The sequence below is a fragment of the Natator depressus genome, chromosome 10 (assembly GCF_965152275.1).
Source record: "Natator depressus isolate rNatDep1 chromosome 10, rNatDep2.hap1, whole genome shotgun sequence".
In the NCBI taxonomy this organism is placed as follows: domain Eukaryota; kingdom Metazoa; phylum Chordata; order Testudines; family Cheloniidae; genus Natator; species Natator depressus.
The window spans coordinates 33,073,579-33,331,724 of NC_134243.1; the positions used below are offsets into that span (position 1 = coordinate 33,073,579).

The 258,146-nt window shown below is 44.3% G+C and overlaps 1 protein-coding gene across 4 annotated transcripts; it reads right to left on the bottom strand.

The window, feature by feature from the left end:
- Positions 1 to 2,334: 2,334 nt before the first annotated feature.
- ADCY9 (adenylate cyclase 9) lies at positions 2,335 to 195,437 on the bottom strand. 4 transcript variants are annotated; one of them, XM_074965686.1, is made up of 11 exons: positions 193,104 to 195,437; positions 93,462 to 93,634; positions 75,907 to 76,011; positions 67,828 to 68,045; positions 59,054 to 59,156; positions 46,526 to 46,734; positions 36,811 to 37,149; positions 23,055 to 23,214; positions 19,492 to 19,640; positions 15,656 to 15,697; positions 2,335 to 9,569 (listed from the first exon to the last, which is right to left on the bottom strand). In XM_074965686.1, exons 1-11 carry the CDS (start codon positions 194,803 to 194,805, stop codon positions 8,381 to 8,383), a joined length of 4,389 nt encoding a protein of 1,462 aa, XP_074821787.1. In that variant the 5' UTR covers positions 194,806 to 195,437; the 3' UTR covers positions 2,335 to 8,380. The 4 variants fall into 4 exon arrangements, with proteins under 4 accessions (XP_074821787.1, XP_074821786.1, XP_074821789.1 ...); XM_074965685.1 differs by having other exon boundaries at positions 67,828 to 68,048; XM_074965688.1 differs by lacking the exon at positions 36,811 to 37,149.
- Between the last annotated feature and the right edge of the window lie 62,709 nt (positions 195,438 to 258,146).

Genomic DNA, 258,146 nt, shown 5'->3' on the forward strand with positions numbered 1-258,146 from the left:
GGTTTGTTGAATGCTACCATTTCTACAGGATTAGAATAAGTGTTATAGCAAAACAAAAAAACAAAGAAAGAACAAAATAAAACACACAGAAAGATGGCTGAAGGCTAAGTTGCAAAGAGAAAGCAGTCTTAAGGCATCTTTCAGTAATTGCAAAACTCAAATGACCAACTCTCCTTACATGGATGTGTAACTAGGAGCTCTATATGTAAAGCTGCCTGTTGTCAAAGGCAGTAAATGTGTTGCATATGGAATGGTTGGCTTTAAAATGCATTGCCTTTGTTTCTTTCCTTCCTCTAGGTCTAGAACCAAAGTCCACTGAAATCAACAGAAAAATTTCCTGTTGACTTCACTGGGTTTTGGACAATACCATTGTATTAGTCAAACATGAAATGTTTAACTGATGTAACTAAGACCCAGGGACAAAGCCTTAAATATCTTTTACAATCAATTTTTCAGAATACCTTTCTTTCTCAAAGCAGTGGCAGATTAGCCACTGGGCCAATGGGGCCCATGCCCAGGGCCCCGGCCAATTGGGGGGCCCCGGTGCCCCGACCCACTCCACCCAGCATTCCTGCTGGGGAGCAGGGGAAGCCCCCGCATCCCAACCCCCTTCCCCAGCAGAAGTGTGGGGGGAGGGGTACTGCGGGCGGAAGGGGTGGGGTGGGGCCCCCACTTGCTCTGGCCCAGGGCCCCACAAACCCCTAATCCGCTCTGCTCAAAGTGAGCAACTCAAACCAGCGATCTCTCTCCTCAGCAAATAATAAGTAGCTAGTATTTGTGTGCAAACCATCTAAGTAGTGAAGTACTTAGTAACCATCTGTGCAATAAGGAAATAATATATGAGAGATTTAATCCACTGGGTAAAGACTCTAAAAAAATTACCTAACACTTTCATTTCATGTTTTCTTCTTCCAGAGCTTAATCCTTTTTCCTCTGAAGATAGGAAAGTATTACCATCTTGAAACCCTTTCCCTCACCACCATTCTACATGGAACAGCTGTTAAAAAACCCATATATACACATTGCAGGTTTTGTTTGAGTCTCTTTAGAATTTCAGTAGCGTTCTCCTTTAAGCAACACTAGTAAAAACAAAGAAATCAAACTTCTGAGGCCTGATTCTCATTAAGACTGAAAGGGGGTTGTAAATATATTACATTTATACTCAGTTTAATGTCCCTTTACCCCTGTCAGAGTGGTGTGAAGCAGTAGTAAAGAATCAGGCCTCTGATTTTGTATCTGCCTTCAAGTTCCCTATTCCTTCACACAAGCAAAGACAAAAAACCTTGTGAACAAAGATCAGCCTTTTAAACAACCTGACATCCAATTTTATATTTCCCTTCTCTATTTCCCAGTAGTTTTGTTGAGCTTGGTGTCTGGTGTTGTAGTGTGTATTTATACTACGTTTCACCTCTAGACTGACAGGAATTCCATTTCTTTCAAGGGTGGCATAACATTTGAAAGAACTTTAGCATGATAGCTCTGAGTAGTTAGGTGGCTGATTTCTCAGGTATGGCAAATTTTCAGATCTGGTCAATCTGTTAATGTGGCACATCTACTAGTCCTTATTCCATACCTGTTGATTTAGATTATGTATTCTATTTGTATAGATCAGGGGTGGGCAAACTTTTTGGCCCGAGGGCCACATCGGCATTGTGAAACTGTATGGAGGGCCGGGTAGGGAAGCTGTGCCTCCCCAAACAGCCTGGCCCCTGCCCCCTATCTGCCCCCTCCCACTTCCTGCCCCCTTCAGAACCCCTGACCCATCCAACTCCCCCTGCTCCTTGTCCCCTGACTGCCCCCTCCCAGAACCCCTGCCCCCCGGGACCCCACCCCCTATCCAACTCCCCCTGCTCCCTGTCCCCTGACTGGCCCGACCCCTATCCACCCCCCCGTTCTCTTTACCCTGACACCCCACGCCAGAACCTCCGCCCCACCCAACCTCCCCCTGTCCCTGTCTGACTGAACCCCTATCCAACCCCCCCGCTCCCTGTCCCCTGACTGCCCCAACCCCTATTCATACCTCTGCCCCCGACAGTCCCCCTGGGACTCCCATGCCTATCCAGCTGCCCCCTGCTCCCTGACTGCCCCCAGGACCCCTGCCCCTTATCCAACCCCCTCGCTCCCTGCCCCCTTACCATGCTGCTCAGAGCAGCAGGAGCTCGCAGCCCTGCTGCCTGGCTGGAGCCAGCTATGCTGCCCGACAGGAGCGGAGAGCCAGAGAGCTGGCGGTGCGGCATGCTGAGGCTTCTGGGTAGGGGGGACAATAGGGGAGGGGTTGGGGGCTAGCCTCCCTCGCCAGGAGCTCAGGGGCCAGGCAGGACGGTCCCGCAGGCCATAGTTTACCCACCTCTGGTATAGATATTACACTGTGCTCTGTTTGCATACATGATGAGGGGAGTTTTTTAGCACATCCCCACTCTAGTTGTTCCATTTTGTGAATGCAGGGCTAGTTCTCCCCTCTCTCAAGTTTTCTTTACCTTACTACACATTAGTCTAATAACCTTAGGAACCTTCTCCATGATTGTACAGCTGAGACACTTTCCATAAATTGGCCACTAAATAAAATTAAAGGCATAAGCTAAAATATGTCGGTAGGGATTTGTTTTGGATGAATGATTATTGTTTTCCTAAAACAGTTTTTATAACTGATCATTTTTAATTTTAAAATTGATCAGAGCAGACAAAACTTTGGAGCCATTGGCCTATGTGTGTATTCATATTAATAGTGCATTACAATTCAGATTTATTGTAACAGAGTCATTGGGACACTGACCCTGGAAAAGCAAAAATGGTTCCACTACAACCTAGATAGAGAACTACAATGAAGGAAGTTGGAAAATTTTGTTTCTGGAGTAGAATGCACTGTTCCCTGCACAAATATTCTGCACATTTTGGCTGTCACAGCTATATTTAGCCCAGTTTCCAAAATGTTCGGAGGCCCAGTTTGTGTTTGTTTTCCTGGATGCATTTGTAACAGGACAGCAGTGCTATTTTACTCTATTGTTATGCTGTAGCACTGGGATTCTCACATCTTTCACCATGTGGGCCACTTACTTCCCCTCCTGTTCACAAATGTTCCACTTCCATTCACAATCTCACAACATCCCTGCAGCATCTACAGCAGTTGCTTATGTGGGAAGGTGAAATTAAGGAGTATTCAATGTATTTTTAGCGGTCTTTTAATGCAATTTAGTTGCTGGAAATAAGGAACCATCAACGTATTGCCAGCCAGCTCTCCAGAAGCAGCTGTTTAAGAACCTATAGAAAGTGGACATATGTTTCTGATGCTTTATTATATTTTCTACTACAGATGGTAAACTGAAGCAGCATTAGTCACTTTATTGTTTAGAAAGGAGGTTGGAAAACTATCCCCATAACATAATTTTAATCCATATGAATATATAAAGTATGCCTTTTCTGTGGATGTGCTTTGCTTTGTAGATCTGCCTACCCAGACTCCTTGAGAAAACTTTTGTTAATATGGGCCCATTTGAACTCTGCTTCAATGGATTTCAATGGTGCTAGCAGTTTCATTTGATTTTATGTTTCATTTCCTCCTATTATGTAAGCCTGCTATGACTTAATGGCATACTCTTGTGTTTTTCTGTTGTGATGGCAGATTTACTCTTCATAAATTGCTGTCAATTTAACTGTCCTGATGTGTTTCTCTTCTATAAACTTAAAATAAACCAGTTTACAATAAGAAAAGGAAGAGAAAGGACAGAAAACCAACAGTACACAGTAGTAAAGTTGTGAGTGAACAAATGGACCACTACGAAAGAACAAGGCAAATATCCAAACTCCATTAAATTGGAGAATACAGCCAGAGACAAACCGTAGTGAAGGAAGTCTTACAGCGTGGAGAAAGTTCTTTGACATGAAACCATGATTTGGCACCAAAGAAATTCAAATACTGCTGTTAAAACAGAAGATCTAATCCAATGATGGGGGAAAACCACCCCTCGACATATCTCATCATGCACAATACAGAAGAGTGCAACACAAAGGAGAGGGGAAACAATCTTGAAATCAGGCAAAAAAATCTAGACAGCGAGAAAGTTGATGAGATTACAATCAACTTCATACTAATAATTGTTCAATGCTGGTATTTGGACATGCTTTGCAAAATAAGGTATCAGCTGGTTAAGAACAATTATTCGCTTTCAATATTTTTACATATGAACATCATGTGACATTCACTAGAAACCCAACATTTTATAAATCATTCTAAATTTCAATATCAGAGAAAGTTACAGAAACAGGAGAATTAAGCAATTTTAAAATACTAGAGTTTACAGACAACCTCAAAGATAGTTTCTCTAATCAAGATACAGTACTTCCTCAGATAAAAGCTTGTGAGTCCTTTGTTTTTGTTAATTCTTTTTATCTTTACTCATTGAACCTCCATATCCTTTGAAAAACCATGTCCTTTGGCTCCATATTCAAACTGTCAATTGTTTCAATACCCAGATTCAGAAAAGAATTTTTCTGTTTATCTCTGCCAGTGTTCACAAATAACTAGTGCTAAGCAAAGTGGTAGTGAAAGGTTTGGCTACTTAGCCTTTTTTTGAGACTCCATCATCCTTCACCTCTTATGACATTTCATAGCCCTACTACAATGCCAAAGTGGTCTCTCCACTAACAATTTTAGTGAATAATAGTGAATTTTAGTGAATAATAGGAATTGCTGACTGGCAGTGGCATTCTTACCACTATCTACCCTGCTCAGAGCAAGTATTACATTCTGATTGTTAGATTAAACAAACAAACAAACCCCAACAGCCTTCCTCTAACCCCACTCTTAAAAAACCTTAAATCCTGGACAATAACAAATTTGTACTTATCTTAAAAATCTGCAGTAATTAAAACAAAGACACTGGAATGTTATTTACTTATTTATGAGAAGTCAATCTGTTCAATTTTAAAGGAGTAGTGGGGAAAAATAATCAATTGTGTGTCAGCAGCAGATTAAGGAAATGTTGCAGAAAATACTCAGTAACTTCCTCACCGTTCTAAACCCTAAAATCACTCACATGGGTGAGCAATAACAGGAGCAGAACTCCTGGGCTTGAAAAGCATTTAACAACTACATTTTTTTAAACTGTGGGTGATCTTGAAATGATCAGCATTAAGAAATTCTAAACATACAAGAAAAGAAAAGAGCAAGCAAACAAAGCATCAATTTTTGGTAGACTACTTTTCAGGGGATAGGGCTAATCATGCTACTTTTATAAAGTTTGCGTTTCTTTAAAATTATTATGCAGAAAGCAACAGAACAAGCACAAAAGGCATTTTATAAAATAAACTCTGATACTGGCATGCAAATGTATGACATGGCCTGTCTTTGGACTCTCTGATACACTAAGAGAGATGCAGTAGAGAGCATTATACCATTAAAAACCACCACAGACTCATTACTTTTTGCAAGTATTGGGACTGCGTTTCAAAGGCACAAAAGGGAGTTTGGGGTCCAACTCCCGTTGCCTTTCAGTGGGAGTTGGGTGTCTCATTGCCCCTTGCGCCTTTGAAAAGCTCCCCCATATGTTTTGTGGGGTGGGTATTCATAGCTTTGTTTCTGAACCCCTAAAGAAGAGATTCAAGACCTTTGTGGTAAGGACCATGACACCTGGTCAAAGTGAAGCTGTTAAATGTGGTTATTGTTCTGGTGGCAATAAGCAAACAGCGATACAATTCATGACTTAACTATTAGCTACTATTTACCCAGATTTAATTTGAATGCATGCAATGTTGGCTGCACTCAACTCACAAAAGTGTTAATACTATACAGAACAACTCCACTGCAAGAACAAATAGCAGCCCTTGAATTCAGAGCCCAGAAATGTTTCTGACCTCAGCCATTTTATTTGCTTAGTGAGATCAGAAAAGAGGCCATGATACTTCTAAATTTGGTACCCTTTTCAGTATTCTAATGAGATACTACTAAGAGACTAACAATACTCATGTAGTAACAGACCATGAACAGCCATGCTGGCTTTATTCATTTTGTAGGCTAAAGGACTGTCTTTGTACTGAATGGTGCATTATTGCAATAATTAGAGGTAAGGTTTTCTCAATCCTGGCTCCTGTTCAAAAGAAATTGGCTTGGAATCCCTAGATTATGCCTTTTTTTCACTTTTAGTTGCAATGTGCGAACCTCTTACAGGTGAAGGGTTATTGTGGTGAATATAACAATTGTACAGTATTAAAAGTCAGAGAAAAGATGTGGGCATATTTTGATGGATCACAGCTAACACTGAAAAAACTCAACTGCAGAGAAATGCCACTTTATCACTGGGCATTGTAAGGGGCCATCAAATCAGAGAGAGTAAGTGAGGGGAAAAAAGGGTTAACCACCTCCGGACACATATTTTAATGCTAGAAGGCATGTAAACACCACAGGACATATGAACATAAGAAGGGGGATGGATCACTTGATTGCCTGCTCTGTTCATTCCCTCTGGGGAACCTGGCATTGGCCACTGTCGGAAGACGGAATACTGGGCTAGATGGACCTTTGGTCTGACCCACTATGGCTGTTCTTAAAGCAGCAAGTGTGACTATATTCTGCTTTCACTTTTAAGTTATCTTTTTTGGACTGAAGATGGAAAGAAATAACTAAAAAAATATGACTGTGCAGACAAAACAGCATTACATTTCCCCACAATCACCCGATTTCCCTTGGCAGATGAATTTATTTTGGGTGGAAATATTATAGTCATTTTGTTGGTACAAGAAATATTTGTTTAAATTGGAACCTTGCAATATTTAATATTATCCAAAGTGGGTCATCCACTTGGTCAAAAACTGAGTGAAAAAGGGGTTAAAATTATGGAAGAATGCAAAGGGAAAACTAGTCAGAGTCTTCTCCAGGAATTGAAATTAGAGGAGGTGTTTGTTGTCTGAAGCCCTGATCCTGCAACTGCCTCTATGCAAACGGACCCCGGCACCTGTGCAGAGTCCCACTGACTTCAGTGAGCCTCTCTGCAGACACAGGGGTCTGCCCACACAGTCAATTGTAGGTTCAGGCCCGAAATGTTGTGCTTCTCAGCTCATGGCAAAGGACCTTCCTATTTCTGCTTTAAATGGCACACGGGAAGCATGTCATTCTAATCTGTGCTGCAAAAGCACAGCATAGGGGTAAAGCCTGAAGAACGTTGTTCAGCACCATTAATTCAGTATGGAAGTGAAGCTGGGATTTTCAGACTCAATCTGCATTTTGGTGGCTTTGGCGGTATCACCAACTTTGACACAAGTATTGCCTAGATAATGTCCTCACAGTGCTTGGCAGTTTGAAGAGGATGAAGCACTAATGGGCATCTTATTAATTTTAGTGACACCAATTACCACCACTATGAATCCTAATACCCTCCACAAACATGATATTTAAAATAATAATAAATAAATATAACCCCAAAACATTTATTTAACTGCTCCTCTCTTAAATCAGAGCAGTTTTAGGGGCATCAACTCCACTCAAAACTTCACAAATCCCTTGGGGTGGGGGTAAAAGGAACACTGCTTTTTAAACACCTGAGACCTGGATTGTAAAAACTTTAATGGTTACTGGTTTGTTTTTGGAACCCTATCCTGAGAGTTGGTGAAATCTATCCCCACATATCAATAACTCATTGGATGTAAGGAAAGCAGTGCATCCAAAGCATACAATGGCAAATGTCTGATCAAAACACTGTTAAAGGAGGATGAAACTACAACAGCTGTGCTGCCTGCTCCATCTAACTGCTGAGCCACTGTAGAACTCAGCTCCTCCTCCAGCCCAACACAAAAGCAAAATTGTGTTACGTCATCTCCACGACATTCCCTAGTGGTACATTACTGGCATTTTTTATATCAGTCTCATATGGTAGATACACGCACATCTGTCTGTGTGTTTACATACAGAAGGTCTGATAACAGTAATATATTATACACACACACGTATATATATATAAAACCCAAGGAGTTGCATTAGCCAAAAAAAAAAAAAAAAGTGTTTTGTGAGAAACAACAATAAAAATGATATCATGACCACAGCTTTTCTTTTAAAATTAATAGATACCCAAAGCTATGATTTTATTTGGGGCCTTTGTACCTAGACAGGGAGTCCAATGGAGTATATCTGAAGGCACTTAATATGCTCCACTCAGCTGAAAGAGGGTTACACAGGGAGCTGGGGAGTTTTGGAAGAGGGCTAAAGGGCATGGAGGAGAGAGACAGGTGAAAATGAGCCCTGAATTACTGTGATCCACACAGCATCAGGTGCTAACATGAAAACAAACAACCCAGGTGTTGAGGTGGTCTTTCTTCAAAAAGAAAGCAGACAATTGCAAATGTCTTTGTGTTTCTATGGACAGAGCACATCATGCAGCTCTCTGTCACTGCATCATACACTCTTAGAGATATTTAACTTTGTCAGTTCATTGACCTCCTCAGTTTCTGCTTCCTCACAATCATTCTTTACAGCTTTGCCAAACCTGCACCTGTCTTCTGCTTTCACTGACTCTTTTTGGAGCTTCTTGTAGTATGGAAGCATATCCTTGGGTTCTAAGTTGTTATCTGAGCCCTGGGATGTCTTGTCCGAATTCTGTACAGAAGGCACCAGATTGGCAATCTCATCGGTAGGAGACCGCCCAATGCTGCCATCCACTTGAACCCGGATGTCTGGAGATATAGATAACTGGTGATGCGGCACAACCCCATTGTCCATGCATTTTGGGTAAAGGTAGGTTTTCATCTGACCTTTCCCCTTCACGTTGACTGTCCCCCTATAATCAAAGTCATATCCCATCTTATTTAGGATACGGTAGCTCTCCTCACTCACCTGTATCCGGCACTCCACTCCAGTAGTGTCCATCCTGCTAGCAATGTTCACGGTATCACCCCAAATGTCATACAATAACTTGGTGGTGCCTATGACCCCAGCAGTGAGAGGGCCATGGTTAAACCCAACACGTAGTTTAAAATTAAACCACAGCATATTGTTGTTGAAGTCATCCACCACTCGCATCATTTCTTTGGCAAATTCAAAAAGGGTTTGCAAATGTCCATGTGGATGGTTGTTGTCCTGACATTGTGCGGTGTTCAGTCCAGAGGCAGCCATGTAGGTTGCCCCAATTGTTTTGATTTTCTCAATGCTGCTGTAATGTGGTTTGCTTAGCAACTCATCAAAGTCCCCAATCAATTCATTTAGGACTCGATAGCATTCCTTGCCCCCCTCATAATTCTCTTCATAGAACTCACTGAAGTTCACAATGCTAGCAAAGATCACTCCACCACTATCATGGTTTTTGGAGTAGCTCTGGGAAACCTTCAACTGCTCCGCCACATGATATGGAATAATATTCCTCAGCAACCAGTCAGCTTGATCCCTCATGCTCTGAATTTTGGTGCGGTGAAGATCAGCCTCTACATCTCCATTGTAGTGGAGGCGGTAACTGACTTCAAATTCCCGATTCAGAAACCAAACCAAAAGGAGTAGGAGAAAGAAAACGAGTATCACTTCTTGGCCAATCTGGTCTGCTGGTTTCTTTATATCATTTAGCACTGAACTGTTGCATGGATTCTTCCTAGAGCTGGGGCAGGGCAGGGGAAAAGAAAAATAAAGATGGGCATTTTAAAATACATATTCATTACTTCTTAATCTCTAAATCTGAATTGTTAAAAATGCCTCAATAAAATCAAACTGTAGTTATAAAATTCTAATTTTATTTGCTATTAAATATGCCCATGCTGTAGAACTCTCGCATGCTAAATTTAACTAGAACTAAATTAAATGGACCCCGTTGAGTTGCTGGCCTAAATACTGCCCACGTTTGACAATTTTAAAGTTCTTATTGAGGAGTATCTTGTCTTTCCATATATATTTATAACATTACTTATTAAAATTATAAATATATATTGTGACAGGGTTGGGCCAGATGGCTACAGGAGAGTGATAGAAGGCAGATACATTAGCCCCAGGTTAAGTAGGTCCCTTTTCCCTGGGTAAGGTAACAGGGAAGGTTCCAGAACAATCTGGAACCTTCTGGAAACAATTAAGACAGACAGGCTGATTAGAACACCTGCAGCCAATCAAGAAGCTGCTAGAATCAATTAAGGCAGGCTAATCAGGGCACCTGGGTTTAAAAAGGAGCTCACTTCAGTTTGTGGTGCACGTGTGAGGAGCTGGGAGCAAGAGGCGCTAGGAGCTGAGAGTGAGAACGTGTACTGTTGGAGGACTAAGGAGTACAAGCATTATCAGACACCATGCGGAAGGTCCTATGGTGAGAATAAAGAAGGTGTTGGGAGGAGGCCATGGGGAAGTAGCCCAGGGAGTTGTAGTTGTCATACAGCTGTTCCAGGAGGCACTCTAGACAGCTGCATTCCACAGGGCCCTGGGCTGGAACCCGGAGTAGAGAGCGGGCCTGGGTTCCCCCCAAACCTCCCAACTCCTGGTCAGACACAGGAGAAGTTGACCTGGACTGGGGGTTCATGAAAACAGCCCAACTGAGGGCTGCCGTGAATCTCCGAGGCGAGCAAATCCACCAATAAGTGCAAGACCCACCAAGGTAGAGGAGGAACTTTGTCACAACATCTTTGTATTTATAATGACTTCTTGCATCCCTGATTCAGAAATCAAGCCTGGAAAAAAAATTTAACTACCAATAACAGAACACAAACTGCTGCCTCAGCCCATCTATATCCCTCAACCTGCCCCTTCTCCAAAGACCTGAGAAAACAGATGAGCCTTGCGAGGTTTCTTGAAGATCAGTACATTTAGGCTCTGTAGGACACAGGGAGGAAGAGAACTCCAGAGCTGAGGAACTTTATGGAGAACAATCTGCCACTTTACTATGAAACTGGCGAGGATGGGGTCCTCGCTTGAGCATCTCTGCGGATTACGACCACTGAAGCTTATTATGGGGATACAGGCAATTTTCTCAACTAGCCACAATATCAACCTTTTAGGGTGTGTACAGATCAAGAGCAATATTCACAAATTCACTGGCAGCCTCTACAGATTATGGAGCACCGGTATAATATGCTTCCTCTATGAAACATTCCTGAACAAGCAAGTAGCTGCATTCTGTACAACTGTAATTTTCTGGGTGGTGTCAGGGTATAGCCCAAATCACTTTGAGAAGATGACTGATCCACATAATGCCAGTGCATTTTCTGAAACCAGGCCCGAACTCAGACTGACTGGGGATTACCAACAGAGTCACTTCATCACAAGTTTTTCAGTAAGTTTATTCAATGCCAGAGATTCAATACAAGTGGGTAGTTGGCAAGTTTATCCAAGTCCAGAGATGGTTTCTTGAGCAGAGGCATCAAACCGAGTGGCTCCCTGAAAACACTTACCCTCCTGAAAAGGAGTGATGGCAATCTCTACCAAGACTGACTTTTAAGAGAGAACTTTACTGCTCTCATTTCTACCTTGCTGACAAGTGGGCATCTGTTAGTCCCCAACCATTTTCTCAACTACTTGGTTGAGCTTGTTTCCAATATGGGTGTCCCTAAATACTCGCCTCGCTTTTGTAATGACAACAATTCACTCATGATCTGAAAAGAGAATTCCCTTAAGATGACTGAATTCATCCACAAGGCAGGGAGCTGCGTATCTCAAATGAGCGGATACAAGATCTTTCCCAGATCACAAATTTTTTGATCCCACTATGACTACAGTGAGAATCAGCTATGCAAAAAACCCACAGAACTAACCTGAAGGAGGAAATTACTGAAGTGATGCCCTCATCTTGAAAATTAAATCTCTGAAAATGTTGCACCTACTATGGTTACAACTAACACCTTTGATCTAGCATAACTATAGCGGCAAGAAGCTAATGGAACAATATTTCTTCTTTTTAGTTTGTTTAGTTTATGTATTTGACAATACAATATGATTGGGTAATTAGCAAGAGCAAAATTCATTAAATGAAATGACCTTTATAAACAACAACTGAGAAACAGAAAATCCCCACCAAAGCCTTACAAATTTTTTTAAAGGAGCTTATACAAAAAAATTCAGGGCTATTTAAGCTGTTTACTGTTTAAAGGGTGTAGTAATAGAAAATGGAATTTTAAAAATTGGTCAATTTAAAAAACTCAAGCTGACTCTGTTCTTTTAACCAAATAGTTTAAATACTTGCAGGCACAAAAGCCTGAGAAGTTAGTTGGAATTTTCATCCACTCTGGGTGCTGAATACAGCACTTGTGAAAATTCTTTAGATGGAGTCAGGAAGCTTTCCTTTGATTGATCACAAATCCTAAACTGTGTAACATAACGGCTTTCTCCTTATAGTAGAGGTTCTTGGAAAGACACTTGCCCTAGGAGCTAGTAATCTGGGTTTCAAATTGTATTGTTCGATATATAAAGCAGATGCGTAACAACTAGGTCTTTGGAGAGAATACAAGGGCTGAACAATGAGAAAAAGACACCAACAGAGCTGAGCATTGGAATTTTTGATGAATCATGTAGAATCGGAGATATTGTAAACGGGATGCTGCGACACATATGAGATGTTAAGCATCCTGGGGTGATGGACATAGATGGTGTGAACACTCTATTTTATACCCTGATGCAACTACAGAACATAGGAACTCCATTTAGAAAAAAATTTGGAGTGTAAAGGTGGGGGAAGAAAAGCAGGGGCATGAGTTTTTTCTAAACCACAAGGCAGATTTGAGTCTCTATCTCAAAAGGCCTATCCATCATTCCATTTGGGAACTATGAACAGTGAAGAAAAAAATACACTCTATCTGCTTTGAGGCAGGGAGAGTAATGAGTGCATTGACTCTTAGTGGGTGGACATTTGTTTAAGAGCATCTTGTTTTGATTGGATGGGGCATAAGAAGAAATGGTGTGCCTTCCACTGGAAAGCAATGAGACAAATCTGATGTACTGATTTAGCTACACGGGTGCAAAAAAGCTATGTGTTGACCAAATCTTAGAAGAGCTTATGCGCTGAGACTTCACAGATGGTAGCTGTTTTGATACCACTTTAATAAAGATCTTAATTCTTGGTCAAGCAAAGCAAAAGGGGAAAGGTCCCCCTCCAGGTACACTTGTTACAAATCCACCAGCAGAACACAGGAAAAGCCTGTGTGCTGACAGTCAAGTGAGAATGGAGACAATAATAACTTCTCCTAGGACAGGATCTCAGCTTCTTATTCATTCATCAGCCTCCAATCACCTGGAGTGAGGGGAAGCCCTAATTAATACAAAATGTTAGAACGAAAACAGAAAACAAAACAAAAAATAAATAAAAAAGCTGAAAATGTAAGTAAGATTGCACAGCAGATCTGGGACAGAGATGGTATAGAATTAATTCACAATTCTGTATTTTTACCACAGACCACACCTAAAAACTATCCTGATTTTCAGTGACACTATTCAGTTGTGTGTCCTCAGAGCAGCTGAATTTGCACTTTTGCAAACTTACTATTGCATTTATGTAGTTTTTCATATTTAAATTTAAGATGACAGCCAACCAAGCATCACCTGCTAAAAGTGTCACACACGTTATAGAGACAGCAAATATGTTCACAAGCATGCATAATGTGTCTAAGACAGACAGACACACACACATGCACGAGCGTGCACACACACTTATATTTTTCACTAAAGTAATGGTCATTTGAAAAAAAATTGAACTACAAGTTCCTCATGGTAAGAACTTTGATGAGATTGTATAGCATACAAGTATTAGATGTGACATGTATTTTGGTCACCGTGTCAGTCAATATTTACATCTTTAGGCTGGGACTTATCAAGGAACCCAAGTGAGTTCAGTGTCCATCTCCTGTGGAATTCCACTGGGGTTTGGGTGCCTAATTTCATTAGGCTCCTTTGAAAATCTCAGCATTATTATCTGTTCATATCTTTATCTATCAAGTAAAAGTGAAATGTTATAATTTCAAAAGTAAAATACTTTCATACTAGGATATTTTCTCTGGTTATTAGCTTTGTTATTTGTAGGGCCATTGCAAGTATAAGACCAATCACTAAAATGAAGTCATGCTTGCCCTTGATTACACAAATCAGAATTATTTTTTAATGATTAACAGCCAGCTAGGTCTTCTAGTGCTCATGAATAGTTACCTGGAAGCCACGGGCAGTTTTGAGCTACAGAAGTGCCTGGCTAATTCCATGAACTAATAAGGAAGACCCAAGCTGAGGAAAATATTATGACATTACTTTTCATTGGTCACAATGCCTTTATATTTTCTGTTTTAAAATTATGTATAGTCTGTTGTTATAGCTTGGCTTGTATCTTGTTCCAGTTACAATTCCAGTTTAAAAAGAAAGGTATATTTAATGACACTCTCTTTCTCTCTTACACACACAGACAAACAAATTCAGAATGCTCAAAAATCCCTGCAATATGAGACATAATAAATTAATCCTATTCTAGAATTGGAAAGCACAACTACCATCCTCAGACCTCAGAAAAATGCCTACATTCTTTGAAATTATGACTGCATTCAGGTAGAGAAGAAAGGGGGGGAGGGATAGCTCAGTGGTTTGAGCATTGGCCTGCTAAACTCAGGGTTGTGAGTTTAATCCTTGAGCGGGCCATTTAGGGATCTGGGGCAAAAATTGGGGATTGGTCCTGCTTTGAGCAGGGGGTTGGACTAGATGACATCCTGAGGTCCCTTCCAACCCTGATATTCTATGATTCTATGAAACTGAACAATGCAATTTTTCTATAATATATACTCCAAGGAAGAGCAGTGATCTTCAGAACACACTTCTGCCTGGAGCTATTTGATAATATGTTTACATAGTCACTAGTTAAATCAAAGAGAGTGTCAGACTTTTAGAAAACCCAACCCCAGAACAAATGTTTCCACAATTACTAACTTTAGTGAAAGCAGCTGTTTTATTCAGCAACTGGCGATAAAATCATGGTAGTTGACCACAATGAAATAGTGACAAGTCAACTGCATCTTTGAAATTTTCACTTTCTAAGGGGTCATTAATAACACAGGCTTTGTTTAAAAACATGGGCTATGCTGTCAACTGTGTTGAGTTTGGAGCTACTCTAAATTACAGCAGCTGGCTGTGGTGCCCATGGGGCACTTGCCAACTATGAATTGGCAGACCGCAGCTGTGCTCTACACTGCCTCCAACAAACCCTCTAAACTGGAGTTGGAGACAAGTTGGTGTAGGAGCTAGCTAAGGACCCCCCCCGTAGATTCCAGCCCCTATGCACTGCTGAGTGGCACAAAGCAGACAGGACAGAGGGAGAGAATCTGGCCCATAATCTGCGCACAGTACTTTAAAACAAAACAAAAAAGGTTACCACTAGAAAAACAAATTCTATAATTTATCTGCCACAATAACCCTCCATTTCCTAGAAAACCATATAAATAAGGGAGCATTTCACATTTCAGCATCAACTTTGTTGATTTCCTTCTATGGCATTTGTATAGTTAGTTTGCTTTCCTGGGTACTCACGTAGCACAGACACAAATTATTTAATCCCTGTATGCTACTGTGTGCCCAAAGTTTGGTTTTTTACATACATTTGACTGAAAACACATTTTGACACAAACATTTTAAAGCTATACTTTATCTAGTTTACGTAACTTTTTGTAAAAGATAATATTGAAAAAAGGAATGCAACAAGAGGTTTTCCATAAGATAGTAGAGATGGGCACTGTATTTAAGGCTTACCTAAAGTTCTGTACTGAATCTAGGAGGGAAGTTTCAATGGAGCTGAAAAATAAAGGTATTAAAACATTAGAAAGAAAACAAGACCATTACACAAAGCAACCTGAGAATACAAACAAAAAAGTTCAACTGAACTAATTTGAAGTAAGGGACTATGATCAATAATCTGTTTTGCACCTCAATTTCAGACAAACTTTTCTTGAATGTGACTTAGCAATACCTTTTGCTTTGGAGTGGCAGAAGCATAGAGATGATGATCCAAGTTTCTCCGGCTAAGAGTAACTGGAGGTAATGTAGTCAAGGCAATGGCTGGAAAAAACCATTTTCAGATCAGTTCCAACCCGAGATACATGGAGGAGTGTGTTAAGAACACTGAAAGGCAATTAGTTCCCAGGCTTATTGGATCAACTCCATAAAAAGTGACAAAAGAGGAGAAACAGCCTCTTTATGAATATGCCATTACCGAAGAACAACTCCTCAAAGAGGCTTTGAATTTACTTGCATTCCAGGCTCTTCTATCAGCAATTAATATAAAGAACAGCAAGGCACACAGTGCTCAGTTACATGTGCCAAGAACAATGACTACCAGCAAGTTACTGTTTAAAAAAAAATGTGCAAGAATGGATCCGTCTATAGCGTATGAAGAATTGTCAATACTGTGGTGACAAAGCATGATTAACACTGTAGATATTGCAAGAAAACTAGCTATTACTAAGGTTTTCAAATGAAAACTCTTGGCAGCTGTGATTTAGTCTTCATGTTGTTTTTCACTGTTGCTTCTACTCATTATTTTGCTAGATCTAGGATTGTATAGGGATGTGTATTATTTTGAATATGAATTTCTCTTTATAAAATAAAGTGACAAAATGTTCTGCAGTTACTGTACTTTGTTCATTAATGGTCACTGCTTTACAAAACACAGGACAAAATATACTATAATTGGGCTTGATTGTGCCTTGTAGGCATAGGCCTGTGCTGGAGGGAGCTTGGAGACAACCCATCCCAACAGAAACTCCCAGAGATATGGTGTTTCTTGGTCACACCTTAACACACCAGGGGAATCTGTCACGGACACCCTCCTCCTACCCCCTGAAGAGGATGTGTTGGCTGATATGTGGGTGGATGTCACCCAAGCCTTTTGGAATGGCTAGCAACATGAGCCTTGTGCAATCCACGTGCTCAGCTGAGATGAAGGGGGAGCAGGAGAAGGTTTCCTGTACCTTCCTTCCTCCCCACACCTGATATAACTCTGCAGTGGTTGGGTACAATCTGACCAGCTATCTGCACCTGGAATTTTCTCTAGAAGTCTACAGATAATGAATTAGACATAAAATCCAGTTTCTTACTTTTAATTTTTTTCCTGCGGCAAAATGTCACTGGTATAGACAAATGGGGTATGTCCTGACCCAGTCAATAACCCAGGAAATGCCAATAAGAATGAAACATTTTCCACCCCTGGCTAAGAAACTTCTTTTGCTTTTTCCAGGCACACTCTCCAGTGTGATGACATCTAGAGTTATGAGCAAATTAGATTATCCTATCCTGTGTCCCTAACATTAACCTCTCAGCCAAAGTCAAAGCCCAGGTGGGCCTTAAACTAAGGGGTCTGTAATAGTGCCACTGTACTACAGAAAAAAGTTAACAGGTAATAAACTTGATTTTCTCGTGGAGAGGGTGCCACTGGCAGAGACAGGTGGGTTGCAGCACCCCCAGCTGCTGGGAGGGAAGAAACCAATAGTTGGACGAAAGAAAGAACAAGAGTGAGATGAAGTCGAAGGTGAGACGAGAAGGAACCAGAAATTAGTAACTGGATTGTTTCCAGTAAGGCTGTCAAGAAACTAAATGCTTGGGTAATGAGGAGGGGCCAAAGGGACAGTGCTTGAGGAAAGTGTGTACCAAGCCCCAGGTAACACCACGGCACAGTTTATCCATGGATATATGCCCTGTTTCTGCCCTGGAATGGGAGACAATTGATCAATCTAATCTAAGGAAAGCACAAGAAGTCTGTCACTGAATAGGTGTACTGCAGAGCCAGATCCATCCAGAGACTGTAAAACTAGAGGCTTTTTGACCTTTATTGGGACCCTGGAACAGGATGACTAGGTAATGGAGTGACTTCTTTCTAGGCTGCACCAGAGTACAAGAAATTCATCTGCGCCTTGTGGTGAAGTCAGAAACTTGGACGAGAGATCTTGTTAATGAGAAAAGCTATAACTCAGCCAAGAAGCTGTGACAGAAGCAAAGAACTACTTTTCCCTCATAAAAAAACAGTTAGGGCAAACTACAGGAAAGGGACACTAACATCCCCACACAATGAACTGGGGTAATGGCTTCTTAAAAACCACTTTCCAGGAGAGGATGTGAAAGGAAATGGAATGAAGTTCAACCACCACATCTGGAGTGACAAAAAACGATAAATAAGCTGCTGAAATCCAAGAAAATGGCATCAGTTGTAATGATACCAAGGGCAGATCTTGAAGGAGTGTTTGATTGATCCATCCACAAGCTATTGGGACTTGAAGAAGTGTTTCCAGAGTCTCCCACGCTAGCTGGAGGGCTTTCGGTAGAAACTGTTGAAAAGTCCTATAATAAAACTATACCCAAGGAACCACATTTTAGCATATTATCCACATTCCAACCAGTGACTTGCAGAATGAGAGAAAGAGAAGATGACTGCTTAATGCTGTCTTGATGGTTGACTCCAGTTCTGAGTTCTTTCCAAAGGGGGCAGACTTTTCCTCCCATGGCACTGGTGTCCACTTCTGAGCAAAAGAGGGTCTGTTAAGGAGATTTTCTTTTGTTTACTAGACTCAGATTTGAGAACCTCAGCAGAGATGTGGAGAATGCCTTAGATGCTTCTTGAGGGGATTTGCTTTGATGAGCATGTTGCCTGCCATCTGCTTCCTGCACTGTGTGGTCCAGGAAGTCTCTGAAAAGGAGGTAAAATATTTGCCTCCAGTGGGAGGTAGAATGGTCTAGAGTGAGAGGCCATCCACCACTCCTCAAGGAAAAGCTGCAGAGTCAGATACAGGGATCTCTCATCACCCAAAGCCAAAAATAAATCCTTGGACAGAATTCAAGAGGGGATGAGTACAAAAGGAACCAGAGCATGTCTTGGAAGTTTCTTCAGAGATTAGAGAGTTCTAAACAGGAGGGAGAAGGGAAACTGAGAAGAGCTGGCTGATAATGGATCACTTGCAAACAGATTAAAGGAAAGGGATTCTAGTATTTGAGACTGATCTTCCTAGAAGTCATGCAGATCTCCTCCCAGATGGATCTGTAAGATGGCAATGATGGAGAAATCCATGGAGGCAGCCCAAAACATGGCAAAACTGTCTGGATTCAGACCGGCTCCCATCAGGAACTGATGGCGGTGAACACAAGCAAATCTTATATAAATGTGGTTGAGCACACATGCAACCTAGTCCCATGATGGAGGGCTCATGATTTCCAAAGTAGTTAGGACAGAGTCTGATTTTTTTGACTGTTTTCTTCCATTTCTCTTACTCTTTCTCCATTCTGAGTAATGGCTAGGGCAAGGAAAATATAAGCCAAGATGGCCCATCAGCCAGAGACACTAGGGGCTTCTTGAAGCAAGGCAGGAAACAAACTGCAAAACCCACTTACAGGGACCAGAGAAAGGGGCAGAACCATATGAAAATATGCTTCATTCAAACTGGCACCTCTCTCTCTGACCAACAGAGAACAAGACCCAACTCATCTGTCTGTACCACTCTCCACAGGAATGAACATTTCCTGTTTTGGGGCTGAACTAGTTAATCCTGGGGCAAAATGCAGCTCATGATACCTTGCCTACAGTGATAACATGCAATGCTCACCTGTCTGGACATAAAGAGATGTAGAGCAAGATGAGAAGCACTGCTCCTACAATAGTAGCCAATGATGATCTCATCCAGGAGCTCAGCTGGCAGAAGTTACAGTACTGGATAATGGTGATGAGAATCGCACAACACATAAACATGGTATACTGCAATGAACAGAAAGAATGACAAGTTAGCCTTTTCTTGCCCATTAGAGCCCTTCCACAAATAGATACCAATTTAAATAAAGGCATTCAATGATCTGAATGGTGAGAATACAATTTCTACTTACATAAAAATGAGCCATACATTAACTGTCTTTTCAATTAACTCTGATACCTTTGTATGAATTTCAGCAAACAGCACTACAAGTCTAGAAAAGTTCTTGCTTCCAATAAGCAAGAAAGCTTCTAACAGATAATGTGTCACAATTTTCATTAGCTGGAGTTCTGAGGTACAGCTTTAAACTTTTTCATAATTCCATCTTCAGCTCACCTTTGTAAAGGACTCAGTTCCTCCTATTCAAGCCATTGAGTTTGAGAATTTATAGATTACCATCATATACTCAATTATGCTCTGAAGGCTTCTCACTAAATCACATCTGTGTTTTAAATTGGATATCAAATTATACGTCTGGGTTGAAAACATGTGTTGAGTCCCAGAAACTCTGTCGCAGTGGCTGGCCCTAATAATATATTTTGCATGATAGTATTATTCCACTAAGTGCTGAACTCAACATGGATAATTATTCCTTTGAGGAACAAAAGTGAGCAGAAGTTTAACATAATGTTAATTGATGCTCTGTGGAACTGGTATTTGTGCCAAGCTGAAGGGGTAGTTCTCCATTTTTCCTTTCTGTTCCAAGTCTCAAATCCAAGAATCTCAGAAAACCTCCCTTTTCATGTCTTTAGTAGATAGGTAAATTGAAGTGCAAAGCAGATGCTTTCTGAGAAATATCTTAATTTCCCCAGAATGCAATACAGCAATAGTCAAATGCTAAAGTCCATCTTATGTAATGTACAAAGTAGGGCTGTGTTAAGAAAATCAATGAAGATCCAATGTTAAAATAGAGAACTCCACAAAATTGTACTGCAGGTCTTATTTTCCTTAGCATTAACTATGCTGCTCTTTATGATTTCTGGTGGCAATAATCTCTTTCATTGTGAGTGGAGTGGGACACCATTGCTTTGCTTTACAAGTTGAAAATTTGGAATGCTTTATTATGTTGTCTGGGGCACAACAACAGTTAAACAAAATAGCAAGGCCACATTCCAATTAGAAAAACAGTTTATCCACAACAGGCAAACTAGTAAAACTTACATAACTTACTTACATTTTTTAAACCATGACCACAGTTTTTCCAGGCTTTAATAACTAAGAAATAGCTATGCTGAATTTAAAAAAACCTCATTTCAGGTCTCGTAAAGTGCCAGGGCAATGGTTCTGACTTCAAGTGAAGCCCCAGCATGAAGCCAGCCTCTAGAGGGTCAGTAAGTGTCGTGTTTTACTATGTAAGCATGGCTTTGGAAAGTTTTTTTTTTTTTTTAATTATTATCATTATTTTACATCCGGGGAGGGTATATAATGCTATTAATAAAAAAAAACTTTGCAAAACCATGTCATAGTAAAATATGGCACTTACCTGACCCTCTACAGACTGGTCCCTTTCCCCAGAGCTCCATGATTGTTGCAACATCACCGAGCACAGGGCCAGCTGGAATATCTCTTGGTGAGTGAACCAACAACCCAATAAGTCTGGGGGATCTGAAACAGGAAAAAAAAGGGTAGTGCATGAACAGCTGCGTAATGAATACCATTCTTACTTGCTACTATGTGGGGCTTTCAGCACATACGACCTGAAACTGAGAGGGGCTGAGCACCCACAAATTCCATTGTTATTGTTAACTGTATTTTAAAAATATTTAGGAGGTGCTCAAGTACTACAGGGAACGGGCCTACATAAGACAAACAGAAGTCAAAAAGGGTTGAAGGTGTTCAGCACCTTTCAGGTTCAGGTCCAGTGTTGCTTGGGTTCTGTCACCTTATATATGACAGGCTGTTCTCCAGCAGTCAAAAGGGTAATCCCAGGTGTCTTCAGTTCCCCTGCCTGAATTGCAGACTTTGAGTTCCTGAAAAACTCTGTTCAGGGAATTAATTCTGCCAATTCCCCAGGACTATCCACACAAAGTTAGCCAAAGTTTCCTACAATTCTTGACAGGGCCTGCCTTCTTACAGCATCCTGAAACTCTGCAAGTAGAACCACCCTTTATTTCAGGGTTTCCTTGTCTCAACTTAACTTTAATCATCATCCCCCAGACTGTGTCCATTGCTGGACAGACCACTTCCACTGCCTGTCTCACCAATCTTCCTGTAGTCCCACAAAACTGACTGGGGGTGTGAATCAGTTTACCAGTCCCTGCCATTTCTTCTATACTCCTTTCCAGTCCCTCGAACTTGAGGACCGGTGCCGGCCTGTTGCTGCTCCTTGAACACAACCAGTCGCCTCTGCATAATTCAGAAACAATGGTTGGTACCATCTGATCCTCTATTCTCTGGAATACCAGTTCTATATTTCCACTCAGTTCCAGGGGTACTAGTCTGCTCTCATCAGACTCCTAACACCAGATATGTGATCTTCCAATCTATACACAGTCTGCTGTGCCCCACTCCCTACCACAGTCTAGAATTGGCACAGTTCTCCACCTTCCCAGGGTTTCAGGCAGGCCATTGTCCCTCAGTGTCTCCAGATTGTTCCTTAGGCTCATTTCCAGAGCAGACTGTCTGCTTCTCTTCCCTCCAGCCTTCTTAGCCTTCTAACAGGCCCCTTCCCAGAGAGAGGGAATTTATTATATTCTCTGTCCTACCTCTCCTCCTCTCCAACTAACCTTCTATCTCCTCTTTTAAATCCATCCCCTCCGCAGGTGCAAACAGTGAGACTACCAACCCTCTCAGACTCCTTTAACTTTTTTCGTGCTGGTGTGGGCTTCACACCCCGTTACAGGCCCACAGTTCTACAATCAGTCCAATAAGGAAAAAATTCACCTTTAAATTAAAGAAAATATAGCTTTAATATACTGGAAACATCACCAAATTACATAGAGAAAAAGAGCTACAGGGCCATTTAGAAGAGGACTAATAATTTTTGTGTTGCTGAAAATACTCCACCTATTTTGACAGTGTGCAAACACAGCACTGCTGTTGATATGACAGACAGACACAATCCACTGCTAATACCATTACTGCTGCTGAACTTCAGCAATGAGCCACGGAGGTCCTTAAGGATATTCCGCATCTCATTGGATAAGGAGTTCCCGCTCAGAAATTATGCTTTAATATATTGAAAAATTCCTAAGATGTGTTCAAATTTATTTACATTAAATTCTGCCTAAAGGTAATGTTTGTAAAAAAAAATAAGATTCATTCTACTAGCAATACCATCTTACAGAATCAGACCTATCCTCTTGAGAGATATAGATCACATGGATGAAGGGTATGGGGAAGGGGAGAAGACAAGGAGGGAGCCAATCTACTCCATTAAATCTAAAAGAAAGTTAGACAGGATACATTGTCCTAAAACTTACATGTATGTTGGTTTCAAAGTCAGAGGTGAAATGTGAAAAAACTGCAAGAGCCGGGAGGGAAACTAGGATTGCACCGATGAAATGTCGAGGCAGCCAGCCAGCAATCACCTCCAGCAGGCGCTTAGTACAAATCATCACCTCCTCCAGAAAGAATGCCATTCTGGAACAAATGAAAGCACAAACCAAATTTTTTTTTCCCCCAATGCATCACTTAACGTATCTGATTTACCTATAATAATATGGTCATTCTAGTTGCTATAGTTAATGTTGCATAACTAATCAGAGCGTAACTCCATGCTATCACTTGCTTATAACTTCCTGAAACAATCAGTGTTCGGTAAAAGATGAACCATTTTTTTTACAAAAGCTTGAAGATTTCTCTTCTATCACTTGGAAGATATGAGAGTGTGGGGGAAAAAAGCATGTTTTTCCCTGTTTACAAAAAAATTGGACTGTTTTTTGAAGTAAATGCTTTTGTACGTCAAAAAAGTTGTTTAAAATAACATTAAGAACATTGGAAAAGCGGGAGTGTGTATGGACAATTAACAACTTTGTTAATCAGTTAGCTTCAGACTTAAAGACTGTTTGGGTAGATGCTTTTCTAGCATTTTAAAGTCTTCTGAACTAGCTCTCCCAATGCCAGACAGCTTGAGAGAAAGAAGCTGCCCTCTGAAATCAACCCAAGTTCTTCTAAGGTATCAGACTCAGTACCTTCTTAACAACAAGGAATGGGAGGAGAGCGTGGGCTCATGACTGACTGGATCAGCAAGACCACAGTGCATAAAAAGAAGTCATGCTGAGCACTTTGGGAGGCCAGCTGGCATGTTCCTCCAGCAGCCCATTTGTATTTATTATGGCAAACACCAGTGTAGCTGGAACTGCACAAAGCACTCTTTGGGAAGAAACAGTCCTTGCCTCAACTGCTTACAAGCTAAAGGCCCAAGCCTCTCAAGTGCTGAGTGAACCATATGGGGAAGCGGAAAGCAGTCTAGGGCAGGGGTTCTCAACCTTTTTCTTTCTGACCCCCCCTGCGCAACATGCTATAAAAACTCCATGGCCCACCTGTGCCACAATAACTGGTTTTCTGCATATAAAAGCCAGTGCTGGTGTGAGGAAGTAGCAAGCAGGGCAGTTGCCTGGGGTCCCATGCCACAGGGGCCCCCACAAAGCTACTCAAGCTTTGCCTTCAGCCCCAGGTGGCGGGGCTCAGGGCCTTGGGCTTCAGCTTTCTGCCCTGGGCCCCAGCTAGTATAATGCTGGCCTTGCTTCACAGCCCCCCTGAATCCTGCTCGCAGCCCCCCCAGGGGGCCCTGGACCCCTGGTTGAGAACCACTGGTCTAGGGAAAAGTGAAGTTTATCCCCATGTAGCATGGGACTCCTATTACTGAAGAATTTAATTGAAAAAAAAATCCAAGATAGTTCTCAGGGGGGGAAAAAATGTAGTTAACACAGGAGCTAAAGTTGCACAAAACTATCCATTATTTAAAGAAACAAACCTAAAGAAACATAACTTTCAAAACCCACAAATATTAGCTAGTCTGGAAAATCACAGTTGATATTCAGTTTAAAATTAAAAAGAAAATTAGAAAGTAACATAATGAAGTTAAGGTCATCCAAACTACCTAACCTTTGGACCTGCATCAAGCTGCCCACAGAGCAAATGAAAATAAGGAAACAGTCCTTTCCACACAATACATAACTTCACAGGATCAGTGATTCTGAAAACTGAAGTGATCTAACTCGACTACCGCATTCTTGCTGATACACTAATTGTACATTACTAAAGGATTCAAACCAAAGTGTGTCTGTTTTTATATTGCTACATCAAACTACTCCTGCATTCTTTAAGACCATGCTCAGTTACAGGAGAGAGAGAAAGACTTTTACAGCTTATCACCAAGAGAGACCATATTTGGGACAATGGCTTGGGAAAATGTCTCAAAAGTATATTGGATTTTAACTGTTACAAAGTTTCATGCTGTGAGACTAAGCATAAACTCATAGTTACTGTACCTGGGACTAGTCACATTTTAGAGCCTGAACAAAAATTAGGTAACCAAATCACTGGGGCAGAGGTTCACATTTAAGTATCACAGAAGTATCATGCACATTGTAGGGGGAGTGGTCACTTCGGATGAGCTATTACCAGCAGGAGAGTGAGTTTGTGTGTGTATGGGGGTGGGGGAGTGAGAAAACCTGGATTTGTGCTGGAAATGGCCCACTTTGATTTTCATGCAGGTTGTAAGGAGAGTGGTCACTTTGGATAGGCTATTACCAGCAGGAGAGTGAGTTTGTGTGTGTGGTTTTTGGAGGGGGATGAGGGGGTGAGAGAACCTGGATTTCTGCAGGAAATGGCCCACCTTGATTATCATACACATTGTGAAGACAGTGATCACTTTTGATGGGCTATTACCAGCAAGAGAGTGAGTTTGTCTGTGGGGGGGGGGGGGGGGAGGGTGAGAAAACCTGGATTTGTGCTGGAAATGGCCCAACTTGATGATCACTTTAGATAAGCTATTACCAGCAGGAGAGTGGGGTGGGAGGAGGTATTGTTTCATGGTGTCTGTGTATATAATGTCTTCTGCAATTTCCACAGTATGCATCCGATGAAGTGAGCTGTAGCTCACGAAAGCTCATGCTCAAATAAATTGGTTAGTCTCTAAGGTGCCACAAGTCCTCCTTTTCTTTTTGCGAATACAGACTAACACGGCTGTTACTCTGAAACAGAAGTATATGTAGAGTATCAAAGCCACATACTCTTGATTTCCTTGACTCTACTGGCAAACAGTGCAAATAAAATAGATTTAGGATCCACTGAAACAGGATGAATAGCCCTTGTCAAAACTTCCTTTATAAATATGTTTTCAACCTAAATACCAGATGTGATGGACATGCGGGGGGTGGGGGGGCTGGCAGAGAACAAAGGCAGAACTTTTACTAAAGTTCTTTGGGGGACTCTAATACTTCGTTTTCATACTTTCTGAGGAGGTCTTGTTTGTTTGTCAGTGTAACTTTAATTTTGAATTTCTGGAGTAAACTTTTGTGGTTCTTGTGAGAAAACTACAATATCCTTTTAAGGGTCAAGGTTTTCTTTTTTTACTTCAGCTTAATAAAGCTTTTGTTCATCTGGGAATGCATTCAGAACTACAGAGAGAGAAAGAGAGAGTTATGGGTAGCAAAAGGATGAGGAGGGAGAAATTTGTAATATTTTTGTGCCTCACAGGAGGGAGCTAATAGACTTTTTAAACTCCAGTGGAAATTGGATTTTCCAGTTTAGATTAACAGGTTTTTATCGAAGAAAAAAAAATAACTACAAAACCTCACTTTATATAAAGAAAAATACTTACCAACAAAGAGTCTGACAATAGAAAAAATTTACAAGGCAAAATAAAACAAAATACTCAAATTATATACAGAATTAGCTCAGCTTTGCTCCGCTGGAGTTAATGGTAAACACCCAATGATTTCACTGGAGGCAGATTTAGGCTAATGATGAGTACCTTTGAAAATCCCACCCTAAATTTACCTCTCTGAAAGTGAAATTCACTTCCCTACATAAAGTATGAATATTAAATGTTTATGTGGGTGGAATATGGAGAGGTGGGAACAATGATATTCAGCCCCCAACATGGGTTCTCTAGACCCGTCCCCCCTTCCCAGCTGCTTCTCCAGCCAATGTGTTACAATACAACATAAGAACACAAGAACTGACACACTGGTTCAGGCCAATGGTCCATCCAGCCCTGTATCCTGTCTTCTGACACTGACCAATGCCAGATACTTCAGAGGGAATGAACAGACCAGGGCACTTATTGAGTGATCCATTCCCTTTCATCCACTCAGAGCTTCTGTCAGTTACAGCTTAGGACAACCAGAGCAAAGGGTTGTCTCCCCGATCCTCTTGGCTAATAGCCATTGATGAATCTCTCCTCCATGAACTTATTTAATTCTTTTTTGAACTGAGTTATATCTTTGGCCTTCACAACCACCCCTGGCAATGAGTTCCACAGGTTGACTGTGCATTGTGTGAAAAAGTACTTCCTTTGTTCGTTTTAAACCTGCTGCCTATTGATTTTATTAGGTGACTCCTGCTTATTATGTTATGTGAAGGGGTAAATAACACTTTCTTATGCACTTTCTCCACATCATTCATGATTTTACAGAGCTCTATTATTAGGGCCCTACGAAATTCACAGCCAAATGCATCATGGACTGTGAAATCTGGTCTTTTGTATGCTTTTACCCTATACTATACAGACTTCACAGGGGAGACCAATGTTTCTCAAATTGGGGGTCCTAACCCAAAAGGTAGTTGCAGCAGGGGTGGTCACAAGGTTATTTTAGGAGGTTGTGGTACTGTCACCCTTACTTCTGCGCTGCCTCCAGAACTGGGCGGCTGGAAAGTGGCAACTGTTGGCCAGGTGCCCAGCTCTGAAGGCAGCACCCTGCCAGCAGCAGCGCAGAAATAAAGGTGGCAATAATGTACCATGCCACTCTTATTTCTGCATTGCTGCCTTCAGAGTGGGGTGGCCAGAGTGGTGGCTGCTGACTGAGGGCCCAGCTCTGCAGGCAGCAGTACAGAAGTAAGGGTGGCAATACCATACCATGCCATCCTTACTTCTGCGCCGCTGCTGTCGGCAGCTCTGCCTTCAGAGCTGGGCTCCCGGCCAGCATCCGCTGTTCTCCAGCTGCCCAACTCTGAAGTCAGCGCCACCACCAGCAACAGCACAGAAGTAAGGGTAGCAGTATCGCAACCCCCCTTACAATAACCGTGGGACCCCCCACAGCTCCTTTTTGGGTCAGAACTCCTACAATTACAATATCATGAAATTTCAGATTTAAATAGCTGAAATGATGAAATTTATGATTTTTAAAATCCTATGACCATGAAATTGACCAGCATGAACCATGAATTTAGTCGGGCCCTATCTATCATATTCCCCTCCTCAGTCGTTTCTTTTAAAAATCTCTCCTCATGTGGAAGCTGTTCCATACCCTAATACTATTTGTTGCCCTTCTCTGATCTTTTCCCAATTCTGAAGTATCTTTTATGAGATGGGGTGACTGGAACTGTATGCAGTATTCAAAGTGTGAGCATACCACGGATTTATGTAGTGGAATTTTGATATGTTCTGTCTTATTATCTATCCCTTTCCTAATGGTTCCTAACAATTGGTCAGTGTTTTTACACTGTTCCTGCACATTGAGCAGATAATTTTCAGAGAACTATCCAGTGACTCCTAGATCTCTTTCTTGAGTGGTAACAGCTAATTTACATCCCATCATTTTACATATATAATTGGGAATATATTTTCCAATGTGCATTACTTTAAATTTATCAACATTGAATTTTGTAAGACATTTTGTTGCCCAGTCACCCAGTTTTGTGAGATCCCCTTATAATTCTCCAGAGTCTGCTTTGAACATAACTATCTTGAATAATTTTGTATCGCCTGCAAACCTTGCCATCTCACTGTTCACCCTTTTTCCAGATCATTTATGACTTGCTGAACAGCATTGGTGCCAATACAGATCCCTGGGGGACACAGCTATTTAACATTTTCCGTTTTAAAAAGACAGTTACCTTTTCCATAACTGGTGTTCTTCGAGAGGTGTTGCTCATGTCTATTCCACAATAGATGTGCGTGCTTGCCACGTGCACCGGTGTCGGAAGTTTTTCCCCTAGCAGTACCCGTAGGGGGGGAGTGCCCCCCGCAACCCCTGGAGTGGCGCCTGCCTGGCGCGGTATAAGGGGAGCTGTGCTCTCCCCCCACACTCAGTTCCTTCTTGCCAGACAACTCCGACAGAGGGGAAGGAGGGTGGGATGTGGAATAGACATGAGCAACACATCTCAAAGAACACCAGTTATGGAAAAGGTAACTGTCTTTTCGTCTTCGAGTGATTGCTCATGTGTATTCCACAATAGGTGATTCCAAGCTATATCTGTTGGAGGTGGGTAGGAGTTCACAAGTTCTCAGGACGGAGTACCACCCTGCCGAACCCAGTGTCATCCCTGGTTTGGGGGATGATCACATAGTGCGAGGTGAACGTGAGAACCGAAGACCACGTGGCGGCCCTACAAATATCTGGATGGGGATGTGGGCCACGAAGGCAGCCGACGAGGCCTGTGCTCGAATCGAGTGTGCCCTCACGATGGGTGGCGGGGGGGACACCCGCCAGCTCATAACAGGAATGGATGCACCAAGTGATCCAATTGGAAAGCAGCTGAGTGGAAATCGGCTGGCCCCTCGCACGCTTAGCCGAGGCGACGAACTGTTGCGAGGACTTTCTGAATGGCTTGGTCCGCTTGAGGTAAAAAACCAGAACTCGCCGCACATCGAACGTGTGGAGACGGCGCTCCTCACTGGATGCATGAGGCTTGGGGCAGAGGACCGGTAGAAAAATGTCCTGACCCATGTGGTAGGGGGAGACCACCTTCGGGAGAAACGCGGGGTGTGGGCGGAGGTGGACCTTGTCCTTATGAAAGACCGTGTATGGCGGCTCAGAGGTCAGGGCCCTGAGCTCCGAGACTTGCCTGGCCGACGTGATTGCAACCAGGAAGGCCACCTTCCATGAGAGGTGAGACCAGGAGCACATGGTCAGTGGTTCAAACAGGGGCCCCATGAGATAAGCCAACACCAGGTTTAGGTCTCACTGCGGGACCGGGGGGGTCTACAATATGGAAAAAGACGGTCCAAACCCTTAAGGAACCAGCCAGTCATAGCATGGGAAAATACCATGTGCCCTTGCACCGGCGGAAGGAAGGCCGATATGATGGCCAGGTGCACCTTGACTGACGAGGGCGCCAGGCCCTGGGCCATCAGGTGGAGGAGATAATCAAGGATAAGCTGGATCGGGGCGGCCACAGGGGGACACCCTGGTCCACTGCCCACCTAGAAAACCGAGACCACTTTGCCAAATAAGCGCGGCAAGTGGAGAGCCGTCTACTTTCGAGGAGGACGCGCTGAACCTGTTCTGAGCACGTTCTTTCCTCTCCACCTAACCACTGAGCAGCTACACCATGAGGTGAAGAGCTGCTAGGTTGGGATGAAGAAGGCGGCCCTGGTCCTGAGAGAGTAGGTCCGGGCAGAGTGGCAACGGCCACAGCGGAGCTACTGCCAGGCCCGTGAGGGTGCCGTACCAATGCTGCCTGGGCCACGCCGGGGCAATCAGGAGGATCCGGGCCTTGTCTGGCTTTATCTTCTCCAGGACCCTGCTGATTAGAGGGAATGGGGGAAAGGCGTACAGAAGCCGGCCTGACCAGGACAGGATAAAGGCATTGGAGATAGCGCCCCTCCCAGGCCCCTACTGGAGCAGAACCAGGGGCATCACCAGTCCTGCCAAGTCACGAATAGATCCACCTGGGGAGTTCCCCACCTTTCGAAGAGCTGGTGGGCCACTTCCGGGTGGAGGGACCACTCACGTTGTGAGGAAAAATCCCTGCTCAAGCAATCCGCCCTCTTGTTCCAGGTGCCTGGTAGGTGAAAGGCCTTCAGGTGGATGTCGTGGGCTATACAGAAGTCCCACAGCTTGAGGGCTTCGTGGCAGAGGATCGGGCCCCGCCTTGCCTGTTGATATAGAACATCGAGGCTGTGTTGTCCGTGAGGACCCTGACTACCTTGCCCTCCATGTGTAAATGGAAGGCCATACACACCAGTCGCACGGCCCTGAGCTCCTTGACAATTATATGTAGGGTCAGGTCTTGAGCCGACCACAGGCCTTGGGTCTGAAAGTTCCCCATATGGGCCTCCCAATCCAGGGCTGATGCATCGGACACCAGCTCCAACAACGGAGCCCTGTCCCTGAATGGGACCCCTTGGAGTATGTTGTTTCAAGTGGACCACCACCGTGGGGAGGTGATCACAGAGTCCAGCATGGTGAGGACCTTGTCCATCCTGTCCGTGGCCTGGGAGAACTTCGAGATCAAGAGCTGGAGGGGCCTCATCCTGAGTCTGGCGTGACGGTCCACGTACGTGCACGCTGACATGGGACCCAAAAGCTGCAGGCAAACCCTGGCTGTTGTCACCGGGAACCTTGTGACTGAGTTGATGAGACCTTTCAGGGTCTTGAATCTGTCTGGCGGGAGAGAGGCCCTGGCTGATGCTGCGTCCAGGAGCATGCCGATAAACTCTGCGTTGGACCGGGACTAACATGGACTTGGCGTTGTTTACCAACAGGCCCAAGGCAGTGCACGTGGACAGGAGGAGCGCCACGTGATCCCTCACCTGCGACCAGGAGGTGCCCTTGACAAGCCGATCATCCAGATAGGGAAATATCTGGACCCCTCGCCCTCTGAGGTAGGCCACTACCACCGACATGCATTTTGTAAACACCCTGGGGGCAGTGGACAGACCAAACGGGAGGACTGTGAATTGGCAGTGATTCTGTTCCATCACGAAACGGAGGAAGCGCCTGTGCCCCTCGAATATGTGGATGTGGAAATACGCGTCCTGTAGATGGAGGGCAGTGTACCAATCCCCGGGATCCAGGGAGGGGATGATGGAGGCCAGGGAAACCATGCAGAATGTAGTGGTTCACCATGTAGTGGTTCAGATCTCACAGGTCCAGGATGGGCCTGAGCCTCCCTTTGGCCTTCAGGATAAGGAAATAACGGGAGTAATACCCCTTGCCCATGAACTCCTCTGATACCGCCTCTATTGCTCCTAGTCCTAGGAGGCACCCCACCTCCTGCTCGAGCAGAGCTTTGTGCGAGGGGTCCCCCAAGAGGGATGGGGGGTGGTTGGGTGGGGAGGAATTAAACAGGAGGGTGTAACACCGGGAGATGGTGTTGAGGACCCATTGGTCTGAGGTTAGCCGCAACCATTCCGGGAAGAAAGCACACAACTCGTTGGAGAAGGGGAGATTTATTGGGGGTGGATCCCTGATGAGGACTGGTGGGGTGCCCCTAAGCGTCCCATCAAAAGCACCTTTTCCCTGCCTGCTTACCCTTGGAGGACCCAGGCTGGGGGGGCAGGCTGAGACTGCCTCTGAGGGCGTCTCTTATAGTCCTGCTGCTTCTTATGGACGGCCTCATACTTTGGGAGGGTGGCCTGGGCAGGAGTCTGCTGCGGCTTGAACTTAGGTTTTGCCAGAGCTGGGGCACAGAGGCCCAGAGTCTGGAGGGTCGTGCAGGAGTCCTTCATGCCATGCAGGCTTGTATCTGTTTCTGCCGCAAACAGAGCTTTCCTGTCAATCGGGAGATCCTGCATGGAAGACTGTGCCTCGCTGGACAGCCCAGAGAGCAGGAGCCATGACACCCATCTCATGGACACCGTGGAGGCCATGGATCGTGTGGCCGTGTCCGCAGCATCTGAGGCTGCCTGCAGGGATGCCCTAGCGGCCGCTGCCCCTTCCTCCACTAGCGCCTTGAACTCCTTCCTACCGCGCTCCTGGAGGGAGTCCTCAAACTTGAGCAGGGAGCCCCACAGATTGAATTCATACCGGCCCAGGAGAGCCTGATGGTTTGCCACTCGTAACTGGAAGCTCAAAGACAAATAAATTTTCCTTCCGAAAGAGTCCAGTCTCCGAGAGTCTTTGTTCTTTGGTGTCAGGGCTGGCTGACCTTCCATTCCCTGTGGTTGATCGACTCGACCACCAGGGAGTTGGGCGCTGGGTAGGTATACAATTACTCATGCCCCTTAATGGGTACAAAGTACTTGCATTCTGCCTTCTTAGAGATGGGGGCCAACGAGGCCAGTGTTTGCCACAGGGCATTTGAAATCTTAGCCACCCCTTCACGGAAAGGCAAGGCCACTCTACCCAGTGCCGACGGGGACAGCACGTTAAACAGGGATGCTGAGAGCCCCTCCATCTCCTCTGCCTGGAGGTGGAGGCTTACTGCCACCCTCTTTAAGAGTTCTTGATGGGCCCTGAAGTCCTCCTGTGGGGTGGAAGGGGCGGGGCAAGGAGGCTGGTGCGGTGCTCTCAGTATCGGCTGGCACTGGTGGGTCCACCACCTGATCGGACATTAGGCATGGTGCCGAGGATGTACGTCCCACCGACCCTTTTCTCGGGGGTCTGGAGAGGGAGGCCGACGGTGCTTCCGAAACTCCGGCCACCGAGTGAGCTCCCACCGGGGGCTGCGCCGGAGCCCACTGGTACCATTGGGCCAGCCACAACGCTTGGTGCCACTGCACCTGCCGTGGCACCGGTGGGGCTGGCTGTTTGGATTGGCTGGCCTGGGCCATTGAAGGATGGCTACGAATGGAGGCCGGGCTGGCGTAAGATCTGCTGCGGTTTCTGGACCAGGAGAAGCGGCGGTGCTGGGATCTACGTCGGCCATGGGACTGCAATCTCTACATGGAGGACCGGTACCCATGGTAACAGCTGCTCCGCAAACGGCCTCGACGGGTGGACCCGTGACAGCGAGACACTGGTGATCGACGCCTGGGGCTGCAATGTCTTGGTAGAGACTTGGAGCGGGAGTCTGAGCAGGGATGGCATCGATGACCGTGCTGTGACCGACTGCGGTACCCCCTCCGAGACGAGGACCATTGGCGATGCCTGCCACGGTCCTGTCGATATCTGCTCCTTGAGGACGAGCGGTACCTAGAGTCCCGGCCGGCCGGAACTCAGCCAGACAATCTGGTAGGCATCGAGGGCAATCCACATGGACTCTGCCCTGAATGGTCACTGGGTGGTGAACGGCATCAGGAACGTTCCCTTGACCGAGACCGGTACCGGGACGGAGGCGGCTGTGGAGATCCCAGCAGCGGCTTGCCTCTGGAGCGTGGGGCCAACATCGGTGGCGCTCCAGGCACCGGCATGGACATAACGTCCCGGGCCGCCTGGAGGGCTTCAGGCGTAGATGGTATCTGGACAACCAGAGAGGCCTGTTCCGAAGGGGCCGGGATACTCCGCTCAACGTGAGTCAGAGGCCTGGGGCCCAGTGGGGATTGAGGACTGCCCGATATGGGCCTAGCCTCTGTCCAAGACTTCCCTCGGTGCCGCTGTGAAGTGGGAGTCTTCCTGGCCCTCTTGGGGTGCCCTGTGGATGGGGAGCAGTGCGACTGGTTGATGGCACCGGAGGGTTGCCACATATCGACGCCGCCGTGCTGGGTACCGGTTCAGAGTGGCGTGCCGGAGTTGGGGTCAGCGCCGACTCCATCAGGATGGACAGGAGCCTAATGTCCCTTTCTCTTTTGGTCTGAGGCTTAGACTTGCAAATCTTGCACCTTTCACTGATACAGGTTTCTTCCAAACAGCGCAAACAGTCTGCGTGCTGGTCACTTCTTGACACAGAACGCCTACAAGAGCCGCATGACTTAAACCCCGGGGTGCAGGGCATGCCCTGGCCCGGGCTCACTGACTAACTAAACAGTTAACTACAGGTACTAACACTGAACGAACGAACGAACAGTTGTGGGGACGAGCTACAGCAAAGCTGGAACAGAGTAGTTCCGATGCACCTTCACTGGCGGCAAGAAGGAACTGAGGGTGGGGGGAGCACACACCTCCCCTTATACCGCGCCAGGCAGGCACCACTCCAGGGGTCGCGGGAGGTGCTCCCCCGCATAGGTACTGCTAGGGGAAAAACTTCCAGCACTGGTGCACATGGCGAGCACACACACCTATTGTGGAATACACATGAGCAATCACTCGAAGAAGAACTGACCATTTATTCCTACCCTCTGTCTCCTGTCCTTTAACTAGTTACTGATCCATGAGAGGATCAGTATCCCAAGACTGCTTACTTTGCTTAAGAGCCTTTGGTGAGGGACCTTGTCAGAGGCTTTCTGAAGTCCAAGTACACTAATATCCACTAGATCACCCTTGTCCATGTTTGTTGACCCCCTCAAAGAATTCTAATAGATTGGTGAGGCATGATTTCCCTTTATAAAAGCCATATTGACTCTTCCCAAATAAATAATGTGTTCATTTAGGTGTCTCATGATTCTGTTCTTTACTACAGTTTCATCCAATTTGTTTTGTACTTAAATTAGGCTTACTAATTGGTGTTAAATTAGCTATCCTCCTGTCACCTGGTACAGAAGCTAATTTAAGTGATAAATTACATATCAGTTAGTAGTTCTGCAATTTCCTATTTGAGTTCCTTCAGAACTCTTGGACAAATACCATCTGGTCCTGGTGATTTATTACTGTTTAATCTATCAATTTGTTCCAAAACCTCCTCTATTGACACCTCAATCTGGGACAGTTCCTCAGATCTGTCATAAAAAAAGAATAGTTCAGGTGTGGGAATCTCCCTAATATCCTTTGCAGTGAAGATTGATACAAAGAATTCATTTAGCTTCTCCGCCATGGACTTTTCTTCCTTGAGTGTTCCTGTAGCACCTCGATCATCTAGTGATCCCACTGATTGTTTGGCACATTTCCTGCTTCTGATATACTTAAAAAGTTTTTGATGTTAGTTTTTATGTCTTTTGCTAGTTGCTCTTAAAATTCTTTTTTGGCCTGCCTAATTATGCTTTTACATTTGACTTGTCAGAGTTTCTGCTCCTATTTTCCTCAGTAGGATTTGATTTCCAATTTTTAAAGGATGCCTTTTTGCCTTAATCACTTCTTTTACTCTGTTTACCCAAGGTGACTTTTTTTTTAAAATTTGGGGACTATTCAGTTTGAACTTCTATTATGGTGTTTTAAAATAATTTTAATGCAGCTTGCAGACATTTCACTCTTGTGACTGTACCTTTAAATTCTGTTTAACTAGCTTCCTCATTTTTGTGTAGTTTCTTTTTCTGAAGTTAAATGCTACTGTGCTGGGCTTCTTTGGTATTTTCCCTCCCACAAGGATGTTAAAATTAATTACATTATGGTCACTATTACTGAGTGGTTCAGCTATATTCACCTCTTAGATAAGACTCTATGCTCCATTTAGCACTAAATCAAGAATTGCCTCTCATCCCTTGTGGGTTCCAGGACTAGCTGTGCCAAGAAGCATTCATTAATGGTGTCTAGAAACTTTATTGCAGCATCCCGTCCTGAGGTGACATGTACCCAGTCAATATTGGGAGAGTTGAAATCCCCCGTTATTATTGAGTTTTCTATTCTCTAATCTCTCTCTCTCTCTCATCATTTTACAATCAACTTCCTGGTCAGGTAGTTGGTAGTATAGTCCTGTTATACACTTATTATTCAAGAATGGAATTTCTATCCATAGAGATTCTATGGTACATTTGGATTCATTTTAGATTTTAACTATATTTGACTCTATGCTTTCTTCCACATATAGTGCCACTCCCCCACCAGCATGACCTACTCTGTCATTCCTATATATTTTGTACCCTGGTATTACCATATCCCATTGATTATCATCGTTCCACCAAGTTATTGTGATGCCTATAATACCAGGCACTCAAGTCCTCCCATCTTAGTATTCAGACTTCTTCTAGCATTTGTATACACAAACTTATAACATTTGTCACTTTTTAGTTGTCTGCCAGTTGCATGGGACAGTAGGGCCACTGGATGTCTATAAATGCAGATCTGCAACTCCTCTCCAGCCTACCTCCAAAGTGACCTTCCATCCTATACTCACACAGGCTGGCACGGAGGCCAGTTCTGTGGCATGCAGTGTATGCAAAAACACCCCTGTTTAGCTGGTCAGCCAGTTGATCCGCCCCCACCAAAAAAACAAACAAAAAAAAGCAAACAAAAAACCCCATTCCCAACCTACATACACACCCCATGCAGAGATTAGGTGATGCAGAGGGCCTTGTGCTGGACATCCACACGACGGTCAAATTTTACCCCAGCTAGTCTTCTGGCAACCATTACGATAAATCTATCAGCAAACCTGATTAGCTGATCCCATGATGATCCTTTCTTGCAGTGGTCTCCAAAGTGGGGTGCGCGCACCCCAGGGGTTGCGCAAGACCATCCCTGGGGGTGCGCGGCAGAAGGAGCACTGCCGGCACGGCGGCAGCAGCGCTCCTGGACCTTTGATTCTTTGGCAGCACGCCGGCGGCAGCTCGGCTCTCCCCGCTCCGTCTTCAGCGGCACGCCGGCGGCAGCTCGGCTCTCCCAGCTCCGTCTTCGGCAGCACGCCAGCGGCAGCTCGGCTCTCCCAGCTCCGTCTTCGGCGGCACGCCGGCGGCAGTTTTTTTTTTTTTTTTTTGCTTCCTTAGAGCTGGCCCTGGGGGTGTGTGATCCAAAAAGTTTGAAGACCCCTGCTTTATTGAAGCAAAGTATTTGAAAAAGCCACCATGACTTCCAGAACAATGCAAAATTCTACATTCGATAATAATATTTACATCTTCACACTGATCCTTTGGCATAGGATTTATCGCAATTGTACTATTCCACATTTTGGTATCAAAGCTAATTTTATTTAACCCTATTTTTCAGTCCAGTAGCTGCCAAGAAGTTGTGCTGTGCTAGATGCAGCACCTCCCTTCAAGCAGTAAAAGGAAGCACTGCATTGAATCCAGACTTCAGTAGGAGATGCAGTAAATTAATGGCTGTGGGGGCAGTATCAGTAAATGATGCAGTATCAGTGTCTGGCACAGCAGCAGGACCAAAGTGTTAAACATTTAAGATGCTTCTACAGACTGTATTTCAAATGAGGGATTTCAACAAATAGTTGATGGAGGAAACAGAAGAGAAACAGGGGAATGTTACAATCATTTCTGTATTTGTCAGTAGTTAAAATCAGTTGTAGTCCCAATTCCTGGTCAACAACAAATTGTTACGCTTCAATCCAAAACCACTTGGCATAGCAGTAACTTGGTGGGATGGTGTGAGGATCTGTAGACCTGGAACCTCCATCTGCTGGCTCCTGGTTCTACATCACCAGCCAACAGCTCTGGTAAAGTGAGGAACAGCATCCTATGAGCCCCACAGGTTCAGGCACCACTGGATGTTCAGCCCACGGAGGTCCTGACTGCAGGAGCCTACCACCTTCTGTGACTGGCCCAGGCACAATATTTAAGACTCATGGGAAACATCTGGAGGCTGTCTCTGCAACTAGGCAGATTCCTGGCTTGTTGCTGCAAACAGTCCCTGCAGCACACTCCTGATACCCTGCCTTGCTCCTGTTTCCTGACCCCAGACCTGCTCTTGATACCTGGGCCTGGTTCCTGGTCCCTTGATTTGCTCCTAACTCCTCACCCCTGCCTTAGTTCCTGCTCCCCTTCACCACTCCTGACAACTCACATTGCCTCTGTTCCACTAACAACCCTGCTTCCGCTGACTCACTTGGCTCCAACCCACTGTGGCTCATCAACATCAACACTGACCTGATCCTATGGCACGGCACTGCTATGGACTGAGAGAGAGATCAAAAGACAGATTCATAACAACTCCATGAAGAGACAGATCTATGTGATCAGGGATTTCATATTAAAAGAACTGATGGCCTGTCAACAGACCAGATACAGGGAACAGAAGAGCGTGCTGTCTGTCAGGAGCAAGGATATGAGATGTGAATGTGAGGATGAAGAGGATCCTGATGGGAGAGTGAAAACATCCAGTGGTTGTGCTGCATGTCAGGATGAATGACACTGCTAGATTCCACCTGGAATGGACCAAAGATGACTACATTCTTCTGGGTAAGACATTTAAAAAAGTGGAAGTTCAGGTGATTTTCAGCTGAGTACTTCTGGTCCCTAGAGAAGGAGACTGAAGGCATGACAAAATAGTGAAGATCAACAGATGGCTCAAGGATTGGTGCTATGAGGAAGGTTTTGGGATGATCAATCATTGTGAGGCATTTACAGAAAGAAGACTTTCTGATGGTCTGAGATACTAATCTTATGGGATAAAGGCTGGCATGATTGATAAGAAGGGCTTTAAACTAGGAGATAAGGGGAGAAGATTGGGAGAGACTCATGCAATCGCCATGCTTGGTTCAGTACACAGGAGCAGGAAAATCAGCTAAAGGAAGATATATTAAGAGATAATAGAACACTAAAAGCTAGAAAATTGGGTAAGGGCTGAGGGAAACTGAAATGCTTGTACCCAAATACAAGGAGTCTGGGCGATGAAATGGAGGAACTGGAACTACTGGTGCAAGAGGTTAAACCAGATATGGGTATTAGAGAAGCATGGTGGAATAGCATTCATGATTGGAATACAGATATTAAAAGGCATGTGCTGGAGATTGGAATAAAGGTAAAGTTGATGGGGTAGCATACATCAACAAAGCAGTAACCTGTAAAGAAATACAAAGTGATAATAAGGACAAACATATTCTGCCTGGGTCAAAATCACTTCGGGGAAAGTTTGTAAAAAAACGGTTCTGTTGGGATGGTGTTACAGGTCTGTTATAGACTGTTATGGATAGTAATCTCTTGAATATTATTAGAGAGAAATACTTTTGGGAATTGTGTCATAATGGGAGACGAACTTCTCTGATATAGAATGGAGAATAAATGCTTGGATTGGTTTGAAGAATAAATGCTGTTAATACTGGTAGAGCCCAGTTATTTCTGCTGTGATAAACAACAGCTTTCTTAACCACATCATCACTGAATCAACAAAAAGTGATGCAATTTTAGACTTGGCTTTTATTAAGTAGTGAGGACATCACAGAAGAGTTGGTCGTAGGAAACAACTTTGGATCAAGTGATCATAAATTGATTCAGTTTAAATTAAATGGAAGGATAATCAAAACCAGCTCATCAACTATCATTTTTTTATTTCAAAAGGGCAGGTTTTTTTGGGAAATTAATTCAGTGATCTGAACTGAAAAGCTCAAGGACTTAAATACAGAGAAGGCTTGGAATTTCTTCAAATCAACTATATAAAAACTATCTGAAATTTGCACCCCAAGTAAGGGGAAGAAACCGGTAAGGAAAGGCTCCAGACCCAGCTGGATGAATAATCACCTGAAAAAGGTTATTAGGAATAAGCAGAGCTCCTGGGCAAGGGAAAAGGGGGTGATCAGCAAAGCAAGCTATATTGTGGAGGTTAGAAAATGTAGGAATAAAGTGAGAATTGTTAGAAGTCCAGCTGAATTCGTTCTTGACAAAGAAATTAAAATAAATAAGAAAGAGTATTTTAGGTATATAAATAAAAAGAGAATAAGGAATTATGAGGGTTGGGCCGCTATGCAGCATGGATGGGAAGGAGATAAAAGGTAATCTAGCTGTGGCCCAAAAACTAGATGAATAGTTTGCTCAGTTTTCAATCATGATGATAATAAAGAACACGTGCATGAAGGCAGTATGGCTGATGGAAATGAGTGTCTAGAAATGGAAAATACCACCTCTGAGGTGGAAGAAAAATTTAAGTCGTTAATGGGCTCAAATCAGGGGGACTGGGTAACTTCCACCCCAGAATATTGAAAGAACTGGCACATGAGATTACTAATCCAGTAGCAAGGATTTTTATCTATTCAGCAGTAGTACCATATGGCTGGACAATAGATAACGTCATACTTATATTTTTAAAAGGGGGAGAAAAGCGATCAGGGCAATTACAGACTTGTTAATTTGACCTCAGTAGTATGCAAGATTTTATAACAAATCGTGAAAGAAAGAATAATTAAATTAATAGAGAAGATTACCAAAGGTAGATCATGCCAGTCTAAGATGATCTCCTTCTTTGAGAAAATAACTGATTTTTTAGATATGGGAAATACAGCAGGACTTCACTAGAGTATTTGACACTGTGCCTAGAATGATGAATTTCAACTGGAACAGGTGCAGAGAAGAGCTACAAGCATGATCAGGGGAATGGAGGGGCCATCTTATGGGAGGGGACTAGAAGAGCTTGGCTTGTTTACCCTATTTAAAAAAAAAAAAGGCGCAGAGGGGATATGATTGCTCTCTGTAAATACATTAGAGGGATAAATACCAGAGAGGGTGAACAGCTATTTAAGCTTAAGGACACTTTACCACAAGAACAAATGGATATAAACTGGCCAGGAACAAATTCAGGCTGGAAACTAGAAGTTTTCCAACCACCAGAGGAGCCAGGTTCTGGAACAGCCTCCCAATAGGAGTTGTGATTGTATGGCAGGGTTGCTTGTGATGGTAGGGGCAGGGCTCAGCGGTCCTGGGGCTCACTTCTGGTGAATGTCCTGTATTCCTAAACTTCATAATTCAGGGTTTTCAACTTGCCACTGGTAGGGGTCAACAAGGGATTCCTGTCTACCCCATGTATTCTGGGAGGTTTTTTTTTTTTTTCTAAATCTCCTTCCTCTGAAGGATCAGGAGATGACCACAGGTAGAGATGGGACACTGGGAGGTGGGGTATGGGGAGTGGGCTAAGGATCTGAGATGGCACCAAGAATTCTCTCAGGTGCTTAGCTGGCTGGTTCTTGCACATATGCTCAGGGTCTAACTGATCACTACATGTGTGGCTGGGAAGGAATTTTCCCTTGGGTCAGACTAGCAGTAACCTTAGGTTTTTTTGTTTTTGTGCCTTCTTCTGTAATGTGTGGGTGTGGATAACTTGCCAGGATTATCTGGGTCTATCTCAATCATTTCCCTGCCATTGCAGGAACCTTGGGAACTGGTGCACCTCAGTCCCTCCTATTCTCAGCCAGTGGCACATAATATTCCAGTCTCCTGTGGGCTGTAATTATTTAGTCTCATTTCGGTTGTTGAGTACCTGTGTGGACTTAAATTCTATGACTCCTGCTTTTGGCCTTAACCCTCTAAATTGAACTTGGACCACATCCCCTGCAACCCAGGCCCTGGATTTGACCAACACCCCATAGCTGGGATCCTGACTAAAGTACCAAAATCAAGGAAGTATGTAAATAAGGCAGAGATAATGCACCTTTTGCATCGGTGTACTGCACAAGTCATAATGCAAATAGAGCTGGCTCACTCATCTCTAGCTCCAGAGAAAACATTTTGCATATAGTCAATTCAAATAAGTAGAATATTTTTTTTAAATCCACCTTATAAGCTATATTATCTTGACATAGTTAAGTGCATGATCAATACATCTTGCTTTATTACTGAGGTAAGATGAAGGAGGAGATTCTGGCAGCAGACAGACAAAACACAGCACTTTGTAGAGCCAACCAAAAGACAACTATTTTTCTGCTTCTTTCTGCTAAGGTTGCATGTGTTGTCACTTTTTAACACTAAAATATGTATATAGCTTAGAAGGGTACTGCACTCACCCCCACAAAAACCCAAACCGAAACAAACAGAAACTCTCCCTCCTCACAAGTCTGATTTTCATGCACCCCCAATTCACACTGACTTAAATGGGGGTTGAGGTGCTCCATAGCTCGTTGCCTCTGGAAACTCCAGTTAATAAGGATGTCACAGATATAGCATTCTCTCCAGCAATCTCATTCATACTGATCTTTAATTCAGAACAAGAATAGGTTGCCAAAAATACCTAGATAATGAAAGTTCCTAGGCATAATGGGCTGAATTCTACGAACAGTATTCTTGTGCAATAGTTCCACAACCCCTACGGAAAGTGACTACAATTTCACTTGTATGCAAGTGTTGTGTTGAAATGAAACTTCATGCTTACAAAGCTGTAGCTGCCCCATGCCCATTTTCTAAGACACATTACATTTTATAAAATAAAATATCAGACTCCAAGTTTCATTACACTGCACCGGGAGGCTAAAGCAGCCATATTTCAAAGAGAGGGGAGGACATTCTTTGCATTGCATTTATGCAGCTGAAGATGACACTTCCTGTCCACTTATACATAGAGGTTTCATACCAAGAAAAATCTATTTACTTATTTATTTAATTCTTATAGCACCAATTTCCATAGTAACTGCATGTTTCACTTACAGAGATTCAAACAAGTTATTATTGGACGGGACTAAAATAAATGCCGATGTTAAAAAAAGGTTACGTGTTTTAGGGATTTCCTTTCCCTTCCACATGATACTCCTTTAGCATGAACATTCCAGTAAGTCTTGAAAGTATTAATTTTTTTGTAGCTTAATAGGCACATATTGTTCAACACCCTTCAACCCCTCTTCATTCCAGCTAGACTAGGCCCTGGATCACAAAAGCTGCACTGAATACTCTTGATTACTGGACTTGATAAAAAATTAGAACTATATACTAAGATACTTTGCTGAAGATATCTGGAGAGAGAAACTAGAAGCATAACAATCTACTAATTATTTACAAAAGTGAGCTATCTGTTGTGGTTATTACTTTATATAAAGGAATAGCAGTTGTACAGAAATTACGTTTCTTGATACTTGATAAATATTCTGTGAATGGTTATTAGCATAAATGGGATAAATGGTAGCATTTTGTATTGCCAGTGCATTATTTATTGCAAATCTAAGACAGCAATGATTTCTAAAGATGGAACTGCATAAGATATGCATCTCAAGGTTGGATGCTTGCTTACTGGATACCTTTTCAAATGTAAGAGATTACCTAGACAAAAACACTTTTCCAAGCTAGAGTTAAGTTTGAGAGCTGGGGTAAATTTTTCAAAAGCGCCAAAGTGACTCAGGAGCCCAAGTCCTATTTTCAAAAAATATTTAGACACTTAGGAACCTAAGTACCATTGACTTTCAATTAACTGTAGGCTTGTAGGTGTCTAAATCACTTTTGAAAATGGGACATAGAATAAAATTTTCAAAAGCCCCTACATCATTTAACAGTCTATGTCAGTAACTTAGGGTAAACAAAAACAAAATAAAAAATTAAAGGTATGTTGTAGATGTAAAAAACAACAACCCCTTTTAGAAACCCAAGACATTCAGAGTTAAGGTTAAACTTAAAAGAAACCCAATAATTTAATAATATGGAAATGCACAATCAAGGCATCCAACATTTAATTTTGTCCCAATAGCAATTCTCAAAGAGAACACCACCATTATTTGTCCACATAAATTCACCTCATTAGTGACCACAAAAACTAGACTGCTTTTCTTTTAATAGCACAGCAGTTATGCTGTCTCCAGTCATTGTTGCAGTCGTGCACGATCCAATTGCGATTCCTGATTACACAAATAGCATACTAAATGCAATCATCCCCTCTCTCCTTAATATCTCATGTGTCACCAATTCCAGAATATCACTAAACTCAGAATGTGTGTGTCTACATATAAAGCATACATGATCAGATCATTAATTTATAGCACTTGCATGAAAATAGCATAGATTAGTGTGGTGACGAAGAATCACATTCAGTGTTGAAGAAATTAGAACAAAACAAATAATAAACAAAAGGTCATGTGATGAATATTTTTGACATTGTACCCACAAGCTGTATTAGCTTAATATTTTCTCCACATGTAACATGTCTGCAGCTTTAGATATCAGACTTCTTAAAACCTTAATGCAAAATTCACATATCTTACAAAACAGGCTTGGAAGGAAAAAAGAAAGTTTGGAAACTGGCCTCTCTACAGTGTGGAGTTAAGACTGTTTGGGTGCCTTAATTAACAAATCTTGCATTTGAGTTTCTTCCAAGTTAGATCTTAATGCTGAACTTCCTGAGTTTCAAATGATGTTTTCTTGCCAGATACAATATTTGTGTAGGGTTATTTAAAAACAATATTATTTATTTTGCAAAATTCCCCAGGTAAGGACCAGGGTTCTGCTGTGCTAGGCACTGTATTCTTAAAATGCATTTCTAACTCTGCAAAATGACTGTGTAAAAGCTTGCATCTTCTTCCTCAACAGATGTCTTTCTTGTAGGTATTCATAATTTGTATACATTTATTTTAGTGACAAATACATGTTTACTGATTTTTACTCTTGTAGGACCAGCAAAGCTAATATAACTAAGAATGTGGATTGTATTCTATTCTTCTGCATCATCAACAGAATTGTTTGCTGATTTACAATTACAAGCCAATGCTGTTACATCTATGCAAACCCAATGGGTTTTCACAGATGTAAATGAGGGCATAATTAGCCCCACGCTACCTTTTTTACATGCACAATCTTTCCACAAGATTAATGCCTTTTTTGGGTGAGAATTTCTTTAGGGTTTCTGGTTTGTTATGTTTTTTAAATGTCTGTGACATTCACAGAGGGGCAGGGAGCAGCATCCTTGGTGGAGTTCCTAAGGCAGGGAGCAGCATCCTTGGTGGAGTTCCTAAGTTTGACAGGGCACTGTGAATGTAAGAAATAGGAACTGGTTCCTGTCTCCCCAGCCAGTCTCTTGAAGTCACCACTCCTTTTTGCCCAGCTTTTCTGCTCCACCAGGTTCCATATTTTGATTCTTGATCCCCCTCTCATGTTTGCTTCCTGCACCTTCTGAAGTCCACAGGACTTTATACAAGCTGTGGCAGATTACCAGGTACTGCAGGATTGATGTTGGTCTTACAAAGGCTCAAAAGAGGCCTCTACCTACTCTAAGTTGCACCAAAGGACAATTTGGTTCTCAGTCAGCTGTAGGACTGAACGAAGGGGCTGGTCAAGGGAGGCAGATTCCATTTCCAAGCTGAAATCTTCTATTGTTTGTATTGTTTAATTAAACCAATAGCTAGATCTTTTTAAGAAACACATCAGAAGAATTTTAGCATAATGAATTTAGTATTTTCTTAACATGCAAAGTGCATATCAGGGCAGCATAACTGAGTACACAGCCATGGGGAATAGGAAGGAGCCTGGGGGCAGAAAAGTCCATGCTTTTAAAAAAAATTCACTTATTATCTTCAATGGTTGTTAGGGGACCAAGGCTGAAGCAAAAGGAGCAAGGATCAGGGCTCCCTTGTTCTCCTAAAGTACGCAAATTTTCTTTCAGAAAAATGCAGGAAGCAGGCCCTGGGAAGTCTGTCCCTAGTTCACAGTGAGACTCTGGGTGTGGTGCAGAGCAGGCTTTCCCACTGAAAGAGTAGGGAGGAGAGACCTAGCGACTAATTTGCGTTTAACATGGCATGCTCATAACAGGAGGGTCAGGAGCTTTATATAAAGAGGCTCTTCTAAGTCTTCACTGCATGCTGGAGAAAGTAGCACTATAGGGAAGATGCTGTCCTAAAGCCTCTGGATGCTATAACCTGTCAGATACATACAAGTAACTGAAAAAATCTATCGACTCTTAAGGAGAAGACCTTGAAAGACCAACAACACTTTGACCACTACACATCTTTAGGAGATTACATTCTATGTCGCTGTGTGTGTCAGTTTGGTGTAATAAGAGTCTCCATATTTAAATAATTGCTCCATCCCTGTCATATTCTATTCTTCACTTCCATGGTGCAGCATGACTTTTGGAGCGGGTATCAAGAAAGAGTTTAACTTCTCCCTCAAGCATCAAGTACAGACCACTGTTGGAGGCAGGATACCAGACTTGGCAGATCAATTATTTTATCCAATATGGTAAATCCTGGTAAATCATAATGCACTACAGCAGGCAGTGAAAGATTCAGTGTGTACAACATTCTATTTTTAATTAAAAAAACCCTCAAATTATTTTATTGCTGAGTTGTAGGCAAAACAGTATCTTTCTTCTCCGCACCCCTCCCCACCTTGTTCCCCAAACCCCACAGACTGGGAGAGCAAGTTCCTGAAGCTGTTTTAAAACTAACGTTTTCAAGCCAGCCACCATTTTAGTTCTTGGGGGTTGCGACCCCAGCCATTTCCCGTACTCTGATTCACTTTATTTACCTAATTGAGACGATAAGAGACAGCACCTCTAGCAGGATGGCAATGATGAACACCACAACTGCTGCAGGTGGGGGAGGGGACAGGGCCATCCCATGTTTCAGGAAACAGGTGATCGAGAGTATAAGGAAGACTGTTGTGGACAGGAACACATCCAGGAGTGAACTGAAGGTAGCACTGGCAAACGTCTTCACAGGAGCATTCTTTATTACCTGTTTGGAATATGGGGGGTGAGAGGAAGTGGAAGAAAACATGAATAAGGTTTTCTATTCTGATTACATTGTACTACACACCAGAAACATGTCTGAAAACAAAGGGAAAGAATACATAGCACTTTGCCAGCTCAGCACCTCAACATAAATACTGGATGACCACTGTGAAAGGAGTTGGTAATCTCAGTCCAGTTCCTGGTGGATGAGTTCAGATCACAAAAAAATCATCAACATTTCCACCCTTGTTCACAGACATATTTTTAATGGGCTCAAAGAATGTTTTCAGAATGCTAATAATATAGAAAGATTACTGTGACACTCTGTACCTCAGGGGAACAACCAGCACCCCCATGTTCATCCTTGTAAAATGACTGTGTGGTATCCAATGCAAAGTTTGTCATGTCGGGTATCTTTGGAAGGCTCATGATGCACGGAGCACTATTGTTATAGCAATGTTATAGGTTATAATTTCATGTATGTAGTTATGAGGCTGAAAATGTGTCCTCAGCTTAAAATAAGCCCAGGCAAAAACTCTCCAAGAGCAGAGAGGCAGTTCATACCTCATCAGGGCAGGTATGGGACAAACCCAGCCCAGCCTCACAGGAACAAAGGACGCTGGCCTAGGCAGCAACAAAAGAATCTGTTAGACTCTCAAGGGAGTCAGCACCCTTACTTTGGTCAGTTTGAAACTGTGATGAGGTAATGCTCACCTGAGTCTGAAGGGGGGGGGGGCAAAGCCAAGCCAAGAGGGAGGAAAGGACACGATAAAAGGGAATGACATTTGGCATGCTCTCTCTCTCTTCCACCTACATCTACAGACACCACACCAAGTGACTGAAGCGCTGATCAAAGGGGAGAGCCTGGCTGAAGGACAACTAGCCAGCCTGTGGTGAGAAGCATCTAAGTTTGTAAAGGCATTGAAAGTATTAAGATCAGCTTATAACGCATTTTGCTTTTATTTCATTTGACCAAATCCAGCTTGTTATGCTTTGACTTATAATCACCTAAAATCTATCTTTATAGTTAATAAACCTGTTTGTTTATTCTACCTGAAGCAGTGCATTTGGTTTGAAGTGTGTCAAAGGCTCCCCTTGGGATAACAAGCCTGGTACATATCAATTTCTTTGTTAAATTGACAAACTCATATAAGCGTGCAGCATCCAGTTGGCATAACTGGACACTGCAAGACAGAGGTTCCTACGGTTGTGTCTAGGACTGAAGATATTGGCTAGTGTCATTTGGTTGCACAATCCAAGCAGCAGCTTACATGCCAGAGGCTGTGCTTTAATAGCCCAGGAGTGGGGGTTCTCACAGCAGAGCAGGGTAAGGCTGGCTCCCAGAGTCAAGGACTGGAGTGACCTAGCAGATCACTGGTCCGGATAACACCAGAGGGGAACGTCACAATTTCACAAAAAGCATGTAAAGACTAGGTAAAAACGTTCTCAAGAACTCAAGAGGGGATAAAAAGATAGAAAATCACTTACTGCTATGCACAATCTAATTCTCAACACATATGCATAATGCACAATCTAATTCTCAAATCAATCACTTGGAGGGTGCAGTTGGAGCAAGAGTATCAATCCCAGGACCCAAGGGGCTCTATCCAGCCTTCTTGATGTATTTATTTGGCCTCCCTGGCCAAAAAAAACCCAACCCACTTCTGGCTATCATGATTACAGAGAAAACCTTTTCAATGAGAGTCTGCATGCAGTTTGAAATAATTACTCAGAGGTGTGAACTCCTTCATCTTTCCTTTTATCAGCCTTAAATCTAGAAACTAACGTTCAGGTGCGCTGTTGAGGTAAACAGCAAACTGAGTAGAGTTTATAGTTCTTGTCCCCATTAAAGTCAGTTTAGAATCTGGATCACAAGAAGCAGCTTCCATAGCAAATATCTTACTGCTGGAAACAGAAAAAGAAGGAACAAATTGTTGGCTGTATCCAGATGTGCACTGACTCACAAACATGCAAGGCTCATTCTTCTTCATCAGTGTACTAGTTCATAATGGTGTCAAATCCTCAAACACTTATTCAATCTGTACAGGACTAAGGTGCCACAAAGACAGAATGAAATGTTTGCCTGCCATATTTGGTAGTTTGTCATCCTTTACCGAATGCCTGTGTGTAAGAAAAGCCAGGATGAAAAATTATTTAAAATTAATGGCATAAAATCAAAGGTGGCTTCTTTTCTGTGTTCAAGGGAAGATTAAACAAAACAGTGGGTCAAACCTGAATAAATTTTTTTCAGGTTCATGCAGCATTTGAATAAAGCCTAATTTGCACTGCCAGAAACTCTAATGCTTACTAATTTATACACATATCATATAAATCAGAGTTCAAAATTAGCAATGATTCAAGGTCTTCACTAGTCCCATAGGGTCACCAAATCCAATTGTGCAGCCTAATGACTAACTATGTTTTGACAGCAGGTTTCAGGTATTTTTGCTAGTTTTAGATATTTCTTTTCACTGAGCAATGTGACCTGCTTTTTAATTAATGAAATTAGAACAGGGAGCATAGGCTTTCCACATCATTAGCAAACAACCAACATACATTTCTGAACCAGTTTCAAACAGAGTTGACTGCTAGCTCCTAGATAAATATCAATGAATGGTAGTATCTGATACGAGGGGAAGCTCACAAAGCAGATAAATTAACTTGACTCCTTTTGGAATTCTTTGAGACTTAGGAAGTGTCTCTGTAAGATCCACTGTATAGATCTTGGCAGTGGACTTGGATAATGCTGTACATGTCCTGTTGTGCTTCCCCCAAGGGTACATACTGCTCTCAAATTCTGTGAAGTGATGTATATGCCGGAACTCCCTAAGCAATACGTATAGCTTAATATTTTTAAACATATGGCGTAATGAATAAAACAGTTATAGAGGGAAATACACAAAGCTCCACAAAACCTTTGCAAATACTTGTTCATTCAACAAATTAGAGGAATATTGGCTAAATAGTAAGGTAGACGTTTACATAATTTATTAATATCTTCAAATTAAATTAAACATTCTAGAGGTGACTGAGTCTAGATTTGAGAAACTGGATTATTGATCATGGAGTCAGTGACAGGAAAAGGAGCATGAGCAGTGGATTATTAAACTCCATAATAGAACAGGTAAAAGTAAGCTTTCAGAGAGGGGAAGTCCTTTACGGAAAGTGATCAGCAATTTACATTCTAAAATAGATAACGATATTTCATTTCACACTATTCCAATATAGCAATAAGCTGCAAATTTCTACTTTAGTAGAATATTTGGTGCATGCTTTCAATATGCTATAATTTCAGAAAAAGACAGGTTGGGGAGGGAAATAATGTTTAGTTCAAAAGGAGCCCTAGTGATCCCAAAATAGAAAACTACTACTAATTTTAGAGGAGGGAGTCCTTTACTTTTCTCTCCATATTTATTTCTCCCTCCTTTTTCATTTTTCCTTACTGTTCACTACATGCCAAATGTCTCAGACTGGAGGAGAGATCAATAACAGAAAAATTACCACCTGATGATTTCCTTTCTGGGACAGACTTCTCCTCCAATCCACCCCAACACAGAGGGGTTTTTCAGGTATTTCTAGAATGGCCTCTTTATAGATTAGTGTAGTTATTGTGGAGGAAAAATCCAGTAGGCCTAAACTTCCCAAGTAGGCCTAAAAACCTTTGGTCAAGCTAACTGTGTGTTTAAAAGCATAAGGAGAGGCTGAGGAAAATTCCATTGTGGGGCAGTTACAACAGCACAGCTTAAGAAACGTAACCCCACAACTAGAAATTAGGAAAGACCTGTTAACTGCAAAGAACAACCTGTCAATAACAGGAAAAGCTTGTTTTGCTATATCCCAAATAAGGAAAGCTACTGTTAGAGCTTGCACTATATGTCTAATAAGGGAAAATGCCGTTAAAGGAAGTGTGCTTAACAAATTGTGGTTTTCAGCTATATAAACTCCTGTATTTTCTGCTGATGCAGAGCAGCTATGGCTGACTCTCCCTGTATACGTATACTTGAATAAAGGATCCTCAGGCGATTCTGATTTCAAGCACAACACGTAGTTAATTTTCCACCACATTATATAAGGCATCACTATTAAGAGTTTTCATGTATCTAATAAGACATAAGTGTTCCAATACAGCTCTGGAAGATTGTGTCCAAGCCCAGGAACCCAGTGGACAAGCATAAATTATTTCTGTTATTGCTGGAAGAGCAGTGCAGTAGAACTGGCAGAGGACAGCACCAGAAATGAAATAATCAAGATACAAAATTTTCCATTTTATTTTAGTCTTCCTCCTGTAAAACCAGGGGTCTTAGTTACTCTGAGCCCAAATGTACAAACCTCAGAGGCAAAAAAAAAGCTAAAACATTTTAAAATATGACCTAAAATAGTTATGAATCTTATAGTTTTGTATAGCACACATCACTGTAGTATCAAAGCACTTTTCTATATCTAAATCATAGAATATCAGGAAGGGACCTCAGGAGGTCATTAGTCCAACCCCCTGCTCAAAGCAGGACCAATCCTCAACTAAATCATCCCAGCCAGGGCTTTGTCAAGCCTGACCTTAAAAACTTCTAAGGAAGGAGATTCCACCACCTCCCTAGGTAACACATTCCAGTGTTTCACCACCCTCCTAGTGAAAAAGTTTTTCCTAATATCCAACCTAAACCTCCCCCACTGCAACTTGAGATCATTACTCCTTGTTCTGTCATCAATTACCACTGAGAACAGTCTAGATCCATCCTCTTTGGAACCCCCTTTCAGGTAGTTGAAAGCAGCTATCAAATCCCCCCTCATTCTTCTCTTCTGCAGACTAAAGAATCCCAGTTCCCTCAGCCTCTCCTCATAACTCATGTGTTGCAGTCCCCTAATCATTTTTGTTGCCCTCCGCTGGACACTTTCCAATTTTTCCACATCCTTCTTGTAGTGTGGGGCCCAAAACTGGACACAGCACTCCAGATGAGGCCTCACCAATGTCGAATAGAGGGGAACAATCACGTCCCTTGATCTGCTCGCTATGCCCCTACATATACATCCCAAAATGCCATTGGCCTTCTTGGCAACAAGGGCACACTGTCGACTCATATCCAGCTTCTCGTCCACTGTAACCCCTAGGTCCTTTTCTGCAGACTGCTGCCTAGCCATTTGGTCCCTAGTCTGTAGCGATGCATGGGATTCTTCTGTCCTAAGTGCAGGACTCTGTACTTGTCCTTGTTGAACCTCATCAGATTTCTTTTGGCTCAATCCTCTAATTTGTCTAGGGCCCTCTGTATCCTATCCCTACCCTCCAGCACATCTACCTCTCCTCCCAGTTTAGTGTCATCTGCAAACTTGCTGAGGGTGCAATCCACTCCATCCTCCAGATCATTAATAAAGATATTGAACAAAACCGGCCCGAGGACCGACCCTTGGGGCACTCCACTTGATACTGGTGGCCAACTAGACATCGAGCCATTGATCGCTACCCGTTGAGCACGACAATCTAGCCAGCTTTCTATCCACCTTATACTCCATTCATCCAGCCCATACTACTTTAACTTGCTGGCAAAAATACTGTGGGAGACTGTGTCAAAAGCTTCGCTAAAGTCAAGGAATAATACGTCCACTGCTTTCCCCTCATCCACAGAGCCAGTTATCTCATCATAGAAGGCAATTAGATTAGTCAGGCATGACTTGCCCTTGGTGAATCCATGCTGACTGTTCCTGATCACTTTCCTCTCCTCTAAGTGCTTCGGAATTGATTCCTTGAGGACCTGCTCCATGATTTTTCCAGGGACTGAGGTGAGGCTGACTGGCCTGTAGTTTCCAGGATTCTCCTTCTTCCCTTGTTTAAAGATGGGCACTACATTAGCCTTTTTTCCAGTCATCCAGGACCTCCCCTGATCGCCATGAGTTTTCAGAGATAATGGCCAATGGCTCTGCAATCACATCCGCCAACTCCTTTAGCACTCTTGGATGCAGCGCATCCGGCCCCATGGACTTGTGCTCGTCCAGCTTTTCTAAATAGTCCCGAATCACTTCTTTCTTCACAGAGGGCTGGTCAGCTCCTCCCCATGCTGTGCTGCCCAGTGCAGCAGTCTGGGAGCTGACCTTGTTCGTGAAGACAGAGGCAAAAAAAGCATTGAGTACATTAGCTTTTGCCACATCTTCTGTCACTAGGTTGCCTCCCTCATTCAGCAAGGGGCCCACTCTGTCCTTGACTTTCTTCTTGTTGCTAACATACCTGAAGAAACCCTTCTTGTTACTCTTAACATCTCTTGCTAGCTGCAACTCCAGGCGTGATTTGGCCTTCCTGATTTCATTCCTGCATGCCCAAGCAATATTTTTATACTCCTCCCTGGTGATTTGTCCAATCTTCCACTTCTTGTAAGCTTCTTTTTTGTGTTTAAGATCAGCAAGGATTTCACTGTTAAGCCAAGCTGGTCGCCTGCCATATTTAATATTCTTTCTACACATCGGGATGGTTTGTCCCTGTAACCTCAATAAGGATTCTTTAAAATACAGCCAGCTCTCCTGGACTACTTTCCCCCTCATGTTATTCTCCCAGGGGATCCTGCCCATCAGTTCCCTGAGGTTGTCAAAGTTTGCTTTTCTGAAGTCCAGAGTCCGTATTCTGCTGCTCTCCTTTCTTCCTTGTGTTAGGATCCTGAACTCGACCATTTCATGGTCACTGCCTCCCAGGTTCCCATCCACTTTTGCTTCCCCTACTAATTCTTCCTGGTTTATGAGCAGCAGGTCAAGAAGAGCTCTGGCCCCTAGTTGGTTCCTCCAGCACTTGCACCAGGAAATTGTCCCCTACACTTTCCAAAAACTTCCTGGATTGTCTGTGCACCGCTGTATTGCTCTCCCAGCAGATATCAGGGTGATTGAAGTCTCCCATAAGAACCAGGGCCTCCAATCTAGTAACTTCCGTTAGTTGCCGGAAGAAAGCCTCATCCACCTCATCCCCCTGGTCTGGTGGTCTATAGCAGACTCCCACCACGACATCACCCTTGTTGCTCACGCTTCTAAACTTAATCCAGACACTCAGGTTTTTCTGCAGTTTCATACCGGAGCTCTGAGCAGTCATACTGCTCTCTTACATACAATGCAACTCCCCCACCTTTTCTGCCCTGCCTGTCCTTCCTGAACAGTTTATATCCATCCATGACAGTACTCCAGTCATGTGAGTTATCCCACCAAGTCTCTGTTATTCCAGTCACATCATAATTCCTTGACTGTGCCAGGACTTCCAGTTCTCCCTGCTTGTTTCCCAGGCTTCTTGCATTTGTGTATAGGCACTTGAGATAACTTGCTGTTTGTCCTGCTTTCTTAGTATGAGGCAGGAGCCCTCTCCTTTCGCGCTCTCCTGCTTGTGCTTCCTCCTGGTATCCCACATCCCCACTTACCTCAGGGCTTTGGTCTCCTTCCCCTGGTGAACCTAGTTTAAAGCCCTCCTCACTAGGTTAGCCAGCCAGCTTGCGAAGATACTCTTCCCCCTCTTTGTTAGGTGGAGCCCATCTCTGCCTAGCACTCCTCCTTCTTGGAACACCGTCTCATGGTCAAAGAACCCAAAGCCTTCTCTCCGACACCACCTGCGTAGCCATTGGTTGATTTCCACGCTTTGATGGTCTCTACCCAGGCCTTTTCCTTCCACGGGGAGGATGGACGAGAGCACCGACTTGCGCCTCAGACTCCTTTATCCTTCTTCCCAGAGCCACGTAGTCCACAGTGATCCGCTCAAGGTCATTCTTGGCAGTATCATTGGTGCCCACGTAGAGAAGCAGGAAGGGGTAGCGATCCGAGGGCTTGATGAGTCTCGGCAGTCTCTCCATCACATCGCGAATCCTAGCTCCTGGCATGCAGCAGACTTCTCGGTTTTCCCGGTCGGGGCGGCAGATAGATGACTCAGTTTCCCTGAGGAAAGAGTCCCCGACCACCACCACCCGCCTCCCCCTCTTGGGAGCAGTGGTCGTGGAACCCCCATCCCTAGGACAGTGCATCTCATGCCTTCCGATCGGCGGAGTCTCCTTCTTTTCCCTTCCCTCAGATGTATCATCTAGTCCACTCTCCGCATTAGTACCTGTGGAGAGAACATGGAAACGGTTGCTTATCTGTATCTGCGCTGCTGGTACATGGACGCTCCCCTTTCTTCTTCTGGAGGTCACATGCTGCCAAATTTCTTCACCGCTCTCCTGTCCTCGCTGCGCAGCCTGCTCTGAATCTTCAGAACATTGTGCCCGAAGAAGCATATCCTGACATCATGACTTAAAAGTAATTGGGATCTTATTTGGCTGGATGGAAGAGCTACATGTCCCATTGGAAAACTGAGCTTCTTGCTTTGCCAGTAGTCTACAAACCTCATTATATCTATATAGGCATGGGATATCAGTCATTAAACCTTTTATTTACTAAAGATTCAGCACTGCCTATCCCAAGACTATTGTAATTTTGGGGGGAATGAAATATTTTGAAAATACTTTTTCTGCAACCTGTGAGGAATATAAAGAACATATGAAGCTGTGAAGTTGGTGACAGTATTATCCGCCCTCATTTGGAATATCTGCATAATCCACATGTTGTTTTGACATTTGAGTAATGCACCCATTTTACAAATCACACTGATAAAACCCTTAGCCCTGTAACACACTATTGCATGCTATTTATCTAGGGTTCTTATATGCCCACATCAGTTTAGCAATCTGAGGGTCTCACAAAATTATGATAAACACACGAAGATGTAGCTCAGGGGCGGGCAAACCTTTTGGCCTCAGGGCCACATCGGGTTTCTGAAATTGTATGGAGGGCCGGTTAGGGGAGGCTGTGCCTCCCCAAACAGCCAGGCGTGGCCTGGCCCCCATCCCCTATCCGAGCCCCCCTGTTTCTTGCCCCCGACGGCCTGCCCGGGACTCCTGCCCCATCCAAACCTCCCTGTTCCCTGTCGGCCCCCCTGGGGCCCCTGCCCCAACCACCCCCCCTGTCACCTGACCGCCCCCAGACCCCCTGCCCCTGACTGCCCCCCGCTGCCCCATCCAACCTCTCCTCTTATTTCTGACTGCCCCCCCAGGACCTCCGCCTCGTCCAACCACCCCTTCTCCCTGACTGCCACCGAGATTGCCCCCTGCTGCTCCATCTAACCTGCCCCCTTCCTGACTGCCCCCCGGGACCCTGCCCCATTCAACCCCCCTGTTCCCCACCCTCTGACTGCCCTGACCCCTATCCACACCCCTGCCCCCTGACCACCACCCCGAACTCCCCTGCCCTCTATCCAACCCCCCCCTGCTCCCTTACCGTGCTGCCTGGAGCACCGGTGGCTGGCGGCACTACAGCCGCGCTGCCCACAGCACCAGGACAGGCAGCCGTGCCACCTGGCTGGAGCCAGTCACACCACCGCGCCAACACAGAGCACCGGTTCAGGCCGCAGCTCTGCAGCTGCGCTGTCCAGCAGGAGCTCACTGCCCAGAGCATTGTGCCGGTGGCACAGTGAGCTGAGGCTGCAGGGGAGGGGGAACAGCAGGGGAGGGCCTGGGGCTAGCCTCCCGGGCCAGGAGCTCAGGGGCTGGGCAGGAGGGTCCCACGGGCCGGGTGTGGCCCACGGGTCATAGTTTGCCCACCTCTAACGTACCTACTGCTCTTTCCTCTTTTCCTTCCATTTGGAAAGTACTGAATGTAGTGTACTATATATGGCATGTGTAAATATTATTACATATGTACACACACATAAATACATTATGTTATTAACGTCCAGTGCTCTATCGTGGTTTATAAACAGCAGCAAATATTTACTACCAGTTAAATTTTGTAGGCTTGATTTTTTCCTTGTTTCACTCAATTTATTGACAAGAGCAGGTGCAATACTAGCATCTGAAAAATAACAGCTTACATCTATTATTTAAGCATCCACACTAGCAGAAATTAAATGTAAATTCTCTCCTTAGTATCATGACACAGCTTTTACTCAATGATAGAGTGAGAGTTTCAGAATGCACTAAAAACACATTTATGCTTAATTGTATTATAAGGTAAACTAGAGATGTCTGAGGGTTTGTTTTTACTACCACGCTAAATTGGCACTGCTGCATTGATGCAGCAGAGCCGATTTAGCGCGTTTGGTGAAGACATCTTACGTCAATGCGAGAGTGCTCTCTTGTTGATGTAATTACTCCACCTCAACAAGAGAAGGAAGCTATGTCGGTGGGAGAAAGTCTCCCATTGACATAGCATGGTGTAGATGGTGCTTAAAGTCAAAGTAAGTTACATTGCTCAGGGGGGTGGTTTTTTCACACCCCATGAGCGACATAACTTACATCGACTTAGGCAGTAGTGTAGACAAGCCCTTATTTATTAAGGCTAAAATTACAGGAAGATAGGGACTGTGGCCAAGGACAATGCAATCATATGGTACAAGAATTAAGGAAGAAATATCCCCATAGGATTTATTTCTTATCAGTGATAGAGGGAAGGCTGGGGGGACGGGATGGGGGACTTAACTCTGACATCTGAAGTTGATATTTACTAGTAAAGAATCCCTTGGTACCAGCTGATGTCAAGGACACAAAGATACCTGCCATGTCTGAAAGTGGGACACAATGTAATAAAAAGACAAAAAATTCAGGACACTAATATTTGGTAGTGCAGAATTCTTAAAATGATGTGGAGTTCTTTAACTAAAGTCTTCTGTACTTCCGATTTCATACTGCAGTAGTTTTATGTAATTTACAACGAGATGAAAGCACGTTTGCATGAGGATGGGATAAACTTGGGACTGCAATAAGTATTAGAGAGCCAAGATCCAATTTTGTGAGTTTTCTTTCTGTAAGTTAAGATATTTGAAAAGGCAGTAAAGAGCATTTGCCTTCCACTATTATCTGATTACAGAATTGTGGCCTGGTGAAAGCTAAATCTAAATATGAAAATGAAGGTACAGTAGAACCTCAGAATTACGAACACCTTGGGAATGGAAGTTGTTGGTAACTCTGAAATGTTCGTAACTCTTAACAAAATGTTATGGTTGTTCTTTCAAAAGTTCACAACCGAACACTGACTTAATACAGCTTTGAAACTTTACTATGCGGAAGAAAAATGCTGCTTTTTCTTCATTTTTTTAGTAATTTATGTTTAACATGGTACAGTACTGTATTTGCGTGCCTTTTTTTTTTTTTTTTTGGTGTCTCTCTGCTGCTGCCTGATTGCGTATTTCTGGTTCCAAATGAGGTGTGTGGTTGACTGGTCAGTTTGTAACTCTGGTGTTCATAACTCTGAGGTTCTACTGTATAGTATAGAGTCAACAGCTGAAATGTATTCTGGTCCATTTTTACTGGTGAATGAAAACAGAATACCAGAAAGAATCTAATGTTCAAATCCTGGAAACTGATCACGACAGGTGAACTAAACTAAGGATTTATGCTGGATTTATGCTGGAAGTGGCCCACCTTGATTGTCATGCACATTGTGGGGAGAGTGGTCAGTTTGGATGAGCTATTGCCAGCAGGAGAGTGAGTATGTGTGTGTGTGTGGGGGGGGGTGAGAAAACCTGGATTTGTGCTGGAAATGGCCCACCTTGATTATCATGCACATTGTAGGGAGAGTGGTCACTTTGGATGAGCTATTACCAGCAGGAGAGTGAGTTTGTGTGTGTATGGGGGTGGGGGAGTGAGAAAACCTGTATTTGTGCTGGAAATGGCCCACCTTGATTTTCATGCAGGTTGTAAGGAGAGTGGTCACTTTGGATAGGCTATTACCAGCAGGAGAGTGAGTTTGTGTGTGTGGTGTTTGGAGGGGGGTGAGAGAACCTGGATTTCTGCAGGAAATGGCCCACCTTGATTATCATACACATTGTGAAGAGAGTGGTCACTTTGGATGGGCTATTACCAGCAAGAGAGTGAGTTTGTCTGTGGCGGGGGGGAGGGTGAGAAAACCTGGATTTGTGCTGGAAATGGCCCAACTTGATGATCACTTTAGATAAGCTATTACCAGCAGGAGAGTGGGGTGGGAGGAGGTATTGTTTCATGGTGTCTGTGTATATAATGTCTTCTGCAATTTCCACAGTATGCATCCGATGAAGTGAGCTGTAGCTCACGAAAGCTCATGCTCAAATAAATTGGTTAGTCTCTAAGGTGCCACAAGTACTCCTTTTCTTTTTGCGAATACAGACTAACACGGCTGTTACTCTGAAACCTGTAAACTAAGGTGGTCATTTCTCAGTAGTTCTAAATATTAAGTCATATTTGACACTCCATGATCCCAGTCATCATTGCAATAAAATTTGCAAGAACAGTGAGATAATTATTTTGGCTCCTATAACCTGTACAGAAAGACTGCTGACACCCAACCCAATTCAGGGAAAAACGCACCTCTTCTTGATAGCTGGTCCTGTAAGCCATCTCCAAGTCCCCATCCAAGAAGTTCAGGCTCAGCTTGTTAATAGGTGGTTTAAAGAAATAGTCTTTCATCAGGCTAAAGAGAAAAGAGAGACAATGTGAACAGTTTTAAAAGGAGTTCACTTAGCTGTAATTCTTCTTCAAAGATACCATTCACAGGTTTCTCACTCCTGGGTCTCTGCTTCCTGTGTGAAACTGGTGGTCTTAACAATTTTGATCTTTTGAAGTACTGGTAGCTTCTCATTGTTCATCAGAAGCTGCAGTACCTACAGCGGGGTGGGCAAACTTTTTGGCCCTAGGGCCACATCTGGGAATAGAAATTGTATGGCGGGCCATGAAAGCTTACAAAATTGGGGCTGGGGTTCAGCAGGGGGTGAGGGCTCTGGCTGAGGGTGCGGGCTCCAGGGTGGGGCCAGAAATGAGGAGTTCAGAGTGTGGGAGGGGGCTCTGGGCTGGGGCAGGGGGTGGGGTGCGGGCTCCAGCTGGGGGTGCAGGCTCTGGGGTGGTGCTGGGGATGAGGGGTTTGGGGTGCAGGAGGGTGCTCTGGGCTGGGATTGAGGGATTTGGAGGGTGGGAGGGGGGATCAGGGCTGGGGAGGGGCACGGGGGGAGGCTCAGGGGTGCGGGTTCGAGGGCGGCACTTACCTCAAGCGGCTCCCAGAAGCAGCGGCATGTCCCTTTTCCGGCCCCTATGTAGAGGCGCAGCCAGGCAGCTCTGCACGCTACCCCGTCCACAGGCACTGCCCCTGAAGCTCCCATTGGCTGCGGTTCCCAGCCAATGGGAGCTGCGGGGGTGATACTTGGGGCGGTGGCAGCATGCAGAGAAGAGTGCCCTGGCTGCCCCTACGCATAGGAGCTGGAGAGGGCCATGCCACTGCTTCTGGGAGCCACGTGGAGTGGTCCCCAACCCTCCTTCCCGGTGGGAGCGCCAGACCGGGGCAAGCCCCAGACTCTGCTCCCTAGTGGGAGCTCGAGGGCTCGATTAAAATGGCTGGCAGGCTGGATCTGGCCCGTGGGCTGTAGTTTGTCCACCCCTGACCAACAGCATCACTCTGCATTCTTAAAGTAAAAGGTGAAAATTCCCCAAAAAACATTTATAAGAAAATGAAACACTTCACTACAGATAAACAAACAAACAAATACAAACAAACAAGAGAAACTCACACTCTCAGGAAGACATTAAAAGCCTTTCAAAAACTTTCGAACCATAGGAGAACTGAAGAAATAAATGTCCCCAGATCAGCAAACGGTATACATTAATAGCTGCCAGACATTGACAGATACAAGAGACACAGCCTTTTTTTAACTGAAGAATATCAAATATCAAAAATGGATAAAATGTTGAAAAAAGTTATTAATAAAGTATTTTTCATTTCAGGGAACAGTACTTGCTTGTCACTGCCTTCAGAGACTAATAATAACTCTGCACCTTCCCAGGATCACACAACAACAGCACTTGACAATCCAGGCAACCAGGTAAAGGAATCTGAGACAGAGCTGGAGAGCTCAGCCTTGTTTCTGAGACAGGAGATCCAAAAACCTTTGGTAGAAGAGCCAAAGGCACTGATGAACAAAAAGAATGACATACTAGAACTGATGAGCCTGGCAGCAGATACAAGGAATATTTGTGCACTCTCTCACCTTTTCCTCCCAGTGCCTGGTGGAGGAGAAGCATACAAGAAGCCTCAATTCTGATTCAGTAGAAGGGCTTTTCTGAGCCAGAGATGGAACATTTTGAGGTTACAATGGATGTAAACAGATTTATGGCAAAAAAAGAAAAGGAGTACTTGTGGCACCTTAGAGACTAACAAATTTATTTGGGCATAAGCTTTCGTGGGCTAAAACCCACTTCATCGGATGCATGCAGTGGGAAATATCGTAGGAAGATATATATACACAGAGAACATGAAAAAATGGGTGTTGCCATACCAACTGTAATGAGACCAATTAATTAAGGTGGGATATTATCAGCAGGAGAAAAAAAACCTTTTGTAGTGATAATCAGGATGGCCCATTTCAAACAGTTGACAAGAATGTGTGAGTAACAGTAGGGGGAAAAGAAAAGAAAAGAACTCTTGGGGTCATTTATCAAACCTGATGCCAACTAAATGAAGATGCTGAAGGATCCCATGGAGCTGATCTCCACTTCTATTGTTTTCTCGAGTTGCTTACTCCTCTGCTGCTGACAAGGAAGTGTTCTGGAAGCCCCAGAAGCACAAAGTCAATGGCATAAGATAATAGAAAGGAGATTTTTCTATTGAGATGGAGGACGAGTCAATACCAGATATCTGGCCAACAACTTGGTACCAAAGTGCTTTTAATGTGTCAAGTTTTTAAGGTCAGCTTTCGAATGTCAAACCACAATCCTTGACTGGATCTCCAGAGAAAGACCAGAAGACTTCAACCATGAATAATGGTGATGATTTTAGTTCATTATCTCAGCCCTTGCTATGTACTGAAAGCATTATAGGAGGCACCAAGAAAATGACAAGTTACACTCTGACTAGATCTCCTCCTCCTGGGTTGTTAGAGCTATTTTTATTGAGCTGTCCATGAAGACCCGGGCATCCTTGCAGAGGCTAGCAGGGATTTCAGACACTCATCTGGCATTCTGATATGTCAGGGTGACATCTTGGCAAAGCACACTAAGGCCAAATTGCCGATGTATGAATATTATGAGCTTTTTTGGGTGGTTGCACTTTCTTCCTCCATGAAATCTTAAAAACAAAAGAAGTCAGAGAACGTAATTTCACTTCAAGAAACAAAGTGTCAAAAAAGCCAGAATGGAAAATAGGCCTCAAAGCGCCAAAGACTAGGGTCTAGTGGAATGAAGCACCAAGTCCAGTTGACTCTAAACAAGGTCAGGAAACAGACTCAGATATCATAGAATCATAGAATAACAGAGTTGGAAGGGACCTCTGGAGGCCATCTAGTCCAACCCCCTGCCCAGAGCAGGACCAATCCCAACTAAATCATCCCAGCCAGGGCTTTGTCAAGCCTGACCTTAAAAACTTCTAAGGAAGGGGATTCCACCACCTCCCTAGGTAACGCAATCCAGTGTTTCACCACCCTCCTAGTGAAAAAAATTTTCCTAATAACCAACCTAAACCTCCCCCACTGCAACTTGAGACCATTACTCCTTGTCCTGTCATCTGCTATCACTGAGAACAGTCTAGATCCATCCTCTCTGGATCCACCTTTCAGGTAGTTAAAAGCAGCTATCAAATCCCCCCTCATTCTTCTCTTCCGTAGACTAAACAATCCCAGTTCCCTCAGCCTCTCCTCATAACTCATGTGTTCCAGTCCCCTAATCATTTTTGTTGCCCTTCGCTGGACTCTCTCCAATTTTTCCACATCCTTTTTGTAGTGTGGGGCCCAAAACTGGACACAGTACTCCAGATGAGGCCTCACCAATGTCGAATAGAGGGGAACGATCACATCCCTCGATCTGCTGGCAATGCCTCTACTTATACACCCCAAAATGCCATTGGCCTTCTTGGCAACAAGGGCACACTGTCGACTCATATCCAGCTTCTCGTCCATTGTCACCCCTAGGTCCTTCTCTGCAGAACTGCTGCCTAGCCATTCGGTCCCTAGTCTGTAGCGGTGCATGGGATTCTTCCGTCCTAAGTGCAGGACTCTGCACTTGTCCTTGCTGAACCTCATCAGATTTCTTTTGGCCCAATCCTCCAATTTGTCTAGGGCCCTCTGTATCCTATCCCTACCCTCCAGCGTATCTACCACTCCTCCCAGTTTAGTGTCATCTGCAAACTTGCTGAGAGTGCAATCCACACCACCCTCCAGATCATTTACGAAGATATTGAACAAAACCAGCCCCAGGACTGACCCTTGGGGCACTCCGCTTGATACTGGCTGCCAACTAGACATGGAGCCATTGATCACTACCCGTTGAGCCCGACAATCTAGCCAACTTTCTACCCACCTTGTAGTGCATTCATCCAGCCCATACTTCTTTAACTTGCTGACAAGAATACTGTGGGAGACCGTGTCAAAGGCTTTGCTAAAGTCGAGGAATAACACGTCCACTGCTTTCCCTTCATCCACAGAACCAGTTATCTCATCATAGAAGGCAATATGCCTGTTGTAATGCCCTAACTGCTGCCTGCATGCCTCTGGTTTCTATTAATCAAATAGTGTTAGGAAAATAGAGATCGAAGGAAATTACCTGTGTAGTTAAACAGGAATCTAGTCAATGAAACAACACTAAAAGGATGAAGTGGTATGAAGAAAGGAGCTTCAAGTGAGCTGAACTGCGAAGGGTGCATATTAGGGTGCTCCTCTGCAGGCCACAGCTAAAAGAGACCTTAGAATGCACTGAAGTGCACCATAGATACTGTCATAGCTGGGATATGAGGAACAGTTACCAGTACCTCAGACAGTTAACATTTTTAAGAGCTGTCAAGGCTGATTCCCCACTGTGGCACTTCAAACAGCTACTAACAGGGATTTTATAGCTAACTGGCTAGCTGGGTGTCCATAAAAGGGAGCCTCCGCCCCCATTAATTTATTACAAGAGCCGAGAGAGTTCTTGCTGACCTCACACTGGAAGTAGAAATCTCAAGAACGTGAGTCTTTAAAGAATTAAGCTTAAGCATTTCATACTCTACCGTCTTGTTTATTTAGTTTTACTTTCTTTTAACAACCACAGTATTGCACAGAGTACAAATAAACATGGAAGAGCCCCATTTCTGTAACTATTAGTAAAACTAGACCTAAAACTCAAAGTAATAGTACATTGTTCACCAAATATACAACACAGTTCTTGGTAAAGCTCAATATAAAACAATGCAACATTTACTGTAAAAATGCAGAACTGTCACTTGCTTCAATTGGAGCATAGTAATTGTGCTCTGGTAAAAATGCACAGGATACAGTAATCTGTGTCAAATGACACCATACAGCTCTTACATGAACAAAATATACTATCGTCTTGCTTACTGCACAGAAGATGGTACTACAACTGTCAACTTGAACATTGGAACTGTTCATAGCACAAAGGTCTCAAATGCATTAACAAGAGTTAGAACTGGCATTGTTGTGACAGAGTGAAGACCGCAATTATACCACAAGGACAGGGTTCTTATAACCCTATCCCAGATAAACCAACAATCTTTCAGCAGTTCATTACTGCTGAGTTCACATAAACATTTAATCAAAGCACAGTTCTGATGCCATTATTTCAAACGCCAGGTGTCTGCAAGCTGACAAACCAAAATACATCTTGATTCTTTTGTTATATGAGAACTCACATTCACAATTCCCTATTCAGACATAGAGGAGAATCCTGCTTATATAACAGTTTTATGGAGACTAACAATATCCCTTTCACATAGTGGGGGATCTGTGGTGGTTTCTCGATAAATTCTTATCAGTACATACAATTTTATATAAAGATATATTAAAATGGATGAACTTTTCAACTGGGTGAGCCAGTTTGTATAGGGCTATGTAATCAGCGAAATAATTTTTAGAAAGTTACCATTATGTATACTGAAAAGGGATGTTTCCTTTGTGATGGTTGTTAGGATATAGATATTCAGGCCTGTCTGCAAAGGCCTATACTTTAAGAATTTAGGTATATGTTTATCATTTAGCTAGTTATAGAGGTATAAAAGAAAGAATCAAAATCATTGTCTGATTGTATAAGGCCTTTTCTCACTGTGACAGTCTGAGGCCCTGTTCTTAGGCTAAGGCCTCTGGCTAAGCAGCAGAGGCAGCCATAAACTGGGAAAGCGTATGGTCACATCCTTATATTCCAAACTAGTCACATTGAAATAAGGTGCTATTGGGCTGTTAGGAATACAATCCTGTCCTGATAGTGCCTATCGCCTCCAGAGAAAGGGAAGTGCCTAGAAGATGTAAAAGGAAACTTAGTTTGATAGCATCCTGTCTGGCAAGAATTCACTTATCAATAGCTGGGATGTGAAATCCTCATTTCTTTGTTGTTCTATCACTGTAGTCTCCCCATTTCTCTATTGTTTGTCTGTATAATCTCTGTCTGGTTCTGTGATTGTTTCTGTCTGCTGTATAATTAATTTTGCTGTTTGTAAACTAATTAAGGTGGTGGGATATAATTGGTTAAATAATCATGTTACAATATGTTAGGATTGCTTAGTTAAATTTCAGTAAAATGATTGATTAAGGTATAGCTAAGCAGAACTCAAGTTTTACTATATAGTCTGCCGTCAATCAGGAAGAAAGGGGGGGAATGGGAATCATGTTTTGCTAAAGGGGGGAATGGGAACAGGGACACAGGCAAGGTTCAGTGGTGTCAGAGCTGGGAAGGGAGACACTAAGGAAGGAAACTGGAATCATTGCTTGCTGGAAGATCACCCCCAATAAACATCGAATTGTTTGCACCTTTGGACTTTGGGTATTGTTGCTGTCTCTGTTCATGCGAGAAGGACCAGGGAAGTGAGCGGGTGAAGGAATAAGCCCCTAACAATGGTGATATTTAATTAAGCAAAAAATCCTAATCTCTGAATGTGATGTCAAATCAGCCTTTGCCTCTTGCTCTGACTCAGAGAAAAAGAACTATCCATTTTGTAAAAGGAGGAAGAAAGCTCAAGGAATATCAGAGCCTGTGCTGAGTATCTTCAGCTACAGACAGAGAGTATAATTCTGCAATTTCAAGTTCTACTGTCGTGAGGTGTGTTTTTAACAAACAATGCAATACATCCTGCTAAACTGTCTTCTGTAAGCAATTGGTCTTCACACACTAATCCAGGGGTCAGCAACCTTTTAGAAGTGGTGTGCTGAGTCTTCATTTATTCACTTGAATTTAAGGTTTCGCATGCCAATAATAGATTTTAACGTTTTTTAGAAGGTTTCTCTCTATAAGTCTATATATTATATAACTAAACTATTGTCGTATGTAAACAAGGTTTTCAAAATGTTTAAGAAGCTTCATCTAAAATTAAATTAAAATGCTGATCTTACGCCGCCGGCCCGCTCAGCCTGCTGCCGGCCTGGGGTTCCGTTCACCTAGGCCGGCAGCGGGCTGAGCGGGGCCTGCGGCCGGGACCCCGGCTGGCAAGGGGCTGGCAGCCAGAACCCCAGACCAGCAATGGGCTGAGCAGGTCCGGAGGTAGGGACCCCAGACTGGCAGTGGGCTGAGCAGCTCAGCCCGCTGCTGCTCAGCCTGCTGTCAGTCTGGGGTTCCGTCCGCTGGCTCCTGCCAGCCACGGTCCCGGCTGCCGGCCCCGCTCAGCCCGCTGCCGGTCTGGAATCCCAGCCCTGTCCACATAGAATAGGTACCTAACTTCTCCCTGGTTCTAGCCATTCTCTTCCTCTCCTTGCATTGAGATGAGGGTGGGAGTGTGCTGAGAACAGGGCTGGGAGTGAAGGAGCAGGCTGGGGGTGCAGGGTCTGGCCAGGAACTAGAATAAGGGAGGGGGCTCAGGGTTGGGGCAGGAGGTTTGGGTGTGGAGCGCTTACCTGGGCAGGTCCCATTTCGTGTGAGGGGTGCAGGTGGGAATGGGGTGTGTGTGTGCAGGAGCTCCCATTTGGTGCTCAGGGTGGGAGTGGGGATGTGGGGGGTGTAAGAGTCAGGGCATGGGGTGTGGGGGGGCTGGGTATGTGTGGGGGGTGCAGGAGTCAGGGCAGGGGGCTGGGGGTGTGTGAGGATGGTGCAGGAGTCAGGGCAGGGGGCTGGGTATGTATGGGGGGTGCCAGAGTCAGGGCTGGGTGTGTGTGAGGAGGGTGCAGGGGTCAGGGCATGGGGCTGGGGTGTGTGGGGGGGTGCAGGGGTCAGGGCAGAGGGCTGGGGGTGTGGGCTGGGGTCGTGGGGGTGCTCCCAGCCCCCTGCCCTGAGCAGCTCACGGCAGGGGGCTGGAGGGGATATGTCCTGATTCCACCCCCTTCCCCAAAGCCCCCAGAGCAGAGAGCGCACTGCGACTCCACTTTTACCTCTCCCCCACCATAGCAAGGGCCGTCAGCTGATTGGTGGCAGGGAAGGAGAGAAGGAGGGGTAGGAACCCAGCACGCTGAGGGAAGAGGCGGGGGGAGGGGGAAGCTTGCCTGCCCTGCAAGGAGAGAGTGGTGGGCGTGGGGTGGAAAAGAGCGGGCTGGGCCGGGCAGGATTTTTAGTGGCACACTGCTGTCTGCCCGGGTCCGGCAGGCAGCAGCGTGCCATTAAAAATTGGCTTGCGTGCCGTGTTTGGCATGCGTGCCATAGGTTGCCGACCCCTGCACTAATCCCTCATCTGTGAATAGTTGAAAATAGCTAACTATTCATCACTCAACTAACTGCTTGAGAGAGAACCACAACAAAGTATATTTAGGACAATATCAGACCAATATTTTCATGACAGTCCCCTTCTATTTGTTCAGCTTCCAAGACACAAAGAGTATATATTTTCCTAAACACTTCAATGTCACCAGGTATAATTATAAGCAGATATAAAATTTTTGTAGCTCCATGTTCATAGTATAGATTTTGTCATTTTGGGGGGTATTTTTTAGTAGACTCAAAAGTAAAAATAACTGTTCAAAGAGAAAGATTAATAAAGTTAAGCAAAAATCTGCATTGGTAGTCCTCTTAGCAGAACTCTCAGAATGGTGAGTTCCTATTGTAGTTACAGAATAGCAAGCAGACTAAAATTAGAAAACTTACAGTATGATGACCAACATCACACAAGAGCAGGGGAATAAAGATTAAAGGCATGGGGCACGTTTGCTTTCTTTCTATCACACTATTTTAAAATTATGTAGCTAGTTCTTTCTTACCTGTCTTCTTTAATCACATCCACAAAATGAGCATCTGTCTTCTCTCTGATGTTTTTGAACCTCAGTGGAAGGAGTGCTGACTGGTCTAAACTCACTCCTACCCATCTTCCTTTCTCCTGCAACATCTCATAAAGTGATGTCTGGCTGTTGCTCAGTTTCTCATCCTGTGGCGGACTCAAAAGTCCATTCTGGGTCTTTGGACTGCGTCGTCCAGGAGTCTGCTTCATAGCAAGAAGAAACGTATGAGTGAAGGATTAAATATGTGAGAAAACAAACAAACAGCACAGAGGTTTGAACCTGATGATATGCTTAAAAAAATAAAAGAGCTCTCAACGATGCCTGTAGCTGTTTGCACCATTCCACACTGATGCAACAGACATTCTGTACTTCAGAATGGCTCACTGACAGAGTGACAATCCTGGAATTTTATTATATAGATAAGGCCAGAAGGGACCATTGTGATTTTCTAGTCTGACTTCCTGCGTAACACACTCCATAAGACTTCCCTGAATTAATTTCTGTTTAAACTAGAGAATATCTTTTAGAAAAACATCCAGTCTTGATTTAGAAGCTGTCAGTGATAGAGACTCCATCACAACCCTTTGTAAGTTGTTCCGATGGTTAATTTCTAGTCTGAATTTGCCTTGCTTCAACTTCCAGCCATTGGATATTGTTATACTTTTGTCTACTAGATTGAAGAGCCCTTTATTATCAAATGTATGCTACCCATGTAGGTATTTATAGACTGTGATCAAATCATTCCTTAACTTTCTTTTTGTTTAACTAGATTGAGCTCCTCTCACTATAAGGCATGTTTTCTAATCCTTTATTTATTCTTGTGCTGTTCCCAGAATCCTCTCAAATTTATCAATATCCTTCTTGAATTGTGGACACCAGAACTGGACACAGTATTCCAGCAGTGGTCGCACCAGTGCCAAATATAGACATAAAATAACCTCTCTACTCCAGCATGAGATTCCCATGTTCACGCATTCCAGGATTGCATTACCCTTTTGGCCATAGCAATGCACTGGGAGCTCATGTTCAGCTGATTATCTACCATGACTTCCAAATCTTTTTCAGTTACTGCTTCCCAGGACACGGTCCTCCATCCTGTATGTATGGCCCACAATCTTTTGTTCCTAAATATGACCTCATATTTGGTCACATTAAAATGCATATTGTTTGCTTGAGCCCAGGTTACCAAGTGATCCAGATTGCTTTGTATTAGTGAACTGTCCTCTTCATTGTTTATCACGCCCCCAACTTTGGGTCCCCTTCCAACTTTATCAGTGATGATTTTATGTTTTCTTTTAGGTAATTGATGTAAATTTTAAATAGCTGGGATGAAGAACCAATCTCTGTGGAACCCCACAAGAAACATATCTGCTTGATGATGATTTCTCCTTTACAATTACATTTTGAGACGTATCAGTTAGCCAGTTTTGAATCCATTTAATGTGTGCCATGCTAATTTTGTATTGTTCTAGTTTATTCATCAAAATATTGTGTGGTACCAAGTCAAATGCCTTACAGAGGTCTAAGTACATTACATCAAAGCTATTACTTTTATCAACCAAATTGTAATCTCCTTAAAAAAAGATATCAATAGTGGCACAAGATTAGCTTTCCTCCAATCCTCTGGAACTTCTCCAAGGTTCCAAGACTTATTGAAAATCACCATTAACAATACAGAGAGTTTTTCAGTCAGCTCTTTGAAAACTCTTGAATGCAAGGTATCCGAACCTGCTGATTTAAAAATGACTATCTTTAGTAGCTGCTGTTCCACACCTTCCATAATTACCAATGAATGGAAAGTGTTCTCATCATATGATACTAATATGCCATCTGTTTTTTTCACCAAATACAGAACAGAAATATTTATTGAACACTTCTGCATTATTGACAATTCCATGATTTTCATCTAGTAAGGAACCAATACCATTGTTAAGATACCCTTTGTTCCTAAATATATTTGAAAAACTCCTTATTGTCCTTAACTCTTCTGCTCATAGATTTCTCTTTGTGTTGTTTTGCTTCCCATAACAATTTTCTACAATTCCTACCTTCTGATTTATATTTATACTACCAACTTTCCCTTTCTTCCATTTGCTATACATTGTTTTGTTTTTACAGTTGCCTTCACTTCCCTCTAATCCTGGTTGGCTTTTTTAACCAGTGCAGCCTTCCTTCTTGATTGTGGGGTTTTTTTTGAGCTTGTTCTCAAATAAAATGCTTTTAAACAATTTCCAATAGAATTTAAACAGAAAAATATAAATGATTTTCTCCCAACTAATTTGGCTCATAAGTCATCCTCTGCAAAGACAGACCATAATCTCCAAAGAAAGACTACTATATCAGATATTTAAACTGACAGAATACATGATTCTTGCCAAAAGATCATATATAATATCTTCTGAATCTCATTAGGTTGTTTTTTTTTTAACTAATATAGCTTTAGAGACTATGTGCTATCTAGCCGAAGGAATGAGGATTACACATGCTAGTGAAGAGAGGAGGGTTCATGAGGAGTGATCCCTTTCCATCTGAAGCTTTCTTGTACCTAGGGTACTTATATTTAAACATTACTTGGTTAGGGGAATTTAAATCAGGACCATCTCCATAAGGAAGCCACTAAATCAAGAGCTGGTGAATAGGTAATTCCCACCCCACTTGAAGGTGTTCTTTTTTCTTTTAATTAACACTTTAGTAAGTTTCTTTGCCTGAAAATACATTAACTGTAGAAAATGTTTATATAGAAGCTAAAATATGACAGATATCTCTTTAGACTATTTTTTTTTAATTCTTTCTGCTCATCTAAGGAAACTGATGAAAATGTATGCTTCCTTGGAGTGATGTGGAAAAGCCGGATATGGAAGAACAATAGGGTATAAACGGGCCACGAAGAAATTCAGGCTGGAAATTAGAAGAGTAATTGTACCACAGGGCTGCTTGTGATGGTTGGGGGCACGGCTGGGAGTCCCTTCCAAAGTATGTGCTCTGTTCCTAAAGCTCATGGTTCAGGGCTACATATGGTCCTCTAGTCCAGGAAGGGGTGTGTTTTTATTTGTTTTTAGTCTCCTTTCTGTGAAGCATTGGAGATGGCCACGGCTGGAGTTGACACACTGGACGGGGAGGGCCAGTGTTGAGGTGGCACCAAGCATTTTCTCTCTCACATGCTTAGGTGGCTGGTTGTTACTCACTTGCTGAGGTCTAACTAATCACAATACGTGGGGTCAGGAAGGAATTTCCCCCCAGGTCAGATTGGCAGGGACCTTGGGGTTTTTTGCCCTCCTTGAAGTATGGAGGGATGCCAGGATTATCTGGGTATATTTCCCATACTTAATTCCGCACTGTCGCAGGCGCTTCAGGCATGAGTATACCTTGGTCCCTCCTATTCTCTGCCTGCTGCATACTGGTTTAGTCTTCTGGGGCTGTAATACTTTGGTCTAGTTTTCGTGTGCAGGTGCTGGATGGTGTTGATGGTCTGTGATATATAGGAGGTCAGACTAGATCAACATTTCTCAAATGTGTCCACCAGCAGATTTTTTTGCGACCGTGACAGCCTCCAAAACATGGATGGAGATTTTTTTTGGGGGGGGGGGGCGAGCACAGAGGGGGAACAGCAGCCCTCCGTGCAGTGCCCAGCTGTTGCTCCTGAATAGCTGTTACCAAAGGCAGCGAGATGTGCCACTTTGGTGTTTGTGCTGGCGCCACCAGCAGGAATCAGCACACAGTATCACGTAGCCTCCTTGGGGGCTCTGGGGAGAGCCTCTGGAGACACGTGGTGCAAGTGTGCATGGCGCCGGAGGTGGCTCTTGTCAGTGGAGGTGGCTGCTGTGTTCGGTCGCAGGGGCGCTCCCCTGGGCAGCTCCCCCTCTCCCACCCTGCTGGGGCATGGAGAGCCTCAGGCTCCACAGGTGGTACTGAGTTCCCGACCCACCTTCCCCAGGACGGGCTCTTGGTGAAGGACTGTGGGAGGCAGGGACAGAGAGATGGGTTGGTGCTTTCCCCATCTGGGGCCACATTTGCTGTTTACAGTTGCTGTAGTTACTGCAGCAGCTCAACTGCTCCAAGCTGCTACAGGACTTGGCAGCTTCCCAGCAGGGTGAGGGGCTCCCGGTCCATTACACACTCCAAGCACAAGAATAGGAACACTGAATGGGGAGCTCTACTTCCTACTAAATACATAAATTACAATGATTTGGACATGTACATGCGCATATTTGTTTGTTTTTCCTAAGGTTAAGTATTCTGGGAAAAATTTGTCAGAGCAGCCACCAGCAAGGGGGCTGCACTCTGAAGTCACCAAAAAATTAGTTGTGAGAACCACTGGACTAGATGATCTGATGGTCCTTCTGGCCTTAAACTCTGTGACTTCTCTTCTTTTTTTCTTTCAGCTCCCTGGCAGAGGCTCAAATCCCTAAGAAAAATCTTTCCTTCTGTCAGCTCAAGGTTTTTCTGGGCTATCTCCACTCTGTTAATCTTAACACGAGAAGATTAGATTTTAAAATTGCTTGTGTGGCAGCAGAAAGTCCCTATTTAATAAATGTTGCTAACTCTAGCTGTACAGTAGTTTCTGATGGTCACTGGCAGTCTGACTGATGCACCCTATCCCAATTTCCTCTAATAAAGAGAGATGCACACTGGGAAAGGAGGACTCCACAGTAAGTTAGGAGCCAGAAGAGTCAAGTGCCACTGCATGTTTTAGTTTTTTGTGTTCAATCTGCTTCTACTTAAAGTAGGCAACCCAGAGTCACTGGGCAGCACATATATATCAGTCTCGCTTTGTTTGGTAATATTGAACTGAATAAATGAGGCACATCTGACCTTGTGAACACTGAGAGTCAAGGAGGGTGAGGTAATATCTTCTACTGGATCAAATTCTGTTGGAAAGAGAGACAAGCTTTCGAGCCACACACAGCTCTTCTACAGGTCTCCGAACACTGTGTGGCTCAATCGCTTGGGTCTCTCACCAACAGAAGTTGGTCCAGTAAAAGATATTACCTCACCCACCTTGTCTCTTTAATATCCTGGAACCAACATGGCTACAACTACACTGCATATAACTTGTGTACTCTAGCATTTTTCTTCCAGTTCTCCACTGTTGCAGCACGAAGTGGCACGAGTGTAGAAAACACTACTGGCATTTTATCCAGTGTTCCACAGACCTCCTCTAAGCAGGGACAGATGAAACTGTGGTTAAAATGTCAACAACTAATACACACTAGTGATCATAACCATTGCTGCCACTGATGGAGCTGCAGTGGTGGAAATCTCAAAGAAAAATTCAGCCTGTGTGGAGGTACTTTGCTTTACAGAGTCTCTGGTGGTTTGTGGTTGGTGACACTTAAACAGAAGCAGAAGGGGTAAAAGTATCCTACGCATATCACCTCAGCATTTTGGGATGACTAGCAACATCTTTCTTTTTAAGTAACTGCCTCCTGATGTGCTGAGGCCTGCACTGGAAAAAACAGTTACTCACCTTCTCATAACTGTTGTTCTTCAAGATGTGTTGTTCATGTCCATTCCAATCAGGTGTGTGAATGCGCATGTGCATGGTAGCCGGAAGATTATTCCCTAGCAGCATTCGTCGGGTCAGCCTGGGCACCCCCTGGCGTCGTGCCTTCATGGTGCTCAGTATACAGCCCTGCCAACCCGCCACCCCTTCAGTTCCTTCTTGCTGGCAACTCCGACAGAGGGGTAGGAGGGTAGGTCTTGGAATGGACATGAACAATACATCTCGAAGAACAACAGTTACAAGAAGGTGAGTAATAATTTTTTCTTCGAGTGCTTGTTCATGTCAATTCCAGTCAGGTGACTCACAAGCCTAAGTTCAGGAGGTGAAGTCGGAGTCTTCCACTGATTGGAGCACTGCTGGTCCAAAGGCCACATCGTCTTTGGCCTGCTGGTTAATCGCGCAGTGCGTGGTGAAAGTGTGGATGGAGGACCACGTCGCTGCTCTGCAGATTTCCTGAGTGGGGACCTGCACCAGGAATACTGCTGATGAAGCCTGCACCCTGGTAGAGTGCACAGTGATTGGGGGTGCGGTAACCCCCATCAGGTTGTAGCACTCGTGAATGCAGGACATGATCCATGACAAAATGTGTTGTGATGACACAGGCAGACTTTTCATTCTGTCCGTCACTGCCATGAATAACTGCACCGATTTTCTGAACGGCTTCATTGTCTCTATGTAAAAGGCTAGCACCCTGTGGACATCCAGTGAGTGAAGTCTCTGCCCCCTGCCAGTGGAGTGCAGCTTAGGGTAGAATACCAGGAGAAAGATGTCCTGGTTGATGCGAAACTGTGACACAACCTTTGGAAGGAAAGCAGGGTGAAGCCTGAGCTGAACCTTGTCCTTATAGAACATGGTGTAGGGAGGGTCTGATGTTAGGGCCTTGAGCTCAGACACCCTCCTGGCCAAGGTTATCGCTACTAGAAACGCCACCTTGTAAGAGAGGTAGAGCAGGGAGCATGTCGCCAATGGTCCAAAGGGTGGTCCCATGAGCCTAGAGATGACCAGGTTGAGGTCCCAGGTGGGGACAGGCTGACAGACGTGAGGGTACAGTCTGTCAAGTCCTTTTAGAAATCGGATGACCATAGGGTTAGCAAACACCGAGCAGCCCGCTTGCAGGTGTATTGAATGTTCCACACAGAAGTCCCACAGCACCACTTTCAACTCTCTGATGTTGATGTGGAGAACCAGGTCTGCGTGAAACCAGAGACCTTGGGGCTTACAGTCTCCCAGATGAGCTCCCCAGCCCAAGTCTGATGCATCCGTCACTAGCGAGAGAGATGGCTGTGGACTGATGAAGGGGACCCCTGAGCACACCTCCTGAGGGTCGAGCCAACACAGGAGGGAGTTGAGTACCGGGCAAGAAAAGGTCACAATCCTGTCCAAGCTGTCCCGGGCTGGGTGATACACTGACGCAGCCACGACTGAAGGGGTCGAAGCCTGAGTCTGGCATGCTGCACCATGTAGGTACAGGCAGCCACGTGACCGAGAAGCTTCAGGCAGTTCCTTGCTGTGGTGGTGGGAAACTGTCTGATGCCTCGAATGATTTCTGTCAGGGCCTGAAATCTTGCTTCCGGTAGGTATTACGTGGCTTGGGTCGAGTCCACAGTACTGCCTCTATAGACTCTATCCTCTGGACAGGGGACAGAGTTGATTTTGCTTCGTTTAGAAGGAGACCCAGGTTGTTGAAGGTGACTCTGATGATCTGACTTGAGCTTCCACTTGGGTCCTTGAGTGGCCCTTGATCAGCCAGTCATCGAGATACGGAAACACCTGTACCTAGTGCCTGCGCAGGAACGTGGCGACGACTGCCATGCACTTGGTGAAGACTCGAGGTGCTGCTAACAGGCTGAACAGAAGGACTGTGAATTGGTAGTGGGTACTGCTCACCAGAAACCTGAGGTACTTTTTGTGGGGCTGAGTAATTGCAATATGAAAATACGCATCCTTCAAGTTGAGGGCGGCATACCAGTCTGTTGGATCCAGCGAGGGGAGGCCAAAGAGACCATGCAAAACTTGAGTTTCTTAATGCCATGGTACTAAGCAGGCAGAGTTCTCTGTATACAAAACCCAGCCCTTATTTAACACTGTTTAATATTGGAGAGTGACTGGGTTATGTTAACTCTTTGGGTCATATATTTCATCCAAATAAATACAACAGTGCTTCTGCTGTGCCTAGCTATTATTTGAGGCAAAGGTGTAACTAAGAAGAGAACATCATAGGTTGAAATATTTTAATAAAAGTGATTTTGACTGCATCAGTTTTTGGGTTTCCAACTTGAGATATTTTGAAGGAGTCAGACATTCAGAGGTCAGGTGCTCAGCAATTTCTGAAAATCATGTCCTCTAAAGTGTCAAGTTGGGCACTAAAAAAATTGAGGCATGCACAATGACTAGTCACTTTTGAAAACCTTGGCCAGAATGACTAGAATTTGGTGCCCAAAAATTCTGAAATTGGCTCTGCTGCTTGCCAGTTATATTGAAGCGAGGAGGAACCCAGTACAAAAATGAGGCTATTAAAACTGATGTAGGGGAGTCAGGAGTGAGAAAGCTTAAGTTACCTTGGTATTGTTTTTATGTTCCTCCTGACAGCCATTTTGGATAGCTCCTTCCTCTATACTGACATCACTGTTGGGAGCAAATGTAACACTACATGAAGGACACGTCTGCAAGAAGACAAAAAATTGAAAACAGAAATATTCAGATATCATCAGAACATTATGTATTTCACAACAGACTCATTTTCACTGCCACAAGTAGACTCTCAAAACTGTCCATATTCCAAGATTCCCTTTCAATAAGAATTGCATGATAGGATGTCCAACCATACTGCAACTTTAGCTGGATACTGCGTAAGGCCACAAAATGCTATTGTGAATAACTGCTGTGTGGTTAAGTGAAAACTAAACAGCAGAACTGAAAACAATGAGCAGAAAGGGGAATGCCAGTGAACAATCCCAGATGTTCTTCTTACTTAAGAGTTTTATGGGTAATATTTACCTGAAATACTGAGTATAATAGGTTATTATGCACTGTGTTTAATTCCTGTGAATTAATTTATAATGTATGGTAGTAGCATATTTATACAAATGAGACATGCCATGCACATTCAGAACCAGATTCTCCAGTGTGGTGTAGCTACTTTGTGCTAGTACATCCTGCTTCTGTAGAAAGCCCTACCACCTCATGCAATGATACAAATAGACACTGCCACCTACCTGGGCTGCTAGTACAAAGGCCAAGGCTGGGATAACCTAAAACCATAACAATCCTTGGTTGTAGTTTCAGCTCGTTAGGGCTGTTATTGTAGCCAGCATAAGTAAAAGCAACCCTCAGGCTGCTCTAATCTATGTTGGGGAACCGACTGCACACAACAGCCCTGGGACTGGGAGAGTTCAACGGTAAACTTTGCACTCCACTCACCCCCGTCTCAATCTGTGTTGTGTGGAGTCTGGCTCCATCCAAAGAACTGCCCCAAAGCTGTCACAAAGGACATTAAAAATCCTGTTTTGGTTGGTGTAGAAGTCATAGTCCACAATTTAAAACTCTGTATATACTGTACAGTATTGTATGTCATCTTCACACTACAATAAAGTTAAATATGTATTCATATGTCACCTATAAGTTAGTGCAAGTGGCTCTCTACTCAGTGGCCTTTTCTTAAAGGACTCCTTGCCTCTAATGTGGACTCTGGATCAGCAGCATGACAGGGGACTTGCAGGTGGAATACAGATAATAAACAGGATACTCTCCAATGGAACATATTAGAAATATTGTGTTGGACTGCATTTTTGCCATCTGTGCTGTGAATTACATGCCAAATAACTGTTAGTGCAATGTTAAGACTATACAGTTTAAAAAAAATCACAAAAATAAGAAAATATAAAAGTCAAGGCTTCAACAGGAAAGCAACTGGATTATGCTGAAATCCTGTATAAACAGGGATACTGATTAGTCACCATTCCCTCTCCCCCGCTTCCTCATGGCCTCCCTCCTCTCTCTGGCTTCATCCTCCCACTCAGTATTGAAACAATAATTAAAAATAGAATAAGAGCATCTGGAAAATCATGATATGATAGGCTCTAAACAGCTCAGTTTCTGCAAAGGAAAATCATGTTTCACTAATGTATCACAGTTTTTGAACAGGTCAATAAAATAGCAGATAAATGAGAAACAATTGACATAATTCATTTAAACTTTCAAAAGAATTTAGAAAAGGTCCCTCACAAGAGGCTACTAAAGAAACAATGCAGTCATGAGGTGAAAGGCAAAATACTGTCCTGGACCAAAAAGAGACAGGAAACAAATGGTCGATTTTCATCATTGCAAAAGGTTATCAATGGGGTGCCTCCCCCCATTGTTTCACACTAGGTCCAGTGTTGTTTAATATATTTAACAATAGTATGGAAAAGGGAGTGACCAGTGAGGCAGAAACATTTGCAGATGACACAAAGTTATTTAGGTTAGTAAAGTCCAGAAAAGACTGTGAGGAACTTCAGAGAGACCTAACCAAACTAGGTGAATGGATAACAGGATGACAGATTCAGATCAATGTTGATAAATGCAAAGCAATACACATTTGTATGATAAAACTCTGAACTACACTTACACCTTCCAGGGTTCTAAATAACTGTATCTGCATAGGTAAAGGATCTGGGCATCATTATGAACAGCTCACGGCCTTAATGTAGTGCTGGGCAACCTGCAGCCCGCGGGCCGCATGCACCCATCAGGGTAATCTGATTACAGGCCAGGAGACATTTTGTTGATGTTGACCGTCCGCAGGCACGGCCCCCTGCAGCCCTCACTGGCCGATAACAGCGAACTGTGGCCACTGGGAGCTGTGGGGGGCCGTGCCTGCGGACGGTCAGAGTCACCAAAATGTCTCGCGGCCCGCAATCAGATTACCCTGATGGGCCGCAGGTTGCCTACCACTACCTTAATGTGTAGATTGGAAAAAAAAAAAAAGGATTGTTTACCTCAAGAGAGGAGATAAATGAGGGGAGGGAGAACATGATAAAAGGATACAAAATAATGAAAAGTAGAGAGGAGATATGAGATTAGAAGTCTTATCTATCCCAGCACAAGAACAAGGGGGCATTCAACAAAACTTAAAAGCAGATAATTCAGAACTGATGAAAGGAAATACTTTTTCACTTTTTTTTAATATGCAATATTAAAGGCACAACATCAAACTATCCTGATGACAAGGAAAGATAGGAAGAATTGTAAGAAGCCAATATAGTTCCGTCAGGAGATGGAAATAAAAAAGGATGCCCACAAAAAGTGGAAACATGATAAATTGCTAAGGAGGAGTACAAAAGAATTGCACAAGTAGGTAGGAACAAAATCAGAGAGGCTAAGGCACAAAATGAGTTACTCCTAGCAAGGGACCAAAAAAAGCAATAAGATGATGTTCTATAAATACATTAAGAGCAGGAGAAAGATGAAGGAAAGCATAGGTCCTCTATTTAGCAGGGAAAGAGAGCTAATTAGTGATGATATCAACAAGGCTGAGGTGTTTAATTCCTATTTTTGCTTCAGAATACTCAACCCAATTAATATTAATAAAGGGGAAGGAAAACAAGCCAAAATAGGGAAAGAACAAGTTAAAGAATATTTAGCTGTATTCAAGTCAGCAAGTTCTGATGAAATGCACCCCAGGTACTTAAGTTGAAACAATCTCGGAATCATTAGTGATTATCTTTGAGAACTCATGAAGGATGAGTGAGGTCCCAGAGGACAGGAGAAAGGCAAACATAGTACCTATCTTTAAAAAAGGAAAACAAGGAATAGATCATTCATTCTGGTTACTGGCCTTGCAGATGGGTGGAAGCTGTAGACATGACATATCTTGATTTTAGTAAGGCTTTTGACACAGGCCCACATGATATTCTCATAAGCAAATCAGGGAAATGTGATCTAGATGAAATTACTATAAGATGGGTGCAAAACTGGTTGAGATACCATACTCAAAGAGCTATTATCAATGGTTCACTGTCAAATTGAATGGACATACATAGCAGGATCCGAAAAGGGTCAGTCCATGGACTAGTACTATTCAATATTTTAATTAATGACTTGGATAATGTAGTGGAGAGTAGGTTTATAAAATTTGTTGATGATACCAAGTGGGAGAGGTTGCAAGCACTTTTGAATTCTAATCCTAACCACCAAACTTGACAAATTGCAGAAGTGGTCTGAAATCAACAAGTTTAAATTCAATAAAGACAAGAGCAAAGTACCACACTTAGGGGGGAAAGTAAATCAAACGCACAGGTACAAAATTGAGAATAACTGTCTAGGTGGTAGTACTGCTGAAAAAGGCCTCGGTATTATAGTGGATCACAAAGAGAATACGAGCCAACAGTGTGATCCAATTGCAAAAAAAAGCTAGTATCATTCTAGGGTTTACTAACAGGAACTTTGTACGTAAGACATGGGAGGTAATCGTCCTGTTCTACTCAGCATTGGTAAGGCCTCAGTTGAAGTACTGTATCAAGTTCTGGGTATTCATACTTTAACAAACATAACGATAAATTGGAGAGCGTCCAGAGGAGAGCAACAAAAACAATGAAAGATTTAGAAAATTTGATCTATGAGGAAAGGTTAAAAAAACGGAGCATGTTTAGTCTTGAAGACTGTGGGGAGACCTGATAACACTCTTTAAATATGTTAAGGGCCTTAAAAAAAAGAGAACAATGATTACTTTTTCTTCATGTCCATTGAAGATAGGACAAAAAATAATTGGCTTAATCTGAAGCAAGGGAGATTTAGATTAGATATTAAGAACAACTTTCTAACAATAAGGATAGTTACACACTTGCATAGGCTTCCAAGGGAGGTTATGGAATCCCTGTCATTTCAGGTTTTTAAGAACACTACAGACAAACACCTGTCAGGGATGGCTTAGGTATACATTGTCCTGCCTCAGTGCAGGAGGCTGGACTAGATGACCTCGCAAGGTCCTTTCCAGCCCCATATTTCTACAATTCTTTGCAATTAGACTATGGAATTCATTGCCACAGGATGCCATTGAGGTCATAAATTTAAACAAGGTTCCAGGAAGGATTGGATATTTATATGGTGTGACAAAGTTCCTCCTCTGCCTTGGTGGGTCCTGCACTTATTGGCGGATTTGCTCACCTCAGAGGTTCACGGCAGCCTGCAGTTTGGCCACTTTCGTGGCTCAAATCTGCCGTTCACTCAGTTTGCCTCATCACTGGCCAGCATGGGGAAAAGGAAGAAGAACAATTCCCTGCAGTCTCTGCTGATCCACCTAGTGGATCGGGGAACAGGCCAGAGACCTTCCCATCTGGTGGAACCCACAGTCCAGTTCAGCTCCTCCGGTATCAAGTAGGGAGTTGGGGGGATGGAGGGAACCCGGGCCCACCCTCTACTCCGGGTTCCAGCCCAGGGCCCTGTGGATTGCAGCTGTCTACAGTGGCTCCTGTAACAGCTGCATGACAGCTACAACTCTCTGAGCTACTTCCCCATGGCCTCCTCCCAACACCTGCTTTATTCTCACCAGAGGACCTTCCTACTGAAGTTTGATAATGCTTGTAACTTCTCGGTCTTCCAGTAGTACTCCTTCTCACTCTCAGCTTCTTGCGCCTCCTGCTCCCAGGTCCTTGCACGCACACCACAAACTGGAGTGAGCTCCTTTTTAAAACCCAGGTGCCCTGATTAGCCTGCCTATCTTAATTGATTCTAGCAGTGTACCCGTGACAAGCCATCTGCATTGCCATGGTGGCTTCCAGCCCGGTGTTGTATGGTGAATTGGAAAGGTTGTAGGGACAGAAACCATCTGGTCACCCTTGTGTTCTTCTCTTTATTTTGCTGCATCCACTGGAGGGGTGCATAGTCGGTCACAAGAGTAAACCGGCGTCCCAGCAGGTAATAACATAGTGTTTCCATGGCCCATTTCACAGCAAGGCACTCTTGCTCAACAATGGCATACTTCTGCTCTCTTGGGAGGAGTTTCCTGCTGAAGTAGAGGATTGGGTGTTCTTCGTCTCCGACCATCTGCGATACGACAGCTCCCAATCCTACTTCAGATGCATCTGTTTGTAAAATGAATTCTTTGTTGAAGTCTGGGGCTATAAGCACAGGGTTACTGCAGAGGGCTGTCCGGAGATCCACGAATGCATTCTCTGCAGCGTCAGTCCACTTCACCATGTCCGGACCTCGGGCTTTTATCAGGTCTGTCAGGGGACTCGCTCTGGTAGCAAAATGGGGAATAACTTGCCGGTAGTACCCACCACACCCAGGAATGCCCAGATTTGCTTTTTCCGATTCGGCCGGGGTCAATTTTGGATAGCCTCTAGTTTGTTTAGTTGGGGCTTGACCATGCCCCTTCCTACAATGTACCCAAGGTATTTAGCCTCAGCTAGCCCTATAGCACACTTGGCTGGGTTGGCTGTGAGGCCAGCCCCGTCTTAGTGTGCCCAGTACCGCTTCCACCTTTTCCAAGTGGGTCTCCCAGTTGGGGGTGTGAATAATCACATCATCTACGTACGCAGATGCATAACTGGTATGGGTCTGCAGGAGCTTGTCCATAAGACGCTGGAAGGTGCCCCATGCAGTCCAAAAGGAAGAACAGTATATTGAAACAGACCCTCTGGTGTCGGGAATGCCGTCTTTTCTTTTGCCTCTTTGGCAAGGGGAATCTGCCAGTATCCCTTTGTTAAATCAAGGGTGGTCAAAAATCGGGCATTGCCCAGGCAGACAACTAACTCATCAATACGGGGTATGGGGTATGCATCAAATTTGGATATCTCGTTCAGCTGGTGAAAGTCATTACAAAACCTAGTGGTGCAATTGGGTTTGGGCACCAACACAATCGGGCTCGACCACTGACTGTGGGACTCTTCTATGACTTCCAGTTCCAACATCCTTTTTACCTCTGCCTTGATCTCCTCCCTTTTTGCCACGGGGACCCGGTAGGGCCTTAAAGTTACCTTTGCCCCAGGGTCTGTGACAATGTGGTGATATGCTTCGGTGGTCCGGCCTAGCTTGGTTGAAAACACGTCCTGGTACCGGTTGATCATCTCAGTTACCTCCTTATTCTGGCTCGGTGTCAGATCAGGGGATATCCTGATCTGCACATGTAGGTTATTTCCCTGGATCAGGGCCTCTTGGGCCACTACACATGCCTCTCGCTGGTGCCAAGGTTTCAAGAAGTTAATGTGATAAATCTGTTCTTGTTTCCGGCGTCCTGGCTGCCACACCTTGTAGGTTACTTCCCCCATGGGTTCAACCACCTCATAGGGCCCCTGCCATTGGGCCAAAAGCTTGCTTTCTGCCGTGGGTACCAACACTATCACCCGATCCCCTGGTTGGAACTGTCAGACTTTTGCCTGGCGATTGTAATGGATTCACTGGGCCTCCTGCGCCTTTTCCAAATGTTCCCGTACAATAGGGGTGACTCGGGCTATCCGGTCTCGCATCTGCAACACATGGTCAATTGTATTTCTCCCCTCATTGGGTTCCTCTTCCCAGATTTCTTTTGTGATATCTAGTATGCCATGGGGCTGGCGCCCGTATAACAACTCAAAGTTGCTGAGGTACCTCCCGGATGGCGAATATAAGGTAAGGTAGTAGGATGTCCCATTCCTTCCCATCCTGACTTACCACCTTCCTTAACATAGCCTTGAGGGTTCAATTAAACCTTTCTACCAGCCCATCGCTCTGTGTATGATAGACCGAAGTCCTCAGGGTATGTATATGGAGCAGTGTAGCTTTGACATAAATGGGGTTCCTCGGTCTGTTAATATCCCCTTTGGTAGCCCCACTTGGCAAAGTTCCCCACCAGCTCTTTGGCTATCATTTTAGAGGCCGTGTTCTGCAGGGGACAGCTTCTGGGTAGCAAGTAGCATAGTCCAAAACAACAAGTATGTACTGGTGGCCCCGCGCTGCTTCCTCCAGGGATCCCACCAGGTCCATGGCTATTCGCTCAAAGGGGACCTCTATGATGGGAAGGGGTACTAAAGGTGCCCTCAAGAGGGGACAGGGACTGTGCAGCTGCACTCTGGGCAGGACGCACAGTACCTCTGTACTTCATGTACTCTGGGCCAGAAGAACCGTCATAGGACCCATGCCAGGGTCTTCTCTGCCCCCAAATGCCCCCCAAAAAGATGACTATGGGCAAGACTTAATACAGTGTTCTGGTGTTTTTGAGGTACTAGGATCTGCTGTACCTTCTGTCCCTGTACTGGTGCAACCCAGTATAAGAGATCCTTCTTCATTATGAAGTAGTGTCCTTGTCCCTGGGTTTTGAACCCCATCTATTTCTATCACCTCCTTCCTAATGTTGTTGTACCTTGGGTCTTCAGCCTGGTCCCATCCAAAATTTCCTCTCCCGGGGCTAATCTGCCCGAGTTCTAGGGGGCCTGTCTCTGTTGCCTCTACTGGTTCAGAGGCTTTAGGGTGAGGGTCAGACTCGGGTGCTTCTCCCTCCTGTTCAGTTGCTTGGGTCTGCCTATCTACGAGAGTGACCCTCTGGCTTTGGGTAAGTATTCGGGTTCCCAAGGCCTTAGCTGCCCTTCTTTCCCTTTTCGTCTTTCTACCCTGCCTGGGAAGGAAAACAAATCTGAGGATATTTCAGAGAAGACTGGGGATTGACAGTCTACTGTGGATGCCTCACTAACTTCAGGGGTCCCCTCTTTCTCCAATCCTCCTACTGGGAGTAAGTCTCCAAACCCTACACCCCTATGAGCACCGGGTATGGAAGTTTAGGGACTACACCTGCTGCTACCTCAGTAGCGTTCCCTTGGATCTCAATTTTTACTGGGATGGTGGGGTCATAACTAACTGTCCCATGGAAGCATGTTATCCCTGTATGTTTAGCCTGTAGCAGGTGACTACACTTTACGAACTTCCCTGAGATAAGTGTGACAGCACTCCCTGCATCAACCAGTGCCATGGTCTCTACCCTATTTAGCTTCACTGGTCTGGTGTACATATGTGGGGTTAGAGAGACCCCCACAAGGTGGATGAGGGAGTATAGGTCTGCCCAGTTCCCCAAGTTACACTGCATATGCTCCTCGGCATTGGGACACTGTGCAGCTATGTGTCCCCACTCCCTGCAGGCATAATATCTGTATGGAGCCCTAGGCATTCCCCAGTCTCTTGGTTTGGGCAGTCTAACATCACGATCCTCTTCCTCTTCAGTGCTCAGACTTGTTGTGGCCTCTGGTGGGCTTTCAGCCCCTCTCTTTTTCCACCTGGGCCCTCCTGGCAGCCCAGCTGCCTGAGCTCTGGGGTTTGATGATGCTAGTTTAACCCCGGGGTGCCTTTTCCTTAACTGGTCGGGTCAGCTCCCTTGCTGTCCTTCGCCTCTCTACCAGTGCAACAACCTCGTCATAGGTGGAGGGTTCGTTCTGGCTTAACCAGGCACGAAGGTCTGGCGGTAGTCCTCCCATGTACCGGTCGATGACCAGAACCTCTAGTATCTTCTCTGGACTCCGGGACTCAGTTCGTAACCACTTTTGTGCGAGATGGATGAGGTCATATAATTGGGACCGCGGGGTTTTGTTTTCCTGGTACCTCCACTCATGATATCGCTGGGCCCGCACTGCGGTCGTTACCCCAGATCTGGCCAGGATCTCTGCTTTCAGCTGGGGATAGTCTGCCGCAGCCTCTTCAGGCAAATCATAGTAGGCCTTCTGGGCCTCCCCACACAGGAATGGGGCGAAGATACCAGACCACTGTTCTCGGGGCCAAGCCTCTCGCAGGGCTGTCCTCTCAAAGGCCAGGAGGTACGCCTCTACATCATCCTCTCGTGTCATTTTCTGCAGCCAATTGCTGGCCCGCATGATTTGCGTCCCATCATGCCTGCGGTTCAGCTCTGTAAGGGCCTTTACCTGGTTTACCAGTTCCTGCAACATAGCACGATCTTGAACAGCCTGGTCCATCAGCAGGCAATTAGTCTCTTGCTGCAGCCGCACTGCCTCCTGTTGTGCAGCTGCCTGAACACGGGTAGCCTCCTACTGGGCAGCCGTGGCTTGTATCAGTGCCCACATTACCTCCTCCATTGTGGTGGGAAAAAAATAAAACTTCTCTTTTTTTTTCTTTCTTTTTTTCTTTTTTAAAAACAACACCCTCCTCTTCTGCCACGCTGTGCACACCAAATCCCACCCCTGACACCAGTTGTGACAAAGTTCCTCCGCTGCCTTGGTTGGTCCCGCTCTTATTGGCGGATTTGCTCGCCTCAGAGGTTCACGGCAGCCCGCAGTTTGGCCACTTTCGTGGTTCAAATCTACCGTTCACTTAGTTAGCCTCATCACTGGCCAGCATGGGGAAAAGGAAGAAGAACAATTCCCTGCAGTCTCTGCTGATCCACCTAGTGGATCGGGGAACAGGCCAGAGACCTTCCCATCTGGTGGAACCCACAGTCCAGTTCAACTCCTCCAGTATCAAGTAGGTAGTTGGGGGGATGGAGGGAACCCGGACCCGCCCTCTACTCCGGGTTCCAGCCCAGGGCCCTGTGGATTGCAGCTGTCTACAGTGGCTCCTGTAACAGCTGCGTGACAGCTACAACTCCCTGGGCTACTTCCCCATGGCCTCCTCCCAACACCTGCTTTATTTTCACCACAGGACCTTCCTCCTGATGTCTGATAATGCTTGTACTTCTCAGTCTTCCAGTAGTACGCCTTCTCACTCTCAGCTTCTTGCGTCTCCTGCTCCCAGCTCCTTGCATGAACACCACAAACTGGAGTGAGCTCCTTTTTAAAACCTAAGTGCCCTGATTAGCCTGCCTTAATTGATTCTAGCAGCTTCTTGATTGGCTGCAGGTGTTCTAATCAGCCTGTCTGTCTTAATTGTTTCCAGAAAGTTCCTGATTGTTCTGGAACCTTCCCTGTTACCTTATCCAGGGAAAAGGGACCTACTTAACCTGGGGCTAATATATCTGCCTTCTATCACTCTTCTGTAGCCATCTGGCCTGACCCTGTCACAATGGATAACAAGAATATAAAGTGTTATAACAGTTAATAGTAACACAAAATTTGGATACAAAAACCCACGTGACACTACACCCCATATTCATCCTTGTAATATTATTAATTATTATTATTATATAATAATGACATAATTGTGATGCATTTTGTACAAGGTGTTATTGGAAAAGTTATGATTTGCTGAATATGATTATCCTATTTGTATGCACGTATCATTTTTGTATCTGAAGTTATAAATATTGATTAGGGATCTGTATTTCAAATGGGCTTACTCTGGAAAACACCCACAGCCAGCTTTTCAAGTACAACAATGAAGAAGTCAGACGGTGCTGATGGCCCATCATCAAAGACAATGGACTGTGGAATACCTTAACCTTCCTTGGGTGTTTTGGCCAGCCTGTAAGCAATGGCTGCTATAACACTGCAAGGGCATGTGACCAGACCACATGTCTCTGTACTCCATCTTAGACACCAAGTGTTTTTTCCACAAACTAAGTTTGGGACAAAGGGGTCCCACCATAGGCGACAGCTATATAAGACAGGGAGTGACATCATCTGTTGTTCTTCACTCCCCCACAACTGAACCTGAGAGAAGCTAATAAGAAAAAGAACTTGGAATGGGGGTGGGGATCCCAAGCTGCAAAGTAAATGCAGCTTGTCCCCTAAGAATCTCCAAGCCTGCTTGTACCCCCGCAGTCAGGGTGAGGAACTGCTAATTCAGATCCAATCTATCTAGTATGTTAAGTTTACTTTACATTTTTGTTTATTTGCTAGGTAATCTGCTTTGATCTGTTTGTTATCACTTATAATCACTTAACATCTATCTTCTGTAGTTAATAAACTTGTTTTTGCTTTATCTAAAATAGTGACTTTGAATGAAGTGCTTGGAAACGTTAGCTCAAGGGGCAAAGGCTGTTACATTTCTTCTCCACATTGAGGGGGAGGCGAACTGGATAATGAATTGATATTAGTTGGGATTTTGACTAGGGCACGATGGTACAGCTCTGGGGTACGAGGCTGGGAAGCTGGTGGCTATTTTGGCTGTAGCCTCTCTATTGTTGGTTAATGCGGTGGCTGGTCAGCCTGCATGTAACTACAGCTGGGAGCATCCCTGCCTGCGTGAATGCTGGTGAAAGTGCTAGCTTGGAGGGCTTTGCAACTTGTCACGGCAGCACAGTGTAGGAGGGAGCCCAGGCTGGTGAGTCAGAGGACTCAGGGGTACCCCAGTTCCAGGTGGCACCCCGGGGGGGAACCCGTCAAACCCCACGTTTCTGATTTTAACACAATTTAATTATTGAGGATTATCCCACATCTGCCTTCTGCAAATTTCTTGCACTTTCCTCTGTACTGTGTGGTGCAGGACACTGTTGGAGACATGATACTGGACTAGATGGACCATGAATCTGACGCAATATAGTAACTGCTATGTTCCTATGTGGCTTTTGATGACATCACACTTGCCAACAGATCACTGTCAGCTGTATGCACATCTGCCTTTGGGGACAGAATGCTAAATTGGGCATACAAAATCAAGGCTTGTCAACCTACTGAGCTGGAGAAGATCTTGACAGGGCTACCACCAAGCAGTTTTAGTCGTGTATAACGCTCTTTCCTCAAACCCAATATCCCACCACCTTCTTCTCTGTTTGTTTTGAGCCCAAAGAAGTGTGTTTTGATCTTTCGGAGTTTTTTTTCCTCTGGTCCAACTATACCAACTACTCATTTTTGTGGCTTAACCTCTGATTTTTTATGGCCATTTTGTATCCTGTTTTCAGGATTCCCCTCTCACTCCTTCATAAAGCTCTCTTTAAGCAAGGCCCCATCCTTCCTCTTCCCTTGATCTAATGCCATTTGGCAATTATCTTTGCCATTTTGTAGAGGTGTGGGTCTGTACCCATCAGATGCCTAGGAAAGGACAATGGTTTCTCTTCGTCACTCTATAGCAGCAGTTCTCAAATAGTACATATACTGCTGGCAATATGCAGGCCACAATTTAGCAGTATGCAGTTTGTTTAAAAAAGCAAGATTAAGAAACTATTACAACAATGACTGAAATTATGAGGTGGGAGCCTGGTCAAGTATTTTTGAGTTTTAGACGTGGCACGCTAAGACTTAAAGTCTGAGAACTGTTACTCCATGGAGTTTCTTCCAGGTCCTTATTCCCTGGGCTATTGGTCCACACAGTGGTTCAACAAGCCTATGAAGTTCTTTGCTTTTCAGATGGATGTTCTAGAACTTCTCAGCAAGTAAGCCATCATGCCTACTCCTCTCCAGAAACAGAGTTTGGGTCTTACTTACAGAACTTCCTTATTTGCAAACAGGCAGATTTTGCCCTCTTCTTGAACTGTGATGCCTCAACAAATGACAACACAGGCAGAAGCCCCAGGAAGTCTCAGTTCTTAAGGAGGTTTATTAAAAGAGAATGTTATGGTCTATGTTTAACTATCATGAATGTCTTTACATCACTTTCATTGATGCAATGCAAAACGGCTTTGAAAAGTGATTATTACGAACCGATCAACAAGCCCTGTGCACTCCCAGATTATTAGACAATATCTTTATCCATTGCAGAAGTTAGTTAACACTGAGATTCAAATAACTATTATTCCATGTTTAATCTTGCTAATAAGCCACTGAGATCACCACAAATGGCTGGTTCCTGGGGTTAGATCATAAGAGAAAATCTCAAAAGGGAAGCACAAACCTTTTGAAAACAGACAGCAGTTTATTTGAACTGCCCCTATGTGGGCAAGTCAGCATCATCAACTTCATTAATAACTGTAAACATTTATAAATACTTAGTGAGTGTGTGTCCTAGACATTCTGAATAGTAAATTAATGAACTTTCAATTAATACCAGTGGAAGTAAAACCATATCCTAATTTTGTGTTAGAGAAGTGATACTAATATATTTTACAGTAGTTTATGATTTCTAATCATAGTAAAATATGAAACTTAACAAAATACAGTATAAAAAACTTGGTACCAAAATAAGTAAGCAGATTACAATGTTTTATACAAGAGTCATCTGCTTGACTCAGTAATTGCTATGTAGAGCCCTGCATGGATACAAAATGTGTATCCACATCCAATCTGCAATCCATATAAATGGTCCAAGGATATCTGCAGATTTGCAGGGCTCTAGCAATATGCAGTAAATTTAGTTAAATTTTTCTGCATCTTTCTTTCACCATCCTAACTCTGTACAAGTCTCACTTCCTGACAGAACTGGAATTATAACACTATACTGTAACTAGCTCCACTGTGAGGTTTTGCATTTAAACTACAGCATATTTATTATTGAGGGGAGGTGAGTCAGATGCTATTGAAATGCTGTAACAACTTACATACTGCAAGGTATCTTTTCCCATTCTCAGGTGAAACTAAGAAGAGCCTTCCAGCCCCGCTGCCAGAGAAGCAGAGAGACCTGCGTTCTCAGCCCCCGTGCCTTACTCCCAGCTCCAGTGGGCCGGGGCATTCTGCTTCTCAGGCTCCTACATCTGGGGAGGTAGATGGGAAGGCAGAGAGGCCAGGGATCTCAGTTTGGCAGCCTTCTGAGAAAATTTGTGTCAATTTCACTTAAAAGTGAAAGTGAAAAGGCATTTTTAGTCAGAAAATCATTCTGAAGAAAATTTTTCTACCAGCTCGTCCCATACTGCCAATGTTGCCCAGTTTGCATTTAAAATAGTAAGGGTTGGATTGATTTACAAATTACATTGCCAGGCCCTGAAAGACTACAAACACACATGGGAGAGAAGCCATCTCCCTGCTAAAATCAAATCATGTTTGCAGCAGTAGCAAGTAATTAAATTGTAATTTATTTTACTATAAAGCCTACTCTGACTTGCTTGACAAATTAAGCAATCACTTACTTTTCTGGTAAAAATAACTCACTGAACCACCTGACTGTATCTCCAGTCACGAAAAAACCTCTGATGAGAGCACTAACAGACAACACATTCAAAGCTACGTCTCAGGCACACTCAATAGTGCACTCTCCATGATTTCATTCTCCTCCCTGTTAAGGCTTTACTTCTGTGCCAAAGTCAGCCAGGCCCAAATTCGTCCCCTCAGTTTGGCGGCTCAGTTCTATTGCTCTGCTTAGTCCCTTCTTTTCCCCCCCCACTCTGCTCTCATTGGCAGGTCAGTTCTATTGCTCTGCTTAGTTCTTTCTCCTCCTCTCATGCCTGAAACAGCTCCATTTTTTGAACCTCTCTCATTAGTCTCCTCTAGATTCTGTCCCTTCCAGCTGTTAGCACAAAACTGCTGAGACGGATAACACTCAGTGGTCCCTCTGTCTCACTGTCATTGTATGGCAGACAGAAAACCTAATACTTGCTCTGTTTTATTGTCCTTGGTTTTTAGTCAATATGATTTTCCTAGCCTGGCTGCTACAACTTAGACTGAGATACAGTAGGAGACAAAAACGTCTTAAGTCTGGCTAGGCTGACTATATGAGAGAGAGAGAGTATAACGAAGTTAGAATGGCCATACTGGGTCAGACCAATGGGCCATCTAGCTCACATCCTGTCTTCCAACAGTAGCCAGTGCCAGATGCTTTAGAGAGAATGAACAGAACAGAGCAATTACTGAGTGATCCTTTCCTTGCCATCCAGTCCCAGGTTCTAGCAGTCAGAAGTTATGGGACAACCTCGTGCATGGGGTTGCATCGCTGACCATCTTGGGCCATTAATGGACCTATCCTCCATTAACTTATCTAATTCTTTTTTAAACCCAGTTATAGTTTTGTCCTTCAAAACATCCCCTGGCAACAAGTTCCACAGGTCAACTGTGTGTTGTGTGAAGAAGAATTTCTTTTTGTGTCTTTTAAACCTGCTACCTATTAATTTCATTGAGTGACCCCTGCTTCTAGTGTTATGTGAATGGATATATAAATAATATATAGAAAGAGGGGTTTTATGTCACCAAAAGACTTGGGATAAACCAAACTGTACACAGGTTTGGAAGAGAAATATGCTAAACTCATCTCTGCACTGCCTTAATCCTGGGGCCTCTGTGTGAAGGCGTGGTCTCCTAGGTGTAGGTGAGGATAGCCTGAGAGCTTCTCTAAATTTTGCAGGCAGCTAGGCCACCTGAGGGGCCAGAGCTATAACCAGGAATACAGATGATAAAGAGGCGCCTCAGCTATGCCCTCGTTGCTCTGGTGACACCCCCCACCCTTACAGTAGCAGCTAAATGGGGGGTGGCATAAAGGCTTTTCTGTCAACTCTACTCCACCGGAGAATGCATTTTGCATTGAGGAGCTGCTCTCATGGCTAGATACACTGGTTTTATGACAGGTTTCAGAGTAGCAGCCATGTTAGTCTGTATTCGCAAAAAGAAAAGGAGTATTTGTGGCACCTTAGAGACTAACAAATTTATGGTTTTATGTATGACTGCAATCTGCTGGCAGTGCAGCCCAAGTGGCCATATCACGCTGGAAGATCTGGTCATTAATGGTTTAGCTCCATCAGCTGGCTAGGAGGAACCACAACACAAGTGCAAGCACAGAATAATAATTTGTTCTCTATCAGTTTAGTTTTGAGATGAAAGAATACAGAGCAACAATAAACAGAATCCACATTTCCCAGGCTACCTTTTCTTTCTTCTTAAGAATGTTTGTCATTTTCAATACTCAGAAATTAATCCATACAAATTACTGCCCTTAGCTCTAGATAACTTGAACTAAGTTTTTAAAGCAAGCAGCTAAGTAAAATATAATGTCATAGCCTACGAGAGCACGTTTCTCTATTTTACAGCAACTGACACCGAGAGCAATTCACGCAGGCCAACACTGCAATCATTGGCTGCACAGGGAGTATTGTCTTCCCTGGGTTTCCTGATGTCTATTGCATATTCATGAGCAGAATGCTAGATTACTAGATTGCACATAATTTGAAGGCTCTTGTGGGAGAGAGAGAGAAAGAGGAAGAAACAGGAGAGGGAGCCAGTGTCAGCTGAGAAAGGAGAGAATTTGAGGGTGTCAAGTCTGAAGCATAAGTAGTGGTATTCCGATCCCTCAACAGAGAATAGAAAAGTAGTAGCCCAGGAGTTAGAAATGTGCTAATGGAGTGTGCCAAAGTACCTATATCAAGCACAGATATATTTTCTTTTAACATTCAGTTGAGACTGTTGAAAGAGGAATTTGTTAATTTGTCTATTCTGAACTACAGATATTTTAAAAATAATTTGTTCAGCAGCACATCTGAAAATTAACCACGTTACTTCAAGGCTGATTTGTCAGGTGCTTGGATACATCTCTTTGCATTTTTTTTTTCTTTACTCATAGACCAAACTGATGTTTTGAATAAAAAATAAACAAAGCATGTAAGCAAGCAAGCAACAGAAGGTCTCTGTGATGGGGTGTGCATCTCACACAGGATTAAAAGGGGTTAAATTAACTGCCCAGGCTACACATGGAGTAGTAGCCAAGGAGCAGGGAGTTGATTAAAGGAGGCTCAGCTGGGTAGGAATAGGCTGGGCCTATAAAGCCCAGGGGCTGAGACCTGACAGGGCTTTGGGGAAAGGGCAGTGACTCCCTGGGAAGGAGGAGTGTTTGGGGGCTGCATGGAGATAGTGTGAAGTCTCTCCCTGGGAAGAGGGAACGGGTTTGAAGCTGGTACTCCCAGAGAAGGGGGGGCGGCGGGGGAACCAGGAAGAGTAGAAAGCAATTCTCAAAGGATCAGTGAGGGTTAAGAGGGCAGAGCCCAGAACTACTGAGCTGAGGGTCCCTGTACTGGAACCCAATGTAGCGAATGGGCCTGAGTTCCCCTACTGGTCACTGGGGAAGTGGCACCATAAGGGCAGCAAAGGAGAAGACTGCTTGGGACTGTCTGCATAGAAGGACTTTGGGTAACCCCAGAAGGGGAAAATATGGAGGCTGAGTCATGAAGAGGAGGCTGCAGTTCCTGGAGTGAGATGGGTCCACAGGGTGAGAGGAAGACAGGAAAGGCACCACCTGAAGAGGGTGCACCAACTGGCAGAGCTAATCCCCAGGAAGGCCAGCAAGAGGCACCACTGTGGTAAGTGAACCCCATCACTGCCTCTCTTATGCCTATGCCCATACTTGTTTCATACCTCTAGGGTTCTAAACATACTTTGCCTGAATTAAAAAAACAAAACAAATAACCCCAACAACAAAAACCAACAACCCTAACCTTGGGTTTCTCTGAGTGTTTGAGAGTCTTTGCCAAGTCACCAATATTCTCAGCTGATGATGCTCCCTGTATCTTGGTTCCATCTCCTGCCTCCAGACCAGGAACCAATGCCTGTGAACAGCTGCAATGGGACTCCTTCACTTTCTGACCAGATATCAGGTAAGTCTTCAAACCTATGGAAAAATTACACAATTAAAAAGTCACTTATGGAAGCAATTCTTAGTTTTTCATTCTTTGATTTCTTAGATATACAATATGGATAATAGATTTCCACACCTGATGAATATCAAGACTCAGTGATACAGTAGAAATAACTATCATTTGCACCCAAACCTCAAAAGTTTGGATAATATTAGCTTTAAGGTATTGGGAGTTACCAGGGGTGAAAGTGAGCCGGCACTGGCCGGTACAGCGTACCAGTAAGAACCGCAGCGGCCCGTACCCAGCCCACCGTCCCATACCCAGTGCTTTAATGTCCCTGCCCCTTTTGCCTCCCCTGTCAGCGACCCTGCTGGTAGGGTCCATACTGGCAGGGCCGCCGACAGGGGGTGGGGTGGGGGGGGGGGGAAGGGGCAGCAACGTTAAAGCACTGCCACGGCAAAGGACTGTCCTTAAAGCGGTGCTGCGGCAGCGCTTTAACATCGCTGTTTCTCCCCCCCGTCAGCTGCCCTGCTGGTAGGATCTGTACCAGCAGGGCTGCCTACAGGGGAGGAAAAAGGGGCAGGGACATTAAAGCACTACTGCGGCAGCACTTTAAGGACCATCCTTTGCTGCGGCAGTGCTTTAACGTTGCCCCATGGGGGGCACAGCAACATTAAAGCGCTGCCACGGCCAAGGACCCTGCAGCGCTTTAATGTCCCTGCCCATTTTGCTCCCCCCTGGCTGCCGACGGAAGGGTGGGGGGCAAAGGGAGCAGCTGCCCTGGGGCTGGCGATTTAAAAGGAGCCCCAGGCCCTTTAAATCAACACAGGAGCTCCGGGTGGTGCAGGCCAGGTGGCCTGGAAGGGCTGGCTGGGGGATGCTGACCCCCGCAGCCCCACTCCTTCCGCCTGAGGCCCCGCCCCTTCTGGGGGCCACAGCTGCCTCGGCCCCTTACCAGTAAATGTCCTAACTTACTTTCACCCCTGGGAGTTACATTTTTCTATTGTATCTGGAAATACATGATCCTAGGAAATCCTAACAAATTGCAACAACTGTAGAGATGGTTGAAGGATGCATACTTTATTCTGCTCTCCCTCTTGTACTCATTTATGCAAAGCTATGGCCTATGCATGGGACTAAAAATCAAGAACTTCATCATTCTAATTCAAGCTCTGTAACTGACTCCTTCAATGGGCTTTGGTAAAATATCTATGGCCTCCTTTTCATAGATACTGAGGGCATATCTACACTACAAAATTAAATTGCTCTAATTTACATCAGCATATAGCCACTGCAGTAATTACATCGCTTGTGCATGTCTACACTTTGTTCCTTGTGTTGGCAGCGTATGTCCTCACTGTCAGTGTGGGGCTTTGTGGGACAGCTTCTGAAAGCCAGTAACAGTTCATGTAAGCAACACAGCATCTACACTGACACTGCATCGATCTAACTACATGGACATTGATTCTACACCGCTCGTGGGGGTGGAGTTATTAAGTTGGTGTAACGGGCGTGTTACCTCAGCAGGAGTGAAATTTCAGTGTAGACATTTACAGAATAAAGTTGACCTAAGCTGCCTTGCGTTAACCTAATTCTGTAGTGTTCTTAGGGTCACAGATGGGTGCTTAACTCCCTCCCACATCCATTTGCTACACTGATTTATCTAGGGGTATGTCTACACTGCAAATGAAAGTGTGATTGCAGCATACCTATGCTATCTTAAATCTAACTAGCAAGGCAAAAAATAGCAGTGAAGACATGGCATCATGGGCTTCAGTATAGGATGGGGTTTATGCTGCCACATATTCACTAGCCATGCTAACTAGATTAAAGCTAGTGCAGGTATGCCTACTTAAGATGCAATCATACCTCTGATTGCAGTGTAGACATACCCTAATTTATAAGCTGAGAATTGGCAGAGATGCACTGGCAATTGATGTTTTTGCCATTCTAGTGTTGGGTGTTTGGAGATGTATATATTTTTAAAGAATTGTATGTGGTACATGCATTTATATAGTTTTGTCCAAAAAATATTTTAAAAATAAGTAAGAGAGGCTTAATAGTCACTCCATTTGGTGTCTAAGAACATAAGAATGGCCATACTGGGTCAGACTAAAGGTCCATCTAGCCCAGTATCCTGTCTTCTGACAGTGGCCAATGCCAGGTGCCCCAGAGGGAATGAACAGAACACGTAATCATCAAATGATCCATCCCCTGTCACCCATTTCCAGCTTCTCGCAAACAGAAGCTAGGGACACAATCCCTGCCCATCCTGGCTAATAGCCTATCCTCCATGAACTTATCTAGTTCTTTTTTGAGCCCTTCACAACATCCTCTGGCAAACAGTTCCACAGACTGACCGTGCGTTGTGTGGAAAAAATACTTCCTTTTGTTTGTTTTAAACCTTCTGCCTATTAACCAGCACTTCATGTATTTCATTACAAAGACTATTTGATATCCATATTCTGTGAGGACCAGATTGTTTTATCGTACCCTCAGCTACTTAAAAATCCTATGGATTTCTGTAGCCTATCTATGGATTCTGAGGCAGAACTTGTCTCCCCTCCCTCTCCAGTCAGGTGGTTCATCAGCTCACAGACAATTATGCCTTTAGAGGGGGCTCATCTGCATGGCCCTGCACTGTAATGTGTTGTCACTGATTCCCCATAAGCCACTGTCGTTTAACAGTGAGCTCTGACAGTTGCAATAGCTAACCCATAGACTGGAAAGGAAATGGCTAAAGCACATCACCACTCTGGTCTTTGACCTCTGTCTAGCTTGGATGCTTAACACAAGTGAATTAGCTTTAATTCCATTATTGATAGGCATTATGAATGTCTCACTTAATGAGGGAGGACACTAACCATCCCTGAATACTGAGGGTCACCTTTCTCCTCAAGAAACCATCACTTGACAGTGGATTGTCCACGATTTCCCAGTTGCAAACATCGCCCGTTCAAAGGGAAGAATGATAGCTATTCAATTCCAGGTTCACTTGGGACTGCAATGATATCCTAGGTAAGTTCCAGACTCGACTTGGCCTTTAAACTGTGCTCATGAAGACTGTGAATGATCTCCTGCCGGTTTCACATCAGAGTCAGCTAGCCATTTTGGTCATAGTGGACCTCTGAGGAACTTCTAATATGACTGACCACAGGCTATTGCTTCAGCAATTGAGTAACATTACTGGTGCGTCTGGAATTGTCTACCAGTGGTCCTAATTATTCTTAGAAGATAGAAATTAATCTGCAATTGTGCATACTCACTGAGAAATGTGGTGTCACTAAAGGGTCTATCTTATTTTACTTTTTGGTCAAATAGATAAAGGCTCTTAATGAGATCATTTTCTGAAACCTGAGCTAAAGTATCATTTTGTTGACAAACAGCATTGTATTTCTCTTTCCCTGAGGATCCTGCAATTGTTTCTCTGCTCTGGAAGAATGCTTCAAGAATACTGCCAGCTAGATGCACTGGGGCTGGCTTCTTCTCAACCACAGGAAGACAGAATCTTACTTTTGGATAAAATCTGTCTTATAAGAAGGCTCACTCCCCTTCATGGCCTCACTTGTTGGGCAGATTTTCTTCAGATACAGAGAATTAGGTTACTTTTAGCAATTTTGGACCATGCCTTTCAAATGGAAAATCATGAATCTGATGTGATAGAGAAGTGTTATGTTTTTTTTCTTCTATCATGCCATTCAAACCAGTTGCACTTTTATTTATTTCATGACAGTTTTACACTATCAATATATCCACTTTTGACTATGATTTAATTATTATAACTCCATGCTTATTTGACTGTGGGGAGGGCTGTTCTGTTACCTGCAAGTTGATAAAAATGTAGGACTTTAAAGTCCCTTTTCAAGCCCTTACCTATGTTTGGCTTGGGCTGGCTACCGTATATCTGACACCAGCTCCTTGAGCCTTGTACTGATGGGAGTGCACTTACATGCAGCTGTTTTAAGGAACCCATCACAATAATCAGTCAGCAATTACACTTTTATTATGGGGGCTTTGCAGCAGGAACTCACTATCCACTGAAATTTGTTTTCTCCCCCATTTTTATAAGTCCCCTTAAAGTTGTTGGGCTCATTTATTATCTTTTGGTCCAATGTTTTTCTTTCCCTTTTTAAAAATTTGCTGCTCCCTCTTTGTTTTGTACGTTAAGGCAGTATTTTATTCTGTTTTTATAACATTTGTGGCAAATTGCTGGCACTACTATGATGGGTCTCACGCGTTCTCTTCTGGGGGGGGGGGGGAGGGGAAGATTCAGGGCACTGGTTTTTGTCCCTGAACTGGGGTATTAACTGCCCCACTAGTGTCCTAGAGGAGGGGAGTGGAGAGGGAGGGACCCGGGCCCACCCTCTACTCCGGGTCCCAGCCCAGGGGCCCTAGGGATAGCAGTACACCACTAGAACTAGAAGTTCCTTCCCCTGGGCAACTTCCCTCTCCTGCCCTTCAGCTTGTGGGGCTTCCTGTCCTCCCTCTGCACAAACCAGGTGTCCCTTTACCTAGGGTCTTGGTCTTCTTAGCCCACCGCAGCACTTCTCCAAACTCTCCTCTGCTTCCCTCCAAACTGCTCTCTGCTCCAACACCAATCCACTCTGCTTCAACTCCCCCTCTTGTCTGATTGAAGCAGAGGTTTTTTTTATTATGTGACTGGCTTCAGGTGCTTTAACTGGCTTCAGGTGCTTTAATTAATTTATAGCAAACTTTGTTCCCTGTAGAGGGAACAAGGCTCCCTTCTAACACTATGCTGCTAAAGCGAAGGAAGAAGCAGCTGGAGGAAGAGCAAAGAAAATGGGAAGAACAAGAAGAAGAACACCGCTTAGCACGAGAACTGATGCAAAAACAGTTTGAAGAGGATATGCTCAAACAGAAACAAAAGGAAGAAATCATGACTCTTAAAACAAATGAGCTCTATCAGACAATGCAGAGAGCACAAGAACAGGCACAGAGATTAAAACAGGAACTACGTATTCGAGAGTTGGCTCAAAGGACATGACATTTCAAAACTGCAGAAGAATCTTGGTGGTGGTGGTGGTGGCGGTGGCAGCGGTGATAAAATATGTGGCCTTTCAAATGTAAATCCTGATCATTGTTCTGATGAAGTGAGCAGTAAGATGCATCAAGATGTAAAAACCGTAACCTCTCCTCGGAAAGATACTGCTGTGCAGACAGGTATACATTCCAAAAAAATAATATGATTTAGTAGGGTATCATATTCTATAAGAAAAAAATAGTGGAATAGCTCCTTCATTAGCTCAGGCTATCGGTAGAGGCAAATCTTGTTTATACAGCACCGAGTAAAACTAGAAGTGACTGCTTAGACATATTAGAGTATCAAGAGTAAATAAAATAGCAGCAATAGGGAAACTAAGGCCTTGTCTACATTAGAGAGTTTTGTCAGCGCAAGTTATGATGATGTACAGCCACTGCTGTATTAAACCACTGTTGCATGTCCAAAAAAACCAAAAACAAACAAACAAACAAAAAAAAACCAAACACTCTCCTGCTGCCCTCTGGCCATGCTGTATTACACATTGTATTTGTTTCTGTTCTGTTGTATAGCATTTGAGCTCTTTGACAATATTTCTGTATGTGTGTTATGTAAATAAAATTATCTCCAGTTTGAGTTCCGCATCCAATGAAAAAGTGAAAAGCCTGTACTGCAGTAATTGAAAACTTGTTTGGAAAAGCAGCTTCTCGATGCTCCATAATCTTTAACTACAATGGATTGTGATTCCTCCACCACCATTCCACCCTTCATACTTCCTATAAGTGGCAAACCCTACTAACCAAAAGAAGTTTTTGTAGCATTTGGCACCAAGAAGTATTCTCACATACATGGCTTTGTCCCTTATGTTTTAGTTCTAGGGTCTAAGTTTGTTAAAATAGCTGATTATTGGCCCTAAGAAGGGGAACCTAACCTATAAAAAAAACGGAGTACTTGTGGCACCTTAGAGACTAACCAATTTATTTGAGCATAAGCTTTCGTGAGCTACAGCTCACTTCAGCTTATGCTCAAATAAATTGGTTAGTCTCTAAGGTGCCACAAGTACTCCTTTTCTTTTTGCGAATACAGACTAACACGGCTGTTACTCTGAAACCTATAAAAAAAACACCGCTTATCACCTTCTCTGTCCTCCTAACCCACATCACACACACTAAACATGAAGCATAAACCAAAATGTTTGATTCAATAGACACACTAACACCACCATTCTGCAAACACTTAAATAAATGTTTTACTTTAATAATGTCAAAATTAATGGTACTACTCATATGCTTAAAGTGAAGCATGTGTGTCTGCAGGATTGAGCCTTAAGGAAGCAAATTAGATGGAATTCTTGTAATTATTTGAAAATTAACAAAAATGTTTAAAAATCTTTAATCATCATAGTACTTTCCTAGTTCACCTTTTCCACATATTTATTTTTATTGTTTTTGTTATTAAATTTCTATTACCCTAGCATAACGATACGTACTTGGCTCTATTTTGTCAGTGATTTCAATTAAAGTGCTTAGCAAGAGAGCTTCTGCAGTCAATCTAATTAAAGATTTTTTTACATAAACACTGACAAACAATGCTTGTTCATTTTGTAAAGCTTGTTATTTATTATTTCTTATGATTGATAAATTGATTAAACTCTCTCAAACCCATTATAAAATGGCATCATTTTCTCCTTTTTTCCCCCAATTCTAGAAAGTAACTACAATCAACGTTTTATTTTGTCACACTGAAGAAAAAAAAGGATAGAATATCTAAAATATTCACACCAAACAACCCACAGCAGGCTTAATCAGTTAAGTACTGTAGCAGTATTAAATTAGTCTGCTACCAATAGGGGGCAAGCCTGCTATTTTATGTATAACACAGCAAGCATTTGGTGCAGTATTTGTATATCTTGCTGCCCAACACAGCATATATGACTCAGTCCACCACAGTAAAGCAAATTCTACGATATGTTAGCATTATCATCTTCATAAAAGAAACCTCAATCATTTTTATTAAAAAATGTCTCCTCTCTAATTTACTCTGTTCATTTCTTCTCTACCAGATGTATTCCAATTCACTGTTTAAAACAGGGATCGGCAACCTTTGGCATGCGGCACACCAGGGTAAGCACTCTGATGGGCCAGGCCGGTTTGTTTACCTGCCGTGTCCACAGGTTCGGCCAATCGAAGCTCCCACTGGCCACAGTTTGCCACTCCAGGCCAATGGGGGCTATGGGAAGCGGCGTGGGCCAAGGGATGTGCTGGCTGCTACTTCCCGCAGCCCCCATTGGCCTGGAGCGGTGAACCGCGGCCAGTGGGAGCTGGAGTCGGCCGAACCTGGCAGGCCGCGTGCCAAAGATTGCCGATCCATGGTTTAAAACAATGCCATTTAATGTGGTTTTACAGTGAAAATCTACATTACCAAGCCTTGTCCAGCAGCTTATTTTACCTCTGTATTAAGAGAGGAATATTATTTCATTACCTCTCTGGGATGTCAAATATTTGGAAATCTGTTCATCTCTATATCAGATATTGCACATCTAACTGAAAGAACACCCTGCTCTAATTTACATATTATTTTATCCTCTGAAGAAAGGCATACCTTCAGCTACTATCTTTGAAATATACAAGGCGTTTCCTTCACTTGTCTTCATAGGGGCTGGAACTAGGGGTGCTGCCGTACCCCCTGCTTGAAGTGGTTTCCATCATATACAGGGTTTACAGCTTGGTTCAATGGCTCTCAGAACTCCCACTATACAAAGTGATCCATCACCCCTGCTTGTCTTCAAGTTATACGAGTTTGAAAGTGTAGTGAATAGTAACAGCTTCTCCTGTAGTCCACAAAAGCTTATGCTCAAATAAATTTGTCAGTCTCTAAGGTGCCACAAGTACTGCTGTTCTTTTTGCTGATACAGACTAACATAGCTGCTACTCTGAAGCTTCTCCCCTGTACCCCCTGAAAAATCCATTAATAATGACTGAGACATTTTTGCTGTCAGCTCATAGGTGTGAACATTTCAAGACTAGGTGGCACTTCACTTGTGGAACTGATTCCAAACGATGACCTGCTGCAGTCTTCAGGGCATGAAATAAACTGAATGATTTGGTCAGACTTTTGATTAAAACAACTTGATCATGAAAGAGCAATTGGGCTGCAGGTGTTTCCTGGTAGCACTAATTATGATGAATTTCAGGCTATTCTTTTTGGGTAATTTAGTATCTGATTTTTGTAGGACGTTACTACTTTTGTAAAGAGCCCAGATATTAAATTTAGAAAGAGAGAGAAACTTTAAAGGCTCACAGCTGTCTAGCAGTAGCATAATATGCTCACAAGAAAGGGATTACAGTTCAGAACTTCTCGTGATTCTTGGTTCAGAGACTGGATTGGAGGCACTCTAGGGTTCTGTTTTGGGGATGAAGTTTCTCCACAATCTTTTATTTTTCTTTCAAAACAAAACATCCTAGATCACTTACTGCTACCTCTAAAGCAGTAGTTTTTAACCTTTTTTCATTTGCGGATCCCTAAAAAATCTCAAATGGAAGTGCAGACCCCTTTAGAAAATCAGTACTCTAAAGTATCCGTATATCATTCCTTCAGTCTGCCAATCATCAAAGAATAACAAACAATTGTTTTACAATCCCAGTTCAGGGAACAAGAAAACTAGAACCCAAATTTTGATTCCCCCATGTAATGAAATATGTTGCCATCAGACCTCTCTGGAGCAGTCTGGAGTTGCTCTTTAAGGTCTCTAATGTACAGACATTTTTGGACATAAATATGAGATGGAAAACAGTGGCAAAAAATTACCTGCAGGACACAACTACTCCTATCATTAATTAATGAAACTATTTGTTTTCCATTGGTATCGAAGGTCTCTCTTTTACCGGCCAATCCAGGTTTATTTAAGTTTTTCTTTTTAAACCTGAATATTTTCAGGTTTTTTCAGTAACAATTATAGATGTTTGTAATGAACAATATTATGCCTGCTATCACTTCCATCAATTTGTGTGTCCTTTGGATTTTGATATTTAAATCTTTCTTACTGTTCCTGCTGTGTCTGAGAAGATTATCAGCTCTGTCTGAGCCTCAAAATCCAATAGCTGCTAAATCTCTTCAAATTTACTTGAAGTGTCCCCCTAGTGTAATGTACCCGCTACTCCAAAGAGCGCTGGAACTCCTTTCTATCAGACAGATTAGTGGTAATTCAGCAGTACATATTCTTCTGATATTTATTATAATGGACACATATCAATATTTTAGAAAGCTTACTATTCAGGGAAAAAATATATCAAGTGCCCAATTAGTCAGTCAGTCATCATTTAAATACATTAACTAGTTAAAGTGAAGTGGACATAGAGTATTGGCTTTACAGAAACCATAGTGCCATCAGAAAAGACAGATACTACTTTTTCTAGTGATAAGTGACACTTGCAGGCAATAAACACAAACCCATGAAAAAACACATCCAAAAGAAGCTCTATAAACCCACAATGCAGAATCTTGCTTGAATCTGCAATGACTAGAAGATGAGAGAGAAGAACTTTTACTTCTTGTAAAATAGTTCTCAGGATGTTTCTGTATTTTTCTGGGACTACACAATTAACCTTCTGATCAACAGGCAGAGACAGAAAAAAATGGTTACCTTCTTGTAACTGTTCTTCGAGATGTGGTGTTCACATCCATTCCAATCAGGTGTGTGCGTGCCGCGTGCACTATCGTTGGAAAGTTTTCCCTAAGCAGCACCCATCAGGTCGGCTGTGGAGCCCCGTGGAGTGGCGCCTTTATGGAGCTCAATATATGACCCTGCTGACCCAACCCCCTTTAGTTCCTTCTTGCAGGCTCCTCTGACAGAGGGGAAGGAGAATGGCTACTGGAATGGACATGAACAACACTTCTAGAAGAACAACAGTTACGAGAAGGTGAGTAACTGTTTTTTTCTTCTTCGAGTGCTTGTTCACGTCAATTCCAATCAGGTGACTCCCAAGCTGTACCCTGGAGGAGGGCTCAGAGTAAAGGAACTACTGATTGGAGCACCGCTCTGCCGAAGGCTGCATCATCTCTGGAATGATGAATGATAACATAGTGAGAGGTGAATATATGCACCAATGACCAAGTAGCTGCTCTGCAGATCTCCTGTACTGGGACTTGGGCCAGAAATGACGCTGAAGAGGCTTGAGCTCTTGTGGAGTGAGCCATAATAGGCGGAGCCGGGGTCTTGACCAGCCCATAGAATGTGAAGATATAGTCTTATGCTATGCATCCGATGAAGTGAGCTGTAGCTCACGAAAGCTCATGCTCAAATAAACTGGTTAGTCTCTAAGGTGCCACAAGTACTCCTTTTCTTTTTTCTTTTTAAGATATAGTCTGTGATCCAAAACAAAATACGCTGAGAGGCGATTGGGAGTCCTTTCATCCGATCTGCCAGTGCCACAAATAGTTGGTTCGATTTTCTGAAAGGCTTAGTATGCTCCGTGTAGAATGCCAATGCCTTCTGGACATCCAATGAATGAAGCCGTTGTTCACGGGCACCGATGTGAGGCTTGGGATAAAACACGGGCAGGAAGATATTTTGGGGATAAAACACAGGCAGGAAGATATTTTGGGTTGTATGAAAATGAGACACCACCTTGGGCAGAAAAGCCAGGTGAGGCTGGAGTTGCATCTTGTCCTTGTGGAAGACCATGCAAGGTAGATCAGAGGTTAGTGCTTTCAGCTCGGACACCCTTCTAGCTGATGTAATAGCGACTAGAAAGGCCACCTTCCAGGACAAGTAGAGCAAAGAGCAAGTTGCCAGTGGCTCAAAGGGGGGGGGGGGAGAGGGAGGCCATAAACCTGGATAATACCAGGTTAAGATCCCACGCTGGTACTGGCTGACGAACACATGGGTATAACCTTTCCAGCCCCTTCAACAAACGCCCCACCATGGGATTTGTGAATATGGAATGGCTGGGTGCTCCTGAATGGAAGGCCAAGATGGCTGCGAGGTGTACCTTAATAGAGGATGGTACAAGGCCTTGTTGTTTTAGGTGTAGGAGGTAATCTAAGATGAGTGGAACTGTTGCCTGTAACGGAGGTGTATGATGCTCCTCACACTAGCATGTGAGCCTTTTCCACTTGGCTAAGTAAGTGGCCCTGGTGGATGGTTTCCTGCTGTCGAGAAGGACGTTCCTCACAGGACTCGAGCACAGGAGCTCTGTCGGATTTAACCATGAAGCTTCCAGGAGGTGAGATGGAGGGACTGAAGGTCTGGGTGGTGAAGGCGACTATGGTCCTGTGTGATTAGGTCGGGGCAAAGCGGTAGAGCTATCGGGCAGTCCACTGACAGCTCCAAAAGTGTGGCGTACCAATGCTGACAGGGCTGTGCTGGAGCAAGAAGGATTACCTTCACCTTGTCTCTGCGGATCTTGAGCAGTACCAGGTGCATGAGAGGGGGACAGGTGGGAAGGCATACATGAGGTAGTCTCCCCAAGGTAATAGGAAAGCATCCGAGAGGGAGCCCGGGCTGTGGTTCTGAAAGGAGCAAAATATTGGGCATTTCCTGTTGTTCCTGGTGGCAAACAGGTCAACCTGGGGAAATCCCCACTTTTGCAAGATGGAGTGAATGACATCCAGTCAGATGGACCACTCATGATTGTGAAATGATCTGCTGAGGTGGTCCGCTAGTTCATTCTGCACCCCTGGGAGATAGGATGCCTCCAGGTGAATGGAGTGGGCTACGCAGAATTCCCAGAGTTGAAGGGCTTCTTGACAGAGGGGAGAGGAATGCACTCCCCCCTGCTTGTCGATGTAAAACATGGCAGTAGTGTTGTCTATCATCCTTGCCACAGACTGGTCTTGCAGTATGGACAGGAACACTTGGCAGGCCAATCGTATCACTCTTAGCTCCCTGATATTGATGTGAAGAGAGAGCTCATCTGGCGACCATAGCCCCTGTGTTTGGCAGTCCCCCAGTGTGCCCCCCAACCGAACGATGAAGCGTCCATTACTAGGGTCAAGGTGGGCAGTGGGCTGTTGAAAAGAACTCCCTCACACACTGTATGGGGGGGGTTGAGCCACCACTGGAGGGACTGGAGTACTTGTTGTGGCAACATAAGTACTGAGTCCAGCCAGTCACGCCACAGGCGATATACAGAAGCAAGCCACGCTTGGAGCGGCCTGAGCCTGAGTCTGGGCATGCCTGACCACGTAAGTGCAGGCTGCCATGTGGCTGAGGAGGGCCAGGCAACCCCAACCCATAGTGGTGGGGTACTGCATGAGGCTCTGAATATTGCCCTCTATGGCTTGAAATCATGTCTCTGGTAGGCATGCTTTCGCTTGTACTGAGTCCAGTACTGTACCGATGAATTCTATTCTCTGGGTCGGTGATAGGGTTGACTTGTTCACGTTGAGGAGGAGTCCTAGTCTCTGAAACGTGGATTCGACTAGTCAGACGTGAGAATCCACCTGCTCCCTGGAACAGCCCCGCAGCAGCCAGTCATCTAGGTAAGGCTACACCTATACTGCCTCCTGCAGAGGAAGGCTACTACTACTGACATGCGCTTGGTGAATACTCAGGGTGCAGTCGATAGGCCAAACGTGAGGACTGTGAACTGGTAATGTTTGTGGCTGACCACAAACTGCAGAAACCATCTGTGCTGAGGTCAAATGGCTATGTGAAAGTACACTTCTTTCATGTCGAGGGCGGTGTACCAGTTGCCTGGATCCAGGGAAGGGATAATTGTGCTCAGGGAGACCATGCGGAATTTCAACTTTACCATGAATCTGTTGAGTCCACGCAGGTCTAAAATGGGTCTGAGACCCCCCTGCCCCTTTGCCTTGGGGATGAGGAAATAACGGGAGTAGAATCCCTTGACCCTTTGCTCCTGAGGAACCTCCTCCACTGCCCCTACATCTAGGTGCGATTGCACCTCCTGGATAAGGAGATGCTCGTGAGAAGGGTCCCTGAAGAGGGACAGGGAAGGGGGGTGGGAGGGAGGGGAGGAGCAGAACTGGAGAGAATATCCCACCTCTACCAAGTGAAGAACCCAGCCGTCCAATGTTATTTGGGACCACGCACCGTAAAAGTAGGATAAGCGATTCAAAAAGAGAGGGGGAGGATCCAATGTCATGGAGGGTACGCTATCCTCAGACGACCCTTCAAAATGCCTGCTTTGAGCCAGACGATGGTTTGGTCGGGCCCTGGCCTTGTCCTGAACTGGGACTGAGGTGGTTTGCGTCTAGAATTCCTAGGCTGCCATCTAAAAAAGTCTTGTCTAGGGCGAGGAGGGTAGGACCGTTGCTCTTGGGGCTGAGGCTTGAAATGTTTTTGCTGGGGTAGGCATCCTCAGCGATTTCATTGTTGCCCAAGAGTCTTTTAGGCTGTGCAGCTTAGAATCAGTCTGGTCTGAGAATAACCCTGAGCCCTCAAACGGGAAGTCCTGCAGGGTTTGCTGCACTTCTGGAGACAGGTTGGATGGCTGCAGCCATGCACCCCTTCTCACGGGTAGGCCAGACGAAAGTGTGAGGGTGGCAGAGTCCACTGCATCCAGGGAAGCTTGAAGGGAGGTCCTCACCACCAACTTCCCTTCTTCAACAATAGCCGTAAATTTGGTTCTGGAGTCCGATGGTATAAACTCCTTATACTTCAACATCGAGGCCCGCAAGTTGAAGTTATATCTGCTAAGGATAGCTTGTTGATTAGCTATCCTTAGCTGTAGGCCTCCAGTTGAATAGTCCTTCCTGCCAAATAGGTCCAACCGTTTTGACTCCTTTTACTTCGGAGTCGGCCCCTGTCTTTCTTTCTCATTAACCACAGTGATCACCAGGGAACACAGCTGCGGATGAGAAAACAAATACTCATATCACATGGACGGGACAAAGTACTTATGTTCGACACCCCTTGCAAGGGGGCGGGATGGACGCCGGGGTCTGCCAGAGCTTTTTTACTTTGCTCTGTATAGTTTTAATTGGGGCAGAGCGACACTGGACAGGCCCTCTGGTGTTAAGATATCGACCATAGGTCCTCAGGTTCGATAACCTCCTCTGTCTACAACCCCATGTTGTGGTCCTGATGTGCCCTATGGTCTATTGGTGGAGGTCCAAAAGGGCCATTGCGGCTGAGGCTGCCAGCATGGAGCCAAGCTACAGGTACCTCACTCCTGTATCTGTGGGAACGGTGCCCACTGTGGCAGGAGTAGAAGGATTCGGCATCTGAGTCCGATGACCCCAGTGTGGACTGGAATGACCATGGTGGCCCCGACTGGTACTCTGCAGGGGATAGGTGCTGATGCTCCCTCACCGGGGATCAGTGCTGAGAGCTGGGTGCCGGAGATCGGTGCCGCTCCGATGGTGCCGGAGATCTGGATTGCCTGGCCAACGCCGGGGATAAGTGTAAGGTGTCCCAAGATAGCTGCCAGTGCCTGGGCGATTGTAAGCAGGAGCGGTGCCAAGGAGAAGGGTGCCGTGCAGAAGAAGGAGAACGCCGCATCATAGCCAGCTCTCCTCTAGATGGCGCCAGGCGCGGAGGCACAGGGGGCTTAGGGTTGTGCTGCCATAAGTTCTATCAACTCCCTGTCAGCTTCGAAAGTGTCTGGGGTGGAGGGGAGCTCCAATTCCTCCATCTGGCACTGCCTGGGAGTCGGACTCAACAGTCCCCCCCCGGGGAACTGAAGTCAAAGGTGCTGACTCCTGACCCTTGGGCGCTGAGTGCTCCTTGGGACGCACTGCTGATGCACCCGGAGGCTGAGACACCTTCGGCATCGGTGAGCAGCCTCTGTCCATTTTCTTCTGCTTGTGTGGTACCAGCGAGTGGGAACAGTGCCGGATAGCCTGCGGTGCTGGGGAGTGGTGTCGAGGGTCTCTGGACTCTTTCCTTGGTGCCGTATTGCGCACCGAGGCAGAAGCGCTGTGCACCTACTTGCTCGGTGCCGGGACCCCACGCTCCGAGGCGGGTTGAGGACAGAGCGCAGACTCCATCAAAAGCTGTTTGAGATGGAAGTCTTGCTCTTTTTTCGTCCTGGGTCGAAAGGACATGCAGATTTTTCACCTGTTTGGTGCTCTTCTCCCAGTACCTTCAGGCACGCATCAGGGGGGATGCCCATTGGCATGGGCTTACTGCAAGTCCCACACGGTTTAATCCCTTGGCCCCGAGGCATGCCCCGGAGGCGAGGGAAGGAAAGGGAAAGGGTGGAACGCTGGTCCCTAACCAAAACTGTAACGCTAAACTATGCTGAACTAAGAACTGAAACCTAAACTGAACCTAATGAACAAGCTAAGGGAAGCACTTTCGAGGCAAGCAAACGCTGTTTCAATGACTGTCACAGGCAGTAAGAAGGAACTGAAGGGGGGGAGGGCCGGGTCGGTAGGGTCATATATTGAGCACCATAAAGGCGCCACTCCAGGGGCTCCACGGCTGACCTGATGAGTGCTGCTAAGGGAAAACTTTCTGATGATTCTTGCACACATGATTGGAAAAGACGTGAACAAGCACTTGAAGAACAACAATATCTAATCACCGCAAAAAACCTCTGAATTCAAACTCACTTTTTATTTAATTCCAGAGCAACAGAATGTTCCAATTTTGAAAAATTAAGTACACGAACAAGCGAAAAAAATCCTCCTAACTCAATGACTGGAAAATCAGCCTAAACAAGTGGAGGGTACCCAGGTAACAGGTGAATAAACATCATAATTAAAATATATATATTTAAACTAGGTTTGATAGCTACATGTTTCTTGTTATTTACTTTCTTCCCATTTTTATAAGTATTAAGTTGCTAAAGGGGAAGTTTTGCACTTGTTTCTTTAATTAGTTTCTTAACTGTACGAAGAGTTTCAGACTTTTCAGAGATTTAATCTACTTCAGAGATGCTCATCCTCTGCTGGAAGAGGTAAGCCCTGGACCTGTTTAATATCCCTACTGTGATAACACAAAATGGATATGCAAAAAGCCCATGATATATTTGCAACCAGCATTACCTTCCAATATAACAAACTGCCACAAGTAAAAAATGCTGAATTGCTTCAATCAGACTATACTCCTCTGTCAGAGTTTCCAGTCTGAAGCCAATAGGATTTAGAAGCACAAATTTAAGCTCCTATTTTTGAAAAATTTAATCTGCGCATATTTTAAAAGTTCACCATAACTTTTTTAATGTATTGAAAGTCTAAATATCTTTTCATTGTTGACACTAAAGAAATTTTGTTCTGAAGTGACAAAAGTTTTGACACTGAGAAGTTTTTAATAAAAATACAATTTTAGCCCCTGATGGTACAAACAATTATGTACATGCTTAACTCTAAACACGTGAGTACCACTGAAGTAAACAGAACTACTGATGTGAGTTAAGTTACACATCTGCTTAGGTGTTTGCAGGATCAGAGCCCTGACTTTCAATATTTTGGTTTTTTGCCTATAGCAGTTTTGTAATATTCAAAAAGATACCTTAACACCAGCTGTGACATGTTAAAAAAAATGTAATTCAGTTCATTATACATTTTAACCTAGAGATAGAACAGTACAAATTTTCTAATTAGTTCTAACAAAACCTGAATACATCTTTTTTTTTTTTTTTTAAAGTTTCAAGCGATTTAAATCAGTGATATAAATTGTCTTATTTTAAATTACATCACCCAGAAAGGTACTCACAGGGAACAATTTTTTCTGATAGTAAAAATTCAGCTTCTAATTCATTCTTTGTATCAGCCCTTGACTACTGGGACTAACTAGTGCTGAAAATTTACAGAGTGGGATAGTGACACAACAATTCCTTGCAGTACCTTCCTCCCAAAAGAGACATGGGCAGACAATCAAACATCCGGTTGGGTAACTTTTAACAAAAGAGCGTACAGAAAGTCCAAGTCCTAGCTTACAAATTTCCTACACCAAGGCATCATGCCCAGGATACAGTGCTATTAGAATGATCTTTAATTGAAGGAGGAGGGGCTTTTCCAGCAAGTTTACAGGACACTCATACAGCTGAAACAACCTTCTAGCCAAGCCTGCCAGCTGGCCCTTATTTGCTGTGCAAAAGCAAGTTTTTATCTGATTTCCTGAAGAAACTACCCATAGTCCTAGTTAACTAATATTTTCAACATAAAATCTAAAGACTGCAATTTTCTCTCATTCTTTGAGAACAGGTTGAAGGTCCAAAGGATATAATCTGCTACTCCATCTCTGCATTTAATCTGTTACTCCAGCGCTGAGGTTGCATTGTAATTGTTGTCTCATACTGCTCCCACTATGTACATCTTTTGCCGGATATTAAATTTTAATAGGGCCTTAGCAAATTCATGGTCCATTTTCGTAAATTTCACATCCATAGCATATTAAAAATCTTAAATTTCACGGTGTTGTAACAAACATGAATATGTATTTGAAAACAGCAAAATATAAACATGTAAAACCCTTAAGACTCAGCGTTTCTCAACTTGGGGGTTCCGACTCAACAGGGGGCCGCAAGGCTATTGGAGTGGGGGGTCACGGTATTACCACCCTTACTTCTGCGCTGCCTTTAGAACTGCTGGCTGGGTGCCCAGTTCTGAAGGCAGCAAGGCCACTAGCAGCAGTGTAGAAGTAAGGGTGGCAATACCGTGACCCCCTACAATAGCCTTTTGGGTCAGGACCCCCAGTTTGAGAAACACTGTATACTTGTACCCTATAGTATTGGGTACTTTTATAGTATAGGTTAAAAGTACATAAAAGACCAGATTTGACAGTCCGTGACATGTTTTTCATGGTCGTGAATTTGGTATGACCCTAAATATTGAACAGCTCTCAAGATGGCCATGCTTACTTTCCTGCATAATCTCACCCTTTTCCCCAAATGCATGGAGATACACACTAAAAATTTCACACAGGAGATGTGGAGCTGGTTCCATAACTTAAAGAGTAGCAGCATTTATTCCACTCTGTTAGGAAACATGCCTACAGTACAGTACATTTTTACTTCCCTCAGCTGCACGGGTATAAACCAGGTTAACACAGTGTGGCTCGACCACATACCAAGCTTTGACTACTGCATTTTAACTCATACACCTGATCCTTTAGCTTAAGCTGTGAAGGTTCATGTCTTTAGAGCTAGAGGTCCTGTGTTCAGTCCTTACAGAACACCATGGTCCAGGGTGTTATTACACAGGTCCTTCACCTTTGTCTCTGCATCACACTGCTGAATCAGGTCCTTCCTCAGCAGTTTCTTTTCAGCCAGCAGCACAGACTTCCTTATGTGCAATTCAGCGAAAGAGGTATTTAACGATGAAGCTAATTTAGACAGCCTATCTACTGGCTTACTGGTAAATTTTTCATTGTTCCTTAGGCTATATACTTAATATGTAGTTGTGACAATGTATATTATTATGTCCACCACTTTTACAAGACTCTGATAAATTCTGTACAAGGTATGCCTTGTGAGGTATCATTTGAAAACACACAATATGATGAGCATTATTGTCTTGGTATAATATGTATGGCAACACTGGATGTAAAGTTACAAGATTCTACTGTATAACACTGTTATAACATTCTGCAACATTAAGAAAAGCAGGCCCCGACCAGTTTTTCAGAGACAAAGATGCATGGGCACCCCAACCAGGTGTTAAAGGGCTATCACCTGCTTAAGCAGCCATTCTCCAGCAACAGAAAGGTGTGAACAAGAAATTTACATTTCATCTAAGGGATGGTTGGAAGTTCACGTCCAGAAGAGACAGGCTGTCACCAAAGGACTCAACTGAAAATTGAAGATCTTTCTAGCACAAAGGACTGAGATATAAAAGAAGGGTAAAAACCACTCCTCCCTTTACCTCTGCTGATGACATCATCAACATCTGAACAACAAAGAAAGGCATACAAACTGCATCGGGGAGTCCTGGCTTGAAAGAAAATCCAGCCTGTTATAGCATATAGGTGAGAGAGACATATTTGCTCTGAATCCATTTTAGTTTGTTAAGTTGAATGTCAGTTGCACTTTATCTTTTATTTCTTTTCTAATCAATCCTGACTTTTATGCATCATTACTTGTAGTGACTTAAAATCTTTCTTTTCTTTCTGTAGTTAATAAACTTATCTTATTGTTCTATCTTAACCAGCTTGTTTGGACTAAAGTAGGTGCGAAACTCCATTTGGGATAACAAAGTTGGTGCATATCATTTTCCATTGATGAAATGATGGACTTTAAAAGAGCTTGCATTGTTCAGCTGTGCTGGACAGTATAAGGCACATTTTTAGGAGTAAATCTGGGTCTAGACAACTTGCTGGTGTTGCTCTGCAGTTTAAGTCGCTAGCTAGTAGCACTCAATACTGTGTAACTGGAAGCAATTTACATGCTGGAGACTGTGCGTTAACTAGCGATGTAAATACCGTTTAAAAAGTCAACCGCTTAATGATTTAAAAAAATTTAGTTTAAATGGTTAATCAATTAAGCAGTTGGGGCCATTCCTGCTGGCCGGCGCGGCTGGGGCTGCTCTGGCCAGTGCTGGAATGGCTGGAGCCATGCCAGGTGGGCGGCGCTGGGGCCGCTCCAACCAGGCGGCGCGGCTGGGCCTGCTCCAGCTAGGTGGCGCTGCTCTGGCCGCTGGCGCTGTTCTGGCCAAGTGATGAGGCCAGGCCCGCTCCAGCCGGGCAGCACGGCTAAGGCTGCTCTGGGTGGCACGATGCCGCTGGGGTCGGCAGGCCCTCCAGCCGGCATGGAGCTGCTGGGGCTGGCCAGCTGGCCAGTCCAGGAATTAACAGATAAGGCAGGTTAACCGATAAGACTACTGCTTACCGGTTAGTTGGTTAACATTTTACATCCCTAGTATGGCTGGTCAGGAGTGGCTGTTCTCACAGTAAAGCAGTATAAGAGACACCACAGGTTGGAGAACTGGGGGGACACAGCTGTTCAACAGCCCAGATTGTATCCTGCGTAATGTCACAGTAGTACTCTGTGAGAATGGCTTACTATGTACTTATTTTATACAAATGACTTTAAAGTAGTATGTCTCACATACACAGTACTACCAGTTTTTCAACATGCGTATCCAAGGAGGTAGAAACAAAATCCTTGTATTTTATTACACTAGTCAAAAAGTTATGGTACCACATAATTAAAGACTGTATTATAACACATAAGCACAAAGGGACAGAGTTAGAGTTGCTAGTTTAACATTAATTTTCTCATTTCCTGATTTATGAAATGTTACATTTCTTAACATAGCTGGTATTTAATGGCATTTTTTACTTTTAAAGAAAAAGCAAAATATGAAACTGTTTGACTGAACAGCATCAGAATGCTTTGTCCTGTGCAACTGAGGAGAGCCACAGGAAGCATCTCTCTTCCTGCCCACCTATCACAAACAAACAGGAGAAAAGTGGACAAAGTGCACTTTCCAAGAGCACACAACTTGGACAAATCAAACCAAATGTTCACCTCCCAAATTACTCTTCCATGTTATTGCGATGCTATATTTCAGTTTTTTACCTCCAGATATTTCAGCACTAGAGCTGTTTAAGCACAAGAATATTATAATAAGGAAGACACTCTCTTCTCTCATACTGCAAAATGGCTGATGTGTTTTTGCTTCAATATTACAAAAAATAAGCCATATTTCTGCAAAGATCCAGCCTAGAAAATTTCCATCCAAGGAGTGAACTCTTTGTTAAATTATAAGTGCAGGGGAGGGAGAAGGGACTGTTTATGCAATCTTAAGTACAGTGGTCACCACTACTCTCAGTGTAATATTAGGTTGGGACTGCTTCTCAAGAAAAAGATTAGAGGATCTATTCTACGGAAATGTTGCCTCACTCTCTGCTCAAAAGGTGCAATTATTTTTCAAGGGAGATGATATGATTAACTCAAGAGGCATATGTTTCAGGACAGTACTTATGCTAATCCATTTTCACAGCATGTTTGTACGGGCCTGTGCCCTTTCTTCAGTCCCTCACAGTAAATGAACAAACTCTCAAATCGGAAGTCTTATGATCTATTCTGAAAGAATGTCATTGTCCTTCTGTCATTTAGGATGAGTAGACAGATCTCAGGCTCACTGTAAGGAGAATAGCAAAAATGAAGTAACTAAAATATCCTGATTCTGCTAAAACACAGCATGAATAAGTGTCCTGAAATACACTTTGTATTTTATGTAATATTATGTAAAATTAATAATGGATTTGTAAGAAAAAATTGCTGCCTCAGAAGCCTGGAAAGCAGACATTATTACTATTAGAAACAATTAATGATTAAAAACACAAAAAGACGTCCTTCATAATCTCAAAAGGAGGACTACAGATCCTGCAAAACCAGAGAGTTAGTCTCTCTGGGGGAAACAACGTTTTAACAGTTTTAAATTTGCCACCTTTCAGGTTCATTCTGTGTCCCCCCCAGTTCGTGTGTTATGAGACAGGGGAAAAAAAAAAAAAAGACGCTCCTGATCTATCTTCTTTGTAGTGTCCATTATTATGTATACTTTTATCATGTCCCCTCTTATTCATCTCTTTCAAAAACAAACTGTCCCAAACTTTTCAGTCACTTTATCTCAGAGTTTTCCAGTTCCCTAATCATTTCCATTGCCCTTCTCTGAACCCTATTTTAATTCTGAAATAGCCCCAAATTCTGAAATGAACATAGAGAGCAATAAAAAATGAGTAAAATAAATTTTTTACAAATTATTCTAATCTTAGTAACTTTCTTGACTTCCTTCTCCAAAAAAGTTACTGTATACTGTTGTAGATAATGTATGAAGCTAACAGCAAGAATTACGGTGGCAATAAAAACAGTAAGCATGCATGAATGATGGAAGTATGTTTCATAAAACATCATAATTTGATGTTCTGCAGGCATGCTTAGACATTTGGTAAACTGAATTAACTCAATTTTAGGCACACAAACTGATTTAAAGTGTATCCAAAGAATAGGGATGCACCAATTTAACTAAATCAATTTAGTAATCTATTTACTTAAATTGTGCAATTTCTGTCTGTTGACAGCGCCACAGTAAAGCTGAATTCTTTCCATCATATGGATCACTGGTAATGAAAATCCTGCATGCCAAATCAGCCTTTCAAGTTACACCATTGCCTTCCAATTATGCCCTGAGTGACACCTATGCAACTTCACTGCTTTCAGTGGCCTTGCACAGGAGTAATTGACTGGGAGTTTAATAACAATTCTGGAACAGACTCCAAAGTTCACTCATTATTAGCTACGTTGGCTTTGCACATATAACAAGAGTAAAAAGCTGTAAATTTGTTTTAAATGGTAATATCTGCAACGCCGACTGAATATGTAAAGGAAGACAATCTGCTGAGTAAGAGGGTGCCATTTTTACATAGTTTCTTTTTACAGTAGAACTGTATTTTATGTAACCCACCAAACAACAATAATGAACACATACAATAAAAGCCAAAATTTTCACATAGGTCGTAAGTGACATTCTCAAAATGTCTGGGTGTCTTCACTTATTACATGCAAGAAATCTCTGCCCCTTCTGTAGCAATTTCTAGACATGCATAAAAACTGCTAAAACTACACCTGTACATTCAAACCTTATCTCAGTAGTGGATAATTGTTTGTATATTAAATGTTTGTTTTAACCTGTCACTTTTGTACTACAAGAACCCATAGTGAGATAAAGATATTGTTTGGAAAGGTATGGAAGTACTTTGGCAAAGCTGCTAGTATACATTTCTAATTATCATCCACATTTCATATTATATCTAATGTTCACTGCAATACATAAAAAGAAAAGGAGTACTTGTGGCACCATAGAGACTAACCAATTTATTTGAGCATGAGCTTTCGTGAGCTACAGCTCACTTCATCGGATGCATACTGTGGAAATTGCAGAAGACATTATATACACATATACATATACATTATATACATATATATCTTCTGCAATTTCCACAGTATGCATCCGATGAAGTGAGCTGTAGCTCACGAAAGCTCATGCTCAAATAAATTGGTTAGTCTCTATGGTGCCACAAGTACTCCTTTTCTTTTTGCGAATACAGACTAACACGGCTGTTACTCTGAAACCTGCAATACATAAGTCAGCTTTTCGCCATAAACATTTCATAGAATCATAGAATATCAGGGTTGGAAGGGACCTCAGGAGGTCATCTAGTCCAACCCCCTGCTCAAAGCAGGGCCGATCCCCAATTAAATCATCCCAGTCAGGGCTTTGTCAAACCTGACCTTAAAAACTTCTAAGGAAGGCGATTCCACCACCACCCTAGGTAATGCATTCCAGTGTTTCACCACCCTCCTACTGAAAAAGTTTTTCCTAATATCCAACCTAAATCTCCCCCACTGCAACTTGACACCATTACTCCTTGTTCTGTCATCTGCTACCTCTGAGAACAGTCTAGAGCCATCCTCTTTGGAACCCCCTTTCAGGTAGCTGAAAGCAGCTATCAAATCCCCCCTCATTCTTCTCTTCCGAAGACTAAACATCCCCAGTTCCCTCAGCCTCTCCTCATAACTCATGTGTTCCAGTCCCCTAATCATTTTTGTTGCCCTCCGCTGAACTCTTTCCAATTTTTCCACATCCTTCTTGTAGCGTGGGGCCCAAAACTGGACACAGTACTCCAGATGAGGCCTCACCAATGTCGAATACAGGGGAACAATCACGTCCCTCGATCTGAGGGCAATGCCCCTACTTATACATCCCAAAATGCCATTGGCCTTCTTGGCAACAAGGGCACACTGTTGACTCATATCCAGCTTCTCGTCCACTGTAACCCCTAGGTCCTTTTCTGCAGAACTGCTGCCGAGCCATTTGGTCCCTAGTCTGTAGCGGTGCATTGGATTCTTCCATCCTAAGTGCAGGACTCTGCACTTGTCCTTGTTGAACCTCATCAGATTTCTTTTGGCCCAATCCTCCAATTTGTCTAGGGCCCTCTGTATCCTATCCCTACCCTCCAGCGTATCTACCATTCCTCCCAGTTTAGTGTCATCTGCAAACTTGCTGAGAGTGCAATCTACACCACCCTCCAGATCATTTACGAAGATATTGAACAAAACCAGCCCCAGGACTGACCCTTGGGGCACTCCGCTTGATACTGGCTGCCAACTAGACATGGAGCCATTGATCACTACCCGTTGAGCCCGACAATCTAGCCAACTTTCTACCCACCTTATAGTGCATTCATCCAGCCCATACTTCTTTAACTTGCTGACAAGAATACTGTGGGAGACAGTGTCAAAAGCTTTGCTAAAGTCAAGGAACAACACGTTCACTGCTTTCCCTTCATCCACAGAACCAGTTATCTCGTCATAGAAGGCAATTAGATTAGTCAGGCATGACTTGCCCTTGGTGAATCCATGCTGACTGTTCCTGATCACTTTCCTCTCCTCTAAGTGCTTCGGAATTGATTCCTTGAAGACCTGCTCCATGATTTTTCCAGGGACTGAAGTGAGGCTGACTGGCATGTAGTTCCCAGGATCCTCCTCCTTCCCTTTTTTTAAAGATGGGCACTACATTAGCCTTTTTCCAGTCGTCCGGGACTTCCCCGGATAGCCATGAGTTTTCAAAGATAATTGACAATGGCTCCGCAATCACATCCGCCAACTCCTTTAGCACTCTCGGATGCAACGCATCCGGCCCCATGGACTTGTGCACGTCCAGCTTTTCTAAATAGTCCCAAACTACTTCTTTCTCCACAGAGGGCTGGTCACCTCCTCCCCATGCTGTGCCACCAGAGCTTCTTGGGCATGCTTACTGACCTTTGCATTCTGCAAGGGGCCTAAAAATAGTTCTTTGGAACAGTGTCAGATTCTCGACAATATGAAAGTTTCTTGACATTTAACTGCTTTCCACTTATTCACATTAGTTTGAGTAAAACTTCATTAACTGAAAGAATAGCCTTAATAAGGTTTATAAGCATTCACGCTAAATGAAAACAAAAAGCCCACAAAGCTGATCAAAGCAAAAGCAGTCATTTTCAAGACAGAGGCCATTCCCATATTCGCATACGGCTCCTTTATTTTTAACATATCAGTTTCCAAAGTAGAGAACAAGGTCACTGTTTTCTCACCCATCAACAGCACATATGAGCACTGTTTGAACACTTACTGTATTGATCAAGTACTCTAATTTATTTGAACACGTCTTATTAAATCAGTTAATAAGGAGAAGCTACTCACCCTCGGCCACACTCCCAAATAAATGTGCTTGGAATACTATCCTGGCTCTCAAGTATCAGGGGGGAGCCGTGTTAGTCTGTATCCACAAACACAACAAGGAGTCCGGTGGCACCTTCAAGGCTAACAGATTTATTTGGGCATAAGCTTTCATGGGCTAGAACCCACTTCATCAGATCATCCCACAAAGTGGCTTCTAGCCCACAAAAGCTTATGCCCAAATAAATCTGTTAGTCTTGAAGGTGCAACTGGACTCCTTGTTGTTATCCTGGCTCTGTTACTCTATATCTAGTCAGGACTTAATAGCTGGTTTATGGACAAGTGCACACTCCAGCAAAATTGTAAAGATGTTGCTCATAATCTCATCGTCTAATTAGACAGAATATATTAATACAGCAATACTAGTTTCTGTATCTTCTTCACTGTAGTAATTGTATAAGTGGCATGAACATGTTTATTCCATTAAACTGGGATGCAAAAGGGTAGTTAAGTAGAATTGATGTTGCAGTGTTGTATTATATATCAATATCATGTATTGCATTTTGTAAAGCCCCATGGACATTTATAGTGCTACGTATGCTATCAATAATATTTTCAAGTAATGTATAGATAATACTTGTCTGACCATTGTTTGTTGTTTTGTACAACCACTATACTAACTCAGATTCTGTACACAAATAACATTAATGCACATAAAAAGTCTCAAAGTGGCACTCAAACTATAGTGATGAGTGTGGTGTAAACAGAGTAGAGAATAGCAACAGCAGTGCCCTGAATCATCCAGTTCTCCAGTAAATGGTGAATGAAGAGGGGATCCTATCTGTATGTACATCTCCCACCTTCTAGTTAGTTATGGTTGCTGGGTAAGATGTCTGTTACTGTATCTATCAGACTAGTCTTCAAGTCCTCCTCCCCTGTGAATAATCCCTGCCTCTGCTGCTACTCAGAACTTTTTCAAACTGCAGCAGCAGGAGCATGAAATGGACAATATTCTTGAGGGTATCACTGCTCCTATGGGATTCTGAGTACCAAATGTGAAACTGACCAGATGCTTGTTGTTTTCATAATGGAGCTGGGAAAACTATGAGTAGTAAAAGAAGTACTGAACTGTAGCTCTACACACTCAGAAACACTAGGCTGTACTGGTTGAAACCTGGGTTCACCTTTGGAAAGTTACTGTTGCAACTATAAGGACCGGAAATTTTTTTTTTTAAATGAAAGCTAAAATTATGTAGAAATGGATGGTTTAGTCCCTCACACTTGCCAGAGAAAACTTTTCACTCACCACAAAGGATTGGACAAATGGATTTTTCAAGGCATGCTTAAGCTTAAAGGAGAGGAAGGTTTAATATTGCCAATACACATTGCACATAGTATGTAAAAGACAGAGAACATTTTCTTCAAAATGCACTAAATTCACTTATGGCCTGATTTTGTGAGTGCCCAGAACCTCACAAGTCTCACTGAAGTCAACAGGAGCTGCAGGTGTTCACTGCTTTTGAAGTTCTGATCAGGAGAGCTCATCTTTCTAAACGCACACATTTAATATCTCACCAAATTTATATGCAGCACCTACCAAAAATATTTCTCAACTGAAATTTGTCATTCACCAAAGTAGTTGTGCACTTCCACAGGCTTTCATTTTTTTTTTTTTTTTTTTTAAAGGGGAGCTTTTCCTGTCTCTTACAGATGTGGAGAATGTAAAAGTTTTAAATATACCCACCCTTTCCCCATCCCCCTTACCATCGTCTTCTCCCACCTCATGGTCCCCACTTGCATTTCTCGATACCTTGTCCTCTCCCTCCCATCCTCAGTTCCCAAACCCATTTCTTCCCTAGCTCCATTATTCCCTTCCCCTGCGTTTAATCTGTGTGTTTCAGGGGCAGCCTTTTGTGCCTTGTCTAGATTACGAGAAAAGGTGTTTTTTAAAAAATGTGTTAGCTAACATGATTTAGTTAAGTGCTGTTTTAAAATGTTAACAAGCTTTGTAGACCAGCTGTAACAACTTTAAAATGTTCACTAGTTGTGCTCAACCTATGAGGGAAGGTTTAAAAAACTGGACATGTTGAGTCTTGAGAAAAGAAAACTGAGGATGGACCTGAAAACACTCTTCAAATATGTTAAGGGCTGTTATCAAGAGAACAGTGACCCATTGTTCTCACCCTCCACTGAAGGTACGGCAAGTAGTAATGGGCTTAATCTGCAGCAAGGGATATTTAGGTTAGATATTAAGCTTTGGAACAGACTTCCAAGAGATGTTGTAGAATCCCCATCGTTGGAGTTTTCTCAGAACAGGTTGGACATACACCTATCAGGAATGATCTAGGTTTACTTGGTCCTGACTCAGCCCAAGGGGTGGGAATTGATGATCTGAGGTTCCTCCCAGCCCTACATTTCTATTCTATATTTCCATTTAGGTTGATCATGACCAGCTCCCACATTTCTGAAGTTGTTAAAAACTGTCTATTCTAGGTGCTAGCATGTTTTTAAACATACTCAAAATGTATCAGCTAACACATTTGGGGGGGGGGGGGGGGACCTGCCTTTTTCCTAGCTAGCTCTACACTAGAAACTTTTTGTTGGTACAGTAGAAGCTCAGAGTTAGACACCTAGGGAATGGAGGTTGTTTGTAACTCTGAAATGTTCATAACTCTGAACAAGACGTTATGAGATGCTCCTCAGGGCAGACTGCTCAGAGCGAGGGCTCACAGCTCTGCCTGCGAACTTCAGCGTCTTCACCTCCTACCTGTATGTGGCTGCCTGGCAAGTGGGGGTGTGCACAGGCAGCTGGTTCTAGCCCCCTGGCTGCAAGGGTGATGAGTGAGGCACCCTGGGGTACCCTAGCACAGTGCAGTCTGTGGCCCTTTAAAGCTGAGCTGCTCCTCCAGAGCGCAGATTGCAGGTAAGAGCTTGGGTCCCAGCAGCAAACACTCCAGGCCAGGTTCCAGCAGGAGCTCAGGAAGTTTCTTTCCCGGAAGGGGATGGGAGAAGAGAACTGTACCCCTGGCTTACAGGAAAGCTGCAGACCCTAGCACTGGTTCCGCTCTGCCTGCTTGGGAGCTCACAGCTGTCCCTGTGAAACTCAACATCTTCACCTCCTACCTGTAAGTGGCTGCCCCCCATGTGGCAAGCAGGGGGCAAGGGGTGGGGACAGGCAGCCCAGATATGCCTACCTTTAAGATGCAATAAAGGCACAGTACAGTATCTGCTGGTTTGGTGTTTGTTTTTGGTTTTTTGGGGTTTTTTTTTTCTCCACTGCTGCCTGATTGCTTACTGCTGGTTCCAAATGCTGTCCAGTTGACTGGTGAGTCCGTAACTCTGGTGTTTGTATCTTTGAGGTTCTACTGTATAGTAATGTCAGTTAGGCCTATGGGATTTTTTATGACATTTCTAAACTGCATACAAGTGCTTTTGCCAGGTTAGTTTATTTTGCTAATTGAATTGGTATAAATTATATGGGCAAAAGCAAAAGCTGTCTACACTAGGAGGGTTTGCTGGTATAGCTGTACAGGCAAAAATCTTTCTAGTGTAGACCTAGTTCCTGCCTAGACAAGTCCTTAGGGAGAAAGCTGTCTTTTTTCCCTGCAAGTCTGCTTACCACTTATACTACTTCCAGCTCTGATTCTTTCTTCCTCCCATCTAATATTAATGTCTCTCATCTCTATTACAGTAGAACCTCACAGTTATGAACACCAGAGTTACGAACTGACCAGTCAACCACGCACCTCATTTGGAACCAGAAGTATGCAATCAGGAAGCCGCAGAGACACAAAAGAAAGAAAGAGAGAAAGAGAGAAAAAGAAAAAGCAAATACAGTACAGTACTCTCTTAAATGTAAACTACTAAAAAAATAAAGGGAAAGTTTAAAAAAGATTAGACAAGGTAAGAAAACTGTTTCTGTGCTTGTTTCATTCAAATTAGGATGGTTAAAAGCAGCATATTTCTTCTGCATAGTAAAGTTTCAAAGCTGTATTAAGCTCAGTTGTAAACTTTTGAAAGAGCAACCATAACATTTTGTTCAGAGTTACGAACATTTCAGAGTTACGAACAACCTCTATTCCCGACACATTTGTAACTCTGAGGTTCTACTGTACTATAATCACTGGTAAAGGGATCTGTTCAGTACGAAGCCCTGAGGGAAAGGGAAAGCTTATTCCTTGTAAAAGTGAAAAGGGTGGAGAGAAAGATGGAGTCCACTTGTCTCCATGAAGAGCGAAGGAAGATCACATAACTAGATTTTGAGCAGGGCCAAGATCTCAAGCCCATCCTCAAGAACTCCAGGCAAACAGCTGGCAAACTGAATCAAGGTTGAATAAAGCAAACTCTCAGGTGACCCCTATCCAGAGAGTCAAAGTTTTAAAACTCTGTGAGCCTAGGATTGTGCATTGAATTTAAAGCCCTCTATCAAAATCCATCTTAATAACTTGTCAGTCACTACAGTCATACACCTGACAAACTAATTTTCATTTTCACTTAAACAAAACATATCCATTAAATGTATTCATAATACTCACCTAATTAGTCCTTTCATGTACCAAAATAGCAATTTGCATACTGAAAATATTCTTAAATCTCAAATTGTCACTTGTCACTTAAAGTGGCTTGACTGACATTATGTAACGTCATTGAACTTACCTAGCATGAAGGTTACATCAAATATGATTAACTACTCATTCACTGAATACATGATTTTTGTCAAGTTACTTTGGCTTGCTACTGTATATGAAGATGCATTAATCCCCAGAGCAGTCCCCACAACAAGAGCAACATGGCTCTAGTGCTGATACTCAAATCCATTTTTTAGTCCAAAGAAGATACTAAGATAGCTGTCAGCCAAAAAAGTAGAAATCCCTCAAGTGGCATACAATTGAGATGGGTACGAGAAATACTTTTGCTGCTCCAAGGTTCAGTTATTCGACAAGTCATACCATGTTATTCTCTGCATTCTATATAAACATGGCAGTTCAGTCAGTCTGTTTCACACCAAACGAAAGTCCAACTCAAGAAGACAGCTAGCTCTTCAGTCTCTTCATGTTCCATATTTGATTTGTTCATTCTTTGCAAACACATTTTCAGACTTGCTGATAATAACTAGCTGGTTAAATTTCAAACTTCCTGAAGGCAGAAAGCTATTACTAATGAGCCCAGGAATGTATTTGGTATGCAAAAGCAATTTATGTGAAAATCGGTGGGCCAAATTCTCTGCAGTTCTACTGAAAGCCACTTTACACTAGCAGAGACTTCCATTCTGTCAATACACAGATTATGTCAATCACATGATTAACTTTGTGGGTGTAAGAGTACTTTGTATTTTCAACTGTAAAGAGGAAACTCTGCTTTCAATAATGACAGGTTTCAGAGTAGCAGCCGTGTTAGTCTGTATCCGCAAAAAGAAAAGGAGTACTTGTGGCACCTTAGAGACTAACAAATTTATTTGAGCATAAGCTTTCGTGAGATACAGCTCACTTCATCGTTAGTCTCTAAGGTGCCACAAGTACTCCTTTTCTTTCTGCTTTCAATGTGGCCCGACTGCTGTTTAAGAGATTTTTGATATCACTTTATCTACATAAACATCATCACATTTTAAATATACAACAACCCTGAATAATCTGTTGATAAATTACTGTAATGATCAGAAACTTCATATTTCAGACTGATTTATACCATGATTTTTATTAAACTAACTCAAATCCAGGAATATTTTATCAATGAAACACAAAGTATTTCCAAGTAATAATTAAAAAACCAAACCAAACCAAAAACCCACAAATGATCTCTACTCCTCACCTAGTTTTTTTTTTTCTTTTTAACTTTTTCTTCTGCAAGTTTAGTTGAAAGTAAATAATTACACACAACTGTTCAGAGTTTAACACTGCAGGAATGCAATATCCTCTTTTTTAATAACATAGTAAAAAATGAAGAACCCTGGTATAGGAGTAGAGACATGCACAAGGACCCTATGGCACACAACACCCTCCCCCCCTCTCCCGGGGAGCAAGGGGGCACAGCACATCAGTGGGGGGAAAACAATGGACCTTGTTCTGAGGGAAAAGAGGGCATTGGGGATAATGGAGGACACAGAGCTCCTGGCATGTGTCAGAAGGGGAAATGTGGGCACAAAGAGCCACTGGCATGAGTAGGGCCCTACCAAATTCAAGGCCGTGAAAAACGCATCACGAACCATGAAATCTGGTCTCCCCCATGAAACCTTGTCTTTTACCCTATGAAGTATACAGTGCTTTGCAAACTGGGGGTCGTGACCCAAAAGGTATAGCTATATTGGCAAAAACCTTTCTAGTGTAGACCAAGGCTACTGTAGGGGGGTGTCACAGTATTGCCACCCTTACTTCTGCACTGCCTCCAGAGCTGGGTGCCTGGCCAGCAGCCACCGCGCTCCAGCTGCCCAGCTCTGAAGGCAACACCACCACCAGCAGCAGTGCAGAAGTAAGGGTGGCCTGGTATGCTGTATTTCCAACCTTACTTCTCTGCTGCTGCTGGTGATGGCACTGCCTTCAGAGCTGGGCATCCAGACAGCTACTCTCCGGCCGCCCAGCTCTGAAGGTAGCGCAGAAGCAAGGGTGGCAATACTGCAATACCCTCCCTCTTCCCCCCTCCCCACACACAATAGCTTTGCAACCATCACTTTGAGAAATGCTGACATAAGGGCTTTACATGTTTATATTTTGCTGTTTTAAAATACATATTCATGCTTTGTCATAACACCATGAAATTTAAGATTTAAATATCTGAAACCGTGAAATTCAAGATTTTTAAAATGCTATGACTGTGAAATTTACAAAAATGGATTGTCCATTTGGTTGGGCCACAGACATGAGGGATGGGGGAGGGGGTTTGCAGCAAGTCCCTGAAACAGAGGGGGATGGAGTATATCACACAGGGAGGGATGCAATGTGTACAATGAGCTCAATCTACAGAAGCAACAAAGCACGAGACCCCGTAGTCTATGGGAAGCCAGCATAGAGAAGGGAGGACAGGTTTGATGCGCATTACTCCTGGGGGAATTCTGCGCCACTGCATGTGTGCATATTTAATGAGCCATGCAGATTTCTAATTTTTTGCGCAGAAAAAATCTTCTGCCAAAATGTTGCTGTAGTTCTGCCTTCCCCTTTCCCCCTCCCCCCTGGGGGCACTGTGGTGACAGAACAAAGTTGCAGCTTCCCGCCAGCGAGGGAAAAGAGAGACCTGCCTTCGCAGCTCTTGTCAGGCAGGTCAGGAGATAGGTGCTGTAAGGTGCTGGGGTCAGACAGGGCTCATAAGGGCTAGTGGGGGAGGACAGACTGGAGCAGGGGCTGAATGAGAGTGGAGGCACAGGGCCATGGTGGGAGGGAGATGCAAAGACACATGGGGGTAGGGGAAGTGGGTGCAAAGCTACACAAGGACAGGGGAGTGGCTGGGTGACGGCACAGAGACATGTGGTGATGGGGGAGGGGTGCAGAGCTACATAGGGACAGGGGAGTGGCTGGGTGAGGGCACAGAGACACATGGGGACAGGGGCAGATATGCCTGACTGAATGGGAGAAGCTAGGGGTCAGCCAAGGTCTGCATGGGGGAAGCTCCCTAACAATCCCTCCCCACTGCCCCCTCCCCCCTAAAAAACCTTGATTCATACTTTTCCCACCCAGTACCTAACAGCTCTCCGAGTTCACACCCAGGCTTCTTCCCAGCAATTTACTTCCCACTGTTACCCCTGACTCCCCCAAACCTTTGCACTGCTTCTGAGAGGTGTGGGAAATACGGTTCTGTATTGTAGTTTAAATGAATTATTACTCAGAGTTCTGTTTTAATATGCCTAGTAAGGAATCTACTTGTCAAAAAACATTTCCTTAATCTTTTTTTGTTGTCCGTATTGTTACAGACATACTTGCTGACAAGTATTTTGAAATAAATGACCAAAAATAATTGAAACTGGTGTGATTATATTGTGTTATTTTAACAAATAAAATATGCAGAATTTTGCAGAATTTTAAAATACTGTGCGCAGAATTTTTAATTTTTTGGCACAGAATTCCACCAGGAGTAGTGCACGCAGTAGCTGATGATGCTGAGGATATATGCTGCATAGTTGGAATCCTAGAAGTGCAACTCTACTCGGAAAAATGATTACATAAAATGTTTCCTTAAGAGAGCTGCTCCTTTTGTATTACTGTTTTTATTGCAGCACCACCTAGAGGCTGGTAGGCACTGAACAGACATAAACCAAACAATACCTCACCTAGAGAGCTTTGTGTGTTCACATCTAATCTGCTCAACTTTAATAACAAAAGTTACTACTTTTTCCACCTGTTAGCACTGCAAAGAACACAGAGCTGTGCATGAAAGACAGGTGGACATTATTATTGCTCATACATTAGCCACAGAATTGTTAATCAAGGCCCAATTGCAGTGCCAAATTCTACCTTTCATAACACCCATTAAAAATAATGGGGCTGCACAGCTGTTATTGAGGATTGAGTGTGAAGGCAATTCAAAATAAAAATTCTTTTTTTTAGCAGTACAAGCTTTACAAGGGAGCTGTCAAAGTCCGTAAGAGACAAAAACCCTGGTCTCTGATAGAGGTAGGTACAATATACCAAATGTCTGCCCAGAATACAGCACAGTGTGTTTAGGAGATTATTCCCTGTTACCACTTGTCATCACTATCCATTCCTGATTTGGCAACAGGTTGTGACATAGCATGATATCTCTTTCAACTCACCCTTTTCTGCACAATCACTCCTGTCTGGATTTGTGCTGTACTTTCCATCTCAAACGGAAAAGGAAACCTTTTGAAAACTAACCTGGCTACTTTTTGAAAGATACTGCTGACATAAATTGTACCACTACTAAATAACAGAAATATAACTTCTGCATTAAAATGGCATTTAAAATCTACTACCCAGTGATGTATACCACTGGCAACACTCCAAGAAACTGATCCACTGAGAGGCGAAGATGGTTAGGACAGTTTAATAAAGTTAGAGTGTTGCGATATAACTAATGTTTTGAGAAAGTGTTCTGAGCTTCTTTTGTAAATACAGAACACTAGTTTGATTTTATTAACTCTAAGGCCATTTGGTAAGACACATATTTCTAAATACACCTAACAGACAACTTGTAGCTACTATACATATTTATTTCCACAAAATACTTCTAATTTTATTTCAATTTTATTTCAATAGTCCAGACATTAATTCATAACATTTGGTTTCCTTTCTTGCTTCCTGATTCTACCCACTTTCTATAGAGTTCTGTTTTTTATTGTTCAGAGCAGAACTGGCTTGGCTTATTCATATTAAAAAAACTTATCCATTAAATCGAAAAGGAATCCTGCAAAAAGTGGAAACAGTGATGAACTGCTAAGGAGCAGTACAAGAGAACAGTGCAAGCACATAGGGGCAAAATCAGAAAGGCTAAGGTACAGAATGAGTTACACCTAACAAGAGACATAAAAGGCAGTAAGAAGAGGTTCTTTAAATACATTAGGAGCAAGAGAAAGATGAAGGGAAGTGTAAATCCTCTACTTGGCAGGGAAGGAGAGCTAATAACTAATTATATAAAGAAGGCTGAGGTGTGCGATACTGAGGCCCATTGGTGACAATGCGCAAAGGATAACATGAGGGGACAAGTTCAGGCAGAAATAAAGAGCTTGCTGGAATTAGGTGTAATCACTGGGCCAAACAGTCCCTGGGCTTCCCCAGTTGTTGAGTCACAAAAAGGATGAAAACATAAGGTTCTGCACTGATTACAGAAAATAGAATGCTGTCACACTAACTGATCCTTACCCTATGCCAAGGACTGAAGACATAGAGGGCTTTTAATGATATTTTATCAGCCAACACAAACCTTTGTAAAAAGAATAAACTGGATAAAGTTGTTTGGACTGAGACTAGTCAAGGGGGCTTTAATAAAGTAAAAGAGGTTCTGTCAGGAAAGCCAGTACTGGCGAGTCCTAATTTTAAAAAAGTGTTTGAGCTATGCACAGATTTTCCAATTCCAGACTGGGGACAGTTTTAATGGAAGCCGGGGAAAGTAACAAGAAACACCCCACTGCACAGAACCACAGGAAACAACTCTAGGCTGCTGTGCTGGAGCACAGTGCTACAGGAATGTGAGATGGAAATTGTGCTCATCAAAGGGAAAGTAAATATGATAACAGATGCTTTGTCTAGGTAAGAGAGCCCAGAAATGACAACCACAGAATAGCCAGTGGCTAGCCCTACTGCATCAATATCGGGGGAGGTGTGACAAAGATGCCCATTGGTTATAATGGGCAAAGGGTTCACTATTCTATGTAAGCAACTCCTGTTTCAGACCTGACAAACTCACTACACCTCATATACCACTTTCATGGCATTTATCCAGGGACGGTAGCATGTGAGGTCTCTATTGAAAGCTTGTAACTTACGGATACTCAATCATTGCAAGATGTGTACATGGGTAATACTTAACTGTAACTATATTGAAAAATCCCACCCTAAGAATCTGGTGGAAATCATCATCTTCTCAAAGAAGGGCCTAGCCATCTCCTGCCCTTCAGATGAAAACTTTGAAAGGAGTAAAAAATTCAGGCTGGCACTTTTCAATAACCTTGAACAAATGTCTTTAATAACAGTAGTATTCTGAAAATATCACTGATTCTGCTCTTAAACTCTGACCAGTGTGAAAGGCACTGTAAATTAGCCTGCCCACCAAAGGACACTCTCCAGCCACAGGATTTCAGTCTTTTCTTCAAGCTTTCATTTGATTTTTTCAAAAACAACACTCTTAATACAAGCTCAAATAAATTTGTTAGTTTCTAAGGTGCCACAAGTACTCCTGTTCTTTTTGCAAATACAAGCTCAATATACCAATCGCCTTCCCCCACCCCACACTGATAGGCTCTTGCAGAAGATGTATCTACTCCCTGCAGCTCGTATGCTCCTTACTAGCCTGCTACCTGCACTCCACAGGCCATATGCCTGGGAGTTGCATACAAACTGCGCTCTCTCTCATGACCTAGGGATTCCTACAGGAGCCTACCTACTCCCTCTGTAGCTCTCACAGCTAATGAACACTTGCTGGCTTTTATGAAGATCAGCTGATCTTCAAGTTGTCACCTTTGTCAAGAGACAAATGATTAGTCAGAGATGGGGCAAAAGCCCAACTCTCCATAAAGGGACAGCCACCCTGTGACAGGCACATAAATCATACAGGGAGGGAATCTGGACAGGTATGGAAAATCTTAAAGAAAAAAAGACACAAGGTAAGAAAAATTTCCTCTTCTATGATCTATACTAGTCTGGATTATTGGGATCTCCCAAATTAATCAATCACTTTAGAATGGGTGAGATCATCATTTGACTACCTCCTACAACACCTTTCTGATAAGGCTATGACTGCAAGACTATTTTATAATAATATATGACAAAGGTGCAAGTAAAAGACCAGGAGGCAGCCTTGCAAAATCTCTACTAAAAAAGCTTTTTCCTCTTTCTGAGGATGAAGGTTCTACTGAACAGATAAAGCTAGCTTTAAAAGAGTGTGATGCTTCCTTTTCCACTGCAACATAAGCCCCTCTGAACAGTTCCCTAATCCATTTAGAAATGGTGGACTCAGAGGCCACTTGAGCTTTAAATCCCGACAAAGAATGAATAGACCGAGACAGTCTCTCTTCAGTGTAAACTGAACTGTACTGCATAACCATATGCTACCATGTAATGATTAGTCAAACATTGTTTGGGCACAGGTGATTAAGATGTTCATCAGCCTTTCCCTGATGCCGGAACTCCTGACTCGGACCTTGAATCTTCAGGCTGACTGTTTAAAATCAGAAAGGACCTCCTGTTGTTTTGTACCTCTTCTTTGGAAATGAAAAGTTAATTCAGTTGAAGCATGCCATCTTCTTGAATTGTCTTTGGTTCTTTTTTCCTGGAAAGCAGACCCTAGTCTTCTTGGATCTGCTTTTGGTTGGACTACAATCCTGTCGTTCCCATCTGGACCTATCCTGGTTTAGGCCTCCGTCCTTTGAGCAGCTAAGGTTTGTTGGATCTTCTCCAAGTCTTCCCTGAAAAGAAGTCTCCCTTTGAAAGGCCGGTCAAAGCAAGACCAGTGAGGAAAAACTGGCTGCCAAATGTTTTAACCACAGGGCTCTCTTGCCTGCCTCCAAGGTGAGCATGGCTCCTGAAGTCACTTGGATTTTATGTCACACAGGAACAAGAGCCAAGAAATTAGAGACCCTTGGCCAGCTCGGAGTCATCATCTTTGGAGACCTGCTAGTGCCTGTAGCCACTTCACCATCCCTTGGGAGGTGCGTGCTGCCTAAATTGAAAGTTATACTGATGGGCTTGAAGCCTTGAAGGTTCTTTTCAGAGATACCTCACTTTCTTCGGTGAAGAGGCTCTTTGACAGCTCTTCCTCCTTCCACAGGAATTGTTGTCCTCTCTTTGACCCCTGATATGGCAGTGGCAAATTAAGTTCAAAGTGCATTCTTCAGGAATCTGCAAACAGATAGCCTGAAAAAAAATACCTGAGAAGTGTAAAGTGGCCCTTTCAATTCAACACAGCATTAATGCTGAAGTCAAAAGATGACTCACTACTCATCAGAGACATCCACCTAAAATGGCTATACACCAATCTTGTAGGAAGTGCAGTATATTGGGATGAAGGGTAGTGGGGAATCAACAGTTGAACCCCCAAAAACATTACAAATCACCTCTACTCTTGCCCACGAGGAAGAGAGGAAAAGCATCCACTTGGCCAAGTGACAAAAGCCTCACCCACCTTGTGGATACTAAAATCTCAAATCATCTCCATAGTCGTCTTAGTACCAAATTCCCTAATTGTCCCCCCTCATCATTTAACAAAACATCCAGCTCCCACATCCCCAACTTTTCCAATGCAGTTTTGCACTGTGAATAAATAAAATTGTGCAGCACATTGAAAACTGAAAGTCTGGGATAAATTCAAAATAAAACAGTCCAAGAGATGCAGCATAGATTGTATTATTTATTTTCACGTTTAACTAAGAACTGCCAGTTTTGAATTTACTTGATGAAGCTGCAGATTTTCCAGTTCAAAAGAACATTTAATTATTCTATCAATTTCTGCCCAGCAGATTTAGAGACTAAAGGGTGATGTATCACAGTGAAATCACCTCCTTGCAAAAACATGCTGAGTCCTTCAGATATATGCAATGCAATTGTAATTTTCTTCAGAAAGTCACAAATTGTTTATGTATATCATTCAAAATTAATGTTGAAAAATAGCAGGGTGGGAGAACTGAAAACATTAAAAATATATTTAAAAACCTTCATGGAAAAAACAACCTTAAATTTAAATGTAGTGATGCAAATATTGCTGCCTAAGAAATTATAGTTTTAAAAGAAATATGTCCGTGGATGTAAATGTTTTGTAATTTGAAAGGCCAAAATCTCCTGGCCTTTCTAGCAGAACAGTTTAAGTTTGAACCTGTAACTCTATTTATAGAACTTGGGCTCATCACTACAATAGTTGATTGTGCTGTGCAGCTGTTTTGTATATCTAGAAGGGCAGGAAAGAACAGACTATGCTTTGATCTTTCCCTTTTTTTGGAGATTTAAAACAACAACAAAAATTGTCACCAGGAAGCGAGACAATATTTTTGGATGACAAAACATTTTTGGATGACATAAGTACCAATTCCAAAAGCTATGGTTTACATCGGGTATAGAGGGCTGGGATGAAGCCAACAGGGTCAACCGCATAGCAACACTGTAAATACCAACTGAATTGGGGAAATGGATGTAAACTATTATACCTATCTCAAAAACATGTCAATAAAACTAGTTCCAATGAATCTTTGTACACAAAGCAAGCACTGCAAGTGAAACACATACAGAACTGCTACACTAGATGGCCCATTCAAACTAAATACCACATTATTGTAAAATCACATGAACTGTTCCTCAGGAAATAAAAATCAAATATTTGCTCAAGATATCCTTTGCAAGATAAGATATAAGTTATGTGCTATAACTAAGTAGTAGTTGTACAACCAGTGGGTATTGAAGATTTTTTAAATGTATTCAAAAGGTATAATATACAAGTGTTAACATTACTAAAAAAGAAATAGAAACATGTATTTATAAAAGTCAAATAAAAAATCACAAAGCTACCAAGTATATAAACAGTTACGAAGGTTAAAATTTTTCAGACGTGAATACGAAACCTTGTCCAATCTGTTTTTCCAAAACTCTTGAATTAAGGCAATGTCTGTTACACATTCGTGCTGGAACAGTGCAGTGCATGCTGCTTTGATTATGCACTATTTGTCCTGAAAATTTTGTTGCAAAATATACTACCCTGGCATTTTAAGTGAAAAGGACCTATGATTAAGGATACAATTTAGTCACAGAGGTCATGGCAGTCACAAATTCTGTGACTTTATCATAGAATCATAGAATACCAGGGTTGGAAGGGACCTCAGGAGGTCATCTAGTCCAACCCCCTGCTCAAAGCAGGACCGATCCCCAATTAAATCATCCCAGCCAGGGCTTTGTCAAACCTGACCTTAAAAACTTCTAAGGAAGGAGATTCCACCACCTCCCTAGGTAACGCATTCCAGTGTTTCACCACCCTCCTAGTGAAAAAGTTTTTCCTAATATCCAACCTAAATCTCCCCCACTGCAACTTGAGACCATTACTCCTTATTCTGTCATCTGCTACCTCTGAGAACAGTCTAGAGCCATCATCTTTGGAACCCCCTTTCAGGTAGTTGAAAGCAGCTATCAAATCCCCCCTCATTCTTCTCTTCTGTAGATTAAACATCCCCAGTTCCCTCAGCCTCTCCTCATAACTCATGTGTTCCAGTCCCCTAATAATTTCTGTTGCCCTCCGCTGGACTCTTTCCAATTTTTCCACATCCTTCTTGTAGCGTGGGGCCCAAAACTGGACACAGTACTCCAGATGAGGCCTCACCAATGTCGAATAGAGGGGAACGATCACATCCCTTGATCTGCTCGCTATGCCCCTACTTATACATCCCAAAATGCCATTGGCCTTCTTGGCAACAAGGGTACGCTGTTGACTCATATCCAGCTTCTCGTCCACTGTAACACCTAGGTCCTTTTCTGCAGAACTGCTGCCGAGCCATTTGGTCCCTAGTCTGTAGCGGTGCATTGGATTCTTCCGTCCTAAGTGCAGGACTCTGCACTTGTCCTTGTTGAACCCCATCAGATTTCTTTTGGCCCAATCCTCCATTTACTGTGCGCCCCGACCTCCCATCCCAGCATGGCTTTGGTCGGGGCTGTGCGCCTCACCTTGCTGGCTGTGACAAGGGCTGAAGCCAGAGGCATAGGTCCCCCCACGCCCCGGCTATGTCCAGGGCCGGGGCTGCTACCTCTATCCCCTTGTGGATGTCGTTGGAGCCAAGACTGTGTGCCCTTGCCCCATTGCTGAAGCCGGGGCTAGAGCTGGGACTGTGTGCCGCCCCACCCGTGCTTGTGGCTGGGACTGTGCTCCAACCCATGGTGTTGGGGCTCCTCCCCCACCAGCCATGCCCCTCACCCCCACCCCCTGTTATTTTTAGTAATGTCACAGATAGGTGACATTACTAAAAATATGCATCCGATGAAGTGAGCTGTAGCTCACGAAAGCTTATGCTCAAATAAATTGGTTAGTCTCTAAGGTGCCACAAGTACTCCTTTTCTTTTTACAGATAGGTCACACGCTCCCATGAATTTTTGTTTATTGCCCGAGACCTGTTTATGACTTTTACTAAAAATAACAGTGACAAGATCTTAACTTTACATATGATAAAATGATCCAGAATCTTTTACAGCATACTAATTGCTATTCAACTGTACTAGCTTTTTGCTTTACACAAACTTTGTTTCAAATTTGGGAGGAAGGAGGTTAGGGATGAGTGGAGGGGAGGGGAGGGAGGTGAATCAAAATAGTTCAAAACAAGGTAAAGGCTTGTGCTAGTGTCAGTTCACTGGCAGATCTTCTGGAAGAGACAACGCCTTTGGAATTTTCACCAGAAAGAGTTCTTCCAGTGTTGTAGTTTAAACATCAGAAGTAACACAGAAATTGCTAACTACGTAACAATTTTATCTTTTTCTTTATTATTATATTCTTCCCCAAAGAGGAACTGTATTTGTGTAGTGGTTCTCAAACTTCTTTGATTGGGTCTCCCTTCTTTGTGTCTGTAGTCCCTTATGCCCTCCCACCCCAAGTACATATACCGCCACCCAGCTCTGAAAGCAGAAAGGAGAGCAGCGGCTGCTGGCCGGGTGCTCAACTCTGAAGGCAGCACCACACCAGCAGCAGTACAGAAGTAAGGGTGGCAATGTGAAAAGTGATTTTTGTCAATATCACTTTTCACAGCAGACTTACCACCCCACTGCCACTCTTACTTCTGCGCTGCTGCTGCCACACCAGGGCTGACAGCTGGAGCCCCACTGCTGCCTCCCAGTGAGAGATTTGGGCGAAGGGGGAAAAAGAGAGCCTGAGTGGCAGGGCTACGGCTATCAGAGCCTGGGCGGCAGGGCTCCGGCTGTCCCCTTTATCTCATCCCCCACCTCTTGAATGTGCTCGGCCCTTCTGCATGAGCCCCAGTTGCCCGGGACTGACAGCCAGAGCTCGGGGGGAGGGGGGAAAAAAGCACACAGCTCCTGCCTCCCTTGACACATTCCCACGCCTCCCTTGACACATCCCCACGCCTCCCTTGAGAGGCCAGCCGCATAGTTTGAGAACAACTGTATTAGTGGATAGGGTTTCTTAAAAATAAACCCTCTAACAAAATTTTCTTATTCACCTTACAATACACCACCAGTCCTCTGCTTAAGAGAAGAAGCTAGCCGTGACTAAAATTGAGATGGAAAAGAAAAATTAAGCAAGCCTTATACACAATTCTCAAGGCTACTAACCAAACCAGTAAGATATTAATGAAGGAAAGCCCTTAAAGATCTTTCAGCAAAAGTTTCTTCAGCAGAAGGCCAAGTGCAACTAGTACATTTACTCGATCAAGCTCAGGCTTCTCCAAATCCCTTTTGGTGCTGCACATGCCCTTATTTAGCCAGTTCCTCCATAAAACACCCTTTTACTCCTCTGGGGAGAAGAGAGACTGGTAACGCTTTTTATTATATCAAAAAAATTCAGCTAGCAATAGACCATTTGGATGCTTTACCATCTTTTCAGGTAGCATAAAAGGTAAAGAAGAGAGTTACGGTACCGCTGAAGGTATCAATTAAGTTATGATAATTTTTTAGGTGCACTTGCACTCTTTATACATAAGGATCCTCTCTTTTAAAGGTCAGGGTGAGTAAATGACATTATTACAGTGCTCATCATCATCAATAACTGATCATACAGAAGAAGTTACTGTTGTCAAGAAATCTATTTTGAAGATAAAAAAAATTATTTCATAAGTGCACCTGTCAGGATTTGGAAGTACTACATTTTGATCCCATGAACAACATTTTCTAGTCTGAATCAGATTTATTTGATTCACATTTTGCAGGAACCAGTAAAATTGAGAGTGGCTTGTTAACTGACCTTTTGGCTAACATACATTTCTGGGCAGCCACCTGAACCTGAGCACATTAAACACAGCAAATGACCATCCTTTAAAGGGGATAAAAATGTATTAGATTTCCATTATAGTAACATCCACAAAGTGCTAAAGTCTTATCATACTTACACTATGTAATCCCTGCCTCCACGGCCTTGTCTAAAGCACGATTTAAAGTGTGATGTTAGCACATGTACGTGCTAACTAACATTTTAAAAGCCTAATGTAAGACAATGTACATTGTCTTTACCAAGTATTAAATTGGTTGAGTTAAAGTCTAGAAGGGGAGTCTAGGAAGAGAGTTTCAGAGTAACAGCCGTGTTAGTCTGTATTTGCAAAAAGAAAAGGAGTACTTGTGGCACCTTAGAGACTAACCAATTTATTTGAGCATGAGCTTTCGTGAGCTACAGCATCCGATGAAGTGAGCTGTAGCTCACAAAAGCTCATGCTCAAATAAATTGGTTAGTCTCTAAGGTGCCACAAGTACTCCTTTTCTTTTTAGGAAGAGAGTGTAGCTTTTAACTCAACCAGTTTACCATCTGCTCAAGTCAGATGTGTCTTATCTGCACTAGATTTATAAAACATGTTAGTTAACACGTATTAGGTAACAATGCACCTTCAAAGTGTAGTCTAGACAAGGCCAAACTGTTCATAATCTAAGACGACAAGCAGGACTGGGACTCCTAAGCACTACCCCAATACCAATAATAATAATTAGGGCTGTCGATTAAACAGTTAACTCACGCAATTAACTCAAAAAAATTAACTGCAATTAAAAAAATTGATCGCGATTAATCACACTGTTAAACAATAGAATACCAACTGAAATTTATTAAATATTTTTGGATGTTTTTCTACATTTTCAAATATATTGATTTCTATTACAACACAGAATACAAAGTGTACAGTGCTCACTTTATATTATTTTTGTTACAAATATTTGCACTGTACAAATGATAAACCAAAGAAATAGTATTTTTCAATTCATCTCATAGGAGTACTGTAGTGCAATCTCTTTATCATGAAAGTGTAACTTACAAATGTAGATTTTTTTTGTTACATGACTACACTCAAAAACAAAACAATGTAAAGTAAAGTAAAACTTTAGAGCCTACAAGTCCACTCACTCCTACTTCTTGTTCAGCCAATTGCTAAGACAAACAAGTTTGTTTAAATTTACGGGAGATACTGCTGACTGCTTCTTATTTACATCACCTACAAGTGAGAACAGGTGTTCGCATGGCACTTTTGTAGCCGGAGTTACAAAGTATTCACGTGCCAGATACGCTAAACATTCATATGCCCCTTCATGCTCCAGCCACCATTCCAGAAGACATGTTTCCATGCTGATGATTCTTGTTAAAAAAAATAATGCGTTAATTAAATTTGTTATTGAACTCCTTGGGGGAGAACTGTATGTCTCCTGTTCCGTTTTACCTGCATTCTGCCATATATTTCATGTTATAGCAGTCTCGAATGATGACCCTGCACATGTTTGTTTTAAGAACACACTCTCATCAGATTTGACAAAACGCAAAGAAGATACTAATGTGAGATTTCTAAGGATAGATAGAGCGCTCGACCCAAGGTTTAAGAATCTGAAGTGCCTTCCAAAATCTGAGAGGGATGAGGTGTGGAGAATGTTTTCAGATGTCTTAAAAGAGCAACACGCCTATGCGGAAACTACAGTATCCAAACCACCAAAAAAGAAAATCAACCTTCTGCTGGTAGCATCAGACTCAGATGATGAAAATGAACATGCGTCAGTCTGCCCTGCTTTGGATCTTTATCGAGCAGAACCCATCATCAGCATGGACGCATGTCTTCTGGAACGGTGGTTGAAGCACGAAGGGACATATGAATCTTTAGCACATCTGGCGCATAAATATCTTGCGTTGTCAGCTAGAACAGTGCCATGAGAATGCCTGTTCTCACTTTCAGGTGACATTGTAAACAAGCCGTGGGCAGCCTTATCTCCTGCAAATTGTACCCAAACTTGTTTGTCTGAGCAACTGGCTGAAGTAGGACTGAGTGGACTTGTAGGTTCTAAAGTTTTACATTGTTTTATTTTTTAATGCATTTATTTTTTGTACATAATTCTACATTTGTAAGTTTGACTTTCATTATAAAGAGATTGCACTACAGTACTTGTATTAGGTGAATTGAAATATACTATTTCTTTTGTTTTTTACAGTGCAAATATTTGTAATAAAAAATAAATATAAAGTGAGCACTGTGCACTTTGTATTCTGTGTTGTAATTGAAATCAATATATTTTAAAATGTAGAATTTATCCAAAAATATTTAAATAAATGGTATTCTATTATTAACAGTGTGATTAATAGTGCAAGTAATCACGATTATTTTTTTTAATCGTGACTAATTTTTTTAATCACTTGACAGCTCTAATAATAAAAAAAAATAGGGAAGAACGACGCACTTTAGGACTGACTGAAAATTTTCCATCTAAATTTTTTGATGGAAAATTGGGTTTTTGACTAAGCAACATTGTCTGTGAAAAGTATCTGTTTTCCATGTAAAATCTTGATTTTTTGCCAAAAGGTCAAATGCCTGAAAACCAAAATATTCTGATTCAGATATCCCGCCTCAGTGACTCTGTGGAAGTGGTAGTTTAAATTTCTCATGTTCCCGTTCTCCTCTGTTGGCCAGGCCCCCCAGCCACATGACATTTCTCATGATGCACTGCAGCCATGGGCCATGGGGAGACCACGGTGAATCATGAAATTTGTGGTCTAACCAGGGAGTCTGACCTACAGAGGAGAATGGGAACATGAGGCACACAAACTACAACTAACTTGATAGCATTTTCAACTCAAAATATTTTGGTTTTTTGACAAAGTATTCCAGTTTTTTATTTTGGGGGAGAAAATGTCAATTTTCTGCAGAGGAAAAAATAAATTTACCAACCAGTTCTTAAAAAAAACATACAAATGGCCTGAAAGAAGGCATGAAAAGGGTTGTGGGAGAAGCAGACAGATAGGGGGTCAACAGTAAATTACAAAAGAGGAGGGGTAACAATAAAAGACAAGGGTTGATAAGTAGGGAGGGGGAAAACTATGAAGGTGAGGATAAGCACTTCACCTTGATAACAATGAAAAAAGAATTAAGAATATTCAGAGAGGTAGAAGGGAGGCACGGTCAGAACAATTGGCAAAGAAATGGCACATTTGTAGCAGCCTTTTCTACTGACTGGCAGAGGTGACATGAGGAAGAAGTAGCAAAGGTAGTCAAGATAGGAGATAATGAGCGTCTGGCTAAGAGCTTAAGCAGTGTGTATAGAGAGAAAAGGTTGGATCCACGGAGTATAAAACAGGAAAATTTGAATGTGGTATGGACAAGAGGGACAAGGGAGTAAAAGATGAAGCCCACATTACAGCCCCATCTGACAGGAAGGATGAAGGCAGTGTCAGGAGTTATTGAAAATGTGGGAATGCAGAGAGTTTTGGAGGAAAGATAAGACTTCAGTTTTAGGTATGTTCAGATGACAGCAAAACACCCAGGCAAGTCATTGGCATAAGGAAGATAGCAGAAGACATTTGAGGAGAATGAGATCACCCAAGGGGAAAGAGAGAGAGAAAAGGAGAGGCCATGGCTGGAATCGGGAGAGGCAGCCAACAAAGAAAGACCAAAAGAGACTGTCATAAACATACAGCTAAGGGTAGCATAAAATCCCTCCTTTACCTGTAAGGGGTTAAGAAGCTCAAATAACCTAGATGGCACCTGACCAAAAGGACCAATAAGGGAAGAAGATCCTTTCAAATCTGTGTGGGGAGGTTTTGTTTGTGCTCTCTTTGTGGGTGCTCTCTTGGGACAGAGAGAGGGACCAGGCAGGAAAAAAACGTCTTCTAAAACTTTACCTGAAATAAGCATACAAGATTACAAAAATTTTAAGTAAAGCAAGGAAATGCATTATATTATCTTTTGTTTTAGCTTGTGAATTTTCCCTTTGCTAAGAGGGAGGTTTATTCCTGTTTTTTGTAACCTTAAAGTTTTGCCAAGAGGAGAATGCTCTGTGTTTTAAATCTTATTACCCTGTAAAATTACCTTCCATCCTGATTTTACAGAGGTGCTTTTACTTTTTTTCCTTTATAATAAAGTTCTGCTTTTAAGAACCTAATTGGTTTTTAGTGTCCTAAAAACCCAAGGGTCTGGTCTGTGTTCACCTTGTTTACCTATTTGGTTGGTATATTATTCTCAAACCTCCCCAGGAAAAGGGGTGAAGGGACTTGGGGGGATATTTTGGGGAAACAGGAACTGCAAGTGGTCCTTTTCCTGAATCTTTGTCTAACTCACTTGGTGGTGGCAGCAATACGGTCCAAGGACAAGGAAGAATGTGTGCCTTGGGGAAGTTTTTAACCTAAGCTGGTACAAATAAGCTTAGGGGGTCTTTCATGCGGGTCCCCACATCTGTACCCCAGAGTTCAGAGTGGGGAGGGAACTGTGACAGAGATGCTGCAGGAATGAGCAAAGTAACAGAAGAACCAGGAGAAGATGGTGTCACAAAAGTCAAAGAGGACTAATCTCAAGGAGGAAGGTATTATTAGCAATGTTAAAGCAGCAGATTAGACTAGGATGATGAGAAGTATGGATGTAGAAGAGAGAAGCTAGACTGGAAGAGATCCAGGTTAGAACTAAGAAAAACCTCAAGCAACAGTTGTAACTGGCAAGTCTGATTAACTCAGATATAAAAGAAAGAAAGAGAATGGCAAATGCAGTCAAGGGTGAGGTTTTTAGTTTAGTTTTTTTGAGGACAGGGACGGTCATAACATGCTTGTATTCTGACCAGAAGAATACAGATGAGAATTAAAGATTAAGAAAGGAGATGGGGAGAGGTGAAAGGGAAGTCAGGAGGAGGTGAGATCACAGGTAGGGTGGGACACTGTACGGAATCTGGGGGACACCTTAGGATATTATGAATACCAATATTGTAAAATTGCAATGAGTTGTGCCAGATATGCTGTGTAAGGTATCTGCAAAAATTTTATCATTTGCCAAGTATGATAATCTTGTTTATATGTTTGTATCATCTTTGTATTGTGAGTTATAGATATATATGGTATATCTGGTTTCAGAGTAGCAGCCGTGTTAGTCTGTATCTGGAAAAAGAAAAGGAGGACTTGTGGCACCTTAGAGACTAACAAATTTATTGGAGCATAAGCTTTCGTGAGCTATAGCTCACTTCATCGGATGCATTCAGTGGAAAATACAGTGGGGAGATTTATATACACAGAGAACATGAAACAATGGGTGTTACCATATATCTGTATTTCCAAACTTGTGCTGTGCATCTGGGTGACACCCCCAGACAGATTGGCATCAGCACTGCCTAGCCTGCTTGATGGCCCATCAAGGGACATCAACTATACAATGAATCCATTGAAAGGAACAAGGACTACCCCTTATGACTCAGCAATACATGCAGGGGCATGCCTATGGACAGAACTCTAAGGCTTCCATGCTAGGTCCTCGGCAGCTTGTGTTCGGAACAAAGGAAATACAAGCTGCACGGCCAAAAAACCCCTAAAAGACAGCTGCATCTTCTCCATTTTGTCTTCAATCCTGCTTCTTACCTCTGGAGTAACTTTTCTTCAAACTGAAGCTCTGAACAAAGGACTGAATGACCCATCGAAGGTGTGGATGTGTTCCAGAGGGACTTTCAAGACAGTAAACTCACCAATGCTGCTAAGAACCTGATATATGGACTGTGAAGTCTTTGTATGTATGTGACTGCTTTATCATTTAACATCTCTCTTCTTGTTTTCTTTATAATAAACCTTTAGTTTGAAATGTGAAAAGAACAGTTACTCACTTTCTCGTAACTGTTGTTCTTCGAGATGTGTTCATAGAATCATAGAATATCAGGGTTGGAAGGGACCTCAGGTCGTCATCTAGTCCAACCCCCTGCTCAAAGCAGGACCAATCCCCAATTAAATCATCCCAGCCAGGGCTTTGTCAAGCCTGACCTTAAAAACTTCTAAGGAAGGAGATTCCACCACCTCCCTAGGTAACGTATTCCAGTGCTTTACCACCCTCCTAGTGAAAAAGTTTTTCCTAATATCCAACCTAAACTTCCCCCACTGCAACTTGAGACCATTACTCCTTGTTCTGTCATCTGCTACCACTGAGAACAGTCTAGATCCATCCTCTTTGGAACCCCCTTTCAGGTAGCTGAAAGCAGCTATCAAATCCCCCCTCATTCTTCTCTTCTGCAGACTACACAATCCCAGTTCCCTCAGCCTCTCCTCATAACTCATGTGTTCCAGTCCCCTAATCATTTTTGTTGCCCTCTGCTGGACACTTTCCAATTTTTCCACATCCTTCTTGTAGTGTGGGGCCCAAAACTGGACACAGTACTCCAGATGAGGCCTCACCAATGTCGAATAGAGGGGAATGATCACGTCCCTTGATCTGATGGCAATGCTCCTACTTATACAGCCCAAAATGCCTTCAGCCTTCTTGGCAACAAGGGCACACTGTTGACTCATATCCACCTTCTCGTCCACTGTAACCCCTAGGTCCTTTTCTGCAGAACTGCTGCCTAGCCATTCGGTCCCTAGTCTGTAGTGGTGCAAGGGATTCTTCCATTCTAAGTGCAGGACTCTGTACTTGTCCTTGTTGAACCTCATCAGATTTCTTTTGGCCCAATCTTCTAATTTGTCTAGGTCCCTCTGTATCCTATCCCTACCCTACAGCGTATCTACCACTCCTCCCAGTTTAGTGTCATCTGCAAACTTGCTGAGGGTGCAGTCCACGCCATCCTCCACATCGTTAGTGTTGTTCATATCCATTCCAATCAGGTGTGTGTGCGTGCATATGCATGGCAGCCAGAAGATTTTTCCCATAGCAGCATCCATCTGGTTGGCCTGGGTGCCCCCTGGAGTCACGTCTTCATAGCGCTTAATATACAGCCCTGCTGACCCCCACCCCTTCAGTTCCTTCTTGCTGGCTACTCCGACAGAGGGGTAGGAGGGCGGGTATTGAAATGGACATGAACAACACATCTCGATGAACAACACATCTCAAAGAACAACAGTTACAGGAAGGTGAGTAACCGTTCTTTCTTCTTCGAGTGCTTGTTCATGTCAATTCCAATCAGGTGACTCCCAAGCCCAAGTTCCGGAGGCGGGGTTGGAGTTCAGATGTCCACTGATTGGAGCACTTCTCTACAAAGGCTGCGTTGTCTCTGGCCCGCTGGGTGACGCATAACGGGATGTAAAGGTATGTATTGAGGACCATGTCACTGCTCTGCATATTTCCTGGGTGGGAACGTGCGCCAGGAACACTGCTGAAGAAGCCTGCGCCCTGGTGGAGTGCGCTTTGAGCAGAGGGACAGGCACCTCTGCTAGGTTGTAGCACTCTCGGATGCAGGACGTGATCCACGACGAAATTCATTGAGAGGAGACTGGAAGATTTTTTATCCTGTCTGCCACGGCCATAAACAGTTGAATGGACTTCTGGAACAGTTTTGTTCTTTCAATGTAAAAGGCGAACACTCTGTGGACATCCAATGAGTGAAGCCTCTGCTCCCTGCTACTTAAGTGCGGCTTAGGATAGAACACTGGGAGGAAGATGTCCTGGTTGATGTGAAATTGGGAGATAACCTTCAGGAAGAAAGCTGGATGTGGCCTGAGCTGAACCTTGTCCTTATAGAACACTGTGTAAGGAGGCTCTGATGTCAGGGCCTTGAGCTCAGACACCCTCCTGGGTGAGGTTATCGCTACCAGAAATGCCACCTTGTACGAGAGGTAGAGCAGGGAGCAAGTCACCAGCAGTTCGAATGGCAACCCCATCAGTTTGGAAAGGACCAGATTACGTCCCAGGCCGGGACCGTTTGTTGGACATGTGGATATAGCCTGTGAAGACCTTTCAGGAAAGGGCTAACCATAGGGTTGGCAAAGACCGAGCGGCCTTCTGCACCTGGATGGAAGGCAGAAATGGCAGCCAAGTGAACCTTTATTGATGACATGGACAGCCCCTGCTGCTTAAGAGGGAGTCCAGTATGAGTGGTATAGAGGCGAGCATCGGAGACGGACAGTGTTGCGCCAACGAGATTGAAAATCTCTCCCATTTGGCCAGGTAGGTAGCCCTCGTGGAAGGTTTCCTACCGCCAAGGACAACTTGTCTAACCGGGTCCCAGCAGGAGAGCTCCCTCAGGTTCAGCCACGGAGCTTCCAAACCATGAGGTGCGACAATTCGAGGTTCAGGTGCTGGAGATGGCCATGATCCTGAATTATTAAGTCCGGGAAGAATTGCAAGGTGTCTGGGGCTTCCACGGACATCTCCAGGGGAGATGTTGGCAGGGCCAGGCTGGAGCTATCAATATCACTGAAGCTTCTTTCCTCCATATCTTGAGGAGCACCTTGTGAATGAGAGGGATGGGTGGGAATGCACAAAGGAGATGGCATCCCCATTGGAGGAGGAACACGTCCACGATGGAGCCTGGACTGTGATTCAGGAAGGAGCAAAATTGTGTCGCATGACAAACAGGTCTGTCTGGGGAAAGCCCCAAGTTTGTGACATCTGGGCATAGGGACTACTCATAGCTGTGGAATGACCTGCTGAGATAGTCCGCCAACTTGTTCTGTACTCCAGGGAGGTACGATGCTTGCAGGTGTATCGAATGCTCTACACAAAAGTCCCACAGCCTGAGGGCTTCCTGACACAGGGGAGAGGAGCGGCCCCATCTGTGAATATAAAACATTACCATGGTGTTGTCTGTCATAACTGATACACATCTCCCTGCCAAGTGAGCTCGGAAAGTCTGGCATGCTAGGCGGACTGCTCTCAGCTCTCTGACATTGATGTGGAGAGCGAGTTCCACCTGAGACCAGAGGCCTTGCGTCCTGAGGTCTTTCAGATCTGCTCCCCAGCCCAAGGCTGATGCATCCGTCACTAGTGAGAGGGACGGCTGAGGACTGGCGAAGGGGACCTCTGCACACACTACCTGCAGGTCGACCCACCACAGGAGGGAGTCGAGGACTGGGCGAGGCAGAGTCACAACCCTGTCCAAACTGTCACGAACCGGCCAATCAATCGTGGCTAGCCACGATTGGAGTGGCCAGCCACGATTGGAGTGGCCGGAATCTGAGCCTGGCGAGTTGCACCACATAGGTATAAGAGGCCATGTGTCCCAGGAGTTTCAGGCAATTACTTGCTGTGGTGGTGGGGAACTGCCTGAGACTTCAAATGATATCACCCAGGGCCTGGAACCTTGCTTCTGGAAGGTATGCCCTGGCCTGTGTCGAATCCAGTACCACCCCTATAAATTCTATCCACTGAACTGGGGACAGCGTAGATTTCCCCATGTTCAGGAGAAAGCCCAGTTCCTCAATTGTCGTTCTTATGAAGTCAACTTATACCTCCACTTGGGGCCCTGATCAGCCATTCGTCGAGGTACAGGAACACCTGTACTTGCCACCTGTGCAGGAACACAGCCATGACTGCCATGCACTTGGTAAATACTCGAGGCGCCGCTGATGACCTGAATGGGAGGACTGTGAACTGGTAGTGGTTGTTACTCACCACAAACCTGCTGTACCCTCCGTGGGAGGGTGTGATTACATAAGAACAGCCATACTGGGTCAGACCAAAGGTCCATCCAGCCCAGTATCCTGTCTACCGACAGTGGCCAATACCTGGTGCCCCAGAGGGAGAGAACCTAACTGGTAATGATCTATTGATCTCTATCTTGCCATCCATCTCCACCCTCTGACAAACAGAGGCTAGGGACACCATTCCTTACCCATCCTGGCTAATAGCCATTAATGGACTTAACCTCCATGAATGTATCCAGTTCTCTTTTAAACCCTGTTTAGTCCTAGCCTTCACAACCTCCTCAGGCAAGGAGTTCCACAGGTTGACTGTGAGCTGAGTGAAGAAGAACTTCCTTTTATTTGTTTTAAACATGCAACCCATTAATTTCATTTGGTGGCCCCTAGTTCTTATATTACAGGAACAAGTAAATAACTTTTCCTTATTCACTTTCTCCACACCACCCATGATTTTATAGATCTCTATCATATCCCCCCTTAGTCTCCTCTTTTCCAAGCTGAAAAGTCCTAGCCTCTTTAATCTCTCCTCATATGGGACTCGTTCCAAACCCCTAATCATTTTAGTTGCCCTTTTCTGAACCTTTTCTAATGCCAGTATATCTTTTTTGAGATGAGGGGACCACTCTGTACGCGGTATTCAAGATGTGGGCGTACCGTGGATTTATATAAGGGCAGTAAGATATTCTCCGTCTTATTCTCTATCCCTTTTTTAATGATTCCTAACATCCCGTTTGCTTTTTTGACTGCCACCGCACGCTGCGTGGATGCCTTCAGAGAACTACCACGATGACTCCTGAACCGGTCTTTCTGGTGACTCTCCCCTAGGCACCTTAAGCATGAAGAGTGCGGGTCAGTTTAGGCATGTGCTTATCAAAGGCTTCACAAGTTTTAAAGCCCGGGGACCGCAGCATACCACAGCGCCAGGTGCGTTTTGGGGGGGAACCCCCAAAGAAAACCTAACCACTTAATATAACTACACTACAAGTACTAAAACTAACACTAACTAACAGTATGAAGAACTATATACAATGGACACTGAGGACAGCACTTGCCAAGTCAAGAGCTATGGGATGTTCCAGCTAACTGGCACTGGAGGTAAGAAGGAAATGGAGACTGGCAGGGCTCTATATTGAGCACCATGAAGGCGCGACTCAAGGGGGCACCCAGGCTGACCCAATGGATGCGGCTATGGCAAAAATCTTCTGGCTGTCATGCACATGCACATGCACACACTTGATTGGAATTGACATGAACAAGTACTCAAAGAAGAAGCTGGGGATCTCAAACTTTATTGTACCGTGACCCCCCTTCTGACAAAAGAAATTACTACACAACCCCAGGAAGGGGGACCGAAGCCTGAGCCCGCCTGATCCCTGCCACCCCGGGTGGAGGGGGTCAAAACCGCACTGTCCCAGGGGTTAGGTAGCAAAGCCGAAACCCAAGGGCTTCAGCCCCATGGAGGGGCCCTGTAATCTCAGCCCTACTACCCAAGACTGAAGCTCTCAGACTTCAGCCCCAGACAGTTGGGCTCAGGCTTTGGCTTCAGCCCCTGGCCCCAGCAGGTCTAAACCATTCCTGGCAACCCCATTAAAATGGGGTCCTGACCCAATTTGGAGTCCTGGCCCACAGTTTGAGAACTGCTGTGCTAAAGGATTGGCTGGCAGCATGGTATTTTGGGTAAGATCCAAACCTATACTGACCTGGTAACATGACTGACCCTTTGGAGTCAGAAGGACACTTTGTATATGCGAGCAGAGTTTTCTAAATAACTTCTCATGGTACTGGGCCTAGGTGCTGATTAGGAGCCAGAGAACTGGAATGCAATAAAAGGGGCTGAGTGATTTTTTTCTTTTTTTTGCTTCTTGATAACCGATGTGGGGATCAAAAGCGGTTTGTGACTGGCTGAAGAGCTTAACTTCAGCGTTAACCAGCAGCTAAGTTCCCTCTAAGTTGCACAGCTGTGCAGCAGCCTATCAAGAGTCGTGCAGGCGCTCAGGGCTGAAGCAGGGAGAGATGCCTCTCTCCTGGCACCAGTTCTGGAGCTGCCGCGGACGGAGAAAGGCAGGGAGAGAAGGCTCTCCCCCAGCCCTGGAGTTGCCACAGCCAGGGAGAGGCTCTGCCCCAGCCCTGGAGCCCCGTCCCGCACCCTGAACTGCTCATCCCCAGCCCCACCCCAGAGCCTGCACCCCAAGCTGGAGACCTCACCCCCGCCCTGCACTCCAACCCTCTGCCCCAGCCCTGAGCCCCCTCTCCCACCCTGAACCCCTCATCCCTGGCCCCACCCCAGAGCCTGGACCCCCAGCCAGAGCCCTCACCCCACCACTGCACTCCAACCCTCTGCCCCAGCCCTGAGCCCCCTCGTGCACACTGAACCCCTCATCCCTGGCCCCACCCCAGAGTCCGCACACCCAGCCGGAGCCCTCACCCCTCTGCACCCCAACCCTCTGCCACAGCTCTGAGCCCCCTCCCACACTCCGAACCCCTCAGCCCCACCCCGATCACAAATCACGTCCATATTGGTGCACATAAAATTAATTCTGCACATTCATAGGAAAAATTAGAGGAAACACTGATCACCAGTCTTTGGGAGAATCTGCTCTCCCTTTTGCAGCCTGCCCTGACTTTGGCATTTTCAGTGAAGTCCCCATTTTTTTGAGGACAGGGACGGTCATCACTTGCTTGCATTCTGAACAGAAGAATACAGATGGGAAGTAAAGATTAAGGAAGAAGTTGATGGGGAGAAGTGACAAGGGACTGTGACGGTGCCCCCCATAAGGCTTTAGGAAAATATGCTTATGAATATTATATATATATATATATATGAATGACATAACTGGAATATGTTTTATGCTACATATGCCATGTAACATATCTATGTAAAGATTACGCTATACTGAATCTATTAATCCTATTTGTATCCATGTATCATTTTTTGTGTTCGAAGTTATGAATATTGGGTGTGTACTGGCTTGATTTTTAAGTAGCCTTGGTAAGCATTTGGTCAGCTTCTTGAGAAAGGAATATCCAAGTTAAATGCCCAAACAAAAAATACTTAACGGACAATGGACCTTGAAGACGCCAATCTACATCTGAGCTTTCCCAGGAATGTGGCTTGGCTGGTAAGAAACTCAGTCATACACAGACATGTGACTTGCCCATGTGACTCCAAAACTCGATTTTGTAGCTGGATTCTACATGGGGGGAGAAGGGGATATCCACCCACAGGAGAAAATCTATTTAAACCCCTGGGAGACCCCTCCATTTTATCTTCAGCTGGCTAAGGAGATAGCCTCTCCACGCCCAAGGATACCTGAAAGAAAATCGAACAAAGGAAAGTAACTACAGGGGGTGTGAGCGATTGCTGGACGCAGACTAGAAGGAGTCTAGTCTGTAAAAGGAAGCTTACTGGAATTCCTCTAAGGGTGAAGTTTTTAATCTGTATTCAGAGTTCTTAATGTATTAGACATAGACTTGCGTGTTCTATTTTATTTTGCTTGGTAATTCACTTTGTTCTGTTACTACCTGGAACCACTTAAATCCTACTGTCTGTATTTAATAAAATCACTTTTTACTTATTAATTAACCCAGAGTATGTATTAATACCTGGGGGGGGGGGGGAGAGGGACACAAACAGCTGTGCATCTCTCTCTATCAGAGTTGTAGAGGGCAAGCAATTAATGAGTTTACCCTGTATAAGCTTTATACAGGGTAAAACGGATTTATTTGGGGTTTGGACCCCATTGGGAGTTGGGCATCTGAGTCTTAAAGACAGGAACACTTCTTAAGTTGCTTTCAGTTAAGTCTGCAGCTTTGGGGCACATGGTTCAGACCCTGGGTCTGTGCTGGAGCAGACTGGCATGTCTGACTCAGCAAGACAGGGTGCTGGAGCCCCAAGCTGGCAGGGAAAGCAGGGGCAGAAGTAGTCTTGGCACATCAGTTTGCAGTTCCCAAGGGGGTTTCTGTGATCTAACCCGTCACAGGGACATCAGGAGGTAGGAGGTTAGATCACAAGTAGGGGTTAGAGGAGGAGAGCAGGCGAGTGGAAAGAGATCACTGCAGCTCTGACTGATCTCTTTGAAAAAAAAAAATCAGGCAAGGGTCAAATTCCAAAGCATTTAAGTCACTGAGCAGCCTACATACAGTATCCCTCATGAGGCCACGGCAGACCTGGTGGCTGAGCTTTGTGACTTTTTCCTCACTCACAACCATTTCAGATTTGGGGACAATGTATACTTTCAAGTCAGCGCCACTGCTATGGGTACCCGCATGGCCCCACAGTTTGCCAACATTTTTATGGCTGACTTAGAACAACGCTTCCTCAGCTCTTGTCCCCTAATGTCCTTACTCTACTTACACTACATTGATGATATCATCATCATCTGGACCCACGGGGAGGAGACCCTTGAAGAATTCCAACTGGATTTCAACAATTTCCACCCCACCATCAACCTCAGCCTGGAACAGTCCACACAAGAGATCCACTTCCTGGACATTACTGTGCAAATAAGTGATGGTCACATAAACACCACCCTATACCAGAAACCTACTGACCACTATACTTACCTACATGCCTCTAGCTTCCATCCAGGACACATCACATGATCCACAGTCTATAGCCAAGCCCTAAGATACAACCGCATTTGCTCCAGTCCCTCAGACAGAGACAAACACCTACAAGATCTTTATCAAGCATTCTTAAAACTACAACACCCACCTGGGGAAATGAGGAAACAGACTGACAGAGTGAGATGGGTACCCAGAAATCACCTACTACAGGACAGGCCCAACAAGGAAAATAATAGAACACCACTGGCCATCACTTACAGCCCCCAGCTAAAACCTCTCCAGCACATCATCAACGATCTACAATCTATCCTGAAAAACGATCCCTCACTCTCACAGAGGGAGAGCAAGCCAGTCCTCGCTTACAGACAGCCCCCAACCTGAAGCAAATACTCACCAGCAACTACACACCACACCACAGAAACACTAACCCAGGAACCAATCCCTGTAGCAAACCTCATTGCCTACTCTGTCCCCATATCTACTCTAGTGACACCATCAGAGGACCCAGCCACATCAGCCACACCATCAGGAGCTCATTCACCTGCATGTCTACTAATGTTATATATGCCATCATGTGCCAGCAATGCCCCTCTGCCATGTACATTGGGCAAACCAAACAGTCCCTACGTAAAAGAATAAATGGACACAAATTGGACATCAGGAATGGTAACATACAAAAGCCAGTAGGAGAACACTTCAATCTTCCTGGACATTCTATAACAGATTTAAAAGTAGCTTAACTTGAACAAAAAAACTCCAGAAACAGACTTCAAAGAGAAAAAGCAGAACTAAAATTCATTTGCAAATTTAACACCATTAATTTGGGCTTGAATAGGGACTCGGAGTGGCTGGCTCATTAGAAAAGTAGCTTTATCTCTCCTGGAATTGACACCTCCTCATCTATTATTGGGAGTGGACTACATCCACCCTGATAGAATTGGCCCTGTCAACACTGGTTCTCCACTTGCGAAGTAACTCCCTTCTCTTCATGTGTCATTATATAATGCCTGCATCTGTAGTTTTCACTCCATGCATCTGAAGAAGTGGTTTTTTACCCACAAAAGCTTATGCCCAAATAAATCTGTTAGTCTTTAAGGTGCCACCGGACTCCTTGTTGTTTCAATGGGACTCAGACTCTTAAGTGACTTAAACAATTATGAAAATTTTAATCCCACATCTCTGAGTGGGAAGAGGGTCCCAGGATGGAGGGAGGAGTTTTTAGGAGGCATTATAGGAGTTTTAAGGTTGTGAACAAACATCTGAAATTATGGCAAGAGTCAAAGAAGAAGGAGAAGTTACATTGTTTGGCAAGGAACATGGCAGAGCGGATGGAGAAGAAAACAAGTTTGAAGCGTAGGAAATCTGTGTGGTCATGCACTTTGCCAAAGGTGTTCAGTGGCCCAAAAGCAGGATCAGCGGAATCAGATATTGAGAACAGTCAAGGTTGAGGGTTAAGATGATACACTTTCAGTGGAATATAAGAGAAGAAACGTCAATAGGAATTTGACAACTGGGTCAATGGAGGAAAGAGGGGGCTTAGTAAGGCAGAGAAGTCATAGATGTTCATGGATTGTCAGTGTGCTGCCTCAGAATACATAAGTATATATTTTAGCTTTTTCTCTAACATAAGCATTTTTCCTGTTTCTTTGAAGACAGACAAGGTGACCTCATCTGCTCTTTCATGTATCTTGTCCTTTTAATAACCATGCTGTCAAGTTTTTATTTCTCATATATGAATAACAGATGGAACCTTGACTCACAGGCCAGATATATAATAGGAATTGGAAAACTTTCCTTAGAGGATTCTCACCAGACACAAGTACCTAAAACTGTATTGCTCCTATCTCTATAATATGTTTGATGGCTATGGGGATAGACTTCCAAGTTTCTTGAAGACAGAGAAGGGGAAATTAGATGACCTTTTCAAAACAATTTCATTTCAAAGATAATGAAGGAAATAGTTATTTTTAAATTATTTTTATTTTTTCTTGTATTTATTTCTGCTTGTGTATTTCTGTATCTGTGTATTTATTTCTGCTTGAAGATTTTTCCCTTTCCCTCTTATTGTATTTGTCTTGTTTCTTTAGATTATAAAGACTTTGGAGCAGAGTCACTCTCTTACTCCATTTTTGAATAGTGCCGACCACAATGGGGACTTAAGCTTGGTTGGGGCCTTTAGGCATAACCATAATAAAAATAAACAACACTAAAACAATAACGGTAAACAATAAATGCTACTGCATCTCCCTGATTTAGGATACCGGATTGCTACAGAAACGATTTCTTTTATAAATGAAAGACTATGTTTTTATTATACAGTTCATTTCTAACAACTAGGAAATGGCTTTTTTGGCCACAAAAAGTTTACTTACATTACACATTTGTAGCCAAATATGGCTACAAACATTTTCTGCATTAAATGTATATGTTTTTCAGTATTATTTCCTAACGTGTTGATTACTAGGAGATTAGACTGTAAATGGAAGAAACTGCCTTTAGTCATTCTCTTCTTGCAGGATCTACACAGTGGTGTGTCAGCTCACACCCATGGAAGCAACTGGATGTCACAATCGTTGGATTTTGAAGGAATCACTAAACTGAGGGCAGGGGAGAAAAAGAGGAAGTTACTCACCTTGTGCAGTAATGATGGTTCTTCGAGATGTGTGTCCCTATGGGTGCTCCACTGTAGCTGTATGTGCGTCCTTGCGCCTCTAATCGGAGATTTTTGGTAGCAGTGTCCATTGAGCTCACGCATGTGCCCTCCCTACCTTGTGGTCTGCCTCGAGGCCATTTAGCTTTGCACAGGTGAACTCCCCCTCACTTCCTTCTCTACCGCAGAGCCCTATAGAGCACTCCGAAGTAGAGGGGAGGAGGGCGGGTTGTGGAGCATCCACAGGGGGACACATCTCGAAGAACCATCATTACTGCACAAGGTGAGTAACCTCCTCTTCTTCTTTGAGTAGTGTCCCTCTGGGTGCTCCACTGTAGGTGACTCCCGAGCAGTACCCACCACTGGAGGCTGGGACTTTGGAGTGGAGTCTTTTACTACAGACTACTGTGGAGTTGAAGATGGTGTCAGTGGCCAAATCTTCAGAGATCAAATAATGTTCTGCAAAAGTATGGGTAGAGGCCCAAGTCATTGCTCTCTAGATTGCTGAGATAGGGGTATCCCTATGGAATGTGATTGAGGTAGAAACTGACCTCGTGGAGTGCGTATGGACTCTGAACGGAAGCAAGTTGCACCCTTGATAAGTGATTAATGTAACTAGAGACCCATTTGGATAGTCCCTGAGCAGATATCAGAGAGCTTTTGGATCTTTCTGTGGACGAAAGGAAGAGTTTAGGGGATTTCCTGAAGTCCTTAGTCCTGTCCAAGCAGAATGCTAATATCCTTCTAATATCCAGCATATGCACAATTGTCTCCCAGTTGTCACAATGTGGTTTTGGGAAAAAATAGGGAGATGGATCTGTTGATTCATATGGAAAGTGCAAAGAAAGTAGGGAGAAATTTGGGATATGGCCTTAGAGTTACTTTGTCTTTAAAAAAATGCCACAAATGGTGGGTGTGCCATCAGGGCTGCTATTTCTCCTATGTGCCTAGCTGAGGTGATGGCAATTAGAAATGCTGTCTTCATGGACAAGATAAGAGAGAACAAGTTGCCCTGGACTCAGAGGGAGTTCTAGTCAAAGCCCTGAGAACAAGCAGTAACAAGGATCTTTCTTGTTCTGTTTAGAGATCCACAGTCAGTGTTCCCCAAAGGGCGGACATATCTTGAAGCACCTCTGAATTCAGTACACACTCATTGTTGTGACAAAATTCCAACTGAGACTGTCAGCTGTCACGTTCTGTATCCGTGGTAGATAGACAGCTGAGATGAGCACATTGTGATGGTTGCATCAATTCCAAAGTTTGAGTGCTGTCTTGTAGAGGGAGGGAGATCTGGCAGCCCCTTGGTGGTTTATACAAAACATACAGGTCATATTAAGTCCATCATGACCTTTGTGTGTTGTTTTTGATGAAAGGCAGAAAATTGTGCACAGGCACTCCTGACAGTCCTTAGCCCCAAAAAAGTGATATGGAAGATCATTTCTGTGGAAGGCCATTTGTCCTGAACCTTGTGGTTGTGTGGGTGAGCTCCCCAGCATATTAGGGAAACATGTGGATCAGGGTGTTGAATGTGGATAGCGGGAGGAATGCTCTCACTTGTACTGCACCATGGTTGGTGCTGATAAAGTCCAGTCACTGTAGCGGGGTTACTATGCCACTACAACGAAGAGAACCTTGGAGAATATCCTGTGTGGAGCAGTCTGTACTGATAATGATCCTGCCCCACAGGTAAGCAGTAGGAAATCTCCTGTATGATGGTTGTATTGAGATATGGAAGTAGGCAATCTGTAGGTTCAGGGCTAGAAATCAATCTCCTTGCTCTAGAGCTGGTCCTAACTGCTGTGAAGTAGGGCAAGATGACTTCTGAGTGGCGTGACAGGTGTATAGATGGCAGCTGGTGTTGTAAGGTATCATTGTTGAGGCCCTCGACCAGCTCATCAAAAGTGCTTATAAGAGGCAGTTTGAGAGGTCATGGACTGGGGTGCAGACTGTTCCCACTTTTGAGCCCCGGTCCTCTTTTACACTGTGGCTCATAACAGCACTGAGATGGTGGGTATTGAGAAGATTGTGACCTGTGGTGTGGTTGAAAGGTATATCTTCTCTTCTGTCCCACAGTCTAGATTCCTAAGGAGCGTAACGTGGTCCGAGAATCCTTCAGGATGTGGAGAGAAAATCTGTCTTCTCCTTCAAACTGGAAGTCTGTAGCTCTTTGGGCAATCTAGAGAGGTGTAGCCAAAAAAACCCACAAACATAGATGAGGAAGAGACGATTGCTCATTCTGTCTGAGGCCAAAGGCGGTAGAGAAGGAAGTGAGGGGGGTTCGCCCGTGCAGTGCTAAATAGCCTCGAGGCAGACCACGAGGGAGGGAGGTCACATGCGCGGGCTCAACTGACACTGCTACCAAAAATCGCCAATTAGAGGCACGGGGCGCACATACACCTACAGTGGAGCACCCATAGGGACCTACTCGAAGAAGGAGAGAGACTTCGGGAGTGGGTGTTGCTGAAAAGGCAGCCCTTGGAATTGTAAAACTGGCAAGGTACCCTGGCTGCTCTGAAAGGTGCCCAATTAAAGATTCCTAGGAAAAGATGAAGAGGAGGAGGATGTTTTCCTGAGAGAAGGGAGAAGGCTCTGCAGGAAAAAACCGAGGAGAGTTATTACCTCACAGCCAGAGGCTGTTCCTGGGGATTATTATTGTGACATTCTGAGGTGCAATTCAGACCAGTGAGAGATTGTGTCACCGCTTGTCCTGTAACCCTGAGTGCCATAAAATGCTCTGTTACTGCAGCTCCATTTTTGGATGCTCCAAGCCAGCATACAAGTATGCACTGTGTTTCTATGTGTTGAGCAGCCCTGGTTCAGCAACTCTGACTCCAGCAGCCTGCTTGTTACACCACAGGCACACATTGGTCTCTACCAATCATAGTTACTACTAGCCAAGTGACCCCAACACACTCCCAGTCCCGAGTATTCCCCAAATCATCTGCCCTGAAATGTCCAGCACTCTCCTGGAACATTCAGAGGAGCAATAAGGCCCGTTGCACCTTTAAAAAGACACAGCAACTTGTTGCCTTAACTGGAGTTAACACTCACTTCTATTCAAACATAGCATTGGGTTGATTCAGATTAGAAGTAAAAAGTTTATTAATAAAAGAGGCAGCTTTTAAGTGAATTCCAGTATAAGAGATAAAATCAGAAATGATTACCCACACATACAAGTGAAAATGCTTTCTAGTAATTTATCAAAACTACAGTCTCAGTTCAAGGTAAGATTCTGACCACATCTCCTTCTAGCAAGATGGCTGACCACCCCTTTGGTCAGGATCTCCCATAAAGTCCAAAGTGCTTGGTTCCTTTGTCTTCTTAAGTGAAAGATCTTTGCTTAAGCAGGTTTCTCAACTATATTCAGTTCCCAGAGATGTCAACCCCTTTGGCTGAAGGGCCCATCTTTCTCAGCTTGCAAAATCTCTGGCCCCTTGTGTTTGTCCAGTAATAGATGTCAAGATGGCTTCTTCTCTCTCCTTATTTGTCCTGACTCAGGATGACCTCATGCTGTTCTTCCCTTCCTGTGGACTTCTCATTCCCCTGGTGACCTGTATGGAAATGGGGCTTCCATTGTTTTTGGTCACACCTGGCTTAACTTCACTGGAGATAGTTAGATAGATGCCTGCCTTCCTTCCTGTCAGGGAGAAAACCTGTTTTTCCCTGTTTGGTCACAGACTGTAAAGCAAAATATCTGAATATTCATAATTCCTCATATCGTGTTAATACATACATTTCACAACTGCATTAATCACCTGTGTCATTAGCTTTCATAAACGACTTTACTTGATATACTTTTATCATACAGTAATACTGTGTACAATCAGTTAATTCAATGACTTCTCATTTGAGGTTCAGAACCCCTTCTTTATAACCCAGTAAACCACTGAAATGTATTTTCAGATAAACTTCCTTTTCTCCTTCTGGAAGAGACGACATGTGCTCTGGTAGTTCATGCTGGTTCCGCTTCCCCTGGAAATAGATGAATCATTACCTCCTTCCCTACTTAGCATGATTGCTTTGTTTATCCTTCACGTAAATGCACCTTCATTGTCTCTATTTGTTGATCAGGCCAGTCAGAGAAATACATATTCCTTTGTCTAAAGAAGACTGCTTATACATTGCTTGTCAAACATTTTAAGAACATAATTCTAGCACATATTCATAACTTTCTGCACACATCTCATACATATATCACACAAGAATATTAATGATCAGTGAGTTATTTTTCCAATGATATTGCATGCCACCTGTTGGGTACATATCATGACAACTGTGTGTTAGATGTAGTGAGTATGGCAGGCTGGACAAGAGTTGCTGACACAGAATAGTGAACCACCAATGAGGGTTACAGTTATGCAGTGCAGCACTTCTCCTGCAGACAGTTACTGAGTTCTAGAAGGGAAAAACTGCAGAATGGCTTCTAAGCCAAAGACTGAAAAATAGGACTCGCTAGTAGTAGTAACAGAAGTAGTACATACTAGGAAAATAAAATATAAGAAAGCATGAGCTGATATTATATAAATAACAGCCCCTCCTAATAGTCTATGATGGCAACAATTAAAGTCACATAAGTTTATATCTACAAAATACATCTTGTCAGCAGTATGGGATGACCCTGATATTATATTAATACATTCTATGAAGATGACATTTGAGAACATTAAGAAAAAGAGTTTTCAAAAAAGACTAACATTCATATTTTGCAGTGAAGTTCAAAACTGCTGATATTCTGAATTTTTAATCAAAATGTTATAATTAAGGATACAATTTTGTTACAGAGGTCACAGATTTTGTGATTTTAAGAGACCTCCATGACTACTTCGGCTTCAGCCACACACCTTGGGGCAACAGGGGACCCTGAAGCTGTCAGCCACTACATCCTGAAGTGGTCAGTCCCTCCCCCATGTAGCTTGGGCTTCAGCCTCCCTCCTTCCCCAGCCCCACGCCACCCGTTATTTTTAGTAAAAGTCACAGACAGGTCACAGACTTCCGTGAATTTTTGTTTACTGCCCGTGACCTGTCCGTGACTTTTACTAAAATCTTAACCTTAGTTATAAGTCTGGGAAGAAAACCCAAGTTTTAGAAATGTATTTTTTAAAAAATCTCTCAAACTAAACCCTTTCATGCTAAGTTTCAGCCCAAACCAAGTTTTAATCTAAAATATAAACTTTTCAAAACTAAGATTTCATTGTAAACACAACAGATGCTAAGCTATACTAGTGTTACCAGATGCCATTGTAATAAACTCTTGAACGGCATAGGTGTGTGTCCTTACAATATTATAGCTACAGGGAAAAAAAATTAAACATTAAGTTCAAAGGTCAGACTGATTCAGCCTGAACTAAACTAGCTTTAAGTGGTGCACAGCTGTTATGCAATGTCAAAGTATACTGAAAGCTTCCGTTTCACTGGTTTCGTGCCCAAATGGAAGACGGCCAGTTTTGACAATTTAGATATGCTGCAATAAAACTTTTGTAAGTACTACTAAACTCAAGAATTATGTTAAAATAACATTTAAGATCTTACTTAAATCCACAAAGGCAGGAAACTCAGATTTCTCTCATTCCACCCTTAATTTGTGCCATGTGCCCAAATGCTTCAAGACACTGAGTAAATTTATCATACTTCTCTCAGACTCTTGCAACTCACAGGTGCTATAGTGCACATTCCAAAGAAAGTGAGAAAAGTTAACTACACTTTTTCACTGTGATGACTAAGCTGAAAAACATTAACTCATATTAAGAGGAATTACAAACAACAACAAAAGAGAATGATACACTGCTTTAATTATATGCATATTATTTTCTACTAGCAATGGGCCTGCGGATTTGCCACTCAAATGTATGCTTTTATGGTAAATATGTGTGAGGGTGGGTGAATGTGTGTGTGTTGTGCTGGGAGAGTTGATTTGTGAGAGGTGTGTGTTGTGCTGAGAGATTTGTGTGGATTTGGGAAAGTGGCAAATGAGGGGTGGGTACTGCCATGAAGGATTGTGTGTGTTTGGGATTATTGTGTGTGCTGGTTGTGTTGTTTGGGTAATTTTGAAGAACTGTGGCAGTTAAACCACTATGGTAATCCCTCTACCATCTGTACAATCTCCCTTATACTTCGAAAAAACGGTTGCATGCAAATTAGCTGTAGAATAAGGGTGGTGGTAATTGATTGAGTTATCTCTGATATCACAATGGTCTAGGACTCTTGGCATGACATAAATACATGCCTTGCTGTCATACAGGGGTTAATCTATAAAGTCAAAATGGCTATGAATTTAAAAACTGGATGGTAACAGACTGCAAATCGCAGTGATGATTGAACCTTGTGATACTGTGAACAAAAAGAGCTCTAGTTTAAACCATGCTTGTGTTTCCATCGTTTCACACTGACTCAACATTCTAGGCTTCAGAATGACATATAGTGTGACAATCCTGGAATCTTATTATACAGACGTTATGGGAAAAGCCTTCTTATTACAAATGGATATGAAACATCATTAAAACTCAAGGAGTACTGGCCCTAATAGGATTTTAAATGGAATCAGTATGGCTTTTCCAATGAGTCACTTCCATGAACTTTGGCAATTTCCATTTCTCAGGAATCAGACATCACTTGAGGCAGGCCAAGACTCAGAGTATCCCTAGATCAGAGTATGGATTGAATGGTATGATTCAAAAATCTCTCTGTGCCCAATTCTCTGTGGGTCACTGGCACAGGAGACTGTAACAGATCAGAACTTATCACAGTGACTAGTCTTTTAAAGCAGTCTGAGATACAGTACAGCCTTACTAATTAACACTTAGAACAATTTGCTGATTATTTGATTGACAGTAGCTCAAACTATAATAACTGGCTTATTTCTGAAATATTAACTTAGCTTTAAAAAATATGGTGTACAATCAACAAGCAATGTTGCACACTAAGAGAACACTGGAAATTCTTACACAGTAATTATTGCACTATAGCTACTTTTTATAACTTAATATCTTAACCATAATGTGTTTTTAAATGTTTAGCTTACATAATATGCCAACAAAATGCAAAGTAGCATGTTTTAAAGAGAAACTTCTGCAAGCACAAAAAATGAATCAAAACCAATGAGGGAAGAGGTGGATGCAAAAGGTATGTAATAAGTTAACACATAGTTAAATCAATCTTTGTAATTGAGGTGAGGAAAAAAGAAAAAAAACCCAGGCTAGAGACCTTAAAAACTAGAGTCAATTTTAACTGCAAAATTACCTAATTCTGGAAAGTAAGATGTTTGTGACTGTTTCCTGTATTCATCACAATAAAAAGTGTAGCCTATTTTTTCCCTCCACCCTTACCTCTAGATTTCAAGTTGCTACACTGTGGTCATTTATGAGCTGGCACAACAAATTACTTCCCCTCCCCTAGGCTTCTGAAAAACTAACAATGTGAGTTAGTATAAGTAAATGTTTACTTTTTTAATCTGTACAGCATCACGAGGCTGCACCAACAAGCCATGGGTTATTTTTCCCAACAAGTAAATGGGCTTGGGCAGCTACAGTTTTGCCAAAAAAATTGTTTCCTTTTATGGACCACAGTGTCAATGAGAGTGGAAATTGGAGGAGAGTACAGAAACAATCAACGTTGCATGTTAAGGCATGGCTAGTCTCTCCGGCAAAAACTAAACCATCTTCACATAGCAATCCTGATGTATTCTTTGCTGTTACTGAAAAAAAAATGAAAAATAGATTCTTCGTAAACAATAAATCAGGTAATGACCTCATCACGAAGTAATCAAAGCATGAAACAGATGCACCAAATAGGTGATATATTAGCTTACAAAGTTTCTCCTGTTTTAAACCCTATCACTCCAGAGCCAGTCAGAGTTGAAGCAACACCAGTTAACTTGGTATAACTTTCTGTGCTGTGCTCAGTCAATCAGAAACATCAATGGAAACAGACAGCACTGGAGAGTGAGAAGCAGAGAGGGTCACTGCAAATACAGTCTCTGCATATCAACCAGAGAGTGACTACAATTCTCTAAGAGCCACAAATCTGAATTCATAGTATTACGGATTGCTACTCAAATTTGAAAAACATAGATTGGGGAAAATATATTGTTTTATCCATGTTAAAAAATTCTTGCAATCCTTTCGTTGAGAAACTCTGGCTTTGGAGCAGGGTGTCAGAGAGCGAGCTGCGGCAGGGTCAGCCTTCCAGCAACACAATGGACACAGCTGATCCTACACTCTCTGATTTGTGGGGGAGCAGAGGTAGATACTACTTGACCAAGCAACAGCCATGGCTTGCTGGCTGCTCAACATTTTCCATGTCCATAGCTGCACTAGGTCCTGCTTCCTGCCTAGCCTGCTCTTGTGCCTGCTTCAGTTCCTGCCCTTCTCCATTCTCGACACCCTGGCTCTGCTTCCTGACCATGTGTTCAGCTCACCCATTGGCTCTGGCTTTCGGCTTCTGATCTCTGGTTCTGACCCTCAGCTCTGCTCTCAATTATACTCCCGGGCATCCTGTGGTTCTTATTCTTTATTCTAGCTCGGCTCTGCTCTAATCTCCACACCTGGTCACCGCCATGGCTCTGACCATTAGGCCCAATACACTCTCCTGGAGACTTCCAGTCCCTTGCTAGTACAGCTTGAAGAATCCATCCGAGCCATGGTAATTGTTTTCAATGACCTGAATTGAACCCACTCTGCCAAGAGTGTACTTCAGAACCTATGGCAGGGCACTAGACCAATAGCCAGGTTCACTGTGGAATTCCTGGGCTTAGCGGTCAACAGTAGATGGAACAAGGCAGTACAGCACTACCATTTCCAGCATGGCTTGAATGAAGAAATCAAGGACAAGCTAGTGCAAGTAGAGCCACCATCCATCCTAGATGCTCTGGTCAAGCTGTGCATTAGCATAAACAATCACCTGGCTGAACGCCAACTAGAAAGGGAGTCCAGTTTTCAACCCCCACACAACGACTAGATTCAACTCTGCCTTAATGATGCAGAAAGGAGCCAGCAACGAGTCTTAAACTTGTGCCTATATTCCATGAAACTGGGCACTACAACTAAGGGTGCCCTGGTTAGACTGTCCCGGTCAGGAAAGCCCCTTTTGTGAACCGGTACCCTGGCCATAGTCAACCAATGAGCTGTCGGTTATGACATCCTGGCAGGATGTATTTACTTCCTCTCAGAACCGGAACTCCAGATGCTCTGGGAATAACTCCATGAGAAATTAAGAGAGGGGGTTTATTCGTCCTTCTTACTCTGACGAGATACCCAATCCTTTTCATGGCAAAAAAAAGGACGATTCCCCACACCCGTGTTGAGTACTGGACTCTGAACGAGAATTCTGTTGCCGCTTATTAATGAACTTCTTGAAAGACTTTGCTCGGCCAGGGTTTTTTCTAAACTGAACCTCTACAGAGTCTACAATCTGTATTGTATCAGGGAATGCAATGAGTGAAAGACAGCGTTCCACATTTGATATAAGCATTTTGAGTATTTAGTTATGGCATTTGGGTTATGTAATGCTCCAGCTATGCTTCAGCATTTTGTGAATGACGTTTTCCAGAACATGCTAGACCAATTTGTTGCTATTTATTTGGATGATATTCTTGTCTTCTCTGAAAACCAAAAGATAGATAAGAAACACATGTGCCTTGTCCTTGACCAACTTTGCCAGAATTGCCTTTATGTCAAACCGAAAAAATGCAAATTCGACAAGGACACTATCGAGTTCCTCAGTTATACCATTTCCATCTGAGGTCCTACCAATGGACCCACGGAAAGTATCTGCCATCACGGAGTAGAGCGCCCAAAGGATGTAAAGAAGGTTCCACAGTTTCTCAGATTTACCAATTATTGGCCCTTCATTAAAAGATTCTCCCAGCTAGCATAACTGATAACTGCACTTCTCCAAAAATGGGTTCATTTTGTCTGTTCGATGGAGGTACAGTCTGCCTTTGACCAGCTAAGAAAGCCTTCACTTCAGCTCCCATTCTTGTGCATCCAGACCCATTGGTCATTTTTCTTTCCCAGGTTTGATTTCATCATTGCCTACCAGTGCCACTCTGGATCATGAAAAGGGAAAACAGCTGCTCTTTTTCACCAGGACAAATACACCAAACCAAACATGGCACCCCAAAATTGTATTTGTGGAACTACAGCCCAGGATTTGCTGTCCCTTATTTGGACTCTATTCCCAAAAAACACACAGATGGACAAAATCTGTCAGACACTTGATACTTCTGACACCCATTCAGCTCAGATTTCCATTTGCATGATGGTCTACTGTATTTTGAGAAATGTCTTTACATTCTGGAAGCTCAGCCCAGGCTCAAAGTGGTAAGAATGTGCTATCACATGCTGGTTGCCAGCCATTTTGGCCTCAGAAAGACTTAGGACTTGGTGATACAAAGTTTCTGTTGGCCATGGTAAGTACTGACATGAAAAAATATGTTGGCTCTTCTGACCTGTGTTGTCAGAGAAAGTGCCCATATGCTAAACTGTTCCGTCTACTCCACCCCTGCCCACCTCACTTCAATACTCATCCATGTTCTTGTTGGGCTTCAATGTAGAACTACCCTGTTCCCAACATTGGGAGTACTGTCATCCTTGTATCCATTGATATTTTCACTAAGATGGCACATTTTATTTCCTTTTGTTCTCTTGCTACCGGTCAGGTGCCAGTCTGAATTTTCCTAAACCGTGTTTTTTGGCTCCAGAGACTGCCAACCAGACTAATGTCTCAGTGGAGCCCACAATTCATTTCCTAGTTTGATACAAACCCACAGGGCAACACGCAGACAGAGCAGGTAAAGCAATCTCTTGGGGAAAAAAGATGATATTGCAGATTCTTAGAGCCAAAATTCTAGGCTAATTCTCACGGGTGCTGCTTTGGTGCCAAATACAGGCTATATTGACAGGGGGAAACAAAAGAACACTGAAAGAGAAAATCCTGAAGAGACCACTGAGCTGTGGCCAGCATCAGTGGCAGCTGAGGGAGTATCTTGACAGCAATTCTATTGTCCTATGCTAATAGCCTTCAGCCCAGGGGAATCCTGGGGGAGGGAGGGAAGAGAAGAAACTTGCCTATTTGACTTCTGGATTGGGAAATCAAATGGACTGGGCCACCTAGGCAAAAAGATCCTATTTACTTAACTGGAAGGTTGTCAAAGGCTGATGCATGAACTACCTTTTAGCAATTACCTTTCAGACCAAATTCAAGGACTAGCCTAAAGGTTCCAATCCCAATGAGTGGTATTGCAGAGCAGGAGAAACATAATACTTCTAGCAGCAGGCCTCTCTAATGTTAAGGTATTCTACTCCACCTGGCTCTTTGGGGAGACACTGAGTTGCATCAATACAAAGATTATGTATCACCAGCCTGTACTGCTTCCCTGAGATGAAAAATGCAAAGAGCATACAATGTTAGAGCTACAATGGCAGGGCCAACTGACGGGGTTCCGGGGAGTGGCTAGCAGCAGCAGTGGCTAAAGCAGTCCCAAAAAGCAGATTTGCCTTTTTCTGCAGTAGTAACGGCTTTCCAACAGTAGCTTCAGCTTTCCCTGACTGCCTTTTCACTTCAAAACAAAACCAATTCAATGTAAGCATCTGCCAAGGAGTCCAGACTCTACTGTGTCCTGGAACAAAACAGGAGGCATTTTCTATTCAGACGAGTAGCGAATAGGACTCTCTATGGGGACCCACTCCCCAAGACTGAAGGATGAATTTCACAGTATGTGGTTTGAAAGATTATTCATGATTTTGGCTGAATGCTCAATTTAGATCAGGTGTTCTCAAACTTCATTGCACCGCAAACCCTTTCTGACATCAAAAATTACTACACGACCCCGGGGGGAGGGGGGGGTGCTGAAGCCTGAACTTGCCTGACCCACGCCACCTTGGGCAAGTGGGGCGAAAACCTGAGTCCCACTGCCCCCAGGCAGAGGGGCCAAAGCCCAAGGGCTTCAGCCCCAGGTGGGGGGCCTGGAACCTGAGCCCCACCACCCCGGGCTTTGGCGCCGGCTCCAGGCAGTGGGGCTCAGGCTTTTGCTTCAGCCCCAGGCCCCAGCAAGTATAACGCCAGCCTTGGCAACCCCATTAAAATGGGGTCGCAACCCACAGTTTGAGAACGGCTGATTTAGATGATCTGCCAAGCTGTTCTAAATACCGGGAAAGTGGGAGGCTATGAGATACATTGCATTACTGATACAAAAGTCCCAAAGATCTATTGCTTCTTGACAGATGATCTGATCTGGCCCCTTCTTGTCTGTTCATGTAGAACATCCCCACAGTGTTGTCTGTTAGGATTTGTAAGGTAGCTCCATTGGTATGAGGGAGGAAAACCTGACATGCCAGGTGAATAGCCTGCAACTCTTGTACATCAACATGTAGGACAAGATCTTAATTCATCCACAGACCTTGATCTGTAAGCTCCTTAGATGAGCTCCCCAACCCAGCAAGGAAGCGTCCATAACTACAGTCACAGTGGGCAGAGGAGGAGCAAAGGGAATTCCCATACACATGGTAAGATCCATCCACCCATGTCGAGAGGCAAAGACTCTTGCAGATAGCATGTCTAATGTATGACAAGATGGAGAGTAAAGAGACTTCAAACAGCCCTGCAACTTTCTAAAACGAAATCTTGCATGCTTAGTCACATACATGCAGGAAGCCATGTGTTCCAGAAGCCTTAGACAGCTTCTTACTGTTGTGAACAGATGGACTTTGAGATTCGCACAAATACACCGTATTGTCTAGAACCTGGCTTGTGGCAAGAATGCCCAGCCACTGTAGAGTTGAGGATTGTCCCTATAATTGTTTCCACTATACTAGAGGGGGGGAAAGATTTGTCCTCATTAATCAATGGGCCCAGATACTGGAAAAAAGACTGGATCTTCGTAAGACTGACTTCCACTTGATGTTTGGAATGATCGCAAACCAGTCTGCCATCCAGGTAGGGAAATACCTGCACCCATATTTTCCTTAGAAATGCTGCTACCATGCATTTCATTTAAAAACTTGTGGGGGCTGCTAACAGGCTAAAGAGCCAGACTGCAAACTGATGAGTGCTGTGGACAACAAATCTTTGAAACTTCCTGTGACTCTGGTGGACAGCCACACGAAAATACGAATCCCTCAAGTCGAAGGGGATACTGGAAGCCGGGGACTTTTGATGTGAAATTTTGTCATCCTTCTGTATTTGTTCGAATCTCTCAGGTCCAGAATGTGTCAAAGACCTCCTTTTGCCATTGGAATCAGAAGACAGCTGGAATAGCAATTCTTCCTCGATGGAGAGGAGGCACCTCTTCTGTGGCTCCCACTTGGAAAGAAGACTGTACTTCTTGGAGAAGAACAGACTCACAGAATTACCCCTGAAGAGGGACTAGGAGAGGGTTGGGAGGGAGGGATAGATATAAACTGCAGGATGTATATCCCAGTTCAATCTGTGCTAATGAGGGACGAAGCATGTGGGAAGTAACAAACTGCTGGAAAAAATAGGGACGGGAGAACCTGTAATATGGTCAGCTGGTACCCTGTCCTCAACAAAACATTCGAACAGCCTGCTTAGATACTGCAGCCTGTCTCAAGGAACACACATTAGAAAAAAGAGGAAGAGATGGTGTTGCTATTCTCCTGTGTATCTTGGCCCATTTTCCAAACTAATCCAGGTGCTTAAGCGGGTAGGATGGGTACCTCTGAAGAGGCTGAGGGCAAAACTGCTTCCTTTTAGGAAGAGGTGTCAAAATACCCAAGAATTTCAACGTGGCTCTGGAATCCTTGAGACTATCTAAGGCCTCATCAGTCTTTTGAGAGAAGATGGTAGGACCTTAAAAGGGAAGATCCTGGATTGTCTGCTGAACGACTGGTGGGATACCAGATGATTGCAGATGCCAACATCTGCACATAGTTAATGTGGACATCTTGACTCTAGACACCAAGTCAGCTCCATTCAAAGCTGCTTGCAGAGAGGTTCTAGCCACTAGTTTATCCTCCTCTATTCTGGCCTGAAAATTATGCCTACTCTCCTCTGACAACTTGTCCAAGAACTTTAGAATGTTGTCCCACATTGAGAAATTGTATCTAGCCAATAAAGTCTGCAGAGTGGAGATATGATACTGAAGCCCAGATGTGTTCTTTCTACTACCCCAAAGGACAAAGAAACAAAAATGTGATTCTTCATTCCATGCTAATACCACTAAGGAACCTGGCAAAGGGTGAGTGTAAAAATGTTCATATCCTTGAAAAGGGACACGATACCAACTCACAGTTCTCTTAGCTGTTGGGGGTAGAAAAGCACCAGTGTTTGCCACAAGTACTTTTGAAGGCTCCAGAATGGCCTCATGAGGTAGACTCACTCATCTGAAAAACACTGCTGAACTTAGAATATCCACTAGTCTATGGAAGCTCTCCTGAACCACCTCAACTTGAATGTCAAGAGAGCTAGGTACTTTCTTTAACATTTCTTGACATGTCTTGAAGTTGTCATGGACAAGAGAGGAATCCCCAGACATTGTGAGCTAATCCAGTGATGAGAAGGATGAGTTCAAAGAGGATTGAGTTTAAACCTTCTATAATGGTAAGACTTCTGGAGGAGCCTGTGTTTCTTGCTTGATACTGATATCAATGTTAAACGCAGGAGACTTAATGTGTTCACGGGATTTGCTAGGTGACTTTGCAGCAGAAGGAATGGGAGAGGACCATGAATGGGAGGCATGCCCCAAGAGTTCCAAAAAGGCCAGTGCTATGTCATGGAACTCTAGCCATAACTGCCCCATGGGTCTTGGTATCTGGAACATCTTCCAAAATCAGACAATTCCAGGACCAGGATCTTCCCAGTGATGATGATGTCTGTCAAAGCCTTTTATCTCAGGAAGATGGTGCCAAGGAGCCAACCTCAGACTCTGAAGAGGAACTGAAGTCGTTTACAGGCCATAGTTGTGCTGCGCTCCTTGATGTCAGAGATGGAGAACACGTGACTGGATGACACTGGTCCGAGGAACAACATACTGGGTTTACCCCTCAACTGGACAGGCAAGAAAGAGTTGGATGTTCTTAGGCCTTGACCGTCAAAGGTACTGTGATCTGCTGTTCTTGCCTTGAAGTAGCTTGGGACTCTTCTACTGACAGCGAGTGTGCCAGAGTCTGCAGAAGGACCAGTACTAATATATCTGCCTCCTGCACAACTGTAGAATCCACACTGAGAGACAAAGCAAGGCTCTTTCTGCTACATAAGTATTGTCAGCACTGCAGTAAGAGTTGGCCTTGATGGCTACGAAGCCAGCGCTGAAGCCGACGACTTGAGCCAGAGCAAAGCAGAGGCCAGTACTGGGGAGCATCACCTACCTGCCTTATCTACTGCTCTGCTGGTAGATGGCACTAGGTATCTCAATCTCCTGTCAGGATGTGCTCACCAGATCGCTTGTGCTTTTTCCTCAGCAGTGGAGAAAGGGATCAGTGCCATCCTTTTGATGATCTTCTCTGGGGGAAAACAGCAATGACCAGAGGGGCATTCTTAGGCAAACCATTCTCAGCATCCGCATCAAGCAGGAAAGACACGGTGACCAGAAACAGCTCAATTCACCCAGATAGTGCTTCTCCTGTTTAATAAATTAATTTTAAAATAGAAAACATGTTTTGATATATTAATTTTTTCCAATGTATCCAGCACATTTAAGGTAGTTTTATTTAATAAAAAATTAAAATGCTGTTTTTGTACATTTTTAATTGAATTAGAACTTCCATCCAAATAGAGCTTGACATAAGTAGCAAGTAAAAAATTAATCATCTACTTCAACATTAAGATATACAATTGCTTAAATAAATACGTATAGATATGTTGTATCCTCCTGGTTAGCAAAACAAACAAACAAACAAAGCACCAAATGTAATGTGAAGGTTATATTTCACATTAAACCGCTTTGATTTAAATCAACGCACCCTACCCAAAATCAAGCATTACTAAACTGAGGAAATTTAGAATGAAACTTAAAAGAAATCCAAACATGTTTACATATGAAAAAGCAAATTTACAGAAACAAACCTTCACTCCAGCCTGTAACAATGCCATGCAATAAGCATACAAGTATGGATGACTGCACAACAGTGTTTATAGTACCAGGATAGATTAACCAGATGTCTCCCTACTTTCATGGTGTAAATCTGTGTTTTTCCGTACTTTAACTTCTTCTAACTTTATTAGATGGTTGAGGATAATTCCAATGGCCCTGTAATTTTTTTACTATTATATTACAGATATATACTCGACCTTTAACACCATTGCAAGAGTTATTTAGTAATTTTCTTGATGTTTTTTAAATTAAAAAAAAAACCCCAACCATGTACGTACACTGAACAACAAACCCCAAAGAGAACATTACCATGTTTTTTATATGTGATACCGTCCTCCCTCCTTGCCCCCAACATTCCTTCACATGACTCATCTTGAGTTCCCTTTCGCGTTTCCCAAACTTTCCTGCATACCATCCTCAACCATTCCCCCTCTCCTGCCTTCCCTGTTGAGTAACTCTGGTATAATGGATAGTTTTTTTAAAAAATGTTAAGGAACAACATTTTCCCTGAAGCAGCTTGGCTTCACTCCCATTAGAAGGCGGTGACCATTTTAAAAGGGCATTTTGCTAATGGAAGCTCTATATAGGTTCACTTTCATTAGGAAGAATAGGAGATTATGAAAAACATCAATTTTTAAAATTTACCTGCCAATGCCACAGCACTTTGAGAATATCTAGCATAGTGCTGCTACATCTAGCAATCTTGTACCAGAATACCCGGGGCTTTTACAAAATTAACTTTATGCTGTTCAGTGCTAGGAATGGAGACTGCTGGGTCAGAGGAGACAGGAAGAGCTTTTAAAAATTTCAATTCCTGTCTTTCAATCCTATCTTTCAAACTGTTAATTCATAACATATTCCAAAGAACATTACAATGAGATCATCATTTTAACTCACAACACTCAATTACTACATCAAATTGTTTGCATTATTAGTTGAACAACAAATATATACACAAATATGTAATACTAAAAGTAAACAAAAAAGGAAATAGTTAAACTACAGTATTTATGTGATCATCTAGTAGTAAGTCATAAATGAAAGCATAAATAGAGTCATTATTTTTAATGGAGAAAAAAGTACAAAGTTTGTTTATACAAGGTTCTGGTTCTCCTCCAAGCTTCAGATTCCAGCCCGAAAATAACTTATTAAAACAGCTGGCATACTTTTTTTTTTTTTTGGGGGGGGGGGGAGGGAGGGAGAAGGAGGGTTGCTCTACCAGTGAATATGATTTTTTTGCAGATGTGCACAAGTCATGGCTTGTATCCCATGTTATTCTGAAGGAGCTATTCTTTTGTGGACATCTGAGCGCTATATTCAGAAACGTAAAGGAGCGTTCAGGAAGAATCAAGTAAGTAGTATTTCTGAACAAACACAGCAACACTTAACTTTTGGTTGTATTTGCATCTTCAGCTTCTGAAGAAAACAAGATACCATCAGACCTGTGCAAATAAAATAATTCCCAAAACAATCACGACAAAACAAAGCCAAGATGAGGTCAAAACGTTACAGCTCCAAGATCAGATTGTCGCAAATATGTTCTTATTGTAGGATGAATGATTCCCCACCTCTAGACCCCAGTACTTTTCAAATCCAGCATTCCCTCACTGTTTTCCCTCCCCTTAGAAGATACTTTGAAATATGACTGTAAGGAAGCCTTTCTTCTGAACCAAAAGTCAATAGCCCAAGAGGTCCTATTCCTCCCCACAGGAAAGTAACAAAACAACAGCATTGATGGTCTCCACATAGCTCTAATAAAAGGCTATGTTAAATAACTATATACTGTAGGTACTTAAATGGCCCCCCATCACCACAGAGTATGAGTCCCTCAGAAGCTTTAAAGTATCTGTCTTCATAACACACCTGTGAGCTGGGGGAATTTTTATCATCTCCATTTTACAGATGGGGAACTGAAGCAGAGAGCGATTAAGGCCCAGATCCATATGGGGATTAGGTGCCTAAAGCCCAGATTTAGGTGCTAGTGCAATCAGCAAAACCTGCACTCAGCCGCTGCCTAACCCTGTAGTGATGGAGAACCTTAAAATCATTAAGTGCCTAAATTTCCAGATTTCAGAGTAACAGCCGTGTTAGTCTGTATTCGCAAAAAGAAAAGGAGTACTTGTGGCACCTTAGAGACTAACCAATTTATTTGAGCATAAGCTTTCGTGAGCTACAGCTCACTTCATCGGATGCATACTGTGGAAAGTATAGAAGATCTTTTATACACACAAAGCATGAAAAAATGGGTGTTTACCACTACAAAAGGTTTTCTCTCCCCCACCCCACTCTCCTGCTGGTAATAGCTTATCTAAAGTGATCACTTTCCTTACAATGTCTATGATAATCAAGTTGGGCCATTTCCAGCACAATCCAGGTTTTCTCCCCCCCCCCGCCTCCACACACACAAACCCACTCTCCTGTTGGTAACAGCTTATCTAAAGTGATCACTCTCCTTACAATGTGTATGATAATCAAGGTGGGCCACAATGCCCCTCTGCCATGTACATTGGTCAAACTGGACAGTCTCTACGTAAAAGAATAAATGGACACAAATCAGATGTCAAGAACTATAACATTCATAAGCCAGTCGGAGAACACTTCAATCTCTCTGGTCACGCGATTACAGACATGAAAGTTGCAATATTACAACAAAAAAACTTCAAAACCAGACTCCAGCGAGAGACTGTTGAATTGGAATTCATTTGCAAATTGGATACAATTAACTTAGGCTTGAATAGAGACTGGGAGTGGCTAAGTCATTATGCAAGGTAACCTATTTCCCCTTGTTTTTTCCTACCCCCCCCCCCTCCTCAGACGTTCTTGTTAAACCCTGGATTTGTGCTGGAAATGGCCCACCTTGATTATCATAGACATTGTAAGGAGAGTGATCACTTTAGATAAGCTATTACCAGCAGGAGAGTGGGGTGGGGGGAGAGAAAACCTTTTGTAGTGGTAAACATCCATTTTTTCATGCTTTGTGTGTATAAAAGATCTTCTATACTTTCCACAGTATGCATCCGATGAAGTGAGCTGTAGCTCACGAAAGCTTATGCTCAAATAAATTGGTTAGTCTCTAAGGTGTCACAAGTACTCCTTTAAATTTCCAGAATACCCTAACCACTGGACTATGGGATATTGAGATGTGGATCTCTCTCAATTTCTCCTGTTGAAGATGTTTCATTCTGTATAAATAATTAAATATGCACTGGACCAGAGACAGGGTGAGAATGACTCTATAATCCAGTACTTAGGGCATTCACCTGAGAGGTGAGAAACCCCTGTTCAAATCCCTTCTCATCGGGCAGACAGATAAACTGAACTGGGGTCTACCACATTCTGGGTGAGTTCCCTAACCAGTAGACTAAAGATTATAAAGGAGGTCACCACTGCTGCTGCCTCCGCCTCCTCCTCCCCCCCCTCCCTGCTGTTTTTTCTGCAGTTAGGTGTGCGCCACCACTGTTCTTGCAAGAAATGGCTTAGGCATACACACCTGCCCTCCAGAAAAGGGTTCACAGCTGTGGAGCTCAAGCACAGATAGACACCTCCCTCCAGTCCAGACTTAGGCATGTATCTCCATGAAAGGATGGCATCTGATTCATAGATTCCAAGGCCAGGAGGAACCTTTATGATCAGCTAGTCTGACTTCCTGTTAGACCACAGAACTTCCCCAAAATAACTTACAATGGTGTTAAAGGTCGAGTATATATCTGTAATATAATAGTAAAAAAATTACAGGGCCATTGGAATTATCCTCAACCATCTAATAAAGTTAGAAGAAGTTAAAGTACGGAAAAACACAGTCATGGTACTCAAACTATCTTAAATCTACCCTGTAGATTTACACTATGAAAGTAGGGGAAAACCCTTGTTTCTTTTAGACATCTGGTTAATCTATCCTGGTACTATAAACACTGTTGTGCAGTCATCCATACTTGTATGCTTCCCCCGAAGCCATGTGGCCGGAAGCAGCTTGTCCCTTCCTGCCAAAGGCAGCTATCACCTCCAGGCTGCTGCTGGCCACTGACATAACCCAGCCGCCTCCTGTCCCCTGGCTACAGTGGGCCGAGGAAGGCATTAAGCCTTCAGGATGCATGGTGCACCAGGGCCCAGAGAACCTGACTGCAGGGGCTTCACCAAACCTGGCCAAAGAGATGGCTCAGCAGGGGAGAGTGCCTTGGGGATGGGGCAGCCCAGCACTCCCTGGAGGCAGAACCCAGTGGGGGTGTGGGGGGGGGCCACAGGTGAAGAGGATGCTAAGTTCCTACCCCAGGGGCTGCTGTGGAGCCTGCAGGTTCGCGCCATGAACAGGCTGGAAATTGCTTCCTTCCCCCACCACTCCACTGCTTAGCTGAGAGGCAGAGAGGCTTCTCTGTGCCAGTGCTGTGCGGGGCTCTGGCTTCTCCTGGCCAGCACCCCAGGCCAGAGGATTTTGGGCTTTCCCGGGGTGCCAGCCCAGCCAGAGGCAGTGGGGGAAGGAAGGAGCCTGCCAACCAAGCTGTTGGTGTGCTGAGAACACAGCGCTGGGAACGGAACGCACCCCACGGGAGGGATATGGAGGAGCAGCGGGGCTAGAGGGGGGACAAAGGAGCAAAGCACAGAGAGGACAGCGAAAGGGGTAGCATGTAAGGGCCAATGGGTAGGCAGTGGAGGTGACACATAACCAGCTGCCACCTGGCGCCTGCCCACACTCACCAGCTACCGCAGCTCGCAGTGCACAGCCAATGCTGGCCAGAAATGGGACGGGGCCCTGATGGCCAAGAGCCGGCATGCAGTGGGGGCTGCACTGACAGACTGGTGCAGGAGCGGCCAGCCCTGCACGCTGCATCTTCACCACGCCACCAGCCTTGCATACCTATCCCCATCGTTGGCAACTGGACCCTTCCACTCACTGCTGGTGGGCGGGCGGCTGGCAAGCAGGGATCTAGCCAGCAGCCAGTACTGATGGGGGGGAGACAGAAAATATGGGACAATTTGCCCATTTTAAAGAAAAAGTTGGGACACTTGCAGGAAGCCTTAAATACGGGACTGTCCCTTTAAAAACGGGACATCTGGTCACCCTATCTATAACAATGGTGCCTGCTGTGGCTTCCTTATAAACCACTCACTTTTTCTTGGTGTGTGTGACCTGACAAGAAGTGAAAGAGGGCTGTGATTGCAAGGTTTTCTATGCACAGAACAAATCTGAGGGTGACCTGTTCCATAAAATCTGTGGGACTATGGATGGTTGCACACCTTGGACTCTCAGGGTGCCAAAGAAGAAGAGACAGAAAGAGTAAAGTCTCAGTCTCCTCTGAGGACCAGGAACCCTAAGCAGTTTACCAGAGAGAATGAGGGGGTACCTATTCTCCAAGATAAAAAGAAAAAACTATGTAGGTAGTGGAAGACTTGACGTTTCAGGGCAGAGTGGAATTAAGAGCAATCCCTGGACTGGAAATCTCTGTTAATTACCAAAGGGAGTAATCCAAAGTAGTCTGGAAGTATCAAGAAGCAGAGTGAGACAGGGAACTGACATTAGTGCTAGGGCCTTCCTCCCTGGAGCACTTGCAACAAAAAACCTGCCACTGAAGTTGTATAGAAGGTCTCCACATTTTCTTTTCTCTCTGACTAACCTCATCCTTCATTGGCTGAAAAGGAATTATCTGGGTAGCTGAAGTAGTGTGAAAAGTCAAGAAATCAGATCCCATCTCTGGAAAGGCCCCAAAATGCTTAAAAAACAAACAAACAAACCTAACCCACTCTTCTTCATGCTGCTGCAGAAAGACAGGCACATGGGAGATGAGATTGCTCTTAGTGCTAAGGCCCCTGAAGCCACTGCACCATGGGGGGAGGGATAGCTCAGTGGTTTGAGCATTGGCCTGCTAAACCCAGGGTTGTGAGCTCAATCCTTGAGGGGGTCATTTAGGGATCTGGGGCAAAAATTGGGGATTGGTCCTGCTTTGAGCAGGGGGTTGGACTAGATGACCTCCTGAGGTCCCTTCAAACCCTGATAGTCTATGATTCTAGATGGGAGAAACCTAAGAGTAAGGAAAATCCCTCTCTCTCCACAACTCCTTCAGAAAACAATCATCTCCCTATCAGAAATGTTGTTAGGCTGGGGGAGAAAAATAATTCTAAATCTTGTCTGGAAACAAAGTAGAGCCCACAGGGAGAGCTCATGAGAAACTTTTGCCTTCTCGTACTGAGGCAGAAAACTAGGCTCCAAATATGAGTGCAATAACTCAAAAGTACAAAGAGTAGCTAACAAACCAGTCAAAAAATGTTTCAAGAATAATCTCGGCCACCAAAGCACAGGAAAAGGGAAAAAATGTTGATACTGTACTGAACAATGGGTACCCACTCAGGGGAGAGTGTGAAAACAGTTATTCTAGTTCTACCTGTGAACATTAGCTACCACAGTTTTAAACCAAAATTTTTAAACTTAATACTGACACTGAAAGGCATGATGTGTGCATGACTGAAAACTAGTCATTTGTGTTCTCTTTTTATCTATCTGATATTTGGTTCAGACTTAAGTTCCTCCCAACAACTGTAAAACTATAAAATATTTTCAAGTAGTTTTAAAATTAGTTTTAGTCAGGTATACATTTTACCTTATAAAACACTCTGATATAGAAGTAGCAGAAAAGAAAAAAGCACCATATTTGTCTCAAATTTTATATTAGACAAAACAGCAACTTTACACTGATTAAAGTCTTAAGCAATACAAAAAAGGAAAATACAACTACCCAGGTTCCCCCTTCCCTCAATTTCACTGGGGAAAAAATGATGCTATATTAAGGAAACTTGTGGGAACAAAACTGGCTATGGGAAAACATCCACATTTCAGAGTTTTAAGGAGAACTTACAAGCAAATAGTGTCCTGAAGGGGATAATCAAGCAAGCACATTATCCATATCCCATGGAAACCAAAGCAGTGTTCTAATTTTAATACTCTACATTTAGTCTATTTGAATTCATTTACACTAAAAGTTTCTAGAGTCTTCCGTCTAAACTTTACACACAAAGTATTTGGAAGATCACTTTTGATATAGGTTTAATACTGTTGCTTATTAAGCACACAAAACAAGTTCAATGACATGAGCTCACCATTATATTATTGCTCAACTTTGCCTATCACAGATCACTTCTTAGAATGAACATTAATGAATAACTGACAGACAATTTTTACTGTTATTTTATAGGATTTTTTTTTTGTGTCACCTGGGGGGATATGTGAGACTGTATACCGATTCTAGCTATACTGAGCAAACACTTGTCTATCAGATGTGATATTTTATAGTTCACTCCTGTAACTCTCTTTTACATAATATGGTATGCCAGCAATACTTAAAGTTTATGAAACGGGAAGCTGAAATAAACAAAACCAGTAGCTTTGTAACTCTGACTGGAAAGCACTGCAAACAGGAAAGCTGAACTTTCTAGCTACAGTTATAAATGAAAATAAGTTTAATTAAACCAAAGCAGTTATCGCCTCCTCCCAGAGGTTATTTTATGGACACTTCTGAAAAGTAAATATAATTTCTAAGCATTTTCTTAATACTTTTAGATTTCTTTTTTTTAATCTGCCACTTACCTTCCAGGAGTTGGCTAAACCAATATAGATGATAAGCATGTTTGTTTGCCTGTGAACAGCCTGATAGCAGGAAATCTAGATCAGACTTTTCACACTCAGCACCTCCTCCTCTGATGATTCTAACCACAGACCAGATTATCCATGGATGAAGAACGAAGAGTTAGTCTACCACACTAATCACTGTTTCATACAGATTGACCTTCCCAATCCGAGTACCATGTCCATAAAGGAATCCTGGTAAGAGTAATGTAAATTTTTGTGTGACTTAGCTAGTCAATACTAGATATTATAGAGTAAGAAAAGAAAGAGTAACCATCATCAAGGCTGGTAAGGGCAGCAGCTTGCACCTGGAATAACCAACCCATAATAGACTTACATTTTAAGATTTCCTGGAAGAGGTCTAGAATGACTAGGAAGGGAGCATTCTTAAATCTCAAGGCATGGCAGTCACAACAGGAAAATAAAGCCAAGCATACACAAAAGTGTAAAGTGCTCATACACTTTACAAGGTTCTAAATGAATTGTATCATCTCAGGAAAGGGATCTGGACATCATTATTTGACTGAGTCATGGCCAAAAGGCTGGAATCTAATGTATATGCCACCATCACCTGAGATAGTGAGTGTCACAGAATCATACAATATCACGTGTGGAAGCGACCTCAGGAGGTCATCTAGTCCAACCCCCTACTCAAAGCAGGACCAATCCCCAATTTTTGCCCCAGAGCCCTAAATGGCCCCCTCAAGGATTGAACTCACAACCCTGGGTTTAAGCAGGCCGATGCTCAAACCACTGAGTTATCCCTCCTCCACCTGGAACAAACTGTCTTTTAGCCATTCGATGTCTTCTAGCAGTCCTTAGTTTGCAGGTGTGCAGTTCATTAGAGACCCAATCCTAAACACTCCTCCTCATTTGAAATATCCTCACTGACACAAATATTCCCAATGAAATTAATTACACTCCTAACATCAGCAGAGACTCCTTGCATAAGGAGATTATCAATTATCAGATACCACTGATATTGTTCAGCATACCTGGCACATAAATACCTTATAATTCCGGCTAAAATGGTGCCATGCGAACACCTGTTCTTACTTTCAGGTGACATTGTAAATAAGAAGCGGGCAGCATTATCTCCCATAAATGTAAACAAACTTGTTTGTCTTAGCAGTTGGCTGAACAAGAAGTGGGACTGAGTGGACTTATAAGTGCTAAAGTATTACATTGTTTTGTTTTTGAGTGCAGTTATGTAATAAAAAAAGCTATATTTGTAAACTGCACTTTCACGATAAAGAGTTTGCACTCTAGTACTTGTATGAGGTGAACTGAAAAATACTATTTCTTTTGTTTATCATTTTACAGTGCAAATATTTGTAATGAAAATAATAATATAAAGTGAGCACTGTACACTTTGTATTCTGTGTGGCAATTGAAATCAATATATTTGAAAATGTAGAACATCCAAAAATATTTAATAAATTTCAATTGGTATTTTATTGTTTAACAGTACAATTAATCTTGTGATTAATCACAATTCATTTTTTAATTGTGATTTTTTTTTTTTTAGTTTATTGCATGAGTTAACTGTGATTAATTGATGGCCCTACTTCTTTCACCTCCAGCTCGCTAGAAAACTTCAACCTTCCCTTCCAGGTAAGGAGTACTATAATTCATGTATCTGAAGCTGAATGTCAAGACAATGCTCTGGCTCTATCTGGTACAGAATGCGTCTGCCCACCTCCTCCAAGGACTAGGCCACCATGAGCATGAGGCCCGGTGCTCAAGTTCATCCACTGGCTCACAGTCAGTTTCAGATTCCTGTTTGAGGCCTCAGTCTCAATCTTTAAAGCAGTTAAAGGATCAAGTCTCTACTATATTAAATGCTGAATTTCAATCTATGAACTACAAAGACAGTTGCATTGGAACAACACATCACAAAACATGTGAGAGCTGGGGACAAAGCATTCTTGGTTGAGGAGATCCAGCTAAGGAACAAAACTTCCAAAAACCAATCGGAGAACACTTCAATCTCTCTGGTCACTCAATTACAAACCTAAAAGTGGCAATTCTTCAACAAAAAAACTTCAAAAACAGACTCCAACAAGAGACTGCTGAATTGGAATTAATTTGCAAACTGGACAACATTAACTTAGGCTTGAATAAAGACTGGGAGTAGATGTGTCATTACACAAAGTAAAACTATTTCCCCATGTTTATTTTCCCACTCTACTGTTCCTCACACATTCTTGTCAACTGCTGGAAATGGCCCACCTTGATTATCACTACAAAAGGTTTTTTTTCTCTCCTGCTGGTAATAGCTCACCTTACCTGATCACTCTCATTACAGTGTTCACCCATTATTTCATGTTCTCTGTGTATATAAAATCTCCCCACTGTATTTTCCACTGCATGCATCCGATGAAAGTGAGCTGTAGCTCACGAAAGCTTATGCTCAAATAAATTTGTTAGTCTCTAAGGTGCCACAAGTACTCCTTTTCTTTTTGCAGATACAGGCTAACACGGCTGCTACTCTGAAACCTGTCATTATGCAAGGCACTGCATTTAGCCGTATGGAGTGGAAATCTATTAACTTCATGAAAAAACTCGTACAGATACAGACAGACATCATCTTACTTTCCAAATGCAAACAGATGGACATCATACCAAAAGGACTGAAGGTAAAAAATCCATTACACTCTACATACCACACAGACTATGCTGACAGATTGTGCCACACACACTCAAAGAAACTGCGGAATCACCTGATCGACATCTTATACAGCAAACGGAAAGATTAAGAATGAGCTCTCAAAACTGGATACTCTCATAAAAAAACCAATCTTCCACACAAATTTTCCTCGTGGCTGGACATTACAAAAACTAGACAAGCAATCTACAACACACACTTTGCTTCTCTACAAAAGAAAAAGGACACTAAACTATCTAAACTACTACATGCCACAAGGGGCCATGACAGGGGTTCCCTTAACCCACCCAGCAATATTGTTAATCTATCCAGCTATAATCTTAGCCCAGCAGAAGAATCTGTCCTATCTCGGGGCCTCTCCTTCTGCCCCTCCATCCCCACGAACATGATACAGTTCTGTGGTGACCTAGAATCCTATTTTCAACGTCTCCAACTCAAGGAATATTTCCAACACACCTCTGAACAACATACTAACTCACAGAGACCTTCCTACCAACACTATAAAAAGAAGGATTCTGTGTGAACTCCTCCTGAAGGTCGAAACAACAGACTGGACTTCTCCACAGAGTGCTTCCACCGACATGCACGGGTTGAAATAGTGGAAAAGCAGCATCATTTGCCCCATAACCTCAGCCGTGCAGAACACAATGCCATCCACAGCCTCAGAAACAACTCTGACATCATAATCAAAAAGGCTGACAAAGGAGGTGCTGTCGTCATCATGAATAGGTCAGAATATGAACAAGAGGCTGCTAGGCAGCCTCCAACACCACATTCTACAAGCCATTACCCTCTGATCCTACTGAGGGTTACCAAAAGAAACTATACCATCTGCTCAAAAAACTCCCTGAAAAAGCACAAGAACAAATCCGCACAGACACACCCTTAGAACCCTGACCAGGGGTACTCTATCTGCTACCCAAGATCCTTAAACCTGGAAATCTTGGACGCCCCATTATCTCAGGCATTGGCATCCTGACAGCAGGATTGTCTGGCTATGTAGACTCCCTCCTCAAGCCCTACGCTACCAGCACTCCCAGCTGTCTTCGAGACACCACTGACTTCCTGAGTAAACTACAATCCATCGATGATCTTCCTGAAAACACCATCCTGGCCACTATGGATGTAGAAGCCCTCTATACCAACATTCCACACAAAGATGGACTACAAGCCATCAGCAACAGTATCCCCGATAATGTCACGGCAAACCTGGTGGCTGAACTTTGTGACTTTGTCCTCACCCATAACTATTTCACATTTGGGGACAACGTATACCTTCAAATCAGTGGCACTGCTATGGGTACCCGCATGGACCCACAGCATGCCAACATTTTTATGGTTGACTTAGAACAACGCTTCCTCAGCTCTCGTCCCCTAATGCCCCTACTCTATTTGTGCTACATTGATGACATCTTCATCATGGGGACCACTGGAAAAGAAGCCCTTGAGGAATTTCACCATGATTTCAACAATTTCCATCCACCATCAACCTCAGCCTGGACCAGTCCACATAAGAGATCCACTTCCTGGACACTACAGTGCTAATAAGCGATGGTCACATAAACACCACCCTATACCAGAAACCTACTGACCGCTATTCTTACCTACATGTCTCCAGCTTTCATCCAGACCACACCACACGATCCATTGTCTACAGCCAAGCTCTACGATACAACCGCATTTGCTCCAACCCCTCAGACAGAGACAAACACCTACAAGATCTCTATCAAGCATTCTTACAACTACAATACCCACCTGCTGAAGTGAAGAAACAGATTGACAGAGCCAGAAGAGTACCCAGGAGTTACCTACTACAGGACAGGCCCAACAAAGAAAATAACAGAACGCCACTAGCCGTCACCTTCAGCCCACAACTAAAACCTCTCCAACACATCATCAAGGATCTACAACCTATCCTGAAGGACGACCCATCACTCTCACAGATCTTGGTTACAGACAGCACCCGAACCTGAAGCAAATACTCACCAGCAACCACACACCAAAAACACTAACCCAGGAATCTATCCTTGCAACAAAGCCCATTGCCAATTCTGTCCACATATCTATTCAGGGGACACCATCATAGGGCCTAATCACATCAGCCACACCATCAGAGGCTCGTTCACCTGCACATCTACCAATGTGGTACATGCCATCATGTGCCAGCAATGCCCCTCTGCCATGTACATTGGCGAAACCAGACAGTCTCTATGTAAAAGAATAAATGGACACAGATCAGACATCAAGAATTATAACATTCAAAAACCAGTCGGAGAACACTTCAATCTCTCTGGTCACTCAATTACAAACCTAAAAGTGGCAATTCTTCAACAAAAAAACCTTCAAAAACAGACTCCAGCAAGAGACTGCTGAATTGGAATTAATTTGCAAACTGGATACCATTAACTTAGGCTTGAATAAAGATTGGGAGTGGATGTGTCATTACACAAAGTAAAACTATTTCCCAATGTTTATTCCCCCCCCCGCCCCCACTGTTCCTCACACGTTCTTGTCAACTGCTGGAAATGGCCCACCTTGATTATCACTACAAAAGGTTTTTTTTCTCTCCTGTTGATAATAGCTCCCCTTACCTGATCACTGTCATTACAGTGTGTACGGTAACACCCACTGTTTCATGTTCTCTGTGTATATAAAATCTCCCCACTGTATTTTCCACTGCATGCATCTGGTGAAGTGAGCTGTAGCTCATGAAAGCTTATGCTTAAATAAATTTATTAGTCTCTAAGGTGCCACAAGTACTCCTTTTCTTTTTAAAGGAGATTAGATTAATTCAGAATCTGACCGTCTTTAGGAAATGCCATAAAACTTTCCTCTTCAAAAAAGCTTTTTCCCCCACAGCAAAAATGACACTCACAACACAGACACCTCCAATTACCCAAAGATCTGCAAATTAAAATAAAAAACCCAACCCTATTGACACAAATAAATCAACAAACAAACAAACAAAATCACTCAAACAAATTACACACACACACATCCCCAAGTAGAGATGTTACTCTCAAAAGGGAGGAGAACCAGAAACTCCATGAAGCACCGCAGGAACTTAGCTATTGATTTTAATCTGACACTCAGATACTACAGTGATGGGCAGCAATATAAAACACAAACCCAGATAGAAAGAGACAGACAGAGATTATCAATTATCAGATAACCAGAGAAACTGAAAACTGTACTGGAGCTATTAGTGGAAAGCTAAAATACACATAAACAGTATGTCCAATTAGTTTAGTTTAGGACTGAAATTCAGGGTTGCATGTGTGTTTAGGTTATTGGATTTATTTTACAATTTGATAAATTTAACAAAAAAATTAAGAGTATACATATTTACTGGAATGCAATACACACACACAAAACTAATATTATATGAGCAAACAGCAAGCAGCTGACAATATATTTTTATGTAAAAAATAGTTTTTATAAACCTTTACAAAAAGATTACCATCAGGTACCAATTTAATAACAAAGTTTCCAATCAAGGTAGGAAAACATTACTTCAGTAAACACCACGGGCCCTGCTGTTTACAATTCTGATCCCTGAGGAATTTCCAGCAGCAGTAACATTTCATAACGGATGATGACCTATTCAACTGAGAATTCTCAGTGGAAGAAATTGAATTACTGATTACTAAGGGTCCCAGAAATTCTTGTTTGATTTGTTATTTTCCCTCAGGCTCTTCACCAGCACTCTGAGATAGCCAATAGACCACTTTCTCTTACAATATTTCCATGTAACAGAACTTCCTGCTTCTAGTGTAAAATGCTTTGCCAAGCAGCAAGAAAAACATTTTAAAAAGTTATTTCCATCATATCTTCAATTACCTAAATATTAGAGAGAGAGACAAGGTGGTTGAGGTAATGTCTTTTATTAAGACAATTTTTGCTGGTGAAAGGGACAAGCTTTCAAGCATACACAGAGCTCTTCTTCAGGTCTGAGCTGGTCCAGTAAAAGGTATTACCTCAACCACATTGTCTTGCTAATATCCAGGGACCAACACAGCTACAACACCACTGTAAATACTATATAAGTAGGCAAATGTAGTTATTATAGCAGAAAGGTAAGTCATAGGAAGAGAGTGAGACAAGAAAAAAAAAGCCAAGTAAAAATTTCTATTAAATCCATTGAGAACCAGATTAAAGAAGCTGCAATATATGAGAAAAGGTTATAAAAGTCATGGAACTAAATACTATCCTCCACTGGCACAACTCAATTGAACTCAACAGAATAACATGGCCCATGATGTCTGACTTATTTTTCTTTTAGGGGGAGGGTGTTAAATCTTAAATTGACATTTTAAAACAAAAAATTCAAACATGTCAATACTAGCTACTAGGGTTGCCAACTTTCTGATTGAAGAAAACCAAACACCATTGCGCTGCCCCTTCCCTGAGGCCACACCCCTGATCCACCCTTCTCCGAGGCCCCATCCCGCTCACTCCATGCCCCCTCCCTCCGTTGCTCACTCTTCCCCATCCCCACTCAATTTCACCGGGCTGGGGCAGAGGGTTGGAGTGTGGGATGGGGTGAAGGCTCTGGCTGGGGATGCAGGCTCTGTGGTGGGGCTGGGGATAAAGGTTTGGAGTGCAGGAGGGGGCTCCAGGCTGGGGCTGAGGGTTTCGGAGTGTGGGAGAGGGCTCTGGGCTGGGGCAGGAGGTTGGGGTGTGGGAGGGGGTACAGGATCTAGGGTGGGGCCAGAAATGAGGGGTTTAGGGTACAGGGGGGCTCAGGTCTGGGGCAGGGAGTTGGGGTGCAGGAGGGGGTGTGGGGTCTGGGGAGTTTGGGTGTAGGAATGGGCTCAGGGCCAGGGCAAGAGGTTGGGGTGCGGGCTCTGGGTGGCACTTACCTCATGAGGCTCCTGGGAAAACAGCGACATGTCCCTCTGGCTCCTAGGCAGAGAGTCGGACAGGGGGCTCCACGCACTGCCCCTGTCCACAGGCACCGCCCCCATAGCTTGCATTGACGGTGATTCCCAGCCAATGGGAACTGCGGAGCCAGTGCTCAGGGTGGCACCTGTGCCACGGCAGGGGCAGCAAGTGGAGCCCCCCTGGCCGCACCCTGCACCTAGGAGCCAGAGGGACATGCCAGCTGCTTCCGGGAGCCATGCAGACCTGGCTACTGCGGCCAACCGGACTTTTAGTGGCCCAGTCAGCTGTGCTGACCAGAGCCACCAGGGTCCCTTTTCGACCGGGCATTCCAGTCGAAAACTGGATGCCTGGCAACCCTACTATCTACCCAGTACTAACAGTAAATTCACAAACTTAGACTCAGGACACATCTACACTGCCCCGCAAGTTCAGACTACCGGGATTAGAATAGCATGGCACACCAACGTGCTGTGCTGTAATAACCCCAGGGAATGCTGCAGATATGAACTAAAAGGTTCTTAGTTCACATTAAGTTAGTCCTCTTCAAACTGGATTACATTAATGCAAAGAAGGGACCTTTTAGTTTGTGCCTGAAGCATCCACATGGGGGAGTTACTGCGCAACACTTTGCGGTACACTGCTCTTCACACCCTCTAGTCCAAACTGTTGAGCAGTGTAGACATGCCCTCAGACTTCTGAAACATAGATTGCTTGTTAGCAGTACTTACTAGGAAATTGGATAATCCTTGCTGACATCCTAATGCACAATACAGAAAAATAGTTGGATCCAATACTGTTTGGTCTCTTTGAAAATAATGCCTTAAAATATTTACTGATAATTTTGTAAGAACCATTGTAAATTGAACTTCCTCACTACAGAACTATTCCTGCCAGATGCTATTTCCTTCTTATCTTTCACTAAAGTCAAAGGGAGCCGAAGATACTCAGCACTTTACAGGATGGGCCCTATTAGTCCTTTAAAGAAAGAAAATGTGTAAAGATTTGATTTACAGAACTACCATCAATAAAGACACATTTGAAGTCAGGGTCACTTGATAAAAACTGATCTAGTTGAGTTTTCTAAATAAAACAATTTAGTTTTTACTGGTAGCTAACAGTATGGTAGCAATGCAATGAACTCCATTTGATATACAGTACTTTACATAAACAAAAATCATGAAAACAGAAGTTACTTAGTAAACTATGAAAAAGCACTGAGATAAAAAGAAATTTCAAGACCACGCTTCTTTCAAACAGTAAAATGTCACTTCTATTCGTTAGTATCATGAAAATATGAAGTTTTAAATAAAAACTTTGGCATAGCAGTCCTTTTGTATGTTTATAACATGAAACAAAGTTTGCTAGTATGAAACAACTTTTGAAAGCACAATTTATTCCTATAGCACACATCTCTCAGTTACGGTGTCATTAAATACAAGTATATGCATTTTAATTTGTCAGAACAGCCATAGTACATATTCATATTTACCAAAGTTGTCAACCTCTACTGCCTATTGGTAATTTTCACCCCACCACCTGCTCCTCAAAGCCGTGCGCGCATGCGCACACACACACACGCACACAGTTTGTCGTTACAAAGAAAGCAAGAAATCTATATTCTGCTAGTTCTGCAACCAATTCGGAGACTGCTAATTAACAAGAATCCAGGAATAACTTGGCAAGGGAATTGAGTCTTGTGTATCACATTGCTTTCAACCCTTTTCTTCACACAAGGCCAGATTCTGATACTCTTTATGAATAGCAGCTTTCTCCACAAGGGGCCTTTTTACTTCCTAGGACTACCTGTAGTTTAAGTAACACCACAACATGTATAAGGGTATCACTAACTGGCACTTAATTACCCCAGAACAATACCTAAATGAACTAACTTTAACCAAATGTGCACAACTTCAAGCAGATTAGAACACAAGCAAAACACTTGGATTGGTACCAGATATAGCAAATGATAGATTTTCTTTTATTTTGCTGTCACTGCAGGGACTAGGCAGCAGTATTTCAGCAAACAAGACAGAGATGACAGTGACACAGACTACAGAAATTTGTACCCAAATGAGGCCTCTGCAGGACAACCAAACATCCACAATACAGTATAATTTCCACACAAGATAAACTAGACTAAGGTGAAGACAAGCATGTTGCATATTTCAGTGGTTTTAATGCATATTACTTTTCAAGAATGCATAGGTTTTCCAGAGAGACAAGGTGGGTAAGGTAACATCTTTTACTGGACCAAATTCAGAGTCAAGGTTAAACTTACAAGAAACTCAAACTTACTACTTAATTTTTTTTTTTTTAGCACTTCATATATCCAAAGCTCTGTACAGACATTAACTAATTGTCTCAAGGCCCTTGTGAGGCAAGTATTGTCATCTCCATCTACAGAAAGTTGAAGTAACTTGCCCAAAGACTATATACAGTGAATCAGTGAAATTCAGGATTAGATCTCAGGATCTTCTGACTCCCAACCTCATACTCAATCTTCCAGGGAACACTGCCTCAAACCTTTTTAAGTATAGAAATTCACAATTAAGGTAGCTGATGCTTTCATCTTGTCCATTAGAAATGCCAGCCCATTCTCCCTTCCTTGAAGGTAAAATATCAAAAAAAACCTGCCACATACATTGCTTTTATCAAGCATATCATAAATACACGCTGCTGATACTAAGTGTCATAATTTATCATCATCTTAACTTTTTCTGTTTTCATACAAGTGCTGTAATTTTATGATCTGGGCGTATTAAGTTAGCATATGGAGACAAACAAGCTGTGTGTGTAATGGCACTTGGAGAACTGGTTGCCATGAGGAATCACAGGGCCAGACACCATGAGATGCTGAGCTCCATCTGCAAAGTACTGAGCACGCTCACCAACTCCCAGAGTCAAGCCCTTAATGAAGAGTGGGGAATAATTTCTTTCATTATACTTTGTGTCTAGTCAGGTACTTATGAAGATCTCACACATACTGAGTATGACTGAAGAAGGCTGTAAAGTAGTACACATATGGTTAAGATTCAGATATTCTAGATTTTTGGGGTCACTGATATAGTGAAAATTAAGGCTAGATAAGATAGTCTCAGTTTTTATTTTTCTCAGAGTATCATTTATGGGAGCAAAGTTTAAGGCTCTTGGCTACTGTAACTGTGAATTTCCATACTGTCAAAGGTTTGGGATTCTTATAAATTTAACCTTAAATCTGAATTTCCTAGATTTTTTAACTTGCATATGGAAAGGAATAAAACCCCAAAGCACTGATACGTGCCTGCAACCTTAACTTCAATTCAACTAAAATTGTTGTGTTTTGTGAGGGAATTTTCTTTGACTTTTTTAATAGCCTTCGCACAGGATTGGGAAGCATGGGGAAAGGGATTTGGGATTTTCTGTTTTATTTAGGAGAGAGGGTGCAGGCTACATGTCTGATGTCTGCAGCGGGAGAACAATTTTATTAAGATGATGTTGAAGTAAAAAGAAAACGGTACAGAGTTTAAGCATAGAAGTTTCTGGTTATCAGGGAATAAGGTACAGATTATCAAGGGGTGCGAAATTCGGTTTAGGAACGGGTGGCCTAAGGAATACATAATCTGCAATCTCCCCGACTGGGGGTAAAAGGTTAACGGGTCAAAGTACAGACATTGAGATATGGGGGTATGTTGTTCTAATGCACACTCCTAAAATCCTCAGGAGGGGAATCTGAATGCTGCAGATCTTAGCAGATACCCTGGAGTAGGGCATTGCTGAGGTAAATGCATCAACCCTTAGCAAGCCTTTTAGGAGGTTTAATATGGGCTCTCATTCCCTGGAAGCTTCAGGAGGCCTATTGGCCTCCTCACCACAGGCCTTAGGCTATTAATGGCTCATTAGTCCTATCTAAGAGGCTTGTTGGAATCCTAGCCTCCCTCCTAGAAGAGGCTCAATGAGCCATCTATTGACTTCTAGACCACCAAAGGAGATTGCCCCCAATCACTCCCCAGCCAAACCCTGCTGTGCCTCTCCTGGCACCAGACCTCTCAAGGTCTCCAGGGGGCAAGGCTTTCTTCCTAAGGATTCGGGTATTCTGAAGAAGAGAAAGCATATGCATGCACATGTGCATAGGCACATACACAGATGGATAGGGGAAGGGGAATGCAGCAGAGGAGGGAGGTGCTCCCCTGCCCGGCATTAGATTAATCCAATTAACTTCAACTGTCTTCTACTTTCCACTTGCAAACCAGGATCAAGCAGAAATGTTTTTAAAAAACATTTACATTCACAAAACACCTTGTCTGATTAACTTCAATTTTGGTGACAGAACTCTCATTTTCATTTGTATGTCTCCAGTGGTGACAACTCATAGGATTTTATATGAGTAATGGCATTTTATCACAGTAACATGACTGAAAAAGTTCCCACTCCAGCTTCCTAGTCATCCAAGGAGATCTCCAGCAAAAATGGGGAAAGAAAGACTTGACTGCTTGAAATTTCTAAATCAGACACATCCAGAGAATTTTTTTAAGTTTACAAAAAGCAGTCTCAGCATGTGTTCCAGAAATAGAAAGTAGCTAGTATCAAACTTAACAAGCCCACCATTCCCACTATGGCACTACATACAATTAAAAGAGGCAATATAAAAAAGCAAAATAGGATTGCATTATTAAGAAAATCTTAAACTAACCTGAAGGTCCGGGGGGAAGAGGAGGAGATTGAGAAATGAAATACTGAAGAATAAATAAATCTTATGTCTGTTGTTACAGTTAGCACTACCACGCTAGAGCAGAGTGCTAATATCCTACCTAGGCTTACACCACTTCAACAATATTCCTTTTCTCTCTGTCTGCTATCAACTCATTCCCACAGAAGACCTACTCATGAGGTTAAAGAAACCTTCCTATTACCACATCACCTCATAAACACCCATCTTGCCATTGAGAAGGTCCTGGACATAGGACAAGAGAAGAGAACAAGCAACCACTGGAGACTTCAATTCCTACTACAGAACTCTCTTAGAACTCCTGCTTAAAAATAAATCTCTCTAAAGCAGGACTGAGATTCCCCACATATCTGTACAAAGCACTGCTGGTATGCTAAACTGGTATCAGTGATGTTTCTTGATTCTGTTTTATTCATGTTCTTATGCCCACCTTACACTGTGGTACCCTGCCCCCGCAAAAAAGGTAACTGAGGAGACAACACATTGCAGAAAATACGCAACATAATAGCTCTCAGCACCGCTATTATGAGGGAAAGGGACCATATCCAACACCCAGTGCATACAGGTATGATTTTGTTTTAAAAACCACATACATATACACTTTTATTTATGTTTGCATATATGTAAAGAGCAAGTAAGAAGATGTGAGATAGTTGCTGATCTATAACAAGAGAAGGGAGAAAAAAACTTTATATATTCACATTTTTGTCATTAAAGTAATTGTTCCATGAACAGGCTAGAGGGGGGCACAAGTGAATGGCTCTGGAGAAAATTTTATTGATTGGTACCATCTTTCATCTCTACATCCTAGTTTCAATCCAAACAACTTTAACTTGAAAACTAGTCCATTTTCAAAATTTAATTAAAAGCAGGTTCTATGCCTACTTGAGTCCCTGTCAAATTTTGTGCTTTAAAAAAGTCACATTACCCTACTTCTTTTCTCTTTCACTGTTTATGCAAGTCTTTCATATTGCGACAGGTGAAACTGACTACACATGTAGTACTGTCAAAGGCACAAAATACATTGAAAAAAACCCAACATTTTTCTTCTAATTCTTTTATAATAAGTTTAAGTAAAAAAATCAGAAAAATGTGATATTTAGGTTGATAACATCCCTTTAAAAGCCATTACCATCTAATCTCTGTTTGATAGGCTATGTATAAAATAGGTTAAATCCAATTCCTATATTGAGAGGGGTCCAGCTTAAGTGCCTCCACAAAATTTAACAGTAGCAATATAGCATAGAGAGGCAATGTTTCAGGCAGAAAACTCTTAAGCCATTTTAGGTCAATATTAATACCTTAAACTCTGAAAAGAAAACCACAGGCAGCCAGTACAGACCATGAAGCTCTTGTTGAATGTGCCCATAGCAGGATATTCTGGTTAACAAACAGGTTGCTGCTATTGCACTAGCTGTCAATTCTGAATGGATTTAATGTGTAACCCTGTGCACAGTACATTTTAGTAATCAAGACTGGAAGGGAGAAAGGCATGAATTAAAGAGGCATGGTCACTTTGGAAAGAAAAGATTGCTCGCTCCTAGCCAGACACAAATGAAAAAAAAAAAATCTTGGCTATCATGGACAAATGATCCTCCAGAGATAACAAAAGGGATTCTAATCAGACTCTTATGATGCAAACGTGTGTGACATACACAACACACACACACAATCAGAGGGTCAGAATTTTTTTTTACCATCTCTTCTCTATTACTTTTCCCCCAACCCAATAACATCACTTCTGTCTTATCTAGATGGAGCCTCAATCAATTTGCCCTTGTCCACAACCTCCTAGTCACCACCAGAAACTGAGAGAGAGAGAGAGGAATCTATAGCTGAGTGTAATGAGCATGTTGAAAATAATGCAACAGATGCTTCCTTACTAAACCTACTAATGGCCTTCTCTACTTGTGTGAAGGAAAAATGGAACCTCGAGGAAGACCACAGGAGAGCAACTTCAAGGTAGAGCAATAACTGCTCTACACTCCACTTTGGAGGGACGGATAGCTCAGTGGTTTGAGCATTGGCCTGCTAAACCCAGGGTTGTGAGCTCAATCCTTGAGGGGGCCATTTAGGGATCTGGGGCAAAAATTGGGGATTGGTCCTGCTTTGAGCAGGGGGTTGGACTAGATGACCTCCTGAGGTCCCTTCCAATCCTGATATTCTGTGATTCTATGATCTCCTCGGAAGATAACAAATTCACATAAGAGCAGCAGCATCAACTTTCACTGTCATGCACAAGTGTATGAATACCACATTGTGATCAGTGGTTCTGAAGGTAGCAGATAAACCTAATAAGACCAGCAAGGGGATTTAATCTTCATCCATTACTAGATCATCATCCATCAACACAAGGACAACCTTTGAACCATACCTAGCTCAGTACACAGTTTGACAACAATCAAGGAAACAGAGTTGTTTATCCACAACCTTTCCAATAAACTTTACCAGAAAGGCCAGAGTCAACACAGGTCCGTAATGGGACAGCTTTTCCAATATCTGACTTTTTTAAAGTATATTCTTGCCGATCCCTCTTTAAATGAAGATTAAAGATTTCAGTATCCTCAGCTGTCAGTTAGGTCAACACTTTTTACAAGCATTAAGTAAAATAAAAAATCCCTGACCCAAACTCTGAGTAAAATAAGAAGCCCCCATTCTGCTTCAGTGCCTCTAACTGTGCCTGCAGAGCCTCCAACCACCTGTGTTACCACTTATTTCTCCCTCTAGCACCCCTTCCATCTACACTTCACATGTCATTACCTGAGCATCACATCTGTAAGGACAAATAACTTAATGTTCTCATCAAGAAAATGGGTAATATTTTCACCATAACAGCTGTCTGCCATATGTGATTTTACTTTGCCACTCTGCTCATCTATTATACCAACTCACTGTCACTCACTCACTCTACTACCCCATTGTTTTGCACTACTCTCCTAACTTCCATATTCACTGGCCTGTCCATGATCCTTCTGACCTTACTTCTCACCTTTGTTACCACCAATAATCAACCTTCTTTCTTTCTCCATCATAGCCCACCCATATTGTTCCCACAAGTTCTGCCCCTTCATGTCCTCCACAAGCTCTTATGTACAATGAAGAAATATAAGACCTAAACAATCTCAAATACTTTTTATTTTCTGCTACATTCCACTCCCTCACTCATTTTATCTATTATCCAATTTCAACTGTAAACTCTGCAGGGCAAAGAATGCATCTGCACCACTCACATGACATTGTAGAAACAGAAAATGCTTGTGATGTATGCACTCACAATGGGGCAGAGTTTTAGATATCAGAAAAGATATATGTTCAAAGACAGATGCAGTTAAATCTACAATACTTCAATCATTTCTACATGCACTCTCAAGCATTCTTTATACAAAAAAAAAAAAATCAAGGATTTCTATCTAAAATGATCACCAAAGAAAAAGTAAATGTTAGACATCCATATCAACAATGAAAGATATTGGAGAGATCTATTTTTCCTCTGTTAATAGCAAGTTTGTATTTGTTGCATGTACCTGAACTTTTCTTAGAGCCACAAAGATTAGAGCATTTATCAGCTCAGTTAACCACCTTGAGTAGTTTTTTCCAACCCCAAGCTTTAACTCCACAACTGTAACAACTTGCTATCAAACTATACACACTGCTCAGTTTTCTTCTATGAATCCATGTTATTTCCCACCAAAATGCCTATTCAGATAAATAACTAGCGTTAACTCACCTTTTTTTTTTTTTTTTTAACAGTGGTTAAAATCCAACTTTCAGTACCAAAACCTCAAAATTTTTATATATAAGCCTGCAAAAACACACATGCCTTATGTATGGCACATGAAGTTAATTAGGAAGATGTCACACTGTATTGAAACGAGAACATTTTGTTGAATAATGAAGACATTTAAGTTTACTTTCTATTATGAGACATTCCCTCAGGGGAGTTCTTAAGGAATTTTGAAGTCAGCAAATATTGCAAGTTCTTTAGAAGTTCTTTCACACCCGTCATCCCTGCTTGAAGTGTCACATTCTGCAGTTTCTGTTATGTTGCTGAGTTCAAGCTTTTACTGGTAAATGTAAAACTTACTCAATTTGCCTAGGTCAGTAAAGCACACATCAGTTAACAGAAACCTTGTACATTCCGCCTCATTGAAGATTCATTACAAAATAAAGCACATACCTTTTAACTGGTCTGCTACCACACTCTGGCCAACTCGTTCGATCACCTTTCCATCCTCCATTTCGTAACGGTCATCCAAATATTTGGCAGTAGCTTCCGAAATATGGACCTTGCCAGCCACCCCTAGCTGCTCCATTAGATTGGCCAAGTTGACATCATTGGACCACACATCAAACTTAAACCTCCTCATCCCCAAAATGCCACAAAGGACTGTCCCAGTATGAACTCCAACTCTCATGTTCACCATTTCTGTTTTCTCTTGGCAAAACTGCTCTATGGCTTTGATCATACCCAAACCCATCTCAATGCAGCAATAGGCATGATCCGCTCGGGGCTCTGGGCATCCTGCTACACAATAATAACAGTCTCCCAAAGTACTTATCTTCTCACATTTGGTATCCTCACACAGACGGTCAAAGCGGCCAAACAGATCGTTCAACAGCCCCACCAATGCATGGGCAGATTTGTTTGCACTCATTTTAGTAAAGCCAACAATATCAGCAAACAAAATACTCACTTGTTCAATCTGCTGCATTTTAAAAGGACGGAATATAATGGGGGTTTTCTGTATGGAGGGTTTTTTCTTCCTGTTTTTGGGGCTTGAGGTGGAATGACGTTTGACTGAGTTCTCACTTTCATCATCCCCCTGTTTCATTAAGTCATCAGCTATTATTCTTGGCATCACAGAATGAATCATCCTCTCTTTCAGTGCTTTTTCCACTTCCAAATCTTTTCCATGCATGATTGATTGCCCCACTTTCAAGAATGTGCTCCTTGATCTGACTTCAGACATGATAAATAAATGAATACCAATAGCATGGATACAGATGTGAAGCAAGGCTTTACTCAGCAGTTCCCAGTAAATTACACTGGCTCCAAGGGGTGCGAAGCAGTCTTCATCACTGAAATGATAACCAAAGGTTTCAAAAAGGACTGAGTAGGATAGTCCCAGAAACAAGCTTAAATACAAAGGTAAGTGCATTACTGTGTAGAGCAACAAGAGCACTTCAACACACATAGAAAAACTGCCTACTTGAGAAAGGCAAGTGTCCGTGGCTCTCACAGGGGGAGTATGATTGGATGTGTCATCACTTCCTGAGATAGGTGTCAAACCTTGGAACTGTGGAGCCAGAGTCAAAATAAAAACGAGGAGAGTGAGGATCAGTGAGGTCCACACATAATGCTGGGCATAGGTCTTAGTGAAAGTGAACAGAAAAAATGCTACACATACTAAGAGGAAGCACAGAGCTGGCACCATGAAGACAATCAGTTTCTCTCTCATGTGGATTCCAAAATATAAACCCCAGAGGAGACAGGCCACACCTATGTAGAAAAGGGCATAGCGAAACCTACGCTGGGTCTGCGGGAAGCATCTCTCCATACAGGCCTCTTCCAGATTGTTGGAGTCAAACTTGGGGTTCCACCACTTGGAGGAAGCTCTCTCAAAAAGCTGAGGCAGCTTCTTCTTGCGCAAACCTGCACCACTGCTTCCCCCACCTCCTGTTGCTCTGCGGGCACCTCCGGACTCCCCAGAGCTGCTACAGCTGGAGGAGATACTGTACTTGCAATGCTTGGAAGAGGAGCAACCCTGGTGTTGTTTGGGGTTGATTCTGACCATCACACTGTTACTGTCTCCACTGGAGTCGCAGCTCACCTCAGTGCTGTGGTGATGTAGTAACTGCTCGTGCGGTGGGGAAGCCATGTTGCCAGATTTTCTTAAGCGCTTTAGGAGATGGGTCCTTAGGACTTTAAAAACAATAAATAGAGTGATACTTTAACTTTCTGACTTGGGGCTTTTCCTAGGATAGTTGTTTTTAAATTCTTTGAGAAATCACTGCCTGTTTCAAGAAACCACCAGGCAGGTCCACAAGTTTCAGTTACTCATCCTTCAAACAGGGCAAGACAAACAGGAGACTGGGACCTAGACAGGCCCACATATTCCAATGTAAGGCTGTAGTAGATATGTCCAGCTGCCGGTCCACAAACTGGGGGCGATTTGTTCCAAGTTAGTTGCAGTTTTGCTGTCACTCCCCAGGTCCTTTCCAATAAGTGCAGATCACTGTCGGGAGAGTGACAAGCAGCCCCCTTCGGGAAAGGACCTCTTCCTCATCTTTTTTGCTGCTTACCGCAGAGGAAGAGGAAAAGCCCCGTGCCTCCCGAGGCCAGGCGTGTTAGCAGCGTGTGGCTCTCACCACTGCCGCACCATCCCCACTCCTGACGCTGACGCGGAGGAACAAGCCCGACTTGGCCCTGTCTGGCTCCCGCCCGCAGCCCGCGCTGCTCCGGCAGAGCCGAGGCGGTCCAGCGCTTGGTGCCGGGTTAGTTTCCTCGTCCCCAAAGTTCCCCCCGCGCCGGCAGCCTCGGGACGCCCGGGAGGCGCAGTCGCCACGCTGTGGTGCGGCGGCCGCCGGCCTGTGCTGCTCCCTGCCGCCCCCAGGGGCTGGCGCGGCCGTTCGCACTCGCCGGGGTGGGGGCTCCACTCCCACCGGTGGGGCCTTCGGCCTCGGAGCCGCCCCGCTCTCTCCTGACGGGCTCCCGGCGCGCAGGGACCGGCCGGGGGAAGGGGGGTCGGCCCCCGCAGTCCCGCCGCGGAGCGGCAGCCCCCTCAGCCACCGGCCGCCCGGCTCCACCAAGGCCAGGCGCAGGCGCCGCCGGCCGGGCTCACCACTTGGGGCGGCCGCCGCCTCCGCTCGTGTCCCTGGCGGCCCCGGCTCCCTGCTGGCGAGTTAATTCAATTACCCTCCCGGCGGGGAGGCGCCGCGGGCAAGGAGCTCCTCCAGGCGGCGCCGGGACCGGGGCTGCCGGCTCAGGCGCGGCCGAGGAAGCGCGGGTCCAAAGGGGTGCGGGTCGCCGCCGCCGCCACCATCTTCTGCCGCGGGCTGTCACTGAACGGGCTGAGGGCTCGCGCGGCGGCGCTCGTGCCCGTGCCACCCTCCCCCGTGGCGAGAAGGCGGGCGGGCGCGCGCCCCAAAGACGGAGCAAGGGGGGGCGAGCCCGGTCAGCGGGCGGTGCTGGCGCTAGTGCACGCGCCCGCCCCCAACCCGGGTCTCGCGCACCGCCGCCCTCGCCATCCGGAGCAGGGGCCGCTGGGCCCGGGCGGCGCCCCCAGGCTGGATGCTTGCCTCTCCTGGCGAAGCGCTCAGGCTGCGGCCCCCGGCCCAGACCCTCCGCCCCCTGTGCGCACAGCCTGCCGCAAACGAGGGGCGCCCTAGCCTCGCGGGTCCCGCCGGCCCTGCGGAGAGACTGGGCGAACTCCCGCCCGCTCAGTCCCACCGTCTCCGGCGGGGCGCGCGGAGCTCGGGTGAACGCACTGGGGGTCCCGCCAGTGCCAGGGAGACGCGCTTGGTCCTGCACAGCCCGGATGGTGAGGATAGGCCAGGAGGAAGAAATTCGGTTTGACCCTCAGATTCTAGGCTGTGTGCGCTGGGCAGTTAGAAAGCCATTTTCTTGGAAAGGAAGCGTGTTTGGTATAGTACCAGTCATAGATCCTACACCGGGAAATCCAGGCTGCTATTTTTAGAGAGTAACATTTTGCTATAGAATCAATCTCTGAGGCACAGACCCGAGTTCTCTTCTTGGTTTAAACTTGCTGTGTGACCTTAAGCTAGTCATCTCTCTGGCCCGGATCCACAGATGTGGCTAGGCTAGGCTCCTAACTTTCAGTAATTTCAATGGAAATTATGAGTCTAAATACCTCTCTGGAGCTGTGTTTCAGTTTCTTTGTCATTAAAATTGATACAATAAAATGCTCACCTACCTTCACAAGAGCATGGTGAGGTTAATTAATTAATGTTTGTAAAGCTCCTCTTCCTAAAATGGTGACTGTTACACCATTGCAAAGTATTGCTATTTTATTTATTATGGGGGCATTCTGCAGCCTGAGTTCCCTTTTCTGTTACTTGGGCTACAACCACAAATCCTCATGCCACCTTACATACATATTTCAGTACTCCTGGCGGACCCCTTGAACCTGTTTCTTTCTCCCACTAAAGAGAAAATAGTTGTCTTAGAACTAATAATTTATTCAACAAGAGAAAATAGATTTTATTTTTCTATTTTTAAAAATGCTCAGGCAGAAATTCACTCTTAGAACAGTCAGAGATAATAACCAGGATCTCACTCATCTTTTTAGGTGGGTTTCTCTGTCATTTTTCTTGCCTTAACCATGTTTTCCCTGTCATGTTTTCTGTTGTTTTTCTTTTTCTTTTTTTTTCTCCTCTCTCTTCAGTGGAGGCTAGTGAAATATGAAAATGGGAAGGAAAATCTGATGCACAAAGGCAGCTCAGCAGACGTTAAAGATATATCTGACTCAAATCAGACCAGGCACCTCCACCAACTCTTTTCCTTTCATTCACTTTCATGTCTATGACACTACTCCCCTCTCACCCTTTACCCTGATTCCTTCCTAATGATCTGTTCCCTTTCTCTTTTCAAAGAGACCCTGCCCCACTTTTTTCACAACCCCCATTTTCACTGTCTAGCTGCTCAGATTCCTACAGCTATGGAATTTTCTAGTACCAAGATTCCATCCCTTCTACTACTAATGGGGCACCACTGAAAATAATGATCCTATCCTGTTAATCATAGCTGGAACCCCAAGTCATCATACTATGTTATATAAATAAGTACTTTATTAGCTGTATTTGTACCTGAACTTGTTTCACTCTCAATAGAATTTACTACCTTACATCTAATTTTTTGACAGGGAAAGAGATTGTATTTGCATAATTAAATGAAGTGTACAACAGCAAACAATTTCACTTTTCCATCTCCTCAGCACAGTGAGAGAATTAACTAGAAATTAACTTTTTTCATTTGCCCTTTCCCTTTCTTCAGCTCTTTAGAATGTAACTGACAGTGCCCTCCTGACACACACTCTACCATGAATTCTGTTATCTCTTCCTTCCTGATGGTTCACATTTTTCCCTCCCCACTGGCTTCTCTGCTGTTGTCACTGCATTTTCTTCATTTTTTTCCTTTTCTTTCCAACTGTCCATTTTCCATCTGCTAGTCCCAACTATCACTCTCAAATCTCACTCCCAAAATGCCCAGCCCCACCTGCCATTCCCAACTGTCACTTCCAACCATCCTACTGTCATGCCTAACTTCTCAGTTCCCATTTCCCACTCTCAAGCTGCCCAGTTCCTAACTGTTGTTCCCATATATATAACATTCACAACTGTCATTTGCAGCTGCCTAGCATCCATCTGTTCCTCACAGTTGTCAATTTCCTACTGACCATTCCCCAGCTGTCCCCTTCCCAAATGGCCAATTCCATCTGTCAAGCCCTAATGGAACCTCCTTGTCCCAATATTCTGTCCCTGTTGCTGTTATAAGGATATCAAACAAAACATTCTCCTCATTGTTTGAGTAGCAAAGAATCTCTCTCCATGTGCGTTAATTATAATGAAGTCTTTGAAGATGAAGACAGTGAGTTTTATCTATTTCCTTTTAACTTGTTTAGCAATTGTGCAATAAAAGGATGTCACAATACTAAAATACAGTTTGCTAAAAAAAATTTCCCTTTCTGAGGCACTTAGATACCATGACAGTCCACAATGAGCAATTAAGATGAAATGATTATTACTATTATAACTGGCCCTATTATTATAGATAATAGCTTCCGTGATCAATGTCTTACAATGAAGATTGGGAGTATCACTCTTATATAAGCCAAGTTATCAAGAAAGAAATCCCTCAGCTCAGGATGCAAGGGAACAATGTGGCTTTCAGAGTTTAACTGTTAATTGGTATATTTACTCAAACCCATGTGCTACCTTTAGAATTGTTTGTGTTCACATCTTTACCTCACACATGAAGGTAAATACCATTTATCATGGAACCCTCAAGCCATGGAGAAATCATTAAATTAAAAGCTAATGCAGAAACTTGGGGTAAAGTTCCCCCCCCAGAAAAGGTTCAGAAACTAGTGACACGGGTTTAAATATAAAATGTCTAATTTCCTACAGGATCTGATGGAAAATAGCTCCATTGGATGGGAATAGAAACTGAATTATTTTAAAAATACTGTAAGATTTATGTTGTTGGAGAGATTAGGTGATTAGAACTTTGGGATGGAAGACATCCTGAAGTTGAAACAGTTTGTTAGTGGCAAGGGGCTATGCTTTGGGAGGGGTTCACATTTTGTGATAAAACTTTTCCAGTCTGCCCTGTAGATCCTTATTTAATTGCCAAATAGCTACTTTCAACCAAACATGGTTGGACAACTCTGCCAAGTTCGGGTATAGCTGTGCCAGCTTGGGAGAAAAGGGGGGAAAGGAAGGTGATTTTGATGGGGCCAGAATTTCATCCACTTTCTTTAGTTCATTGCTTAAGAAACAGTTGGTGATAAATAAAATGCTGGTCATTCCTGATGTAGTAAAGGATGAGGACTCTGATTTTGATTTTGTGTGTATTACTTAAAACTTGTTTGGATGACACTGTTGGACTAATCATGGTGCAGTTATCTACAGCTGGGTATTCAGTGCCCCATGAACCAAAGGGATCTAGAAAGGAGGCAGTGTGCCCTTACTGGCTGAATCCAGCCATAAGTGTAGGAGGTCTCCCAGCCCATAGAAAGGCGCTCTCAGTTCTAGATGTCTTCTGTGTGAGTCCTGGGCTGGAGGTTAGGATGGGACTTGTTTTAGTTTACCAAGTATCCACCAAAGTGCCTGGGTGAGCTGATTACATTCTTCAGTTGTGCTGCAGTGACGTCACAAAGGTTAATTGTACTCAGTGACCTTAATTTTTCATAGAGATGATATTCTGAGACAGGTCTGGATTTCCTGTCCACCATGACAACCACCGAATTTTCCCAGGTAGTTGTAGACTCAAGCCCTAAAATACAACTGCATTTTCTCCAATCCCTCAGACAAACACCTACAAGATCTTTATCAAGCATTCTTAAAACTACAATACCCACCTGGGAAAGTGAGGAAACAGACTGACAGAGCGAGACGGGTACCCAGAAGTCGCCTACTACAGGACAGGCCCAACAAGGAAAATAACAGAAAACCACTGGCCATCACTTCCAGCCCCCAGCTAAAACCTCTCCAGCACATCATCAACTATCTACAATCTATCCTGGAAAACGATCCCTCACTCTCATAGACCTTGGGAGGCAGGCCAGTCCTCGCTTACAGACAGCCCCCCAACTTGAAGCAAATACTCACCAGCAACTACACACCACACCACAGAAACACTAACCCAGGAACCAATCCCTGTAACAAACCACGTTGCCTACTCTGTCCCCATATGTACTCTAGCGACACCATCACAGGATCCAACCCCATCAGTCACACCATCAGGGTCTCATTCACCTGCACATCTACTAATGTGATATATGCCATCATGTGCCAGCAGTGTCCCTCTGCCATGTACATTGGCCAAACCGGACAGTCTCTACGTAAAAGAATAAATGGACACAAATCAGACATCAGGAACGATAATGTACAAAAGCCAGTAGGAGAACCCTTCAATCTCCCTGGACATTCAATGACAGATTTAAAAGTAGCCATCCTTCAACAAAAAAAACTTCAAAAACAGTCTTCAAAGAGAAACTTCAGAGCTACAATCATTTGCAAATTTAACACCATTAATTTGGGCTTGAATAGGGACTGGGAGTGGCTGGCTCACTACAAAAGCAATTTTCCCTCTCTTGGTATTGACACCTCCTCATCAATTACTGGGAGTGGACCACATCCACCATGACTGAATTGGCCTTGTCAACACTGGTTCTCCACTTGTAAGGTAACTCCCTTCTCTTCATGTGCCAGTATATTTATGCCTGTATCTGCAATTTTCACTCCATGCATCTGAAGAAGTGGGTTTTTTTACCCACAAAAGCTTATGCCCAAATAAATCTGTTAGTCTTTAAGGTGCCACCGGACTCCTCGTTGTTTTTGCAGACTGTTGGACGCTATACCTGTATCAGGGACCAACCATTACCTCCTGAGCTAGGGCACATCTGTCCTGTTGGGACAAGAGATGTGTGTTGATCTGTCCTCGGAGGCTAATGCAACCAGAGGATTTTCAGAGGGCTTTCAGAGAGAATGTTGTTCCTATAAAGCCCGTTTTCTTGAGATTTTGGTAATACTATTCTATTGATCTCCATCAGTACGGTAGTCCCGAGGCTTCCTGTTCCCCAGCCTTGGCACACTAGTTTAAAGATGACCTGCCACAACTGAAATGAGACTGAAGACCCTCATTTGTTCTGAAATACCCCAAATCTGTTGACCTTATTGGCATACTGAAAAGTCCATCTGTTTGTTTTGGCTTTTGGGGAAGGCTCTTGGGTATGAATGGTATGATGTATGTTTTGCTGATTTGAATTACTAGTTGGTTAAGATAATTTAATTTTTATAGGTTCAGAGATTCTAAGGCCAGAAGGGACCATTGTAATCATCTATTCTGACCTTCTCTATAACACGAGCCATACAGCACTTTCCCAGAATAAATCCCTAGAGCATGTATTTTAGAAAAATATCCAATATTGATTTAAAAATTGCCAGTGCCGGAGAATCCACCACAACTCTTGGGAAATTGTTCCAATGGTTAATTACTCTCACTATTAAAAATATATCCCATATTTTCAGTCTGAAATTGTCTAGCTTCAACTTTCTGCCATTAAATCCTTTTATACCTTTCTGTGCTAGATTGAAGAGTCTATAATCAAATATTTGTTTCTCCATGTAGGTACTTATAAATTGTGATCGTCACTGCTTAACCTTTTATTTGTTAAGCTAAATAGATGGAGCTCCTTTCATGTTTCATATAGGGCAGGTTTTCTAATCCTTTAATCATTCTCGTGGCTCTTCCCTGAACCCTCTCCAATTTATCAACATCCTCCTTGAATTGTGGGCACCACATTTAGACACAGTATTCCAGCAGTAGTTGCACCAATAACAAACAGAGGTAAAATAACACCTCTGCTCCTATTCAAGATTCTACTGTTTCTGCACCCAAGGATCACAACCCTTTTGGCCACAGCATCATCCTGGGAACTCATGTTCAGCTGATTATCCACCACGACTCCCAAGTCTTTTTCAGAGTCACTGCTTCCCAGGATAGAGTCACACATCTTGTAAGTATAGGAAAAAAGAATGTAGACCAGATATATATATTTACATGTAGTCATTTAAAAACACATATTGTTTGATTGGGCCATGCTTACCAAGCAATCCAGATCACACTACCAGTGACCTGTCCTATTCATTATTTACTACTCCCCCAATTTTAGTCTGCAAACTTTATTGCTGATGATTTTATCTTGTTTTCTTCTAGGTCTTTGATAAAAAGGTTAAATAGTGTAAGGCCAAGAACTAATCTCTGTGGAACCTTACTGGAAACATACCCACTCAGTGATGAATCTCTGTTTACAGTTACACTTTGAGACCTATCAGGTTGCCAGCTTTTGATTCATTTAATGTGTGCCATATTAATTTTATATTGTTCTAATTTTTTAATCAGAATGTTGTGTGGTACCAAGTCAAACACCTTACAGAAGTCCAAGTATATTATACCAACATTACCTTTAATCAAGCAAACTTGTGATCTCATAAATGTCAAGTCAGTTTGATGGGATCAATATTCCATAAATATTCCATGTTGGTGTGATGCTTCCTGAGGTTGCCCAGGGGTCACCTCGCTACCATCTACCCTTAACATAAGGAAGACTTGCATAGGCATGCGCAGCACATTTCATTAGGGTGTGCACCCAGGGAATTTATTTTTTTTTAAAAGGCAAACATTTATTGAATACTCAATCATAAAGGACATTATTTTTATTCATCAAACAAACTAAAGAAACTAAAACTTAACTAAACTTAATTTTTTTTTAAATTAACTCAACTTTACTTAAAAAACACAAACTTAAAAAATGACACACAAAATACCAAATTTTTGCTGTAGTGATAACCAGGTTTATACAAAGATACAGTCAATTTTCATGATCTTTATCTTTAACCAGATAATGAGCTAACCCAAATTGACCAAAACAGATTAAGGTTTCTTCATCTTCCTGTCCTAGGGAATGAGACATCGCTCACCAGGTGTTATGGACTTAAATTCCTCAGTCACATCATTGTAATTAACTGACGAAGCCAATTCTTGTTCAATGTACAAAATCATGAGTGAGTCGAGGCACTGTTGGGACATTGTACTTCTTAGTTTGTTTTTTACGTGTGCTAGTTTCGAAAAGGCTCTTTCACATGAACTGCTTGTAACAGGTAAGACTGCAAAGCATTGAATAGATTTGTAAAAGGCCTGGAACATGGAAGACCAATCTGATTCCTTTAGCCAATCAAGCCACTCTCTGGTGGTGTTCGTAGTGCTACCTTTAGGAATAGATCCATCATAACCCCAAAGCAATCTGACTTCAGCTTCCACCTCATCCAAGGACACTTTAAATTTGTTGGCAATGATTCTCATATCGTCCCTGCCAATGTCTAAGCTCAGCAGTTTTCCCATTGCAGTCATAATTTTACAAGTCTCCTGTTCAAATCGCTGGTCAGTGCCAGTAATCATTGAGTCTAGGAGTGGGTAAAATGAAGTTATTCTCTCCTGTTCCTCTTTTGCATCAAAGTGATGCTGGGACTCAAATGCGTCATCAATACGAGTGGACGTTTTTCTCTTCTTAACTGGGGGAATCGATATATCATTCTCTACACACATTTTCATACTGTCATTGAAAATAGATTGAAAATATTCTGGGCCACTTCTCGTCACAGCCAAACAGTTACACAAGCTTTTCACCCCTGTCATTGCAGTAAGTAAGTTGAGATCTGGAGCTTCAAGAGCCTTACTCACTTTTACCACCATCTGGAGAATAGGGTGCATTATGTAAAGGGCAAAGATGAACTTGAATTAATTTAGTTCATGGATAAGGCCCTGGCTTTTATTTTAGTGTCAGCAAGGCGAGTTGTTTCGATAATCTCTTGTAAAGCTTGTAAAATGATGGAGTAGTTTTGTTTTACAGCAGCCACTGCTTCTGCTCTGCATCCCCATCTTGTGTTTGATAGTGACTTCAAAGTATTCAACTGGGATCCTACTTCTTGTGGAATCTTCTCCATTACTGCATGTCGCACAGGACTCCCCTCCATGAAGGCATAAAGAGTCTGAATAACATCAAAAAAATCAAAGACAGTTCTGTTTTGTTTACTTGAAGTGCATGCATCTACTAGGATGAGGTTCAAACAATGTGCATAGCAGTGTACATAGAGTATTTCACTGTTTCTTTCTTTACATTTCATTTGAACTCCCACAGTACATCCAGACATAGTAGATGCACCATCAAAACAGACATCACTGATGACCAGTCAATTTTAAGAATGCCAAGGATGTCATTTAACTGGTCAAAAATAGACTGAGTATCAACTGTTAATAGTCTCTGAACAGACACAAAATGTTCAACTGGACTATGTTTTTCATTGTCAAAATACCGCACCACAATGGACATCTGTTCATGGCATCCACAGTCAGTAGTGTTGTTGGCAATTATTGAGACCATTTTAGTGAAGACACAATCTTTTGTTGCACAATGTTGTGTAAGGCCACAATTAAATCATTTTGGATGCGATTACTCAGATAGGTAGCGTTTCGAGGAGATTGTTGCACATGCTTTGCCATTACGGGATCATATTTTTGGAGCATGTTGACAAGATTTAGAAATAAACCTTTCTCAACAGTGTCAGCTTTTTCATTGTGACCCCTGAATGGTCTCCCACCTTTGGCCAAACACAGAACAATGTCAAGCAGTCGCTCCATTACACTTCGGTTATGGCACCGTTCTTCTTGTTTAGACAGATAAGCCTGCTTGCCCTCATCCAACAATACATCAATAGGTTTCCCTTCATTAAAACTTGACCATGAAGAACAGCTCAACACATGAGATTTTGACAGTTGGTGGTTTTTAAAACATTCATTAGCCCTATGCCAGTTTCTGAATCCCTTATCAATAAATGCTGGATCAGTGTGACCTTTGTTTGCTGCATCATTAGAGGAGAAGAAACAGCAGTAAAAGCAAAATGCTGTGACCTTTGATGAGCTATATTCTAACCACCTATACTTTTCATACCAATCGGACTGAAAACTTTTTTGTTTATTCCCTATTTTACTTCTAGGAAACGTGCTCAATCTAGGCTGATAAGGACCTCTAGATAATCGAGACCAGCGTTCTAATCTATTTTTTGGAATATCACAGACCAGGTCATCAGATGGAATGTTTGATGGCTTTGAATAGGAACTACACTGACCTGAACTAAGAGACAAAGTCTGTTTCTGTTGGTCATAATAAGTTTATTGCATGCACTGGAACTGGTGGAGGCATTAGCTTCATGTAAGTTCTTAAGCGAGGAGTCCGAGGTATTTGCACTACTATCAGCACATTCATTGTAATTCAGTTTGTCTGCTCCTTTTCTTAACAACGAACCGATCCATATTTTAAAATTAAAAGGGGGTATCATACGATTGAATTAAAACATAAACCACAGGCTTGTTATGCTATTTCAGTAGAATACACATGACTAAGATTACAAACACTGTAGACACTGCACTGGGCAAGCCTGACTCGGCAGCTTATATAGGTCAAAGAATTTTCTAGAATAGTAGTCAGAGGGGGAGGGGAGGACCAATGGTAATGCGGAGCCGCATAGTGGGGACGCATGCTGCGAGCGAACGGGGGCTTTCTATACATTTCTACAACATCTATATTATGCAATTCGGCGCTTATTGCATAATACAACAATCCATACTTTAAAACTAAAACAGCGTATCATGCGATTAAATTAAAACAAAAAGCCACTTTTTTTGAGACATTAGGGCAGGGGTGTGCAAAGGTTTTGGCCCGAGGGCCACATCGGGGTTCCAAAACTATGGAGGGCCGGGTAGGGAAGGCTGTGCCTCCCCAAATAGCCTGGCCCCCACCCCCTATTCACCCCCTCCCACTTCCTGCCCCCAACCCCCCCGTTCCTTGTCCCCTCTAAAGCCCCTTTCAGAATGCGGCCCTGCAAACATGGGTGGAGGACTCAGAAGGAGCAGGGGCAGCCATGCAGTTGGAGAGAAGTGGCGGTTTCCCCTTCAAATCGCCGCTTCTCTCCGGCCGGCTGCGCAGCCGCCCTGTGCTCCTCCTGAGTCCTCCGGCCGGCGTTCGCAGCGCTCCCGCCACCTGCACCTCCCGCCTGCTCCCCTGAGGCTGCAGGTGAGCCTCCCTCCCTGCTCTCCCCTGCCCCCGCAGTGCAGGCCCACCCCCACGGGGGGTGCGCTGGTGCTGAGCTGCCCTGGGGACCCCTGTTATTGGGAGGCCCCATGCCAGGGCACCCTGTGTTTACTGGTAAATCCGCCCCTGAGCCGTGCCGCCAGCCGGAGCCAGCCACACCACTCAGAGCACTGGCGGCACGGCAAGCTGAGGCTGCAGGGGAGGGGGGAAAGTAGGGGAGGGGCCGGGGGCTAGCTTCCCCGGCTAGGAACTCAAGGGCTGGGCAGGATGGTCCCGTGGGCCAGATGTGGCCCGCAGGCCATAGTTTGCCCACCTCTGCATTAGGGTGTGCCTGGGCACACCCAGCACACCCCGTACGCATGCCTCTGAAGACTTGTCTGTACCTGCCAGGGGTCAGCTTCCTGATTCCACCAGCTCCTGGCAACACAAGCACTCCCCTCTCAGCCTAGAGAGGCTCCACTGTCCCTAGCAACAGACACACTCCAACCCATGTGCCCTCCAAGCAGCCGCCTGCAGAGTCCAGCCCCTGATTCATTGCATGCTTACAGAATTCCCAGATCTTCTGTACCCAAAGGAACAGTAGATGACAGCTTACTAGTTACAGCAGAGAACACAGCTCTGCTTGACACACAGCACTAGATTTGTTTCCTATATAGAAAGCAAGTATACGTTTATTTAACAAAGAACAGAGATTCAAATGATAGCAAGCAGAAATATTGAAAACAAATGGGTTACATATAAAACAAAATCATAACATGCATTCTATAGCTTAACTTACTTATCAAGATGCCCTCTTGTCTAATGAGGTACTGGTTAGCCAAAGTCCTTCTCACAGCGTTTTTCAACAAGGATGGCTGAGACTCACCTTTTTTGAGACCAAACCCACTGGCAGCTTATGTCCCCAGATGAAGGATTCCTACGCATCTCTCTGCGCTGCGAGATATATTAGACCAGTCCTTTGTTCTTCACCTGTGAACAGGGTCCCCTGTCCCTCTGTTTACCTCTTCCTGTTAATTTCTTCTCCTGATGTCCCCAGAATCTCTTCCTTAGGACTTAACTAAGTATGCAAATAGACTTCCATCGTAAGATACACAATATACAGTGGTCAGCCAGGGAAATAAGTGTCTCTTACCTCTTGTCTGATGGAACCTGGGTCACCTGCCTTTAACGTCAAGGCTTTAAAAACAATTTCCTATAGATATATGCATATCCACTTACCTATTATCTGCACATACATTTCATAAAGATTATGAAGACAAGTGTGACACAGGCTTGTAATAGACTTTGCATGACACTCTGGTGAACTAGCATGTAGATACCAGACCCATGGTTCTTAAAAAGGTTCTTAAAAGAAGAATTTTAATTAAAGAAAAGGTAAAAGAATCACCTCTGTAAAATCAGGGTGGTAAATACCTTACAGTGTAATCAGATTCAAAACATAGAGAATCCCTCTAGGCAAAACCTTAAGTTACAAAAAGACACAAAAACAGGAATATACATTCCATTCAGCTGAGCATATTTTACCAGCCATTAAACAAAAGGAAATCGAATGCATTTCTAGCTAGATTACTTACTAACTTAACAGAGTTTCTGAGACTGCATTCCTGATCTGTTCCCAGCAAAAGCATCACACAGACAGACAGACCCTTTGTTCCTCCCCCCCCAGCTTTGAAAGTATCTTTTCTCCTCATTGGTCATTTTGGTCAGGTGCCAGCGAGGTTATCTTAGCTTCTTAACCCTTTACAGGTGAAAGGGTTTTGCCTCTGGCCAGGAGGGATTTTATAGCACTGTATACAGACAGGTGGTTACCCTTCCCTTTATTTTTATGACACAGAAACATCAATAAAAGAAAACAAATTCAATCTAAACAGGTCAATCCCCACAGAAACATAGTGAGAAGTAATCAGAGCTCCCAAAAGCTTAGGTTGAGTTCACCTGAGTCTCAGAGTCTTTGATTGCCAGATGTACACAGTCTGGTGACAAGCACTGCAATAATATCTTCCCTCCTCTTGCTTGCAGAAATCTCCAACTGAAATCCATGCAGACTCTTTCTCCTCCCCTACTGAAATCACTCAGGGCAGGTCTACGCTGGCAAAGTTACAGCGCCAGCAGTTACAGTGCTGCTCAGAGAGCACAGAAAGAAAACCACTGTTGTGTGTTCACACTGACAGCTGCCTGCACAATAGCATGTTCACACTTGTGGCACTTGCAGCGCTATTCAGAGTGGTGCACTCAGGGCGGCTATCCCACAGAGCACCTCTTTCTCTTTTGCCCCTAAGACTTGTGGGAAGGTGGAGGGGGTCACAGGCCATCCTGGGTCCAGTCCCAAAGCCCCGTGATGCATTGCTTCACATCCCAACAATCCCTGTGCTTCAATCCACATTTGGCACCATCTTTCAACGGTTTGTGTACTGTGCGCCCTGCCTCTTTCGGGCTGCAGGAATGGATCCCGAACTGCTGACCAATATGCTGCTCGCTCTGACCAACACGTCATGAGTGGCAGTGGAGTTATATCTTAAACTAAAAAGGCAAGAGAAGTGCGACATCCATCTCGCCATGCATAGTAACTACGACACAAGATTGCTTGTGGCATTCACGGAGGTGCAGACTACAATGGAACGCCGCTTTTGGGCTCGGGAAACAGGCACTGAGTGGTGGGATCAAATCGTGATGCGTCTGGGATGACGAGCAGCGGCTGCAGAACTTTCACATGAGGAAAGCCACATTCGTAGGACTGTTGGATGAACTCACCCCAGCCCTGCGGCGCAAGGACACGAGAATGAGAGCTGCCCTGTCGCTGGAGAAGTGTGTGGCAATAGCACTGTGGAAGCTGGCTACTTCAGATTGCTACCAATCAGTTGCTAATCCGTTCGGAGTGGGAAAGTCGAACGTTGGAGTCATGTTGCTGGAAATGTGCAGGGCCATTAATTGCATCCTACTCCGAAAGACCATAACTCTGGGCAACGCGCGTGACATTGTGAATGGCTTTGCACAAATGGGCTTTCCTAACTGCAGAGGGGTGATAGACGGCATGCACATTCCAATTCTGGCACCAGACCACCTAGCCACAGAATACATTAATCGCAAGGGGTATTTCTCAATGGTTCTCCAGGTGCTTGTGGATCACCATGGGCATTTCACAGACATTAACACAGGCTGGTCCAGAAAGGTGCATGACACACGTATCTTTCGGAGCACTGGCCTGTTCAAGAAGCTGCAAGCAGGGACTTTCTTCCTGGACCAGAAGATCACTGTAGGGGAAGTCGAAATGCCCATTGTGATCCTGGGAGACCCCGCCCACCTCTTAATGCCGTGGCTCATGAAGCCATACACGGGGCAACTTGACAGCAGCAAGGAGCAGTTCAACAACAGTCTGCGCAAGTGCAGAATGACTGTTGAGTGTGCATTTGGCCATTTAAAACCCCGCTGTATCGGAAGCTGGACATGGCCGATGATAATATGCCTATGCTTATAGCCGCGTGCTGTGTGCTCCATAATATTTGTGAAGGGAAGGGTGAAAGCTTCACTCAGGGCTGGACCACAGAGGCTCAACGCCTGGAGGCTGAGTTTGAACAGCCAGAGACCAGGGCTATTAGAGGGGCACAGCGCGGGGCCATAAGGATCAGGGATGCCTTGAGGCAGCAATTTGAAGCTGAAAGCCACTATTTGTTGCTATGCTTGGGATTGAAGAGCTTGTAATGCTAGGAGGTGATTGGTGCACACGATGCAAGAAAAAGGCCTTAACATAATTGTATGTTGCTTTGCAGTGCTCTTTTTTCTTTCACATAATAGAATAAAGATCGCTTTCAAATAATTCTTTTATTAAAAGACAACAACCGGAGTAGAGAATCAAATGAAAAAAATCATCAGCAGGGAGGGGGATGGGGGAAGGGAAGGTCTCAAGAGGAGGAGGGGTCCCAGGACAACTACAGATTTGTGTATGTCCAGGGATGACACTCAACCTTCTCCTTTGAAGTACAATGCAGCGGGTGCTGTACTTCAGCAGGGCCAAACTGCAGAGGGATGGGTGTTGAGTGTAGTGGGAGTTCACAGTGCTGGACTGTGAGGAGGGAGGAGTGGAATGCTGCAGGTAGAGAGTGGAGCCAGGAGGTTGATAAGAGTGTGTTGGCAATGTGTGTGGGGCGCATGGGAAAGAGCTTTGTGACACCGGCTGCAGGGGAGGGCGGGCGCGGAGCTGCTCGGTTTGAAGAGCTCGTATTGCCTGGGGCGTATCCACTTGGCGCTCCATAACGTTTAAGAGCTGCTCCGTGGCTTCTTTCTGGTGTGCCCCATCCTCCTTTCGGTCCCTCTTCTCGCTGTCCCACCACTCCTTCAATTCCTGTGTCTCAGTGGTGGAATGCATCATAACCTCAAGGAGAAAGTCCTCCTTCGTTCTTCTTGGCCGCTTTCTAATTCTGCGCAGCCATTCTGTCGCCAATAACAAAGAGGGAGGCTGGCTCCCAAGGTCATCTCTGTGAAGTTTAAATGCAACATTTAACAGAAGCAGTATTGTTTGCAACACAGACAACACTGATTCAGTGCTTTAAAACACAGCCAGTACTCACACACCTGTCGCTAACTGGCTGACCCCAGGAAAGCACACATGAGCCATAGGACCCCCAAAATGGTGAGCAGCTGCAGGGGCAGGGTAAATCACTCTTCCCGGACCCTGCCGTACACTGGGCATATGGCTCTTGGGGAGAACCAGCACTGTAGAATCATTCCTATCCCCACATTTTCCACAAGAGGTGATCATTATGGAAGATATCTTGCTGCTAAGGGTGAGCAGGAATCAAGGGCGGGTCTTCTCCAAGCCTGTGGCTTCCACCTGGCCCCTATGTGGCTACACTGTGTGCAGCAATGGTGTCCCCACACACACACACACAGCCCATGACAGCAAAGTGGCATGGTAAAGTTACCGTCAATGGGGCAAAAAACAAAGCAGCTCTGCTGAGGAACCTGCGGCAGCAGATTGCCCAGTATCTCCACAAGAGTTTCCTGGAGATCTGGGGAGATTCCCGTGAAGTGAGGGAGTCTATCAACAGCCTGTTCCGCTGCTCAGAATAGGCATGCAGTGGGAGACAAGCCTGCTTTCTGCAACCCTCCTGCCCCCAACAACTCGCTTCAGCAATTCCCAAAATCAGATCCACTTACCAAGGGCCTCCTCTTCTGTTTTTGCTTCACCAAGATCCGTCTGCTGTGACTGGCTAGGCTCCTCCGGGGTAGAAAAGAGCTCCTGACTATGTGCATCTCTGACCTCCGAGTCATCCTCTGCCTCTGGTTCCCCCTCCCCCTCTTCGTCCAAGATTTCCTTCTCCTGGCTCAGTCCTCTCTCAACTGGCAAGCAAGCCAATGAAGTATCCACAGGGTCCTTTGCAGTGGAGGTGGGGTCACCACTGAGTATCACGTCCAGTTCTTTGTAGAACCTGCAGCTCGTGGGCGCAGCACCGGAGCAGAGGTTTGCCTCCCGTGCCTTGTGGTAGGCGTTCGGCAGCTCCTTCACTTTTACCCTACATTGCAATGTGTCCCGGTCATAGCCCCTTTCTATCATGCATCATGAAATCTGTCCGTAGGTATCATAATTCCTACAGGTGGAGCGCAGCTGATACTGCACAGCCTCCTCTCCCAAAATGCCGATGAGGTCCAGCAGCTCGGCATTGCTCCAAGTGGGGGAACGCCTAGTGCATGGAACAGGCATGGCCACCTGGAAAGATGCGCTGAGACCACTACATGCACCACCGAGTAAACGGGAAGGGGACTTTCAAATTTGCAAAGGAATGTATGGGGTGGGGATGATGGTTGGTCACCTGAGGGCAGGGCAGTAGAGTTCAAACCGATAGCCAGACAGGTGAGAACAGGCATTGTGGGACACCTCCCAGAGGCCAATTGCAGCGCTGTAATCGACCACAGTGTCTACACTAGCACCGCAGCATTGTAGCCCCAGCGCAGAAAGCTCTACGCCTCTCGTTGGGGTGGGTTTTTTACAGCGCAGAAACTTGCCAGTGTAGACAAGGCCTCAGTTAGCTAGTCAGCTAATTGATCAGCCCCTCAGATTAACTATCTACAAGAGGGGTGGGGAAACTTTTTGGCCAGAGGGCCACATCGGGGTGCAAAACTGTATGGAGGGCCGGGTAGGGAAGGCTGTGCCTCCCCAAACAGCCTGGCCCCCGCCCCATATCTGTCCCCTCCCACTTCCCACCCCTTTACTGCCCCTCTCAGAACCCCCCACCCATCCAACCTCCCCCTGCTCCTTGTCCCCTGACCACCCCCTCCTGGGACCCCCGCCCCCACCGCCCCCCGGGACCCCACCCCCATCTAACCCCCCCACTCCCTGGCCCCTGACTGCCCCCCCAGAACCTCTGCCCTATCCAACCGCGCCCCGCCCCATCCAACTGCCCCCTGCTCCCTTTCCCTGACTGTCCCCCGGGACTCCCTGCCCCTTATCCAACCCCCCAGCCCTGGCCCCCTTACCATACCGCTCAGAGCAACATGTCTGGCTGCCGCACTGCCCAGCTGGAGCCAGACACGCTGCCGCGCTGCCCTGTATGAGTGGGCAGCCCTGCCACCCAGAGCACTGTCCGCGCAGCGGTGTGGCTGCAGGGGAGGGGGCTAGCCTCCCGGGCCAGAAGCTCAGGGGCCGGGCAGGACGGTCCCGCGGGCCGGATGTGGCCCGTGGGCCGTAGTTTGCCCACCTCTGATCTAAAACAAAAACCCTCTTACAAGAAAAATACAAAACTGAGAATAGCAAAATATAAATGATTCTTTCCCCATCTGCACATTTAAATAAGAAAAGAGCTGGTGGTCCAGACTGGTTGAGACAATTTAACTAAAACAATTTGGCTAAAAACAAACAAAGTATACCATTAAAATGAAAGAAATTAGTTTTCCCTTCCAATTTCCCCTTTCCGTAACTAACATTGTCAGGGCTTCCCTACTGGAAGAATAACAGTATCATTAGCCTGCTGCAAAATGCTTCCAAGTTAGGAGAAAACAGCCTGCATTCGACTCCTCTGACTCAGCTTCTCCCAACCCAGATAAGCTGCATGTCTTTTTCTAAAGAAGCTGCCCTGACTACTTGCCCTCAATGGAGTCTGAGTCCAGCAACAGGGAATCTATTGAGCATGCCCAAAACTACCACACCCAATTCCAGAAACTTCTGGGTGTAGAGTGTTAATTATATAGCTGCCTAGCAACAATAACCCAGACCAACTTGTTCCTCCCTCCCCATCCTGCTCTAGCTCTTAAAATGATGTTTTCCTATTAGGCATGTGGGTTGCATATGCACCCCGTGCCCTCTGCCCGTGGCATCAAAAGGTCCCTGGTGTCATGTTCTGGGGTGCAATCCAGACCAGCGAGGGATTGTGTCATTGCCTGCCCTGTAACCTTGGATGCCTCACAATGCTTTGCTGTTGTAGCTCCCAGTCTGCACATTTTGAGTATCTGTGTGCAGTAAGAACAGGAGGACTTGTGGCACCTTAGAGACTAACCAATTTATTTGAGCATACGCTTTTGTGAGCTACAGCCCACTTCATCGGATGCATGTGTGCAGTGGTTCTCAACCTTTCCAGACTATTGTCACCCTTTCAGGAGTCTGCTTTGCCTTGCGTACCTCCAAGTTTCAACTTAAAAACTCAGGCTTCAGCCCCGTGCGGCTGGGTTTGTGCTTCAGCTTTAATGTATACATTTCACAATAACATTAATCACCAGTGTCATAGGCTTTAAGAAAAGACCTCACTCTTATAATACAGTAATATTTTATACCATCAGTTGATTCAATTGCTTAGCACATGAGGTTCAGACCCCCTCCCTTTATTGACCAGTAAACTGTTGAAATGGATTCTTCTGACAAATAAAACTCAGACTGAACTTCTCTCTTCATGGTGCAGACACCATGCTGTCTTATTCCCCACTTGTTAGTGTGAGATTGGTCTCTACTCCTTGTTAGCTTAATGGGTCTGCTTACTGCTTATATGTAAACTGAGGTAAACACATACTCCTTTGTTTAGGATAGACCTGTTTAACCATTCCTCCTGACATACCTGGTTTGAGCACATTTTAGTTATTATTCCAGCATAGATACCTAACTCTTAATACCCACCATGTTCATACATGACATATGATTATTAATGATCAGTGAGTTAGTTTTCAAATGATACCTCACAAGGCATATTTTCAATAAATATCACAACAGTGTGCAAGGTGTGAATACAGCTGTGCTTAGTGTCACACCTGGGTCACAACTGGCATTAATTAGATTACTGTTCTTTAATTCTCCTTCCCATATCAGTTGCTCCATTATCTTGCCTGGGACTGATGTCAGACTCTGTCATCCCGTTTACCCTTTTAAAATATTGGTACAACATTAGCTTTTTTCAGTGTTCTGGAACTTTCCCAGTATTCTAACATTTATTGAAAATCAACATTAATGGTCCAGTGAGCTTCTCAGCCAGCTCTTTTAAAACTCTTGGAAGCAAGTTATCTGGACCTGCTGATTGAAAAGTGTTTAACTTCAGTAGCTGCTGTTTAAAATTCTCCTGAGACACTAGTGGAATGGAAAGAGTGTTCTCATCATTGTATGACTGACTACATCATCTATTTTTTCCCCAAATACAGAACAGAAATATTTATTGAACACTCTTCTGCATTATTATTATTGATAATTTTACCATTTTAATCTAGTAATGGACCAATGCTATTGTTAGGGTTCTTTTTGTTCCTAATATATTTTAAAAAACTCCTCCATATTGTCATTAACTCTGCTGGCTATAGATTTATCCTTGTGTCCCTCTGCTTCCCTTATCTATTTTCATGCGTGTGAGTTCTGTTATGCTGTAGGATGGACTGAAAGGGTGGCTAGAGCGGTGGATAGGTATTTTTACTATATACAGCTAAATAAATAAATACATCATAAATCAACCTGAAATCCACCAGGGCACAAAGGGGAACAGAGTGATCCTCTGATGTACACAGTAAATACAGAGGGCCAGGTCTTCAGCTGGTATACATTGGCCTAGTCCCACTGAACTCAATGGAGGTACACTGACGTACACCAGCTTAGGATCTGGCCCAGAGTTATAAAATTGATAAATACAAGAGTACAGTGTAGCAAAGAGCAACTATAACCTCCGTTCCTTAAAAAAAAAATACTAAAAGAACTATGTGAAATAGGCATATTTGTGTATACAAATTACAAACACATGCAACAATTGAAAACAGACTTGAGCTAAAATTATAATTATTTATATTCTAGTAATGCCAAGAGGCCCCAATCAGGGTCTTATAGAGTTCTCTCAGCTGTCAGTGCCTAGTATTTGTCTCTCTGGGGTTGGCAGCAGGACTCTCAGTGGAAGGCGCCTACCTTTGGAACATGTTCTCCTGTCTGTGGCAGAACCCCACTTTGACGAGCTTCCGATTATAATTATCAGATTGTTCAGTACCCTTCCTCCCATCTGGAGGCTGCCATCATGATTCCTTTCTGTACAAGACTCCCACTACCCTCCTCTTCCATCTTCTTGGTAAGACTGACTATGCTGTTTCATCACCCGTAAGCCCAGAACTCAAGGAGTGAAAGACCAGCTGCTAAGAGCTGAGTTATTGCAGGGCACTGTAGTGTCACAGGCCACCAGCGCAACCATTCTCCAGCTCCTTTGTCATTATCAAGTTCTATTTATAATGGAAACATTAACTATGTCAGCAAAGTGAGGGTAGATATCTTGTATTTATTTATGTTAGCTCTGGACTTCATGGGAAAAGCCTAGTGCTGCATCCTTCAAAGATTTTGCATATTTAAGATTGGTTCTTGTGTCATCTGCAATATTCTTTCACTCTGCTTTTATTATGAAAATTATTCTTTATCAAGTTTGTTTGAGAAACAGTTTAAGCATATGTTAGTCAGCAGTAATCAAGAAATGCCAGTTCATTTCAACTGTTTGGGTAAAGTTTATCTTAATGGGCAAAAAAATGGTTCAAGGTCATATTTGTTATTTTCCCCTCTGCAGTCTGGTTCGTTTCCAGCTGGACTTTTATAACATAAACATGTTTACCCTTATGTTTTGGAACATAATACAGCTAGAGTTTTGATCATCCACACAGCTGTTTTGAATGGATAAAGTCTGTAGCATCTTTTAAAGAAAATGTCTCTTTTGGCAACTTTCTTGGCAGGCAGGGTCAGCTCATCTTGATACCACCTCAGGTTGCATCTCAGTATTGATTCTGAGCCCTGTGTTAATTTCAGTCTCTCATCTATCTGAGTTAAATGGATGCCCTTTATTTTTCATTGAGAATTCTGGCTGCCCCTCCAAAATCTCCTACAGTTATTGTCTTTCAGTGACGGAGTTATGTGAGGCAAAACTTCAGTGTGATATTTCAAAGGAATCCAAATTTAATTTTAATGTATATTTTAAATTCATGCAACCTCAATATACACTTTTCTGAGGGTATGTCTACACTACGGAATAAGGTCGAATTTATAGAAGTCGGTTTTTTAGAAATCGGTTTTATATATTCGAGTGTGTGTGTCCCCACAGAAGTGCATTAAGTGCATTAACTCGGCGGAGTGCTTCCACAGTACCGAGGCTAGAGTCGACTTCCGGAGCGTTGCACTGTGGGTAGCTATCCCACAGTTCCCGCAGTCTCCGCTGCCCATTGGAATTCTGGGTTGAGATCCCAATGCCTGATGGGGCTGAAACATTGTCGCGGGTGGTTCTGGGTACATATCGTCAGTCCCCCCCTTCCCTCCCTCCCTCCGTGAAAGCAAGGGCAGACAATCGTTTCGCGCCTTTTTTCCTGAGTTACCTGTGCGGACGCCATACCACCGCAAGCATGGAGCCCGCTCAGGTAACCGTCACCATATGTCTCCTGGGTGCTGGCAGACGCGGCACGGGATTGCTACACAGTAGCAGCAACCCATTGCCTTGTGGCAGCAGACGGTACAATACGACTGGTAGCCGTCCTCGTCATGTCCGAGGTACTCCTGGTCGCCTGTGTGAGGTCGATCAGGAGCGCCTGGGCAGACATGGGCGCAGGGACTAAATTTTTAGTGACTTGACCAGGTCATTCTCTTTAGTCCGGCAGTCAGTCCTATTGAACCATCTTATGGTGAGCAGGCAGGCAATATGTCCTTCTGCACTGTCTGCTGCCAGCCAAAGATGTTAAAGATAGATGGAGTGGATCAAAACAAGAAATAGACCAGATTTGTTTTGTACTCATTTGCCTCCTCCCCTGTCTAGGGGACTCATTCCTCTAGGTCACACTGCAGTCACTCACAGAGAAGGTGCAGCGAGGTAGATCTAGCCATGTATCAATCAGAGGCCAGGCTAACCTCCTTGTTCCAATAAGAACAATAACTTAGGTGCACCATTTCTTATTGGAACCCTCCGTGAAGTCCTGCCTGAACTACTCCTTGATGTAAAGCCACCCCCTTTGTGGATTTTAGCCTCCTGAAGCCAACCCTGTAAGCCGTGTCGTCAGTCGCCCCTCCCTCCGTCAGAGCAACGGCAGACAATCATTCCGCGCCTTTTTTCTGTGCGGACGCCATACCAAGGCAAGCATGGAGTCCGCTCAGCTCACTTTGGCAATTAGGAGCACATTAAACACCACACGCATTATCCAGCAGTATATGCAGCACCAGAACCTGGCAAAGCGCTACCGGGCGAGGAGGCGACGTCAGCGCGGTCATGTGAGTGATCAGGACATGGACACAGATTTCTCTGAAAGCATGGGCCCTGCCAATGCATGCATCATGGTGCTAATGGGGCAGGTTCATGCTGTGGAACGCCGATTCTGGGCTCGGGAAACAAGTACAGACTGGTGGGACCGCATAGTGTTGCAGGTCTGGGACGATTCCCAGTGGCTGCGAAACTTTCGCATGCGTAAGGGCACTTTCATGGAACTTTGTGACTTGCTTTCCCCTGCCCTGAAGCGCATGAATACCAAGATGAGAGCAGCCCTCACAGTTGAGAAGCGAGTGGCGATAGCCCTGTGGAAGCTTGCAACGCCAGACAGCTACCGGTCAGTTGGGAATCAATTTGGAGTGGGCAAATCTACTGTGGGGGCTGCTGTGATGCAAGTAGCCCACGCAATCAAAGATCTGCTGATATCAAGGGTAGTGACCTTGGGAAATGTGCAGGTCATAGTGGATGGCTTTGCTGCAATGGGATTCCCTAACTGTGGTGGGGCCATAGACGGAACCCATATCCCTATCTTGGCACCGGAGCACCAAGCCGGCGAGTACATAAACCGCAAGGGTTACTTTTCAATAGTGCTGCAAGCTCTGGTGGATCACAAGGGACGTTTCACCAACATCAACGTGGGATGGCCGGGAAAGGTACATGACGCTCGCATCTTCAGGAACTCTGGTCTGTTTCAAAAGCTTCAAGAAGGGACTTTATTCCCAGACCAGAAAATAACTGTTGGTGATGTTGAAATGCCTATATGTATCCTTGGGGACCCAGCCTACCCCTTAATGCCATGGCTCATGAAGCCGTACACAGGCAGCCTGGACAGTAGTCAGGAGCTGTTCAACTACAGGCTGAGCAAGTGCAGAATGGTGGTAGAATGTGCATTTGGATGTTTAAAGGCACGCTGGCGCAGTTTACTGACTCGCTTAGACCTCAGCGAAACCAATATTCCCACTGTTATTACTGCTTGCTGTGTGCTCCACAATATCTGTGAGAGTAAGGGGGAGACGTTTATGGCGGGGTGGGAGGTTGAGGCAAATCGCCTGGCTGCTGGTTACGTGCAGCCAGACACCAGGGCGGTTAGAAGAGCACAGGAGGGTGCGGTACGCATCAGAGAGGCTTTGAAAACCAGTTTCATGACTGGCCAGGCTACGGTGTGAAAGTTCTGTTTGTTTCTCCTTGATGAAACCCCCCGCCCCTTGGTTCACTCTACTTCCTTGTAAGCTAACCACCCTCTCCTCCTCCCTTTGATCACCTCTTGCAGAGGCAATAAAGTCATTGTTGCTTCACATTCATGCATTCTTTATTCATTCATCACACAAATAGGGGGATGACTACCAAGGTAGCCCAGGAGGGGTGGTGGAGGAGGGAAGGAAAATGCCACACAGCACTTTAAAAGTTTCCAACTTTAAAATTTATTGAATGACAGCCTTCTTTTTTTTGGGCAATCCTCTGTGGTGGAGTGGCTGGTTGGCCGGTGGCCACCCCACCGCGTTCTTGGGCGTCTGGGTGTGGAGGCTATGGAACTTGGGGAGGAGGGCGGTTGGTTACACAGGGGCTGTAGTGGCAGTCTGTGCTCCAGCTGCCTTTGCTGCAGCTCAACCATACACTGGAGCATACTGGTTTGGTCCTCCAGCAGCCTCAGCATTGAATCCTGCCTCCTCTCATCACGCTGTCGCCACATTCGAGCTTCAGCCCTCTCTTCAGCCCGCCACTTACTCTCTTCAGCCCGCCACTTACTCTCTTCAGCCCGCCACCTCTCCTCCTGGTCATTTTGTGCTTTCCTGCAGTCTGACATTATTTGCCTCCACGCATTCGTCTGTGCTCTGTCAGTGTGGGAGGACAGCATGAGCTCGGAGAACATTTCATCTCGAGTGCGTTTTTTTTTTCTTTCTAATCTTCACTAGCCTCTGGGAAGGAGAAGATCCTGTGATCATTGAAACACATGCAGCTGGTGGAGAAAAGAAAAGGGACAGCGGTATTTAAAAAGACACATTTTATAAAACACTGGCTACACTCTTTCAGGGTAAACCTTGCTGTTAACATTACATACATAGCACATGTGCTTTCGTTACAAGGTCGCATTTTGCCTCCCCCCACCGCGTGGCTACCCCCTCAACCCTCCCCCCTCCCTGTGGCTAACAGCGGGGAACATTTCTGTTCAGCCGCAGGCAAACAGCCCAGCAGGAATGGGCTCCTCTGAGTGTCCCCTGAAGAAAAGCACCCTATTTCAACCAGGTGACCATGGATTATATCTCACTCTCCTGAGGATAACACACGAACGGATGTTGCTTGAACGCCAGCAAACATACACTGCAATGCTTTGTTGTACAATGATTCCCGAGTACGTGTTACTGGCCTGGAGTGGTAAAGTGTCCTACCATGAAGGACGCAATAAGTCTGCCCTCCCCAGAAACCTTTTGCAAAGGCTTTGGGAGTATATCCAGGAGAGCCGTGAATGCCAGGGCAAAGTAATCCTTTCACATGCTTGCTTTTAAACCATGTATAGTATTTTAAAAGGTACACTCACCAGAGGTCCCTTCTCCGCCTGCTGGGTCCAGGAGGCAGCCTTGGGTGGGTTCGGGGGGTACTGGCTCCAGGTCCAGGGTGAGAAACAGTTCCTGGCTGTCGGGAAAACCGGTTTCTCCGCTTGCTTGCTGTGAGCTATCTACAACCTCGTCATCATCATCATCTTCTTCGTCCCCAAAACCGGCTTCCGTATTGCCTCCATCTCCATTGAAGGAGTCAAACAGCACGGCTGGGGTAGTGGTGGCTGAACCCCCTAAAATGGCATGCAGCTCATCATAGAAGCAGCATGTTTGGGGCTCTGACCTGGAGCGGCCGTTCGCCTCTCTGGTTTTCTGGTAGGCTTGCCTCAGCTCCTTCAGTTTCACGCGGCACTGCTTCGGGTCCCTGTTATGGCCTCTGTCCTTCATGCCCTGGGAGATCTTGACAAAGGTTTTGGCATTTCGAAAACTGGAACGGAGTTCTGATAGCATGGATTCCTCTCCCCATACAGCGATCAGATCCCGTACCTCCCGTTCGGTCCATGCTGGAGCTCTTTTGCGATTCTGAGACTCCATCATGGTCACCTCTGCTGATGAGTTCTGCATGGTCACCTGCAGCTTGCCACGCTGGCCAAACAGGAAATGAGATTCAAAAGTTCGCGGTTCTTTTCCTGTCTACCTGGCCAGTGCATCTGAGTTGAGAGTGCTGTCCAGAGCGGTCAAAATGGAGCACTCTGGGATAGCTCCCGGAGGCCAATACCGTCGAATTGTGTCCACAGTACCCCAAATTCGACCCGGCAAGGCCGATTTAAGCGCTAATCCACTTGTCGGGGTGGAGTAAGGAAATCGATTTTAAGAGCCCTTTAAGTCGAAATAAAGGGCTTCATCGTGTGGACGGGTGCAGGTTTACATCGATTTAATGCTGCTAAATTTGACCTAAAGTCCTAGTGTAGACCAGGGCTGAGTCTTTAGGCCAAGACTGATTTATGCCTGCTGAGGATTGGTCTTTTATTTCCATTTTTGGGTGTGTAACTTATTTTGTCAGCTCTTCCAATTTTTATGTGTTTATTTATTTTTTAGCATTTATACACCACACTTCACATGATGGAATTAAATTATTCGGATTTGTTGTAAAAAGTGATGGAGCTAGGGTGCTCTTTGTGTCAGAATTCACAGAATCCATCTATGAAGCAGAACTTCTGTATTTAAAGTATATACCATCAGATCTGCTTAGTTCAACTGGCTAGAATAATAAAGGCATGCTGTAGTGTCGGGCCAGGTAATATAACTGGGCAGAGGAAATGCCACTCAGAGCTTTATGAATTCTCTTTTATTAATACATAATTAAGATAATTATAACCTGGAAGAAGATATGGCATTTTGCACAGAGATTGCTAGTAGTGACCCATGCCCTGTTGCTCTGGAGACAGCAGGATTATAAGGGGGGAAAGTGCTGGCAACCTATTTATACAGTCCAAAGACAGCAGGATTGTGGGAAGACATTGTTGATGTTCCATTCCCTATCCATTCCCAGTTCTATCCGTTGAGAGACAGCGGGATATCACTTTCTGACTGGTCTTGCTCTCAATCTGAACCTTCTTTCAAATCTAAACTGCAAACCCTCAGTAAAAGCACTTGGTGTGATTAATAAGAAAATGTTTGTTCAGATTGCTGTTCATAAATCAGTGATTAGACATTAGAAAACATTACTACTCTCATATTTGGGAGAGACTACTACACATCCATGCCTTCCCAGATCAGTTTGATGTTATTATTAAGCAGAGGAATCATATACTAAATGCCATCATAATTATGCCACAATTCTGTAAAAGAATAGGCATAAGAACAGCACAACCACTGATTTTCACACCTTTTCTGAGTGAAGCAGAAGAATTGAAATTTGGGTGAGTCGAATAATTAATATTTTCCTTTTATTTCTTAAGATAGTCCCAGTCTGATTGTGACCGTCGTCCTAGTGGGGAGCCAGCTGTGGTCACTCAGTTAGGGTGAACTGCAAAGAATGGGGCCGACAATTCCCATAAAGCTGGTGGATATTCCAATACTTAGATTTACCAAGACAGCATAAACAGCTTATTTATTACCTTATTACCTTACTCAGAAGTCCAAACAACACAGTTCCCTTAAAATCATCCAGCCTCAGGCCTCCGTCCTGATACCCACATCAAATATGATGAAAATTTCTATAAATCTTATTACATCATATAAAAGAAAAGGTTCTACCAATCCCAAAGGACCAGACACATTACCTCCCAGGTTATTGAATATTCCAGATCTTACCCAAATACATGCTACAGCCAGTTCTTATTAACTAATCTAAACTTTTGTTTCTTAATAAAGAGAGAGTATGGTTAAAAGCTCAATATATATACAGACATGAGTTCAATTCATTGAGTTGCAGATTCATAGCAGAGTTGGTGAGCTTTGTAGTTGCAAAGAGTTCTTTCAGAAATAGTTCATAGGTTATAGTCCAATGTTCAAATATCATATTCAGGGCATACCAGCATAACTGGAACCTCAGTCTTGCGACTCAAACTTTCCCGATGAATCCTAAGCAGATCTGAGATGACAGAATCAGGACCCAAGGATCTTTTATACAATTTCATGTCTTTTGACAAGTTGGAGTTCAAAAGGTAATTAGCATGACTTTGAAGGAGGTCCATCACCAGTACTTAGCTATAGAATTAACATAAGGCAATTTGCTTTTTCCTCCACCATTCACAATACATTTCAAAGAGAGATGAATACTGAGATATCCCATGTTTACAATTCATTTAAATGCTAGGATGTTCTTTTGATCTCTAAATTATCAGAATATAGCATAGACAGGGACTGTTGATTACATTGTGACCCTATTCATACATATGTAAATACACAAATACACAATTATCTCCCCACATGTCTTTTGAGGGTTGTTTATTTTGCAGGATGTTTAACCCTTTCTAGCCAGGCGTCACACTGGTATTTTAAAAATTGCCTTGTGCAGTGAGCCCAGCTTTATGAGATTTTGAGTTTCATGAAGCTAACTCTTGCTGTACAGAAAAATGTTCTGAATGAGACTCATAGGTGTGTGCTGGGAAGGGGAAAGACGAGAAGGAGGTCAAAGATCTCTTAACACTACATTTGTCCCAAGATGGAGAAATCCTGCCAAGTCTGTCAGTGCAATGGGAAACATGCCTGTAGCTCCATGGGGCAGTCTAGAGCAACTTGCTGTGAGTTGCATTTTATTGCAGCTTTTATAAGAGACCCGTTTTCTCCTGAAGGCTAGCTCTCCCTGTGGTCTAAGTCACAGAGAATGCACTGTGACCACCACTGGTCTAAAGGTGACATCTCTGGCAACAGAAGCTCTCTCCTTCATTACCAGCCTGTCCGTTATGTCCAGTTCATGCTTTGGTTCCACAATCCATACTTTGTGACATCACACTAGTTTCATGGTGCAAAATGATGGTGTCGCACATACGGATGGGAAATACAAAAGCAGCCATCGATGGGAAAGGAAGTGCAGAACATATGCATGTTTTCCTGAGAGTCTTGTGAATGTGTCTGTTCTTTAAAGCTTGGCTGGCTGTGGCATTTGTATTAAAAGATCAGAGAGCTCATCCTGAGCTGCACTGAGCTCATGCTGGACACAACTTGGAATGGGGGAGGGGGAAAGGTGGCTTTAAGCCACTTTTATGTTTCGTCCAACCCTTGGCCTGACTTTGGGCCAAAACAGCTCCTGCCATAACTTAGAACAGCCCCACCCTGGCCTGCCTTGACATGCTCCCTACACTGGCTTTCTCCTAGCCTAGGGAAATCTTGCTGATGCATTTGCTGTGTCTACAATTTAATGTCTCACTATTTGACTTCATATTTCAGACAGTTCACTTGGGTTTGGGCTGACAGGTACCGTGCCGTAAGTGGAGCCACTTTAAAATGCGTCCTTCATACTTTGTCTTGTGCCTGACTGCAGAAACTGCACATTCCTTCTGGTGCTAGACTTGCCAAACACCAATGTCTTGCCTTGTTCAAGCCATGATGGGAGACACAGTTACAGTTGGATGCAGCTTTTGATGGTTTTCTTCACTGTTATACCACTGGAAGTTATTTGCTTGTGCCTCAATGCTTGCTTTCATCTTGGTCAGGATGTTGAAGAACTTGGCTGCATGTTCATGAGAATCTCCATGTCATTCAGATTTGACATGTTCTCTTGCTGCTGAATTAAACTCCTTGGGAGAGAATTTCCAAGGCATGTATTCTTTGCAATATCATCTCTGTTTCTGTTGAACTGAATTGCTACAAATCCTCTGGCACAGAATCTGCGTGAATCCATCAATCATTTGAAGCTTTTTGCTTATTGGAGTAGTAATGTGGTTAGAGGGAAGTGGTAGATGTGGTATATCTTGACTTTAGTAAGGCTTTTGATACTGTCTCACATGATCTTCTCATAAACAAACTAAGGAAATACAACCTAGATCAGGAGTCGACAATCTTTGGCAGGTGGCCTATCATGGTAATCCACTGGTGGGCCGCGAGACATTTTGTTTACATTGACCGCCCACAGGCACGGCACCCTGCAACTCCCAGTGGCTGCGATATGCCGTTCCTGGCCAATGGGAGCTGCGAGAAGTGGTGGCTAGCATGTTCCTGTGGCCTACACTGCTTCCCGCAGCTCCCATTGGCCAGGAATGGAGAACCGTGGCCACTGGGAGCTGTGGGGGGCCGTGCCTGCGGGTGGTCAACGTAAACAAAATGTCTCACGGCCCGCCAGCAGATTACCCTGATGGGCCGCATGCCGAAGGTTGCTGACCCCTGACCTAGATGGAGCTACTATTAGGTGGGTGCATAACTGGTTGGAAAACCAGTCCCAGAGAGGATTTATCAGTGGTTCACAGTCAAGCTGGAAGGGCATATTGAGTGGGATCCCGCAGGGTCTGGTTCTGTTCAATATCTTCATCAATGATTTAGATAATGGTGCAGAGAGTACACTTATAAAGTTTGCAGACGATACCAAACTGAGAGGGGTTGCAAGTGCTTTGGAGGATAGGATTATAATTCAAAATGATCTGGACAAACTGGAGAAATGGTCTGAAGTAAACAGGATGAAATTCAATTATGACAAATACAAAGTGTCAGAGGGGTAGCCGTGTTACTCTGGATCTGTAAAAGCGACAAAGAGTCCTGTGGCACCTTATAGACTAACAGACATATTGGAGCTTCAGTTCATTTGCAAATTTGACACCATCAGCTCAGGATTAAACAAAGACTGTGAATGGCTAGCCAACTAAAAAAGCAGTTTCTCCTCCCTTGGTGTTCACACCTCAACTGCTAGATGAGGGCCTCACCCTCCCTGATTGAACTAACCTTGTTATCCCTAGCCTGATTCTTGCTTGCATATTTATACCTGCCTCTGGAAATTTTCACTACATGCATCTGACAAAGTGCGTATTCACCCAGGAAAGCTTATGCTCAAATACAAAGTACTCCATTTAGGAAGGAACAATCAATTGCACACATACAAAATGTGAAATGACTGCCTAGGAAGGAGAACTGCGGAAAGGAATCTGGGGTTCATAGTGGATCACAAGCTAAATATGCGTCAACAGTGTAACACTGTTGCAAAAAAATGCAAACATCATTCTGGGATGTATTAGCAGGAGTGTTTGTAAGCAAGACACGAGAAGTAATTCTTCCGCTCTACTCTGCGCTGATACGGCTTTAGCTGGAGTATTATATCCAGTTGTGGGTGCCACATTTCAGAAAAGATGTGGGCGAATTGGAGAAAGTCCAGAGAAGAGCAACAAAAATGATTAAAGGTCTAGAAAACATGACCTATGAGGAAAGATTGGAAGAATTAGCTTTGTTTAGTCTGGAGAAGAGAAGACTGAGAGAGACACGATACCAGCTTTCAAGTACATAAAAGGTTGTTACAAGGGGGAGGGAGAAAAATTGTTCTCGTTAACCTCTGAGGATATGACAAGAAGCAATGGGCTTAAATTGCAGCAAAGGCGGTTTAGGTTGAACATTAGAAAAAACTTCCTAGCTGTCAGGGTGGTTAAGCACTGGAATAAATAGCCTAGGGAGGGTGTAGAATCTCCATCATTGGAGGTTTTTAAGAGCAGTTTAGACAAACACCTATCAGGGATGATCTAGAACTTAGTCACGCCATGAGAGCAGAAGACTGAACTGGATGACCTCTCAAAGTCCCTTCCAGTCTTACAACTCTATGATTCTATGACTCTCTATGGTTAACCTGAGAGGAGAAAAATTAAAATATGCTTTAATTCTAAAAATGCAAATGGGCTCTTAATACTTTAAATGTAAACCCTACTATTCCCAAGATCCATGGTGATGACTGATTGTCACAGTGGCAAGGCCTCTCCTCAAAAATCACAAGTGAGGCACCATAAGTGGAATTTTTGCACAAGGTCAACTTCATTACTTCAAATGAACACATACGTTCAATTCATGGACTCATATATGAAATGTTACAAAAATTACTATCAAATCCTCTCCTTTCTGTTATACTCTTTCCAAGAACACCCATTTCTGACTCTGTCTCAGGATCCATATATGCCCCGTCCCATATAGAATCATAGAATACCAGGGTTGGAAGGGACCTCAGGAGGTCATCTAGTCCAACCCCCTGCTCAAAGCAATTTTTGCCCCAGATCCCAAATGGCCCCCTCAAGGATTGAACTCTCAACCCTGGGTTTAGCAGGCCAATGCTCAAACCACTGAGCTATCCCTTCCCACAAATCCCCTACCTCAAACAAATCCACACCCAATAGAAGAAGCCCATTCTTCAGGACCCCTCTCCCATCTCTGCTCCCTCCACACATAAGAGCAGCCATACTGGGTCAGACCAAAGCCCAGTATCCTGTCTTCAGACAGAGGTCAATGCCAGGTGCCCCAGAGGAATGAACAGAACAGGTATACATCAAGTGATCCATCCCTTGTAGCTCATTCCCAGCGTCTGGCAAATGGAGGCTAGGGACACTATCGCTGCCGATCCTGGCTAATAGCCACAATCTCCCAATGCCCACTTTAACACATTGTAAGGCACAGAATCACAGTTAAAGGCCAGAAGGAACCAACCAACCATCTAGTCTGACCTCCTGTATGTCACAGGCCACCAACTCTACCCAGCATCTGCACACTAAACCCAACAAGTGAAACTAGACCAAACACTGGCACACACTTTCCAATGTGCCAGGGGGTGCTCGACCCCCGGCTCTGCCCCAGACCACACCCCCACTCCACCCATTCCCCCAAGACCCAGCCCCACCTCTTCCTGCCCCATTCCACCCTCTCCCCCAAGTGCACCGCATCCTCACTCCTCCCCCCCAGAGCCTCTTGCATGCTGTGAAACAGCTGATCACGGTGGGCAGGAGGCACTGGGAGGGAGGGGGAAGGCACTGATAGGGGGATTGCCAGTGGGTGCTCAGCACACACCATTTTTTCCCCCTGGGTGCTCCAGCCCCAGAGCACGTACAGAGTCAGCACCTATGAGACTAAAGTATTCTGCCCCACAGGAGACTAAACCATTATGTGCCACACGCAGAGAATAGGAGCGACCAAGTAAGGGGTAGCGTTGTGTCTTCTGCTCTGTACACAGCATAGGTAATATATATATGAAGGAACCACAAGGGCACAGTGGGATCTAAATAACCAAGTTGACCTACTGTAGACAACAGGCAAGGCTTAGCTACATACACAGGCAGCTACTCTGGCAGGATTCTGGTGGCTTCTGAATCATAGAAGATTTTGAGAGCCACTAGAGGACTTCATTACGTAATTCCTCTACAATATACAGCAGGTAGAACAGCCACTCATCCAACAAAACAAATTGCTTTCAAGCAGCGGTTTCATTCATGTCTTGTTGAAGACACTGCTCTAGGACTCTTTGGCACATTACTGCATCAGTTTCCTTCTATGCCATGGTATTGGAGGCTGCTTCAGGGTAGAAAATTGGCAAATGATTCATAGTAAACAATTAAACTAATTTTGCCTTTTTTCTATTCCTGAATAGTCTACAAACCCCTATGAATGTTGCAAAATGTATTTGTTAATTTGCCAAATAATTTCTGCCAATAATTCTTGAAGCTTGTTTGTGGGCAGATTGTTGCAAATATTTTATATTCAAAATCTAAGCTGCTTTGGCTGGATACATAGGTTACCGGGTATGTTTCTGATTTCTTACTAGATGAGGATAACTCTTAAAATAAAATTTCTAGAACAAATACTTAAATTATAAATTCATAATTCACTTTCAACAAATGTTTGTGGAATATTTTCTTATAATTTGTTCCTTCCATGAACATTCATGACAGTCAGCGGATTTGCCAGGGCACTGATGGCAAAGGAACACAGTCAAAGCAATTTTGTTTAAACGTGAATTCACTGATTTTTTGTCCCAGCGTTTGCCTAGTTCTACTTCCAGGTTATATACCCAAGAAGGAGGAAAACATCTTTGAATCGCTACTGCATAGAATTTTGACAATGATCTTTGTAATTCTTCCTACCAGTCATTTTTATATGCATTATTGCTCTGGTGAGTATACAATGGTGTTGTAGCCACGTCGGTCCCAGGATATAGGAGAGACAGGGTGGGTGAGGTAATATCTTCTATTGGACCAATTTCTGTTGGTGAGAGAGACAAGCTTTTGAGCTGCACAGAGCTCTTCCTCAGGTCTGGGAAAGGTACTCAGTGTGCCACAGCTAAATACAAGGAGTACTTCATCGCATCCGATGAAGTGAGCTGTAGCTCACGAAAGCTTATGCTCAAATAAATTTGTTAGTCTCTAAGGTGCCACAAGTACTCCTTTTCTTTTTGCGGATACAGACTAACACGGCTGCTACTCTGAAACACAGCTAAATACAAGATCGAACAGATAGTTTAGCATAATTAGTTAGCACATATATTGTAAGGGACCATTCCAGGTGAAGTGGCCCGTTAACACCCTGTAAATAGGACAAGAAGGGGGCTTATTGGGTTACAGATGGTTGTAATAAGCCATAAGTCCAGTGTCTTTATTCAGACCATGATTTAGCAAAGTTATGAATTTAAGCTCCCAGGTTCATCTTTTGAAAGTGCACTAGATGCTCCAATAACAACTCTGTGGGTGAAACCAGACAATCACTAGGCTCTCAAATGAACTCACACAAGAAAGAGATAAAAGACAAAAATACCACATCACCCTTGGGAGTGAATTCTTTTCGCAAAGTGATCACTTTATATCTGAACTCTCAGTCCTCCTCTGCAAAGGAAACCTGCACAACGCTTTCAGAAAATGAGCCTGGGACCTTACATTTATAACTTTACTAGACACTAACAATCATGGACTGAACAGACACACTGGATTTGTAGCTTATTACAACAATCTGTAACCCACAGCCTCCACTTTTTGTCCTAGGACTACAGGGGTGTTGATGGGCCACTTCACCTTGAATGGTCTCTTAGTTAGGATATGTGCTAGCTACTTATTCTAAGCTATCTGTTTGATCTTGTATTTAGCTGGGACACTCTGAGTACCTTTCCCAGACCTGAGGAAGAGCTCCATGTAGCTTGTTCCTCTCACTAACAGAAAATTGGTCCAACAGAAGATATTATCTCACCCACCTTGTCTCTCTAGTGAGTATAGACAGTTGTGGCCTTTCATGAAAATACAGTACATATTCAACTCGTTTTTAGATGTGTAATAACAGAACTTTCCTTCCCAAATTTAGCACCAGCAGGCAGTCATCTAGATCTGGGCTCATCCAGTCTGGGCCACCCCTCAGCGAACTGGGATGTCAAATGGTTTTTTAGTGTAGTAGCAGTCTGTGACAAAGTGGCCCATGTTGGTATGGTGGGTCCCGTGCTTTTCTTGGCAGCGGGGGGCCCTAGGATACCACCCCTAACCCCAAGGGCACAGAGGGCCTCGCTAGTGGCCCAGGAAGATGATAGAAGAGGGCTGGGTCTGAGCCCCAGTCCCTCTCAATCCCTGTGGGTTTCCTACCTTCTTCCCCCTTGGGTAGGATTACCCTCAGTCCTTGACACTAGGAGAAGGAGTCTCCCTACTCTGCTAGGGGAGGGTCTCCCTTCCTCCGGTTGTCTAGTCTTTCAGTTCGTAGCAACACACCTTCAAACTCCAGTCCTCTCTCCTTCCACACTCTATCTGCATGAAGCAGGGTTCCTGACAGGGCCTTAATTAGCTACAGGTGCTACAATTCACCTGTAGTAACCGTCCCTAGTCTACAGGGAATTATGCCTTAATTAGCCTAGGGCTTATATATCTCCCCTCTAGGACTGCTCCCTGGCTGTACTGCATCACATATCCCCCAACTGCTGCAAGACTGGCTTACCTGCCTTCTTTGGCAGGTGTGGAGCTGCTGAGAGCAGGGTGCCAGCTTGGCACTGCTAAGCTTCATCTAGCTTCCCTCTGCGCTAGGCCCACCTCTCCTGCTCCCTTGCTGGCTGGTTTGCCCCCCCCCCCCCCCCGCTTGCTGCTATTGCTGACCCTTGGGGGAGCGAGGGACCTCACCTCTACTGCTGTTACTACCACCTGTCCCTCCAGCCTGCTGGTTGCTGCTGTTACAACTACCTGGAAGCCTGCTGCTGCCTTGAGGAGGACCTTTGCTGCTGCTAGGGAAGTGTGCAGAAACCCTGCTGCAGGACACTGTGGAGGGGGCTTACTGCTGGCCTGAGTGACTGTTTACAATCTTCCTCTTGTAATGGGGGTAATTGCTGTTGTTGTGGGGACACGGGGGATAGGGGTGGTGGGGAGCCCTCCCCCTAGTCCATCTGTCCCCCTCCTCCCACCACCATCACTGATGCTTCCTCCACCACCCCCACCTACTATCTGCCTCCGCTCCTGGACTTAGCTGCTTGCCGCGCCACCATCCTGGGACTATTACATCAGCCACTATAAAACTGAGTGTGCGGGTACATGTGCCTTCCCCTTGGACTGACCCACCTCTCCCCTGCTGTTTTTTGGCTAGTGGACTTCCCCACCCTCAGTTTTACCCACCAGCCTCCCTGCAGCAGTTTTTTGCCCCCTCCCCTTGCCCTTGTTGCCTGCTCTGCCCAGGCCCCTGGCTGTTTGCCTGCTCCACCCCAGTCCACAGCAGTTTGTTGGTTTGCCTGGCTCCTGGGTGTTTGCTGGTCTTTCTGCCCCACCCCAACCCTTGCAGTTAGTCCCCCGAGCTTCCTGCCTTAGCCCTGGACTGTTTTTCCAGCCTGCCTTCCACTGATCCCCTACCTTTGTCCACCCCCCTCGTTCCTCTGCACCATGCACTTGATCTCCTTCCCCCTTTATGTTAACCCCCCTTTATTCACTGCACCCCTTACAATATTGTAGCCCTCCCCTTCCCAGTGCAGCTGGGTCAGTTGTTGCATCCCCTACTTCCCTGACTGATTAAGGCGTCTCAGTGCCTCCTACCCCACGTTAGTGCCCTCCTCTCTTGCCCGCAGCCTAGTGAGGAGGAGTGGCTGGTCTCTCCCCTTCTCTTCCCCCCCGCCCCACACCTTTTGCTGCTTGTCCCTGTCCCCTCTGAGTATGGTGGGGGAAATGGTGGGTGACCTCCTCCCTGGGTTGATGCTGCTGCCACCCCCTCATCTGTCCCTGCAGCTATCCTCTTGACTGCTGCTACTGGACCGGCAGTGGGCATAGGTGTGGACCCTGTTGCCATGTAGTCTGCTTCATCCAGTTCAGGGAGAGCCCCCCCGGCTGGTAGGAAAGGCTAGGGGAATAAGAAGGGCAAAGTCCCTGCCAAGGCGGCTAAGCCCTCCGTGGTAGGGGCTCTCCTCTGTGCTGCGGCCCTCCCATTGGCCGCTGCCCCCCACTTCCCTTGCCCTCCCTTCCACCAGCTCTGGGGGAATCCCTCCTTTGACCCCCAGAGCGTATGCCCAGGTGGCTGCAGCCCCTCCACCTGCTACCTTGTCATCGCTCCCAGCCATCGCCTCCAGTTCCATCCCTAGCGGCCGGGGTCCCTTTCCCACTCTAACCAGGAAGCCCGGTGTCCGCTGCCTCCTGGTGCCCACCTTGCCCCATGTGGAGACCTACCTGTGGGCATTGGTGAGGGTGGTGGGGTGCACGGCTGTGGTGGCAGCCTCTCAGATGTACGGGAAGGTCATCTTCTTACTGGTGTCACAGGCTCTTGTCCAGGAGGTGGTGGAGAAGGGCCTGGCGGTGTGGGGTGTGTATGTCCCGCTCAAGCCCCTGGAGGACCTGGGCGTACGGCTGGTTTTCACCTCCATCCCACCTTTCCTTCCCAATGCTGGCCTCCTGCCTTTCCTTCCCACCCTGGGGAAACCCCTATCGGGTTAAACCTTCTACCCTTAGGCACATCCGGAGGGACTGCCTGCTGGCCTGGCAAGGAGGGACACCTGGGACCACCGAGACCTGGCAAGACGCTGGCCCTGTTCTCATTGGTTACCTTGATTGCCCAGCCCCTGCGGTCGCCGCTTCTCCTTCCCAGTCTGCCATCCCCCCTCGTTCGGGCCCCGGGGGCAGTCCCCTTGTGTGCCCTGACGAGCGAGTGGGCCCCGCAACCATCGTGTGTGGTTTGGCAGAGCCCATGAAGGAGAGGGCGGTGGAGTCTCTGCCAGGTGAGGAAGAGGGCCCACCTCAGCGTGATTTTTCCCATCCCCTTGCTGCCTCACCAACCCTAGATACCATTGCCCTTGCCCTCTGACCCCGCCCCTGCTGACCAGCCCTCCACTAACACCTTAGAGGGCTGGGTTCTCATCCAGGGGAAGCAGAAGGCACAATCTCAACACTCCCCCCCTCAGTGTGGAGAAAAAAATAGAAAGGGGGCTGGTGTTGCCAAACCTTGTGTCCTGCCCCCTGAGGGGGCCCAACAAGTAGAGCAGCCTGGAGCAGTTGTGGCAGCAATGGGGAGAAGTACCGCTCCCCCTCTGGAATCCCTCCCTGTGGGGGCCTCAGGTGGAACCACCCCCCCCTTGTCATCTGCATGCCCCCCATCAGCACCAAGACAAGTGTCGCCTCAGTCGCTGGCAGAGAGTCGCTAGCGGATGGGGAGTTTTGCTCCATCTTTGCGGAGAGCACAGTCCTGGATCTGACCCCCGTTACCCAGGGGGAAGACAACCCTTTGCCAGCAGGCCTCGACCTGGGCAGCGGTTCCATCACACTACCCTATCTTCCCCTCTCTCCCCTCCCTTTGACTGCTGTCCCTGCTCTTACTCCTGAGGTGTCCTATCTCATCCATCTGCCCAGCCACAGATGGCACCTTGATTGTGGCCGCTGAGGTGACGGCTGGTGCTGAGTGGCCAGGCTCCAAGCCATTGGGAGCGTCCCCTGTTGATGCAGGGCAGCTGCCACCCCATCCGGTTGGGGGCCTGACCATTGAGAACTCCCTCCTTCATGATGCTGTGGTTGTGGGCACTGAGTCTGCCCTGCTTCCCGCTGCCCCTTCCTGCTCCCTCGACTCCTGTGCCCAGTCGAGAGATGCCACACCCCAGTATCCTGGCTGCTGGGGTTCCCGGTTCTGCCACTGATCCCAATCCTGTTCCCATTCCTGATACGGTCCCTGCCTCCCGTCCCTCCACCTCCCGTGCTGTTGCTACCCCCAGGGTTGTCTCGTTTCCCCTTCCATTGGACAGCCCTTAGAAAGGGGCAGCTTTTGTGTTCCCTTCTCCTAACCCCTTAGGGGCTGCTGTCCTCCCTCCGCCACCTCATCCCATGCCAAGGTCTGAGACAGGGTGTATGGCACCGGTAGAACGGGCACCATGCTGATCGTCTGCCCCATTTGCCCGTCTCCCTAGACCATCACGCAGTCCATGTATGAGATTTTACTGAAAGAACTGGAACGGTTTAGTTTAGAGAAGAGATGAATAGGTGACAATAATATAGGTGTATCAAATAATGAAAGGTATGGGGAAGATAAATTGGGCATTCCAGGCAATTTCTGACTGATTTCCTTTGGGGCCATTACAAGTGATTTAGGTCCTGATTCAGGAAAGCACTTCAGCGCATACTTAACTTTAAGCATGTCTTAAGCAATGGGACTTCAGTGCTCTCCTGAAAAGGGAAGTGTTCCTGAACTGAGGCTTGTATGGGTAATGAGAATATCTATAGTCACATTCAGTACGATAAATTGAAATAAATTAGGGGTTTCATGCTTCAGAACACAAATAGGATGAGGAAGAAAACTATCCCACTGTAGATTATTCCTAATTGTCAATTATTGGTTTTCTCTGAAGTACTTGACCTAGTGCTGGCCAGTGTAACACACAGGATACTGGATTACATGGCCCCTACTCTGTTCCAACACGGTGATTCCCACGTCCTTATTTGTGATTGTGAGACTCATGGAAATATAACACTGCAGTATGCTTTTACAAGGGGGTTATAAAAGGATATTTCCTAAGGAAAGGCTGGCACAGGCCATAAATTATTGCTGGGTTACTAGATGTGACTGTCTGTCATGACAGACATAAAACCATTCCATACAGTTTCTGTAATATTTTGTCTGGGAATGTGTCTCCTCTGAATGTACTGAAAGTAAGACATGTATGCATGTGCTGAAAATCACTCTCAATACATTTTTAAACACAAAAAAACCACAAAAACAAATGATGCAACTTGTGTCCAATCAGCACATCTCTGACTTTAAATATCTGGTTCTGGGAGACTGGGGGAACCTGCTCACAAACAAGCTGTAGACCAAAAATGATTAGTAGAAAATATTCAACAAATAATTTCAGCATCTTACAGAACAGGGCCCCTGGCCATTTCTGCTGGGCAGCAATAACACTCAATCTCTTCCCAAGTAACTCCATAAATAATTACAGGACACTCATGTGACAGTCAAGATTTGCCATCATACTTATGTGTACCAAATATACAGTGTTAACTGCTGGCCTGTGTGTTCATGCGTCTCTTGAGGACTCTGTGTTTCCAAAACAGATTGCTGGGTTCTACGCTAAGGACACTCCAGTGAAGCAGTATAATGGTTTTAGGAGCCAGAGACGCTTCCCTAGAGAGAGAGATGGCTCCAGGATACCAGGATAAAGCGGGAAAGTGGGCGTTGAGCTAATCTCAGAGAGGAACAGCTTTACCAGGCTAAGTGGCCTTTTCCTGTCTAGCAATTTCTCTCCCTTATATTATTTGCAGTTCTTCCTTTCTAGATTTTGGGCTCTATGGACAAGTATTGAACATGATCTATACCTCTCAGCTGCCAGGTGTAATGGACACATATTGCTTTTATTAAGCCCCAAACACATGAGGTCTATGCTATATAGTTTTTCAATGTACCCATTCTTTTGTTGGATACACACTGGGCATACAACATCCTGCCCTGATCTGAACATGGGGGAGAAGAGGAGGTGGGAAGGATTAGGAAGCAATTGTGCTTCCACTTATATCCCAGTCCATAGAACTAAAAATCCTTTGCATATTTGCCACTGTGAATCCTATGGCGCCTGCCAGTTTTTCAGGGATTCTGTCTCTGAAACACTCTCGACAGGCTCCAGTGGGACACAGTCCAGCAGTGACCTATGACTGGAGTTCAGGGAGAACTGGGACTGGCCACAAGGCTATTCCCTGGGGAGCACCTCAAGCTCCCCCCCTCCCCTCAGGTCATCACCCCCTCCAGTTTTTGGTTTTAATCTTTTTATGTTGCATGTTAAGTAATAAGGAATTCCAAGACAGAACAGATGACTGTGGCTGGAGAATACATGTGAGAAACATACCAGCAGAGCAGCATAAACAGGAAGGCCAGAGACCACCTAACATCATAGCCTGAACCAATTTCTATTCTGTATCACAATCAAGGATTTGTACTTACTGAGTCTCTTCCTTCATTTTGATCTATAGATCTGCTCAAACCCTAGGAACTTGCAATATGGCTTAAAGTTTGCTCCATCTTGGTTTTTGTTTATTTGTTTTTCTAAATGACCCATCAGGCTTCATACCATCACATGTCCCATCTCTTACAGGACCGTGTGTGTGTGTGTGTGTGTGTAGAGAGCGAGAGCGCGCGCACCTAGGTACAACCAACAGGTGCAACCTCAGTGTGTTATTTTTCAGTGTGTAGATCTGTTGCATGCATAATAAAAACATTCATCCCTTTGTGTAAATGCAAACAGAGTCTTTATTTGAAGCAAGAAATCTTGGCAGGGCCTTGGCAGAGACTAGCAGCTTCCTGATTGTAGCCTGAACACTCAACTCTGAAAACTCCCATGACCAACCTCTCCCCTCCTCCTACTTAAAAGGGAAAGAGCATCATTAATCGCACATAAACAGTCAGACACAGCCTCTAGTGAAACAACGGGATGGACCTCCCAATAGCTCTGTGCCAGTGATTTTCTCATACATGGCAATGTAGAATAGCAATAATTAATCATCGGTAATGAATGACTCGCCTTTCCTCTGACAGAGGCGGGCTTCATGTTGCTTCTGCTCCATCCATCTGTCAGAGGATATATATTTATATTTATATTATATTATATATTTTATATGTATGATTGATAATTATATTATAGGTTTCAAAGTGACTGACTGTTAAAAAAAAAAAAAGCAGCAGCACTTTCTTCCAGCAAGAGGAGTGTATTTTTTAGCGAAAAGAGTTTTTTGTATTTTTTGTTAGCTTGACATAACTCAAAAACAGTTGGAGGGATTTTGCTTAAACTTCCAGCAAAAAAACATCACCTTTGGCTGAGACAAAAAGCATGGAGAATTTCAAACCCAAAGGAGATTTTTTGCAGAAAGTTAGGAACTAGTGAAAACAGGGGATTATAATTTAAATTGTTTTGCAATCTTTGGCCTACTCCTGCAAACACTTTCACACGCGCTGAATTGAATGGGATTATCCACACATGTAAAGTTAAGTAAAGGCATAAGTGTTTACCGGAATGGTGCTTTCACCATAGCATTTGCTACCAAGAAAATGCTCTTGTGCCAAGCTCTCTATAAATGGAACATTAATTTTGAGATTCTTTAAATCTAGAACAAACCAAGAAATTAAGGCATAAAGATTCCTAAAGCAATCTTTAATCTGCCCTCATGTGTGAATAGGATCTTTTGTTACGTGATCCCAGGCTTTGTACAAGAGAACATACTTATTCAGCAGATATTAAAAACCACCTTAAAATAGCTTGAAACTATTGTTCATGGGAAGACGCTTTCAGGGTTTCTTTCCATTCTGAAGTATAGTGTCCAGCATGAGCCCTTAATATAAACAGACTGATTCAAGCTGAGAAATTTTGTTCGCTAGTAGAAAGCAACTGTTCATGACCATTATGTCACAGAAAAACATTCTAACTGCCATGAAACAACATGTGGGGAGATTTTGAAACTGTAATAAATCAACTCTCGTTTTAACAAACATTTATCAGCTTGTTTTTATGTACTAGCCACACTGCCATTAAGATGACTCATATCTTGGCATTTCACGTTTATATACAAAGCGAGGTTTGCTAGCAATGGGGGGAGGGAGGGAAAGCTCAGCTCTCTTTAGTTTCTTCTTCATTACTTTTGGGTGAAACTAGCGACAGTCTCCTGCAGCACAGGCTTATTGTACTAGCTTGAAAATCTGCAGCTATCCGTGGACCATGTTTGCAGATTGCAGATCAGATGCGGGTACAAATTTTGTACCTGCACAGGGTTCTATATATTGGCTAGAACCCAGGCATAATGCAGGCAGAAACTATTGTCATATACCTAGACTGACCTACTGCACCCTTGTAATTCTGCGCATTTGCACTCACACAGTTCTGCACAGGCCCCTCAATCCTGACCTGCAGCCCCCCCGCTATTGGAGTTCTGAGACAGACTCCCCTCCTAACTCAGTGCACTTGTCACAGGACCTGCATCACCACAGGGCCAGTGTGTTAAACACAGAAATCTTGTAACCAGAATCTTATTTGCTCTAAAGTTAATTTTATTTTTTTCCTCCCCTTCCCTCCTGTCTCTTCCTCCTAAGTCCTTTTTCTCCCAGTACTACTTTTTCCACTGTCATGTGACAATGGTAACAAATCAGAGAGGGTTACTATCTTCTAAAACTGAACCAGGAACTCCATAAAAATAAGGTAACCGGTATAATTTCTAAGTCTCTCTCTCTCTTGCTCTCTCTGCCAAGAACATACCCTACCCCGCACCCTGCTGGGCTGCCTGCTGCTAATTTAAAGAGTGGTGTACACTTCCTCACACTTATCCTGCTGTTTTTCTGTGAGACATACATATCCTGGGTGAATCACTCATGAGACCTTGTATCTTGTACAGGCTCTTCTTTCAGACAGTGCACTCCTGAAAGCATCTCTGCTAGATTCTGCATCACTATCATATCACGTGTAACATCAGCCAGCAGAGTTGAAGGATACTGACCCCCCACCCATGCCAAAGGTGTGTAAACTTTTGTAACCCTGATTTGTGTCATGTGGCCAGGGCTAGGCAAGAAGACCAATCACATTCCAGCATTCTGATGTGTTGCACTGTTATCACAACAGGCAGAGCTTTGAAAGGACTTTGATGGGTGCAACTCACCAGAGTCTCTAATGAAGGTAATGGGAGTCAGAGTGTGGGAATGAAAAATATTTGTGGGACCCTTCATCCCCCACCATTTGGCTTTCATGTTTCTGTCCTACCTTTGCCTCTCCTCTCCTGTTTTTTATTGTCTCCTTGCCCTCTCTACCCTTTCCCCGCTCCCTGTTCTCCTTATCTTTCACACTCTTCTACTCTGCCCTATCAGAAGCACCAAGGAGAGCCCAAATTAAAACCAGTCCATGGAGAAAGGACTGTCCAACCTAGGATCACCATCGATCCAGGATTTTGTAGGAAAGTCTTGATTTCCTTGGGGCAATCTTGTGTCTTACCACTTGCTGGAAATTCAAACGAATTAATCTTTGACAGGTTGTGTTGCCTTATGATGCTGTTTTGACATACCATGATGATGTTGATGCAAAGCCATTATGTTATGTCATTGTGGGATAATGTTTTGGTGTGATGTGGTATTGTGACAGATTGTTACCACCTGGTACACTGACTTCCTAATGCTGGAGTCATGGGAGAGAAACACTGGAAGGTGACAATTTTAATTCAACTCCCTCTTCTTTTCTTTATAGATTACACCAACATAGGGCAAACCTGGTCTCCTAGGCCTGGGGTTATAAACTGGATTATGTCTCCCTTGATGCACCACAGTCTCTGCACTGGTTTAACTGCTGCAGTGCATCCTGGGAGATGTAGTACAGCCAGGGCACCTGGCCCGTAGAGGAGAATGGGGGATGAGGCACCCAAATTACAACTCCCATAAAGCATCACAGCAGCTCAAGCAGATGCAGAGATTAAAGGTGAGTCAACCCAAAAGCAAATATATTGACATTTCTGAATCAAAATGTTTCAGAATTTTTGTTGTTCAAAAAATTTAGATATTTTGCATTTCTTCCCAATTTGGGACAAAAATAAGCATCAGAATATCAGAATTTCCCATAGGGTGTAAGGTCCAATTTTTGATCAGCTATGCAGGGACATCACATAGAAAACGGCAGGTGTGGTCTTTTTAACTCAACCGTATTAGAATATGGGAACCTGGGTTTTCGTTCTGTCTTGTAAGAAGCAAATCCAGGCAGAGAGATGTGTGAAAAGGCAGAACACCGTTTTATTGGCAGAGCTGAAATAACAGCTTGTACAGTGTCTGATTCTACTAGCAGGTTACAACTGTACAGTGGTTTTAAAGATCATGCCAATATAGTGCCTAGAGGTTAGAGGACAGTACAGTATATTAACTCAGTGTCACCAAGCTCCTGCAAAATATCTTATATCTTGTCCTGTGTAGAGTACTCTATATAGAACTGTAATTGGGTTGCTGCCTCCTGAGCACCCCCTCATGGTTTGGGGTCGCTCTGCAGCTCCCTGCCTCAGTTTCCCTTTCTCAGGGCTTCTACAGCCTGGTTTGGCTGCTTCAGTGACTTGGTCCTCCAAAGTCAAAGTCCACCCCTTCCGGGATATACCAATCCAAACGAGACAAATTAAAGCCCAAAGTCTTCACACTTGGCTCAAAGTGGGACCAGCCCTTCCATCCAGAGGTTTGTCTGTTTCACACAGTCTTCATAAAGTCTAGCCCTTCCCAGGTTCTTTTCAGTCTCTTCCCTATCGGGCTCCTTTGAGTCGCTCCCTGCTCTTTTGCTGAGCAGCGACTGCCAGCAAGCAAGAGAGAAAGAGAACACCTCTAGGATCTCTTATCTTTCCCTAAGAGTCCTAGGAAGACCTGGGACCTTGCTGCTTCTCACCACCTAGAAAGATAAGCTAGGTGTGTCCCAGGTGAGTCTGGGCCTGTCACCCATAAAGAGGCTAGCTACCCAGTGACCGTCACTATCTAAATCTTCAGTCAATAGGCTGCAGGCAGCTTCTTCAGTGCATGAAAGTGAAATGAGCATAATGTGACCTCTTCTTGGCCAAAACTAAGGGTTTCTTCTCCAGCCCTCTGCTTTCCACTGTGTGGGCAGGGCAGCCAGCAGTGTCCCCTCAATTCTCTTTTCTCCCTGGGCCTCCATGGCTCAACGCCAGCTCTGCCTCCTACTGTGAGCACCTCTTCTCTCTTGCTGCTCTCTCCGCGTGGAATGTGACTCCATTCCCTGCTTTAAATCCCTCCTGAAATCTTCTCACAATCCCTCACTGGTCTTCTCATTTAACAACCTTTACATATATTTTAAAGTAATTGTAAACAAACCCAAACCATAAACTAGGAACAGAAATGATTGGTGCTGTACCTCCTGCTCCAAGCAACCTCACAACCTTACTGTGTGGCCTTGCCTTTTGCCTGTCCCTTTTGTGATCTCCCACAAAGTCTGTGTTGTGGTCAGCAAAGGCACCGACTCCGTGGGTACTCTGGGGCTGGAGCACCATGGGGAAAAAATGGTCGGTACCAAGCACCCACCGGCAGCCCCCCCATCAGCTCCTTCCCACCCCCCCCAGTGCCTCTCGTCCACTGGCCGGCCCCATGGATCAGCGCCTCCCCCTTCCTCCCATGCCTCCCGCCCACTGCAATCAGCTGTTTCGCGGCATTCAGGAAGCTCTGGGGGGAGGAGCAAGGACATGCCGTGCTTGGGGGAGGGGCTGGAGTGGGCACAGGAAGAGGGGGCGGGGCTAGGGCCTTGGGGGAAGGGGTGGAGGTGGAGCCTGCGGCAGAGCTGGGGGTCTAGCCCCCCCCCGGCACTTTGGAAAGTCTGCGCCTGTGGTGGTCAGTGTATATTATAAGCTCTTTGGGGAAGGGATCGTGTCTTTACTTACTATGTACACTGTCACGCACACTGTGCTTTAGCCAACCACAAGTTATTCAGCTCACTACAGGAGTAACTGGATGAAATTCTCTAGTCTGTGCTGCACAGGTTAGACTAGATCTACTGGTCCTGTCTGGCCTTAATATCTAGGGCCCTGCAAGCCCTGCTTACTTGGCGTGGTGCGTTGTCCTCTTGTGGCGGCTAGGCCACCTACAGAATGATGAGCCTGCTACAGTCTTGGCTAATTGACTTGTTTTCTGGCACATGCATTTAGCTCCTGAGGTCCCAGGTTTGATCCCCGCTGCCGACGCCCATGTGTGGGTTGGTGTTACAAATGGTGGCTGGTATGGAGATTACAAGCAATTCAACTGGGAAGTCTCTGAAGTTCAGGATGCACTTCCCTGCCCCGGCGGGAACATGTGACCCCCTGCTTGCTGGGAGTGGCGCTCTGTTCCACACTCCTGCCAATTAGGCCACCCGAGAGTGGGGGCTAACTCCTCTGGATTTCATGGTTCTAAATACTTGCTTGCATGGGCGTGCTAGAAGCTGGGGACAGCACTCTGTTGGTCCAGTAAATTCATCCAGCTATGGCAAGAAGAGGCAGAACAATTCTAATTTGGGATCATCCCAAGCTGCACAACCCATCTGAAGACTGGAGTTGTTTTAACCAGATGTCAGCAGCCCTGGGCTCTGGTTCATTGAGAAGACAACTCTGCCTCTTCTCAGACAACCCCTTAAAGTCTCTTCACTGCCCCGCTTCTCTTATGAGCGCTTTCCCAAACAAGGGGGTTCGTTACTCATTCTGCCTTCCTTGCAGGCCTACCCCCATCAGCTCTAGGCACAGCAACAGCCTCTGCCCTGGTTCCAGGGAAGCCACCAAACACGTTTGAGGCTCCCTGATCAAAGCCCCAGCAGGCTTGCAGCAGCAGCTTCTGGTATGGACAAAGCTTCACACAAGCAATGTCAGCTCCTCTTCAAAATGGAGCCCACAACATGCTCTCCCCGGGAGAGGAAGTCGCGCTTCTTCCCCAAGGCATTCTGGGAGTTGTAGTCTCCAAAGCTGGATTGCAATGCTCAGGATCTTCCCAACTGGAACACTTCCAATTAAGTTCAGAGGCCCCAGCACAGTAAAGGGAGCCTACAGCACTGTACACAAATATAGACTAATAATAACCGTGGAAGCTGAAACTGGGTGGATTGTGTGGTTCACGGTCTCTTAGATAAGTGACAGTCCCAGGACAGGGCGTGGCTTCCCAGCACACCTGCCAGTAGCCTTCAGGGCAGCAGAAGCCTAGATAGCCCCAACTCAGAACAGAAGGTCTTGCACTTTGTTCACTTTGGCACACTTAAACCTAGTCTGCATAAGCAACACAAATAAGCCGTGGGACCTCAGCAAAGACCAACCGTTTTCTTTGCACTCCGCAATGATTGTTGCCTCCTGTAATGCAAACACAGTCCATTCTGTTCAGAGAAGCAGGCCTGAATCACCTTTGCTGTCTAAACAGTAACAAGCAAGTGCACCTAACCAGTGCTGAGACATCTCCAGCCACGCCCACATGTGTTTGAGAGCAGGTGTGTTTGTAATAGGGAGGGCAATGGGTTTCAGTCAGCCTTCTCTCAACAAGCAGCCGAAAACCAATCCCAAGCCCTCAGCAGTTCAAGGATCCCAACATGCTTTGCAGAGAAGCTGGCCAAGATCAAAGACTTCCTGCAGCTTTCGCCAGGGGGATGGATACTGACTCTGCTGAGATCAAGGTGGAGGTTGTGAAATTCTAGGTGTACTGTAGCAGGTGTGTGTGCAGAGCTGCCTGCCGAGGCAGGAGAGGAGCTGGAGTAAGGGCGAGCATGCTCCAAGAACTGTCAGCAGTCTGTGCCTTCAGGCCTCTGCTGCAAAAGGGCTTGCCTCAGCCACATGTGCACAGAATGTTCCAAATTGCTCATAATTAGAGGAGAATCTGAACAGCAGCTTGGTGCTAAATCCCAGGATCTTTCTGTGGTAAACTTAACTTCCTGTCTATGGAGCCTTGTAAGCACATGTACGTCACATCATTGATCACATCCCCTTATGCACATTAATAGTCCTATTGAACTCAGATTACTCAGTGCAGATAACTGTTTGCAGGATTGGGGCCTAAACATGCAGATAAAACAAAACAGGGCTGACTATGCAAAAATGTTTGCAACGTGTCCTAATAGCTACAAAAGAAAATAAGTAAAACGAGGCGAATAATTCATCAGATTATTTCATTTAATTTTCTAATTGTGTCTTATCCTCAGATTGGAATTTTCTCAAAGACACTTATCTAAGCTATTAGCTGACTAAATTTTGCAGATCATTCTTACTCCCAAGTATGTTCCTGAACTGTTTGACGAATTAATATTTTGCTTGGCCACATCGATTACATGCATGGTTTTGTCCTGATCAGAAGAGTGTACCTCTTTGGAGTCAGGTTCACAATGTGCACACATGTGATTATAATCTAAAAATTCACTGCTGTGCCAGAATCAGGGGTTGAGTAGTGAGCACCCCCGGCACATTGGAAAGTTGGCACCCGTAGCTCTAGCCCTGGAGTCGGTGCCTATACAAGGAGCCGCATCTTAACTTCTGAAGAGCCTCATGTGGCTCCGGAGCCACAGGCTGGCCACCCCTGCCCTAGGGTAAAACAAAGCCATAAAGGAGTTTGTGTGGTGTGGGTTGTCTGACAGCTCCTCTGATTCTAGTCAATAGACAGTTGTAATTTTCATGTAACTTCAACAGATTCTGAAGAAGAGAGCCAGAGTTCTTGCTGCTTTTGAACACTCTCCCTTACTCTATAGCATTGTCTTCACTAAGGAAACTAAGATCTGAGGTCACCCTGGTGAAGGCCCCACTGGGTGGCAGCAATGGTGAAAGCGCTGGTGTAGACCGAGCTCAGGGGTGAAATCCCAGTTCCACAGAAGTCAATGACAAAGGTAAAACCCCACGGGGCCAGGATGTCACTTGGGAATTTAACACTGTCATTGGGGCTTGATGGCTTAGTTGAAAGAAGGGTAAGGCCACCCATGCTGGAGCAGCCCCGAGAGATTATGAATTGTGGACTAGAACTGCCGGAACCACCGTGTTTCATTCCTGCAATTTCCTTCTGTCCTTGATGTCAAGGCAACGGCTTGTTGTGGGGGCGGGCATGGAGGTGGATTTTGCTGGGTGTTTCAAGGAATCATTTACAGGCATCCTTCCTCAGGCAGTCCCCCAGCAGCAATCCTCTTTCTGCTCCTGCCCCAGGGGAGGCCAGCTAGCAAGACTACACAGAAAGGTGATCCCCTTTCCCTCCCGCTGTGTATAACTTCTACTTTAATATTCCCCCCTTGCTCCCAACAAAAAAATCTTTGTGACGAGTCTATTGCCCAGCTGCCTGCTGCATTCGGGGTCTTCCTCTTTGGCTAGTTTGGGTGAACAAGAAAGAGTCACAAGACTCAGTCACGCCCTCTGCCCCTGACCAAAGAACACTGCCTGCAGTGCTGTTTAAAACTTGCCCTCTACTCTGGGGCCCTACAGAGGCCAAAGGCAGCAGAAAGGCATCCGAGCTTACAGTCCTCAGCTTTCTGCCTTCCATGCCCACCTCCACAGAGATTGAGGAGCTGCACACTGGTAGGTCCATTGGCCACATCCTCACTGTACTCCCACCCTTCTTGTAGGCTCCCCAAATTCTGCCTGCCACCCTGTGCACTCATGCTGTGAGCAGTGCAGCTGTCCTGATCTGTCAAATATGAGACTCTGGCTGTGAAAATCTATTGCCCTGGATTTAGAAAGTGACTCTGGATGAGAGGTGCTTCCTGTCCGCAGCTGGGGAACAGGAAGCACTGGCCCTGAGGGCAAGTCTACACTACAAAATTAAGTTGACTTAAGTTACGTCACCATACAAGCCACGTCCACACTGTGCTCCTTGTGTCGGCGGTGCACGTCCTCACCAGGAGCGCTCGAACTGATTTTACGGCCAGTGTGGGGCATTGTGAAAAGCAGCAACAGTCGAGGTGAGCAGCGCAGTGTCTACACTGACAGTACGTCAACCTAACTACATCAACCTAAGCGCTACGCCTCTCGCGGAGGTGGAGTTATTAAGTCGGTGTAGTGGGTGAGTTACAGGAGTGGGAGCTACATTTTAGTGTAGACGCTTACAGAGTTAGGTAAACTTAAGCTGCCTTACGTCGATCTAACTCTGTAGTGTAAACCAGGCCTGAGACAAAGAAGTCACATGGGTGGAACATGCACAAATGCACTTTGACGACTAATAAAAACTGTGTGTGTGTCTGATCTGAAACCCAGTAGCTGAGGGTATCATACAGTGAGTGTCAGCAGCTCAGTGTGGAAGCCTGCATGGGTCTAACTCCCATACTAGTCATGATGACCCTTGCAGTCTGTGGTCATTTTCACATTGTTGGCTTTGCTCTTGGAATGCAGGATCTACTGCTAACACTGCAGAATGCTGCTGTGTAGCAGAGACTTTTGGGACAGAGGCGTGCTTCCCCCATCAGAGAGAGGGTGGATTATCCCTGGCTGCATGGGGAGAGCTGCTATGATCCAGTAGTCAGTGTACATAGAGGGTATTATCCTGCAAGATGCTGAACACTTACTTCTGTGTGGTGCTGAGCGCCTCAACTCCCACTGACTTCAGTGGGATGTAAGGATACTTAGCACTTCGCAGGAGAGAGCCCATAGTTAAGAGTTGATGTAAAGAGCAGCCAGAGGAAGTCATCTGCAGTACACAGCATTGAGTCATCAGGAGCAGGGATTGAACCTCTGACCTCTTGATCCTAAAGCATGAGCCTCTACAGCCTTGGGCAGAAAGACCCAGCTCTGTTAGCCAAGGCTGTAACAGTCTCATTGAGCACTGTGTCTTTGTTCCCCTCTAAGGGGTGGCTGAGCACTGAGTGGGTGCCGGTTACATCAAGAAGATCTATTTGCCCTGAAAGCCCCCAGGAATTCTGCTGCATGTTCGTGACTGCCCTCTACTGGCACCTCATCTATTAACTAACGAGGTACATAGATGCAGAGCAAGCACTCTAGCATTCAGCACATTGCAGGATTGAACCTAGGCTGCCTGGTAAGCGTACAGTGCCATGTATCATTAAGTGTTTTTATTTATTATCTACTGGGTTATTGAATAGGGCACTAACAAATTAGAAACCAAATGACATTACAATTATAAACAGTGAGCCTATCATGTTTGGTGTCCAGAGTATATTGTAAAAGAAGCCTCCATCAGGGCAGCCCTGCCTGCCCCTGCCATTCTGTGTTTCAGACTGACCCTTCCAGACCCATATTGATAATTCTTGTGATGAAGTAATGTGCTTTGCATGAAATCCCGCACTGTGCAGGGGGCCAGCACAAGGTCTCTTAAGTGAGACACAAGACTTGTGCTGGCTTTCTGCATAAGGAGGAATGCCACCCTCTGGCAGAGAAAGCAGGCTGCCCACTGCTCAGGAAATGCAATGAACACAAGAAATAAATCCCAAAGAAATGGAGAAAGTGCACCCCAGGAGGGAATAAGAGGCAAGGGAATGTGTCTCGGGTTGATGGTACATATGATTAATTACAATATTCAATAATCAAAAATATTGCATTTCCATCATGGCATGCAAACATCCCCAAAGTACAGCACCCAGACGGTATTACTATCAACCTCTAGTTACTGATGGAGAGGCATGGAGCCAATATTTCCAAACATGGGTGCCTATGGTCAGATGCCTGAGTCTGTATTTAGCCATTGCCAGCCCTTGTAGTTGCAGAGCATAGCCTGAAAAGTGACCTGAGTGTAACCTAAAGGCTTGGAAACTAGAAGTCACAACATGTGTTTAAGTCTTAGGAGTTTTGAAGCCAGTCTCCTGATCTTGGGATGCCTGGGGGTGGCACTACTGAAGATGGCTCGGAGGATAGGGTACCTTTCTGTGTCCCTCTTCCCCACCCACTCTGGTGTATCACCAGCTTCCTCCACCTCCCACTTCCTCTCCTCTGCTAGCTCCACTCTGGAGCTCAGGGCTTTCCATCCACGTTTCCCTCTGCCCCCATCCACTTCTATATTTAAGGAGTGATGATGCCTTCTCTCCCCTGGGATTAAACACCTACTGCACCAGCACATGCTCCAGCCCAGGCTGTGAATGAGTGACCAGCCAACAGTAGGAACCAACCTAACACTAGAAACCAAACCCAGGTTTTCCTGCTTGGCAGCAAAGTGTGCTATAACTAGGTCTCATGTAAGTGGTTTGGGATGTAATCAATGAGTCACAGCAAAGGCTGCAGCTCATGTGACACAATTCTGTCGCTTTCCCTTTTCAACTCACATTTGGGGTGTGTTGGGATTATGTGAAAACAACACGCCTTGGAGAGTGTTATGTAAGGGAATAACCTGCTGTTATCCTGTGGCAATTGCTCTACCTCCTGTGAGTTATTCCACAAAGGAAAATAGCTTTATTGTTTTAAACTAAAGTAATATGGACAACTGAAAACTATTTTAAGATACACCAGGGCTTGATTTGGCCCATTGGGTAAGTGGGGTAACTCTGCAGCCCCTCTCTGGAGTTACCCCAGGGCTGGATCTAGGCATATATGGTTTGGATTTTTATTTTGAATACCCAGTTGTGTACAGAGCATAAGCGAAAGGCCAGTGGATTGCATTACCTTGTAGCATTGGCTCCATGCATGAAATAAAGGCAGCAGGACCTGATTGGTCCAGAATGGAATGAAGAGCATGCAGGGTGTTAGCATGGTTAGTTCTCCCTGGGGGTACTTAGTGGGGGGTCTCATTCTGACCTCTCTGGGACTTCCCTATTTCCCTCCCACTTTCTCCATGTCTCTCCCTCTTGCTTGCCCTGCAAAATAGTTCTAGGAAGTGCAGAGACTCTAAGGTGTAACCTGGAAAATGAATGGCAAATTTACGTATCAGGCTCATTTCTTTGCTAATCTGCTTCTCTACATTTCCCCTGTTTCAACTGGCTCTAGGATTTTCCGTCGCTACCTGTCCTGACTTGGGGCTTGCTGCTGTCAGACATTGCTCATGTAAATGAGTTCTTTAACAAGCAGCCCTCGTTAGCACAATTCCACTGGCTTCCCTAGGATCTGTTGCCTGGGGAAGATATTGAAGGATCAGGTCTCTTTAGTGTGGCTGCACATTGACATTGGCTTCTGCAGCTGACCCCCCAAAAAGCTGTGATTGAAGTGACTCTAGTGTTTAATTTATAAAGTGTTGTAGGCACTTTTGCGATGAACGACATGCATATGTTATTCACCTGCTGTTTCTACTGATGAAAGCACATGGTTTTTATACCAGTATAACTTGAGGTAGAGAATGTATCTTTCATCAGGAAACATTGACCTGATGTTCCAGTGAGAAAAAAAAAAAAACAAACAATCCACTTCCACATTCTCCCTCCTCATCCTGCGCCCTGCAGCACCTTCCTTGGCAGCCCGTAGCTGAGCTGGAATTCTATGTAGAGCTTCAAAATGAGCTGCTGGGATATTTGTGCCCCTAAACATTAGAGACATTGACAAGAACGGTAAGGCTACAGATATGACCTATTTTAACAGGTGTAATAAAAACAGCTTGTCTTTAACTGGGTGAAACCCTAACTCCTACTTATCCCAGTTTCACAAGAGACTAACCTCATTGCATATTAGAATCAGGGCTCAGCAGAGCGGTTCAACACAAAGCCCATAACACAGGATGTATTCCATAAAGGGGCATTTCCTCCAATCCACAGACTTCTTCCCACTTAGGACTGCAAACTGTTTGGGGCAAGGACCCTGGCTGCTATTATGCTTGAAAGTGCCTGCTGCAGTGAAGGTGCTGCTAGAAGCAAAGTGCTAACCACCAGCCATAACGGTCTGTTCCGTGCCCAGCGGGGTTACCAGCATTTGTAACCCCTTTGCTCTGGGTGGAAGAAAGCTGAGACTTTCCAGTGTTGATGAACATGAGGATAAAACCTAAAATGGAATTATTCCTCTTCTCTAATCCGCAGCCATATAATACTTCAGGGTGAGATCTCACTTGATCTCAAGGTTGTAACTAATTAGAACCTGGCCAAGACGCAAGCATTGTTAACCTCCAATGAAAAGTGCCAGGGTATCTTTAATGACCACAAAGGGTCAGCCCGTCAGTGTCATGTTTCTTCGGAAATATGGCACTCTCAGCTGCACAGCACCATTGTCACCAAGTGGGGGCACTCGTTCAGTAATGACTCAGAGGAATGAATGCGACCTATTGTATTACCAGCTCCATTGCTTGTACCACCCAGGTCTTCCTTGGCAATTTCCCATCTAAGAAATGGCCAAGTCTGCTCCTGCTGAGCTTGGGGTATGATGAGCTCTCAGCATAGGTTGGGCAGCGGAGGCTGCCAGGACAGTTATCACACACAGAGCTGAGCAGTCAATACTCTGTCCTGAACAGTTCACGGTTTTTTTGAATTTATTTCATATTTGAAATCATTCACCCAGTGAGGTCAGTGCTAACTCTTGGCCTGTGGGGTGCTCACCAGAAGTTCTTGGCTAAGGCCCAATATGTAGCTTTCCCATGAGGTGTGCTCAGTTATATCCCCAGAGGCCCAGCCCTGCCTTGGAGGTGGTGTGGAGCTGCAGAAACCTTCCAGAGCTTTCAGACACTCAGGACAACAGCACCTGCTGGCCTCTCCCTTAGGGTAGTGCTGCACTAGAGTTGCCATCCTTCTAATGGCTGGTAACCAGACCCCTGAAGCCCTGCCCCATACCCCACCTCTTCTTCCCAAGACCCTGCCCCCTGCTCTGCCTCTTCCCCTAAGATCTCATCTCTGCTCTTGTCAGGGTTCCTTCCCCACTCTGAACTCTAAGGTACAGATGTGGGGACCTGCATGAAAGACCCCCTAAGCTTATTCTTACCAGCTTAGGTTAAAAACTTCCCCAAGGTACAAACTTTGCCTTGTCCTTGAACAGTATGCTGCCACCACCAAGCATTTTAAACAAAGAACAGGGAAAAAGACCACTTAGACGTCTTCCCCCAAAATATCCCCCCAAGCCCTACACCCCCTTTCCTGGAGAAGGCTTGATAATAATCCTCACCAATTTGTACAGGTGAACACAGACCCAAACCTTTGAATCTTAAGAACAATGAAAAATCAGGTTCTTAGAAGAAAGAATTTTAATTAAAGAAAAGGTAAAAATCACCTCTGTAAAAATCAGGATGGAAAATACTTTACAGGGTATTCAGATTCAAAACACAGAGGATCCCCCTCTGGGCAAAACCTTAAAGTTACAGAAAACAGGAATAAACCTCCCTCTTAACACAAAAAGAAAAGGAGGACTTGTGGCACCTTAGAGACTAACCAATTTATTTGAGCATGAGCTTTCGTGAGCTACAGCTCACTTCATCGGATGCATACTGTGGAAACTGCAGAAGACATTATATACACAGACACCATGAAACAATATCTCCTCCCACCCCACTCTACTGCTGGTAATAGCTTATCTAAAGTGATCATCAAGATGGGCCATTTCCAGCACAAATCCAGGTTTTCTCACCCTCCGCCCCTCCCCCCCCCCCACAAACTCACTCTGCTGCTGGTAATAGCCCATTCAAAGTGACCACTCTCTTCACAATGTGTATGATAATCAAGGTGGGCCATTTCCAGCACAAATCCAGGTTTGGAGTGGCTAAGTCATTATGCAAGGTAGCCTATTTCCCCTTGTTTTTTCCTACCTTGCATAATGACTTAGCCACTCCAAACCTGGATTTGTGCTGGAAATGGCCCACCTTGATTATCATACACATTGTGAAGAGAGTGGTCACTTTGAATGGGCTATTACCAGCAGCAGAGTGAGTTTGTGGGGGGGGGGGGGGGGGCGGAGGGTGAGAAAACCTGGATTTGTGCTGGAAATGGCCCAACTTGATGATCACTTTAGATAAGCTATTACCAGCAGTAGAGTGGGGTGGGAGGAGATATTGTTTCATGGTGTCTGTGTATATAATGTCTTCTGCAGTTTCCACAGTATGCATCCGATGAAGTGAGCTGTAGCTCACGAAAGCTCATGCTCAAATAAATTGGTTAGTCTCTAAGGTGCCACAAGTACTCCTTTTCTTTTTGCGAATACAGACTAACATGGCTGTTACTCTGAAACCTCTTAACACAGGGAAAATTCACATAAAACAAAAGAAACTAATCCGCCTTGCCTGGCTTACCTATACTGGTTGCAATATTGGAGACTTGGATTAGGATGGATTGGAGAAGATGGATTTCTGTCTGGCCTCTCTCAGTCCCAAGAGAGAGCAACCTCGTAAACAAAGAGCACAAACGAAAGCCTTCCCCCCACCAAGATTTGAAAGTATCTTGTTCCCTTATTGGTCCTTTGGGTCAGGTGCCAGCCAGGTTAGCTGAGCTTCTTAACCCTTTACAGGTAACAGAACGTTGCCTCTGGTCAGGAGGGATTTTTTAGCACTGTATACAGAAAGGTGGTTACCCTTCCCTTTACTTATGGCAGCTCTACCTCTTCCCCCTCAGATTAAAAAAAACAAGACATCAGGGCTTGTCAAATGGCACCTGGGCACATAACCCAAAATCTGGACTGTCTGGGTGAAAACTGGCCAGGTGGCACCCTAGTGGTGCCACACATCCTCTCTCTGTGGAAAGCCAGTGCACAGGGGAGGGGCTGTTGGCCTACCCTGTGCACATCCCCTCTGGTGTGTCTTATGCTCTCAGAGGCACTAATGGTCTTGTTTTTCAGAGGCACCCATCTCCCTCAGGCTGTCAGAATGCACCATCGCTGCACTCGGGAGACGTCCAAGACCGTGCCCAGCTGCTATGGGAGGCGTGCACGGGCTAGAATGCTCACATCCGCCGTCCTCTTCGGCGCCAATGCAGGGTCAGGTACAATCTGGTTCAAAGCCACTTGCATGAGGTCACACAGCAGAGCACGTGGCACAGGGTAAACTGGCTGAATGACTACTGAGGCCACCAGGTCTGATTAGGAGGTGGGAGAAACAGATTTAAAAGTGGGGGGGGGGGGGGGGGGGGGAAGAGCAAATCTCTCAGCCCCAGTCTGGGTAACCAAAGCGAAATCGCATTCTGCTGTTGATTGATCTAACCAGCCCCGCCACTCTCTGCAGGGACTCTGAGTCATGACAGGCTGTTGTGCTTCCTGCAGAAGAATCTGTGGGCCTCTAGCAATGACTCAGCTCTAGTGAGATGGCTAGGTCTGGCTGACATTACCAACCACCTGTGCTTTTCCCTGGAGCGTATTACCTTGGTGGGGGGATCTGAATCATCCATGGCTCATGCTGGAACCCCAAGGGGCAGAGGGAGCATCTTCATCTTTCTCTCTTGTGATACAGGAGGGCCAAAGAGCAGTGGTAGAGTGGTCCAGGGGAAATATATAAGCTCTAGGCAAATTAAGGCGTGGTTCCCTGTAGACTACAGAGGGTTACTACAGGTTAATTGGAGCACCTGTAGTCAATTACGCCCTGTCAGGAACCTCATAAAACCCCCTGCTTCAGGCAGTCAGGGGAAGAGGAGAGGGCTGGAGCTTGGAGGTGTGTTATGAGAGCTGAAAGACCAGAGAACTGAAGTAAGGGAGACTGCCTCCCCCAGTGTCTAAGGACTGAGGGTAACCCCACCCAAGGGGGAAGAGGGGAGGAAACCCACAGGGGTTGAGAGGGGCTGGGACTCAGAGTGAGGAACAAACCCAGACCCCTCCCCCGCTTCCCTCCTCTACCACCTTCCCAGGCTACTAGCGGGGCCTTTGGCACCCAGAGCAGGGGCAAAGGGTGGCGTCTTAGCCCCCTCCAGAAAAGTGCAGGACCCACCATATGAACATTGGCCATTTTGTCCTAGTCTCTGGTCAGTGTCTGGGGGAAGTTCTGCCCAATGGGATAGGGAAGGGGAATCATCTCTGTATCCTAACTAATGCACCAGATGGGATTAAAGTAAATAGTGAAAACAGTGACTTGCTGCCCTAGAGACTTGGGTATGCCTGGGAGGGATTTTGCTGGGCAGCTCCTGGGGGATTTTTCTTCCCACGCATTTTTTCCTGACAGTAAGTACTGTACATAGAACTGCTGCCCTCTGCTGGGGGTAGGCCTGAACTGTGTGACTCTGCAGAATGGATTCCCACTTTTAATTTTATTTTGTTGTGTTACTGTAGTGCCTTGGAGCCCTCGTTATGGGCCTGGACCTCCTTGCGCCAGGTGCTGTACAAACATAGGCTAGAAAGGCAGGCCTTGCTCCAAAGAGCTAACACACCCTCTTGGGTAGAGGTGGAGGCTGCAGAATGAAAAGAGCCAAGAGGCCACTTGATTAGAAATGAATCCAAGAAACCTTGCACTCCCTGTCTGCTCGTAAAGGAAGCTCCCAGCTTTATATCCTATGGCCTGTGTTAAAAAGGTTGCCTTTTGGGCTGAAAGGTGCTATGGAAACCTACATTCCCATTGTGACTTCTGATAGAACTGGTGCGGGTGGCACTTGCAAAAGCCGTGTGCCATGGCAGCAGTGAGCCGGTCTCGCCATCCTCAGAATGGCTCTGCCATCCATGAACAGAATAGTGCAAATCCACTCATACATGGAAATGGAGACGATGGGAAGTAACAACGTCCACAAAGCCCTAGGCTCTGGGCAGTTGTGGGGCATTTGTCTTTGAGATTCCCCCACCCTCATCATGATAGGGATTCCTGCTCTGAGGGAGGGGGAAATCCCAGAGCTTTGACAATCTGCCCCGGGGGAAGGGGGAATCCTTCCTGCCTCCTAATCTGGTTACCAGTTTAATCCTGCACATGTGCTCAAGAGTCACAGCTGTGATGCATCTAATCCTGCTTAGACCCTGAGATACTATTAGGCTCACAGCAGTTGCTCACGGCTTTACGTCAGGTCTTCGGTCGCAACTCTGGGCCCCATGTCCCTGCACCCTCTGGTCTCAGGGCTTCCAGTCACCTTTGTCCCCTTCTCAGGGCCTCACGCCCTCTTCCCCCATGGCTCGTAAGGACCCCAGGCCCTCCCCCTACACCAGGTGCCAGGCCAGGGACTCTACAGCCAGCAGCCATGGTCTGCTCTGTGAGACACCTTGCTGCTACCTGCCTGGACTTCTTCCCACCACAGCCTTTTTTTCAGGCCTTCTCCACACAGTTTCTCTACATTCACCCTTCCTTCAGGGCCAGGATATGCTGCCTGCCCCGGTGCCCCCAACACAATCCCAAATCAAAAGTACAAACTGTCCCCCTCTGCTGCCCTCTTTAGAGCTGACCTTCCACCCTCTGAGGTGGGCCTCACTCGGTTTCTCAGTGGAGCCCTCTGCCTTTCCCCCACACCAGGCTCTCTCTCCCTGGAAGTCCAGATCCTGCCCTTTTATCAGGGCTCCTCACCACCTGAGCTTGCTCCAGCCTAGGAGCAGCTCCATGTCTCTCCTGGCCTCCTCCCCAGACTCCTCTACCCAGGTGAGGATCCCAAGGCCAACTCTGCTCTGGGCTTCCTCCCTCACACTTCACCCTCTAGTACCAAGAGCAGAGTCCTTCCCTCTCCCTGTAGCACCACCTCTCTCCTCCTCCACCAGGCTTGGATGTAACCAGCGGGTTTAATTGGCCTTTGAGGCCTCTCTTAACCTTTCCCCACCTGTGTGACCATTGCAGGCCCTTTCTAGGATCACTACCTGAGATTTCTCACAAGGCGGACTGTAGTAACGAGCCAAAGGGCCATTCACCTACATGTCAGCTGGAGGTCAAAGGGGGTGGGGGCCAGTCTCACCTGGTCAGGCAGAACGGGTGCCTCTGATAGATGCACCCTGTGTCACGTTTCCTATGTCCAAGCCAGTGCCACAGTCCTCATGACAAAGGAGCTTGCTGGGTTGCCACGGCATGCCTGCAATTACCTTAGTGTGCTCTTTTAGGACCAGATGGATGGGGGACCAGCCCTTCCTTTTTGCAAAGGCAGATTTCTGGGTCTGCAGCAGCCCATACTCTACCTGTGATGAGCACCTGAACCTGCTCAGTATCACAGCGGTGAGTGGAGAACAACTGCAGCGTGGCCTGTTTTTTGTGCACTAACCACATCCCCAAGCATGGTCAGACCTCTTCCTCCCCTTCCCCCCAGCCCCCCTGACCCACAAGAGAGCTCAGAGGTACAGGTGAGTCTGATTTGAGGCACAGATGTATTCACAGACTAGGTGCCTCTCCTTTTCGTGCAGGGCGTGATCCTCCTCTTACACAGCGGGTATGTCTGCAGTTGGAGGTGGGGGCAGGGGGTGAGTCCCAGCTCATAAAGACAGACTCACACAAGTTCTCATGGAGCTAATGTGCTAAAAATACTAGTGTACCTGTGGTAGCACAGACAGCAGTGGTATGGGCCAGCAGCTGCTTTGAGTACAAACCTATCTGAACCCTGTGGGTAGTGCAGGGTTCCTGGGGTTCAGGCTCAGATGGAGGCCAATCTGTGTGTCGAAGTGTCAGGCAACAAACAGCCAATTAGCGGTCTATCCCTCTGGCAGGCAGAGCAGGGAGCAGATTTGGCCTAAGCCTCCTGACTAAGGCAGCCCACAAACACACAGTCTGGGCCTACAGTCTCTTGGCTGGGGCAAGCCACAAACAAAGCACAGGCCTTCTGCCCTAGGGGTCATAGGCCTCCCCCCCCAGGGGTGGGGTTGGTGGCAGCGGGTAGGGTCCCAGCCCAGGGCTCTAACAGTGGCAGATGATTTCACCACTGGGTCAGTGGGGATCCCTCCAAAACACACTGGTAATAAAACCGGACTAAAGTCCGCTTTCCAAGGGCTACCTTCTACCACAGTCCAGGTTGAGGGTTCCGAAGTCCAAGAGTCCTCCATCTTCTTGGGGTACACTGCAGACAGCAGTCCCAGCAGCTCCTTTCCAGGGTTGCTCTCCTCTGGGGGCGGGGTTCTGCAGCAGTGGAGACATCTGGCTCCCACTCAACTGAGTTGCAGGGCCCTCTCTTTATACTTCCTGCCCCACCCCCGTACTCCCGGCACGGGGGGCCGGACTGGCCCAGCTCCACCCACCAGGAGAGTGTAATGGTCCCTTGGGCTCAGGCTCGGAGGGAGGTCACTCTGCTTCACTACAGTACATATGTAGGCAGCTAGCCTGTACCGCCACTCGCTACTGCCTATGCAACCGTGACTACACCTACTATTTTTAGCACCCTAGTTCAATGTGAGCTAGTGTGAATATGTCTACGCAAGCTGGGAATCACACCCTTTGCGCCCAGTGTAGATGTAGCTGGAGTAGATTAGGAAGAATCCACGTAAAATTGGGATAAGCAAGAGGACAACTTGGCAGCTAAATCTTTAGAGCAATGTAGGACCAGCTAGGCTGTATCAGACCTGAGGACCATCCACACCAGGAGCCTCTCTCCTACCACGACCAGCATCAGAAGGTGCAAGAGCCCCACAGTAGTAGATGTGAGATAATCTGTGACCTACCCCAGCTGTGTCTCAACCTGGTCTCTGCTAGTTAGCGATTGGCCTAAACCCTGCGCTGTGAGGTTTAATACCCCTTCCAGAATTTGTCGTCATTAATTACAATAATTGGATATTCATAGTCTCCATATAAATACCCAGTCCCCTTTACAATCTTGTTAAATTCTTGGTCTGAGTGACTTCCTGCGGCAGCGAGTGTTACAGTGTAATCACATGTGTGTGCAAAGTGTTTCCTTTTCTGGAGTTTGAATTTCCCACCTTTTAATCTCCTGACTGTCCCCTTGCTCTTGTGTTAGAGGACAGGGAGAACAGAAGTCCTCATCGCCCTTGTCTAGCCCATTCGTTGTTTCATAGATTTTTATGATGATTTGTCCCTTTTCTAAGGTAATAATCCCAGCCTTTCCAGTATCTCTTCATGAGAGTTTTTCCAGGCCCCTGGTCATTCTCATCACCCTGCTCTGAACCCCTTTAGCTCTGCCCTGTCGTGTGAGAGATAGGGTGACCAGTGCTGCACAAAGCCACATCACTGATTGAAAACATTCTCTATGTTATTTTCCATTCCATTCCTTATGCATCCTGATACTGTTAGCTGCTTTGATCGCAGCTGCACACTGAGCAGAAGTTTCATTGAACTGCCTCCAGTGGTGCCCATGGCCCTTCCTCTGAAGACTCTATAGCTCCCAGCAGTGTCCAGAGCAAACCTTAACTGGGAAAGTGTGAGCTGAATGTATCCTTAAAGAATGCCTCTTATTCCTAACCGATGGGCCTGTACTGGAGTGGTACCAGGTGAGCCATGTCCTATGAGAGCCATTTTTTCTGCGAGGCCCCGAAAGGGAGAGGAGGCCTGGCAGTGGGTTCTTGGGTAAGGGAGAGCAAGAAGATGATGGGGGAGCTCTCCTCTGGTGAGCATGGAGCACTGTGCAGGCTGGATTGTGGTTAGGTGAGGTGCCCCTTTTAGCACTTCCTGAAATGGTTGCAGGAGAGGTGAGGCAGTAGAAGCTGAGTTTGGAGGAGTG

Excerpts from the sequence above, each read along its gene's own strand:
- ADCY9 (XM_074965685.1), bottom strand. The coding sequence starts at position 194,805 with ATGGCTTCCCCACCGCACGAGCAGTTACTACATCACCACAGCACTGAG. Across the intron at positions 68,049-75,906 it reads AACATAAAAACAATACCAAG|CAGACTCCTGGACGACGCAG; the intron begins GTAACTTAAGCT and ends CTTGCTATGAAG. Across the intron at positions 19,641-23,054 it reads ACTTTGAAACCAACATACAT|TATACCATGTTTATGTGTTG; the intron begins GTAAGTTTTAGG and ends TGTTCATTGCAG.